General features: G+C 40.0%; 13 protein-coding genes and 1 long non-coding RNA gene across 25 annotated transcripts; 5 read left to right on the top strand and 9 right to left on the bottom strand.

Moving 5' to 3' along the window:
- Positions 1-5,451: 5,451 nt before the first annotated feature.
- LOC119135328 (IgGFc-binding protein) lies at positions 5,452-20,704 on the bottom strand. Its single transcript, XM_037272805.1, has 36 exons — positions 20,599-20,704; positions 19,801-19,851; positions 19,576-19,730; positions 18,846-19,504; positions 17,796-18,229; positions 17,511-17,674; positions 17,201-17,377; positions 16,882-17,107; positions 16,073-16,318; positions 15,868-15,969; positions 15,511-15,658; positions 14,715-14,835; positions 14,265-14,594; positions 13,936-14,107; positions 13,744-13,841; positions 13,435-13,565; positions 12,993-13,162; positions 12,641-12,855; positions 12,366-12,560; positions 12,108-12,293; positions 11,579-12,012; positions 11,356-11,474; positions 10,800-10,996; positions 10,271-10,409; positions 9,949-10,131; positions 9,714-9,859; positions 8,999-9,345; positions 8,618-8,841; positions 8,290-8,431; positions 7,356-7,692; positions 7,147-7,263; positions 6,970-7,071; positions 6,659-6,854; positions 6,220-6,483; positions 5,977-6,119; positions 5,452-5,911 (listed from the first exon to the last, which is right to left on the bottom strand). Exons 1-36 carry the CDS (start codon positions 20,687-20,689, stop codon positions 5,684-5,686), a joined length of 7,389 nt encoding a protein of 2,462 aa, XP_037128700.1. The 5' UTR covers positions 20,690-20,704; the 3' UTR covers positions 5,452-5,683.
- Positions 20,705-22,113: 1,409 nt separating this feature from the next.
- Positions 22,114-24,704, bottom strand: kiaa1143 (KIAA1143 ortholog). The gene is made up of 3 exons (XM_037272807.1): positions 24,456-24,704; positions 24,049-24,205; positions 22,114-23,171 (listed from the first exon to the last, which is right to left on the bottom strand). The coding sequence occupies exons 1-3, from the start codon at positions 24,567-24,569 to the stop codon at positions 22,963-22,965; spliced, it is 480 nt and encodes a 159-aa protein (XP_037128702.1). The 5' UTR covers positions 24,570-24,704; the 3' UTR covers positions 22,114-22,962.
- Positions 24,705-24,779: 75 nt separating this feature from the next.
- Positions 24,780-25,946, top strand: LOC119135331 (transmembrane protein 42-like). The gene is made up of 3 exons (XM_037272808.1): positions 24,780-25,172; positions 25,363-25,509; positions 25,594-25,946. Exons 1-3 carry the CDS (start codon positions 25,020-25,022, stop codon positions 25,729-25,731), a joined length of 438 nt encoding a protein of 145 aa, XP_037128703.1. The 5' UTR covers positions 24,780-25,019; the 3' UTR covers positions 25,732-25,946.
- Positions 25,947-26,356: 410 nt separating this feature from the next.
- Positions 26,357-36,505, bottom strand: LOC119135329 (palmitoyltransferase ZDHHC3-A-like). 2 transcript variants are annotated; one of them, XR_005100542.1, is made up of 8 exons: positions 36,328-36,505; positions 35,280-35,689; positions 35,000-35,124; positions 34,772-34,868; positions 34,531-34,612; positions 33,920-34,050; positions 30,965-31,470; positions 28,170-30,788 (listed from the first exon to the last, which is right to left on the bottom strand). XR_005100542.1 is itself a non-coding variant. In XM_037272806.1 (7 exons), exons 2-7 carry the CDS (start codon positions 35,613-35,615, stop codon positions 27,800-27,802), a joined length of 978 nt encoding a protein of 325 aa, XP_037128701.1. In that variant the 5' UTR covers positions 35,616-35,689; positions 36,328-36,505; the 3' UTR covers positions 26,357-27,799. The 2 variants fall into 2 exon arrangements, 1 of the variants encoding a protein (XP_037128701.1); XM_037272806.1 differs by lacking the exons at positions 28,170-30,788; positions 30,965-31,470 and adding an exon at positions 26,357-28,006.
- Positions 36,506-38,509: 2,004 nt separating this feature from the next.
- mc2r (melanocortin 2 receptor) lies at positions 38,510-41,030 on the top strand. The gene is made up of 2 exons (XM_037273848.1): positions 38,510-39,053; positions 39,660-41,030. The coding sequence occupies exons 1-2, from the start codon at positions 38,704-38,706 to the stop codon at positions 40,195-40,197; spliced, it is 888 nt and encodes a 295-aa protein (XP_037129743.1). The 5' UTR covers positions 38,510-38,703; the 3' UTR covers positions 40,198-41,030.
- A 368-nt stretch (positions 41,031-41,398) lies between these two features.
- On the bottom strand, positions 41,399-55,183 carry mc5ra (melanocortin 5a receptor). 3 transcript variants are annotated; one of them, XM_037273845.1, is made up of 5 exons: positions 54,868-55,183; positions 44,434-44,632; positions 43,991-44,097; positions 43,693-43,881; positions 41,399-43,021 (listed from the first exon to the last, which is right to left on the bottom strand). In XM_037273845.1, exons 2-5 carry the CDS (start codon positions 44,569-44,571, stop codon positions 42,451-42,453), a joined length of 1,005 nt encoding a protein of 334 aa, XP_037129740.1. In that variant the 5' UTR covers positions 44,572-44,632; positions 54,868-55,183; the 3' UTR covers positions 41,399-42,450. The 3 variants fall into 3 exon arrangements, with proteins under 3 accessions (XP_037129740.1, XP_037129741.1, XP_037129742.1); XM_037273846.1 differs by lacking the exon at positions 54,868-55,183 and adding an exon at positions 47,408-47,837; XM_037273847.1 differs by lacking the exon at positions 43,991-44,097 and having other exon boundaries at positions 44,460-44,632.
- fam210aa (family with sequence similarity 210 member Aa) lies at positions 49,024-54,004 on the top strand. The gene is made up of 4 exons (XM_037273849.1): positions 49,024-49,181; positions 50,744-51,195; positions 52,723-52,834; positions 53,414-54,004. The coding sequence occupies exons 2-4, from the start codon at positions 50,783-50,785 to the stop codon at positions 53,693-53,695; spliced, it is 807 nt and encodes a 268-aa protein (XP_037129744.1). The 5' UTR covers positions 49,024-49,181; positions 50,744-50,782; the 3' UTR covers positions 53,696-54,004.
- A 6,443-nt stretch (positions 55,184-61,626) lies between the features above and the next one.
- Positions 61,627-154,633, bottom strand: LOC119135344 (low-density lipoprotein receptor class A domain-containing protein 4-like). 2 transcript variants are annotated; one of them, XM_037272833.1, is made up of 8 exons: positions 154,482-154,633; positions 149,330-149,433; positions 127,436-127,647; positions 126,935-127,221; positions 114,097-114,237; positions 67,756-67,904; positions 66,642-66,692; positions 61,627-63,718 (listed from the first exon to the last, which is right to left on the bottom strand). In XM_037272833.1, exons 4-8 carry the CDS (start codon positions 126,972-126,974, stop codon positions 63,173-63,175), a joined length of 927 nt encoding a protein of 308 aa, XP_037128728.1. In that variant the 5' UTR covers positions 126,975-127,221; positions 127,436-127,647; positions 149,330-149,433; positions 154,482-154,633; the 3' UTR covers positions 61,627-63,172. The 2 variants fall into 2 exon arrangements, with proteins under 2 accessions (XP_037128728.1, XP_037128729.1); XM_037272834.1 differs by lacking the exons at positions 114,097-114,237; positions 126,935-127,221; positions 127,436-127,647; positions 149,330-149,433; positions 154,482-154,633 and adding an exon at positions 82,876-83,295.
- An 837-nt stretch (positions 154,634-155,470) lies between these two features.
- Positions 155,471-176,483, bottom strand: cep192 (centrosomal protein 192). 7 transcript variants are annotated; one of them, XM_037273814.1, is made up of 53 exons: positions 176,298-176,483; positions 175,276-175,516; positions 174,977-175,087; positions 174,368-174,522; positions 174,107-174,168; positions 173,828-173,969; positions 173,574-173,686; positions 173,367-173,453; positions 173,143-173,295; positions 172,870-173,020; positions 172,237-172,454; positions 171,769-171,891; positions 171,312-171,461; positions 171,024-171,219; positions 170,765-170,911; positions 170,554-170,618; positions 170,146-170,370; positions 169,805-169,943; positions 169,610-169,692; positions 169,167-169,454; positions 168,535-168,789; positions 168,351-168,450; positions 168,051-168,159; positions 167,631-167,775; positions 166,547-167,207; positions 166,248-166,433; positions 166,032-166,180; positions 165,635-165,865; positions 165,406-165,531; positions 165,080-165,220; positions 164,834-164,897; positions 164,307-164,446; positions 163,716-163,808; positions 163,421-163,539; positions 163,137-163,334; positions 162,929-163,019; positions 162,384-162,563; positions 161,999-162,259; positions 161,794-161,915; positions 161,528-161,637; positions 161,042-161,204; positions 160,681-160,771; positions 160,505-160,584; positions 160,195-160,329; positions 159,680-159,785; positions 159,371-159,599; positions 159,133-159,209; positions 158,698-158,793; positions 158,278-158,397; positions 157,799-157,905; positions 157,562-157,706; positions 157,348-157,406; positions 155,471-156,886 (listed from the first exon to the last, which is right to left on the bottom strand). In XM_037273814.1, the coding sequence occupies exons 2-53, from the start codon at positions 175,446-175,448 to the stop codon at positions 156,754-156,756; spliced, it is 7,803 nt and encodes a 2,600-aa protein (XP_037129709.1). In that variant the 5' UTR covers positions 175,449-175,516; positions 176,298-176,483; the 3' UTR covers positions 155,471-156,753. The 7 variants fall into 7 exon arrangements, with proteins under 7 accessions (XP_037129709.1, XP_037129715.1, XP_037129712.1 ...); XM_037273820.1 differs by having other exon boundaries at positions 157,562-157,688; XM_037273817.1 differs by having other exon boundaries at positions 160,195-160,321; positions 160,506-160,584.
- Positions 176,484-176,915: 432 nt separating this feature from the next.
- On the bottom strand, positions 176,916-181,439 carry seh1l (SEH1-like (S. cerevisiae)). The gene is made up of 9 exons (XM_037273978.1): positions 181,067-181,439; positions 180,667-180,717; positions 180,430-180,576; positions 179,977-180,188; positions 179,325-179,423; positions 179,077-179,217; positions 178,796-178,950; positions 178,414-178,567; positions 176,916-177,247 (listed from the first exon to the last, which is right to left on the bottom strand). The coding sequence occupies exons 1-9, from the start codon at positions 181,175-181,177 to the stop codon at positions 177,070-177,072; spliced, it is 1,248 nt and encodes a 415-aa protein (XP_037129873.1). The 5' UTR covers positions 181,178-181,439; the 3' UTR covers positions 176,916-177,069.
- A 774-nt stretch (positions 181,440-182,213) lies between these two features.
- On the top strand, positions 182,214-188,139 carry ptpn2a (protein tyrosine phosphatase non-receptor type 2a). The gene is made up of 9 exons (XM_037273880.1): positions 182,214-182,478; positions 184,186-184,276; positions 184,483-184,583; positions 184,690-184,788; positions 185,064-185,201; positions 185,479-185,688; positions 186,020-186,181; positions 186,378-186,565; positions 186,881-188,139. Exons 1-9 carry the CDS (start codon positions 182,422-182,424, stop codon positions 187,068-187,070), a joined length of 1,236 nt encoding a protein of 411 aa, XP_037129775.1. The 5' UTR covers positions 182,214-182,421; the 3' UTR covers positions 187,071-188,139.
- dync2i2 (dynein 2 intermediate chain 2) lies at positions 187,345-192,607 on the bottom strand. The gene is made up of 11 exons (XM_037273878.1): positions 192,525-192,607; positions 192,190-192,297; positions 191,658-191,918; positions 191,469-191,578; positions 191,166-191,323; positions 190,977-191,086; positions 190,603-190,767; positions 190,136-190,368; positions 189,895-190,052; positions 189,236-189,514; positions 187,345-188,930 (listed from the first exon to the last, which is right to left on the bottom strand). Exons 2-10 carry the CDS (start codon positions 192,265-192,267, stop codon positions 189,276-189,278), a joined length of 1,512 nt encoding a protein of 503 aa, XP_037129773.1. The 5' UTR covers positions 192,268-192,297; positions 192,525-192,607; the 3' UTR covers positions 187,345-188,930; positions 189,236-189,275.
- Positions 192,608-192,732: 125 nt separating this feature from the next.
- Positions 192,733-198,417, top strand: cep76 (centrosomal protein 76). 2 transcript variants are annotated; one of them, XM_037273991.1, is made up of 13 exons: positions 192,733-192,939; positions 193,633-193,788; positions 193,908-193,992; positions 194,076-194,300; positions 194,386-194,571; positions 194,647-194,744; positions 194,880-195,008; positions 195,094-195,282; positions 196,161-196,327; positions 197,017-197,176; positions 197,313-197,486; positions 197,616-197,833; positions 197,995-198,417. In XM_037273991.1, exons 1-13 carry the CDS (start codon positions 192,868-192,870, stop codon positions 198,131-198,133), a joined length of 1,998 nt encoding a protein of 665 aa, XP_037129886.1. In that variant the 5' UTR covers positions 192,733-192,867; the 3' UTR covers positions 198,134-198,417. The 2 variants fall into 2 exon arrangements, with proteins under 2 accessions (XP_037129886.1, XP_037129887.1); XM_037273992.1 differs by having other exon boundaries at positions 192,798-193,103.
- Positions 198,418-203,750: 5,333 nt separating this feature from the next.
- LOC119135961 lies at positions 203,751-215,769 on the bottom strand. The gene is made up of 3 exons (XR_005100646.1): positions 215,651-215,769; positions 207,010-207,174; positions 203,751-205,561 (listed from the first exon to the last, which is right to left on the bottom strand). It is a non-coding gene; the product is annotated as an uncharacterized LOC119135961 (long non-coding RNA).
- Between the last annotated feature and the right edge of the window lie 8,501 nt (positions 215,770-224,270).

The following is a 224,270-nucleotide window of genomic DNA, read 5'->3' as shown; positions in this document are numbered from 1 at the left end:
ACAGCATTTACCTTCCAGATAGCAAAACTTTTTATTAGTGTACTAACAGGTTGCTAAGTGAACCTTGTGAAATCATATGTGTAATATTATCAGATGCAGTATTAGGTTCATTTTAAATAAATCATAGTCGAATAAATATTGAAATAGTTGTACAGCCCGAATTATACACATGTATTCATTCAGTGTTTGTGGACCACTGTAACTCCTCCTCACTAGTACCAGTTATTCTTAGCTGATAAATTATTTAGAAACCAATGTTATAAAGTTACAGTATATGTATTGACAATGAATCTTCCATCCACTAATTTCTTTAATCACTTAACCTCACTCGGGACAGGAGATGTGACCTATCCCAGCTGACTTTTGGCAAGAGTTGGCGTACCCCCAAAAAAAGGCTGCTGGCCAATCACAGGGTATATTTAACAAACAATCATTCACATTTAGTATGTTTACACTGGGTCACAATTCAGACTCTTCAATTAACCTAAGCAACACGTTTTGTGGATGTGGAGCATCTGGAGAAATTTTACACAAGCGCAGCAAGAAGAGGCAAGCTCAGACGATTTGAGTCTGGATTTTAAATCCCAACCTCAGAACTGCTATCCACTTGACAACCAACAAATTGAATCTGTTTTTTATTTATTGGACTAATTGTATATAAATTGCTAATAAATGTACAGCACAGTATTCAATTTACCAAAGACAGCAATTGTCTTCCAAACCTTTAATAGGACATATGATTGTTCCTCATATCTTGCATGTGTGACAATGCGTTGTGAGAGCACTGTGACCTAATTGCTCGATGTTGGACTTCATTGAAGCTTGCACTGAATGTTTCTTCTTGACCTTATGCTGTTTTATTGGAACACCTCTCATTTTAGTGAACAGAAAAATTGTGGAACAATTTGTCAAGCACACTTTGTATGCATTCTGTTGGTAAACCAGGAATTAAATAACTTTAAAGCATTTATTCGTGTGTGGGTGTGTGTGTAGAGGTGGGGGAGATTTCCGATTCTTAGATTAATCGCGATTCGCAAACGTCCAAATTCCGATTATTTAAATGCCAAGTAAAACGGAACTAAAATACAGTAAGCGCATTCTCCGAGACTCTATGCGGAACGGAGCGAGAGCACAGTGGCACACTCAGCACACTTCCGCAGTACACTCCTCCAGAAAATAAACAACATGGCTGAGCCTGAGATTATCAACAAACTTCGCCGACAGATCCGACCTGCTCCTAAAAATTTAAAAGCAGACGTGTGGAATCATTTTGGATTGTACAATGAGAAGTCACACAGCACGATTCCACCCTACAGAGGAGGTGGGAAAGCCGGTGTTACATGTTAAATTGCTCCCATGTTATCCTACTCCCCGTCTCGAGTTACGACTGTTATGGTAAATCGAGTTGCGCAGTTTTGTGTTTCGCGATTTAAGTCACAAGCGACTTGGAACTTCCCTGATTGCAAAACTGTTCAAATTCTCAATAAAAACACTGAACGAAACGTCTCGTTTGCATTTCCGACTGGCTGCAAAAAATAGCAAACACTAATAAAAAAAACAAAAGTCATCAACGGGATTTGAACCCGTGACGCAAAGAAATAATAGTTCACAAGGCAGAGTCTTAACCGCTGTGCTATCGTGACTCACATCCATTGCACCAGATAATGTTCAATATAGCCAACAACACTAAATTACCCGGAGGGTACGCGTTGATCTTTTGGGGTTAGGGTTAGAGCTAGGGTTGGGTTAGGGTTAGAGCTAGCGTGTAGCGAACGATTCGGTGAACGATTCTTTTGAACAAATCTTTTGAGTGAACCGATTCTAAACTCACTTAAGAGCTGGAATGCACATCACTAGTACAAAACAGTGCAGCCGGCTGGGCAAGGTCGAAATAACCGAATGGCTAGTGACACGGGCTCTCGCGCGGTAGAAACTGGTTCGATCCCAGGTGTGAGCACATACCTAAAGTTGCTTTTAGAATTGGGGCCTCGCTTTGCATGCATATGCAATCAAATGCAAGTATTTATGTGTAACTACATAAGGTGGCCCCGCCCCTAAATTGGCGGAGCAAACCAATGGATTACGCCCACAGGTATCAAGCTCTAGTCCTTGTGGCCGAAGTCCAACATGTTTTCCAAGAGTCCCTCGTTAAGTGCACCTGCGTGAAAAGTTTTAGCTAGTGCAGAACGTGAAAATGAACAAAATCTTTTCACGCAGGTGTGTTTAACGAGGGTAACTTGGAAAACATATTGGAACGCGGCCCCGAGGACTAGTGCTTGACACCTGTGACCTTTGACCATGATATTTTCCTAATAAAGTGGCCTGTTATTAGGTACACTTGAAAATGGCGGGGTACCTAATGGAGTGTCTGTGTGATTCCCTCGTTAAGTGCACCTGCGTGAAAAGTTTTAGCTCCTGCAGAACGTGAAAGGAGCTAAAACTTTTCACGCAGGTGCGCTTAACGAGGGTCACTTGGAAAACATATTGGAACGCGGCGCCGAGGACCAGAGCTTGACACCTGTGACCTTTGACCATGATATTTCCCTAATAAAGTGGCCTGTTATTAGGTACACTTGAAAATGGCGGGGTACCTAATGGAGTGTCTGTGTGATTCCCTCGTTAAGTGCACCTGCGTGAAAAGTTTTAGCTCCTGCAGAACGTGAAAGGAGCTAAAACTTTTCACGCAGGTGCGCTTAACGAGGGTCACTTGGAAAACATATTGGAACGCGGCGCCGAGGACCAGAGCTTGACACCTGTGACCTTTGACCATGATATTTCCCTAATAAAGTGGCCTGTTATTAGGTACACTTGAAAATGGCGGGGTACCTAATGGAGTGTCTGTGTGATTCCCTCGTTAAGTGCACCTGCGTGAAAAGTTTTAGCTCCTGCAGAACGTGAAAGGAGCTAAAACTTTTCACGCAGGTGCGCTTAACGAGGGTCACTTGGAAAACATATTGGAACGCGGCGCCGAGGACCAGAGCTTGACACCTGTGACCTTTGACCATGATATTTCCCTAATAAAGTGGCCTGTTATTAGGTACACTTGAAAATGGCGGGGTACCTAATGGAGTGTCTGTGTGATTCCCTCGTTAAGTGCACCTGCGTGAAAAGTTTTAGCTCCTGCAGAACGTGAAAGGAGCTAAAACTTTTCACGCAGGTGCGCTTAACGAGGGTCACTTGGAAAACATATTGGAACGCGGCTCCGAGGACCAGAGCTTGACACCTGTGACCTTTGACCATGATATTTCCCTAATAAAGTGGCCTGTTATTAGGTACACTTGAAAATGGCGGGGTACCTAATGGAGTGTCTGTGTGATTCCCTCGTTAAGTGCACCTGCGTGAAAAGTTTTAGCTCCTGCAGAACGTGAAAGGAGCTAAAACTTTTCACGCAGGTGCGCTTAACGAGGGTCACTTGGAAAACATGTTGGAACGCAGCCCTTCGAGGACTGGAGGTCGGCACCCCTGGTTTAAGTGAAAAGTGCCACACCCGGCCTCACCCCCACTTTCTGATTGGCTGTTTGATCCGTGACGTCACTTGGACACTCCATTAGGTACACCGGCATTTTCACGTGTACCTAATAACAGGCCAGTTCATTAGGGAAAAATCATGGCCAAAACTTAACTGAAAGTGAAAAGTGCCACACCCGCCCTCACCCCCACTTTCTGATTGGCTGTTTGATCTGTGACGTCACACAGACACTCCTTTAGGTACGCCGCCATTTTCAAGTGTACCTAATAACAGGCCAGTTCATTAGGGAAAAATCATGGCCAAAACTTAACTGAAAGTGAAAAGTGCCACACCCGCCCTCACCCCCACTTTCTGATTGGCTGTTTGATCTGTGACGTCACACAGACACTCCTTTAGGTACGCCGCCATTTTCAAGCGTACCTAAAAACAGGCCAGTTCATTAGGGAAAAATCATGGCCAAAGCTTAACTGAAAGTGAAAAGTGCCACACCCGCCCTCACCCCCACTTTCTGATTGGCTGTTTGATCTGTGACGTCATTCGGATACTCTATTAGGTACACCGCCATTTTCAGGTTTGTTCGCGAAGATTCACGAGTAAGTGACAGACAGTTGCTGCTATGCCAGCCGACACACGATATGCCGACATTGATGTTTTTTAATTTTGTATTTGTTGGATTGTAGTTGATGGTGTTATTGTACCAAATGTGTTTGTGTTTGAATAAAAGGTTGAAAAAAAATCCGTTATGCCGACATTTATTTTGGGGGACACCAACTCATATAACAACGTAAATTCACATATTGTCATATAAAGCAGTTAACCAAATGTCTGATTTTTATGTTTTAATTGGCGAAACAAGGAATAAAACACCAGACAAGTTTTAACATAAATGTTTATTAAAAAAAATATTAAAAGTAAAAGTCTGCTTTACTGTCAATTTCTTCACATGTCAAGACATACAGAGATCGAAATTACGTTTCTTACTATCCCACGGTGACAAGACATATTACACATTCAAGTAAACAATACAAAAAGTAAAAATGAGAAGGCACATACAATGAATAAATAAGACCAATGAATAAATAAGACCAGCAATCTAATGTGAAATTGCAGTAGATATATTGGATAACAATATTTAGGCGTATATATGCATACACGTTATTTAAAAAGTACTATAAGTGTTATAAAATCAAGATCACCCAAAGAGAAGCATAATCTCCCCGTTGTTGCATATCGGTGCATCCCTTCATGCAATAAAGTTAGCCGTTAGCTTGGAGAAAACGTGCATAAAAGAAGTGGTGTTTCAGTGAGTGGTTCTTTCTTTCCTTGGCAAATCGTAAATCGACATTCTGGTTTACGTAGTTCACGCCAGGAGACGCAACACGTTCACTGACTGATCCGTTGATGCACGGGAAGGTAGTCCACCCATTAACTCGTTCGCGAACGGGAAAGTCAGGATTCGTTCCCTCACTGATCCGTTCTCGGGATGAACTGGAAATGCAAATCGTTCACTCACAGATCCGTTCAGTTGCAGAACGGGAAATGCAATTCACGACTCGTGCGTGAACGGGAAGTTACGTCATTTTCTTCTTTGTTTTGTTTTACAGCGAGGTGGCACCAGCTTTAATGCGCATTACCGACACCTACTGGTTGAAGTCATATGAGCTGAAAAAAGAACGAATCACTTTAGGAAGTGATTCGTTCACTCTCGTTCACTGAAAAGATTCGTTCTTTTGAACGTATCGTTCACTCACGAGCCAACACTATTGTATGATAGCTGATGCTGAGCTCTCATCAGGCAATGGTAAATGTGTGCGTGTGTGTGCGTGCGCGCGCTGTTCATATACAAGAACTGTTTTTATCATATCTAATTGCCCCTTTCATGTCATTCATACAGTCACTAATCGATGTAAAGGTGTCACTTCAGGACTCAATTCAGTTGTAGTTATTCAGAACAAAACGAACATAGACACGAACCCAATCAGATGCTGCAGAAATTCATTTAATAGTGATGAGAAGATCTGGATTGATACGTGAAACAGACTAGTTTTCAGAGTACGGGTTGTTTCAATTTTTACATGGGACTTAAAATGTAATTGATCAAACAAATTATTACTTTATCACCTTAAAGGTGAAGGTAACACAGATGAGTACTTTTATGATTTAATCTAGTCTTATTTACTTTTAAAGTAGTAGTCTAGAGTTGAATAAAAAGTATCATTTTTCCCCATGATGGCGTATGGATAACTCCTTTATATCATAGCAGCCCAGTGACCCGTTGAGAACTCCACATGTCTGAGGTTTGCTGCAGTGCGTCCTCTTACAGAACACCACCCCCCCTTGGCATGCACACAGCTGATGGCAGTCCGGGTAGAAGGCCTCACTTGACTCAATGTAGTAACCTTGGAAACGGCACCCGCACTCAGCTAGTGCAACGCAGCGACCCTTGTAGAAAAAGACAAGCGATGAATGTTTGTATATTATCAATAATAATCACCAAAGTCCCCTACCTGGCTCAAAACATAACCAGGGATGCACATGCAGCCCTCACTGGGTGGAGCTTTACATTCAACAGGTGCTGATAGAGAGGTGCAGCTGAGTGGACAGCCAGGAGCTGTGACGCTGTACATACTGTTGGCTGGACACTGCATCCCTGACACACACAATAAAGGCAAAAACTCTTCAGAAACTTTTTTTTCTTTGACGCAACTGTAGTTACATTTCCACTAGTGATGAAGAGTTATTGCACTTACAGCAGAGTCGCCTTGTCCTCCACGACTTCACACAGCCTCCCTTCACCTGACACTCTTCTACATAGTTACTAATAATGTCACAGGCAGCTTCCTGTTTGCCATCCATCAGCATCATGTCATAGATACAGTCGTCACGGAACTGCTTGGAATCCATTCGGCCTATGCAGTCAGCCAGGGGCCCATCCTCTGCTGTGATGATGTCACAAACTGATGTGTAGCTTGGTGGTTTTGTGTCAGGGTTGAGAGGCGGGGCACAGTCCTTACCTGACAGCAGAAGCACATTAGCGTCAATTGAGTTTTACATACTAGACCATTGTTTCACATTATTTCAGCAGCGTCAACCCTCACGTACTACGATGCTGACTTGATGTAGTATCATGTTAAAAGTGTGTTTTTGAATAAGCACAACATAGAGTACACGTATTAATGGATAGCTTACATTCTTTAGAGCAACCTGGACTATTGGCGACCCATTGGCTTATTCCAAACTCATTTGCAGTAGTAGCTGGCGTCCCATTGGGCAGCGTCAAGTCATCAGCGGGATTATCGTTGAAGTTTCCACAGAGACCGCACATGGTACCGTAATAACTTGTGGCCAGCTCCACTCTGGCTGTACTTGCAAAGTCAAAAGAGACCTACCGTGCAGTAAAGAGAAGAAATATTTTATTCTCACATCTCATCAATTGCAAAGACATTTCAGGAATCAAACTTTATTTTTGAGTATTGAGTACTCCAGAAGGTTTCCCTTACCTTTAGAAAGGTGGTTTCGAGGACAGCCAGTCTGTACCTACGATAAACCTGAACCAGTGTTTGATTGGATGAGAAGGGCAGAGCGTATTTCAGCTCGTCCACCTGCAGCGAAAAATCCATGCATAATTTAAAGTGTGTGCAAGTGTGTGTGTTTGTTTATGTGTGTGGGTTTCTTACCAGCACTTTATATGGATAGTCCGCTGAGAATTTGTATGTGTTTCCAAACACTTTTACAATCACCACCTTGGCATAGGAAACTCTTTTGTTTCCACGATTGTTATTTTCCAGGTTTACCTACATTTTACCAAACACAATAGTGACAAAATATAATGGAGAGTACAGAAAAACAGAACAACAACAAAACAACCATGATTAATGTACAGTACCTCAAAGTGTTGAAGACCTTCAGCATTTTTACACACAGTGGCCAACCGGTACACACAGTTGCCCTGAAAGTCAAATTTGAATCCATCAAAGGTGTAGAAGTGAGGATCTCCCCGTGCAGAGCAAGTCTTGAAGCTGATCGGATAACAGTCCTGGACTCCATCCACAATTTGGCACTGTTCTCCGGATCGACACCCCTTTGGCTTGCATTGTACTGTTTGCGTCGCAGCATCACACACACATTGTTCTTTGCACTGCGAGTCTGTCCAGAACACCTCACCCGGCAGGTAATAGTAGCCGTTAAGGTTACAGCCACAACCTTTCTCCTTTTCAACACATCTGGAAAACATCCAAATGGATATCACAGGGATTTATTCACATGCTACTGACTGATAAACCAGTTGCTCTTCTATTTGAATCCGACAATAGAATGAACTTCAATTGGCTTCCTAATTGGCTATTAATCTGATTCACACATCACTGAAGATTGATTTAGATCAGGGATTGTCAACCGGTGGTCCGCGGCCGTCTAGTGGTCCGTGGCGATATTGTAAGTGGTCTGTGAAATTGGAAATGGAAAATTATTGTAACGTTTTTAAACATAAAATTGAGTTATTATTTAGACTTGATTTTTTTTCCAGCAAATTTTGTGAATCATTTACTCATTCAAATTATGTCAAATGTAGTTGAGATTCCCAAAATAGACATACAGATGCAAATAAATAGCCTAGTCTATCCTTCTTCAGTGCAAAATAAAATAATATTCCGCCAAAGCAGTGGTCCCTGAGTTGCTTCTTGGTTATAATGGTAACGAAAACCCCTGATTTAGATAATTGTGCTACTATAAGAAACAACTATTAAAATTAGGGCAGATGTTTTAAATTAGGTCACGTTATCACATGGTAATGTAAAAAATGGGACAATGTTTGCAATAACCCATTTCGGCTGAGAACATATCCCTGGTCACAGAAGCAGCCCTCAACGCAGGCCTGGTGACACACTTCTGGCTGAGCACCACAGCTGGCTGGACATGCTGGGCCACACACCTCATAATGACTGTTTGCTGGACATTCAATAGCTGTGGGCACAGAGAGAAAACTTGGAATAGCGTTCTTGGGGAAGATGCTTATTTGTCCTTGATCTGCAGTTATTAAAGATTTTTGTGGGGTTAAAAAAAAAAAAGATTCAGTGCAATAATAATGGACATCAATTTTTGCTCTTCACAAGCCGGCCTCTTCAAATTGAGTACATGTGAAAAACTCACTGCAGTTGGCCTGTTGTCTCCATGGCAACACAGGAGCTCCAGCTTCCTGGCACTCAGCAAGGTAATTGCTCAAGGACTCACACAGTACTTCATGTCGTCCTGCATTGACACAGACATCGTACAAGCAGTCCGACACAGCCTCCCCGATTGGCACGCTACCATGGCAATGGGAAAATGGACCCTTTTTATTGCCAAGGATCCCACAGAATTCAGGACCAGTGAATCTGAAGTAGGAATAAATAGACATAAAGGGTTTGTTTTTAAAAACAGTCAATTTAAAAAATAAAAAATAATACTACATTTACAGCCATACATTCATATATTTTGTCAAATATATATCGATTTTTTGCCAAGAACATGCTGCAATCTGCTGTATGTTACCTTACGCGGTCCTCTTCAGAGCATTGAGGACACACTCCATCGCAGTAATGGTAACAGAATGGGTCGCCATCATGCACGCTCCACGTTCCCGCCCAGTCTGTCACATTGACTGCAGTGCGGCCTCCAGGAGTTGTCATCTCATCATCCTTATTGCCATTGTAGTTGCCACAAAGCCCACCCACATGACCATAATAGCTGCTGCTTAGGGAAACCATCACCAGCGTAGACCAGTCAAATGTGACAGTGAGGCCAATATCACTTTGTAGGATGCCTCTTACTCCTGACTCTGTTATAGAAATGCTGCCTTCATCTAAGAAGACTGGGAGACCAATCTTAATACCGTCAACCTAAAGGATGAAAATAAAAAATAAGCTAAAGGAGTAACTAACCTGACCAGGTACCACATGTGACGTCTATATGATTGTCCTGATCTAAATACAAATGTTGCTGTGCCGGTCAGAGTGCCAGCCAATTAGGAAACATTCAGGCAGAGAAGAAAGACCAGCCACCAGACTTTGACATTTGAATCACAGCATAGCAGAAGGACAACAGGTAATTAAATCTTGGATGGTTTTACAATCATCCAGTCATTCCTTGTCACCTAGAGGGTTCTCAGCAGATGTTCTCTTTGAAAAACTGAGAACCCTGTGCATGGCGCTGAAAAGAAACATAATACTTTACAGTGATTTTCTCTAAATTTTACCTCCAGACTTACCAATACAAAGCCTCTTTCATCTCTTGGAATGAAGATAGTATAGCCCAACAACTCCACAGTGGCCGAACGCACAAAGGAGCCTTCAGAGTTCCCACGGAGCTCATTTTTGGTTGTCACAGTTACCTCTGGCAGGGAGGGGTCAACACCTGGTGAGGTTGAAGTAAGTTTCATTTTAACAGGTGAGCTCTAGAAGTAAAAAAAAAAAAATACCCTGCCATTTAATTTAATTACAGACCTGTGGTGTTGACAAGAACATATGTGCAAGTTCCTTGGAAAGAGTAACTCCAGCCATCAAATGTTGTGTAGTGTGGGTCGCCAAAAGCCCAACATAGAACATTCGTGTCAGGCATGCACACTCCTTGACCTTCTGATACTTCACAATGCTCTTTTGCTCGGCACACAACCTCAACACAGGGGTCTGCAAATAAGCAAACGTTAACACAGTCAGGGCCTACAGAATTTGGATTGGTTACTAATCAGTTACGCTAGTGACATTGTGCACCTTGTTTCCATGGGTTCACAACTGAATATGTTAGCTGACTGACTTCATCACTAACCTGTGGGGAAGCAGCCCATTGTCCCATCTTTCGTGGTGCACTCTTCCCCCTCCTGGCAACTTGTGGGCTTACAGGTGAACTGACCAGACCGGCAGACACAGTGCTCAGAACAGTCCTCCTTTAATACCGGGGTATCTGACTGTAAAAAGAAATTTAGTGGGGGCTATGGTCAAAATAATGGAAAATATATTACACACAATAATTCTATTTTTAAATTTTCTCAACCACACTTGGCCTCAACGACAGAGTTGTTGTTAGTAGATGTGGCCGGTAAATGATGTCAGGACATTGTTGACATTGTGTTTGGAAAAAAATTATTCTCAGGTTGTCTAATACGCCACCAAATTCTGCCTCGTATTTTTATCTTCAGATTTGACAAAAGGCTCATTTAGGAGACACAAAGTCTGCTTCTTCCGTTTTAGGTGGTTGGAACCTTCTCTTCAGTCTTTGAGCTTTCTCATAACCTTTCTTTCATCCAGACCTGAATAAGTTTACGAGAAAAGGATAAGACTTGTTAGATGAAAATGACCTTATAATAGTGTCCGTCCACTACGCAGCCACATTTCTCCACAGGCACACAACGATTTCCATCTGACATGAGTCCGTCGTCACACTGGCAGCCCTCTTGGCACACTGGACAGGGGTCGGACCTCTCCAGAGAGGCACAGGTGGACGAGCAGGAGGAGGAGCACAGCTCATAGTGACTACCTGCTAGACACTTCAGAGCTACAGTGAGAAAAAACAAACACCAAATGACCTTAATATGACGGATAACATTGTAACATTGCTGGTTAATTTAAGAAAATGTTGGAAAATAATCAAATGTTGGAATGATTTGCATGAAATGTGATGTTAAGAAAATTACACTTATAATAATTCAAAATCTATTACTCCTGGTAGAAAAAAAAAACCCCAGATTGAAGTAAATTGCAATCTTGTGAAGGTATTATTGTTGTAATCAACACCAAAAATGGCTAAAAAAAATCAAATAAAAAATCAAACAGGTCTTGAGGGTTAAGAAATACTTAACACCTGAATTCCACATCATAATACCAGCAATCTTCAACAGTTTACATCAGACTCACGACAGAAGGTGTCACTCCTCCATTTGCTAATCTTTGTGCCGGCTAGTTGGCAGGCGCGGACATAATTCTGAATGTGTCGACACAGAACCTCCTGGTCTTTTTCTTTTGAGGACATCTCCCTTGAAATAAAAAGATGGTTTGAATATTCAGTAACCATGGTACCAACTTGGGTTCATCGCCTTACTGGCATATTAGATGTTAAGTTGTTAGCAGATTTCCAAACCTGACGCAAGAGTCAAAGTTAGGCATTGGAGACACTGTAGCATGGCATCCTGAAAATGGCCCGTGTTGATCTCTGATGATGTCACAAGCCTTTTCAGCTTCTGGGGTCGTTTGTCCATTTGGGTCAGGGCAGGAAGAACTTGCACAACCTGTCTCACAGGTCACATCATCCTTTTCTACGACGGAAGCGGAAACGTTTGCCGGCTTTCCTTCCTCCGACGCCAGGTCATCTGATGATTTGTCATTGTAGTTGCCACAGAGACCGGATGGTAAGCCTTGATAGGTGGATGGGATTTGTAACATGATGCCTGCTACAGTGTCGTAGGTCAACTTTAGATCAAAGTCAGTTTCTATGATGATGTTGATGCCATTCTGATACGCTTGCACCTTTCCATCTGTCAGTGATGCAGGCAGGGAGACAGCGATGCCATCAACCTGACGTGCACAAACACACAGGGCATATCAAACCTTATCTTGCCACTTCATGTGACTAAGCTAGTTTGAATTAGCAATGTTTTGTGAAGCCACACCTTAATCTCCCAAACAACCCCAGTCTCCATGGTGATCTCCACATCGTACACCTGGAGTTCAACACTGCGAGAGACGTAGCCATCTTTGTTGGTTTGTTGCTGAACCAACACCGAATAAGATGCCATGTGTTCGCCCACATCTACCTCTGAGAACTTGAACAAGCAATTTCCCAACAGAGAATATGCCTAAAAAAAATAAAGGTCATCATTGTAAAAAAAATTAGCAACTTACTCTTTATAATAATAACACTTCTTTACCTTCCCATCAAAAGAGAGAACCGATCTAACGCCGCAAATAGAACAGGAAGCGATACTTTTGGGAGAACAAGAGGCCACGCCGTCTGTCACCACACACTTTTCATTATGCAAACAGTGGAACTCAGGATTACATTGTACTTGTCCATTGTCTCCACAGACACACTGAGTGTTACATGATTCTCCAAGATAGAAAACCTAAGAGAGGAGGACAATTGGGGAAATGTCAGCGACAATACATGGATGTTGTAGCAAAATTAAACTGATGCAGCACTTACCTGCCCACGTTGATAATACTGTCCTTCATATTGACAGCCACACTCCGCTAGAGGAACACATTTGTCATGGCTCAGCATAAATCCATCGTCACACACACAACCCTCAGTGCAGGGGGCGCTCTCATCGCAGCCTTCGGGTGTTGTGAGACCATTGCAAGTAAGCTGGCAAGTTGGGGCACACACTTCGTAGTGACTGTTTGGACCACATAATGGAGCTGGCAGAGAAACATACACAAAAATGATCAAGCGGAATGAGTGGTGTTATTGAATGGAGAATATTATTATTATAAGAATATTAAGTGTATTTATTCTGTCAGCCGTGAGTGTTTCTTTGTGTGAGTGCAGGCCTTACGACAAAACTCCTGTGTTCTCCAAGTCTCCACTGTAGCTCCTGCCTCTTGGCAAGAGGTGCTGAAAGCTGAAAGGCTGTTGCACAGGGCGGAGGCATGGCCTTGGTACATGCACAAATCAAACACACAATCTTCGAGGAAGCCAGAGTGCTCAAGTTTGCTGTGACATTCGCTGTATGGAGAGAGGAACAGAAACATGCCAATTGTATATAAATAAGTGGGAGGCAGATGGGCTTTGCCACTTGTCATCTTTTATTTCAACATGAAATAATCTACTAAATGTGTCGTCAACCAAGTTTCATCTGAATTCTACATAATTTAATAATATTCATCTTACAAACAAAATGAAATAACTGCTTTCCAATTACATGTTAGATTTAAATGAAACAATATTTTTTGTTGGGAGTGTGCTGGCATGAGATGCTTTAAGAATAGAGCTCTTACCTGAAAGGTCCAGATTTGTCTGCAATTATGCCGCAGTAGCGCCCCTGCTGGTAACGTAGTATCTGTGCAGGCTCACACTTTGGGCATTTATTATCAGGGCAGTCACTAGTGCAGCCAGAGTTTCCTCCGACCTGAACACATAATTAAATAAATAAAATAAATAAATGAATGAATGAATAAACAAATAAATAGTGCCATCACCTATGACATCCATGTTATTTACTTTTGCTTTATCCATGTTTTTTGCATCACTTGTGATACAGTAATGTCAAATTTTGGACTTAACGTTCATGACCTACTTATACACACCTTCCAGCTATGGCCAAATGCATTAATATGTTTGGCCTGTGTGCCATCAGGTTGCAGCAAGTCATCACCAGGTTTCCCATTGTAATTTCCACATAATCCTGACAGAGAACAGACGTTTAAATCACAAATCCTCCATTATACAGTGTCGCTGGAAAGTACTGATGACGAGTGACACTCATTTACAGTTCCTACCGGTTGTAGCAGAAGCATATGAACTGGGAAGCGTCACGCTAACATGGCTGTTCCAGTTGAACTTGAGAGTCAAGCCAAAGTTTGTTTTCACAATGCCAAAGTAACCTTTACGGAAGATGGAAAGCTTGCCATCCTCTGTGATGTAAGGTAAATTGATGGAGCGGCTGTTAACCTGCAGAAGGAAGAGTATCAAATCGGACTGGATCATCATATAATGTCTATAATGAAATATTCAGGCTTGATACTGATGCATTACAAAAAAAATAAAATAATGAATGCCATGGCATTGTACTCTTTCAGTGTTGTGGAGAAGTGACAATCAGGCTTACCAATATTTTCCCTCGATCGTCACGACTCATGCTGACCGTGGAGCCAAGCACAGTAAGAGAAACAGACTTGACAAATGACACTCTCTTATTACGTCCTCTGTTCTCGGTTTGGACAAGAACCTGGAACGGTAGCAGGCCCTGTTTTGAAGCCTCATCGTGTTGCGATAGAACATAGATGCAAGTGCCCTGGAAATCAAATCTCCGATTGTCAAAGGTTGTGTAGTGGGGGTCTCCAACAGCCTGGCATGTGGCATAGGATACTGGGAAGCAATCTCTTACGCCCCCTTTCAAGGCACAGTGCTCGTTCTTCTTGCAGGTAACTGATGTGCACTTCAGCAGAGAAGCAACAGAAGGAAACATGAACAATAACAAGAATCACATAAATAGCCTCATGTCTCAATTTTGTTTTGTCAGAGAGTCTAACTATTTCTATTTACTACAAAATAATACCTTGACATTGCCACTGTGGCACTGGCATCTGGTAGTACAAGTGTTGTCGGCCCAGAAAGTGCTGTCTGATGGGTAATATTTGCCCTGATGCTGGCAGCCGCAGCTTGACTGAGGAACACAGCTGAAGAAGACACAGAAAAAGCATTGCAATAATTGTCATTTTTTTGACAAAAAATATTTTTTTGCCTTAAACATCTCATCAGGATGCTGGCTATTCTGCTAAAATTGTCTACGTACATTCTTAATTCAACAGATCTTTCAAAACTACCTTTGAAATGAAATGATTAATAAATCAAAAGAAATGGTTCTGGGGGGTTTTCTGGAAAAAAGAAAAAAAAAAACTGAAAAAATGACAGGTCATATTTTTAGAAAGGTGATAATTTGATAATTCCATCTTTGATACACAGTGCTCCCTTGACTTACAAGTTTAATTAGTTTCATCACCATGATCATCATTCAATTTATATAAACTAAAATAAATACAATCGATACGCATTCCCCATTGTTGATAAGTGAAATGCCATTAATCTCTTCTGGCCTGTTTGTTTCCTGTTTAATAAGTAGCATGTACAGTACTGTGAAGTATGACAACATCATAAAACATTCTAAATAGTAAGATAAAATGTAAAGAAATTGTATTGTTTTTAAGTGTATTGTTTTATTGATGATCGCGACTGTCTCTCCTTGTGTTTTAATTTTCCATACTTGTTTCAAGACCCAGCTCGAGAGTTAGAAAAAAAAAAAAAGGGTTTGAAGTCAATGTTCCAAGTTAACCTGGAACGGCATTTTCATTTACCTGTCTCCATTAAGCATGAGTCCTGCATCACACTGGCATCCCTCCTCACAGGGCTCAGTACATTGCTTTTCATTGTCTGTGGTCCCACAGGAAGGAGGACACGCTGAGCCACATGCCTCATAGTGGCTGCCTGCTGGACAGGAAAGAGCTGGCAAGAGAAGAATGCAGATCATGAAGAACGGTGTTGAAAAAATATCCGAATCCGATTTGCTCTGAATGACATGGCTGTCAAAGGTCAAATCAATGCATGGATCTTTTAGCTGAGGTCATTCATTTCTTAAAAGTAGAAGTGAATTTGTTTCTCCACATTAATGTTCTATGCACCCCTACGAGTTTAAACACGGCATTCTGACTTACGACATTTCGTGACCATTCTCCACTCGGGATTGACCTTCATGCCCTCTGACAGACAGGCATCATTATAACTCTTCAGGTTATCACAGAGAATCTGTCTCGCACCTGGAAGGCCACACAATCAAATCAGCATAGTTTTTTCCTCATTACATAAATTATTCTAATACTTGGACAAAAATTAGAGGAAGATACCAATTTTTTTGCTTACCCTTATTGACGCAGACATCGTAGATACAGTTGTCTAGGTAAAGAGACGGGTTGACCACTTTGTGGCAAGATGAAAACGGTCCATCTGCCTGTGTTAGTATGCCACATTGTTTGGGCTGACCAAAGTAGGCCTGCTTGTCTGGTGAACATGTGGGGCACCGCCCACCACAATTATCATTACAGAAGGGATCGGGATCTTTTATTTTCCACTGCTGGATCATCTTTAGCACAGCTGATAGGCGAGACCCTGCAAAATTCAAATTACAAACTGCTTTTTTTGATTGAAAGATTTTTAGTGAGCAGTTAACAATAAGAGATCTTGATTTTCTGTTGCATCATAATAACACATTTAATGTTTTGTTGTTTAAATCCACAATAAAATAAGATACTCATGTGGTTAACATGAATAGAATGGAACTAAGATCCAAACATTATGGGAAACCACATGTTGCATCTTTTCAGGAAGTATTGCAGTTCTTATGACTGGAAAAAAAAAAGTGTCTTTATGGTAGTCAAATTAATCTCTTTTGTTTTTTAATATCATTTGTGTAAATTTGCGTGCGCTTGATTCTAAATTGCATTGCTGCCATTCTTGGTCAGGAACTTGGAATGGAAATCTTTGATGTCAATGAGACCAAATTGGTTAAATAAATGTTAAATCTCTCATTGGGTGAAGTTCAGTATTTTTGTTTTTACTGTAATGACTTGCATGGATCATCCAATTTGATTATGATGGCAATAAATGAATTACTACAGCAACTATCCACCCACATGCACACATGTCCCGAGTGGAGAGTTGCTACTGGTTACCGTTTGGCTCGGGCAAATCATCTGTTTTGTCTCCATTATAGTTCCCACAGAGGCCTCCGAGGTGTTTATAGTATGACGATGGCACTGTGATGTAAAGCCTCACGTTCCAGTCATATTTCACAGTCAGACCAAAGTCAGTTCTGAGGACAGCGTAGATCCCGCTACGCTTTACAGTGATCCGCCCATCTAATAGCATGACCGGTAAGTACTGCAATTCACCATTTACCTGTGTAAATAATGAACAATAAATCACAATTTTTTAGCTTTAAATGAACATTAGTAATACTGTAAATGAACATCTCTTGAGTTATGCATTTACCTGAACTTGTTTTCTGTGTTTCCCGATAATAATGGTTTGCTGGTAAACAGAGACAGTGACGGTCCTCACAAAGGAAACCCGCCGATTACCTCGGTGGTCATTCTTGGTGGTCACAGTGAAAGGCGTAAGGCCCGACACCTTCTCTGCAACTGTTGCCATAATATACGTGCAGGAACCCTGGAAGAAATATCAGCCACACTAAAACTAAAACCATCATAATTATCAATACGTATTGTGGTTTTAATTCCCCACCTTTGTTAAGCCAGAAATTCTATACTTAATGTATATGATGGTAGTATCCTAAGCGTACCTGGAAGTCATAATGTCTGCCATCAAATGTCAAATAGTGCGGGTCACCAAGGGCATGACAGGTTGCTTTGGATGCAGGCACACATCTTCCATCCACACAGTTCTCCATTTCTCTACATTTGACATCTTCACAGGGATCCTTAGGTGGTGGCGGAGGAGGGGTTCCTGCAACACACACAAAAGTCAGACGTTGAGGTACAGATACAACTACATTCACTAGAGCGGCAAATCTGGATTTTGTGTTAGACTTTGCATCTTAATCTGTCTGTGTGTGAGTTCTGTGCACCTGCGGAGCAAACTCCAGCCGTTCCATACGCGTGCCGATCTTTGCCACCATAGACGTAAACAGCCATCCGTGTGTCACCTTCCACTGTCACATGACTCTTCTGTGACCCCACCGCCACATTAGACCACACCCACTGTTGATCTGACTTGAAGCTATTCCACTGAGGTGACAGGCAGCGTCCTTTGAAACACACTTTCACACTTGATGAGCCCTCTCGCTCTGACAAAATGGCCACAGTGCTGGAGAGCCCATTCACGGTCTCCACGGCCCAGCTCGTGGAAAACTTGCAGGTGGGGGTCAGCGACATCAGAAAAGGGTCATGTGGCTTATTGTTGCTAAGAAGGAGCACCATGACTTTCTTGTTGCTTTTGACAACTAGAGGATGTTTGTTGATCAGTTTCTGGTAGGTGATGAGTCCAGCTGTCTTCAGAGTCCTGTTGGTACATTTAAATAAATTTTTTAAAACATACACACAAAAAATGTCTACTCTGAGAAAGTACATTTATCAACCTGATCTACAAATTACTAGAAGAACAATGATCACTTCATCATGCTAAATCTTAAGCAATGGCTTAGTTCAAACACATTCAACAAAAAGTCAATAGCCTGGAAAAGTGACAATCATTTTTCAATTTTGCTTTTATCTTGTATATTTTTTCTTCTGCAATTGTAATTATCCTTTTTGAAGAGATTGAGCAAGCTCTATCAAACCACCTTATGTCCATTAGTTGCTGAAAATTCACCTATATTCTGAGGCCAAAATTGTTTTGGCTCTATCTGGTGGTATTTTGGTACCATTGAAGCAATTTAAACTAAGTAGAGGAGCTTTATTTAGACAAACGTAGTCATGTACCACCATCTTGTGGCATCAATAGACCACTACAAACACTTGCGGGGAATGTCAAATACTCCCAGATTTTTGCTCTTCACGTGGTCCCTATCCCCTATGACTAGCGTGGTTACAATATGTCTAATTTGCAAACTTGACTCATTCTAGTACGTTTAGAACATTTCGAAGTATTTAAGAGATTTGGTAATATTTAACTCAACTCTTTGGATGCTGAATGATGACCTCTCTGCAATGTGAGCTCTGTGTTGTCTTCAGTAGCTACTATCACGGCCCAGTTCGTGGCCTGGTGGCTTCCTGTCCTGGGCACCATGTAGTATTTACCCAGACTGGCCACAGGGGGAAGCTGTTCATACACATGTTCACATCCCAAACCCATTGACAGACACTGGTGACCCACTATGACAGCCACGGGAAATTTGGACCGAATGAGGCCTGTCCAAGTGCTGTGACTCCGTACGAGATAGGACGCAAAAGGTTCAAGGGTAAAGGTCACTGGTTTCCCACTTTGCCAACGCCCCCCACCTCGTAGCAGCACGTCAGCGCTCGGTAAGATGGTGACGGGGTTTGGGCGGTCACCATTAACAATGGCCAAGAGCTTGTCCATGGAACGTGGGCCTCCTCGCGGCGTGAACACTAGGTACTCTGTTCCGAGCACTGCTGTTGGAGAAACCACCGTTCCATCTCCTGACTTGCTGCGCTGGTTGAAAGAAACCACCGAGATTTCAGCACTGGATGAAATTCGAACTGCTGACTTTTGGGTAATGAGTTGCTTCTGCAGCTCTGCTCCAAGTGGCAAACAAACCCAACGGCTTTCACCTGATGACAGGGTCAGCTTCAAGGAGAAGTCCACAGAAGCCACCTGCAGGTCAACAAAGAAAGCTTAAAGGGGAATACACTACCAACAAAAATTTACTCCGCAGTATTTCTGACCTGAATGTGGACATTAGCAGCGGAGTCCATTGCTGTCAAGACCAGTTGGAGTTTATGGTCATTTCCAGAAAAGATTTTCTGCCAGAAGTTAGACTTCTGATAGTTAGGAAGAAATGTTGTGATGAACTCCTTTCCTGTCGAACACCCATAACATACTGGAGAGGCAGACAAACGTTAATGCATTAGTTACAGTCACACGTGTTGATACGTGTTTACTGGTAATACCTGGTAATAGCATAGCCGCAGTCAAACACATGAGGAGATGTATTTCCATGGCTGAGAAATACAACATGGAAATAGTCAGACATGTAAACATCAAACTTTTAAAACATCGTATGCATTTTTGGGGTTACTATAACTGAATGTTGTGAAGCTTTATAGGGATTGCTTGTATAAAATAAGGATTGGACCAAAATAGTTCTAATATTGATTCTGGAACCTAGTAGATATCATTATTTCTTCTACAAACTGGAATTCGGCAAAATTAGAATTAGCAATAAAAAAGGTTCAACATCAAGCATGGATTTAAGTATACATTCTAAGATGCATTTGTCAGTCCAAACAATGCACAAATCCCTTAAGTCATTTACCTAACAAATGTACACATGTACAATTCAGTATACAATACACAATTATAAATGTATTAATAAAGTCATTCTCGAGATATTGATATTGTCCAAATAAGATGAAACACTGTATATGAAGAGCTCTTTAGAAACACTTAGATCTGTAGAAAAATATTTATACTCAGACATGCAAATTTACCAAACATTTGATCAATTTAAAAGAATCGCCTCACTCAGTCTGAACATGCTCAATAAAGAATAATAAAGTTTATACTCTACATAGTGAATTACATTCCAAAATTGATTTTCTTGAAATGTTACTTTTTTTTGGGGTTTTGAAAACAGCTCTTCATACCATGTGTGGACAGGATTGCTTTAAGAATGAAAAATAAATGCTATATTCAATCCTTATTAATACAGGTCACAATATATAGGAGAAAATGCATTTTTACTGTACCTGTAGTTGGCCATGTACTGTGTAAAAGGTAGGGCGGAGGTGGGACACTTATATGAGGGACATCGTGAGGGAAAGACAGAGCTGTGTACATAGATAATCAACTTGCCGTCAAGGCTCAATGAAAAGTATATTGAATAATAGGGTGTTTTTGTTGCACTATGGTTAGGAATAAAAGGAAAGGTGGCGCCTGTTCAAGACATTTGATTAAACTAAATGAGCTGGAGCTGACTTTGGGTATTAGACAGGTTACACTCAGAACTGAAAAGATAACGTACTCAAAAAAATATACATATATTGGAAATAACTACAGACTAATACATTTCCACACATTGTATGTACAGTACATCCCTACTTGAAAGTCAAAGCGTAACCACTCCCAAATGACACCGCTGGAAGTTTCAAGAGAAAATGATGTGATGACAGTTTCTTGTCTGTAAGCAAAACAGCAAGACGGATAATTGACAGAGACATGGTGATAAGATACATACTCGTTTATTTAGCTAATATTTGACCAGTCAAGGTTGCATGCTGACAGTAACACCAATTTCATTGTAATTGAGCGGTAGCATACACCTTTGCCTGTTAACCCTTCAATCACAAAGACAGTCATTCACACTTATGGGCAATTAAGGCACTTTACTGTTCATGAATGTTTTTGGACTCAAGGTGTACCTGGATAAAACACAGAACAGGTTAACTGCACATAGAGGTTTTGAAGCATTACTGTCGTGTAGGTGCAGTACAAGGCCAGTTTGGGACGTACATACTTGTGGGGGGAAAAAAAAGCACGTTTGTACTCGGTGAACTGTCTTCCAACCACAATAGTCCAGTTGAGACTGATTTAATGGCCTCAAAATAAAATGACCTGAATGAATGACAAAATTCGCACGCTTACACACAGACCAGGATGCACATAAACCATAATTGGATTTATTAAAAAAAATCTTTTGAGATGTGATTAGAATACTAGTTAAGAAACCTTATAATGCCTTTATCATACAAAATAATTTATTTACAATGAGCACTTGTCCAACTGTGTAAAATAAATCAGAATGAAACGGTAGGCCAGTGGTGTTTAACAATAAACTCTCAACGTGGCAGCAGCAATGGAGATTCTTAAAACAATATGGGCTAAAGTGGAGATGGGTGAATGCTGAACACATTTATAGTGTGCACAAGTGTATTCTGCTTAGTATGCACTTAAGTGGCACACATAACTTTAGATGGTCACAGTATGTCATTTCACTGATCTAATTATTTGCTTTATTGCTGATCTTGAGGGGTGAGAGCTGGAAACTATGAAAAGCTACTTGAGCAATTATTCAATAAGGTCCATGTAGTCGTGCACTGTCTGTCCACACAAGTAAGACAATTTAAGGGGCTAGTTGACTATGGCACACTAATAGAAACTTAAATGTACTCAATTGTTGTATTACTAGCATTAGAATGAACCTAAAATGAACTGTGGGACATGATGATGGCCAGTGAACCGAACAGACACACAACACCCACAAACTCAATTGAAATAGTATTTAATGCTTAGATGATACTTAAAAATATACAAATGCATTAAAACTAATGCAATGATAGATTTACAGCTCCCCTCTGAAGCTAGAAAATATTTATACACTCAACGCATAATTGAATGTATTAAAATTCTACCATGCAAGATTACCATGTAAAACAAACACAGACCTACATGCAGAATTGGAGTTACCGAACAATTCTAATGGGCTTACTTTTATGTGATATTCAAATGTGTTCCGAACTAACAGTAAGAACATAATATAAATCCAGTACATGTTACATCAACACAAATGATGCATTATTTCTTTTCTTGGCAAGACTTGCATCAAAACGAGTAAAAACGCTGAACGCTAAATTCAAACTTGTGAATTCAGTTACATATATTGCTGATATTTTTCCACGTCTTATTCACTTGTGATTTTAAGTCATATCAGTGTTTGGCAAAAGTGTTCATCTTCATAGTAACATTTAATGCATATCAATAAGTGACCTAATTAAAAATAACCACGTTAAAATATTTGTTTGAAATTTGAAAACTACGACACATTGAAATATTCCAGCCGTACACAGTATAAACTGGTTTTAAAGGTTGAACTAAAAAGTCCCCGAGAGCATTGTCTTGAGACTTGAGGAGGAAACGCCTTTCCCAATTTAGTGGAATTAAAACTTAATGGAAGAAAACGATTAGACGATTTACAGTTGGGCTAAACACAAAACAAGCACTGTCACGACATCAATTCAAAAATAAAAGTCCTTTTATGCACTACCTCGTATGGAAAACACTCATTTTTAATTTTGTAACGTTTGATTAAACGAGAATCAAAAGTGAGTCCAGTACTAGTCTTCTTCCTCCTCATCGCCACCAAAGGACAAAAGGCTGCTGTTTTTCACTTTTTTCACAGAATCCACTTCCTTCTTTTCTTCTTTCTCCACAACGTCCCGCTTCTTTTTGCTGGAACTGGCAGTTATTCCTTGGAATTTGTCAGAGGATGAGCGCTTAGCTGGTTTCTTGAAGAGGATTTTACCATCGGAGCGAGGCTCGTCACCTATGAGCCATATGGAAGTGTGGTTCATTAGAACTGAGCTTTCAAAATGAACCAATTGTGAAATGGAAATAAAGAAACCAAATGCGATTTATAGTGGAAAAGATGAATACCTTAAAATTATGATTTTTATTTCTGGAATTAAACTTCCTATTTCATTCAGCATTTTTTCAACACTTCTGGATACCACTGGCGAAGTTTGTGATCTCCAGGCTGTTGGGGTCCCGAACTCTCTCTCTCCCCGTTGTTTTACTTGTGTGTTATTCGTGTACTGTGTCTCGTCACCGTGGGATAGGGGGATCGGTATTTCGGTTTCTTTGTGTGTCTTAGCATGAAGGAATTGACAATAAAGCTGACTCTGACTCTCTGACTCTGAAAATGTTCCTCAAAGAATGCACAAAAAAGTCAAACTGTCAGCATGCAGGGACACAGTCATTTATTTTTCATATAAACTCGGGTCTAGCATTGCGATATTTACACATGATAAATAATTATTTTGAGGCAGAAATTTTCACGCCAACCACCATTCCCCCGAGCCCTGTTATGAGCCAGCTGACTTTAGAGAACTTACCTTCTGGTTTCGTGCCATCAAAAGGCAAGTAACTTAGCTTTACTCTCCATTTATTTTGTTTTACAATATTGTTATTAATTTTCTACTTGTGTAAAATTCAAGAATGTCAAAATGGTACTTACATTGCCTGTACAGGTTATACTAATGGTGAGTTTAACCCATTAAAAATACTATTTCAGTGATCAACAATTCAAGTGGCTGTTTTTTTTATTTATTACTTGTTTATCACTTGACAAGTGAGCATCAGATGTATGAACAAATAAAATGAAGTCAGCCCACGTTACTGTAATCTTAAAAAAAGAGCCTTACTTTTCTCTGAATCTCCGTTAGGTTTTATTCCTTCCTTTTCCTTCAAATGTTTAACTTCGTCGGAGTTCAGGTCTCCATCTTTAAGGACAACAACTTGAGGTAATTCATCTTCCCGATCACTCCCACTGTCATCATCCAGTTTGGGCATCTCCTGACGCTGCACGCGGTGACATAAAATAAGGGGTAAACATTTGGGTTAGCTTACGCATGTGAAAGACTAGTAATTGTAAATGTGTTCAATTGCCTCGTGGTTGCCAAAAGTGGAGCAAGGGTCTTTATCAATTATAATTTAGATTTAATATGCACGAGATAACAAATACAGAGTCATAAGTTTGATTCAAATGAACAAACCGTTCAAGGGTTGCTTGGGTCACAATTCCCGATTAGCCAAACCGCATGCTACATACCTTCGTGTCAACAGTCGGGCCTTCTTTGTAGCCAACATCTTTTTTAAACTTCTTCAAAAAGGAAGGTTCCGCTGGTTTCACCCAGGACACACCACTACCTTTGTTCTTATTCATCACGGTGCAATAAATTACAATACACTCTGGAAAATCTGCTGGAACGTTACAATGGAGGTCTTCCTAAGGGAGCAAAACATTACGTCATTAACATGCGCCCAACTATGTCACATGATCCTTGGGAGCGACTGCGATTGGTTGTAGTGAGTCTTTACGAATGTTCACGAGGACAAGACCCGGATGTTTTCATTTTACCTTCAAACTATTTTTCTGTTTGCTGTAAATAATTAGAATTTTTGTTTTGAAATACAGTGCTTCCTATAATTGTTAAAAATATATTTTTTAATTCCAAATAAAATATTTTACTATCAACCGTACTAAATGGATTTATAATACACTTTTGCTTCGAAACTGAGCAACCAGCGGTTTATACAAATTTGGTTTCAACTTTAGAGATTCTCTGTTATCGTAAATGAAAGTAACTAATAAAGCGCTCCACCTGCTTTAGAGATGATTTCGGGTTCTATTTATGCTTTATTGGCGGGTTGTTTGGCTGCTGCCGCTTCCTTATCGGCTAAGCTAACTCTTGGGGCAGACTACCTGAAGGAAATGTGTGAAGCTAGCACATCTGGAGCGCAACACGACGAAACTGTCTGCCTCTGGGTAAGACTTGTCTTGAATATGTGTTGTGCTGTAACTCCTTTGGGTAAACTGCAACTGGTAGAATGACGAGACAGCAATCGAAGCAAAATTCTAGTGGGCACCAAATATTTATACATACCTCCTGGTCAAAGGTCATGTCATCATACTTGAACTTTGTTGTCGCCATGGCAACGTCCCATCTTGTGTGCAGCTGCACATCCCACTGCGGCTGCTGTGCGTCGCCCTGATGTTCCTCTGCAATGCTGTTATGTGGACCTTCTTCTCCAAAGCTCTTCGCTACAGCTCTTCTTCTGCCAGGGCCACTGCCACCACTACTGCGGGCAACTTTATTTCCTCGGTAAACCGTCCCAAACTCTCTATGGGTGCGAAATAGTCAGTGAACGACAGTAGATTCTCATTAAACTCTTATTTGTGCACTTAGGCCATACTGGGGAAGCTTATTTTTGGAGAGAGTCAATCAGTTCTGTGGTGGGTAGGCATCTCTCTGACGCTGTGTGGGCTGCTGATGCTTCATGGATCCACGCCTCAAGCACGACCACACGACGCCAAAACGGAATAGTTATGTTTACATAAAAACATCTTCATGTGTGTGTGTGTGTGTTTCTACCCCTTTCAAGATTGTTGAAAAGGACAATTAAAGTGTAGTAGGTGTTTACATATAAAATATATTGTTTATTAAGGCTGAACAATATTAAATAAACGTGCAATATGGGTAGCGATGTTGCTATTACTCTAATACAAAACATACTCAAAGAAACATTTTGGACATGCAATAAAAAAAATTAATTTTTAATGTGGCAAAATAAGCAAATATTTTTAATTCCCCTAGATAACGGTAAATTACAAGTTTGCATCTGACAGATGAAATTCAGATAAAAGTATGGAAATTAAGAAATTTATTACGTCTTTGTGATCTGCTTATTGTATAAGCCAATATTGTGATATTGTTATTTTTCTAAATATATTGTGCAGCACTATTGTTTATAATTTTGAGTTTATGTGGTTCTTAACATGTCTGAAATTTTTGTTGTGACCTAAATATGGCACTTTAAAGTGTTATTTTATTTTTATTATTTTTTCTTCCTTTTATGCTTTAAATATGTTCGAAATAAAGACATATCAAATGAATTTAACAGTCAAATATCTTTTCAACAGGAGAATGAAGCACAAATAATCGGATCAGACTGATTTTTAGCACCCATTTAATGAGTTAAAAGCCCTCATACTGCCACCTAAATAAACAACATCCGACATAATTTAAACAAGACAAATCGATTCATAAACGTAAGGGAAGATAAGGCACAGTGGCAATGACAAAAGTGGATACAATGCTCTAGAGTATTAGTGCTACGTTTGGTGTTCATTTGGTCACTCGGCTGCCACCTCGGTAAAGCCAACAGGTAGTAGTGAACAGAAAGCACAATAGTTCTTGTCACAACATTCTTAAAATAACATTTACTTTGGAATAGGCAGTACAGGAGTTTCTCGTGTTTGCAAGGATATTACATTAAAAGTCAGACAAAACTGTTGCATGTTTGCAGTGACTCAAAGTTAGCATTGCACTAACTTTGCTGCTGTAACACATTTAACGTTTAAATAGTTTTCGCCCCTTGTTGGACACATTATTTTAAAAAAAAATACAATTTTAAAAACCGGCAATGCCTGTAAAATACGTCTAAAATAGAAAAGTTAGAAGGATCCATTCATTCATAAAAGGCAGCAACACAAGTCCGCCACTCAAGACAATGAACTTGATAATTTTCTAGTGAGTGCACATTGATGGCAGTATCTTTGGCAATTTTGCACCTTTGTGGAAATAATAATGTTGATAGCATTTTTGTCTATGGAAAAATGCAAAGAAACAAAAACTATGTGCCCATATATGCTTATAGAGAATCAATATGATTAAACATGAAAACAGAAGCAGCACAAAGTATTACACAACATTGAGTTGAAAGTTAATCCCCACATTTTAGGGAAACCTACCCTCTGAAAAAGTATTATTGTGTCACTAAGCCATATTGAAGTGGTTTGAGTTCCAATTAGTCAAAAATAGTGCTTTGCCACCCTTTCGTGGCATCCACAGTTATAACCCTTTTTAGTGTGACATCAATTACACAGATTTTCACTATTCTCATCAGGGATCAGACCCTATTGCCTGAAGAATTGCCAAAACCTTTGGTCACGGCTGCACAAGTACAGTACTGCAGAATACATATGTAGACTGAAGAAAACTGAACATAAATGGCATCAAGGCTAGACCTAACGAAACATGAAGCGCTGGCTGACCCAACACTGATTTCAGAGGCGACCACAGACACACATGTTATTTGATCCAAGGTAGATTAAGCTATGACTGCATTCTCATTATTGCATGTTGGGAATGATTTTAAAGCTGCCATTTTTAAATCTTAATGTGGTCCCTCATCGTTGCTTTATGTTTTGGGAGAAGGAACAAAACAAATCTGCCCTTGGCACAGATAAGGGACTATTCTATATTCTTTTGGTATATTCTTTTTTTTCCCCACAGGACTGTAAATATTAAGGAGACAAAAATATATTTCATTTGAGTTTCAGTATTGTATGCAATAAAGTGGAGCCTACCACATGGCTGTGTGCAAGCAGTCCTAGTTGAACGGGATCTCAATGACATCCTCTTCGATGATGTCGCCCTGCGGAAGAGGGCTAAGCTCTGCGGGGTTCTTCTTGCAGCTCATCCCAGAGAATGGACTGCACCAAGCCAGGGAGAAGGGGCCCCCGAACGCCATCTTCATGGCCTCCCAGCACGGCGTCTTCTCCCACTTGCCCGTTTCCCCCTTCAAGCGTTCGATTCCCTACAGAGGACAGAGTTAAGGTTTGAGCTAAGGTTTGGTATCTACATGCTGGTTACCAATCATTCTTCTACGATGGGACTGAATGTGTGGCAGTGATTTGCTCTGTGGGGGTTATGGAGACAAATAGCAGATTAATTCTCAACACAATACTCATTACAGGTTGTTTGGATTCATCCATTTAATGCATCAAACACATTTTGGAAGTCAATTCCATGATTTTGGGGTTGGAAACACAGCAATGGTTATCTTGAGCCTAGTTTCTGTTCTCCACATGCATGTTAGGGTAATTGAAAACTCTGTTCAGAGGTAAGAACATAAGTGTGAATTATTTGTGGCCTTCCAATTGGCTGACAACTAGTTGGTATACCCCACTGCTCCCAAGTCAACTGGGATAGGCTCTGCGACCTTAATCAAGTGATACTCAAAATGGATGGATGGCTGTTGAGCTGTTAGGCATTTGCGAGCATCACATGATGCTCAAGAAAAAATGTGAAGAGGAGAAAGGCTCACCCTTCGAACATGACGAGGTAGTCGGAGCGCAAAATATAGACTACATCGACTATGGCAGGCGAGTATTGTACTGAGAATTGATGGACGGAATAAATATGCCTTTACTTTCTTGGAAACATGCCCAAGATTTACTGAAATTATCATGCAGATCAGAAGGAAAAAAAACAAAAACAATAATGCCAGAAGCAAAGTCATCTGTGACAAGTGTATCGGACTGTACATTCTCCTTTCACAAGGAACACGTCTTTCCATTTTTAAGTACAACCTGCATGCTTAGGATGTATTGCACGCATGGTGAGACAGCAACAGTGCACTTTGTCACAGCTTACCTCTGTCACCAAAAAGAGATGTCTGCTTCAGAGAACATCAGTTATCAATCAAATTAAATGCATGAAGAGGGTGGGAACAGAATGAAAGACAGACAGATTCATAAAATGTGCCGGACAAGTGAAAGAACCATTGTTTGGAGTGTCAAAAAAGTCGGAGCAAAAATGAATGTCAGGCACTTTTTGATTTGAAAAAAGTATCGAACCCCCTCAGAAAAAGAGTCTGGAAATAACTTTTGCATTGCAACTGAGTAGAGTTTATTCCCTGTATGTGCTGAAATGACTTCAGAATGTTTACAACAATGAAGTGGCCCCCCAAAATATTGAGACCTAACATTTTCAGCAATAATTTTACAGCATTCCAGCAGTGTTTCACAATCTATATACTATTTGTAGCCTTCGTCAATACCATGCCTTCACTCGCTATCACATACATGTTTGTTGAGTGTTGACAGAAAATAAGAAATAAAGCGCACTTCAGAGTTTGTTACGGCGAATACAAAAAAAACAGGCCCCCCATGAAGTACAGAAAAACGGAATGTATCCGAGTGTTACCCTCGTCATGCATTAATTGAGCAAAGGAGGTTATGACTTTGCCTGCATTTGTTTCTCTGCATATTCATAACGTGTAACCAACAACTACTACACTGATTTCCAGGTTAATTTCCTTGACGAGTGGGGTACGGGGACAATCAAGGCATTCTAATTTGGATTAGGATGGGCTCAAATCATTATACTCAAGTCTTGCTGTGATTATTTCGACCCCCCCCCCCCCAAAAAAAAATATTAAAAGCGGTCCATCAGCCTATATTCAAATGCTCATTCTGAAGACACATTAAATTAACTACACCATGATTTGTTAAACTGGGAACAGACAAACACAGGCAAAACTATAACCTCCTTTGCTTGTGGAGGTAAAAAATCATCACAATAAACATTTTCAAGCCCTTCCTGACATGTCTGCTGGCATTAATACCGCAATGTTACACAGGACACTTCAGTCAAATCTGACTTCTGTATCAACAGCTGTCCAATAAGGTTTTACACATGCGCTTTTTACTGGGGAGCCTCATTCTGATAAAAGCACAAATATGATAGAAATTAACCAAACGTGTAATTAAAAAGTGCTTCGATCCAGACCAGAGTAGCGACAAGTGTGAATCCTGATAACTGCGTACGGTCGAGATGTTAAATGCATTACAATGTAAGAAAAAGCACAGAATAAAGCCCACTTGACATTCTTCCACTGCACAATCAGCAGCGAAAAGTCACACAAGCAATTGTGAAAACAAAAGGGTCTCAAAAATTAGCCCGGACATACAGTACATGAGAAGTTTGGTCTGACTGAAATGCATGAATTCTTTTAGAGATAAGCTTTTATCTTCAAAATATTGTCAGCGGAAGCAATCTCACCGAGCCTAGCGGAGCAATTTTGAATGGTCACAGTAAAACACTAGCAAATTCAGTTCCTGTAATAAAGTTAATAAATAGAAATAACCCTTCTGTAACCCACCAATGGCAACTTTGTTGAGCAAATGTCACACAATAATCAGAATGTTTTGCGCTCACACAACTGCGCACATTATACTTATAATTGGAAATGGATGTACTGAATCGAATCCTAAACGTTCATCAACGGTCAACTTCTTTAGTTCCGACCGCATGTTCAGAAATAGAAGACAAATTAAATCAATTAAAGTTACTGACTTGCTTAACACACACTTGTTGCTGCAAACAGCTGTGCCTCTTATGTGAAGGGGAAGTCAATCCAAAATATTCTTGATAATATGTCCTGTGCTACCCAACTAGTCAAAACATAGTGTTCTAATTAATGTTTCATTATTGGAATATGAATTAAGCAGGTAAAATTCACCAGTTTTTATCCATCTCAGGTCGGCCATTTTGCCACCTGCTGTCGACTCAAAATGATATCACAGTTGCCAGGTCTCTGGTAACTGGGATGTCATTTTCTGTCAAAGGCAAATGGCAAAATTTTGCCAACCCCCCAGACTGATAAAAATGGGTGACTTTTCCTGCTTAACTCATATTGCACAAACACAATATTAATCAGAATGCTGTGTTTAGTCTAGTGGGGGACATAAAACTTATTACTGTTAAGAACATTTTGGGGTTGACTTCCTTTTTAAGCATGGCAATAAATAGTGACTAGCTGACAAGTTGACTAGTTTACAGCAGTCCTTGGTTTAAGGATGGTCCTGAGATACAGGTTTCAAGGTAACGAGTGGGGCGGGTGTCAATTCATGATTTAAACATATTGAAAATAACCATCACAGTGTTTGTAAATAAGATTTACGAAAGAACAGCGTTCAATGGTAAAATGTAAACAAGTATTAAGCATGAAGTAAGCACACAGACCAGATGCAAAGGTGTCCGCGGTCACTAGCGACTGTCGGAGCCACTTAGCGGGGCTCAAATCGGCCCAATCAGATGAGGACGCATTCTTCCCTTTCACACCACATATTGGTATGTCTCAGCCTTGCCATGGTCAGGTGTGGAGAATGGGCTAAACCACAGTAAGGAGAAAGGGTGCCCAAAGACCGCCCTCAAGTTCATCCACTTAGTTTTTTTAGCCCATCTTCTCTCTTCCTTTTTCAACTGCTCTATGCCCTAAAAACAAAAGATAACCGAACTTCAGTTGGTGTGTTCTGAAACCCAGTCAAGCAATCACAAAGTGTTATTCATCTGTAATTGTGATAGCTTTCTTTGCAATTGCAGAGAATGACCAAGTTATTTGCTACAGTACAACCTAGAACTTTATAAGCCCCTCCTCTTAGCTGACAGTGACTAAAATACAGATTGATTTCCGGTTCGATGTAACTACATATGTATTACAGTATTGTCTCTCCAGACAATTATTTACTTGATAGATCTGCAGTTCAACGTTCGAGCACTATGTGGTTCCAGGCAGACACAAGTGACAAGTGTATGGCATCACCTAATCATTCATTTCAGTGCTTTGTGACTTGAAAGCACGATAGCTTAGCAATTAGTATGGCTTCTCAGTGTTTCTCAAGTTAACTTAGTCATAATCCTCCCTCAGTTGTAATGATACTTTTCACAGTGTAGGTTACTTGCCAACATGGAAGTGATGATTGGTGACAAAAGCCCTTTTCACACTGCATTTAGCAGGGTGCAGGGCACCATCCTCAAACCTTTGACTCTTTCACAATTAGGATGTACAGCATTATCGACACGATAGATTAAAAGTGTAAAGCATGCATTGAGCATAAACTACATTTCTAACATTGCATGTTAATTATCACCCGCGTAGTGACGGCGTACCGCAAATGGATTAGATTGCACATATCCGCATCAATGTGAAGTAGAATTGAGAAATACAAGCATCCTCGAATGTCCAGGAAGACTAATACGGATGTTGATGGATGGTAGTTTCAAGAAAGATGAACATGGAATAGGTAGATTTGTGCCTCCAAGAGAAATAAACGTTTGTGTGTGTTATGAGGCGGTGTCCGTCAAAAAGCACGTTAGCATTTTGACACCAAACATGGAGCTAAGTATGCCAAAATAAGCCATGAAGAAAAATTGTCCAAAAATGAAAAGGCAAAGTGCATTTGCAGACTAACATGATCACGAAAGCCACAATTAAAAGTGAGCAACAGTAAAAGCTTGCTGTATTGTGCTGAAGAAAATCTTCCTAGTAGTTCAAAAATAGCAACGTGACAAGATTCCCCAAAAATTAAGAATGGTCGAAATGTCCACTTAAACCTCAGCACAATGCACCAAGGATTTAAAAAAAAAAAAAGGAACAAATGAATGTTTTTGTGTCAGAGGGGAGTGGCCTTTTTGGAGAGCATTTCTGGTGCGATATTGCTTACAGACAACATGCAAAAAAAAAAGTCTTCAAATTAAGTGTTGAACAGTATGACTTCATTATTTCTCGTTTCAGCTGCTAGTCAGGCAACCCATTCTCCATTTCTTTGACAGGTTTTAACTAGAAATATCCAGCAATTAGTTCATACTGGCCGTAGGGCTTCCCCACGTGGTCGCGTCAATATTACTGTGGCATTATGAACAGCCTTACTTGCCCTAAAAACTCAGCGGAACTAAACACAGAACTTTTTTTTTTTGCAAAATTATGTTAAATGTGCCACCACTAGTCTTGGTATTCAGATTTATCTTTGATTGTTGTGAAACAAGAACTGAGCAGATTCATCCATCCATTTTTATCCATCTGAGGAGTTGCCCATTGAGACAAAGGTAACCCAACGAAAAAATTTAAACAATGATTTTGCTTAAAAAAATTCTAAGCTACCCTGTGTGGAAAAGGTGCTTGCCCCCTAATCCTAATAAAAGGTTAGGCCGCACTCAACAATAACCAACATAATCAAACATTTTTTTAAGACTGCGTTCTAGTTTGACGTCTTAAAATGATGGCCAAACATGATCTCTGAGAATTTCATGGCAAAGAGCAGATTTCATGGTTTGTTTCGGCACACTCAATTCCTGATTTAACAAGAAGGCAAGTACTTTTCCACACAGGGTCGCTTTCAATTTTCTTTTTTTAATAAACCAGATCTCAATTTAAGAGCAGCATTAAATGTTTCCTAATGTGATTGTTGTCCAATTTTTACGTTTATTTTATATTTATAAACATTCAAGTGGGCAAGCTATCCTAAAAAAATTTATTTCAGAATGGGCGAGTATTTTTTCATGACCAAACCACGCTATTAATTTCAATAAATTGCAAACATAAACGTTGTATCACATCAATATACATTTTCTTATATAATTGAAGGTTTAGTAATGTTATTAATTTAAATTTTATTACATGGGTAACGCATCACCATCCAGGTCGCCGCCACCTTTCTGAGCAGGTGTGTCATACATCAACCACTACAGATAAATGGGCAACATTTACATTCAAATAAAATATCAATATCCAGGAGTAATATCTTAAGTGTTTTGATAAAGGGTTGAGGATTGCTTGGTCACATTTCAAGGAGTGGGGAAAGATGACATTGAGCTGCCAGTCAAGGAGTGATGCGGAGGAGGAAGGGTAAAGGATTACTTATTACAACTAAATGGGTTTACTTACAGTTTCATCAGTACAGATGGAGTGGACTTGGGTACCGAACATCACAGAGGTGAAGATGAGGAAGAGGAGACCCTCAAAGCACAGTAGTATGAGGAGGATGACTGTTGCTGGTGGAGAGAAGGAACTGCACTCTGGGAAATGACCATATGAGGGAAGAAAAGCACGTGGGACAAGAAGAGGCTCATGAGGTTCTACTAGAATCTACCATAAGGGGTTTTCTACAAACACTCTTCTTCCACAACCCGCTATATCTCCTGAATAAGGGAACTACTAACTTGTAAAAAGGATTGTGATGAGAGGGGGTGGGGTGGGGGTGGGGGTGGGGGGGGTACAGCAAGCCAAATCAATTCAAAACTTGGTCCACCTTTAGTGTGGCCTACACACCCCGTACAAATCAATTGGAAAACAAACCTGTCTCTGATATGGGAAAACATAAAAACAAATCGTACAATAACTTGGTTGCATAAATACGCACACCCTGTTGCAGCACCTTTGACTAACTGTATATTAAAGCACTCGGTCTCAGGACTTAGTCTATTACTGTGGCATAGCCAACAAACAGGGTTAGACCCCCCCAACAAAAAAGATTTAAATATTTAAAATATACTTACTTGTCCAATCTTCTTCAAAGCAGTAGAGAAAGTGGAAAACCACCATGAATAGAGCATGGAGGGAGACAAGTGCAATGTACATCTGATGAAACAGAAAAGGAGATTTAAGGAACTAAATTGAATCTAAAATAATAAAATGTGTCTTAAACATATGCAGTCGAACATTGTTGCAGAGGGAAAGGAGCATTGATGTCAAACTACAACAAAACACGAATGTGACATGTCATCGTAACCAACTTACAGTAAATAGCACAAAGTACTTTTGATTGTTCTCCCCAACACAGTTGTTGACCCAGGGGCAATGGTGGTCCATCTTCCGTATGCAGCGTTTGCAAACACTAAGAGAGTCCATCAAAGGTGTGTGTGAGAATTAGTTCCTTAGGAGTGCTCAATTGACACTTAGAAACAGTGCCAGGTTTTTCATAAGCCAGACCACCTTAGACACTGGTATGCCTTCTAAGTCCTTTACCTGCAGTGATGTGCTCGGTCAGGCTTGATGCTACAGCACTTGGGACATTTGTAGACCACCTGTCCTGGTTTCAGCTGAAGGCTTTCTATGTATTCCTTGGTTGCATTGCCTTTGGGCACTGCCCCCTATAAGAAAGGTCATACTTTTAGATCTTAAGGGAGGAGGGCCACTACCCAAAAGTGGGTGGCTGATTCTAAGAAACGAAAAATCAATATTATTGTGTTATTTAACATGATCATTTAGACACAATACAAATCAAGCATCTCAATGAGTCACTTACAGGATCAGTGCACATGGCCCTGACGTGTGAGGCGAGGGCAAGAAAGGCCAGAGCGTTGAACAAAGACCCGTTGACAATGCTGTACGTCAGATTCTTGGAGGGCAGCAGCATGACAAACAGTACTACAAACTGTGCATACAAAACTAGCAGCCACGTGATGAGAGCGCAAATGATGCCACAGGCGTCCTTAATGAACCACATGGCGGAAGCAGACGAGGAGGTGATGACGTCCTTGGAGATGGGGATGCGTTGCTCGGCCTCTAAGTAAGTGGTTCCTGCCCACGCTTGCCCACGGTTGTGCTCCACGTCCCTGCATCGGTGCACTGGGCTCTTCATGCTTCATCTATGCTAGAAACCTCCTTCTGGCTGGTCCCGATGCACCTTTTGGTTTCAGGATAGGTCACCACATGCTGGAGAGGAGCAAGAGGGCCACAGATTCACTCATCTGTTTTAGGAGGGTTTTTTTGTTCGTTGTCCAAAATAAATGCAGGACAATATTTTGAGAGTGTGTGAGCTCTTTGTCTGACATTTTAAACACTAACCAGCACCATGCATGATCCCAGCAAATTGTGGGGAAATAACACGTTCAGTTCAAACATTTTAATAATACATTAAATTACACTTTTGTGAAAGTCCAAAATGCTAATACTAAATGAAATACTTGAACTTAGTTCATTAATTTCTGTGAGTGACAGCATACTATAGTTACTTTACAATGTCAACACAGGCACATCTTGGCCTTCGACACCTGCAACTGTATGAGATCATGAAAAGGTGAAGCCTAACTCTCAATTGATGTGTTAAATTGGAATTCTCCTGCAACGCCTAGCAAGATACCACATTTGCTGTCAAGTTCAACTGTTAAAATATACACAATATTAAAAGAATATATTTCTGGTGATTTATAGCTGTGTGATATCTAGTCGCCTTCAGAGTTCAACTAAAATAACACCTTCTACCAGTACAGCAAAATAAAACCTGAATCCAACGTCACCTATGGGTTGACGTTTTAACTTAGCTGCTAACGCTAACGAGCGATAGTACTTACATTATGGATTGTAATTTTATGACAGTTGTGCTGGCTTCAAATGACAAACGCCTGGAAATATCCGCTTCCGCTCATTTTACATTGGCTAATTTCATTTCACTTTTTCCCCCATCTAGCTTGCTGCTAAGCCAAATTTCTTCTTCTTTTTCTTCTTCTTCTGCTTCTTCGTCTTCCGTGGTGTCATCACTGCCCCTAGCGGTGTGGAAAGACCGGTGAATAAATAAATAAATAAATAAATAAATAGATAAATAAATAAATGAATAAATGAATGAATGAATGAATGAATGAATGAATGAATAAATAAATAAATAAATAAATAAATAAAGTCTCTATCATTTTTGGTTGAAATAATATCCTGTAGCACATTTCCTTAATTCTTCTGTAGAATATCTACAATAGTGAAACACATATCTCCTCTACCGAGGTCATGAATTATTATAATTATTCAACAGCCAGTTGCTATCACGATCATCAGTCATACACTCATTTTCTGAATCCTGTGTATTCTACTCAAGATGGGGAATCTCGAGATTTTTTTAGTGATGGAAATCTCCTACGCAGCATAGAGAATTTGAGAAGAAAGACAGAGAAAAAACATCTGCCTCATATAGTCAAGAGGTTCTTTTTTTAATGCTTTTTACTAGGTAATGATTTTATGTAAACACAATGGAGTGTTGCAGCCTTGGTGAGGCAGGGTTCCAAGGCTACAACAACAACAAGAGTTGTGTGTATCCATCACATTAACCCTCTCTCTCTCAAAACACTGGTCAACCTCGGCTCAAATGCTCAGATATGTGACTAGTCATGTCCCATAGGGCCTCTAAAGAAGACTGTTGTGACTCAAGGTAGGTTTACAACACTATTCATATGGTTTAAGGTTTTTCCATTGTAGTTGCAAGACTTAATCTAGATGCTAATATATGTAATATATATATATGACAGTTTAGAATAAGGCAATTTTACACAAATTGTAATCGACTTCAACTGTAAATTGGGAGTGTTACAAAAACACATTTTAATCTAGAAATTGCGATATGATATAATTGTAGTGGATAATTAATATTTTGATGATGTTTTGATTGAGTTCATTCGTTTCTGTTATCTTAGCAGGCCAAACCATAAATAGTTATGTATAACTTTGGGATGTGCGAGCCAATTAATATATTTTGGAGAAGTGCTGCTAGAGGTGAGAGCCATTTTTGCAGCAAAGTGGGACAAAAGGTAATTAATTACGACAATATAGTGATGACAAATACCTAGCCTCACTGATTGAAAGCACATGGGAAATTTATTAAATGAACAAATTTGAACTGAAGGACGGGGCGCGTGTTGCCTCCAGTGGATTTGATAGTTTCATGAAAAAGTAATGAAAGAGCACTCTCATCATGATGTCTAATTCAGCCATTCGTGTTGAGAGAGGTCGGCTAGTAACAAATAAATAGGAAAAAAACAGGAAACCTTTTAAAGTCCTATTACAGTCCCTAGCCTGCTCTTAGTAGTATGTATTTTATTTAGGTCCTGGAACTGTTTGTTTATTTATTTATTTGTAGTGCTGCTAGAGGTGAGAGCCATTTTTGCAGCAAAGTGGGACAAAAGGTAATTAATTACGACAATATAGTGATGACAAATACCTAGCCTCACTGATTGAAAGCACATGGGAAATTTATTAAATGAACAAATTTGAACTGAAGGACGGGGCGCGTGTTGCCTCCAGTGGATTTGATAGTTTCATGAAAAAGTAATGAAAGAGCACTCTCATCATGATGTCTAATTCAGCCATTCGTGTTGAGAGAGGTCGGCTAGTAACAAATAAATAGGAAAAAAACAGGAAACCTTTTAAAGTCCTATTACAGTCCCTAGCCTGCTCTTAGTAGTATGTATTTTATTTAGGTCCTGGAACTGTTTGTTTATTTATTTATTTGTATTTACTTGTTCAAAAATGCGTCATTTCATTTTAGTCTTTTATTTATATACTTTTTCATAGCAGCAGCATTTTTTGAGAGCCAATTCACAAAAAAAAGACACAGTAAATAACAAACCGCAATTCTCAAACTAGTGTGTGACCTTTTTTCTTCAGTAACAGTAAGAGTCATACCAACATTTAGACTAAACCTCAAAAGCGATTCGTTCTAACTTGCTTGTCTTGTCTCCACTTGCCTGTCTTTCTGCAGGTGATAGAAGAGGGCACTCTTTAAAACATCCACCATCAGATTGAACGATTTACAAGGAGGAAACCATCTGTTTTTGCACGAACATACATTAGTATGCGGCAGGACCGAAAGACAAAAACGTATCATTTCCTTTTTGCCATCATCATTATAACGCCACAGAAGCGCCTTTTAGCATTTTAAAAAGAAGCGCCTGTCTTGTCTGACCATGAACACCTCAATGAATAAGTCAGACTGCCCAGAGTTGAGCGTTCCTCTCCCCATTTTCTTCACTATCGGAGTATTCAGTCTGATGGAGAATCTCTTGGTTGTGGTGGCCGTCATATACAACCGAAACCTGCACTCGCCCATGTACTGCTTCATGTGCAGCTTGGCGGGCTTCAACACCATCGCCAGTCTCACTAAAACCTGTGAGAACGTCCTGCTTGTGTTTGCACATGTGGGACAACTAGAGAAGCAAGGTTCCTCTGAGACTAAGATTGATGACGTGATTGACTCACTGATCTGTATGTCTTTTGTGGGTTCAATTCTCAGCTTCCTGGCCATTGCCGTGGACCGGTATGTTTATAAATCTTGGGATCGCCACACAGTCGCAATGATTACATTTTGTATTTCAACTCGACAGGACAATAATGGCAAAGCTGTTTCTTCTTTGTATCTAAACATATGTCAAATCAAAACTGTGAATGCTAATATCCACACTGCTAAAAAAAACAAGGTTGTGTTTGGAATACTTCATTCCTTCCTTCACTACTCATCACTAAGAAGTTCACTATGAATATAGTGGACTATATACTTATCAATCATATAAATAAAAACGTTTTGGAAGCGCATTCTGTTAATTATGTCATTGCATAATGATGACTTGTTGATTTGAATTCCATAAAATTGGTTGAATTCCAAATGGTATGACCTCGGCCTAGGGCATGTGGATGTTCCATTGCACTTGATTTTACAAAACAGTAATCGAGCTAATTATTTAAGGAATTCTGTATATATTGGCTTACTATGAACTTCAAGGACATTCAAACACTACATTTTCAACCCGATCAGAATTCAAGCTTGATCAGGTATTAATTCAGTAACGTAGTAAGCAGTAGTATATAAGTAACGGTAGTATTGCAGTTTTAGAAGAATACTAATCATTAATACTTGTCATTGCAGATACATCTCTATATTCCATGCACTTAGATACCACAACATCATGACAATGCGACTCACAGGGACCAGTTTAGGCATCATCTGGACAACATGTGGGGTGTCAGCCATATTCATGGTGAGGTTCTTCGACGTCAAGTTCATCATGATCTGCTTTGTTTGCCTATTTTTGATCTCCTTTGCCGTCATTTGCTTCCTCTACATTTATATGTTCATGCTGGCACGTAATCATGCCAGGAAGATTGCTGCTGTGAATTCGGGTGGCGGTGACAAATGTCGTTTAAGGTGGTGGGGAAGCAGTATGAGAGGAGCCCTAACACTAACCATCCTGTTTGGGGCATTTGTTGTGTGTTGGGCACCTTTTTTCCTTCACCTCATCATCATGACAGTGTGCCCGACAGACCCATATTGTGAGTGTTACAGATCACTCTTCCAGCTCCACTTATTGCTGCTAACGAGCCACGCCCTTATCGACCCTGCTATCTATGCCTTCCGCAGCGCCGAGCTCAGGCATACGTTCCGGAAGATGCTTCTTTGTTCCTAAGAGGCGCAGCTTTTTCAAATTTGAAAAATGTCATTTCGCTCACCAATGGATGATAAATATGTATCATGTATTAGGACAAAGAGAGAGGCCGAGTTGCACTTTGATTAGATTTGTGCTGTTTCAAAGTTTTAACCTTTTATTTCAATTTACAGTATTATCAGCCAGAAGCTTTCTCCTGCCCTTTTCTTTCACGTGCACACTTTCTTTAAAGTCAACTTTATGTTGTAATTAAATCAGGATATTTTAATGTAGTTGCTTAAGGCTAAATCACTGCTCTTGTGATTAAAGCCTGCATCATCTGAAATTCCGTTTTCAGCTCAGTAAAGCAATGCGCAACCTAATCGGAATCTTGATCACCAGACTTGAGATGGATGGGATATTCCAGCAACGGACGAATGCTCGCAGATTTGTGAACAGTTTAACATTTATTTTTATTAACAATGAAAACATCTTGGGTCTTTGAGTTCAAACATTAAATTTTATCCAGTTAAATACAAATATAAGCATTTATTTCAACAATGAGCATGATATAGATTATGTGTTTTTGTTTATCTGTGAAATTCCATATGCATGAAATATGTAACAGCTAATAACAATGTGTCTTTGTTGGCAACATTATGTCAAGCTCAAGTAGGTTGTCTTGTACTATTTGAATACTGAACTAGAACAATTACTTTGTTATTATGTTGTAGCTAAAAACATTTTCCCTAAACAATTTTGTCACCCATGAGATTTGTTTCCATTGTTACACAGGGAAAAAACACAATATCATATCAGATAAAATACAGTTTTGAAAATTTAACATGGTATTTACAGTGTTTATACAAATGTGGTATCAGCAGTATGAAATGATAACCTGTATGAATGAAAATGAAGGACCGATTCTTAGGCTGCAATAAACAGAAAACACAATAACAAAAGTGGAGACAGGAGAGATATGGTACATTCAAATTAGATATTGGAGATATCGGATATCAACAGTTGCGCAACACCGTGCCACGGAGTGGGTACTTGCATGATGTATTTGACTTAAATGTTTGATGTTTTTCTCCTGTTATTAGACAAATATTGATTCCAAACTATTCCAGATGATGCCAGAGTTGTTTACGGTTAAATTATTTTACACAGATGGTTACTGTAAGTGCAACATGATAGCGGGGGTGTCAACAAGTGGAGTAAGACGGACGGGTAAGTCAGGGACCAAATGCACAGCTTGTCAAAATTCTTCTAATAGCTCTTATTTCTACATTCTTGTTGGTTATATATGTTACAGATGAAAAACGTTCCAGAGGAAACTAGTTATTCACAGATTACTCTGAAATTTAGTGATAGTGTCCAAAATGAATGTCAATTTCATTGTTCTGAGCCAAAAATACATCTGAAGCTCCACGTATCGCCATGGAACTCCAAATTTGTCTGCCTGCAGTTAATCAAATTGATCAAAATCATCAAATTGTCAGGTGTGCGAGGAGCGTGTAAAAGAAAATGGTATCAATACGTGAGACGGCACAGCATTGCAATGCAGGGCGGTCTGCCAAATTTCCGATAAACAAGATTGAATCTGCACGGAAATCAAGATTTCAGTTGGAGCCCATAGAGTATTAGTGTAAAATTAACCATCTCGACAACAGAGAGCCTTTAATCAGTACCCAATAAGTAGCTCTCAGTTTCCAAAAGGAGGGTGACCAACCCATCTCTTATACAGCACAGTACATCTGACCCCAGATGTCCTGTGGTTCTTGTGACAGTATTTAGTATCGGTATTTATCCAAATCACTGTAAACATTGAAAAGAATTAATACCAACCTTTGTACATTTGTGGATCATGGTGGTTTCTACTGTATTGCCAGCAATTGATTCATTTAATAAATCTAAATACTGTACATAGATATGTATTTTTATGTTAACATGATATTATTTGGGTTCACAAACCATGGCTCAATATGTTGAATCTCAACAGTTGGATTTTTTTTTTTAAATAACACAAGTGGTCATTACATGGAATTTTTTTGGGCAGTAATTTTGCCCTATTTCAATCCCACCAAAAAGAGATTAGGTAATCCAATCTAACCATTATCCAGTTAAATAATCAGACAGATTTTGATTTGTCATTATTATTGTCATCCAGTGGACTGGATTATACTATTTTAGTTCATCTAAGAAAACAGTTTGATTTTCCTATGAAGGCATGTGGATCTAGTGTCATAAATGTATTGATATTCCTGTGAAGAATTTCATTCCACTGCTTACTGTTCAGCACTTACCAGTCAGAGCACAGTTGCTGGTGTAGCAATTCCTTAGGTTAAAACAGCAGAATATCTCTTTAAAGGTTTTCCTCATTTCCTGACTCCTGAAGGCATAGATCAACGGGTCAATAACAGAATTACACATGATGAGGATTAGGTACATGTTAAAGTGAGACATAAAGCACACGCAGGAGCGGTTCCGTGGACAGGATATCATAAGAATCAAATGGAGGAAGAAAGGAGCCCAGCAGACGAAGAAGACCCCCAGGAGAATGGTTAGTGTGATGGCGCCTTTCATGCTGGTCTGCTGATGGAAGGTGTTGCAACCAGCCAGCGCAGCGATGCGCTTGACATGTGAACGCGCCAGCATGAACATGTGGCTGTAAAGGGATGCCATGATGAGCAGCATGCTGAAGAACATGGCCACAAGGCAAATAATGACAGAGGTGGTATCGGAGTAGATGATAAAGAGAATCCCGCAGCCTGTGCAGAAGGTCCAAATTCCCCCAATGATGCAACCAGCTCGCTTCACTGTCATGATGTTGTGGTATCTCAGTGCATAGAAGATGGTAATATACCTGCAGATAATAAAAGCATGCCCTTTATTATACATATCTATTATTATTATTATTATTATTATTAGGAGAGGGATTTTATTATTATTATCATTATTAAAATGCATTTATTTTGAGACAGTGGTATAGTGACCAAAAGCGTATCAAAGCGTAGTCTCACCATTTTCTTAAGAAAAGTAACATTCTATTGTTTAAAAACATCATTATTACATTTCCAAACAATTAGAATTAGTATTTATTAGAACACAACAGAAGAGAATTGAACAAGAATAGTTTCATTAAGGACAATTACTACACATTGGGACAAGCCAAAAGTTACAATAACTGCAGTGCTGTATGTGAGCTGAAACTAGTGATTGACATTAGGACCATAGCCAGTCATCTGAAGACGATTTTACCCCTCTGTAGTTGCTTGCGAGTGTTCTGTTGTGTTTATCCAGTTCAGTAAACGGATGAATCTGCATTAGTGATGCTTGACCTAGCTAAAGCTTGTTCAAATTCAAATTTTGGCTAGAAGGCAAAAAAGTTCAACATGTGACAGCTCCGAAAACTCACAAATTGAGTGGCGCACCAGAGAGTCAATGTGCCACAATAATGGAAATAGAAGGACGTGTATTATAACACATGCACATTTTCCTCTGTGTGCTGAAGTGGAAGTGTCAGATGATAAATACCTGTCCACAGCAATAGCCACGAGACTGCACATTGATGCCACCACAGAGAGACAGATCATGGAATCAAAAACGTTGTCCATATGTCGGATGAAGTGCTCCTCCACCACCAGCTGTCGATTGTTGAGCAGGTAGATGACGACTGCTTCCCAGGCATTGGACACGCTCACTAACATGTCAGCTACAGCCAAACTGCAAAACCATCACATTGATGATGAAATCACATGATGAAAGCCCTATTCATTAGAGTGACGCATCCTCGTATAAATAAAAAAATTAAAAAATAAATAAAACCCCTTACCTGCAGACAAAGAAGTACATGGGCGAATGAAGATTCTTATTCTTTATTATAGTTGTAATAACCAGGATGTTCTCTAATAAGGAGATGATCCCCAGGGTCAAAAAGACCTAAGAGAGAGCAAATTGGAGTATGTTGGTGTCAAAAACAAATTCACAAAGTGGATTTATGATTTATGACTACAGATGAGCTATTGCCCCCCTCATATGTGACATCTTTATGGTTGCTTTTATTAGCCTTGTTAATGGAAAAGCAAATTGTGCAGTTCTGCTGCTATGCCTATGACCGAGCTTTAAATGTTTTTGAGTTGACAGATGCTGCTGGCATGGCAGACAAAACAAAATGACAATTTGATTTTCATTGTTATCAGTTATACCATGTGTTACGTAAGACTTTTTTGGGTGGAAACATAAAAATATCACATAACAAGATCGGCACTTAGATACCTCCAGAGCAATGTGAACTTGCTCACATGCTACAGGTTTGATGGTCGTGTTTGGCAGGCTGGAGTTGGAGGTGTATGGCACTGTAGAGTTGCCCAAGAACATCTCCTCTTTGTAGGAGGACCCGAGGGACACGTTCATCCCTATAGGAGCTCTGGTCCAAACCACTGTCGCGCAAGTCAGGATGGCATTTTATTGTAGGCTGACAGAGACAGTACATGTCAAAGTGTCATTTGGGGATACAATATGATCTCTGCTTTAGACTGAAGTAAGAGACAGGTGAGTGATTTTAAAGTACCAACTCATTTGCTGAGCTATGTGAGTAAACTATATTTGACCAAGTCAGTTTGTCCCTCCACATTCTATTTGGCCCATGAATGCATGCTGCAAATTGCTTTTTACGCATAACTAGTTATGCATCCTTCAAATGACAACAATCAAATGTAATACAGTAATCCCTCGCTATATCACGGTTCACCTTTCACGGCCTCATTGCTTCACAGATTTTTTTCACAATACAGGACAAATGACTGGCTTCAGAAGAAAAAGCCACGAGAGCGGATTCGGGCCGCAGCGGCACAGTCAGAGTCACAACTTATCCTACGACAGTACGTACTTTGTATTGATGATTCGAATTATTATTTTACTGTAGGTATTTGCAAGAAAGAGTTTACTTCTCTGTTAAACAAAGGCTTGCGTCTGAAATCATGTTTTGTTCTTTGCTTTCAATGTTATAAATATAAATAAAAACTAAATAAAATGAAATGAATAAATAAAAATATCAATTTGATGCAGCTTCAGGCTGCCCAATGCCATGGCTTTCAATGTGCTTTTTCTAACGACTTGTTAAAACGTGTTAACTCATTTGACACATTCAAATTAGTGTAACACAAAAAAAAAACCAGTAGCATGGTACAAATGAAACTTCCAGCTGCGTTTAAAGAGCCTCCCCGACTCCTCCACTGGTGCCAAAGCATTAACTACTGGCATTACAATAATATTTTTATAGCACAAACATTCACACTGTTCAAACTATTACCGTTGCCCTTGTCCGCATCTTTCATTACTGAAAAGAGAGACTTAACACTTATAAAACTGATAAACTTCGTGAACTAAATGTCAATCTAACCATGATCTTGAAACTGTGCCAAACTCTGAACAGACAGAACATTGTGATTATACATTTAGTATGTGGTTTAACGGTTAAAACCAGCCCCTTGTGGAGGAGAAAATGGAGGTCCTAGTTAAAATGGTTACTCAGAAATGTTAAATGACATGTTCTAGTGAAAGTTAGAAGGTAAAGATGTACAGATACACTTATCTCATCTTGATTGTTTCATTTGTGCTGAAACTTAGTGAGATGTTGAATTAAGACATTGTCTTAATCAGTGTCAGTGTCCAAAAACACTTAAATCTAGCAGTTATCAGTTAAGATAAAAAGCTTAAGCCTTGCGGTGTGTTACAGTAAAAGAGGGACTTTGTGTCCTCATCCTGTTTCTCATCAATGAATACTTGGAACTTCTCTGTATGCAAATTAACACTCTCTCAACTCATGACTTGAAAAGTAGATCCTGCAGAGTTTTTTAATGTGCCGTAGTGCTTTCCAATGCAAAGAATTGTCAAAGTATTTTTCTTCATATATATGGAATTGTCTAAATTGTCCATGGGTGGTTATGTGAGTGTGAACCTTTGTCTGCACTGACAAGTCTGTACATTTTCTTGACTTCTTGACATCCCCATTTTCACACATATTCCATTGTTATATGCAGGAATGCCACTTGGGACTGTTTTGCTATAGGCAGCTGTTTCATATTGTGTGATGCATCCTGACAGAAATGTTTATTGCTGGTCAGTTTTCAGGGAACATTCATTGTCTATACTGATGTTTTGAAAAATACAATTGATTTTCGATATTCATAAACTGAGATGAAAATGTGCAATGCAATTACAGGTTATTAGGTTATCTGCAACAACAGCTTAATTAGGGACAGCTCATTCCTTTGCAATTAGTACATTAGTCAAATAATATTGATGAAAGAATTCTTAACAAAATAACATTGTTAAACAAAACGGGGAATTTCAAACGTCAAAGGAAACACAGCAATGTGACTTTCTAAATCACAGTCACAGTTTGAGAATTCAGAAACTGTTTGTGGCTGGACTCTAGATCCAAAGCCTAACAACGTATTTATTATTACTCAAAATTTACATAATTGATTTAGCACTGCTGACTGTTTAACATAACAGTCCTTGGATCTTATTACAGGGAACTTACATAACTAAGTACAATCTTGCCAGCCTATTAAGACAATCCATGGAGCCCCAACATTTTTGAGACCCTCAGATTATTATTATTATTATTATTGTTGTGTGTTTTCTCTAAAAACCTAGATAACTGTAAAAACCATACACTATTTGCTAGTCTATACACTAGTTAGCATTAACCGCCCCCATTTATTTATTTATTTATTGCTGAATTTACTGTTCAATCAAGTTGCTAAGTAGGACCGAGCTGATTTTCTTTTCGTTTCTTTTTTTTACAAGCGAAGAAACATTACTGGTGTTCCAATCAACCGGTCTTTTTTGATTGGAATGAAAGAAGCAAGCTTATGCAATGCAGACTGATAGGTAGCCTATATATATATATATTTTTTTTTTTCTGCCCAAAAAGTGGGAGTCTATCCTTCTAGATTAGTATGTACTGTAATTTGGATCATTATCCATGTTCAGTCCATGTTGTCATGTGTATTATGAGAAGCTCCTATATCAAAGTAAGTTAAAAGGCAAAAGAACGATCAACCTTATTTTTTGCAGTTATTTAAATAATTTGTGAACAAATTGATAGATAAAAATTTGAATTATTATTATTGCATACCCCAAGTCTTTTAGCCTACACACACAATTGAGATCAGTTTTGACAAAATGATAGAAGTTATTCTGTTTAAAGTACACTGATGAGTAAAGATGATGGACTCACCTCATACAGCAGAAGTGACTCAAATCGTCTTTAATGGCTTAGTGCACTGACTGAATTGTTCCTCTGTTGACCATCAGACTAAAGGATTCGTGAGGATGAGGCTGCAAGGAAGTGAGCGTTTCAGAGGGAAGCGCAGAGAAGATAAGGTTGGCTTATTAAGCGGGATAGAGCTTGTGTGTTTGGTGTGTGTGATGTCATCAGTCATCTTTTTGACGGTGGACTGTAGTAGCTAGATGTAAACAACTGATTGTTTATTATATTGTGACGTGTGTAACGATACATGTGATTTTAATTATAGTACTCTCTCCATATTCAAGGGTAACTAAGTTTACTGACCGTCTAACAAAAAATCAATTATGGGTCTTGGGGGCAAAGGGGTCGTCAGACTCGATTGCACAGGGAATATTTTATATATTAATTTAAAGCAATATTCCTGAATTGTCTTGGGCAGTCTGCATCAATGTAAAAAAGACAAATATCAATGACATCTGAGACTGTGATTTTTAAGCCGAAAACAAAACAAAACAGATGGAGTGTAACTGGGATGCATTCCACCTTCATACTTTGCCTTTTCATTTGTGCTTTTCGTAATCATTATTTTTGATAGTTAGAAGGGCCGTCTTATTGATGTGGAGGAGAGAGAAAATGTTATCTAAAACACTGTTGCCATATCCAACTGCTCCCTATGTGTCTTGTGATTGGTTGGAATTAAAAGGAAGCCTTGTTTTCAAAGAACATTTGTGTCAAAGTGGAAAATCCTTTGTTTCCAGCTGAGTTGAGGCATAACTTGGAAGAAATACTCCCATGACGTGTTGTCTATTTGCACACACATGACTGGAATTATCATGAACACACTATGACAAGGATTTTCATTTCATAAGACATGCTTTCAGTTATAATTACCTGTATCTTTAAACAGATAAAATAACAACCAAATAACAGGTGATGTAACTATGTATCAATACAATATCTTGTTTGTGTGTTAAGCCATGTCAAAGCAGATTTTCGGTTATGACACGTTTTCTGAATCTGAACATTCTGGTATTAAGAGCATAAATTATTAGATGGAAAAATATGATGTGTGTGATGGTTTAGTCGTGAAGCAGCATATTTACAGTTTTGCTGATTTTTACATATCATGGTGTATTTGTTTATTCATTTTTTGCTCTTTCGGTTCTCCATACAGGGATAGACTGTGACAACATCAGATAAAGAATCCTCACTTCCCATCTGTTTCATCTATTGTACATTAGCTTCAGAGTTTTCATCAAAGTGGCTGTCTTGTTTTCATCCAGCGTTTGTGGAAGTCACAGGGCACACAATCTTTGAGAAAACGGAACTAGTAATTTTGAGAAATCCAATTCTGGTCTGAGAAATGTTGGAGAAACGAAAGAGAAACAGTCTTCACTTAGGTTATACTGCTGCCCAGAGGCCGTATTTAAAGCAGGACGTTGTGATAAAACAACACATAAACGCCCAAAGAGCTCCTGGGAAACACATGTCTAATAATTGTAATTTACTTTGAAAATGTTCTTTTTATTCATTATTTTGAGTCTACATCTTGTTATAAATCTGAAGAGATGCAAGTTGGCATTCAAAAGGAGAACTACGTTACCCATGATACACAGCGGGTTGTGCAACAGTACTCGTGCGCCGTGCATTCTCATCTCGACAGAAATGTGGTCCATGACCGCCACAGTGCCTGAGCAGGTTGACATGGCGTTCAGGATTGAAGATTAGTGCCATTCGGGCCCTCCAACGCGTAACATAAATCGTAAGTGAGCTCTGCTCCTTTTTAAAATCGCGATTTCAGCCAGAAGTGTACATCTTCGCTCCATCGCCAATTAGCGGCTAGCTATGTGCTAACGAAAAGCCAAATCTTAAAGTTGGCAGCACTTTGAGATTTGGCATTGAGAATAAACATCCAAGTGGGAGGGTCTGCAATAAGAACAAACGACGCCTAAACATTGCAGTTTTGTACCGAGTTTGTTTTAATGTCGAAGTTAAAGGAGCCTTTCACTTGCCCTCCAAGCACGAGCTGACCAATGTCAACTCCTGGTGAATGTTAAGTTAGCCAACAGTGTTGTGATTTCCGGTTGGAAGCTGTGCCATAAAATGTTACGACATGGAAACTCTGCGTATTCTTGGCTAGATGTACAGTATTTGCAACTGGAGGACTTCTTCTTAGTTTGGGTAGCTGACGGATAACGGAATGGAACGGGCGCATGCTGCTTCTTCAAACAGTCCGCCCCATTTTTTTTATATCCCAGTCAAAGTTCACTCAATGACTTGTTTTGTTCCTGGTTTTGCGTGTATCAAATCGTCCTTTCATAATAATGTCGTATAACCAGTGAGACAACAACTTAACTTTTGGCATAGTTTAGAACTGACCCGTTTTGACATTGTTTTATGACACGCATACAAAGTAGTTTGTTTCCAAACGTCCTACAGAATATATTACTATCCTGTGTAATGCGTTTCATTTTTTTTTTTTTAAACTCAATCGTCTAAGGAAATTTGGCTTGTTAAAGTTAAATAGTAAATTTAAAGAGTGGCTGAGCTTCTAGGTTTGGAGATAAGACTTCTATCACTTCTATCTTTGGTGTCATCTTAAACATTCTCCAAAATATGCTTTCTTTTGTATGATTAGTTTCACAGTTATTGAGGCTCAAAAATTGAAGTAAACAAATCTTCACCAAACCCAAATTCCAAAAAACTGACAACTATCGGGTTCAACCTTATTTTTTGTAAAAGATCAAATTCTTGTTAAAATCATTGAGAATAAATTGGGAGGGTGTTTAGCCTCATTTTGGCCGTTTTTAGTTCCACATTTCCAAGCCGATTTGGAATAATAGCAGGGCAATTCAAAAAGATTTCTTCAAATTCTATTTCTACAGAGTTCAGTGTAATCGTTACTGCCATTGACAGTCTCCCCCCGCCCTTTTTTTTTTTACAATTACAAGTATTGTTTCAACACATTAACATCTCTCAAAAAACATCCGACTCTGAAGCAATATTCAAGAAATAAGAAGACCAGCAAAAAAAAAGCGAACTCGACCATATGTATATTTTAAATTAGAACTTTTCCTTTCTGTGGATGCGTCCCTATATTTTCCCCCTCGTCAGGGTGGTGGGTGAGCTGAAACCTATCATCGCTGCCTTCGGGCAAGAAGGAGGGTACATCTTGAACTCGTTGCAAGCTATTTGCAATTTCGCCTCATTGCTTGATACAAAATTGGTGTTCTGCTAAAATGTGATACCAAGGCAGAATTGCAACATCTTTTAAAAGGGCAAAAGCCAAAACAGAATTGTGCATTTTTTCCTCTTCTTTCACAGTGTGCGGGTGAAGGTGGCATCCATAAAAAAGGGAGAAAGATGATGATAATGCCGCACATCATCACTCGTGGCACACTGCGAAGGGCGGCAGCGCTGCGTCAATTACTGCCGTGCGTAGCTGTCCATGACTCGTCACATTCATCGTGGAGGTGCGTCTTCCGCCTGCCCCCTCCGCACCCTGCAGGCTGGCATTGGTTCTCCACATCATTGGCGGCCCATCAGCCCAAACATCAACCACCAGGGGGAGAAACGTCCACTTCTTCACCTCAGACATCAGATCAGCAAGACAAAGAGGGACCCGGTGTTGAAGAGGTAGACCCTTTGCAGGACAAGTCCATTGGTCTTGCTCAGAGATTCAAGAAGACCTTCAAACAGTACGGCAAGGTGATGATCCCGGTGCATCTCCTCACGTCTTCATTTTGGTTTGGAACCTTCTACTATGCTGCTATGAAGTAAGTGATTTCATGGCACTTGCATGGAACAGTTTACAATTTGCAGACACATGGGGGAAAAAAAAGAATATCAAGCGTGTTACAATAAATGTTGAAGCCATTATTGGAGACGTGGCCAATATGTCAGCTCTGCTCTCTGATCATCATCAAAAACTGGACATCAATGCCACTTTGCTGTAGTTACACATCAAATAAAATTGTATGGTACCTCTCGGTTTACAATCAAATTAATTTGCTGCTGTTGATGATTTTTAAGGTGCGAAATATGCTTTTAGGTTGTTGATTGTTGTTTTAAAAAAATATTTGGGATTTTTGTGATTTAATTACAGAAGAAAAGCCATATACTTGATGGGGATTTCAATTTCTGTACCTATGATTTTGTCTTAGTTTATATTCTTTTACTATATTACGGTAGGTTTGACTATTTTGGTCACTATTATTTTATCTCGACTTTTTGTTCTACTAGAAAAGCCACCACCAAAACCACTACCCGATGGAAATCCGATTTACTATGTTATATTTTGATGAACTTCGCTTGTCCACCAGAAATGTCTATCCAACGGGGAAGGCGGCATCACTCTTATTCAGTTTCTTTGAATAAAGAGTTGAGAAATTCAGTCACTGAAAAACACTCAATAGATGAGCTCGGGATAGTTAATTAACCAAATGTCAAAAGCCTTGGATACTTAGAGTTTATATAAAAGGTCTCCACACCCCTATTCAAATGCCAGGGTTATGTGGTGATGTACAAATGAAAAATGTTTTCCACCAATATTGTGACCTATAACCTTTGCAAGTCAATTGAAAAAAAATGAGAAAATAATGGATAATGTGGTTTCACAATTCTACACACCCTTTCATGGCTGTGTTCAACATTACCAAGCTACATCCTAATTAATCGTAACTGCCTCTGAATAACGTCGCATAAAGTTCACTCAAGTAAGACGCAGAAAGATTCCACTTCATCAAAGGAATCATCTCATTGTTGGACGGCATCGTTCGGGAGATGGGTCATAAGCGCGGAACGCAGTGAAGACAATCATTGATAATTGGACACAAGAGTACGACATTACCAAGAACATTGGTGAAAATAAGCAAAGGAAGGCTGACCGCAACAATGAAGTTTCCGAAATAGTGGCTCTTGAGTACATGTGATAATCGCCTAGCTTCTTCATAAGTCTTGGCTATAGGTTGAGGTGGCTAAAAAAAAAAACCTTCAAGAATATATTTTTGCATGACAATGGTCCAAATTGCCAGAAAATTAAGATTTGGTAATGGCCCAGTCAGAGTCCAGACCTGAACACTAACTAGATCATCTTTATTTCCTCTTTAAGATTTTGTTGTTGCAATTTTTTTTAGTTGTCCAGATGTGTAGACTGTAGGTTTTGGGCAGATGATTGACAAGGGAATGTTTTTTTTCTTCCAAATGAGTATAATTGTGTATGATAATTATGAAAACAACTGTGCAGAAACTTTGTTTTACCCACAAGTTTAAATCATTACATGTTTTTCATTTCCTTTCTCCAGAGGTGTGAATGTAGTACAATTCCTGGAGATGATCAATGTGCCAGAAACTCTTGTTGGACTATTGAGAGACTCATCTAGTGGTTATGCTCTGACTGCTTACGCCATGTACAAGGTAATTTACGTTTGTTCGTGCATTCATTTGCTGATCATTTTTAATACACGAAAGCACACCTACCTATGACACTTTGGATTGGAGCAATTGTCTGTTGATTAAATCAGCTAATTTTTCTAACACCGATGTGTCTAGTTAGTTGCACGCTTTTTTCAGACTGGGCTCACGCGACAGACGTTTGAGCGCATAACTTTCTGCTAGTTATAAACCCCACAATGGATTTGAATTTCAGCACACATGGTAGCCCAAAAAGCACAAAGTACATTACATTTGGGAATTCAAATAATAACACGAGCTGTTATTTAAATTTTGACATTAGGAATGATGCATTTTGGGGTTCACATCAGCAGTTATGCGTGGAGTTAGTTAACTAGCTATGCCTTCACCTAACAAAATGTTTACTCTGATGATTCATTTTTCAGAACACCAGATACAACCAGATACCCAACTGCTGTAGACAAGTCATTAAAAAGTGAACCGTCCCTAATTTGTCCCCTAGCTTTCAAAGCGAATGAGATGCTGCCTGAGTGGGCGGTGTATTGTTTATCTGCTGACTAGTCTGTGTCTGTCCTCTTCCAGATTGCCACTCCTGCCAGATACGCAGTGACTCTGGGGGGCACGTCTCTGTCTGTTCAATACCTCCGAAAGCACGGCTACTTATCCACACCGCCGCCAGTCAAAGAGTACTTCCAGGACAAGATGGAGGAAACAAAGGAGAGGTTTTCAGAGAAAATGGAAGAAACAAAAGAACTCCTCTCAGAGAAAATGGAAGAGACTAAGGACAAGCTGTCTGAGAAGCTACAAGAAACCAAAGACCGAGTATCTGAGGGGAAAGCATTTTTTAGGAAGAAAAATGATTAGAAAGCATTGCAGGTGGTGCCTCAATAAATGATCTAATTAAGGTCTGAACTAATCTGTAATTTGGAGCTAGACTGGGGGGAGATGAGCAAGATGCATTTGTTCTGAAAATGTCTTTGTCGTCGACGTATTAGTCACATTCATGAACAGTACGGTGTTAATTGTAGACCAAGCAGCAGCTTGGCAAACCCCTGGCACGCCTTCCTTCAAGCACCCCAACCTCCTCGGGTAATTACAGCAGCTCAAGCGATCAGCGCTTTAACTTTTTGTAATGCATCAAGCGTTAATAAAGGAATGACACAGCAAAAGCCTTTTGATTGTTGTCAAGCTTAAACTTGATGCTTGTTACAGCTGCATGTACAAGATCCTCAAAGCCTTTCTCTAGGCTCAATGTGCCCCTGTATAATTTTTTTTAATGTACATACTGAGAAAAATGCATTTTCTATGTAATATGACATTGACCCCTTAGCCAATACTGTACGACTAGTGAGACTAATAATAAATGAAACTGACAATTAAAACTCACGCATCACGTTAATACATTATTTTGTTTTACTCATTCAGTTGTGTTCTATATAAACAATGCATGAACAGCAATGCTTTTATTCTTGTTCTGAGGTGCGGCTCAGAGCAAGTCGTTTTGTAACAAATCCCCTCACAATATTTATGAACACATCTTGTAAACAGCACTGCAGTCAAGCTCCAGAGTAAGCTAATGCTAGCGTTAGCGAGAAACTAACAAATGCATTTCACACATTATTGTATTTCCAAGAATAAAACAGCACATTCGATGCAATTAATCTCAAAATACACCCACAAGAAGTAAGACATAGAGCGCACAGCTCCAAAGTCAGCAGAAAGACTGATGCTAATGCTATGAACAGCTTGTAAACAAGCACGGCAGTCAAGCTACGAAGTAAGCTAATACTAGCACTAGTGAGAAGCTAACGAATGCATTTAACACATTGTGTTCCCCAAGAATAAAACAGCACCTTCAATGCAATTCATCTGATACAACTACTCAAAATACACCTACTAGAAGTGAAAACATAGAGCACTAAGCCCCAAAATAAGCAGAAAGACTGATGCTAATGCTATCAAAACGAGTGCATCATAGACCCGCAATAATATGAACGTGAAATACAGTTTGTATTTTTGTGTCATCTCAAGCTTACCGTGTCCGTCGTGTCCATAGATTGGAGGAACTGAACCATCAGCGAAAGAAAGTCTTTCAGCGAATCCTTCTCTATACTGACAAAACATTTCTGAAACACTCGTCCTTGAAGAAGCAAGACTTCTGCTTGAAAAATGAAATTCGACCAGGCACTTTTTTGAGGTTCTGATGCTGGGGGACGGTGCAATAAGTTGTGTGGCTTGATGCATCCAACAACAGAACATTTTGATCTTTCCACTTCGGCATCCTTGAGTTGTTTGGACTACAAAAGTCTCTCCGAGTAATAAAGATGGCGGATTTGCGAAACGGTTGGCCACACCCATTACCTTGTTTGGTTGTCCCGCCCCAAAGGATGTGACGTAATAGATATAAGTACGTAATAGAAAAAGGGAGAAAACCGAACGAAGTAAAAAATAGCCCCCCAAACAGAAAATAAAAGTATCTCTGCAACACCTGGCGGGATGGATTACACTTTTCTACAATCTTGGAGACTCCAAATGCACAATCAAATGAATATGAAAGCAAAAAAAGAGGATTTTTCTATATATAAAGAGGTAAAGACCCAATGATTGTCACACACACATCTGGGTGTGGCGAAATTTGTCTCTGCATTTAACCCATCCCCGAAGGGAGCAGTGAGCAGCAGCGGTGCCGCGCCCGGGAATCATTTGGTGATCTAACCCCCCAATTCCAACCCTTAATGCTGAGTGCCAAGCAGAGAGGCAATGGGTCCCATTTTTATAGTCTTTGGTATGACACGGCCGGGGTTTGAACCCCCAACCTTCCAGTCTCAGGGCGGACACTCTACCACTAGGCCACTGAGCCTATAAAGTCTATTATACTTTTACACCTTTTTTGTTTCCTCTAAGGGGTTCTTGGTTTTCTTTTGGGCTTCTCCATGGCAACCACAGCTGACTCATTGGTGTGGGTTCATCGATTTAGTTTTTCACTCAGAAATTCTCTTCTGTTAAACTCTGAATTTATCTTTCAACATGAATGGTATTTTTCCGGGGTCACATTTTTGGCAACCTTCACTGCATCCACATAGTGTAGATGTTGAATGTGCGTGTGTGTATGCACATTAGTGTGTGAGTGCAGAACAGTTACAATGACCTCCACTGTCTAAACTAATGTTAATCTGTTTATACAGTCCAGTGCCCCCCACTCCCAGCACAAGCACCTGTCGGCCCCACATACTGGAGGAATGACAGAGAGGACAGAGGCAGCCTGGCTGCGATGCCATGAAGGAAGGACAATCTGTGTCCCTCGGGTGGGAGTCAGTGTCCAAACATGACCCAAGTGACAGGATACCTCTCTGATGACTGGGTCAAACACAGGCCAGGATTTATGTATTTATTTATCTATTTATTTATTCATACATTAATCTACAAAGACAATTTTACTAACAATAGGCTAAGCCAAAACTTCCATCATTTATCTCACAGGTAAATAGTAAATGAATAATAATAAATAAATCAACCTATCATCCATCCATCGAAACATTTCAACTTTTCTTTCAGTCGCCACTAGAATGCAGTGTTCCTGCAGCTATACCTTCTCAACCTTGAGTACTACTGAGTTTTTTACACCGAGTACCACCGAAAATAAGTAACTCTAAGTTAACAATTAACATGACCAAAATTAACATACAAAAGTGTTTAAGCTTAAGCTTTCATCAAAAATAATTTTATTCCGAGTAGTGTTCATTCAAGTATTCATTATTATAAGCCAATATTTTGCACAGTATGAACAGGTATTTGATATGTACTTTTAAAAAAAAATGGATGTGTGGAATATAAAAATTGAATATAAATTGTGGACTTGCCGGAGCCCACCTCAACTGTGATTGGCAAAGAAGCGCAGTACACCAATGGCAGGGCACAAATAACCATTCATTATCCTATTTACACCTATGACAAGTTAGTTGGTCGACCATGTATGTTTTGTGGGAGGAAACATGAGCACCAGGAGAAAACCCACGCATGAACATGCAAACTGACGTGACGCCTCCGCACTGCAAGTTTGGAAGAATACTTAAGACTCCATAGTTTAAGTACTCATCATTTACTTGTATAAGTGTACAATTTGAGAATGTTAGATTTTTCCAGGGGCTATAGTTTGATTATGAAACTGGATATCTTTATTTATTTTCATTTCCTTGGGGAATACTTGAACAATGAGTTATTTCTTTTTTTTGCGTGACCAATAATGCATGAACTTCTCTCAACATCAGGTACTGCTGCCAAGATGTAGTTGAAAGGATTTGATTGTGCCGTATTTGGTAAAGGGCAAACTAAAAAGGGATGTGAACAGCATCAGCGTTGTTGTGCCCCTCATGTTTTTTTATTTTTATTTTATTTAAAGTTACAAAAAGGGCAGGAGGCGGGGCCTAGCCACCTTCCTTCTGCAGACAAGTGAGTCAAAGTACTTTCACTCCTCTGACTGTTATGACAAGTTGCCAGATGGGGTCTGTCTGTAAATAAGTTTGTGTTGCTGTTGAATAATATACCAAGACGTATGCTTCATGCATTTCATTACTTTGCAGGGTAGAGTGAGTCATTTGCTTCTAGCTCACAAGGATCTATGGCCATGTTTTTAACAAAAACACGACTGATATGAGAGAGAATTTGATTTTTGATGAAGCCCGAATTTGACCTTCACAAGTCTGCATATCAGAGAGAACTCAGCATATTCGGTGCATTTTGCAAGAAAAAGAAAAACCAAACCTAACTCTGCAACACTGAAATTGAAAATACACCAGCACTAAAAGGTTTTGATAGAAAAGTGAGGTTGGGAAAGTTTTCTAATTAAAAATCATTCTCATTTCTTCACTAACCTTCAAAATGTAGAAACAACCAATTTCATATTTTATTTAATAAAATAACTCAAGATACAGACATTTCTCACGGAGCGTCAGGTTATAAACAATCAAAGATCACACTCGCATTTGCAAATGTAATATGGCTCCCATTGCCATCTTGACAACCAATTTTGATGGAAGCAAAACATTTATTGCATATTGAACAAATTAGGTGGAATGTTTTTATACAGGTACTTCAGTTCATAAACCAGGGCTGTTGTTAGTTTTGGTTCATCACGACACATTTTGACCCCAAGCAAACCTTTTTCATTATGTCCTGAAATCAATAACATCAAAGAATATTTTCAATGCATTTAATATTTCATATAATATTTCAGACATGATTTATGTATTTTTTAAAAATCTTTTACCTATAACAAAATGACTGAAAGTCAGAACTCTGACTTTAAAGTGAGAATTCTGAGAATAAAGTCAGAATTCCCACTTTAAAGTCAGAATTCTGAGAATGAAGTCAGAATTTTCACTTTAAAGCCAGAAAGTGGGAATTCCGTCTTTAAAGTCAGAATTCTGACTTTAAGGTGAGAATTTTGACTTTTTTCTCAGAATTCTGACTTTCAAGTGAGAATTTTCACTTCAGCTGAGATAGGTTCCAGCTCACCCGCAATGCACCAAAATAGCTGAATAGATGGATGTTAATTTAACTAAGATTTAAAATAAATTGCTGAGCACAATGAAATTTACACTAAAGCATCACATTTATTGCACCTACCAGACAAATGTATTGTGTGTTTTAACATTGGCGCATTCAATGAAAAGGTTACTTCATTTACGCTGATAAGTTTTAATGGAAAGGGCAGCGCCCTAAATTGTAACCTCAATTAGCTCTTGGGTTACGTTGGCCTAAGCATAAAAATAATTAAATCAGCAGACTAGCAAGTCTGCAACATTCATAACACTAACACCCCCCCTAATAAAAACACACACACAAAAATGAACCACTTTTAAAGTTTTATTCATTTTAGACTGTAGTTTGACTACAGCATGATTACAAACAGAAAGGTTTTGACTACAACAGCACTTGGAGCAACATTTTTTTTTTGTATTTTTTGTAAAAGTATTGCAATAACAGACCTTAGGCCTAAAACCTAGTATACATCACAATTTCTTAAATAAAAAAGAAGGTACACAACAATTTTACCCCTCTGTGTGTGTGCACATACTTTCATACATACAGAGGGGGGGGGGGGGGGGGGGGGGGGCAAGATGTGGGAAAACAAAAGTATATTTGTAAATAAAGCAAACTAATGACGGAAGCAGTCCTATAGTAACCGCTGTGACAGAGAATTATGAAAATGAGAACATTTCTGATCTAATTCTTGATGAAACATTTTGTTAGCAAGCACTTGACACTGGACTTCTCATCAAAAAAAGGTCGTGCCGCATAGACAATTCAAAAAGAAAAATCAGTCTGAATTGAAGTTAGTTCTTCAAGCTAGTGCAGGAAACCAACAAAGGAGGAAAAAGAAAAGGAAAATAGAGGAGCTAACAGGACTTCATCCAGAGAGACAAATGCCACTTATTTGGTGCTTTGAAGAGAAAATGGCGCATTGCTATGTACATTGTCTAGAAAGAACGAACATGCTCTGCCGTTAAGTACAGTGGAGTATTTTTCAGTACGTCTGTAAATAAATGACTGCAGATTAAACACAAGATTTTGCTCAAATATACTGTGCCATTTTAACATCATGAACAAAAAAAAAACACAAAGTACAATTAATTGATTTATCTGCGATTTTCCTGTTTGCTTTCACACTGCTGAGTACGCACGCACGCACGCACGCACGTACACACATATACTTTGATGATGTTCTCATTTGACAATCGGGTGTTGTGTCATGGACAAAGATTCTCATCGGTTTATACTTTGGCAGATTAACAAACCTTCAAGTAAACTAAGGAATGGGATTTGATTCATATTCCTCGATCAATTGTGGAAAGTCCTGTGAATGTTCTTAACTCCTGCTGCAATGCCGGTGACTTTTCCCTATTTAATGTCATGTAGTTCTTTTGACAGCAGTTATGAGTGGCGTGCTCCATTTTGCCTCAGATGCAAAAGAATTACTGTAATCGATTATTATGCCCATCCATGTTGACTACAACATATTAAAAAGAATAGGTGGGTGCAAACATATACTTTTCCAACTTCAGTGGACATCAGACTTGTAGACATGTCCCATATAAATGGACATTGAACAATGCAAGTTGACCTTAACGTGACTTGGCTGAGGTTGCAGCACACTCAACACACCGTGTGTACGTCTTAAATGCTTTTGTTTTGAGAGAGAGAGAGAGAGAGAGAGAGAGAGAGAGAGAGGTGTCGACTACACATTTAGTAGTCGTTCGTGGCTTTAGGAAATCTGCCGGCCAGTAACCAAAGAACGGCGACAAGTGTCAACGTCTTCATCGATCTCATTCGTCGTCTCCTTCAATCAACTGCATGAGGGAGCACATTTTGTGATGTCACCGTATTCGAAGCATACTTTCATATTTCCAAAAAAGACAAAGCACATTTTTAACTTGGAGGCCTTTACAAATTTGATGCTGCCTTCTTAAGTTTTATATTTTCTATACATTATGTTACATTATTCACAACATTTTTGTGGTGTCTACCCATTGGGTAGGATATGTGCATAATATATATTCAAGTTATATACAGCACCTTACAAACAAAAGACAGACTACTGAAAAAGCACCGTTGGAAGTGAGGCACAACAAAGGTGGGAGCTTTTTTTGAGTGCAAGTGGGTTCCTATGTCTGCTCCGCACACATACGCACACACATCAACTTACTGGTTGAAATGGCTCCAGCTGCTTTACTGTGGAGGGGCTGCTGCGTCAGTGTACTAGTATTATGAACTTGGGAGCTCAACATGCAGTGCAGAGGTGAAAGGTGGCGATCCACGTATGTGCGCTCAGGTTGAAATTCCAAGAAAACACAAATGTACATGGAGGCCACGTTTGGATGGGAATCAGCACGTGTACTGCTTAATTGGCTAACTTTAGCATTTTTTTCTGCTTGCACTCAGACAGCTGGAGCACCCTCAATAAAGCAGCTGTAAAGACTCCAAAGCAGCAGTTGGACTGATGTGGTCTGCTCAAACATGAACATTAGGCACCTTTTTTAAAATAAAATAAAAACTCAAATAATTGTAACATGCAAACCTCCTTGTAGAAAACATAGTTAATCTTTGTATCCCCCATTTACAAGCCACGACCGAGTAGACAGAAGAAGCAAGGAAGAAAGAAAAAAAAGCTTAAAAAAATAAGATAAAAGGACTTTGAAGCAGCCCCCCCCCCCCCCCCCCCCCCCCAATCAAAGGCCCATACATTTTGGGACAATCATGTGAAGAATGAAGAAAACGATAGATGCTATTTCTTTCCTCTCGCATGAAGCCAATTTGGTCCCAATGTGGAAACGTTTGACTGCAGAGGTTCAGACCTCTTATGTTTTGATTATTTGAGGGAAAAGATGGGCATGGGAGGGGCTCGACAAGCAGCAGTAGCAAAAAAAAAAATAAAAAGCAGTAGCAGCAATAGCAGCAGCAATGTAACACGCACACAGAACGAAAAGGCCTTCTTCATTCAAACTGACGAGCATAACTTAACTTTCAGTTCATTAAGGCCGCCGTGCCGATAACTTTGAATATGTGTTGAATGTGTTTTTTGTTGTTGTTGTAATTGACCTCTATTCTCTCCCATCATTCACCTCTGGCTTTTTAAAGTGGGACTTTGAATTCTAATGAAGGCTTCATTAATTCTGCGCCAATGTGCCAAATGTCCTTGAATGTCAAAACTTAAAGTAAAGCAGCCAAAACACACAGGCACATACACATTTTGCTTCAACAGTCACATTAAGTGCTGTGCTTTTTTTTGGTGTGTGTGTGTGTTGTTAAAAGGTCTCTCGCACGCACGCACACAAAATGCAGCCAGCAGGAAGCAGGACGAGCCCGGTGCTCAAGCAAATCCAGTCTCCACTTTAAAGGGGATTGGCGGACTCAGCGTTATTTTCTCCACATGGATCGAAGAAAAAGATGAGTGTTTGGTAAATGACCTCAAAAAAAATGCGGTGGAGAGGAAGGAGTAGGGAGGGCACACTGAATGTTCCCAATGAAAACAAGCTCAAGAAAAGAGAAAGCACAAGAGTAGAGAAGGCAACAATGAACAGAGAGAAAGGCTAGATTTTCAAATAGTTTGGTCTCCCTTTCAGAAAAGGAGGCCTCCTGTAGCCCTTGGACTGTTTGCACAAAATCTTGCCGTCCACAGCAATCCTCGCTACGTGTGTCGTCTTGCTTTGATTGTAGCGATATGATAATGACGATTTTTCTTTACCACCATGGCAGACTTCACTCAAAATGCACTGTTAGGGGGGAGGGGGGGGCATGATACAGGAAACGGGAGACGGCACACTGCTATGAGCAGACAGCTGGGTGGACAGTTAAAAAGGAGGCTTTTTGTATTAAGTTTGATGGAGAAAATAAAGGTTCTGTCATTTTGGTGCAGGTACAGGTCACTATAGCGAACATTAATATACGTCGTTTTTCAGTGACTGAGTCATTATCATTATAGAAATTGAAGTTTTTGAGGAGTTGGGTGTACAATTGGATGGTTTGAATCTTAACTTGGAATTCAAGAAGAAAATGTCGCACAGCATGTTGTGAGGTCTTGGAGAGTTTGTCCACCCAGCTGCCCAGGAACATTCGCGTGTTCTGCCCTCACTAGCTGAATGAAGCATGGCAGGAGTCTCAATGTGCCTGTGGTGAAAGCAGGCCCAGATGTGATAGGCTTTAAAAAAAAAAAAAAAAAAAGGATATAAGCTTATAATACTTGGTTTTTGCTCGCCAAACACCTTTGGAGCTAAAGTTCAGTCATTCGGTCCATTTGTAAGACAGAAAACGAAATTAAACATATACTTTCCCTCTTTAACAACAAAAAGATAGTGCAACTTTTAGATAACTTCGATTTTTTTTTTTTTTCAAAAGTCTGTCTCTTTCCTCTCCCCGTAGTTTGTTTCCTCGTGAACCTTGGCACTAAGATATTTGTGTGTGTGTGTGTGTGAGTCACTTGTTTTATTTAGGTCCTTTGATTCTCCGTCCTGGCTTTGTGCACAGATCCCGGTCCAAAAAAAGTGTACAAAAAAATAATAATAACAATAAAAAAAAAAAAAAGAAGCTATCCTCCTCCATTCCTCCAGATAAGGTTTCCATTTGTGTCCTCCAACCTTTCTTGTTGAAGACAAGACTCCATGCACAGCATAATTCTGCCCCAGCAGTGATTGCCGACTGGTTGGTAAGAGCAGAAAGAGCGGGCGGAAAAAAAGGACTCTCTCTCTTTCCTTGATTTGTAGAAGCTATAATTGCTGTTTGTTGTGCACAGGAGCCGGGACAAAGGCGCGAGAGTGAGAGACCAAGGTCTTTGGGTGGTCCCGCTCACACCAGGTCCTCCGGTTGGCCGTCCTTCGTCTTGGAAGGTTCTATTGTGCTTTCTGATTGGCCCTGCGGCCGGATCATCCTGCTTCCCGGCTCCCCGCATTCCCCCACCCTTTGGTTATTGCTTAGCTGGTGAAGAAAGAATGTGGAGCTGATCACTTCGCTGTACGCGGGCGGGGGGGCTTCCATGCGCCCGTGGAGACTGGAGTTGGCCACGCTGATGCCCGAGTTACTGCTCGGTGGCCTGGGGCCGCTGGGCCCTCCGCCGCCTCCCACGTCGATCAAGTCGCTGTCGTAGATGGTCCTGTTAGGCGGCGCCCTCACCGATTCCCGATTGAGCTCCATCTGCTGCTCGGGGTCGCGGAGTTGCAGGGTGCAGGGTCCCTGGTACGGGGGCGGCTCCTCGCCGTCTGACAGCGAGATGGTGGGCGGCAGGTCAATCTGGTGTTGCAGGTACGGATAGGTGGGCTGAAAGCGGCTAAAGCGGTCTCTGTGCATGAAGGCGGGAGCGGTGAAGCGATCCCTGGCCTGGGGGGCATATAACACCTAACAGACAGAAATGGCTGCTTTAGTCAAATCTAAAATATGCAACAGTTGAAAGGGTCAGTCAGTGGCATTTGTGTTGAAATGACTCCTTTCATCAAGTACAGCTTTCAAGTGAAAGATTCCTTGCTCTAACCAATTTGCTGCGCATTGGCTAACTAGAGAATGCAATTCCTGAAGAAATTGCGTGTGAAGGCTGAGAGGCTGAATGATGTCGAAAACGTAGCAGTAACACGCCCAAAAAGCGAGAGGAATAAAATAGAATCATAATAAAAGTGTAGAATGACGTGTGTGTGTGTGTGTGTGTGTGTGTGTGTGTGTGTGTGTGTGTGTGTGTGTGTGTGTGTGTAAGGCCTCAGCGCAATTACGTGTGTGGGAACATTTTGGTTTGTCTAAGAATTTAAACGGCAAGTCTAATAAAACAAATGGTTTAATAATGACTTAAAAGAAACATTTTCAGCTTGTCTGCTATCTCGAGAAAGGCCTCGAACTCAAATAAAACAAATACCAATTTTCTTCCTGAGGAAAACATCCTGAAATTAAAGCGCAATAGCACTCTGCAGACTGCAGACGATTAGAGACCAGCACGTTCTTGGAAAAGGATTTCAGCCATTCTCAATCAGCATTTGCATGTCAATTTGCACAAGGATTTCATGGGCACATCATGCGCCAGAATGTTATGGAACTCGGTTGTGTAGTTGAAGCAATCCTGCTAAATGGCAAACAAGCGTTCAAATCTTGTCAGAGGAAATCGGAGGCAACACAAAAGCTTAGCGCAAAATGGTACTGCTGGGAAGAGTGAATTTACAAGAAACTCAAATGGAAGGGAGAAGAAGACTGCATTTGTACTTTTTCAACAAAAATGAAAGCTGCAAACTGCATTGGAGTTCATTGGAGAGCAATACTAAGGTAGTAGTTGCCGACAATACGAAGGACCAATACTCGGACTGTTAATGTAAGTAATGCACATTGGTGGGGGACGCAGTTTGAACTATAATAGCCCCTAAAAAAATAACTTCCAAACAAATTCATCAATAAAATGGAATATTTGCCCCACCTTACTACTAACTACCCTGGGTGATGCTAACAATATTTGCGCCCCTTTTACCAAAAATGAACAGCATGAAACATTTCATTGAATTAACTGATCGAGCTGCAAGTAGAGCAAGTATCACTTGCAAAAGGCACAATTATACCCCTGAACAAATACAAAAGCAATAATTCCACCTCATTTAGCCTCCCTTATCATTTCTCACCCATTTAAAACATCGACTTTGTTTGAGCTGCGTTCAAATGGAAACCATTTCAATTAAGCAATTTGTCTCATACACCCCCACAGACAGGTAGTCTAGATGGCTGACTGGAAAATAATAAGGCGGTGAAGGAGGGGGATGAGGAGCATAGCAAAGGATGAAATTATACGCAATATGAGAAAGACTCACAATGGAAGTACAATAATAATAATTAAAAAAAAATTGAGACATGGAAGCCGCAAATGGAAAGCAAGCCGAAACAAAGGTGCGAGACAAAGAAGGGAAATAAGACATGGAATATAGAGCAAAAAAAATAGCAAATGGTATAGACGCAGACTAGACAGATTGATAGACGGGGTGGGGGGGTGGAGCTGATAGAGGGAGCAGAGCGCAGCGGAGCGGGGCAGCTCTCAGACGGCTGTCTAGACAGTGTCAGGGGAGGTGCTGCTGATTAATGACGCACCAAACACACACGCGCCACTCTATGGCCTTTGGCGCTCAACACCAAAACCATTAAGATTCTCCCCTTGTTGAATATTTGTTGACACAAATGGCTTTCTCGTGCCAGTAACGGCAACCGACCCAAATGCATTGGCGTCGACGAAAGCTAGCCAAAGTTGGTGGAAGTTCACCGCAGCGTGGCTTCTCTTTGCAACGAGTCAATAAAGGGTGTCATAATCATGTGTTTGAACACCTCTGGGGCTGTTTGTGATATTTCCAGTATGTCTCCTCCCAATTGCCGTTTGGAAGCGGCTCCATCTGGCAGGGACAACATGAAGCAAACAGATCAACGGTCACACTCACTATATTGGCATTTGTTTGTCATTGAGGACATGCCAGACTTGATGTGATTTGGAAAGCAGTGCCACAGTTGTATCTGGCGCTACTTATAAAGCATTCCTTGGTGAGTAAACATTGACAAGCAACCACGTTGGGGATGCCGATACATTTGCGTATTCTATCATGGCAACAACGGGGTGGCGCCATTCAATACAACAGTCTTGATTAGTCCTTTTTACATGTTGTATTAAAATCAAAGTTTCTCAAACTACTCATCGTAGAAATGACGAAATAAAGATGTTTTCCTATGATGAAATCCTTCAAGCGAGTCCCAATTTTATTAATGGAACAAGAACCCTATTTAAGGACAGCAAAATCAGCAAGCTACTTTGTTTTGGTTACTGTGTTTATGTTGACTTTTTATAACACGTATCGGATATCACTGTGGTTCCATTCATTGAAGCATGTCAGAACTTTGGACTTTTGATTGATATCGCTTAACAACAAGACTCCAGTGAGGGAAGATAAGTGACGACAGCATGCTGTCACAAAACACCGAACTAAAGAACTTATGAAATACAATATATCCCGTGCTAAAATTTGAAATCCAATGGCAACTGTGCAGCAGAAATGTATCAAATCTAAAACTTTGCAATGACTCCTTAATGGAAACAAACAAACCCTGCACATTTTGTTATTATCCCTATCCCCACTGTTGACAATGGCAACGAGTATATTTATATCTTGGTATGTTGTTGTTTGCGCTTGCTGGGAAAAATACCAGTTCAGTCAATTTGTTTTGTGTTCGGTTGTTCAAGTTCAAGGCTTTGTGTGCCTCCACACACAGCCTGGTAGTCTAGGTGCAAGGAAAGTGCAGTGTCGCAATGTGTTACCTCGGAGGCTCCTTGTCGCGAGTTGCTGTCTGAAGGCCACAGGCAACCATCCTATGCAAAAACAACCAGAGAAAAAGCACCTATTGTAATGACGGTGTTCAGAAAAACAGAGTATTATTATTTCCGCAGACTCAGGATATCAATAAGTAAACCAGCAGGGAAAGACTGCATGGTCGTTTTTGTCTGTAAGGAAACAAAAGGCTCGGTGCTGCTCAATTCTATGCTATGAGCTTCCATGGTGTAGGGTTCTGATCTTGAACATTTAGAATTTCTTCTTTTTTAAACAACTTGTGTTTTGATAAGAAGGAACAAAAGCAGGGCAGGAGAGTTGAAAAAAAAATATATCTTCTAGCAGAGCTATGTTATAGTGTTTGGCAATGATAAAAGCGGCAGGCCAACAGGTCAGTCATTTAAGTATGACTCCTCATGGCCATGACGACAATTCACACAAGGCGCATTATAACTCGTACAACAGTTAAGCCACAAATCATTCAGTCATCTGAAATGCTCGACATTTTTCTATTTTCGAAGGTACCTGGAGCCTTTCAAATGGTTCATAATGTTGTATTTTCACCATTTTCTTACCATTACCATCAGTGATACAATTAATTGAATTACTATTTCAAAATATAAAACCATACAAAATGGCAAATATTTGTCCAAAATAGGCCTAACCGATTTTTTTTTATTGTCTTGTCAGTTTTGTATGTTATTTGTGTAAGTCTGTCCCACTGTGTTGACATTTCAGAAAGGCGTTGGAGGCGCCACAGTCTAGACGGTGATGTGGTAAATTAAACATCAAGGCTCCGAGGGAACCAATTCAGCAGTTTTACCTCACACTTAATGGCAGCAAAGCTGTTTCTGTCACAAAAGATTCATTTGACTCAAGACCATATTACAGATAAACTGACAAGCTTTGTTTGACTCGCAACCGATTTTAAGAAAACCCGTCACAATAATGATGAAAGAGGCCAAGGAAGTGCTCACTCTCACTGACAAGCATGTCGAGCAGGCCGGGAACACGGAAGAATAAAAGAGTCACAACAACCCAGCAATCAACCTTTGTGTTTGCTTTAGCATATTATGGCTGCCAGTCACCTCCTGTGATACTGACCTGCTGCAGGGAATGGTCATGCCGACGGGCCTGGCTCTGCCTTGTTATGAAGGTGGAGAGCTTGTAATGGTTGAGCAGGCAGATGATCACCACCACCATGACGGTCATCACCACGATGATGATGATGATCTGAACAAACTCCAGTTCAGCTGCACACACAAACAAGGAAGAAGAAGGGGGGGAAAAAAAGAAAGCAGCATTACAAACTGTGTCCCGTGGATCCAAAAACAATTGTGAAAAGTACATCAAGACAATAAAGCTAATGAAGTTAAGTTTTAGTAAAATATCGTCAAGTTAACCAAGTTATGTTTTAGTATAATATTTTTGCAAAAGGCCATCTGGGGTGCAATTTCCATTAGATTTTACAGTCCAACAGACAGACAAAACAATTCTCCTGTCTCTCAGCTATATTTTATGATTATTATCTTTTTAGACTTTACTGTTATTTTGCAAAAACATTGACTTGATCGAATTTAGCACCGGTTTTGGGGGTAATTTATGTAGGATGTTGTTATAGCTTGTAAACAGAAGAGTAAAAGGAATGCTTACTTAGCTATATGTGAATGTCAGGGAATCAATTCATCAATTTTTCTTCAGTGAGGGCAAAATTGAGGGTTACTACAATTCTGGCTGCCTGTTTTAACGCCCGCCTACCAGCAGGGGGAAGCAGAAGGCAAACGCTCCATCCTTGAACGTGTTGGGCAACTTTGAGAGGCAATCAGAAGAATCCTTTCCAACTTATGACAGTGAATATGCCCAATCTATTTCCCTCGTAGGAGACCAATGTGAGCAATTAATAAAAATCAAAAATATACATACTGAATGTTTTGGAGTACTCATACATTATTTGAATTTGATTTATAAATGCACAATGTTTCTATTTATGAATTAATTGGAGTGAAGACACTGATGAGACTAGATTTCCACACTAATAATGATAAACCATGGCATGCTTAACTTTACACAATTTTCTGAAGAGTGTAACATTGCTCAACGAAGCTTATCCATCATAGCAAAAAAGCCAAAAGTGAGTAATAGTTTAAGTAAAGTAAGTACTAATTGGTGAAGAAATTGTGTATTCAATTGTGTTTTCAAACACATCAATATCTACATACATGTGTGCACGCTTCGTGACGTGACATCATAGACTTGTGAGGTGAGGTGCTACCAGTACGAGGGTGTGTCTTGCAAGGCCTTCTTTCTGTGAGCCTCATGCCTTCTACTGATGTTGAAAATGTATCAAAACTCGAAAAGTCAAATATAACAGAAAAAAATCCCCGAGAAAAACAAAACAGTTGCGACAGCAGTTGGAAGTCTCATCTCAAAACATTTACAAGGCAGGAAGCTAGAGGAGGAGTCAAGAAGAGGAAGGAAGATGAGAGAATAAGAATAAAAAGAGGCAAAAAAGGGGAAAAGCTATCAAGTCTAAAACCAAGGCATACACTGAGTTCAGAAGCTCCAGAACACAGAGTACAGCACTTATTCCGACAGTGGCCAAGCGAACATTGTGTTCTGCTGGCAGTCTGCGTTACCAGCAGAAGTCAGATGTTATTACAACAGCAATCCGCTTGTCAAAACAATATCAGTCTGGCGTCTGAAGTACCCGTATTCTTCTAGCAGTCTGAAAATGTTGCATTGCAAGGCTGCCTTCTTAAATATTTTTTCTCCTGCTCTGACACAAAAGGCTACGGTCAAATAAAAAAATGTGAGAGTAACCTTTTAGAGAAAGTTAACGAACATCCGCCAATGTTCAATTAATTGGTTAAAATGCAACAGCAATACGGAAATGTGAACATTACTACAATTAAAATACAAGCCATGACAAACTAAAGAAGTTACAACTTAATGGCTCTTGTTGAGAAATATGAGTCAACACGAACTTAATGCAGCGATATTGATACAAACCTGCATGCTAACTTGGCTAAAGAGGGTGAACAGTGTCGAAAGTTGCGATCGAGGGATGGAATGTTCTGAATGCAGGTCAATGATTAATTCAGACGTCTTTAGTTGCAGTTCCCTGGATGTTTTTTTTTTTATGTCACCCTACTGCAACACACCCCATTCAAATAATCACGATCGTTATGCACCTTCTACAAATCTTGCTGATGATCTGATTATTTGAATCGAGTGCATTGCAGCAGGGAGACATCCAGAAAATCAACCACCAAGGACCAGGATTGAAGATCCCTGGATTAATTGATATAACATAAAAGAACGAATTGATCATCAAATGAAGCTATTATTTTGGTAATTCATTACAGATGTTGGCTATGTTAAAATGATTGGATTTCTAGCCTCTTAGCAATAAACCTATCCACATTTGTCATCCTCCGTGAAAGCAGATTATCTTTGTGTTGTATCAAAATAAACCATTTGCAAACATCTGCTTTTACTTTCGAAAACAATGGTCAACATTTTTGCCTATTTTCTGACACCACAGTCACATCCACATAGAATGTCAAAATTAATTAAATTCAACACTACTGATGTAATATTGTGATATTCTCCTATGTGATGATTGATTATTATTTAAGTTATTGCATACTTACTGCAGGTTGGAGACTACAGTAACAAAACAACTGACTGCAAATTGATTCAGAATGAAATTAATGTAAATGAAATATTCTGTGTTCACTCATTTCTAACTGACTGACTAATTAAGGCCAACTCAACCAGTTTGGGCTTGAATAGGAAATTAGGATAACAGCTGTCTATAGAGCTTTACACAATAAGCGCATTCAGTTGGGACCTCTTAACACGTAATTTAACATCTGAGCTTGCACCTTGCATTTGACCTTAGTTTACTTTCGAAAGCAGTCTGGCTGGTTTGGTTTGAGTGTTTTCCCCTGAATCATAACAGTTTTGTTTGTGAATCAGTGGATGTATGCCGAGAGTAGAGCTCGACAATGGACCATTAGCCACCTGCTAATTTCAGATAATAAGACCCACCATTAGATCCAAAGAGTACACAGAAGCCCCAAAAGCTAATACAGCAGTTTAAGGAATCATTATAACACATGGTAAATCAGGTAAATCAGTAAACCACAAAGCTTGACCAGTCTGGAATACAAAACAGAAACCCTTGTTGCACTGACTGGTGATTGTCTCTTGCAAAACAGCAAAATGCAAGTCATTAATGGTTTCTTGTTTATCATTCTATTTCAAAGCCACACTGTAGAATGCATTGCCCCCCCCCCCACACACACACTTGTTGAGAAATGAATGTAGCCAACATTGGTACGCAAGTTCCAGTCGCGTGACCTAATTCACTCCTTCTCGACCAACCTGCTCTATAAAACATACAAAAAGTGAACTGAGGCAGACACCAAAAATAAAAGGGTGCTTTCTTTGCTTAAACTTGGTTCTCCTGAGAGATCCAGCTAAGCTAGAGAGGCCTGCTGAGTTCACAGCCTGCTGCCCACCACACACACACACTGTCTGCTGCCACTGCTGTTACTATGGTAACACGTCAGCATGGTGCTGTGATCAACAAGGCCCGGAGCTGCTGGGGCACCATGGCAGCGACCTAGCTGGCATGCACGCTCACGCAATTGCACAGACAGATAGAAGATGGGAAGAGAGCGGAAATGAAGAGGACAAATGAAAAAGGATTAGACAAGTTCAAGTAAAAGGGAATGGTAGAAAAGTGATGAAAGGCAAAACAGTAATGGCACAACACACACACCCCTCGTTCTCTCCCTTGGGGGTGTTGTGTGCTAGGTCTAGACGTCTGGCATAGGTCTGGATGGAACAGTGTGAGGATGAGGGGGTGACGCAGCACACGAGAGAAATCAGCCTCGTCTGATATCCACTCATGAAGTCACTTTAGCCCCCCCAACCAGTTCAACTCAAAAGGAGAAAGGGCTTGATTATGTGCACAGTGTGGGAGAGCTGACCCCCCCAGAAAAATCACTCTACAAGCATCACTGATGCAAAAAGATGGACAAGGGGACATGGAAAAAAAAAAAAAAGAGACCATTAAAGAGTTGAAAGAAACACGAAAGCGGAAAGAGACTGTGTGAAACAGAAGGTGCTAGACATGAAAAAGCGACTCGGGGCATCAGAACAAATAATTATAGCTTTTCTTCTCTCGAGTCTGCTTCCACTTTCTTTCCTTTCTGACTCAGTTAAACACAGTCAGACACACCTTTAATGTTGCACTTCATTGGAATAGGGTTGGCCCATGAGAGGAAGATCCTGCCACCATATGACTAAGCCTTGTTTGGTGCTGGCTGTACTTTATTTTGCTGTTTTCATGCTTGGCTGCCTTCAGGCACACCAGTCACCGCCACAACTGCAGTAGCCAAATTCCAAAAATGGTCAAAGTATCTCTGACCACAAAATATACAGGACAGTCCTATTGCACATTTGTACGTAGTAGCTAAGATCAGGCCAAAAGTGGCATGATAACCTCTAACTCTAAAAGCATTTAACTTGCATACTAAAAGACCCCAATGTCAGTGATTCGTTTCTGAATGCATTAAATATGCTTGGAATTACATTAAGTGCTGAAAATGTGCAAAGACTGAGAACAAATTAGTAGAGAATATGTGAGCTATGGAATTACTTCTTTCTTTTTAGGGTTGCTTGAGAGGAGAGCATTCCTGTTTTCATGAGAATGTTTGCGGGGATTGAGGTGGTCGGCTGGGATTGTTGACGTCATCACTTTTAGACGACAACACAAATCTACTGTTTACTGAGCAATATTTAATGTATGTATATTTATATGCATATACACCTTTATGGTTGTGGTTTTCTATTAAATCCTGATCTATTAAATATTGTGTGAACAATTCTGGTTTGGGTCTCAATGTTTGTTTAAATTGGGGTCATGTAATTGGCTGCCATCTCATTACGCGCGCCGCATGAGAGTCCACGCAACAACAGTTTATTTCATTGCATTCTTTTGTCCCTAAGTGGGAAGAAGAAAAAAAGAGGTTGTATAAAATGTACCATCTAACATTTTTACAATTTTCGTCACAGTACATCTGAATCACCACTAAATGCATTTTCCAGATTTTGTCCGAGTACTGATTACGTTTTTTTTTTTTTTTTTTTTGCTGAAGTAGGCTGATATGATGAGACCCAATGCTGAGCTGGCAATACCTTGGCTCCAGAAAATGACTTACAGATCTGCACCATCTCCATTTGCATGAATAGAACATGAGCAAAGATGTAAAAAAAAAACGCCGGGCCAACATCATGAATATTACAATATTATCTAATATTATCAGTATTCACCCTTGCAATATTCATGAACTGCAGTAAAACAGAGGATTGCGTTGTTAGTGTAAAGAACAGAATGTATTCATTTAGTCAGAGGTGACTCGACGCTCTGCTGGCTCAACACGTGCCAACATATGCACACTCAGGCACAGCACAAAGCCTGTCTACCAGGTGTGCGTGTGTGTGTGTGTGTGTGTGCACGCGCGTGCCTGTGCGCATGCATGTTTACATTTATCGCAACTAGACAGACAGGATAGTGTCTAGACAACCCCCCTCCCCCTACCTTCACTGGGTGATTGAACCAGACTACAAGGGTCAGACTAATGTCAGGGTTAGAAATAGTCTACCTGGGTCAGCCTGGGTTAGTGTGTAAGTGAGTGTAACGAGGTAGTCGTTTAAACATTTCGTATGTTCAAGGACCAACTTGCTCGGGCATGTTGCTTCAACTTGCAACTTATATTCAACCAGGTTTAAGCAGAAATGCCTGTTTGACTACTGATATGATTGCAGGGGCGAATGTGGTTGACTGCACATTGTACTGAACTATTATTAGACATCAGCGTCAAAAGGATTGATAGAAATGTGTCCACACAGGGTTTTAGGATTGATGTAGGTCCGGTTACTCGAGAGCTGGTTTCCTGGATGTTTTATACCTGGGGTTCCAATTCCGGTCCTTGTGTGTTGCAGCAGGTAGATATATAAAACATCCAGGAAATCGGTTCTTGAAGGCCCCTGATGTAGGATCTTAAGCCAATTTGATCACTCAGAAGGCTGATGAAGAAACATCAGCTGACTTGGTCACACATAATAGGTAACACATTTGGTTACCTGATACGGTGATATCTTAGATTTACATTTATGCGTACAATATATAACTAACAATATGGAGCTTGGGAGAAATGAATGAAAAGAAAAAAAAAATCTACAAGGTAACGTACATCCATTATTGACTTTGAAAATTTTCCATTAAAAACATGCACTGGAAGAGTGCAGCACTTGAGTATCTGAGCCAAGAGGATTTAATTGTTGTTCACAAATTTGTGCGGATGTTTGGAAGCCAGGTGGCAAAGTGTCAATAGCAGGCAGGGTTATCCACTGGTTCATAAATAACCTGAATGTTGCGAGGGCTTTGGGGACAGTGTGTGATTCTTTTTACCCTTCATTTGTTGACTGCAAACATCATCTGTTACCCAAGCACCAACATATATTCTCATCGGTAACAGACAACACACACTGTTTATACAATGTCGTGAAAACCAATATTCATCCTGCCATCACAAAAAAAAAGGCAAAAATCCAAACAGGCTTACAAAACCAAAAGTTAAAACTTTACTTTAAGCAGCTCTCGGATGATTTATGAAAGGTGAAAAACACATTTAATGGTTTGACACGTTCATCTTGTGCTACAAATCCATGTCATACACATCTTCGGTGACAATGTTTCTAAACTCTGCGAGCATGACCGTCTTGTGACATGCGGTCTAATTGTGCTGAGCTAACAGAGGAGAATCCATCACGCATATGTTGCTCAACCAACTTCAGCAGATGACTAGCACCTCTTCCGCTCTGTATTCTAGCCATGAAGTTGAGATGCGTAAAAAGCATGAAGCGGAGCCTTGCGGGCAGGATTAAGCAAAAGCAAGAGACTCAGTCGGAAAATTGAGGAAGAGCGCAAAAACAAACATAAAGGGAAACGAGACAGGTTAAACAGCGTGACTGAGACACAGGAAGGCAACATCAGCAACATCAAAATGGCAAAACAAGAAAGTAATCATGGGGAAAGACATGCTGGAGATAAACAAATGCGTGTCCCCTCTTTAATACTAGGTCATGACCACAGGCTGAACTCGGGGTGGTTCTGAGCAAAAGCGGCTGGCAAAGCAAACTATAAAATAGAACGCTACAGACAAGAAGAAACACACAGTTGTGTACCAAGATTGGGAGAGTCTTAAAATGTTTTGATGGAGAGAGAGATGTCCAAAGGTTAAAAAAAAGAAGGAGTGGTATAAGAAATTTATTGTGGTAAAATTTCTAACCCTATTGTCTCACAGACAAACAAATCGACTCTGGTGCACAGGTCATGAATGGAAGACGGGACCAGCAACATTTGTTAAAGTGCGGTTGAGGTTGAAAAAGAAAACAAAAAGAAGCAGTTACAAAGACCGAAAACTTTGCAACAGGACATCTCCCCATCCAGCCGTGGTTTAGGTGATCTGTTGGGTTAATCTGTCTGACAGATGGGGTGGGCTGTGGGTTAGCAGAAGGGAGCAGAGGCTACAGTGTACTCTGATAGTAATGGGACAGCACAGGGTTGGGTTGGGCCAGGCCGGCCGGATGCTGTGACCATGACCTATATTAATAATTCACACAGGATCATCATGCTGCTCAGAGCAGAAGCCCTAATCATAATTAGCAACACTAGCAAGCAGCCATATCCGCGTCGAGGGGAATTCCAAGCGGGAATTGCCCGTTAAAGGGTGACAAAAAAAGTTTGCCTTTTGAGGGTGATATCAGAAAAAGTTGCATTAGTGCAAGGACTGATAGTTCAGCACAAATGATGAGCCAAAACTATCCATATTTTGTTTTGCATACATGTTTGCATATATGTATTTTGATAAGACATAACTATGTAGCAAAGAAAACTAACAAAATATTATCTTTGTCAATTAATGTGGCGGTGCTAGACAGTTTTACCTAGGGTGGCAGGAGGTTAAGTTGGGATCGGAGGTTATGGCACATGAGTAACAGCCTAATGTATGAGCATCCAATTCCTGTATGCTATGCAATAACAGCTCTCACCTAGGGCTGCTAGAAACAATTAGATTGTTAGTCGACTAGCAGTTGCAATTAGATAACAAATCCGATTTGAAGTAACTTAACAAAGGGGTGAGGCGCGGGTGGGCCAAACTCTCAATCACGCTCAAAACGGCTTCCACTGGCACAAAAATCATGACGAGCTAGTTTTTATACCTGAGCGCGCGTGTGTAGGCTACGTAACCACAGAATAGAATGTTTGCTCTGCAGCGTGCATGGAGGTAAGGCAAGAGAGGAGCAGCGTTGGGGGTTGAGAGTCGAGGCAGGGCCAGACTAGACAACCTCTATCCCCAACCCCCCTTTCCGTCTGCTTGTGTGTTAGTGTCTGTCTGTGGGTTTGTCGTTGTGTAAGTGAGTGCTCCTCTTTCCCTAGCCAGACAATAGAGCAGTTCTGTGCCTGATTAGGGTCAGATGGTGACTGCCAAGAGGAGGAGGAAAAGCAGGAGTGTGTGAGTTGCTGATAAAGTAAGAACCTTATTTGGCTTGCAGACTTTATATTAGGGTGGGCGACCATCAAAAATATTGTCATCGTTATTATTTCTGATCGATATAGACATCCCGATCGATAAACATGACTATTAATTAATTTTCTAGCCTAGTATTAGAGCAACTACCAAAACTTTACTTTAAAATATAGAGTAACTTAAAAAGAACAACCAGTAAATAAATTACGGCAATGTATTCAAATAATATCAATGCAAAACAATAAATACAGGCTATTCCTACTGTGCACAGCTTGGCCTTTTAGGGGCAGTGTGGGAATCCGTAACTTTTTGGTGGTGTTTTCCATATAATCCAATGTTACTTTGCGCTGGAGCCCTCATACCACAATTTGTGCATCTGACATCACAAAAGATTACAAAACTGTGACTGAGTGACATAATGCGATATCTTAAGTACTTCTGTCTTCCTTGCCAAAATAACTCCACATGAGGGTCATTCATTCCGGAATCCAGGGCATCAGTCACAAGATACCATGAAATGTCCGGGCAGCAAACAAGAGTACTATAGTGGGCATACTGGAGTCAAAGGAGGATGTCCGAGCCTTCTATAACTTCCATGAAAATAAAATTGCAATGGGTTGTCCGTAAAACAATGCTCTTCAATCATAGATTGCAGTCAAAGTAATGTGTTCCTCCAGAGGGAGACATCTTCGTGATGCGAAGCAGCATGCAATCTTTAGTCAATCACTGCACATACAGCATTCATATTCAAGCAATTACAAAACGGCTACAAGGACTATTTATTGTCACAGGGGGACCTTGTTGACTCATTCAAACGCAATTTGTGTTTCTTGCGGAACCAAACGGCAACCTTTGGCAGAACATAAATTTGGATTCTTAAGTGGCTCCCGCTTTGCTGCTTCTCAAAGACTGAAGTGAACAATTTGATTGGTCAATATCAATTAAATATGTTCATTTAGCATAAAATGATATTCCACATACAGAATCGTATGCTAAGCCTTTACTTGCTACATGAAACGTGCAATGTTAATTTGCAGGACATTTTGAGGGGGATATTGAGTTACAGAAATATGAAAATATTTTTTGCTTTTTCATTAATCCAATACACAGTAGCCATAACGTAACATCATAAAACATTGTTAGCAAGAGTGCAAATTTTTGGATGTCAAGCAAGTAGCTTGTCGATACATGAGGTCATCAAGACTGCACGATTAAAAAGAACTGTATTGTATTACTGAATTTAGTATGGCAGGCCTTTGCGAGCACTGGGCTTGTTTTAATGTTGGCAAGCGATACAAAAGATATCATTGATATGTTTCTGAAGATGTACCCCATTAACTCCCTTGTTAAATCCTTGAAGTGATTCTTGTCAACAGTGCCTCCTCCCTTTGACAAATTAAGCGTCTTCAAAATGCACAGTCGACCCCAAAAACACAACATGCCCATAAATGAAATCAGAAATCGACTGTGCTTGCATTTTTCTCTGAACCTGTAAGAAAATGTGAGTGAAAAATCGGTGGGCGGGGAAGCGTATTAAATTGATTTTTTAAATATTTTATGTTTTGAACTGTCAATGCAGTTAAACAGGGAACAAACAAATAGCATAATAAGAATGCTCTAATAAATTTTGCTGAATTCTGTGGTGGGCGGAGACAATCAGCTAGTGAAGCCAAAAAAATAAAGACCCCCCCACCCAAAAAAAAAAAAAAAAACAGCCCTGTGCTCTTGTTTACAGTCAACACTTTGGCATTGCATCCACAGAACTGTAGTCATGAGATGCGCAGCACATTGATTCATTCGCCTGAACTCAAACTGTGAGTAAACAGATGTGAGGAAACTCCCCACTCCCATCCACTGACTGCCCACCATAACACTTGACGGACGGCCTGTCTCAAAAACACGACGACTACAAAATCTGCTTCCCGGGTCCCAAGGGCATTTATTGTGTGCGTGTTGGATGGGGGTGCAGAATCGAGACACAAAGGGAATCCCAGCAGCCAGAGTGGCTGGGTGCTATTGATGCTATAGTGTTATGGAGTGTCGGTGAACCCACGACAGGAAGGACACAAAAATTTCACTTTTTACTACATAGGACTGTTAAAGCGAAACTGACCTACTCTGCTGCACAGAAACAATCTGCACCATGTCTTTGGAAATAATGGTCCACTTTGATTTAAAAGCCAACATTCTCCTTGTTCTCTTTCAGTCACACTAAAACAAAGCCCTATAGTACCTCGTCATTCTGAATATTACACACAGAGCCAATTGCAATTATTGTCAGTAAAATGACAGCAGTATTTGGAAGTAGAGTCAAAGCTAATGCGCCATGAAAAAAAGCTGGTAAGATGATTATTATGCATCACAAACACCACTTTCCGGTTTTGTTTGGTTTAACTCACAACAAAAAAACAAACACAGGAACAGATGTGTTGTGTTCGTTCAGCGAGGCGATAAAAATCAACATTCAGTTTGAGAAACTAGTTTGTTCAAGTGACTTTATTGTCAGATGTGTTACACATACCTGACATATAACAAACCCGAAATAACAGACCTGCAGTGCTGTAATAAATCCACTAAACTGTTTTAAACATGTACATTAGATTATCAACGCTACAATCTATATGGTCGATCCCGACCGCCTGCTATAAGAACCTCTGTTTGAGTCTGCTAGTTTTGACCTTTCCTTCCTGATGGCAGCAGTCAGAAGAGGCCATGGGATGGGTGAGTGGGGTCACCTGCGATCCGAGTGGTCAGGTTGGATAAATGTCTAGCGGGGAGGCGAGAGAGCAGACACCGATGATCTTTTCTTTTACCGTGTGCTGCAGGACACAGTGATGCTGAGGTTTATACAAAATAGTTGTCATTTAAGTGGCTGGTCAGCAAGAAAAGCTTAATAGAAACTGGGTAGATAGTTTCAATTACTTATTTTCATGTAGCTATAAAATAAACTATATCATGATGATATAAAGTTATATAACAGAACTTACTGTAATCAAAAGATCAGTGGTTGGTGTTGATTTTGTGATGACTTGGGAGATGTCTTGAAGGAAAACTGGAAACTTGGCCATGTCGAGTCCAAAAGCGAATTCCAGCAACAAGTAGCTATTTTTTTCTTTTTTTTTTAACTTTGGTTAAAAACTAATAGAACACATAAACCACCTTGTTGAAGCAGCGTTGCCGCTCCCAAATGCGCTTTCAAATCAATAGCCATTAACGATTGAGGAAACAGTGAACTCTGGCTTACCTCTGGCTCGGCACCCGCGGATTCACCTAATTTCGAACCCAAGCTTTTATAGGTCAAACTTAAAAAGATTAAATGAAAATATCTCAAAAACCTGATGTGGTAGAAAAAAACGAAACACTTTTTTTTTTTAAAATCAGCGTCAAAACTTCATTTTGGGATACATAAAGCCATTACTAATAAGACTAGACTGGAGTTTTCTTTGTACTGTAGATTCTATCAATCTCAGTCACAATTGCTCAGGTGGTGTTTGTTGGCACTTGGCAGTACATCTTAGATCTGAATGTCTGTACAGCGCCAATGTAAACAGCACCTTCCAATGACAGGAAAATCCAAACCCTTCAGGTCAACTTCATAGTGCTTCCTAATACTATTTGCCATGACAAATCTTCTACTCATCTTACTGTAGGTGTCAGACTGAATCAGGTTCCATTCTGCAATGTGAAATTAGGAGCTCTCAAAGGAATATAGAGTATATATCTATTGCTCTAAGTCTACATCTAAGTTGATCTGTAAAGCCCATCAGTGAAATATATTCATCGGACTAAAAACAATAGCCCGATCTAAAATCGGCAGCACATCAGCAAGCAATTCAAGGATTGAGGGGAAAAAAAACAAATTATTGTGAACTTGCCTGGCTGTAGACAGAAGAGTAAATATTGACTGTAACTACAGTTCCTCCATGCGTGCGTGTAATTGAACGTCTGTCCAAGTGTAAATGTGAGCGCATTTATCCTTTGTGTGTTTCTTTGTACGCTTTTCAGTGAGCGTCAACAAGTCGTCATTTGCGTGTGCTGGCCCGGGGCACTTGAACGATGACCTTGCAGCCACCTACACACAAACACTATTTACACGCAGGAGAAGTGATCAGACCATTTAAGCTGGCTGGCCTTGACTGCAGACGGTTACAAACACAGAGGCACATTCAGGCACAGCAACACAGTGACCCCCTTCCTCAAAGAGAATATACATCGCTGTGACTAAGACGAACACTCACAGAATGCATGACGAAATACTTGTAAATATATTACGAAGGTTGATTCAGTCTTCTGTCATCTCCAAACTTTTTTTTTTTTTTTTTTTTTTTTATGTAAAATCTAAAAGTTTTCATTTCACATTTGCTTTTTTGTTTCTCTTTCCTATTATTTTTTTAGAAAAGGTTGAAAATCACTAGCATATATTTGACAATTGGCTGTTCTTATTTGATTTGACTCTATTTTTTTCCATTAGCAAAAGCAGGTATTACTATTTCGAGAACCTGTTCAGCTGGGATGCTGAGCAAAATGTGGTTGACATAAACCACTGATGATCCCTCATTGGTCAAATCTATCATCTGACGAGGTTGAGAAAAACTCAGGTGGATATTACATTGACGTGACTTGTTGTTGTTGTGACTTAGCTATGTCTGCTGCGGTTATTCATCATTATACTTTTCTGCAGTGTTGCTGAGCACGAGTCGCTGTGCTGTGGTTAAGAGCCATTAGCCAAGTATTTAATGTGTTTTTTTTTCATGGTACTGATTTTAGCTACAAAACACACCGCCCCAAAGTGATATGAGTAGTGTGGAATTGAACAAAGTCAACACTGTGCCGTAAATGCAGCGATCGATTACAGGGGGGGTCTTTTTGATTTTCAGAATTTGTCTAAAGTGTCTTGGAAGTTGTCTTTAGTGTCATGTAGTAGCAATCAAGACTGAATCCTAAATTCAACTAATAACTTCCTTGCTATAAAAACAAGGATGTATTTTACATGCGATTTAATGGCCTCTTTGCATAAAACGCCATGACATCATGTGCTCTGGGGCTTTTGCGGCTTACCCTTTTCCGGTTTAGGGTTAGCACAGCCATCTTTGCAAACTCTCAAGTAAAAAGGATAACGTGAGCCATTTAAAATGGATGTATCGAGTGTTTAACAACTGTAGCATTTCTTTCAGCAATATTGTGATATTTCAAAACCACTGCAATTTTAGTGATGTGAAATTGCTATACATATATACATATTCAGTTCAGGAAAAGAAAAAAAAAAGGAATAGCTTGTCTCAAGTAAAGAATTCAGCAGAGCATGAGCTACATTATTCAGCCTTGCAAACCCAAGGCTGCAGACAATTTGTTTTTAAACATCAGTGACTAAATGGAAATCCTCAATAGTAATGTGTTAATATGATCAAGAAGAGTTATTTAAACTAAATAGATTTATGGAAAAAAAAAAAACATTTGTCAGACTGCTGTCATAAATCAAAAGATCCAAGCAACACATTAAAAAGTTTGAGGAAATGAAACTGATCTAATTGGACTCGCCCTTTTTTTTTTTTTTTACCTGCATCCCTGACTTCCCCCATGGGACAAGCAATAAACTGGATGACGCGACACGGCCGGTCAATGCCAGGTGAGCCATGAGTCAGTGTGCCAGACAAACACACACTTCTTGGTTACAGTGTGGCGTCACTGCAGCCACACTCTGCTGCCAAATCTAAATCTAATATCCTGCATTCGCCACACGTTGCCCGAGCTTGGCCTTTGGCCTAGTGGAAATAACACATGACTGGAAGTCTGCCCGTCTGTCTGGAGCTTTTTTGTACATGTTGGTCATCTTTTTGTAATGGTTCTGCCTGGTTGGGAACTTACCTCTTGTGTGTTTGTCTTTGACTACATTGTGTGACTGACTGACTGTCCTATCTGGTCTGTTCTGTCTCAGTCGTAAATAAGGAGCATCTGCAGTGGATCTAACAGGCAGCATTGAAGCAGAGCTGATAATGACAGTTTCTCCGTGGGCTACTCAGACAGCAGACAGACATATCATACCATTGCAGCGTTTCCTGTTAGTGCTGACTGCCAACTATTTAACCCTGTGTAGGGATCCCTTATACTATGTGCACAGATGTCAGCTAAACAGGGTGTAATTTCATAGAAACAACCCGCCGTAAGACAAAACAGCTGTCAAGTTGCTTGCCTTAAAACATATGTCATCAGTAATGTGTGCAAAACGTCAACTAAGGCATTAATCATTTAATAGGCTATTGTGACTGGAGACTTCTCTGCTTGCAAGTGCCTGCTATACTAAATGAGCTAAAAATACCCTCACCCTTTTTCTGACTTCATAAAACTTGAAAGCCGCATCAAAAGCCATTATAAATATCAATTGTCACAAAGCTTGAAAGTTTCTATTGTATTGCGCTGACGCACAGGAAATTGAAGTAGCAATTTTTTTCTGAGAAGACAAATTGTTAGAGAGTAATAATAAACGAACCGGTTTCTTCGTCTCGTCTCAAACTGCACCGCACTTGAAAGTGTACATAAAACGGATTAGGCACTCCAATGGTCTCTGCAGGGCCGGATTTAAGGTCACGGGGAAAAAAACGGCAAGTATGATACTCACATATCTCCATTCCCTGTGGCTGGGAAGCGGTACAGTTGCAGGAGCAGGTGACATTGGAATTGCCGGAGCCGCCAGGAGCTGTTAGGTTTTGCATGGGGCTCGGTGGACCGGGACACCGCTCCGGGGAGAGAGCCGCCGCCGCCGCCACCGTCGGGGAGCCCCGACGGGAAAACAACGAAAAACTTCCAGGCAGCGGCAGCAGAGTCCGCCGCTTCGGCTGACTCGCGTCAGTTTTGCCCGTATTTTCCACGGTGTTTCTCACGCCATTTTCTCTCGGGATGGAGTCGGAAAGTGAATTGTTGGCCAATTTGAGGTTAAGCCATTTCTTGCAGCTTTTGCATTGTGCAGTTCTTGCAGTTCCTCCGCCGCCGCCTCGAGCAGCTGTCTTCGAACTAGACCAGGACAGAGCCGGGTGGGTTTAACCCCGCCCACACAAACTGACAGCTACGCTGACCAATCATAATACTCAAGAGGAGGACCGCACTGTTGCCTTCTTGGACATGAGACAAATCTCTTAGAAAAACTGCCAAGTACACCAAAGTAAAGTGCATTACACGACATGCAAACAACGATCGTGCACAGTTTTCCATTGATCATTTTATAAAACTAGAAAATATTGAGATGATTGCAGTAATCTCTTGTTTCCAGTATACAGTCTCAAATTCATATGTAAATACTGACGCATTTCAAAATATCATCCATATATTTACATGTAAGGTAAGATATGGCAACAATCTGACCTTTTAAGATTTTTGTACGTGTGCATGTTATGTGCATGCAGTATAAGAAATAAAGTTGTAAGCAGCAACATGTAGATGACAATAGAGAAAGGCCAGGACAGTGAGTAATACATGTGCAAGCATGTGTGTGTCTGACTAGCCAGGGGAAAGGGGGGAGGTGGTGGTTGAAAGCGTTGACTTGAGTCAGAAGAGAAACAGACGTGCGGGTGGTGGTTGACAATGGCTCTGGGCGAGCAGACCAGAGGGGAGCAGGAAGAAGAGGGCTGGCTAGCCTGGTGTGTTTTTGGGGGGAGGGAAGAGTGCTTCAAGTTTCACTCCCTTGTTTTGGCTGGCCTCAACCAATGAAGTAGGCCTTTGAAGAAGCTAACCTTGAGTTGACCCCCGCACCAGTCTTGTGGTTCAGGGCCACATGTGCTACGGAGAGGCGTGACCCCCAATGTACCCTTTACCCCCACCATATCCCCTCTGAATGAGGCCCGCTGCAAAAGGCTGCATCTGAGCGCACAAACTGTACAAATACAGTACCATCAGCAGTCTTAAAAACAAACTGGGTTATTTAAATCTTACGGACTCTGAAGGCCACTTTCGACCAGTAGGTTATCAAAGACATAAATAGTCCTTAGAGGTGGTACTTAAACAAATCATAGGCACAGAAGCGGATCAAGAAATAAAGCCTAACAGACAGAAGGACATAGTAGAAGTTTTTTTTCATCCTGTGAGAGACAATAACAGTCTTATCGCAATAGTACAAATGCTAAACATTTCACAAACTGTCTTCACTCTGTTGGATTGCTATTTTTACACAGCAGTAAAATGCAATGGACCTCCAGCTAGCAAAATAAATACACTTTAAATAAGTGTTGCAACACTAACCATGATCATTAAATATTTATCTATACAGTGTATAACTCTTCATGTGCATCTTGCAGGCATTCTCTCTCAAATCGACTACGCACAAATATCCCAACACCACTAAACAATACACGCACACTCAGCTACGCACAGTCTGTCTGGAGCGTCAATTTAGTCCCCCAGGGAGCATGCAGTGTGACACCACTAACAGGCCAGACCAGACTAGACAGCCAGCAGACAGATAAATACCAGGCCCTCCTGAATACCAAATGCATCATCATCTATTGGTTCCTCTACCCTCCTCCATGACTGCATCTTGGGACACGCACACACACACACACGCTTACGTGCACACGTGCATACACAATTTTCAAAGAACAATAGCAAGGGTTTGAGGGGGTCTGGGTTTGAGCCCAAGTGGTGTGCGGTGGGTGACACCAATTTACAGCGCCATCTTGTGATTGAAAACGGTGAATTAATTCTCCCAGAATTGCCAACTGACTAAAAACGGAGTTTCTGTTGTTTTTGTATTCTTGTTTATATTTTTCCACCTATTGCCACATTATGTCAAAAAAAGAGGTGCACATTAAAATATGCAATTTAACAAATCTTACTACTTGCACAATTTTTTATGGTTGTTCACTGGCATTGAATGGATGTTTATACATGCTAGATTTTTGTTTCAACATGACCATGCTTCAGCGTTTGAAAAAAATATCATTGAGCTGTTCAAATGGCAAATGAGCAGAAACTGAAAGTCAGACAAACAAACTCTAAATGAAATTAGTCATAATTCAAAAGAATAAGGATTATGAGGATTTTTTACAATACTGTATCCATTTGAAGTTGACAATTTTTGTTGGGATGCGCAAAAAATGATCAGTATGTGCAATTGTACTTCAAGTTTAATTTACACTATTCTTTAAATGTGAATTAACCTCAATGTAATGTCAATACAGTGTCAAACAGAGAATAAAAACACATTTATTGTGTTTCTAACATTTTGTCCGCTTTGTTCCTACACAAAGAGCAAAGCGCCTTAATAAATGGAGCAAGGACAAATTAAACAAGTTAAACTTGATTAATCTTAAATGCTGCCAAACATAAATAGGAAACCTGTATTGTGGTGAAGCCTGCCATAACATTAAAACTACATGTACAGAATACAGTCGTAATGCAATTAACATTTGATATGTGAAATCTTGGGATTTGATGAAATACTGTAAAAAATGTGGCCCAATGCACAGACAAATATGATTTGTTTACCCTGGCAAATTAATATAAATTTTAAATATTCCAAATACAGGGACTTCAACAACAGATGAGTGTAATTATCAAAATTCTGATAAAAAAGATTTAAACAAATATTGTCTACACACGTTTAGAGTACTGTATGTCTACATGTTTTGATGCATTGGAAAGCTTCATCAGCAGTAGGTTATCAAAGACCTAAATAGTCCTTCGAGGTGGTACTTGAACAAATAATTGGCACAGAAGCGGATCAAAATCACTTGCACAATCACTAATGTTGGCTATCACAATAATATCTAATGGCAAGTGGATTTGCAATGCCCAGGCGCAATCATTAAATGCAAAATATATATTAGCAAGAGTGATAAAACACCGCAGTATGATGGGTCTTTTCGCCATTGCCCTAAATGCAGAGTCACCTCTCCTTATGATATTCATGAATTAACCTCTATCCATCTCCTGGCTGACAAAGCTGAACAGCTGCAGAGACCAGAATGAGCAGAGCCAAACAAAATGTTGAAGCTTGAACTGTTAGCTCAACGTCTTCAGCAGAGGGCAGAGGAAAATACAAGCCTCTCCAGTCAGTTCGATTGCAGACCAGGGAGTCACGTTCAATAAAAACATCTGGCATGCCACATGATATTTGCTGTGTCTTGCCCTTGTCTGGCTACAGGGCTATCATATCCTGTCTCTACAGGTGTGTTTGATACACCCAAACACACACGCACGCATGGGCGCACACGCGTACACACAGACAAGCACACACACGTGCACACCAGCCTAGCCTAGACTAATGATTTTGTTTTATTCCCAAAAGGATGCACATATGTGGGTCTCAAGAACAAGTCGAGAGAAACACACCTTGCATCCACCTTTTCATTGGACAAAGCATCCCCCCCATTCTCTTTTTGCCGCAGGCACCACTGCAATGACACCTCAGCTTCTTCTGAAGTCGTGCAGGAGAATGAAAAAAGAGATTGGCAGGCGTGGCAGCATGTATCGGTTTGAGTTTAAAGGACATGGAAAAACTCATCAAGAAAGAGACAAAGTCAGAGGTAGAGGGGAAAAGAAGACACGATGACAAATAGGAAGGAAGGGAGGAACGAACGCAGAGAGAGAGAGTGGAGCATCAGCATGTATGGAGCTCTTTGCACCCCTGTGGTAGAGCCCTGCTGAGCATTGTAATGGGCTGTCTGCCCAGCTGGGCCGATGAGCTCATGTCTGGCTTCAATGCCAATCTCCTGAATTGGCACATGGCTTGGCAGGTTGAGCTCTGACTCACCACCTCACCCTAACTGCCTCATAGGAAACACAGAACATGGTCAAGACTGGAAAAGTCAACAAATAATGAGGACAAGAACAAAAAAAAAAAAATAGACAAAGGGTGGCAGAGACAGCAAATGTGTATATCATGAAGTGTCAGTGTGTGTATTTGTCGGCCATTTCTGTCACAATACTGATAAGAGCCCCGGACCAGACGGCAATAATTACACAGCTTCTGAGACAGACAGCGGCTATAAATGTGTGAGCGTGTTTAAAAGTGAGGGTAAAAGAGATACAAACAGAGGGAACAAGGATGTCTGCTGTGCTGTGTGTTTGTGTGTGCGTGCGCGAGACTGAGTTTTATGCAGCTATAAACAGTGGTGATCACAGAGTGTGGACAGCGTAGGTTATAGCCTCCTGCTGTTAAGACTCCGTCCCAAGAGTTACAAGTGCACATGCACGTGTGCTCAGACAAGCGCACTTTTTTTTTTTTAACAAAACCGTGTATGTCAAAACTAATGAGATTGTAGTATGCAATCATGTTGGACTTCATAGCCTTTTGCCTTGAAAGACACATTCACAAATTCAAAATTTATACGGGAAAACCTTGTTACAAACCTGCTATTTGGGGATGTATCTAGTAAAGGCATCACGTAAAAAATGATTGGTTGCACAAGGTTAAATGTAGGTAGTCAGTGAACAAACCACCATTAATTAATAAAGACCCTGCTATACACTACAAAAAAAACTTTAGATGACCTAATACAATTTCCTGTCATATTGCAGTGACTTAATGACTCACCGTTCATTAAGTTCAATAGATGAGATTCAAAGAAAGAAAATCAGAGGCTCGGTAAGGCAAACATGACAAAGCATTAGGTCATTCACCGCAGCAGACAGCAAACACAGCAGCACTGTACACAACACGACTTCACACCCTGAATCACATTAAAAGACAAAATACCAATATGATGACATATCTGTTGGAAAGCAACTTCAGAGAAATAACATTAGTGTGAAGTCTCATGACCACCATTCATCCTGTGCCCTGGCAAACTTAATTGTGGCATTTACAAGATTTAATCATTTCTAGCCGTGTAGCCTGAAATCCGAATGCTATACTGGTGCTTACTTAGTGAATGAGCAATGACAAATCTTAAGTATTAAAGAAAAAAAAATGGAAACCGCAAAGTTCATTTTGCATTTGATGAAAAAGCATTTGATGACAAGTTGTCTTAAGACTATCGATTCCAAACACTGTTGACTTTAAGGCTGTAGAGTGCAATAACAAATTACATAAAACACCAGAAAATAACCACATGAGACAATACAAGTGAAACAATAAAAATACACAAGGACAAACAATCGTCCAAGGTTGAAAACCAGAGGCTAAAGGTGTGTTTTAAAACAAGATTTCCGTCTGTAAACACCACAAAATATGTCAATGTTTCTTTAAAGAAGAGAGTTGGGAAACAATTTCCAAAGCATTGCTACGCCACAATTTATTGTGAACAAGGTCAAGTCGAAGGTGCAATTACCATAAAACAAGGTTCAGTCAAAACTGCCAAGAGGCTTATAACAACAATAAAGTAGCTCAAGGGATTCACATGTACTATTTTTCTACACTATTTAAAAATGCCTTTAACTTCAAAAATAATAAAAAAAGACCAATCAAAACATAAAAAGTCTCACAAAAGCATGAACTTATACTTCCTGAAAAAATTATAGGACTAGGCTAGGACCTTAATCATGGTGAAGCATTGTGGTAGCATCATGTTACAGCAAGCACAGCCACCAGAGGAAACTGTTCCAGTACAAACAAGAAAAGTTTGCATTGTTAGTTGGCTGTATTAGCAGAATAAATATTGCACGGCCAATTTGTTGGTATGAAATCACACAAAAATAACCATGAAATTGTTAAGCCTCCCACATTAGAAAAACATGCTGATTGAGCGCTCCAAATGTGAATGGTTGTTGATCGATGTCAGGGGTGTCAAACTCGTTTTAGTCATAGCTTCTTTCGGACGGCCATTATGACTGTCAACCCAAATCAATGTGTGAGCACCTCATATTATATACAGTAAAAGCTACAAAACAAACTGACAAATAACTCGTTTTCAAATCAGACGAGTAAAAACTGGTCAAATATTAAAAAAAAAGATATTATTAAAAGTGAAGACAATTTGCACTTCTAGTAAGGACACACGAATTTGATGCACAATTTGTCTTCGCGGGCCACATAAAATGATGTGGCGGGCCGTATCTGGCCCCCGGGCCTTGAGTTTGACACCTATGTGATCCCTGCAATTGGCTGACACCCAGTTCAAGGTATCCCTCGCGTACTGCTCGAAGTCAACTGGAATAGGTTCCAACTTACCCTTGTGAGGAAAAGCGGTTCAGATGATGGATGGATTTTACAGGATGGGTTTATAACAAAACAAGTTACAAACAGTTTCCAGTGCCACAAGTTATGATGTCAACTTTGGGTGCCTTAATGTCCTTTGACTATCAGCACCATGGCAACACTGGCAAATCATTTTTAGATTCGGACCGTTAAAAAATTTCACAGGGCATTCATGGCATTGGGCCAATCCCGTCTGTTGTCCTGTCTTTCGTTTTGTCTACGTTGGCCTGCCGTGGCCATTGGGAACATTCAAGCACAATTCGGATTTGTTTGACTGCTGTTCTTTTTTCCAAGTCAAATGATTTTTATCCTAACAAAGATTCTCTCTGCGTGTTAATGTAATCTCTCTTACATCAATCTACGAATGTCATAAAATAAGCTACAGCCAGTGAGGGCAGCAGGTTCAGAACAGATGGATGCTCATTATGAACAAGTTGAACAAATCCAAACATTCTAAGAAATCCTCTTCTCTGCAGGTCTGGTCATATCACACTAAGTGCTATAACGTCCATATTGAGGCATATAATAAAAACATTGCATTAGGTGAGAGATGCTGGGCTCGGTGCTTGGAATGACAGATGGATGTTAGCGGGAACATGTTGCAGCACAACTAACCCGCTACCACCCTGGCAGAACTTTGAAAAATTCAGGTTAGAAGGAATGAGCAAGCTACACTAACACAGCCGCTTCCTTTGGACCCCTTAGCGAAATGCGTGGATCTCAAACACATGCCATACCACATAGCTTTGTCAGCTTCCAGGGTGGCTCGCGCAGCATACAGTTTATAAACAACATTGCCCCTGACAGCTAGTCTCGGCCGAGCCAGCATTCCCTACTGCCTGCCTCTTTGCATCCTACGGCTCTGCAGCACAAACGGGAATCTGACAGCTTGTACCAGGCCAGCGAGGGTCCCTGGCAGGGACCCGGCCTCCCTCCAGCTTCTCTTTACAGTAGTTATAGCCTACAAAGGACAACAGGGAAGTCATCCAGTCACTCAATAACGGCAAAGAACCAAGACGCTACCTATATTTGGCTGCTCTATTTCATTTGCAGGGATTGAAATGTATAGACAAGCACAATTAACAACAAGGATTGGACAAATTTGAATAGTTATCATGGCTGTCATCTATTCATATAACCAAAAGTAATTCCATTTTATTATCCATGAAGCAAATATGGTTAGCCTTTAGCTGAGCTAACCATCCGGCACATCTTTCAAGCAATACGTTATATTTTGTATCGTTCCGTTCGCAGGACATGCAGTCAGCTGGGAATACTTTTCAACAGAGATGAAATCGTTGTCATTGAACACGCTTTGAATTGGTAGTTAGTTCAACCGAGCTACGCTTCACACCTAATATTGGTGTTAAGATGGCACTAAAATCAGCTTTGATAAGATTGCAAAAGGGCTTATGAAAAGCGTTTCAGATGAGCAATATTCTTCTGATGTCTAAATCGTTCTCTTGAGGATACGCAAAAGCATTTCAATTGGGTTGATGTCTAGGTGGCCCACTCCTAAGCTTTTTCGAGACATTGTTACATCATCCTTCAATCGACAAACAAATGGTCTTAAGTTCTCCTGCAAAATGTCTTCAATAACAGGAATTCATCCTTCCTGGAGATGCTAGCAATGTGTTCACGCTCTGAAGAACAAAAGCAGTGATCAACTTTACATCCACCATACATTTTGATATCCCGTTACAGATTCGCACACAGTACTAATTTCTTTTTTTGTTCAACAATTAAATTAATTTGGTTTCGCTTTTAATTATGTAAACATAAATTGAACTGTGACATGATCCGTTCACTGCGCACCTATAAACCAGTTCACCCAAATCTTCCATACCAGCCTTAAAAATCCATCTCAATAATCTCCAAAATAACAAAGAAAAACTTGTTTTGATGGACAGATCTGGCAGAATGAGATAAACATGTTCATTATTAATCATGAAAGGAGTCCTTTGGAAGAATCTCAGCACCCCTTTTAGTCATCATCATCTTCATCGCTCATTAATCTCTCCCCTCTTTTTCTCACCCAGTAGGGAGGCTCACCCCAGTCACAGTTCCTTGTCCCCTAACTGTGTAGAAAAATCTACCACCCAGGCTTAAACGCATGCACGCACGCACGTACCATGTGTACACTCACACACACACACACAGACACACACACAACTCATTAACCAACACATTCATTCTGGTAATGCGAAGCGCATACACACATACTCTCGTCCACAGAGGCGCCTAACATGGGCATGAAGTAGGCACATTAATTACATGAACAGTAGGGGTTTCCAACCCTGCCATGTCCACGGTGGGCTTTGAGATATTTAATGAACCTGCCATTGCGATGACTAACCCCCCTTAACCTAGTACTAATGAGACTCGCACAAACACATACGCAAATGTACTGTAGTAGAAGTCAAGTCATAGGGATTTGTCACTAGCAGAAAAAAACCCTGAAGCTGTTTTGATATTCACCATTCTCATTTTATCCTTCTCATTTTAATACATCCGGAGCCTGATGAAATCATTATGCCTCTGCAATGACTAATGGGAGCATTTTTGAAAACACAATTATACACACACAAGACAAAATCAGTTTGAGTATCATTCTTGTTTGTAATGATGCTTTGCCCATTATACTCGGTAAAAGGCTACATTATATTACTAAGTTATTAAAGTTTGTTTAATACGTTTTCCACCAACTAAAGCTAATGTTCAGTGCAGCATCCTAAATGAATTCATGTTTGCAAGTAACGATAAACCGCTGCATATTGTGTTACTGCGGGATGACGTAAAATTATCTCGTGTTAATTAAAAAGTTACAGCAACCACAATGCGGACAACACCAAACAAAACTATGATTGCTAATTATGAGAGACCTTAAGTAAGCGCACATAAGCAATAATTGGCAATATTTGGCAACTCATGGTTCTCTCCTGACCTTAACACAGTCTGGAATCTTTGGCCAATCTTCCAGCCAAGATCTAGCATGAGAGTGGGAGACAGTTTCCATCCAAACAGCACATTTGCGAAACTATTCTGACATCCTTGAAGAAAATTCAAGCAGCTGACAAAACACTCCCAAATTCAATGGGTGCAAAAATTGTCAATCTGCTGCCAAATAAGAGGACCTTTGTTAAAATATAACTGAACCCGTTAAGAGGTTAGTAGCTTGTGATTTTAGCAAATATGAGCAGGAATTACGAAACACCATGCCAGTCATACATATAAATCACTAGTCTTCCCATTGTTTTTATAGGACACTGCCAGTTGTTCTTCTAGTACCTACTTTTATGTCCAAAGTAAACCAGCCTACTTTTCTATCCCTTTATTCGTCTCCAAGGTATTTTCCTCCATTTCGCACTCTAGTGGGTGAGACGGTACATGCTCCAACATAGCCAAACTGTGCTCTATACATGCAAGCTTTGACATGCATTTCTGCTCTCCATTTTCTGAAGGAGCCCATATCTTTAAACTTCATACGCTCACACAAACGCAGCTGCAGCATGACACACTCTAATCCCATGAATTCAGTTTCCCTGCCATCAAACTAAATCCCATATCCCCCGACCACCTCATGTTTCAGAATGCTATGCGCATTTACACTCACAAGCAGATCAATGAGACACACAAAGACACACACACACGCACAAAAAAACACTCCAATTGGTGGTCATGAGGCCCACCCGGAGGTGGTAGGCACCATACCACACAGTCAGCCTGTCTTCTAAAATTGTTTTGTCTTCAATCAACCTAGCAGGGCCAGTTTGTCATGCAAATGCAGCCCAAGCTTGCCTTCCTTTGTTGGCATGACAGATTAGTGAGTGTTAGTGTGCATGTGTATGGCATCTGTGGTGCACACTTTTTTTCATCTCCATTTTCCCGCCTCTCCAGGACATTAAGGTGTGTGTGGAGATGTATCTTTCAACTTCTACCTTATCTGCTTCATTGTTGTGACATACGTGTGTGTGTGTGTGTGTGTGTGTGTATGTATGTATGTATGTGTATATATATATATATATATATATATATATATATATATATATATATATATATATATGTATATATCTCGAACCCGTAACCTCTGAACTGTGAGGCAGACGTGCGTACCAGTGCCTCACCATGCCGCCCCATTATAATTATGAATCAGGATATATTATATTGTTCTTTTAATACGAGTTATTTATTCATTTATGTTATAGTACATTATACTATTATACTATTAAACAATTTCTAAGCATGGAAATAAAATGTGTCTATGTTGTAAAGTTGTAACATTGAAACAATATTTTACTGTTATTTTCTTCCTTTTATTTTAAAACAAAACATTTTATTTACTTTTTATTTGTGTACACCTTTCATCTTATTTAATGTGTTCTTTTTCACCTCTTTATTTTACTTTACTTTAGTTATTTATTCATTTATGTTATAGTACATTATACTATTAAACAATTTCTAAGCATGGAAATAAAATGTGTCTATGTTGTAAAGTTGTAACATTGAAACAATATTTTACTGTTATTTTCTTCCTTTTATTTTAAAACAAAACATTTTATTTACTTTTTATTTGTGTACACCTTTCATCTTATTTAATGTGTTCTTTTTCACCTCTTTATTTTACTTTACTGTTTCCCCCCACTCAGCCATCCATCTGCTTATGTGCGTCTGTGCGTCGGAGCATCACAGGGCCAGCGGAGTCAATAGTGTCCCAGTAGGCAGCACGGGTCAGGTAATAAATCTCTCTCCCCTCTGCAGCGCAGTGTCGTGGAGGTTTTTATTTCCTTTCTCCCAACTCAGCGGGACAGGGTGGAATAGGCTAGTGCAGGTCCGGGTTAGTGTGGAGAGACCACCATAAAGACACTTTATCAGCAGGCATGCAGTGGACTTGCAGAATAAAAGCCATTTCCAAAGGAAATTTGTATTTATGCTTGTCAGTTTGCGATTGGCTGGTGACCATTCCAGGGTGTCAGTCCTCAAAGTCAATTGTGATAAACTCTTCTTTCTCTTCGCTCTTTTTCAATGAAATGGTACTAACTTTGTCAGATGCATCAACGATGAATTGCACTTGATCAATGTGTGCAAAATTCAAAAGGACTCCCTCAATATGAAAAAGAAATCAAAAGAAGTGGAAATTGCAGAGCAGACAAACCAATGAATAAGTCTAAATCAGTGAGCCCATCAGCTCATGTACTAAGGTCACCGAGTTGAATGTTGCAGCTTTCAGTGTCAAAATAAATGCATTTGGCGTTATTGCCTTCTATCTGATAGTTAAATCCAACAAATAGGCATCTTCAGATTTGCTTCAGTGGGTGCACAAGTGCAAGCTACAAACAGGATAACATAACCTCCCAATATATTCAATCTCAGTGATGTAGACATACTTTATAAGAGCTTTTGCAGAGTGCAAAATGAAGTTTTGGGGAACTCAAAAGACTACACCCTCATCTCCCTAAGAATGCTAAGACATAAAATGTTTCCTTATTGTCTCAGATTCCTGATTGGTTTTCATTGGACAAACTCCCCCATTTCCTCAATTCCTTTCTTTGCCTCATTTCCTGCCCTCAACTCCGACGTTCTCCACATCCTCTCTTGCTTTTGCTGCTTTCCGCTCTTTTCTGGCTATTCATTCCCTGCACAGCTCTTTTCTTTCCTTGCTTCTCTTTTGGTATTGTTAGTGATAATTCAGAGTCTGGTCAATAGGCTGAATATTTAAAAGTTGAAGTGTCAGCATGTGGCTAGCAGGCAAGATCATTTCTGGAGACACTGAACAACATGAAGCAGAACTCAACTCACCCCAATCTGTGTGTGTGTGTGTGTGGTGTCAAAATGGGCATCTGTCTGTTTTTGAATGTACAAGAGCGTTGCCACGCAGTCACGTGTTACATTGCTTTATTTTCAATACGCACTTTTTACTTTTTCATTTGCCCTAACAGACTGGACAAGAGGGTTGCGCATAAAAAAAAAAATCCATGTGCCGGATCAGACAGAATGAGTGGGAGGAACAATGACCTAGTTTCCAAAAACACTCAGCTAGCACCACTAGCACTCTGGAGAACAAATCACGCAATGTACTTCCACTATCAAATTTGTGTCTGTTCATCTGCATCTCTGTTTTTCTCGCTCTTTTATCCTAACATTGTTCATCCTGTTTTTGCCCCTCTACCTTTTGGATATTTTACACGCTATCTTACTTTTAGTTGAAAAGGCACACGGCAGGTTGGGGATGAGCGTGTCTGTTTGGTAGTTGGGTTAGTTGCTGTGTCATGCTGCACTGCTGAGAGGCCACAGAGTCCCTGACTGCTTTCTGGATTTGGGCAGGACAAGTCACAGCATGCAAGCTCCACTCCTGTTTGCTCTTTACCTCACACAAATGTATAGTATTAGAAACTCATTACTTTATTAGATGCAGTTTATGTTGTGCCTATGAATGGACATCAATTAAGTGATCCAGATTATTTAGACAGTAAATTCACTTTTTGTACATATTTGTCTGATTATTTGCACACATCAATGCAGGTGATGAGTAATTTTGTTTTGTACTTATTGATTTATACTGTCCATGTGAACGATGCAGCCTGAATCTACCCCAAAGTAGGTTATCGTAGTGTTGTAGTTCTCGAAATTGATCTTGGTCTGGAAACCAGTCTCAAGACCACTTTTTACCATTCCTGTCTGACGTAAGTGCTGATCAAGCCAGTACGACTGTGAGGAGTGTAATACGGAGAATGCAGGTGCTGCGTTTTCTTCTCTGTGTCGCCTAGAGTGCCACGCCGCCTGCACACAGCGTGGATAAAGACCAGTGAAGACGCAGCGCCCCCGAAAATTTGGAAAACAATGTCAGCAATCTCGTCAATAATTAAATTTGGAGTCCATTTGCCAAGTAAAATGTAAGCAGGAACACTCTGCGACATGCAAATTCTGTGGTGCACTGCTGACAAAAATCCCCGTAATCATAATGGATCCCTGTGGGATTTTTTTTAATTTGACAAAAACACATTACAACATCACAGAACTGTCTTGTACTGCATAGAAAAAAAAAAATCTTACAATGCCCTGTCCTCACCTGATTATTTTTTATAAAGTCAAACAAACTTCTACCAGCAGCGTGGGGCCGTTCTGTCTGAAGATAACATAATACATTTAATAGCCTTGACAATTTGTCAAAATCTAGTGACACTTCATCAAAAAGCAAGGGCCTCACTCCATTATTCAACGAACAATGAAATGGGACTTTCTGCTGCGTTTTTATAGAAAAGAACAAGAATGGTTTGTTCAACAACCCAAGATGGCAAAACAATTTGAACTCCCACCTCCTTGTGTAAACAAATAACAGAGGGAAAATAAATCTTTTGAATCAGAAACAGTGATTGGATTTCAAATAATAAAGTGCGCCTCCCTTGATGAACAGCAGAACACTTCACGGGAGTTGAAGCAGCTTGGCTTAAGTAAAATAACGGAGAGAAAAGAAATACTATGGTAAAGGCAAAATGCGTCGTTCCTACAGACAGGTAATTCCACAGCTTCAGGAAATTCGTTTGGTTTGGGATGTTGTATTAACGTTCAATACTTGGATTGGCTTGTTGTATGTGTGATAAAAGCACGCTCACACCCATAGTGTGCAGCTGCTGACAAACAGAACATAATCAGGGCCAGACTATCCAGATTGGTCTGCAGCCAGACTCCCAAGGACAACGGTAGAGTTGCAGGACAAGCATACTGTAAGCATGCCGGAAAGATTGACCACAGTCGACCCCAATGCAGCTTGCGTGCGTGCTGCCGTTTTAGAAATTAGCCAGTGGAGTGAGCCTCTGTTGCCTCATTGATGTGCACTAAAGAAAGACGTTACCAGTTATCTGTTCTTCAAATGTCACAGCAATCTGCCCACATTTGTGCTATGTGATATTTTCTCTTACACTATCAATGCCTTTCTGTCTTAAATGGCATTCAAAGTAGGAAAAATGAATGACTGCTGAGGAAAATGTCAAAATATGCAAACTTTTATTCTTTTATTGTTGTGTCAGATTTATCTGACATGCTTTGGCTTGTGAGAAAAGGAAAGCCAGAGTGACCTGGCTCTCCATAGCGGCCAACGCTACTACTACGGTTAAAGCCAACGGCACTTCCTCTGGGTCTGTACGCTGAAAAAACGACTTCCTTTGCTCCTCTGTCTTTCTTCTTCCCATTGCTCAGTCTATTTGCTGTCCCTCCCACCTTCATCGTTCTTCGAAATGTCAAAACTTGCCTCTAATCTCCTTCTCCCGCTGTCTGAGTTTGTCTTTATCTTGACAGCCCCACTTCCTCCCCGCAATACTTATCAGAGCATCTCTCTCTGTTCTGATTCCGCACCCCCCCTGACTACTTTCTCTGCCTCCATGCTTCCTCCTCATTCTGCTCTCTTCCTCTCTAAGCCTCTCAAAGCTTTATCTAGCGTTTCTGCCTGCCCTCTTTTGCGTCTCCACTTTTCAAACTCAGACTCTTCCTGTTTTTTTGTGTTCCACTTCAATTTAATTCACAATAAATAAGGCTTGCATTCAAAGAAAGGGGAGTGCAATAGCTTTTACCCTCTTTTCGAATTATTTCTAACAATGAGTAAAGTCCATTTTCTATCATTTTTCTCTCAGCACTAGCACCTGGGAAAAAAACAGCCTTTGTGCACGCCAATCTGTTTCATGTGCCATTTTGTGCGTGGAAGAGTATTGGGCATTTTAATGGATGTAATCAGTTGGTCTTTCAAAGCAGCAAAAATAGCCAGCTTGCTATTTAACATCCATTGGATGGGGCAGTTATTTGCTGTGATGTGATGTCACCAATTATTCTCCAGTAAATTAGGGACTTTAGTCAAAAAATAAAAACTCACTCAGTTTGGGCAACCATCAAAAATAAATCCCAGTAAATCTTAGTGTTGTCACACTTAAGACTGGCCTGTATCTCCAGACCACACTTTTAAGGTCTTGATCATGTCTCATTCTCTGACAACCAACAAATACAATACGCCCGGTGTAAAAACGTGCACCAATTCATTTTTGTTTTTCTGTGTTTGGGATTTTGGCAAACAGCACCAATGCTGTCTTTAGTCAATCACTTTACGATGATGTCTTTTAAAGCAATGGATGGAAATTTACCATCTAAGTTACCACTGATGACCAAGCAGCTCATGACAGACTTACCCGTCAATCTTCTACATGCTAAAACAAATCATTAGCATCGTATTCAGTGATGCTTTTCCATCTACATATGGAGCACCAATAACTGCTAAATTGCCTGTCTGAAATGTCTCAGGATAAGGACCTGACATACTGTTCTCATTTAAGTCAGTTCCACCAACATCTGGGCCATAAAGAGAGGTTGCTGTCCCACAGCCTATAATCAGTCTATCGCCATAGAAACAGCAGTGTCTCTGCCCACGTCACTGTGACCAAGATGTTACTGGGAGACAAAATGTAGATAATGTAGTAAGGTTGAGTTATTTGATATTTGTGTTTAATTGTTATGGGGAACTGTAATACCAAAATACTGTAGTAATTGTTTTGGCAGCAGAACTTGGAATATCCTGCATACTGTGGACAAAGCACTTTTACTTGTTGCCTTACATGAAGGTGCAGGTTGCCATGCAGAGAGAGTGAATTGCACATTCACATATAGAATAGTGCAAAATCAGGAGGAACTTGGGGCTCAGAATGCATGACTTTTTGGACTGGAATAAAGAGGGACTGAAGTCCTTTGTCTATGAAGCCAGTCACATCTGTTGCGCAGTTGGTGGCTGGCGTAGTGCAAAAGCGCTTTAAGGAGACAGTCCCTGACTAACTGGGATTTAATTCTCAATTTTAGTGATGTCATCTCAGTCTTCATACAGTATTTGTCTGCAATTACAACATTTACCAAATATTCTTTTGAAACAATGAGCAAAATATATATGATATCTCATCACGTTTTTTTTTACACTGCAGTTGGCATAGAGCACAGTAAGCAAACCATTTGTAATTATTATTATTAATTAACTCTGATTGTCATCTAGAGTGAAAATGTAACCACAGATACACGACGCTACAAATCCATCACGCACAGATAACACTTTAGGTGTGTGTAGTGTGTGTTAAATTAAGATGTTTTAACATAATACATATAGTCCACAAAACAAATTAATACATAAATACAGACTGTGAAGACAGAAAACGGTACACACCTTCGGACCTGTCTACAAGACAATAACTATTACAGATGGCAAAACAGGGCATCAACACAATTAGACGAGGGAGTAGCATATTGCCTCCGTGTGGAAAATAAGCATGGACCAAAATGCAATTTCAAAAGAAAACAAATTTCAAAATCTACTTGAAAATAATCTCTACCAAATCACTTCATAACCGCAGATAAGAAAGTGGTGGAGGTAAAATAGGGAGCCAGAAAGAAAGCAAGAAAGAAAGTGAAGGACCCAGGTAAATCATAATATTTTGTCTGGGCTGCAAACCATCGTCTCATTGCTAGATCCACGCTGAAGAGTTGGCAATTTCTCCTTGAAACAAGAGCCGGTGTTAAGCGGAATACTAATGGGGGCCAAGGCTTGCAGAATAACTTTGAAAAGGGCAGTAAAACTAGAAAAGAGAAGGAGAGAGAACCAAACACCATGGGTCGCATGCAGAATTAAAGATATCTTCTATAATTATAAACAAGACAATGGGTCTACAAGACATTATTTTATAGAATACATGAAGATACAGTGAAAAGTGGCTTATGCCTAGCCATTACAATATTAAAAAAATCCTGTGCCAATGTCCCCAAACTACTGGGAAGATAATGGAAATGTACCTTTTTTCCTATAATTGTCCTTGACTGTTTGAAAGTGTGTGAGCTGTGTGCAATGCATTGTGTCACGATAACATGGGAACCAAGGCTGTATTGCTATTTCTTAAAATGCTACTTCCCTAAAATATGGTACATCACTGGGCAGCTCAAATTCTTATAATGTATGAGAAGGGGACATCCTTTTAGCCGCGCCCCCAAATCCGGAAAACTGAAATAGTGAAAATGCAGAGGCACCAGCTAATGCGTTACTCTTATTTTTCAATTAAATACCTTGCCTGACTTATAGTTTATTTTACTGGACAGTCTCACAACCTGTATTACATTTTGTTGCTATGTTTAATAGTACAAAAGCTAACAGAGTGGATGATGATGATGATGAAGATAATATAAATGGTTTCAGGCCTTAGCTTTTTTCCCAAGGTTATGATCTCAGCCGCTCACTATGTTAAGTCTCTGAATGAGAATACTTTATTGATCCCTTGGGGGAATTTGCCTTTGAAGCAATCAGGGTCAACCAGGGATTTATTGGTGCGAGTAGCTTTGTAGGGAACAGTGGCCGTAACTGGGCATGACTCACGAAAGCACTGAAAGTATCTTAGCAGTCATCCTTGTCTGATTTTAAAAGCATAGGCCTTGTGTTTTTTTGCCCTTCTTTTTCACTTCTGCTGCCTTTCTCATTTGAGGAGTACTCCCATTCCAGGAAATGTGGGAGGATTTGAAACATATTTGCTAGTCTGTATCCCCTTTCACCCGGCTCTCTTGGCATACTGCCGCATCAGAAGTGTCAGTGTAGAGCCGTCAAATCTGTACTTCCATTTCCAAACTGTTTTACCTACATCAGATAAGAGCATTCAGATAATTAGATGTGTGGCAACATTTGTGCCAATTACTTTCAGCACAACGGAGTCACGTCGTTGAACTTCCAACTCTGTAACTCTGGTTACGTCTCTGATACAAGGTCAGAAACTGGAAAATTTACAAGTTGACCTCATCTTCCCCTCCTGCAGTACATGCCCTGAAAAAGAATTTCAAGTGTCATACATATCATTATCATCATGCAATTGTCGGTATGTTGTCAATGTATCGGTAACGTCGAAACTATGAAAACAGGATTTGCTTTTGGGACTTTTTAAAAATTCCAGATCTATTAATTAATTTGTTATTTTCAATGTTGGTAAAAATGGCAAATGTGCATGGAGTTGGAATGGTAGAACTCTTTAAAGGGGAGGTCAACCCAAAAATGGTCTTGTTTTCTATGTAGCTCAACTCGTCGAAACACAGTGTTGTGATTAATTTTTTGTTTGTGGAATATGAATTAAACGGGCAAAATCCACCTGTCTTATGACATCACAGTTGCCAGGTCTCATGTCATGGCTCACCAGTTTTCCAGTGCTGATTTTCAGTCAACTAGAAGTGGCAAAATGGCTACCCCGTGAGATGAATAAAATCAAGTGAACTTTGCTGCTTAACCCATATGCAATATAAATCAGACTGCCGTGTTTAGACAAGTGAGGGCATACACAACATATTATCGGAATTGTTCAGGGTTGACTTCCCCTTTAAAGCAACTAACATTTCTCAAGTACTGTGTTCCATGAATGCACAAAAATGCTTTTTTGTGCATTTGTGTGTGGAAACAACATTTTAAGATGAACATTTCTAATTCTGTTTATACGTGTTTTTATCCCTTTGCTGACAAGTTTATATCAACAGTTGTTGCTGTTAGTGTTGCTGTGCTGCTAAAAGAATATTGACAATATTGACCACATGTTGACGGAAACAACATAACAGTCATTGATTGAGAGGATGACAGAATTTCTCCAGTTTTTCTCTGTATGAGTCATTTGATGGCTGATCCAATCACTGTGACTGGAAATGGAGATAGTTAGTGAGGTCATTCTGCTGTGTCTCACACGGTTTCTATTAAGTTCGGTTCTAGGGCAGCGGAGGGATTGTTGCGGGCATTCAATAAACATGCCATTGTGATTGTGCGATTCCCAAAGCAGCAGGAATCCATCTCAGCTTTGTGTGGACAGTACAAATCCAGAAAATGATCCCTTTTATATTTGTTATGTTTCAGTTGCGATGGCTCGTATCTGTGTTAAAATGGAGAGTACCAGTATATTTGCCGTCACAGTCAAAGCAGTTCTGATTATGTTTTTGCTTACGGTGCTATCTCGCACCTATTTTGATTGGCTCCATTTGTTGTATTTTAATTCTGCCAAATGGAGTTTTTGGGGGTATCTTCTTGGCAGTACTCCTTGCTCCACTTACCAATTGCACATTTTTGCACTTTGTCTTTTTCTTTTTTGTCACTGAGCTTTTATGTGGTTTAAATCAAAGTTTTTTTGTTAATGCTTTCTGTTAGTTAGTCTGTTTTATACCCTTTTTTCTACTCAGCAGTAGTTACTTTTTGCTTTGTTTGTTCTCCCTACAATTTGTATTTTTCATTTGTAAATGCAATTTTAAGTGGCTACACCCCATAAGAGTCTGCCTGCTTTGTAGTCTGACTAGTTTTACGAATCATTACACATTGGTTTGTTTTCAAGGTTGCTGTTATTTCTGGTAACTTTTATAGAAAATGCTCACTTTAACAACATTGTAAAAGCTACATTTCCTGATAAATTCTATGTTTTATATCTGGTGAAAAATGCTAAACGCTAATGTGAAGCAGTGGTGGCACTGTATTAGGACAACACTCCACCCAAAAGTTGTCTTTGTATTAAATTCAATGCCAATAAAAGATTTTGTGCATATTAATAAAATTGTCTTACAATTATTACAGTACTTTACTTGTTACTTGGTCATTTCCATATGACATGGATGTAAAAGCAGTTTGTAAGGGACAGCATAAAGATAGATATAAAACCTAATTTCTTAGAAATAGATAATAAGAGAAATAAGTAAATGTGGGCGATCTTCTGAAACAAATCTTGAATTTTATGCCATTGGATCTGGAAGAATATCTCAATCTGGATAAAATGTTGCCTGCTCTGCTGTAATGACAGATTGTCTCCACTCATGCATTGCTTTGACAGGACAGAAATACTAAAGCTTATAGACTTACTTTTTTTTAAGTATTGCCTGATGACATTTGATTTGACTGAATATTGAAATATTTTGTTATCCATTAAGATTTAGTATAAGAGGCTCTTTGAGAGAAGAGATTGACCAGTAGTACAAAGTTCAGGTCAGCATCAAACATTATAGAATAAATGTTATATGTAGAGATTTTAAATTGTATAATATTAGTTAAATCGAAATTTAAATCCATACGGGATCGGTAAACCATGTATCCTGGTAGATGAATTGAAGACTAAATAACCGATGCAGTAGATGTAAAAGGCAGTTTGTTTACATATAGTTTGTGTGTCCCATGTGATTATCTGGCGAACAGTCCAAGGTTTACTGTAGTCGACTGGGACAGACTCATCTGCGACATTAATGAAGACAAATAGAATAAAATAAAATAGAACGGAATACAAAATGGATGGTTGGATAATAATATTGTCTCCAATCTGCATTCCATCGAAAAGTGTTTACGTATGGACGCTAACATACTTAATCCTGTGGTGTTGAGTTTCCATTTGCATGGAGTCTCTCGTTGGTAATTGCTGCACAGCCCTGAATTGTAAACTAAACACTGTAAATACAAGAGCTCACGAGGCTAATTTAGTCATTACACAAACCATTATGAACAAATGAAGAGTGACTCCTTACTGCGAGTTACTCCATCAGTGCATTTACACACTTGACCAACTGTATGTATGTGTGTTTTTGTGTGTGTCTTTGTGTGTGTAATCTGTACATGAAATGGTAAATATCTTTTTATTAAATGAAAAAGGTAATCGTTTTATTATAGTCCTATATTAAATATTCTTAAAGTCTTGCCAACCCTAACAGTGTGAGTAATACTGATGACAAAAATATTTTCAGAAAGTATAAAATATATATTTAATAAATATTTGATACCAGTATTTGAAAATTGCAACCGCCATCCTTTTCCAATAATGAACAGGCCCTACATGTGACACGTCTTGGGTGTGAGAGAGAATGAAAGCAGAATAACTGTCTGACACCTCTTCCCAGACTTGGAGGCCTCACATAAATGGAGTCAGGCATGTATGCGTGCATGTGTTTTTTTTTCCGGGTTTTGGGAGCTAACATGTTTTACTTGTGTTCTTGTCCTGTTGCATCACCATCTGACAGCTGGTGTGAAGTACTCTTCAAAACAATATCTGGATAAACTTTGTTTTCTATTGTTTAGAACTCCAGAGCACTGTGTCCAGACTCCGGGGTACACAAAATGTTTGCTATTTTTTGTTTTATCATTCATCTGTCCACACATTATAAGTTAGCGAGTAGTGCTGGAGAACATCAGGGTGCTCTCTTGCAAAATTTAGACCTTTATGCAGACAGCAATGTCTTCCTCTGTGCTTTTCCCTCGATGACATCCTTTCTTCTTCAATGTTTTATTCGATGTATATTTGTCCAAAGAGATTATTGCATGTTCCAGAGACTTCCCTAAGACTTTAACTGATCCTCTAGGATTTTTCTTCACCTCATTGAGCATTCTGGGCTGGGCTCCTGTAGTCATTTTTATAAGGCAGAGAGGAGGAAAAGTGCTAAACTTTATAGACAATCTGTTTTATCATGAACTGCTGAACATCAAGTGACCCTTTCCAGTTTCATGCAAGTTAATGCTGAATTGTAGGTCTTCAGAGAGCCTTTTTGTCATGCAATGCTTCTTCAGATGACACAAATCAAAACCGGTGTGTCTTTTAATCATTCTCAAGGCTGAGTTTTCCAAAGGAGAAAAGAAAACCTGGACCTTGTGAAGATAAGACAGACAAAGTTTGTAGCTGACTGGCTTGTTTACGAGTGGTGACAACTAAACTGCAAGCAAAAGAGAATGGAATTATTTTGCAAAAATTTCTTGACCAGTGTTAGTTATACTCGTAGAAAGAAAAACAGAAGAACGTATGTATCCTAAGTGGCCAGTGACTGTAAATGTGTATACAGATTATACATATTCATAGAAGCATAATAAGACTTTTAAGAATAAATTTAGTGCACACACTTTACTGACAGGGACTACAGGTGTCTGTCACATTCTATAAATGGACAGTGAGTGTACGGTGACTATATCCATATTTATTTATACACCAATATTAAAAATTCAAGGCGTACTTTTGGTGCTCACTCTCTCCTGTGAGGAACGAACGGCAGGTATGACGCTCTCTGTCTGGAGGGATATTGCGATTCAATGTCAATATCCTCCCTCGGAGTAAAAACAGTTGTCTGCTGTCTGATTGATGCGGCATTTGACAAGGTTGGGAAAGCATCCGCTGATGCTAGCATACCCGAAGGGCTTTTGTTTCAATTAAAAAGCCTCTTACGCAAGTAAAATTCTTGCACTAGCCATACAGACCAATAAAATGTTCCGACTCTTAACACGCTACTAAAATCCTTTTACGAAATTCACATCCTCCCGAAACCTCGTCTAATATACTGAAGTGAGCGTTTGAGTATAGTGTATGTGTGTTTCACGAATGTATATGATCAACAAAAATTCAGGAATGTGTGTGAGCATTAAGTGGTGTGTGTAAGAGGTCATCTTACGTTATCTTCCTGACTTCCCCTGGATGCGGACTCACATACGCGCACGTAACCGCTCAAGCAATCCTTTACAGTAGATGAATGTGTGTTCTAAATAAAAACGGGGGACCACCCAGGACTAGTGGTATCACCCTGCTGACCTCTATGACTGATGGATGAAGGCTATTCACATCAAGCCTTTAACACCTTCAGTTCCCTCTCTCCATCCCCATACACACAGGCACGCACACACTCAATAGTCAATACAAGCGCTGTACAATCCCCTAAGACAAATGGACAGACTTCAAACATGCACATACACAACCTCCGAAAAAACAGAGTGGGAGGCCGGCGAAGAGAGAAGAAAAAGACAGGCGGTGGTTTACTCCAAAGACAGACCTAACTTCATCTCAGCCTTTTCTCCTCTTTCTTCCACATTTCTCTCTAAACAAATGCACAATTCTCATCAGGAAAGAAATAAGTATTATGGTGAGGGCTTCATTTACCCCCGAGGGGATCATTCAGGTCCTCTGTGTGTCTCTGAGTGCATGTGCATCAGAATTTGTGTGTGAGTTGTGGTGAGGGGGGGGGCTTGCAAAGCTGTCAAATAGCCCCCCGCTTTTAATGGCCCAGCTGCATCATTACCTAGCGCACACACACTGGGCTCAAATAGACTGAGGGGAGAGGAGGAGCACATAGACAAGTCTATCAAACGAAGTATGAAGAGAGGAAGGGGGCACTTGTCATTAACCAGCATGCACTCTGGAGTTTCAAGACAAAAGTAGAACCGACGGGAGAGGGCCGCCGCACACAAGCATCGAATCTCCATTGCAAAGTAGGTTAGAGATCGACGTGACACAAAAACACAGGAGGAAGAATTACAACAGACGTCTGTCATTAACAGTGAGCTCTAACAATGCCAGGTGTCTAAGTATATGTTACATCACTCTAATAGAAGGTAGGTGTCAAGATGACGTTCTGAGGAGATATCAGGGTGTATTACACGACACATGTGTGCATGGACGCACATGCGCACAGCATCCAGAAGCCAGACAGTGTTAATTTGTCTGGCATAGATTAAAGTTTTATGAACCTCTAACTCCAAAATAGAAGCCTAAATATTAATACGTTTTATTTGGAGGCACTCAAGGAATATATTACAATATACTAAATAAAACAACATGAATAAGTACAATAAAAAAATGAATGGAAAATTATTGAAACAAGGAGGGCAAACGGCATGATGTGGACGTGCAAACGTGTTTTTGATGTGATTTGAAGAGGGTAAAAAAACAAAATCTTAATTTCTGGCGGTGGTTATCCACACAGGGAGAAGAGATATGACATAATCGAGTTTCAGGAAAAGCTTGTGTATAAGTCAAATCAAGTCAAGTTTATTTATACAGCCCTAAATCACGGAAACGTCTCAGAGGGCATCACGTGCCCACAGTTGACAAATATTCTCGGCATCGCCGGATCATACCCCCAGGAGGGCAAGGAAAAACTCAGAAAAACCTGAGGGAGTTCTAGGGTTGGGTGATATGTATGGCAAACAGTGACTTAGTCTTTTGGATTATTGGTGGTGATTATATTGGCGTAGTAGAGGGTTTTAGTGTTGGCAATGGAGTCCTTCTATTGTAAGATGTAGTGAGTCTATATATTTCTTGGTGGACTGAGTCCAGTTTTTCTGTAAAGGCATTCAAGTTGTTGACATTTGGCTTTCATGGGATCGAAACAGGGTGAACCAAGGGGCAGAGAGAGAGAAAGTTTCTAGTGGGGTTCAGAAGGTCCAGTGTTATAATGACAGACTGAGTCATCAGAGCTAGAAATGTGAACTTGACAGGGTAAATATTCTTTTTCTTCTGAAATGAAATAATATGTGGTTGTTTGGTGATGGGGGGAGTGAGTTTTATTGTAAATAAGAGGACAATGTGCTCGGTTATATGAAGTTCATCAGTGGAAAGGTCAGATGTCTAGGATGTGTAGAAGAGAAGAATGCCTTTATTGCCATTGTACAACAGGTATACAATGAAATTAAGATATTTCGCCAGTGGAAGGCTGCTGCCATGCAAGGTGCTGCCAGGCACTACTGGGAGCAAGTTAGGGTTCAATGTCTTGCTAAAGGACACTTGAGGATTGAACCCACAACCTTCAAGTCAAACACGCCTTGGAGTTGACTAACGCACAGTGGATTGAATCAGCTTCGAAGAGTAGGGCTGTTGCTAGGTCTCGATTTAATCATGTAAGTCTAGCTTACGGTCAATGATGAGGTCCTGGATAACATGTCCCTTGCTTGTCAGTGAGCGGATGTTGAGCAAAGTTGACTGAGATGTAAGCGTTGCTCGTATCACGCTGTGGTTGACAGTCCAGCTGGTGGAGCGACGGGGGCGACCAGCAAGGGATCAGATGGACTTTCCTGGCATTGAGCTGTCATGGTAGAGCTCTATTTTGTTGTTGCTTTTTCTCTTTGAATATATGCTTCTGCGTTCATTTAGATACCAGGGATGTATGTAAAGTTGTCGATGAAATAAAGACCTATGATGCAGTTTAAGAAAACAAAACTTTGTTTCCAGAACTAGAACTACTACCCACTCACTGTTTTTTTTTTCTTCTTTTCCATCTCTTACCAGAGCCATTAGTTAGTTGAGCTCAGACTGTAGAATACAAGGCACATACTTGGATGGTGGGAGTTTGGAAATTAGGCTTGTTTGCATTTAGACACTGCTCTCTGGGCACTTGGTAAACGTAATGAGAGGAGGGAGACGGGGGAGAAAGAGAGCGAGAGAGAAAGAGAGAGAGAGCAAAAGTAGACTCCAAGAGAAAGATGAGATACAGAGAAAGAGAGAGAGAGACTGAAGAGAACACTGGATATAAATTCATTATGTAAATCCACAGCTCAAACAAATTGACAGGCGGGTATTACACCCGAGAGGAGCCGAATCAAGAGCATGAAAGCATTAGTTCCACTCACCCTTGACCTCCACTCTGGACCTGCTCACCGAAGTGTGCCTGTTATGCATACTAAGGACTCAGGAGGGGCCGCCCTAACAGCAACATTGCAACAGATGTTGTTTTCTTACACTGGTAGCCAGAGACTCTTTCATCCTTGATCTAAGCAGAATGTAAACTATGTTGAAAGGAAAACAATTGTGCTGTTCCATGCCGGTGGTGGCACCAGGCGCAGCTGGCACCACTGGAGGGGAGTCTTTCTTCCAATATTATTGCCTTGACGACGGAAGCTAAACATTTTACGTGACATTATCAACAAGAAACATATTTGGTGGCGATGGTCACCTATTTCCTCTCCAATATTTTACAACCCTAAACAGGATAAGCGGCATAGAAATGGATGGAGGGCTCCCCTCGATCAAATCGTTCTTTCTGATTCAACAGGCAATCTGAAGGAGGAAGAAATAATTGTCGCAATTGAGCAATCACGTGACAAGTGTGGTCATAAACATCTGCAGCTTTGATTGCCCCGACAGAATTACAGCCAGACGCCACTTAGTGCTGACCTAAATACTGCGCCGGGGTTGAAGAGGCATTAACAAGGTTCAAAGCCAGCCGTTGGTTTGGGCAAAAGGGAAAGAAAGACGAGAGCAAAAGACAAACAAGTACAAGGAAATGACAGCAAGCACAGACAGTAATAATGAGAAAGACGAGTTGAGCAGATGAGTGTTTATCCAGAGCTTTAGCCCAATATTTCCCCTGTTGTGTCTGCTCAGAGTAAATCCTTTAACCACATGGACAACAGGCTCCTCAACAGAGATGCTGAGGACAACAACTTGACAACTACATTCATCAGAATCTTGTTGAGCTCTAAATCTCTTTCATTTAAACACAACTGTTTTGTGTCTTGTGCTATGTTGCCTAAGTGCTACACACTTAGAAGGCTTCTACCTTGGTCCTACCTTGAACCATTTGCTTCTTTTTGTGGGGGGGAAAAAAAATCTATAATCCTCTGTAGGACTAAGGATTCTTTTAAGTTGTGTTTCAATACAGAAAACGCTTTCTTTCTTCAAAGATGAAAATTCTCTCCAACAAATATTCAAAAGTTTAGCCATGTTTCAGTATTTCTAATGCAATGTAGCAGAAATACGTTTATCAATTTATTGTGTGTAGTCTGCTAGTCTTAAATGTATTTTCCATGAAAGGGTTCTTGGTAGAACCTCTAATACAGGGTTCTGAGAGGAACTTTTCTACAAATGTTTGTTGTTGAAAGGTTTGACAGATGAATTCTCCTTTAAATGTTATATATTCTATGACCAAGCTGAAAGATAAAATCATTGTACTGTGTGGGAAAGACAATTCTATAAAACATGATGATTATACAGCAGCTCTAAATACACAACTTGTGGTATTGCCTGGGAAAAAGAAGAAATGCTGCAAGTTGTGGTATGTCATTTTACGTCACTTAATAAAACATTTTAATGAAGGTTCATTTATCTCCATTACAATGAATCACTTTTGCACTTCAAGATAAAAGTGTCACACTATGGGCACTTCTCTCCCAGTTGTTACAAGGTTGTTATTCAAAATAGAGTTAGTTGTTATCCACAAAGATTTTACACGACAAAAGTTGCAAAGGTCAAAGGGCTAGAATTGCACATTCTGTTCTGCCGAGGGAGCCTCATTTGCATAGAATAAAACACAAGCTATAAGAAAAATGGCAACAATAATGTTGATAATAATGTTTCACAAACTGTGACTAGGATAAAGAGTTTGAATTTTAGCCATGAAAATTTTAAAACAATATCATGCCTCTTTCTGGCTTCTTGTACTGTGACCAGAAAACAACTTTTATTCTCTTTGTTTTTATTTGAGAATTTTGGAAGCTCATTAGGAGTTGATTAACTCATCGAATTTACTTCCTGCAACAAAACCATTACTCAGCTATAATAAGATTATTATTATGCATGTATGTTCACTGTAGTTCATTACATACAGAATTAGTATCACATTATGAACATTTACATCTTAGTAATATCAGATAAATTGCTTTGTTAAAGCTCGACAAAGTAGATTGCAAAAATTAGCTATTGCTGAGTAATAATGATACCAAACCAAAGGAGATCTGCAGTATGTAAATCAGTCATGCTTATTGAAATGACAATTTGCATAAAAAAAAAAGAAAAAAAACTACCCTAAAATGGAACTAACAGCATAAAATACATACTTGAGCACTTCCGAAGGGGTATTTCTCTGCTCTTTAGAGAGAAATAGACATTGGAGTAATAGTTGTTGCATCAGTAATAGTGGTAAAAGCAACCGAAATAGTTTCCCTGATCCATCTCGGCTAGTGTAGAAAGAAGTAATACATTTATAAGTTCCTGAAAGGAAAAGTCAAATGATTGAACTCAAGGTGCTTGCTACACACACATAGGTCTAAATTGCACACACAAAAATGTGTTTCAGAATAATGAATGAGTTGTACACAAATGTGGTGTCAAACTTATTTTTGTCACGGGCCACTTTGTAGATATGGCTTTCCTCAGAGGGCCGTTGTGAAACCAAATAAATGTTTAATCGGCATATCATCACATATAAAAACCCCAAAATGATAGATAACTAGCGTTGAAATCAGATTCCAACGATAGTTTAATTATTGTTTGTTGCTGTAAAAATGGTAAAAAATTAAGTCTTGCAAGAGCTCAATGTTATTTGTTACACATGACTAACATTTTGGTACAGATTTTGCTTTTATGGGCCACATAGAATGATGTGGCGGGCCGGGTCTGGCCCCCGAGCACTGACTTTGACACCACTGGTTTACAAGAAGCAATTGACAGGTTTGGTGCCAGGATTTGTGTCTAATACCGCGCTCTACAAATGACATACCAGCAGCCTTCAGATCCCTAAATTCAGTAGCGCCACTCCAAAGTACTGTCCAATACTGTAACTACCACACTGGGCAAGACCACCGATAAATCCTCCAGGTAAACTGGATGAAAAACCTCTTTTGATCTTGTAAGGGAAGATCACAACTACACCATATGTACAAAAAGCATTGCCAGGCCATCTGTCATTTGTCTCACTTTCCTGGCAAGTCCTCGAGTGGATGGTGCTGCAGGGAGCTGAGATGTTGATGCAGTACAAAATAGTCTAAAAACCTGCTGAAGTCCAGCACAGTTATAAAAAACCCAAACTGAAGAACAGAAATGCAGTACAGTATTGCAATGCATTCTGGATGTAGTCAGGCTCACTACAAATATTTAAATGTAATAACTTTTTACCTGTGGGGCTAAGCGATACAGATGGATGGATGGATGGATGGATGGATGGATGGATGGATGGATGGATGGATGGATGGATGGATGGATGGATGGATGGATGGACGGACGGACGGACGGACGGACGGACGGATATAGCATACATGATTCCACACATGAGAAATGTGTGAGTTAAAGGTTTGCCAACAGTGCAGAAAATTGAAGTAACTTAATAGCCACTGTATGCTATTTGGGCTCCAAGAGGCCCACAAAACAATGAATACATTAAGAAATAGGTGCATGGTTTATAGATAGCTACTATGTAGGGTAACCACTACAGCAACATAGCAGGCAATCGGAATTACTTTCCATTATTTATCTTACCTTCAGGTGAATAACATCTCTGATATGACAGACAGGTAAATGACTCGCTCCTCAAAGCCCAATTAATACATATGGAAGACCAAATCAATTTTGGGGGGGGGGGGGATGTGAAAAAGAGGATGAGTGGAGACATAGAAATAGAAGAAAATTGAGGACAAATGAGAGGAGTTGGATGAAGAGTAGAAAAAAGAGGAAAGGGGGGCAAGGGGTGGAAACGAGTGTCTAGACAGCATTCATGATCCATCTGTCTGCCACTGCCACAGAAACAGCCACAGGCTACAACATGATGGCAAACGCTATCATGACACAAGCACTTTCTACCGCTCTCAACCGTTTCCTTTCTTTTACATCCCTCATTCTTTTCTTTTCCTCTTTCTCAGTCTACTGATTTCTCACTTTTCTAATCCCTTGCCACTCTTTACAGCGTTCCCATCCTTTTTTTTTTTATCTCTCCTTCTCTCCCTCCAGCACTCATCTCTCTCTGTTTCTCTGTCAGGCATCACCAGAAAATTACAATGATTGTACAGCTTTCCCATAATGTTGGCTGCAGGCACATTTACATTTGCACTAGACAGCAAAATTTTTTAAGCACCCAGCTCAGGATTTTATTTTGTCGAAATGGGATGGAGTCTCCTTAACATTCAACCTTCAATGAAGAGAAACGGATAGAAGAGATGAAAGGCAGTGGGAAAGACAAAAAAAGTACAAATAAGGTTGAAGGGTTTGCAGCCAGCGAGCAAGGAAGTGATGAGAGGAAGGTGAAGAACTTGCCGGACATTGACACACACACACAGATCCAGTGCCAAGGATGAAAGTGCTGCTGTTAAAAGTTCTCCCACTCCTCACTAAAAGTTGTTGAAAGAGAACGGTGCAGCACATCAAAGTAAGTTGGCAGACAGCCATTGCGCTCCAATGGCGTCCTTCACCCTCTCTCCTTCCAATCTCCCTCTCCGTGTCTCCTCTGTTTCCATTGATTGTGGTGAGTCGAGGGACCACTCTCATCTCCCTCCCCTGACGGTAGTGCTCGGTAAGAAGCGAAAAAGGGGTAGCAGCTGGGGGGGACTCAGGAAAGTGGCGCAGAGTTTCAAACAAAAACAGGACAGAAATTGAAAAGTAGAAAATCTTTGATGGAACATGTCAGGCTAATTTCAAAAAGTCTTTCATTCAAAGTGCAATTATTTCTACCCTCCGGCTACCGTGGTTGCATTTACCTACTGCTGTTGAAGTACCCGTCATTGCCGTTCATGCCTTACAAATCAATCCACGAAATAAGATTGAAAGCTTCTTTTCCTAGAAAACTGTTGAACGCAAAGTTACAACCACATTCGATTTTTTTTCTCTCCAATTCTTGGAAATACATTTATACCACTATTATAACAATCGGCATCCCAGTATGAAGCAAAAGCAGTAATTTATTTTTTTAATAAAAAAAAAAAAAAAAATGATGCTGCATCATGATGCAACCTCTTAGATTGCTAAAAGAACAAATAACCACATTTTCTCCTTTCCATGAAACAACTCTTGAATGAATGCAAACTCAAATAAACGTAGCATAAAAACTTGGAACCATTTGCTGAAATGTGCACCTATTCAAAGTTATAAGCATTTTTTTTCACCTTTTCATCAGAAGGCACAATATATAAACTTCATTCAACATCCCTCAGAGAGTGGCAAATGAAGAACAAAAGGGAAGGCAGCATGGTGCAGCACTCACAGTTGAAGATCCCCGGTGGAGGGTGCTGGGTGACCATGGGGCAGTTCTCCTCATCGCTGTTGTCCCCGCAATTATTGAGCTGGTTGCAGATCAGTGAGCCCAGGCGCAAACAATTCCCATTGGTGCAGTGGAACTTGCACTCTGTTCAGCCAGAGGGAAAGAACATGGAAATAAGAGAGAGCCTTACTTAGATCATCTACTTCTAATCACCTTAAATACATTGGGATGCAGTTAGAAGTGGAACTTGTTTGGACATTGTGGCAGAAGTAAATACTGTACAGTTGCATTTCACCGCTGATCAACTCATCAAGTAAAAACAAATTCATAAAGGTCAGTCCACAGAGCCAAATGTATAAAAGTAATATGCATAATTTCTTAAATATTGTGCTGTAGACTGTGAGTTTACCTTGTTATACAAACTCAGAAATGTGCAAGGTCAGGTAAAAAATATATATATACCAGTAAGCTGCAAAAAGACCTCAATGATAGACTTTTGTTCGCAGATGCACTTTCAAATGGAAGAAATGAGAAACCAAACGATCCTTTCAGGAACTATTTTCTCACTAAATATTGAATAAAATAGCAGAATAAAGGATGGACTTAGTTACCTGCAGTATAAAACATTTAACAGTTTATGACTATGCAGTGATCTTGGCCTTTGGCCTGATTGAGTTCATTTGTCCGTATGATTAATTGGTTCATCAAATTCCCTCCAGCTAATGTACTCGAATCATTTTCACAAGCAAGTGGACAGATGGACATCCCATAATACCATGGTCATATCTGTCACCATCATACATAAAGTTTTTAAATAATTGCCCAGGAAGGACTGAAAAATATGTACACACAGATTGGACCATTTACTACATTTGTTAAAGTATGGATTGTACGTGGATATAAATATGAGTTACAATCACCGTGTGTGCGTGCAAGTGTTGCTTATTATGGGTTAGTCTTTCCCAAAGGTGTCAAATCCAGGTCCAAAAAGTAAAAAGTCTGCTACAGTTAGGCTTTAGCCACAGTTGCTTTTAATCAACCAAGACAGCAGGAAAATGAGCTTTTAGGAGCTATTTGTATACCTGCTGGTTAATTAAAAGCACTTGTGACTAAAGCCAAATTATGGAAGGGTTTCTATTTTCTGGACCTAGATTTGACATTTGTCGGTCTTTCCAGGCACTGTGAGAAACATAAGTCAGAAACTTAATTTCCAGATTATTGTTGATCATGTTTGACTGGCCAAAATAAGCATAGAATGTCATTATTTTTTTTATTGTTCTCAAACATATTGCAATTTTTTTTTCCATTTAGAAAATGAGAGTTTTGTGTTTTACAGCTCTTAAAGAGTGTTGTGTACTCGAGATGACAAGCACCTCCAAAGTAGAGGTTGTTGACTTCACTACTCCACAATAACGTTTAGAGTTTGACGACAACTAGTCACTAATCATGAGTTTTGGGCCTGAACAAGATGAGTGCACAGAATGAATTTAGTCCTTCACTTTTAATTGATTTATTTTGTCTTTTAGAACTAATTGTGCAACTGGTGAGTGAAGGTGAAACACACACACACAAACAAAAAACGTTTTGTGATTATTTGAAAACAGCTTAAATTAACACCATGGAGAAACTGCTGCTGTGGTGGACCTAGAGCAATGCTATATCACCTCATTTGGTCAAGCACTACTTAGTTGTCCCAGTGGGAAGCACGCTGAGCGAGAGAAAGTTTTTGCTGGAAATTCCATCACCAAACAACTTCCTCTTGTGTTCTGTTACAGTCTGCGAACTATATTCTGCATTTGAGCTGTCCATTCTTTATGCAGAGATAATCAAAAAGCATTCCCCCCTCCTGTGATGTATCTTAATATTACTAGTATGCCATTGCAAAATCCATTGGTGACGTCATTAGCAATTTGTTGAATATAACTAGACATTAACCACATTTGCCATTCTAAATGTTGAAGAGGTTTAACATTTACAATTGTCGGTCCCATTTGTTTTCTAAGCATAATGGAGAAAAAAATTCACGCTACACATTCTACACACCCTAAAAAAAATCTTTTCAAATTCAGCCCCCTCTAGTATGGGTGGTGACCAACTGTTTTATTGCAGGTAATCGACACTGAAAAGACAAGCCGCTTGAATAAGATGGCCTTCTAATAAGCATTTTTGCAGGCCGTCTCCTTGTGGCAGTCCCTGCGATTTGCCCTTTTGGCAGCAAGCAACTTAATGATACTGCATTTTCTCCTCTTCCTCTCACAACAAGAACAGCTTGTTCTGGTCTAGTCTAGACGGTGGCGGCGGGGGTGTATGGTGGGGGGGGGGGGGGGGGGGAGTCTGGGGTGTCAATTGAAGGAACAGAAATCTGATTGAAAATACAAACCAGCATGACCATTCTTTGGAAAGAGACTTTTCCCCTTTTTTCTAAGTGGCAATTAGCAAAGCCTCAGTGACTTGCCCTGTCTTGCTTTTCCTCACTCTGTCTTATCTATTAGTCGATTGTCTATCTTGCGGTCTCTGTGCCTTCTTTTTCATTCTCATCTGTTCTGCCTGTCCTCTTCTCTTCCACTCTATCATGCTATATAACTCTCCAATTTTGTCCGAGCCACTTGTCTCTCCCTCTTCATCCTCCCTCCCCAAGCTATCCTCTCATTTCATGTCGATACGTTTGGTCAAGGCCACGAAAAAGAAGCAAAGCTCTAAAAAATGTGAGAGAACATAAAACGCCTCATTTGCACACTAAATTATGCAGAGCCCTCTTCTTTGCAAACATACAACATTCATACAGGTTAACTACAGGGATGTGAAAATGCCAGAAGGACAAATGAGTCATCATAAGCTTCTAAGTCATTCAAATGTAATGGATAAGAAATGAGCGCCCCCCAAGGCTGTTAAAAAGCAAACAACAAGGATACCGTACAATAAAACCTACTTTAAAGGTCATTGTGCCAAATCATAAAAGCAGGCAATAAATCTGCATTTCATTGGGAGGTTTAGGATGAAATTCAGAAGGATTTGCACGATTAACGTGACAATATGGGGGAAAAGAAATCTGATAAAATTTAAAAATATATTAATTTTAGATTAAGTATACAGCTGAAGACACAAGTAAGTTCAATTAACACATTAAAATAATAATTCAATTAATACAAAGGCAGCACATGTTAAGGGACCTCTGCTTTCAGAAAATGGATGGATGTCTACTAGGAATTTGAAGCTTGTTTATCAGCATGACAAATATCCAAAGCACACATGTAATTCCAAACTAGTCCGGAGGGATATTACAGGAATGGCCGAACCACAGCCTGGATAAAATTGAAAATATGTCCAACCACAGTCTGTCATATTTAGGCCACGCTTACAAGGAATAGTATGTAGTTTGAGTGTATGTTGCTAGATGACTGAAAGAATAAAAAATAAAAAAATCATTTTATGGGTACACAGACGCCAAGGCTGCCCTTTGTCACCTGTTCTGTTCATTATGTTTATGGAGAGAATTTTAAGATCTTAGGCACAGGAGTGTGAATTTTATTGTAGCTGCGTATATCTTAATTTAATCTCATGTGGAAGGACCATTAAAATAGCATAATTACACATACAAACATAGTATAATTAATGGAAAAAAACAAAAGTTTTCTGTTTTCCGTTTTTAAAATAGAAAATAATACAAGTAAATTAGGAAACTTATTTTATTGGAATACTCTTTTGAAAAACTTTAAACATATCCCTTAAACATACATAAACGGTTGCTATTTGGAATTGAGAAATGTAGTATTACACTTAGCGAGTGAGAATGTTGAAGGGCTGAAACGGAACTGAAATATTGGGGGGGAAATACAATGCGTTTAAATGATAGCGATTAACATGAATTGGGGAAGTTAGAAATGGAAAATGAGAAATACTGCAAAAAACGGTGTATTTGAGCAATGGTTTCAAGTAGGATTAGCTTTGGGCTCAAGACATTTTGAAGGAGGAGGTAATTATGAATTATTATTAGCATTACTTTGCCCCCCTAACCCGCAGTTTTTCTTTAATGTTTCATAATTTCCTCATTGTCTCTTCACCTCACATTGCTGCTTATCTGCAATTTCCTGTCGCCCCCCTCCCCCCATGCCAATGCTAACAATGCTTTTTACACATTTATAACCAACTGGTATGTATGATGATTATATTCACATACTATCTTACACAAATGTTAAATTGATTATATTTACACACTATATAACATACACTGTATGATTACCATATAATGTAGTTCTTATGAATATCTCATAATTATATATGCACTCTAGTGTTAATATTCCTATATCAATCTTCTGGTTAGATGCAACTGCATTGCATTGGCTGTATGTATACCGGCAGCAAGCATAATGACATTAAAGCGGACTCTTTAATCTGCATGATTGAAAAGAATGTGAGTGCTGAGCGGAAGAAGAATGTGACGATGTGAGAGAGGGCAGAGGAAAATGAGGAGAGTGGAACATGAGAGGAAGACAGACGAAGGAATTACTGTCACAATCAAGTCAAATTTCTTTGACCTCTCTATTAAAACATCACGAAATGATTACAGGACCACTCGTTCTCTGTTGAAATAACATTTCCCATTAAAGGTCAGAAATGATGAGATAAAGACTTTTTTGTAGCCATTTCCTTTTCCTCAGAATTCCCGCAGTGCTCTTGGACAAGACAAGACTTGATCCCACAGAGGATAAAGACTTGCAGACTGAGACAAAAAAGTGTGACATGAATGGCACACTGACAAGTACGTGTCTGTGTGTGGCTGCATGGAGTGTTGCCTCCACCACTTAACAGACTGGAGGCGGATGCTCATTTTAGCAATGTGCGCCATTATGTGTGGCAATTATGGTGTCCTTGGGCATTTGTTTGGAATGCATCTGTTTTCATGTCTGAGTATGATGAGTAAATGAGGAACAGGGCCCTTTTTCTGCAGAACTCACTCTCACGTTTAGATCATTTTACGTCGTTAAAAATGAGATGCATATGACATAACACAAATTGATCCTCAATGCAACCAAGTTGGAAAAACACATTTACAGAACTCTGTCAAGTGCAGGCAAATGCTTGATGATCTCATCAGTTTAAATCAGTGTGCCGTAAATAGCTAAAAACGTTACCTTAATGTACGATTTTTAATGTAATGTCACACTAGGCAAAGGAACTGGAATTTAGGTGTCAAATGTGCTTAAGTACAATATGAATTGCTGTGTCAAGATAGGCTGGAACGTCTGCCTCAGTTGTCATTCTATACAGTATGTACCCAAAGTCATCTGGGATGGGCTTCGGCATCTCTGTGTCCCGGAATCGTTTAAGTGTTTAAAAAAAAAATGGAGTGATTGGTCTGCTAAAGACAGAAATGTGTCAAGTGTGAAATCGTCAAACTTCTAGTTCCAACAGCCAAATCTGTTTAGAGCTTCCAAACTATGACCATTTGCTTTAATCATCAACTGTGGAGAGCAAAATTGAGTAAAACAGCTGATTCCATTTATTATTCAAACATGAAAATAATCTCATCTTTGGGTTTTGCAAGAGCGGACTCATGCAGCCTGTGTATTTAAACATTAAAACTGACATGTATATAAGAGGAAGAAATTATATATTTTCTTTTTTAAAAAAAAGTCATTTTCAGTTTAGAAAAGGCTGAAAGAAAGCACAAACATCAGCAAGAGAAATGTTTTAGTCAAGCAACATGAGAACTAGCGGTAGTCCCCAGTTACATTATGCCATCATCCAAAACAATCACAACAAATTGATGGGCGGCATCGTAATCGAGTGCTTAGCACATTGACTTCCTTCCACATTCCAGAGACTTGCATGGAAGCTTCATAAATTTGTCCTCAGTGTGTATGATTCTTTTATTCTATTTGTGTGTGGCCTGCGATTCAAATGAGGATAAGGAGTGTAAACAATGGACAATTTCACCTGCTTGCTTTCTATCCGCTGAGCGAGTCTTTGATAAAAAGACATGCATCAGCTTTTGCAGGCCACTAAGGTATTAAATGTGTTGCAGTTGCATCAATGAGTCATAGGGCATCCCTCCAAACTACTGTTCTCCTGCTTCATGGCTTTCCTTTTAAGCCTGCTTCCCCTCAGTCCTCCACCCTCCGTGCTTGGAATCCTCAATTTTATCCTATTTTTTTGACCCTGCAGTCCCTATCTTTATCTCCATTGGCCACCTTCTCCTTTTTCTTTGTATTTCGTTGTGCTACCAGGATAATTAAACATGACAGAGTTGTGCTGACTCAGGGCAAATGACACCTATAGTGGAGGAAAGCCAGCTAGTGACAGAACAGCAGGAAGACCTTGAAAATGTGTCTCCTTCCTGCGGACCATATCTGGCATAAGAGGACATTTGGGCAGTCAAACCATGAACACGTTAAACCCCACAGTGGAATTGTTTTCGCACTTTATAAATTTTTGAGCTAAAACATAAAAAAGCTACTGTACACAAAGATGTTTACATGCAAAAGAATTGTCTTGGTAAGTTCATGAATCCTGAAATAGCATAGTCAGAACGTTTGATCATATTGACACTGGGTGTGCTAAAACTTATGGTGTCTGATAATCAAGAGGTTAATTCTCACTAGTGAGTGTCAACCGTCTTCAGTTTTCCCGTTGTCAGCTTAAAAGCTGTATACGCCCAAAAAGGCATGAATATTATTCCATTCCACACATTAAGTATGTACCAAAACAACACATGTTCACACACCCACACACTATGGTGCCATCCGAGCAGTGCATCTCAGCACGAAGGCAACGCCGACAGGCAGATCCAAAATAACATCTTCAACTCAGTAACTGCTATCACCAACTGAATCAGAGGAGATAGGCAGTCTGGCTGCCTGCTCAGCTAAACAAATCAAGACTGGTTATGCAAGCTTGCACAGAAAAATATGCGCCTGGGCCATGAAAAAAAAAGCAGAAAACAGTTTGAAATTATGTCATTTTCGGAATGCCTACCAACAAATACTTTGCTTTCAATTATGTTGGGATGCTGTGCAACCTCATAATAAAGAAATATTATCATCCTAGAAGAGCTCATTTTGCTTTAGGGGAAAAGTACAGCAACGGTTCATTTTAAAAGGTTCAAACGTGAGTTTATCCCTTCAGCGTTGCAAGTGACGTCAGGTGTGACAAACTGGCGAGCAGTTCAGGTATGCCGCCTCTTGACCCAAGCCAGCTGGGACAGAGAATGAATAGATGGCTATCTAAAACAGACCTGAGTGAACGTTTCTTTCTGACCAATCGTGATTATTTCATAATTTAGCAACATTCTTATACCCTGCATGATGGATTTGTCCAGATGATGATTTGGGACTCCCAACAAGGACTGGCTAATATGAATTAGCCGTTCGTGTTCAATAGTGTCAGGATACCAAAATGTTGCTGATGCCCCATGACACACTTGAAGAATTTGTTTCCCTATAGTGATTATTTGATCGTGATAGTATGTTGTTATTCTTACAAGCAAGATTTCAGCGGAGGGATAAACCAAATATAGGTTAATGGATGTCTTGATTTAGGGAACTGTTCTTAATCATTCCGCTCCAGGGGCTCTTTTCAGTGTCTTCGTTGTGCGTCATCTTATCATGTTGCCAAATTCAATAAAGTACGGCAGTAAAACAGAAACTATAATCTCCTTGCTGTTCTATCGCTACATGCATAGCCCGTAATGTAATTTTGCTGGAATACTTGCAACTCAGTCAAACATACAGTAGATCTTCAAAATCAATCTCCAGAATCAATACTACATGCCAAGCTTGTTAGAGGTGAAAAATGAAGAAGTTCACCGCTGTGTTGACAGGAAGAGCGGTACATATAATGTGTTTGAAGCCTCGGGCCCAAGAGCGGGCAGGCAGCGGCAGCTCCTCCTCTAATAACCCCAACCTGTCAGTCACTTAATGGATGGGCAAGGGCTCCACATGGAGACAGCTCAATATGGATTGACTTTGGTGGAAGACCACACCACAAGAGGTGGACGGTGAGAGGGGGGAGGAGATGATAGACAGTTTAAGATAAATTGAGATGGGCAGAGAAAGGTGACCAGAGATGGAGAGGAAAATTGTATCCAAGCGAGAAAACCAGGACTCAAATTGAAGATGACTGCAGGAAACCCTCTGTGACTGACTATAGCTAAGTTGGACATTTTAAAGTATGGAGCTAAAATGATGAAGAAGTAGGAGCCTTACTCTAAAATGTACTTACAATCAGAGCCCCGGCAGTGTTGACGCTAGTGTTTTTTTTCACAGAATGTTGTGGTTTGACAGAAAACAGTTTTTTTGTAATATATGGCAAGCTTTAGTCATTTTCTAAATCCAGAAGACACGGGGAAAATTGTAACACTGCTGCTTTTTGTTTAAAAGGAAAGTCAATTCCAAATGTTGCTTTACAATATGTTTGTTGTACAGTATGTGCCCCCACTAGTCATGGCATTTTGATTAAGATTGCGTTTTTGGAATATAAGCAAAGCAGGTCAGCTGTTATTGGTTATGACTTGAGACATGTTGACTGTGATGTCCTTTTCAGTCGACAGCAAGCAAAATGGCAGCCTCCTGAGCTGGATAAAAACTGAGATGGATTTTTGCTCTTTAATTCATATTCCACAAACTAAACATCAATCAGAACACTATGCTTTGACTGCACAGAACACATAATTACAATTTAGATTGACTTCAATAAGGAGTCGCATGAACTATATCGATGAAGACCCAAAACTGTCAAATAATTCAGTTAGATTTTATACTGAAAAAAAACCCATATCATGCAAAAAAGTGACTACACAAAAATATGAGTTCCTTAAAGATTGAATAATCTAGGAAAGATGTTGAATATGATGTAATAATTGAAATTTGTGGTAAAAGTAGATCATGAACTTCAAGCCACAGTCACTCTGGTTGTTCATGAATCATTTGTTCCTGCATTTCCATCGATGGTCAATGATTCAAGATGTTCTTGGTAGCTACTGAAGGAGCACTTCTCGCCCTTTATTTGAATGTGTACAAATGTAAAAGAGGGTCTCATCTCATTCTCCTCATTCTCCTCTCCTTGGGCATCCAGATTGCAGTGCATTAACCGCTGAACCTATTGATCCCTTACACAATAAATTGCCAATGGTGTTGGTTAATTGAAAAAGTGTATATCTACTTTTGGCCTGACCTAGAAAAAAATGAATCATATAGAACATAATAGGCAGGAATTTACAAGAAACATGAATCAAAATGCCCTTTGTGAGTAATTGGGTGCCTGCTCGATGATCCAATAAAACAGCCCACGGTCTTTTACTTGGACAGTCAATGACCAAATAAAAGATCCAGGATCCATTTCCGGGTCCGAGCTCAAATTTGAGAAAAAGACCAAAATATTAAAGGCTCCAGCACTCCCGCGACCCCCGTGGGGACTAAGCGGTTCAGAAAATGGATGGATGGATGGATGTTATTTTGTTTGAAATATTATGTGTCTTGACAAATTTAGTCCCAGCTCAGATTTTGTTTTTAAATTCAGTCTTCTATCACACACTTGTGTGTCAAGGTAGAACAATAAAGGTGACTTAACAGTATTGAACATATTGATCACAATGCACATTATGCTAGCCAATTAGTATTATTAAGCAATATTAACTGTTAAAAAAACAAAATATCCATCCGTCCATCCATCCATCCGTCCGTCCGTCCGTCCATCTGTCCAGCCAGACTATAGTACAGACTAAAGTAAATATGTTTTTAAAGCATCTCTGGCAACACTGAATGGAAATGGAACAAAATGAAGTAGCAGCATCACAATAAAACCAACATATTGCTTCTATTGATCGTGGCACCAAAACGCTCAGTAGACAAAGAACTTGGAAACCGCCAAAGCCAATTCTGCTTGGAATTTGAGTTATCTCATTCATGGTAACTTCTTTGTCTGAATGTGGACGCTCCACTGCAAATTCCTGTTTGATGATCAACCGTCTCAACAATAAACATGACTTTGATTCTGGATTTCTGCGTATTAACAGGTGTTTTCAAGTGACATATTTTAGATATCACTGTTTACATTCACTGAACACATGAAATAACCCCTATATGTGATGAAGCAAATTGGAACTGTGTCACTATGGAGAAAAATCAGAATTGTGCCATTTGAAGCATGTAGTGTAATGCTTTCTGTGCCATCTGTAGCTCAGGCAACAACCCTCGGGACAGCTTGTTAACATTTAAACATAGGTCTTCTGCTTTTTTTTTTTTTTTTTACCCACCTCCTAAACTTAAACTTGTAGCACGATGGGAATCAGCATGGATTGAAATCTATTGAAGCAGACATAAACACAGACAGCAATGGACTGATTCAGAGTCTAGACATAGTGTGTACATTTATTTTACCTCACATGAACTACACACGGTAAACAAAATCCCGTTTTAACCTTGTTGCTATTGACCACTGCTGTCTGCCTACACCTGAATGTCAGTGCTTGTGTTTACTGGCAATGATGACTTTCCCTCGACCCCTCAGGACCTTTGTAGAAACTGGTCACACCAGACTAACACGCAAACACACGCACGCATGCAAGTGTGCAAAGCTAATGCATTATGCAACACATGCCCTGAAAAACAAAGAAGATTCTTCCATATTCATTGTAGTTGCCACACTTGTAGTGACAGTAAGGTGCATGCAATTATTTACTGGTAAGTTAGCCTGTTAAAATAGTCAAAGTAGATTCAATCTAGAAAATTTACTTGAATTGATTGTGTGAACATATTTGGGTCTCTGCAGTACTTACGGTAGTTTCCCTCTTAAATTTTGTGAACGTGCATGCTTGTTTGTCTATACCACAGGTGTCAAACTCAAGGCCCGGGGGCCAGATACGGCCCGCCACATCATTTTATTTGGCCCGCGAAGACAAATTGTGCATCAAATTCGTGTGTCATTACTAGAATTGCAAATTGTCTTCACTTTTAATAATATATATTTTTTTAAATATTTGACCAGTTTCTACTCGTCTGATTTGAAAACAAGTTATTTGTCAGTTTGTTTTGTAGCTTTTACTGTATATAATATGAGGTGCTCATACATTTAGTTGGGTTGACAGTCATAATGGCCCTCCGAAATAAGCTATGACTACAATGCGGCCCGCGAAAAAAATGAGTTTGACACCCCTGGTCTATAGTATAGACAAACAAGCATGCACGTTATACTGACTCAGTATATGTTTTTGCATCGGCCAGCAACCTGTCAAGGGTGTACCTCACTTCTTGCCTGAAATCAACTGGGCTGAGCTCCATTTCACCTCCAAACCTAATGAGGATAGGATGGATAGAAAATGGATGAATGGAAGTTTCTTAGATTTACATTGTTGAAAAAAAACAATGTCACTTTTTAACGCGGTCAGTTTTCTCTTTCTTTGAGAGAGAGAGAATATTTATGGCTTGAAGGAGAAATAGGCTTTGGCGTTGATGTACAAATACACTGGAGTTGCGTGTCTGGAGTACCTGGCCACCTATCTTTTGTGAAATTTAACAACCTAGTACATCTCTAGTTATCTGCCTTGTAGACATCAGGGAACTGTTTGAAATTGTGGAAAACATGGATGCCTTCTCTAAGGTTGTACTGCAACCCTCACACAGAAAGATGCTCTGTTTGTCATAGTGTCCAATTTATAGCAAACTGGGGTTTAAATTGGGGTAGGTCATAGCAACCTTAATGGAAAGTAATACAATCATGGCAGATTGAATGAGGTTGAGGATGCTCACCGTACACATCTCCAAATGTCTCATTCCAATACGTCAAGACGATGACAACTATAATCTCCTCAACATAAAATGGGACCCAACGAATGTTGCTCGCCTGGCTTGTTTTATGCAGTTTCTGAGAGTTACACTGGATAATCTTGCGATAAACAAAACCGCATAAAGTACATATTAGCTTTATTGGATGATGTATCCCTTAATGTAGCATATGGAAGTATGTAAAGTATAAATAATTGCATGTGAGTTACAGTGTACTGAGAGATTTAAATTGGTGCATTTACAGAGCACGTTTGAATCCATTCAAAATGATTATATAATATCTGATCGTTGGGAGAAGGGCTTTGGATCAATCGTAAATAATTAGATGATTTTTTTAATCCTCATGAGGGATGCCTGTTGCCTACTGTTATATAGATGAGGTGTTAGTATTTTACTTCATAATGAAAAAGTCATTTGGTGCTTTCTGTTCCTCCAACTACTGTGTCAACAATTCATCACAATATGAGATGCCAACTGCAAATTACTGAGCAAACATCCTACATGTCTGGATATAAATGAAAACATCATTTGCACACTTTACTGTTGAGAATAAAGAGTCAACACGTGATTTATACGACGCTCATAAAGACGCAGTCATACAGCAGTGCTTACGGGAAGAAATATTTCTTTGCCTATATTTCTGTCCATTATTAATATAGCAATACTAATTAGCAATAGAACAGAAAAGTAGAATCTTGTCAGTGAATCACAGCAGCATGTAAGACGTACACTTACACACTTCCTAGAGGTGTGTGCTTGTGTTTTGGTCCGTGTGATGTGAGACATCAAACAGTTTCAGGAAAAATATTTTTCGATTTTCAATGTTGCCCGGGGCCGATAAAACTGCTGCTATAGCAGTTTTCTTGAGAAGTATGAACCATTGAACTAAGTAAAATACAAATCGGAGTCATGTGGGGTACATTGTGTCCTTCGTTTCAGGACGTATTGTTTACAACAATGCAACGATCTCTAACTTTAGAAACAATTTTGAGTCTAACACACACACACGCGCACACTCAGCACACACAGACACACCTAATAAGGATATAATCAATGTTTACCTTTGAATGCGTTTGTGTCTGGCGAGTCCGTTTCCTGCATAGTGCTCCTTCCAGCACTCTGACAGCTGCCGCCAATGCTGCGATGGCCAACAGGCCAACCTTAACCGGTCAGACCCGACGCCAAAGGGGCAAGAATGGGCGGACGAGAGGAAGGTGCATCTCCGACCAGACTCGCAGCCATCTTTCGTCATCAGCATGGAAACAAATTGCACTCGCGATTCTTGTGTTGCAAGCTGAACAGCAGTGGCGTGACGGTTGGGTTGCCTTTGAGGGTGGGTGCTACCGCTCTGTCAAGAAGTCACAAAGTAACTGTTAAAGAGGGTAGTGTGCGGATGAGTGCGATGAAGTATTTTCCTGGGTTGGAGCCAGCAATTTGAGTCTGGAGTCTTAGCCAACGAGGGTGAATGAAGGTTAAGGATGTTTGAGAGTATGACGTGGCTCAACTGCAGTCCATCCTCCGAGGCTGGCAGTCATGGGCAATAGCATGAATTTTTGGCACACCTCTTAATCTGTCTGTCTGCAGACAAGCATCTCATCCATTTCCAGCAGATTCTCGTAGCGTGCGTCTGCCTCCGTCTTCTCGGCCTCAGTCACGGTCTAATCAACGTGCGGCCTTGTCCTTCTCCAATGTGTGCAATTTGGCTCTCACTGTCTTTCCTCTGTCATTTGTCCTGTTGGTGCAGTCTCAAACGCTCACACTGGCACCATTACAGCTGGAGAGGACAATAAGAGAACAGAGGGAAAATCTCAGTGAAACAACAGGTGAAATGAAAACATCCCATCCTAGACTAACTGCTGCCACCAAAATAACTATCATCCATAACCTCCCACTCACAGCCCTTTGACATACAGAGCAGACGACGATCCACAAGTGTGTGAGTGTGTGTCGCCAATTGTATGGGAGGTGGGTGGCTGCCTGGCATGGCCCCTTTTAGTTCCCCTCACCCACAAGGTTCTTACATGAAAGGAAAAAAGTTTCTCTGAAAGCCAAGCGCCGCCCGTGACCCTATTTCACAGAACAGGGGAGAGATAGAGCACCATGTGGCACTTTGAAGTCGGCCTGATAAACAGGGCTAGCGGAGGAGGCTACAGCTGCTGAAAAAACAAAACTTTATTTACATTTCAAAAGTGCTAAGTACCGCTCTTTTGGATCGTGGAAAGAAATTAAATACCACAAAACCGAAGGAGCTTTTTTGTGGGTTTGGGGGATCAGTGAATGACAGAGGGGAAACTGCAGTTCAATTGGCGTTGCTCCTGAGAGCATTCAAGTGAAAATAAGAGCGGAAGAAAATCAGGATAAAAACAAAGTATCAAAGTAGTAGAGGTTGTTGAGCAAGAAAAGGCTTACAAACGGCAACCCCCCCAAAAAAGAAACTTGCAAAAGCAACCACATAATAAACAAAAGCATGAAAACCCCTCCCATGATTATGAAGCGGATAGATGCGATGGGGGCGGAAATCAGACATAGAATGAGCAGCGTGGGTTTGAAAGAGAAAAGAAGCGGTAACAAGATGGGAGAATACGGGAAGGAGGGACCATGTTGGCGTCAAAAGCAGACAGAAGATAAACAAACACACGCCCTGTCTGTGGTTTGGAAGAGCTTGACACATCTCTGCTCTGCTTTCCTGCTTTTATCAGGCCTTATCACAACACAGTTACACATGACAGCCTGTGCTCAGACAAATGGGACAGCAAAGGAACACGCTCAAACCTGGTAAAGCTGAGTCGTAGTCATTTCGAACGTTAGCTTATAAGAAAACAAGAGGAGGGATGATATCAGTGGCGTGCAGTCAGGGCGGCTGGCCAAAACATCAGAGCCACTGACCAACATTTAGAACTTCGATGAATCGTATTATACATTAGCTTCTTTGTGTGTCTTGGCGTCACAGCTTTCAGTCACAGCATGACTATTTCTTTGAGCCAATCAGATTTTAAATTCAACACTCAGTGCCTTTGCAATGGCTCAGAATGACCTCAGCACCTTTCCAGCCTCTGATTGGTTGATTGGAGCAGCTCAAAACAGAGGATGAATGTTATTGCGAATTCATTCAAGGCAATCTTTTCAAGAAAAACAAAACTTTTTGAGGATACTGTAGGTCAGCCAACACTGCACAGTAGTTGGCTTTGTTGTTTCAATGTGTACAAGAATTTATCTGCTACTCCTAAAGCAGCAACAGCTAGTAAATGAGGATGGATTTTGTTTATAAATAATAAGCATCACTGGTGAGTATGATTTATTATATCCATTAAAAAATGTTTATGTTATCTGAAAAAATTCCAATGAAATGTCGTCAGTGCTCAAAACATGTTTCCCCACCAGACTCCCATAGAAGTCAGTTCATTATGTCAAAGGTCATCTAAGGACAAAATACTACAGCTCCAACTACAATTTACATACTGTCGCTATTCCGTGTGTGTGCGTGTGAATCCAGCTGTGCAGCGGGGTAGCTGAGGGCAGCCAGCTGACATGACAAGCAATCCAAATCCAGCTTGTGATGATGGAATTTGACCTCAGGGTGGACATGTTTGCGTGTGCGCTCCGGTCATCTGAGGACATTACGTCTCTTTGCAAAGTTTGGATCCTTTAAGCTTTTGCACATACAGTGCACCTGCCATCTGAGATTCAAACTGAACACTATGTGTCCTTTTTTGGCCTTTATTTATTGTAATTAATCTTCTTACATTCCAAATAACCTATGCATGGTCAATGCCGATGGTTGGTGTATCAGTACAGAATAACAATTTAACCTGGGTTGGATAAGACTTTGCATTGTTTTGGAAAGGAGAAACTTAATATGATACCTTTGTGTGTATGAGAGAGCAAGAGAGAGAGAAGCACAAACTGGCATGAGGTTTATCCCGCTGAAATGGCAAGCATACCATGAATATGATTGCACAGCAAGGAAACAAGTGAGATGCTCCTTCGGTGTCGAGAGTTCTGCCCGGAAAATAATCGTTTCAATATGCAACCCCCATTTGTTTGTACTTTGTCTGACTCATGGCTACTAGTGGTGGGTTGAGGAAAATCAATTGCTTCACTCAACAACTCAACAGTGTTATAAATGAGGTTCAAGTTTGTTTCTACTAAAAGGTAAATATGGACAGAGCAGTGTCTGGGTGAGTTTCCATTTTTTTGCTGCTGATATAAACATTCAGACAAGAACACTGCTGAGGGCCATCACTAGGTTCAATGCACAATACGTTTGTCAAATGTTGCTTTCAAGGTTTAAAAATGCACAATGTAAAATCAACTTTCAACTAGATAGATGTAACAAATCATACTGAAACTTAGAATTCACTATATGTCCATCATGAGCTCAAAGTATCATGCGTGAGTGAATTACCCCTCCCCCCTTATTTTTGTAATATTGCCAAGGGAAACAAAGCAACACAGTTATATAACACAAAATATTTTCGACACCCTCACGGAGCATCTTTCTGTTCTACTTCTGCCAGGTTGTAGACAGCAATATGCTAAAGATGCTGCTCGTGGCATAGCATCTCACTGCAACACTCATCTGGAAGTACTTGGGGCTTGGGAAGCATTTGAGTCACAGGCAGATATTTTTTCCTTGGGGTGGCGGGGCCAAGTGTACAAACTCAAAAAATATTTCGAAAAATTTCAATAAAGATTAATGACGAGTTCCCTACAGGGGACGGGTGGAAATGCGGTAAAAAAAAAATCCTGGTACCTAAAAATACCTAAAAGTCAATTATTTGACCAGGCACCTGGGGGTCCAAGCAAATTTCATAGTCGAAATCCCACCAGAGTGCTGTTGAAGAAATGGCAGTTTTTGAAGTGATGCCAGTCTGCATCGTGACTGCTGTCAAGGTGCCCAGCAGCTTTAATGGCACATAGGCTGTATGTCATGGGTGTCAAACCCAAGGCCCGGGGGCCGGATACGGCCCACCACATCATTTTATGTGGCCCGCAAAGACAAAATGTGCATCAACTTCATGTGTCAATACTAAAATTACAAATTGTTTACTTTAAAAAATATATATATATTGCTGGCAATATTTATTACCATTCATCATTTAAAAATATTTCAACAGTTTCTACTAGTCTCTGATTTCCAAATCAATTATTCATAAATTCGTTGACAGTCATAATGGCCCTCCGTGGGAACCTACGACGAGGATGCGGTCCGCAGCAGAAATGAGTTTGACAGTTCTGCTGTATGTTATAAACAACGAGAACATTGTCTGTGGCACGTAGGCATGCATGACCTCTTACTTTCAGTTCAATTACTGATTTTACTTGTTAGGTGAGATGTTTCCTGTAGATGAGTTACTTGAATGATAGTTTTCACAAAATAGCTCCAATTAATGACTTTAAGTACATCACTAAGTCCTCAGAAGCTTTTGGTAATGTGCTCGTAGATCACTTAAGGACAGACACTTTTTCACACACAGATGGACGAAGATAACACCACTGATGATTAATGAGAGATCCACTTTACTCTACTTCATTAGTCCCATCTGTACTGTACTTCAGGTTGACGATCTTGGCCAGTGGCCAGCGTGCAGTTCACGGAGGCTTATTAAGGGTGGGCCCAGCATCTAGCGTCTTGCACCTTAGTAAAGATTCAGCTGCTTTGTTTGACAGGAACACAAAGCAAGGACTTTTTAAAGTTACTCAGTGGATAAAATGAATCCCCCCTTCCAGCATTGCTAAGGGCACCTTGACAAAGTCAGGATGCAGATTAGCATCTTTTCAACGACTAATTAAAATGCATTTTCTGACTCCTTTTTCTATATCTGTCTGTGATGCAGGCAGCACAATAGACTCGCGATTAGCAAGTCTGCAGATTGCGTTTGAATCGTGGTTAAGGAGTTGACTTAGGACAGGCTGATCAGTGCTTTAAAGCCTTTTGCAAACAAGAAAAAAATGTAGAAACTCCCACACTTGCTTTTATTACAATGCTACTTTGCTATCAAGTTGCCCTTAAGCAAAACATTGCACCTCCTCACTCTCGGCTCATTTATTCTGGAACTTGATGCTCGCACAAGTTATTGATTGCTACAAATATGGAAAGTCTTAATACATAGGTTTTTGGTAGTGCAAAAAAATTCTCTTGGAAACCCCCCCAAAGAATAGGAGCGGGCCTTAAATTTGACAAGAATGTCAATATAAACACGTATCAACTGATTTGTTTCTTGTACTGGAGAATAAAAAGTCTGCACTATTTACAAGACATTTGTACAATAATTCCCAAAAACAAGAGTTCTGTCAAGATGACACTCGACTCACGTAATTGAATTGATTCTATTGAAGCTGTTTTACTACGGTAAACAATTAACTGAATTGACTTATGATGACATTCATGCATATAATCATTTGCCTTTGGAAAAATGAGCAAATGTATCAATCACCGGCAAAGTCAAAATGGTTTGAAAATGTGAAATGAGGCAAACAAAAAAAGAAAAATGGCAGTCAAATCAAACAAAGATGAGCGTCAGGCGTCATTTATCACACTCCTGTCTGTCTCACGCTGTCTGCCAGCTGAGTTGACATATTTGAAGGAGATTCATCAGGCTATGTATCATCACTGGTATGGAAAGGCACACAGTTTGAAGGTTTCAATAGCTGCAATGACAGAGGACAACGGAGCAATATAAAGAGAGAAAAGTTAAAAATGGGAAAAATTAGCCCACTATTCTACGAAAAGACTTGGGATTTCCGATGAGCTGCAAAAGATTTACATGGCCAACCGTACAACTTTATTGCATCACGGACTGGTTTCATGTATATTTATGAATCAATGCAACCAGAATAGAAAAAAATAAAAATAAAAGGATAGCATATAGTATGTGTCTCCTGTATTATACTGTTAATAGTTTTCTGACCAGACCTGCTCTTCTTGTTATACAACAATCACAAAAATCCGACTGAGAAGAGTCAAGGCAAGTGTCTGGGGAGTGGAGGGAAATATATGTTCTTAAAGTTCAAACGAAAATCAGACAGGCAGCAGAGTCAAACAGAATGACCCGCTCTCCAGAGAACAGTCTAACTGTCTGGAAGGAAATAAATTCCTCAGACTAAACACGAACGGAATGATGGCACCGATGCAACACACATGCGCACATAAACAGGAGCATGCATTTGCACGCACGCATGCACAAACGCACGCACACACACACACACACACACACACACACACACAGTGAATTGATGGGCAATTTGTTGCAAACAGATGAAAAAAGGAGACCGAATGTTCCCAGTTGTAATGCACGATCTTCTTGAATCGAGCCTCGTGATAACAAAGGGGTCCCAAAAACTGCCTCTGCCACTGGACAGGGTTAAAGCATTCATTCATAAATATGTGCAGTGAATTCTTTGGTGTTTTAACCTATATAATTTATCCATACATTTTCATTAGGGCTGCGGGTGAGGTGAAGGCTCTCCCAGCAGACTTTAAGAAATTGGCCCAGCACACCCTGGAACAGCAGCCGGTCACAGAGCACACACAAGGATTCACACTCACATTTGCACCTTGGGGAAATCACCAATAAACCTAACATGCATGTTTTTGAAATGTGGAAGGAAGCCGGAGTAGCTGCAAAAAACCCACGCAGGAATGGGGAGAACATGCAAACCCAACGGAAGATCTTGAACAATTTTTCAAAAAGAGGCCATTGTGCTTGCTTCAAGCTTTTTTACCACTCACGCTTGGTTTACGCCAAGAAAATACATAATACACATTGTTTCTTTAACAAAACTGTAAATCTTTGCCTTTCCAAAATAGAGAATACTCAATACTAATATATCAATACTATTAATTATTTTACTCTTGCATGCTACTTTTCTTGTTAAAAACACTTATGGGTATTGTTGAGGGACGGGTCTTTTCAGGCCTTTTTAAAAATTCATTTCAAAGACAAAGGTTGATTTAAGTTGGTCAGGGGACAAATTAAACTTGTAAGTGAAAGCATCACTGTACACGGACGTTTGCGGTGGACTCAACAAAAAACACATTTGCAATTTATTTTGTACCAGTATATACAGTAACCTTGATTTTGACAATGACAACATTAGCAAGGTAATAAGGGACCAACAAAACTTGTCTTATGCGAAATGTGCTGCGGGGATTTTAAATAGAGGACAAAACAAAGACGTGAAGGAACACAGTTGGCCTTGTGGGATATTGTGCTCCAAGAATGTTGCAAATTATTTTATGGAGGACGGGGCTGGAGAGTGACTTTTTCTTTACGTCACTGTACTTTGTCCCTCTTCCGCCAATTCTCTCTGCAAGTGTAGGCTTTTTCTTCTTGATGGTAAAAATATGGATCAGTGTTTCCTAACCTTTATCGAGCCGCCATATTTAGGCACTTTGCCATCACAGCAGAAGTCCTCTTGCTGCGCCGTGCTACTCCGTACCATCCAGCAACGCTCCATTCTCCCAACCCCATACACAATAAATAGCTGAATGCAGTGTGAAAAGGATTTTAGTGGTGGCACAGCACTGCAGCCAATGGCTTAGGAACTACAATTTTGAAAATCTTTGTTTACTGTGAAATTTCTTCAGACAAGCTCGAGTCTTTGTACTGATGCGCAGCAATCCAGAAATAATTCCATTTCAAACAAACCGCGAAAGCTCATGCATGATGTTTGGCAATTTCCATCATAGTAATTAGAGTTACTTTTAGCATTCTAAACATAAGATGTTGTTGCAGTTAACTTTGTGTGTTTTTAAAGCATTTTATTTGCATTTTATTGTTTTGTTTTTTTCAATTGTAGTGTCGTTATTTTTCAGTAGGCAAAGCAACATGTACACACTGACAAACTGCCTTACGCACACGCGGACACAAGGGCAGTCACAAACACACACACACGCGGTGGTAAGCTATTTATACAAATGAGCCACCGTGGCTCAGACAGGCTGAACGGCAAAGGTATTAAAGATGCTGTGAGATTGAAGAGGAGAAAGACTAACAACAGAACAGAGAGCGGTAGCTGAATTTCTCATTAACTGTAAATTGAAAAACAGCCAAAAAAGTCTGCTGGTGGGATAGCTGCAGTGATTTGATCTTACTTTTTTAACCTTCACAAATTTCATGAGTTGAGACACTTACACTCTCTTTTTGCTCATACATAGTCAGTGTTTGGAGTGTTTTCTTTCTGTGCAGGGAAATCATTTGAACATGGGTTAAGTCTATGCAGCAGTCTCAACTTATTTATAATTAAGAGTCATTGAAATCATTGGACGCATTGTTTATGCTGTATTGTTAACTACATCATGCATACGTTTGCCTTTTTGATTTGAAATGTAGTTAAGAAGTGAATGTTTCTTTTTTACTCAAACAAAGATGCACAGCTAAAAGCAAGTGGAAAATGACATCAAATCAGCCGTTGATAGCACACAACGGCATTGAATATATCTGCAGTGGTAATTCACAAACATAGTACCGTAATTTTCGGACTATAAGTCACGGTTTTTTTTCATAGTTTGGGTGGGGGGGCGACTTATACTCAGGAGCGATTTATATACATATATATGGTTTTTTTTCACTTTTTTGGGCATTTTATGGCTGGTGCGACTTATACTCCGGTGCGACTTATAGTCCGAAAATTACGGTACTGAATATGCCGGATTTAGCTGTTTAATTAATCAAATGGAGCATGGCCTATTGTGGTGTTTGGTACGTGAGGTTATTCAGCTTCATGAGAGAGTTGACATTCTCCACTGTTCAACAGCAAATGCATATTTAATTATTTTTTCTTAAATGAAAACGTTTACATAACAGCAAAAGCATTCACATTGAAAACCAGTTTTTTTTTATAATTCTCATTATTTAATTCTTATATTTTATATGGGCTAAAAGCACATGAATCAACTGATCGAAACTATTCTAACGTCCACATATTTCAGTGAACCTTGAGCACTAGTTTTCACATTCTATAAATTCAAATTCAATTAATTACATTGAACATTACTAAGTAAAAGAGCGACTGAACGAAGACATTTTAACAAGACTACTTCATCTTTCAAGCAATTTCTCTGCCATACTTTCGACATAAACACCATTGGGAAAAACATATGTAGATACATTCATCCTTATTCTTGATTGGATTTTCTAGTGTGGGTTTTTTTTGTGGCTTTATCATTTGATAAAGATGAACACTGATTGGCAATCATTTCAATTATCAATAGATGAATTGACAGTTAATTAAAAGTGCTGATTTGTGACATAGGACAAATACAGGACATATGCAGTTTAGTAGAATGTAGCTGTAACAAAAACAACGATAATATAGAGTAAACTCGGGCGTTGAGGAAATTCTGGTCCACCATCCAACGCCTCGGGAGGGGGAGGCAGTGCACCTGTGTATCGTGGGAACAGGGTGCTGCTCACCTCGACTCGGGACATTGTGAGTCGGTGAAAATAGTTCGAAGAACTCAATTCAACCGACAGGCCTTCCATTGAGGAAGCAGAGCCATGGCTTCCTTCCGGTGGGACACACACGGAACATCTCACCAATGAGGGGGCATCTAAGCGGTAGAAAATGGATGGATGGATGGATGGATGGATGGATGGATGGATGGATGGATGGATGGATGGATGGATGGATGGATGGATGGAATCCAATACGGGTAATTTAATCCATATACGATGCTCATGACTGAATGCTTGGGAACTGATGCAAAGAGAGTTCATGTTGATCAGGTTGCCTAGCAACACAATGTGCATGGTACAAATATGAACAAATACAGAAAAACCTCTAACGCACAGCCCATTATTTTGACTGGATTGTTTATGATTGGCACTTCAACTCCAAGCCTCCATTAGCAGGTGTGAATGCTCCGCACAGGTGAGGAAAAAGTCGACTGGCGCTGAGCCTTTATGTTCCACTAATTAATACGATATAATGTCCAAATTCAGGCGTCATTATAATGCAGTAGGGATGGTTGGGCTGTGGGCGTACAGTATAGGGGCCACGTCTCGCACCTCCCGTCGACACGAACAGCCGAGTCGCCCGGGAACAGTCATCACCCATCGTTACCAGCAGATCTAAGACGTTCACCTTTAAGAGGTGCCAGACCTTTGTACAGCCTCCAGAGTGTGCAAGAGAAAGATCTTACACTAACCGTGCAAGTTTACAGTTCACTCATTTATCGCAGAGGTTGCAGAATACCAATAATATATGCATGTGAGGTGCACATATTATTTTTCTTCTATTGGGGTCACTCTTCTAATGTGAAACACTTGAATATTTGTTGAATGGTGTGTCTGTGTGCGTGTGTGTGTTAGCCTCTCTGGTGTTCCGTGACAGAGACCATTGACGTGCTAGCGTTTAAAGAAGAAGAAAGTTGTTCTATCGAGCAGTGGTAGGCTTTACTAAATGATACTAAAATACTAAAGTGTTAAATGATCCTAAACTAATACGCATTATCTGCAGTGATAGTCCATGTGGAATAATAATCACTGCAAAATCCCTGAATATAGTGAATAATTTAAAATATAAATGGGTTTACCTTTTTTTGACATGCAGATCTGTTTAATGAAAGACAGGTGATATACTCACTGAAAGCAATGACGGGTGGATGCACGAGTTTATTTAATTGGAATTAATTGTTCTGGCTGTCACTAGACATGTCTGGCATCATTGATAGATGAATGAAGATGTATTTATAATTAATAGTCATTTCAGCTCATATTAAGTGAAACTCTGCATCATTTCCCACAGCACCCATTAGGAGATCTAACAGCACACAGTGTGTCACGACACCCTTCTTGGGAATCACTAATCCAGCTAATCTACATGTATTTTTCTTTTTTTTTATCAAGATCTACATGTGGCAAAGGCTTGTCTGCTGTCACTGTAAACACAACATATTTGAAAAATGAGTCACACAAAGATACCTGCTATTTCCAACATGGTTTTAATGCAGGCAAAGCTGTCAATTTGCCTAGGAAGATGATGCTACGATTTGGGATGTAACAGACAGGGGAAAAAAAAGAAAAGGGGAGAGGAATGACTAACAGGATGAAGGGAGATTTCGGATGGGTTGAAGGCGAGCGGCGAAGAATAGAACAACGTGGGTGAGGAAAGGAAAGGAAGAAAAGGCAAGGAAGGGAGTAAATGAAATAAAAAAAAAAAAGCGAGAAAAAGAGCCTGTCTGGCACAGTAGACATGAATGCAAAAAAACTTCAGCCAGGGAAAGGAGGGATGTGAAAATGGAAGGGAGAGAGGGCTAATGCAGGGAGGGAGGAGGGGAGTGATGGAGCGATGCAGGCGAGGAGGGAGACGATGCTGACAGAAGCAACCAGGAGGGAATCATTAGACTTGATGGACTCACTGAGGCTGCACTTCATAAACACTGTCTGGCTTGCGAGTATGCATGAGTGTGTGTGTGTGTGTGTGTGTGTGTGTGAGATGGAAGTGAATATGAAGCCTTCTATTGCATGCAGATCTATTTAGTCGGAGGTTCCTCATTTGTCTGTGATTTCTTTAGCGAATCACCATTTATACGGCAGAGGGGAATGGAGGGAATTGTCGAAATGACATTTTCGGTCTGCCCGCCTGCTTCTATCAGAGTTTCTGTTTTACATCAGTATTTTTATGCCCTCTTTTATGATTTTCTGCTTTTTCTTCCAACAAGAACTGTATAATTCAAAGAACAGCACGGAACTACGAAAAGGTTGCAAGCTTATAAGCAGTCTGGCACTTTTTGCTATTTTACCACTGCCCAATTGTTTGTTTCTACTTTTTGATATGTATTAGATGCGCTTTGATCGGTGACCGATCGTCATCGGGCAATATTCGTGAAAAAGGATAGGTACTCAAAGCCCTTCATGACCCATCATCGCCCTCATTGTTCTCATTGCTCTCATAGCGTGCTTACTAAAGATACCATTCGCGGTGAATATTGAAACCTGAGCTGTGAGCAAATTTACACTTCAATATTTACTTTCATCAGCAGTACTGAGTACACTGCTGCAGTTATACTTGAGGAATTGACCTGGATGTCATTATTTCACACAACTTAGAGTCACAGTTTGCTGCTAAAATTTTTTTTTTAAAAATCTCTTTTTTTTTTAAATTTTTTTAGCAGCAAACTGTGACTAAGTTGTGTGAAATATATATATATATATATATATATATATATATATGGTTGAAGCTGTTCTGGAAAAAATATTTTTGCACATTTGCAAACACAAAAATGCTTTGCTCTTTGTCAGTCTGATGATACTGAGCTGGTCACCCCCCCCCCCAAGAGTCACAGCACAGTTACATCACACATGTTTCAAAACCCAGAGGCAGCATTTGGTTTCTGCCCCACTGACTATAATTTTACTAGGTTTTATCAGCCTTGCACAGACAAAACTGGGTACAGCACCTGCTGGCAATGATGATGGGATGCAGGTAAAAAAGCAGAAAACATGAATAAACTCATCAACACACATACACGCACACACAATGAGCCAGTGAATGTGTTGCAGCACATGAATTGTACTTTTAATTAAAATCGGCAGAAGAGTGAAGCGTATCAACAATACAACGTTCATAAAAGTCACCGTTTCTTGCACCTTTTTTGATCAAAAAATACGAGAGCAAGTAATACCAACCAGGGAAATGTCATTTAATTTAATAAAAAAAAAAATTCTTTCACTTGGAAGCCCACAAATACAAGCACTGTGTATGCACTCATTGAAAGTCCAGCATAGGGGTTGCACAAAGCACTTCAGTCAGAATCTGCAATGTACTTCCACTCTCATCAATGACTCAATTGTGTTCGGCCTACTTTTACTTGGCTAGTAATATTGCTCCGTGTCGTTAAAAATAATCTTCCATTTGTACACTGCTTAAAAGACAAGTTGTGCTTTTACCCTACATTCATGGGTACACAGTGTTACCTTGTTGAACATAAATTTAATGGATGTTCACAAAGCCATCAAATGACTCAAATTGGAACTGATGTTGCTGCAAAAAATAGCTTATTATTTGCATTTATTTCATTTTGTGATCCAAGTACGCAACAGCTAAATCTGCCATAAAAACAAATGCGTATATATGTGTGTGTTTATTTTAAAATTTTAATTACCTTAAACACTAGTAAACGCTTTATTGCCCAACACGGCTAGTTAAACAGTAGGAATTCGGTGAGTTCTCTTCATCCAACAGCAGTCCAAGCTTTTCGGAGTTCAACGAGAGTTGTGTTGAATAAAAGGGGCCAGTAGGTTTGCTTCAAAAAGGTACACGTTCCGAAACGTGGTTTTGTTCAAAATCATGCTTGTTTCCGTAAAAGATTTTGTCATCCAAGCCTCCCATGAAGTTACGTAAATGACAGCAGAAAGTTTTATTTGTTCACTATGATCCATCCATCCATCCATGCTTGTCCCCATGGGGGTCGCGGGGGCGCTGGAGCCTATCCCAGCAGTCATCGAGCAGTCGGCGGGGGACACCCTGAACGGCAACCGGTTCTGATCGCAGGGCACACAGAGATGAACAACCATTTGCACGCGCACCTATGGGCAATTTGGAGTGCTCAATCGACCTATCAAACATGTTTTCGGGATGAGGGAGGAAATCGGGGTAAAGTTAAAGAACTTGAACTTTTAAACCGGAGTACCCGGAGAAAACCCACGCAGGCACAGGGAGGACATTGCAAATTCCACACAGGGAGGGCCGGAAGTGGAATCGAACGTGCAACCTCTGAACTGTGGGGCGGACGTGCTAACTAGTGCTCCGCCTTTCACTATGATGTGTTTTGTAATTTCATTGGTTCGATGTGACGAGACTATTGGCAAATCTATTGGCGGCATTAAACTCTTGAGCAAAAATCTATAAATTAACTGTTACATTTAAAGTGGCATGATTCAAAGCGTGATGGGGAAAAAGGAGTGGCTTAGATTTTGAACCAACATTCTTAGGCTAAGTTTCATCTCCATCTCACTCGGCACCTTGACGCAAGTCATCAAGAAGAAGTTGAGAATGTTTCATTGTTTTTGTTCAAATTCAACAGCAGCAACCTTTTAACACATTTAGAAATCTTATAAATTTGACTTAAAACTATGAACTGTATGACAAGAACTGGAGCTTATGGTTGACCTGTCTAGTCTGACTCTAAATATTTTTTTAGCACAGAGATTTTTTTTTTTTAATGATCAAGAACCATTTTTGCACTTTGCTCCCTGTTTATCCAGGCGCTGCATACCAAATAGTTTCGGCTTCATATATTCATTTGCAGCCAAGACCATACTCTGGTGCGGTGGTGTGTTGCTCAGCCAAGGCAGCATCATTCTGAACAAATGAATAAATCACCTTCTTAAGGATAACGATTAGATTGGCGCTCTGCTATCTCCACACGAAGGCAGCGCTACACAGGAATGTATCTTCTTGAAAAATAACCTTACAGCGCTGAAGTATAAGCGCCTGTCACACCTCAGCTTTGCTTCGGTGAGACTTGAATGCTCTGATGCCAGGCAGATTTAAGTGAAGATGTGATAGGGCCCGACAGGAAGTACGGAGAGATACTATTACCAGTCAACGTCAGCAGCACCGCTTTATCAAGTGCAGTAAGATCTGCTGCGAGTTGGGTTCAAAATGGATAAACTCTGGTCCCTATTGAATGTGAACAGGGTAATAGAATTTGCACTTCAAATAGAGAAGAAAAGTTGAGAGGTTTTGAAATCTAGACTGATTTCAGTCATTCTTTATTATCAGATAAAATTCCAAACCTTCATACTTGTTGCACTGTAAGGTCGTTATAAAGTCATTTGAGTTTCTGATGGTTCGAAAGTTGTGTGAAGCAATACCAAAAAGGATGCACATTCTTCTCTTTCTTTGCGTTGTTCTATCGCTCTCTATTTTACCTTCCTTGCCCTTACTTTGACAGCTATTAGCACTGGCTCTTTCGGCTATCCACTCATCTTTTATTTACCCCCATTTTCTCCTGTATACAAAAAGCCTTAAGGTTTGTGGTTGGACTTAAGAGCCTCATGGACCAAGACGTGTGTGTACAGTACATCAACACTTACATTATGACAAAAATCCAATTCCTTAACAGCTTGAGGAAAAGATACCACACTTTTTGGGAGTCACAAAGAAATATAAAGTGTCCAGGAGAGATCTTAGTACTTGCAAGCTTGCATTAACACACATAAAAACGTTTTTGCTTACCTTTGCACTTTAGTGCAAGGTTTTTTTTCCCCCACCAAGTTACCTGATGGATTCAGTACTTGAGTGTGTATCTTTGTTTGAAACTGTTCACTTTTGCACTTGTCTTAAGTGTCACAATTTGTGTACATACAGACTCACTGATTTTGTGGTCTAAGTGGGAAATAAAGACATGAATCTAACCAGTCTAGATTAAATGCTGCACTTTCACTGTCCATTTGTTCCATATTTTCTCTCTTCTATTCATTTTAACCAGTCATTTTCTCGATTTTATCTGGTGTAATTCATCTTTTCCTATTCTGCGTCATTAAATTAAATACTACAAACACCATGCTGCTTTAAATATTCGAACCGCATCAGGTTTGGAATTTTAACCATCATGCTTTGCCTGTAGGGTCAGGAACAAAGACCCTCAGTGAATTTTATTTGACATTCTACTGTAAAGACCTTTGGAAATGTGTCATTCCGCTCCTTTCAAAAGAACACCAACTGCTGCAAAACATACCGAGACATTAAACAGTTTGACGTGTGCATTCAAAAGTTAAGATGGTGTCAAATTGGGTTAAGCTGTAAAGGTTACGTTGTATTTTAATTTCTTCCTGACACTGTCTAACATAAGAGTGTGCCACAAAATCAGTATGGCAGTTAAAGTCTATTTCTAATATATTGAGTCCACTCTGAGAACACCAAGGCCATCACATCAACACGGCAGTTAAAGTCTATTTCTAATATATTGAAACCACTCTGAGTCTTTACCTTTGATCAGCTTACAGTAACTACAAGACAAACTTGTTAGTAACATGCCAAACATTAAATGAGTGCTGCTGTAACTACAATGTGAGCCCAACCAGATGTCCTTTGTACAAAGAAATCTAAAATAAAATAAAAGATACTGAAATACCGAAATGTAAAGTGCTATAAAGTCGCTTCCATCACCGCTCGGCTTGTACAAACTCCATGTTGCTTGTTGAATCCCGAATATTTTAATGAGCTGAAAGAAGTGTCATTACCAGCTAATGTTACTGGGGGAGGCATGAAAATCAAATTGCACCCATTGAATGTCTCCTGGTACTAAAAATGACAAAATGAAATCATGTGTTTGAACAGTGGGTGTGTTTTACATGGTAACACACAAAAAAAAGGCATTGATTTGAAAAATACGCATTGGAAAATATTGAATTAAAAGGATAAAAGTTTCATTATCTTCTTCAAGACGTGCCGGTAATTCATCAGTTTAAAAAGTGTAGCGGGGAAAATAACACTATGAAACATTTTATTAAAAAGAGAAAAACCCACTATTAGCTTTCCACGGAAAAATTTAACAGCAGGCGATCAATTGGGTACAGTGCAATATTAATGAGATATTCTGCAACCAAGGAATAAATTATTTTTATGATTATTGCAGAAGCTGAAGCTGAAGTAGCTTCTCGGTACAAAATGTAAAATTTAGACAACCCTATACTTATTCAACTCATATGAATGTAAAAAAAAATCTCCACCCTGACAAATAGAGAAGCCATTCAGTTCCATTCACACCAGTTAACCTGACATTCACATATTTGGACTGTGATAGGAAGCTCAACATGTACAGAGAAAGTGTGAATTCAAATATTTGTTTTTCCATCCCTCCGAGCTCCCTGGGCTACATCCAAATCATTTGATAAAACCAGAATTAATTTTACCTTTCAAGCAGGCTACTACAAGGTTGGCGTGAACATTAGCCTTGTTACTTTGGATTCAAGCAACAAAAGCAATTAGTTTGTTGAATATGAATCCCTTCCCAGTTTTATGGTCATTAAACAGGAGCAATGAAGCCTCACAGTTCACAAAACCCACAGCCAGTCCATGTATAAAATTACCAGATAAAGCTAAGAGGTGGCACTACAATTTAATTTTTTTTTTGGAGCAATTAAACATTCATGAACCAAAAACATCTTTCACAAGAGCACCTGGGAAAAATCCAATAGGAACAGGACTTTTTGTCACATGCATTAATGGTGCATTCATCACACATTGCAGTGAAATTTGGACATCATTGCAAAACAAAACTATATTTCGTGGGTTATTTTGTCATCACAGTTTGCAGTCGTTCGCAGGATAATTTGTGTAAATGTCATATTTAAAACAACATATTTAAGTGTAATTGCATATTCTCATTCTTGCTGGGAACAAAATCCTTATCAGCTGCAAGATTTGCTTCAGTTTAATAACACACATCACCAAGTGACCCATCTTAATTTACTTCTCCCCCCACTGCAATATAAACACCCCCGATGATCATTTAGCTGTAATGGATTTTTTTGGCACCTCTCATCGAGTGAATCATTACAAACAGCAGGTCTGCCTGTCAATTCCAGATAAATTCAATACAAACCCATTCTGGAAGTGAAAGAGGGGAAATGGCTCAAAGCTATACCTTAAACCCTCAAGAAAGCAGAAACAAAACTCATACAGAGTGGCAGGTGGCCAATGCCACAGAGATGACACGCACCAACAGCAGTCTAGACATGTGGGCGCTTAATGCCAGAGGATTGTGGCAGTGACAGACAGAGGGGCTGAGACAGAGCATGAGATGATGAGCCTGAAGTGGCTGACAATGGGGGAAGAGAATTAAGCAGACACCGAGTGGGAGTCAGGTGAGCTCACAGGGTCTGTCTGACCTATGGCTTCTGCAAGTGAACACAATGGCTGTGTTAGTGTTTTGCCACCTGCGGGAAGTAGACTTGAAATTGCAAAACATAGGTATCACGACTTGTGCCTTATACGGCGGTGAAAAGGGAGGGAGATCGTCTGAATATTTCCAGATATAATCAATTAATATAACACACAACCCTTGATTAAAAAAAAAGAGAGATAATTATCTTCTATCTAAACAATCTTGTCAGCAGGATGCAGACAGAATCTCTTATTATAAAACATTCCGTAACTTTTTCTTAACTTATATCTATTATTATTGTCATCATTGTTATTATTATTATTATAATAATATTATTATTAGATACTATATATATTTTATAACAATTACATATAATATAAATTTGATAGAATTAAAATGCCATGACTACCTTTCTTCGGCTAATTAAAAAGCAATTCCTTCGTCTTTGTTAGCTGTTTGTGCTTGTGCTGTTTGCTTACATTCTGTCCATCTTCTGGGGCCTATTCATAAAACTTGACATCCCCAATCTTGTGGCAAGACAGCAAATGCAGCTCCTAACATAACATGCAGAATATGCAAAGTTGAAACAGATAAATACCTGCTTGTTATTGACTCTAATATCGCTTTGTGATCTGAGAAGAGTCTATAGCATTCTTGTGAACAAATACAATGACATCATTAAATTGTTGACATCAACTCGACTTTCATCGCATTATGTCAACTTAAAAGAATCTAAAATCCGGCAACCCTTATTCCAAGTTAGTGAAAACATCGAAATGAGGAGGCGACAAACACATTTCTCCCGGGCGGAAGCCAGCTTTCGCATATTTCACGCAAGCTTATCTCTGCAGTTTTCTGGACACAGACACAACATTCCTGTTTGTAAGAAACACCGTAATAGAAGTGGTTGCAGTTAATGCGTTTATCATTTCTACAACCGAAAGCCCTGAAGCAAGAAAAGTAAAGCGGTAATGGGTAATGGGAGGGAGATAAAGGTGAGAGACGGAGCGAGGAAGACAAAAGAGGGAGAGAGGGAGCAGAGAGAACAAAACTATGCTGCATTGCAGCACAGCCAACAAATATGACTTCTTTGTAGGGCTGTTTATGAGGACTCTGCCATAGTCTAGTTACACACAGGTCTTTTCCTCCGAAGCTTATCACACATGACCTTGTTGAGAGAGAGAGAGAAGGAGGACACTTGGACAGACCCATTATGACCCTGCTGTGTTTATTAATGCATTTTACCTTAACCTATGAATATGCACAGCAGTCCAAGAGCAAAGAAGAATGGGGAGAGCTATTTGTCCTTCATGGGTTATTTGTGGCTCGAAGCATGAGACCGCGGTGATAAAATGTGTTTCACTATCATCAGCGAACATTCTTGGCAGTGTGCACAATGCCATTCATTCAGTATACTTCAGTAAAGTTACATAGAGGGAAAAAGGCACTTGCAGTTTGACGAGTAATAAACACAATTTTACACTACAACAAACATCTGTAGCATATAGTAAATCACGAAACAGTGGGACAACAGAATCGCCAATGGATGACGGCACTAGGAGCCATCATAATGCTGCATTACTGAAAGAGGGAGACATTCGTAAAGATAAACACGGGGGACACTGAGGCAAGTGCTCATATAGCCGGCCAGCAGACAGAAATGTCAGTCGTCAGGTTATTGCTGTCAGTCAAAGTTCCTGCAGCAGTGTTGCGCAGTGCTTCTGTCTCACGTCGACATTTCTACTGTTCAATATCCTTTCTACCATAGCGACCATCACCTGGAATGAGGTTTCCTGCATTTGACTTCCCTCTTGCGTGCCCGTATGACCTCCATCGCCACCAACGAGTATACATATTTTCATACATGCAGTATATACAAAAATGAAGTAGTGGTTGGCACATCCACATTACAGCTTCCTTCTTAATACCTTATAAGAAAAAAATGTAGATTGCATTCTTATTAATGAAATATGCACTTCTCAAGGACTTACCGGTACAACCGTATGCGACCCACTGTGGTATTTTTGCTATAGAGATAGAGAATAATATGAAAATGCCACAAAGAATTCTATGTATTCAAGGTAGGCTGGTTTAGAGAGTGGGCCATTGGTGGCTTCACTGCTCGCGACGGCAAGTAAGCGGCATAGTCATTCCGTTCATATATAGTACGTACAAGGCTATGGAGGCTTCACTCACTTTCTTCATTGCCTTTTGATTGGAAAAATACATTCAGAAGTGGCAGAGTCGGGCATTTTATGGCAATTTTTTTTTTTTACTTCTTTCATTTTTTTGACTCCTGATTCTAGTTGTTGTTTTCCTTTGCTCGCCAGAGGGCAGCAATATGGGCATTGTATTTAGTCATCATCCCAAAATGCATTGCAGACATGAAAAATATGCCGACTATGGTGTGTCAGGTTAGGATGCTAACAAACCGGACTTTTTTTTAACTTACAATAAATGATTATACATGTCTAACAAAGTATTTTAATAGTACAGGTCAGTGTTTGTATTTTGAGATCCATTTGTCATGATGGGCAGGGTTCCTTTGAAATCATTTGGTGGAGTACACACCATTGCAGACTCTGAAATATGGAAACTGTTCATTAATGAAATATTCTTGTGAGATACAAGTCTACTTCTCATGTGTGAAAATCACCATCTAAAATATTTTTAAAATACTAGACTTGATAGATTGGTCTATTTGATTTGCTGAAAAGTGGCATGCTTTTGTGAACCCTCAATTTGCCACCCTCACCTACCACCATCCTCGTCCTACTCTTCACCACCACATATTACTTTCATTCTTCACTCTCATTTATTCTGCAGAGGAGCTCCTCTTTGTCAATTTTCCCCGACCCTGTCATTCCATCCTCTTGCAAACCTCTTCATGGCTTTTTTTTTCTTGTTCGTCTTCTTCCAGTCCAGCCCTTCAGAGAGATACATTTAAAACTCTTGTCTCTCCTTCTCTCAGGGCAGAGATCAACCTCAGCCCATTTCACACATGACAGAGTGTGTTGTACGCCACTGATGTATGTATGCTAGTAGTAGTGGCAGCACTGATGGGTGGCAACATGCAGTGATACGGAAATGAGCAGGGTGTGTAAGCAATGTGTCTTGGTGAAGGGCAGCAGAGTTTCAATTGAATTTCAATTTACTGTGCCAGATAAACGTCTTGCGGTTCCATCCGTAGCCCGAACATTCTGAAATAACAACACATCAGGAACTTTTCTTCTGATTGAACTGAAAAAAAGCACAGAAGGGATGTGCATTTCCACCACTAAGCCAGATGCAATAGGTATGAAAAGTGCAAATATCAAGTTTAAAATCACACTTGATACGTCACGAACAGTTTCAGTTGTCCAACTGCAAAGTATATATTTTCAAGCAAACAGACAACAAAAGAATTTATCCTCTGGATTTAGCACCTGATTTATCAAAATCCAATAAAACAAGAAATCAAACTCCATTGCAGTACAATGCTTTAGAGCACCGGTGTCAAAGTCAAGGCCCAGGGGCCAGATACAGCCCGCCACATCATTTTATGTGGCCCGCGAAGACAAATTGTGCATCAAATTCGTGTCATTACTAGAATTGCAAATTGTCTTCACTTTCAATATCTTTTTTTTAAATATTTGACCAGTTTTTACTCGTCTGATTTGAAAACGAGTTATTTGTCAGTTTGTTTTGTAGCTTTTACTGTATATAATATGAGGTGCTCATACATTTATTTGGGTTGACAGTCATAATGGCCCTCCGAAAGAAGCTATGACTAGGAGTTTGACACGCCTGCTTTCGAGGCTCCTATTAATGACAATTTCACTGAAAGTCCATATTCTAATCACATCTACATTGCAAATAGAGAAATGTGCTTCTGCTGTGATAGATGGCACCAACCAGCAAGTAAGTGCCAAAGCAATAGAATGAGGCAGGCAAGAGAATCTCTTGCTCCTCAGGGTCCAGTAAGGCACCATCTGCCCGGAGGCACAGGAAGCGGTGCCACCAGACAAGCTAACATGTTTGTATGTTTAGTGCCATATGTTGTTCGCCCACGTATACATGCACAAACTGGCAGTGTTGACAAAGGTCTAGTCGAGCATCAGACCAGTTAAACGGGAAATCAAGTCGAACATTTTCTGTACGATATGTTCTCCGCAATCTGAATGATTTCGCTTCTAAACTGTTTGAGAGAGCTAAAAATGTCGAGAGCGAGAGATGAAAAGGTCGTCTTTCTATCTCTCGACCGGGAGCGGGGCGAAGTGACAAAGTTTCAGGCAAGGCCAAATTCTTTTCTAAAGATTTGAGTCTATTTAACTGATCTGCTAAAACCTTAGTGAATTGCACAATTTTTTTTTTTAACATCAACTTATTACCAAGGCTGGGAACATCTCATTTTAACAATCACGAAATCGGGAGCGGATTTTCGGGAACATATCTACACTGTTGTGTCCTAACATAAGCAAAAAAATGATTATTAGCATGGCCTGGCCGATTCATCAATGCAAATCTAGCAGGTTAAGCACAGTAAATGTTAGACGAGCATACGTTCAGATATATTGCATTTCAATCAATATTTGTTAGGTAACACGGCATAGAAAGTTGTAGCTGTACTTCTTACGTCCATCCGTGGGGGTCAGTCTTGGTCCAGCAGTGCCAAGTTGGTTGCGGTTGACCCCTGCTGAGACGATGGAATCTTTATCAGGTCTTCTAACATCTTCAAAGCTGGAAAGATGCCACAATGTCTGTTTCAGGGCACTTTGAATACACAACCCGTGGTCTGGGTTTGCTTTTTAGGTGACAACGTAAGCCTCCTTATCGCGTGTTTGTTTGTTCCAAAAGGGTTCGCAAACCCACGATAAAGCAAGATGGTGGCATTCCCTGGTGATATGTTCCTTTTGAAGTTGGGTGAGGAAACAGCATGGTGTGGAGGTCTGGCATTGGGGTCTTGGCCATGAGGAGGTTGGGTCCCCTTGAGACATTTCCATTACAGCTAATACTTTAAACTTGCCATAGCTAATCTTTCGAAAAACACATTTAGTTTTTGATCTGCAGTGACTGGGCAAACTCACTTGGCTCAGATCTGCTAAGCAAGACTATTCTGTAAAATAAGTCATATGCGTGGCACTGGCTCAGAGTGAAGTCAATCTTTGTCCAGACTGCAGATGCACTCAAAATCAGAAAGGCACAATTAATATCATGTTTGTATCAGAAAACCTCAAATATTCTCATGAAAGATTTTTTTTCTTTTCAGTTTTCAAGATGATAAACCTTTGCAACAGACTCAAAGCAAGACACTTGAATATTTGCTGCAATGTGGGCATCAATGTGCCAGACGAGGTAGCATCAGACTACAAGAAATATGAAATGCAAAATAAAATAAGAGTTTGAAATGTATTTTAATAAAATACGATTTAAAAAAAAGAACCACTAAGTCTTTGTAAGTCATTAGTCAATAAGTACCTTCTTGGTCAAATGAAAGTGTATGTAGAAGCCATTCAATTTCATTAATAATATAGTAGAGTCACTCATGAGGTTGTGGTTCATTAGCCACACTTCCATGCAGGCAGCTTGTCTTTTCCGTCTCTAAAGTACGTGTCATGTGATTGACTGGCAAGTGGTGACCATTTTTCACTCAAGGTCTGCTCAAATGGGCTCCAGCTCCCCTAAAATGGATCAGAGCAGAGGTCTCGAAATATCTTGCTGAATGGCGTTAGGTTCATACTTGCATCCGTGGCAGGTCAACCGTGTTTCCTGTGTGACCAATCCCCCTGCAGCGACAGTGAGCACCTTGCTAAGGCACACTGTATTAAACCATTTCCAGCTCATGAGCCTATTTTAATCAACTGATTCTCGCTCTGGGACCCGGTCTCATTAAAATGCAGTCATATGTCACCAGAATCGGGCCACTCCTGTTCTACAGGTTGAAGAAACTGCCATGTAAGGCCAGACCGAGACAGGCCCCTCTTTGCTATGTCTGGTCTCATTCCCGGCAAGTTCAGCAGGAGTTCAAAGTACCTTACTTTCGACATATTAAAGTATGGTCTGCACAGCACACAGTCACAGACTACATCAATAATGCACCGGGCAAAGCCAGAAAACAACCCTGCCTTCTACAACTAGTGTTGTACACACACCTACACACAAACACACTAGTGAGAGATCTATAAAGGGTGCCCCGTGTGTCAGTCGTGTGCATTAAATCTCCTGGTTTATGTTGACAGTCTCCATTGTTTCATTGAATTATCACAGATGAGTTGAGAAGTATTAAGTACAGCAGCACACAATAAATCACCAAGTCTTAGAAAGAAAGAAAACTGGAGATTTTTTACTAGTCCTTCAGAAATCAGGTGCTACAGCCATGATGCCGAATGAAAGGGGAAAAACCATATTGGAGAATCCGGGTGGAAGTGATTACGTAATGAACTGGGGTATTCTTCGTGTGTCATTCAAATTTGATTAAGACTTTTGTTGAAGTGACGCTTTGACTTACGAGTTTAATTCTTTCCATGACCAAAACACTCTTAATCATCTTTCTTTTATTGATTAATATGTTCTAGCCCACAATAAACCACCAACTAAAATGTATGTTTTTTTGATAAGACAACATGCTACATAGTACATAATAACAGTCTATAGTAATAATATAATGAAATCATGTGTAAAAAAAAGTTAAACTTGTCTATGATGATTACACACATACATACACACAAATTTTGGAACTTCACGATAAACATCCATCCATCCATTTTCTGTACAACTTATTCTCACTTGGGTCATGATTCAGCTGCAGCCCTGAATTTGAGCATCGGGTAAAGTAAACCCTGACTTCTGAACTGATTGACAGCGAATCACAAGGCACATGCAAAACTTATAGAAAAAGTTGAATTATGCTAACAAACGCGAAATATTGGGGAAAGCCGTGCTGCAAGCACAGAGAAAACATGCATGCAAGATACAACACAGCTAGTTTGACTTCAGCTATTTTTTCCCATAGTAACAGCAGCTGGGGAAAATCTCTCATCAAAGTGGAGTCATTGTCAAGGGCGTCTTTTATGCAGAATGATGAAATACAATAGGAAAATGAAACACCTGAGCCCCTGGGACTTATTGGGTAGTATTACAAAACCGTCCATCCGTTCATTTTCAATAACACTTATCCGATTCGGGTTCACGTGAAAGCCATCCATTAGACTTGGGAGATGAGCAGCATGCACCTTGGACCCTGAACCGATGACCTGTCATGGGGTACATTACAAATCTTCAAATCTTTTGGTTGTCCATTCAAGATGTTTTCCTGTGAGGAGATTTGGGGAATATCCGGCCAATACACGGTGGGCAGTCCTGTCAAATCATCCATCAATCATCCAGTGAGGGTGTAGGTCTTGGTAAATATTGTCAGAGTCAACTTTTTAAAGTAACATTTACGGTCGTGCAGAGTGAGTTTACTCACGTATTCACTCAAATGACCGTTTTTTTTTTTGCATTACTATGTATACACTCTGTTGAAATGTGCTAAACGACATATTCAAGCGAGCGAGCTGGATGTTTTGCCTCCAGCTAAGCTGTGCCCCATAAATTACATCACAATGTTTACAACCTTTAAATGGGAGGATGCAGCACATTTTCTACTTGATGAGCCAAGGGGGTATTATGTACACCAATAGGAATAATAAGTAAGAACTAACCTGGATTATCCCTTTGGCCACAATGCAAAGTAGGATCATAGCCAGCCATTTTAAACTAAAAATAAAGACTGACGGGTTTTGGGACTTAAAATTGTACTGAACACTGGTGGCTGTCCAGTACAATAGAAAACCATTTCCCATTTTGATCAATTTGGATTATTCATCCGTCGGAGAACGATGTGGGGGTTTTTTTTTCCCCAGAAAGAACAAAACAACTCGTTTTTAGACATCAACCTGAATAGCAAACCAGCATTTTGGGTGCGAGTCCGATCTCTAGTAGCTATCAAGAAACCCACAATCACACTGACACTGATTAAACAATCAAACTGTGATGTCAGGTGATTGAATGGGGCTCACTATCAGTGACTTGGTGTGATAAATTAAATCTTATGTTTTAATAATCCTGTGCAATGCCAATTTTTAATTCAAAATGTTCTTTCAGTGATTTTCAGCCCCCAAAAATACACACTAACAATCGCTAAAGGCATGAAAGCACAGGAGACAGAGTGTATCTGTACACAAGCTAGACAAAGGCACACACTCTGGCGCAGGCTGGCACTCGTCTTCGCCTGTCTCGCGCCTTCTCTTCGGCAACACAATACAAGTCCCATTTGTGTGTCACATGGGCTCGGAGACAGACAAGGCGGCATTATGCACAACTGGCTGCAGATCAGGTTCTGAATGTGTCTGAGTAGGACAACGGTGCTCTTGAGTGGTGTGTGTAAATGTGTGTGAAGGAGTTCAGGTGAAGGCCAGCAAGCCCTGTCGAGTCTCACACACTCGCCTCAGGAGGTGAGAAGCTGCTAATTGGTAAAGGGTAAACGCACACGCATAAACACATACACTAATGAGAACTAAGATGAACAAAAAAAAACTGACATTTCGTGAGACTTTTGCACAATGAGCCATGAAAAGCATACACACAGACTACAAGACAGGAACATTAGTCTATTATACAGTCCAGTCTTTAACTTCACCACATAATGAACTTTCCTTTTCTTGATTAAATCATGTTCGATTGTTCACCCACTAGCTGTATAAGCACTAGTTTCATCAGATTCAAGTCAACCTACTAAATTTTAAAAGAACCAGACAATTTGAATTTCCAGCACAGTTCAGATACAGCACCACTGAGTGATGCAAAATAATTTTGTAAGATTACAACAATAACGCAAACAAAACGTGGGTTTATCATTTCAATTTTTCATGTTTCATAAAACCTTGAAATGTAAACATGTGGATTGCACTTCTACTGTATTACAACACTGTACTGTAATTTCTATATGAAATGTCAAAGGAATACAATTATACGTGAATTAATTTCTACATGAAATGCCAAAGGAATACAATTATACATAACTAAAAAATTTGCAATTTGAAAATTGTATTTTATTAAATTGCGATCATTTGATGAATTGCTCAGCATCAGTGAGAATTTATATTTATTCTAAGGTAGCATGTGTACAAAACTTCTGTCAGGGACAGAGAAACAAATTATTGTTGGGTTTTTATTTTTAAATAATTTTCTTTCCAATAACCTACACCTGTTTTTGCACTGAGTTACCAGGTACCACTGCATCTGTGCATTAACGCAAAAAAGTCGATCAGTCCCTGACTCCCTGGTCTATAACGTGACATCGCTCAGAATTGAAAATAAGAAGTCCATTCTAGCTTCTCAGTTAGCTAGATCATGAATGCATGCCAGTGCCAAGCACACCTGTGTTCCTCTCCCCTGAGGGCGCTCAAAGCTCGTCCCCATCACGCAGGTCAGACAGCGGGACAACCCCGTTACCCTTGGGGGCAGTCGGAGGACGAGGACGCCTATTGGTGCGATGGCCCCGCTGCGTCGATGCAAACCAGCAGCACTAGCATGCTTGCAGCTAACATCCTTGCTAGCTCATCTGCAGTGATGCACGGTGCTGATCGCTTGGTAAAACTCTGCACAGCAACTTCCACCGGCCCAAAGTCAGACCCCATACCGCGCAGCTGACTAGCACTTAGCCACACCAGTTAGCAGCGTCACCACAACACTGCTCCGATATTTAACAATGCATTGAAATAAATCACAGTATAAAGTTTCCTTACCTGTAATTGAAATCGTCCCGCTTTGAGGTGACCGTGCAGCCTTGTGATGCTGGATGTCAAGTTCTGCAACACTACAGTGGCTGCGAGTCAGGGAAGCAAAATACAACCACAGCTGCCTCACTGTACATCGCACGCTGCTGGCAGCCACCTTGTTCGACGGACATTGGACGACACCTGCAGGCATCTGACATCGTTGCACGCTGTGGGTTTTAAAGAAGATCGGAGGCTGCAGAACTGTACTGAATGATTATTTTTCTTTCGGTCAAATTGAATTCGTACAGGATACGTGACTGCGTCTTAAGAGCTGGCTTGACCCATTTAGAGCGATCAGTTCCACTCATTTCACACTAAAAGCCTTTATGAGGATCATTTCCAGTTGTTTTCATCCCCGCACAGTACTAAAACTGTTTTAGGGAATACCCACTAAGAGCTACGAGTCTTGTATAAAGTAGGTAGATAACAGAAATAATATCAAAACGTAAGATAAATATAGTAAAGGTTACCCCCTCTGTAGAATTTTGCTTGAGTAAAAGTTTTAAAGTATACAAGCATTATGATTTCATTTTGTGGTAACAGGTAATACAGATTGGTAACGTCAATAAATAAATAAAATAGATTAAGGAAATGTAAGTTTGCATTTTTTTTTTTTAAAGTAGATACAATATGTGAACATTCTTACTTTAGATTACTCCCCAATACTCTTCTCCACATGCACAGGTTTTATTGATATTTCAAAGAGTGCACTCAGTTTATTCCAATGATCCGAGATGGAAAATAATTCCAGGAAAATCATTTTCTTTTTATTGAATGTGTGTGGGGGACCGATATATACATAATGCTACTCTCTCTGGTGACCCCTGTAACCCTACACAGATGCGAGATCTGCACTACAACCCAACTCAGCGGAGCTCAACCAGTACTCAAGACAAGGCCCACGTGCTTAAAAACTACATATAACATAGTATTACAGATTACAATTAAAATAGTCAAATGAGACATGGGTTTTTATTGAGGAAAAAAAACTTTACTTAAATATGTCAATACACAATATATTACAAATTGCAGTTAAAGATTGTGCAAACTGAATCGATGGATGCTGAATAATAGTTACCAGATACAGCCTTCACATTAAAATTCACTATACAGGAAAGTAAATTGTACACTACAAAAGTGTGTGGCATCTAAAACGTTTACCAGACAATCCTAATGTTAACATAGGGCACCTAAGCATTTCTAAGCTACATAACCCGACAATAATACTATGTCTAGTTGATCCAAAGGTTCATACGAGTGCTCATTGTTGTGAGTGGAACAGTAATGAGCACAGCTTTGCCATGGTAACCATACCGAGCAGGCAAAAACAGCTGCCCAGTCAAACCCCAACAGAACTTAATAACAATCACAACCCAAACTAATGTCACTATGAGCTGAACTTGAACCATCATCATGGATTAATTAAGTCTGTGCAGCCCTTTTGGAATAGTCTTATAAATATTCTTCACAAACATTCCGTATCAATGGGCACACAAGGTGTTCTGGATGTTGCCATGATATGAACGCTTCTTGTCCGTTTGCATAGAAAGTAAAGAAGCTGAAGTCATTTAAACAGTTGCAGACCAACGGTTGAAATGTGCCTGCAGGAAAAAATAGATTAAAAAAATCTTTGATGCTGTGTCCTAATTTCCACCATGAGTTGACTGGTTCATATTAGTTCATGTCTGCAGGGTTACATGGCAATGCAACAAATTGTGTGGCTTCTCGCAAAAAAAAAAAAAGAACATCCCTGCAGGGATGAGGCCAATACTGGGAACAAAGGCATTCCTGTGGGACATCCTCAATGTATTTCAACTAGTGCTCCCTCTTTGGCAAGAAAAATGCACCTTGTGACATTGCAGAGTTACGGCATATCAGATCAAAGTAAAATAACACTTCATTTGTTCTGAGAAAACAAACAAACAAAAATAAAACCAATAGCTTGAGAGACAAATGTTGCACACTAAGCCTCCGGCACATAAGGCACATTTTTAGTTACAGGTTGTCTCGGCTGGGCAGCCAGGGTGGACGGAGTGAGATAGAAGTCAGAGTTAACATTAGTTAGCTTCCCAGTCTCCTATTTTGGCAAAGTGACGATGAGTGAGGATTTATTTCCAGGTTGTAATTGGCCTTGGGCAATCATCACATTTCCTCCTATCAGGAGTGTGCTGGCAAACAGGATCGTCCTAAGAAAGGCTGAAGGTCCTTTTGTGCAAAGTGGTGAGGGAGGCTGGTAAATTCAAGGCAGTGCCTCACCAGTCAGCTGCACATCCAGACTTTCACTTGTTTCCAACTGGATGAGCAGCGAGCCAGCGTGTGTTCCAGTAGTCCTCGGCTTGAACTGGACAGGCAGCTTCAGATAGTGCTGAGATCTAATGCGTGATAAATAATGACTATGCATCAACCAGGAAAGCAGCATTCACCAAGGTTAAAATAAAGAAGTAATCACACACCAAAAATCAAATAACTTTCTCCATAGCTAGACATGAAACCGGAGGTGTTGACAAATTTAAGAACTAAAATTGCTTAGAAGGAATGTCATGGTTTGATCATGCTGTTGTTTTAGTCTCAGTGGCTAATTCATGTGTTTTTTGTTTAAAAATTAATACAGCCCTAAAGATTTGGACTGTCTAGTAACAGAGATTAATATTTGTCACAGCAAGTGTCTTCCAGTTATTTAGCGAGCTGTACACATACCATTAAAGTTGTTTAACAAAACACCTTGATCATGCGGTAAGCTGAAATAAATCTGTTAACCATTTTTTGAATGAAACATGAAACAGGTTGGAAACAAAATACTTTTTCAGTCAGGGATTATGAGCAGTTGACTCACCTCAAGGAATATTTGGAATGCTTGATGTGGAAGGGCTCCCTAGGGTTTACAAACCTCAGCTGCAAGTCAATTTGAGAAGCCACACATCAAACGTCAAATCCATGCAACACACAATAAAAAAAATCAACCTCCAGAAACAGGTTAGTCATGTTATGTAAATGGTCTTAAAATGGAAAACTAAACAAAGCAGTCGACTGTTTCAGGCAGTCCTCACCTCATGTGTGTTGGGCGAGTTGTTGCGGATGTTGACCTTCAGAGTGCTGCACTCGCCAATACGTGTATCAGGGAAAGCGTAACGATCCTGAGGCGTATTAACACCCTTCCATACTGCTTCATCCTGGCTGAGAATCAAATGCAAACTGTTTTATGTATTATTATCGACAGCAAGTGGCAAAATACTAGTATACTGTATGTCGTTTGACTGGATAATCACAGTTAAAGTAACTGATACCTGGATTTGGGCATTTCAGCTTTCCTCCTCGTTTTAACTGTGGCCTCGGTTTTCACTAATGAGCAATCATCTTCCTGAGGTCTTTTAAATGATCCAGAGTAGATCCCCTACAGACAAATGCACGTCGGATTACTTTCTTCTAATGACAATACTGAAGACTCGCAAAAAAGAGTATTTGTTACCTATTGATGTTATGAATTAATAATACTCAAAATGACAATATATATTGTGTAAAGGACTTTGTTAGAGTGACAGCTGTGGTGGAAGCTCTATATAAGATGTATTGTATCATATAGTCACACAGGTTTACTAACTACTGCAAATATTAAGTCATAAGAGATCAATTCATGACAGCATTTTCAATTATTGAGTTGAGATGAACTGGTATTGGTTTTGTCTTTAGGAAAAATTCAAATATGTGGGTGAGACAAGTTCAGAACCCCTGAGCCGTAATATAGTACAAATCAATAAGCAATTACCGTGCCGCATAGTTGAAAGCGGATTCTAGATTTCTGCAAGGGTTCAGACAAGGGGTGGCACTCCAAATCCCAAAACTGAGCATAGTCGCCTCCATCTCTTGGTAAGAATGTAATTGGCACCTGCAAGAGAATACAATACAGTAAATCATTACACTAATAGCACCGGTTGCCACTCATCATTGTACCTTTCAAGAGGAAAATTTTTTAAAATAAATTATTTTTAGTACTATGTTGGTATTATCTATTGATATTGTTATAGATCTTAAAAATGATTTATGCTGTGAAGCTATCAATTTAGAATAGAAGAATACAATAGGAAATAATAAAAGAATAGAAACTCCATGCTCCTTTTACATGCTGATTTAAAAAAAATAAAAGCAAAGCATGGAACTGAATGACCTATACTGTTATTGTAATTACCTGCATCTTTTCATGGGCTCCCAAAGTGCCTGAGACTCTGGAACAGCTGAAAGCTGTGTAGGTGGCCCGATAGACATCACAACTGTTATCAACACCCTGAGGAAAGAAAGAAGAAAGTCTGACTCACTGCTTTTAACAAAAGGTCTTGGGATACGCAGAAAATTCAGCCACTCAGTGAGTCAGACGTACGATTGAGCATCTTGAGTCATGGCAGAAACGCTCTTTTACGCGTGATTCATCTGAACCACTAAAGATGCAGAGGAACACGTGGCAACTGATTGATGGTTGTGTACTCACTGTATTGTTTATATTGAACTGAGCAAAATAGATTTTAAGCTGTTGACTTTGATGGCGCAGCTATACAAAACAGCAAAGAATAGAAGAAAAGGCAATTCAACTGAAAATAGTGTTTACGTATATAAAAGAAATTATTACCTTAACATAAGGAGGAGCAAATGATGATATGTACCACCTCACTTCCATTTCTCCATTCTCCACCTCCAACTGAGCCTCTAGAATGCAGGATAGAATAGAGATACAATACAGGCCGCTGACACTTTACAATTTCAAGGTCTTATTCTAAAATGGCCTGCAGAATAGGATTGCTGGAGGTGCTCATACTTCAGTCTTCATATCAACTCTCAGTTAAATTTCAGAACAATGGTATCCCAACCTGATGTTTCTCCTGAAGGTGTGTTGGGAAAGATTATGTTTTTCTTGCCGATCTTGACCAGAGGTTGAGATAACTGCAGTGGTGTTACGGGCAGCGTGGACTTTGAGGTCAGTCTGACTGGAGGCAACATCGGAGTGGCAGCGTGAGGGGATAGAGCTGACAGCGTTGAATCTGCTGGTGCGGCGGAAACATCTAGGACCAGATCTCGACGGATTTGGACCTTGATCACCTGCAAATTGCATCTTTTTAGATGATTTCTCACATACAAAACATGGTTTCTTGATTGGATTGTTTGTTAAGCTCCTATACCTTCTGTTTCCCATCACACTGGACAAATATCTTCCCGTTCCAAGGGAACATGTCAGATTTGCTGGCGAGCGAAGGGTTGGGACTGATCAAAATCTGCAGGTGACACCTAAAATTTAAAAAGTAGTAAGATACTAACTTTGGGTAAACCTTCAGTATTGCTGCAAAGTCCAGGACAGGCATCCACACACCAGACAAGATAGGTAAACTATCCTTAAATCCAATCTAAATTCTATTGCATCACAAAGGCTAAAAATGCTGAACAGATATGCTGAATTTTAAAATCACACTCTAAAACTGCAAATCACTTGCAGTATGAAGTGGTGGGAAATTTGTGCAAGGCACATTGAAAAGCACATTTTTTACTTCATCAACATTTTACAGGTATTTCTAATGTAGTTTTCTATGAATGCACGTATAGTTAAACACAAATTACATTCAAAGCAGTTAACTGTAAAATACAGTCACATAAATTTACTATGAGACCAATAATCAGATTGCAATCCATTTATTCTTACTTTGGCTCGATGATTCCGTGCTGAGGCGTAATGGTCAGGTAATGAGCAGGCCAGGACAAATCAAAACTTAACTCTCTGGAAGTATTGTTCTTGATCTGGACCAGATTTGTGCCTGCTGCAACCGCATCTAAAATTACAAAATAAATAAATAATAATAATAAGGGTTTTATTTATAATGCACTTTGCATTTATCGACAAATCTCCAAAAAATCTCAAAGTGCACAATAAATGCTCATACACATATATTAAGCAAATGCATTTTCCATTTCCATAACTTTCACAAAAGTATGAACCCAGGTTTTTGTACTCACTCGTACTTGGAGCTGCGAGGACAAGCTGTTCTGGATGGACAGTCCATGTCTCAGACTCTCGAGGTGCTGGCTCTTGGGTCTGTAGCGTAAAACAAAAGAAATAAAAATATATATTTTCTAGTTCAAAGCACTTAAGAGTCAAAATTCCACTGCTGAAATAAAACTATGATGGTACCTTTATTGGAGACCCTGTCACTCGAATTCCTGGACCTTGGGGACCCTTAACTGGGAGCACGTCCAAGGACACATTACCATTTTCCATGCCACTAGCAATGAACACAACAGTAACATAGATGTTAAAGTTACCATAGCTGCACAAAAATAATCAACTACTATACATGTCAGTAAGTATTGAATCAAATCAACTGCAAAAGGTAAGATTGGTTACACCCCCCACCCCAATAACACAAGGAAGGATTAACAGTAATGAACCTCCAATCTACAATCAATAATGCCATTTCAGACGATATAGATTTTCCCAGACTAGCTAAATGTGTTATGATCGTAAAAGATAACATTATCAAGTCGTGTATTACCTTTTTGTTAGCAAGTCTTCTCGAGCAGGGATCAGCATCATTGCAGGGCTGTTGCTCTTCTCAAACTCCTTGCTACTTGTGCTTCCAAGTAATGACACTGCCACTTTACTCATGTGGCCATAGAAGATATAGGCCTCATTTGGCCGCTGAGGCAGGTCAAATGCTATGAGAAAGTGACACAAGTCAGTTTGCCAGAGCCCAACAAAGTCATTCGGCGCACGTATTGCAAAACATTTATATCAGAAACATCCGACTTGCATTTTATTTTTCGTGATCTTGAGAGAGAAATTCTCCTAATATACTCTGATGTTGATGAAAAATAGCCCTTTCTTAAGTGTATCTCTTTTAATTGACTATTACTTAACGACGCTTTTAATCAGTTGCATTTACAGATCACAAGTCAATGCTTAAACATTTTGAAGCAAACAGGCGGGATAAACATGTTGTTCTTTGTAATATTTTGTTCTTTCGTGTGAGACGTCTTACGCTCTGTAATGATCTCCTCTCCGAGGAACTCCTCATTGAATCCAATGTTTTTCAGCAAACTGTTTTCAGCAAGAACTTTCTGACCAGCATCTGGTTTGCTTTGAAGTAGTCTGAAACATGAACAAAAGAAAATGTGAGGGGGGAAAAAAAAGGCAATCCGAGACTCGTTAGACTTTGCAATTTTGAGAAACGATATTCAGTTATGAATATAAAAAATATCACTTAAGATAAAACTAGTTTCTTATTAAAACAAAACAAATAATAACCTCCGGTACTGTTGCCTCGAGACCTCATCTCCACAAAACAGTACAATAGTAGCCAGCAGAGGTGGATTCGACTGACACAGCATTTGCTCTCTTTGTGTACACTTCATGAGTACTGTGATCACCTGAGAAAAAAAAGAAACAGCACAACACAATTACTGTATGGTAATTTTCCCAATATCAAAACGACCGTGGTCCCTTCTCCTACCTCTTGTGTTCTTTCCTTAAGGACAAATTGTGATGGGGAAAGGCTAATGACAAAAGGGTCCATAACTGACCGGTTCATTACATCAGAAAAGGCCACAGCTTTAATGAAAGCTGCTCTTGAACCAGTGTTTCTGACACACAGGCACACCTTGCTAACATGATTAATAGAAATGTCTGACATTGTTGCCACGTAGCCATCTGCCTGCTTCCTCTGGTCCTCCAGAATTATGTTGCTGGTGCCACCATAGCCTGAGAGTGGAATCTGAGCAAAGACAGTCACACAATACGACCATAACTCGAGTTTCTCGATAGTAAACTCTGCAGGAATAATAAATGAAAGACTCAAAACTTTGAGAATGGCTAATGAAAAAGAGAAACAATCTCACAGTGAATTTGACCCCTGGTTGTGATGGCCGGGTTCCAGACTGTTTGATCTCCAACTTTGATAACATGCAGGCTACCCTTGTGGGCGCAAATAACATGTGGACAGTCACATCCTCTCGTGGGCGGATGGACAGTTCTCCGTGTCGAGTCAAGCGCTCTTCTGGACTGAACAAACTCTGCAGCTGTAAGAGTCGGAAATCGACATAAATAATCTATTGTCGACAATAATTCAGATGTCATTGTCAGATTGTTTTTGTACAGAATGATGAAGGAAAAAAAAAAAACATTAAAAAAAAAATTGCTTCACTTTACAATTGCCATATTGAAATAAAACTATGGAGTGCATCGAATGTTAATGAACAGGATTAATCTAAAAAAATGTTTTACTACATATTGTATGATATATCCACCCAGCAATCCATACATTATCTGAACAGTAAATATGCAGGTGATTAATAAAATGAACAACTTTACGGACAACGAAGCGAGATACTGTAGAAAAAAGGAAAATATTAAGATTCAGTTCAAACAGTTTCTATCAATTTACCTGAAAGCAGTCCTGGTCTTGACCCCGAATAAGTAATCGCAGGTGCTGGGTGGTAGTGGGTGAATTGTTTCTTAGAACCAGTTTCTGCTGACTGGAAAAAAAAAGTTGTACTTTATTAAGATCATAAAATTATGGTTTCATTTCTGCATTACAATTATTAAATGAAAAGTAATGACATTCATAAACAAAACACTGTAAATGTCCCTACACAGCTCGCCCCAAGGTGACACCTCCCCAGGCCACAAATTGCTTGTTAGACAGAATTGGTGGGATGTCAGCGTCCAAGCAAAAACTAGGACGAGGAGCAGCAGAGGAAACAGGTTTGGCAGATTCTTCAGAGACCACCTCGCCTTTCAATTTTACTTCATATTGTGGCCCCGACGGCAGCACCAAGATAGTGAGAAGGCTGGAATAGAAAAAGATTAAATTGACTTTTTTTTGTATTCTTTTCTTTTTTTTTTTAAATGCCATTTTTTGCTCATATTTGTATACCTCGCTTTGTATTTCTTGTTACCCCGTGCTTTAAATGAGACCACAATTTCTTGCTCCTCTTCCACTGTAAGGAATAGTTCATCAGGTGTCACTGAGAAACAGTCCTCGACATCATCGCACTATTGAAAAGAGCAAAAAGAGATAAGGAAATTTGAAAAGGGAGTTTTTCTTTTAAAAAAAAAAAAAAAAAAAAAGGGGAAGGAAAACTTGTCAATTGAATTGTACAAAAAGAGCACAAAATGTCAGAGCCTTATTCAAAGATCAGCTGTTTTGAGTGAAATAAACTCCTAATTACCCTGAGTTTCATCCACACGTCAATGTTTCCTGCATTCTTTAACGGTAGTGTCGTTTGACAAGATTTACCCAAGGGCGCACGTAGGCAGACAGTCTGTAACAAAACACACAAAGACTAACATTCCCGCAGCAGGAAAATGAAATTACATTCATTCTAAAGAAAACCAAGTAGCAACCAAATTTCTATTCTGAGTGAATATAAGCATTTAGACAAACCAATTCTTGCTTTTGTGGGAAGCAATATGTTCAGTTTTGTATTAAAAAAAAAAGTGGCAGAGGATTTCAGAGGTTGTATATGTGGAAGACTATAGTATAAGAGTAAATCAAATGAGTTGGTAATTGCTTACACAATTGCCAGCTGATTAAATTATTGAATATAAGAAGTGTCAATCAACTCCAATTAAAGCGCCCAGGCAATTTTAGTCGGTCATAATTTGTTTAAAAAAAAAAAAAATCATCTTTGACTGTGATGTACAACTTTTGCTGCATGCATTACATCACACCCAAGTTCTTGGTGCCTTGCATTCGGGTAGCAGCCTGTCCTTTAACCCTCTGGTCCATGTTAACATTGATGACTCCCATTGTTAAATACCTGCAGATCTTTTGGTGCGTGGACCCTTGCAGTTCCAGACCTAGCTCTGATAGGAACACTTTTGATTACTTGACTCGCACCAGGAGAGTCGACTTCTATGTCCACACGAGCGCTGTACTCTTCAGCTGGACCCAAGTCCCCTGACAAACAGACGTTTGTTTATTTTTGATGCAGCAGGTTCCTGACAATTAGAACTTGATCAGATAAATCCAGCGGGCTAGTTGTTATTCAAAGGAAAGCAGGCCTTGCTCTTGGTTCAGCTGTGCGTGGCTGGGATGAGGTCTTAAATCATGGCATGAGATAAATCTGCCACTAAAATAAGCTAATGTCACTATGGTAAGAAATATATATTATTATTCATTTTGGAGGTATTTGATGAAAGTATGCAACAGAAATATTAGGATACAAAGGAACCGTTTTGAATTGTGACTACAAATGGTTGTTTCCTATAAATAACAGATTTCAATTAATTCATTTCAGTGTGTTAAAGAATCATAAAGGCACAAATTCAATAATAAACCTCATACCTGAAGACGTTGTATACTTTTGGAGAGCTTTGAAATGAACCCAAACCATAAAACACTCAGGATTCTAGGAGGGAGAAAAGGAAGTAGGTGAGGTCACGTTACAACATTGGCTCTCTGAAATTGTTTGAAGCTTTACCATCATTTATTCTAATTCTAAAGTTTTGGTTCATTAACAAAAATTGCATGCCATCTACACGTCAATTCAAACGTGCTAACAAAGTTTGAAAAGCTTCAAAGAAAACTAACCTCTCCATGGTTGGCAGGCAACACGTGATTCACAACAGAAGGAGATATTAGTGGGGTCATGTGACCTGCTGGTTGTGTTGCCTCTGATGGTATGGAAACGTGCTGTTTGGACATTGAGAAGCAACGCCATGCTGTCGCCTTCTGAAAATAAATCAAGTGGAATATGATTCAATTGTTTTGAATTTCTTCAACTACAAATCCCCCACTAATCCTGAGATGCCACATCACTTTGGAATCCCAAAGCAACCATTGGAGGTGACGGTATCCCTGCACTTTATGACATGTGTGTGCGCTAAAGTAATGATATGCATTGTGCGTTGATTTACCGCACTGATGACAAGTCGGATGGGCACTGTGGCTCGGGTCATGTTGACGAGTTTCAGAAGAAGGGATTTGGAACTGCCTGCTGGCAGATCTCCAAAATCCAAACATCCAGATTTACCCACGTCAACCTAAGAAACAAAATCAATGGCAGATTTTTACTTTTACTATCCTCCTCAAGAAGATGACTTCATCTCGCTAGAGGAAATAGAGATTATTTCATAGTTGGCTCACCTCTACAGAAGGATTTTCAGCAATGGCAACCAGCACTACCCTTTTGGCAAAAATATGGGCCCTGTCAGCCAGTTCTGTGTTGGCAGTTGCAGGCCAGGAGCAAACACTGAGGATATACTGGTAGACACCAGCCTTTGGCGGGATGAACAACACTTTTTGTTCTTCTGTACTTTTGGGGCCAATGACTGTCTTGTTTTTAACAATCAGCCATTGGTAAGGCAAACTATCCATCTGCAGTGATTGGGGTAGAATACAAGAGGACAATATGAATCTAGTGTGCTGTCATCAATTTACGACCCAGATATCAAAATCAATCTCCACGAGTTGGCCCAAATCAAGGCTTTGAGTTCCTGGACAATCTCACAGATATTTCAAATTTAAAGTTAGTCATCACTACCTTTTCTCCATCAACGGCCAGACTTGTAATTGTTATTGACACGTGTTGCCATCTTTCGGAGGGATTGAAGAGGCTTAGGGAGGTTTGAGAAGCAATTCCGATGCAACAGGCATGAGGAAACTGCAGCTCCTCAGGCGCCACCACTTGAACTGAAGAAACAAGAACATATGAAAACATGATCTGTTGTACTCGCATCAAACTAAAATCAAACTTTACCTCTTAGCTCATCAAGACAGCTTGCCACCATTGGTTCTCCACCATATTGGCTGTAGAGTTTTCCTAGCATGTCTCGATGGCTCTGGGAGGATATAGGAAGGTGATAGGACCCCGCGGCACTTGCCAGCGCCAGAGGTTGTACTGTGGAATGGATGTGCCTCGCTGTTGGTTCACCATTGGACACATCTTAAATAAGTACATTTTTAAAAAAAAAAAAAGGACAGTGTTAACCAAGCCAAAGAGAGTTAAAGAAACAATGAAATGAATACTTTCTTTAAAAAAAAAAAAAAAAAACATGCCTGGAGGAGGCGCACTGTAGAGACCGGTTCCTGTTGCTGCCACATGATAGACCCCAGGATTTAAGTGAGCATCAGGTCGTAGTAAATACTGCTGAGTTAGTTGAGAGTTAACGAGGGAGCTTGCCAAGGGACCCTGCATATGTCCTTGATGGGGGTAGTCTATCAAGCCAGGATAAGGAGGCTTAAACTTCATGGGCCCATAGTGTAGTCCCTCTGATGAGTAGGACTGAGGTAAACCAAGCCCACCAGGAAAGAATGGTGGGACAGAGCTGGCAGCTTTCCACTGGTCAGATGTCAGAGGAGCTACTGTGGGGCCACTTTGTGGAATATGAGAATTACCGCTACAGCCCGAGTCAACCTTTGTGACCTGCTTGACATTGGACTCGGGTGGGTTCTTGGAGTTTGCTGAAAGACCAACAATTTTCTCACCGGGACAGCCATGGCTACATTCGCTTTGGCTGCGGGTACATCTCAGATTACTGCTACCACATGAGGTCTCTGGATTTTTACAGTGCTGTGGTGGTAGCTGTTCCAGACTTTTAGAATGTTTTGGCTCCACTTCGAGGATTTTGGAATGGCTGCATATTTCCTCATCTTGTTCCACAGGCGGAGTTGGACTAAATCTGATGATTGTGGTACTGAGTGCCATGGTACAATCATTCTGAGGGGGGAAAACAGAATCAACATAGAAAATGTTAAAGCTAATAATAAAATTATTTTTTACTTTATAATCACTTCAGCCTGTCCTGTACTACTACTATATTTATTGTATGATACTGAGCAATTTCTTTTTCATGTTCAGTCATTTTAACACATTACAAGCTTGCTAATCTAGTTGCTAATTAATTCATATTAAATTATGCTTTTATTAGTTTGCCAAATAAATAAAGGAATAATCCATTGATAATTCATGGCGCAAAAGTTGACTAGGCAATAACAGAATAAAATGTAATGCTGAATTACCAATGTAAATAGAATAAGATGTTCACTTAAAAATTGATTTGGTTGAAGGTTTTACAAATATGTGTATGGACAAATACAACATTGAAACACATTTATATACCATAAAAAAATACTATGGTACCTTTTGCCTTGCGGGTGTCGGCAAAACTGTAGCATCGTTCATTGAGATGTATGTGAGCCTGCTAAGACTGGGGCTGGAGCAGGTAGAATGAGGAGAGAGGTCATGACCTGGGCGTTTGCCACTGGCACCTGGAGAAGGCACAGTACTGCAAAGAAAACAACAAAAATACAATTGCAAATGAAACAACAACATTCTCTATGACAGATTTTTAAGCCTGGGCATTATTTAACAAGGACAATAGACACCAATACAATAACTCTCGGCTGGGTAGAATTCTGGCTTTTGCTTCCATCTATGCATCGGTGAATAAATATTAGGTAGCGGAATTGTCATTTGTATGAATCCTTTAATACTTTATAATCAGGTCAATGCATTAATAAAAAAAAAGTCTACATATGCAGCTTTTATGTGATACAGTACCTCTTAGCTTTAGGTCGGGAGCTCTGACTGGGAGAGGAGTGAGTCAGAGGGGAAGTGGAGGGCCTGAAGTTACACTGCGTCTCTTCCACACAGGGTTCTGTTGGCAACTCTGTAAACAAATAATGTCACTGATTTAGTTTATTTATAATACTCTTGTCGTGCCGATATGACCACTCTGATTATTCTCTCAGGAGCGCCCGACATGGGATACTTGTGGATTTATCTCGTCAAGCTTAATTCTAAGTTCCGATGATGTTCCTGCTGAGAGACTTTGCAGTTTGACACAAGTACTATTTTTACCTGCAAGTCCAGTGTGTGTGGGTAATTTCTTGGAATCCAAAGTGCTGGCAGAGTTGATTGATGAATCAGGATGAGGCATGGAGCTTCTTTTTAGATCAGCCTTGTCAGCAGAGGATAATACATTTGTGTAAGGTATTGAAGAAGCACTCTCCTTTAATGCTGGCGCTGCTCTTATGAATATCACCTCTTTTTTGGAGCCCGTCTCATTGTCTGTTTGTTTTGCTGAACATTGTTGTCCAATATATGCTGGCTGGTTCTTTTGAGCTCGGTTGATGTTGTCAGCCCAGCCAGTGAGGTCAAAGGTAGTGACTGATGTGTCACTGCAGCTGGAGACGTTATTTTTTAAGTATTTCTCGATGTAGAAAGCACTCTGGTCTTCAACACAGGTAGTTCTTTGTAGTGTGACAGACAGGCCATTCTGATCTTCATCAGGGTTGCGCTAATAGAGGGAAAAAGGAGGAAAAACGTTATGTTTGCAATAAATAATGCAACATCTTAATTTTGATCATTGCCTTTTTTGATTTACAGGCGGGTATTACAATTTAATTATAAAACCAATCAAAGATTTACAAGATCAATGTGATTCATTGACATTTCCTAATGTGATTCATTGACATTTCCTAATGGGAAGGAAAAGTTAGATAGAAAACAGAAAAGTATTAAAAAATGCATGGTGATCAATTTCAAGTTAGGTATAAATATGAAGTATTAAGTATAAACATATCTATGATAGACTTAAAAAAAAAAAAAAAAAAAAACCTTCCAAATAATGTATTTTTTTTAATAAATTAAAAGAAAGTTAGCATAAAGCTTTACATGTTCATTTGGACAAGGTTCCACTGTGGATTTCCTAGGTCCCGCAGGTTCATTGGACTGTGTCCGATTCCTTTCCCTACTTTTCTTGGACAGCTCCATGATCATGGCAGCCAGCTGTGATGGGTCAGTACTGATGGAAGCATCAGCAATGGCTGATGCAATTGTGCTGATACTCAACATAAGATTGCTACTGTTATTTTGGGGTGACAGGTAGGTCTGACTCGCCATATTTGGGACAGAGCAAGGCCCCTCATTGCAGTCACGCTTAGCTTCGAGGGCGCTACGGTCCTAAAAAAGAAGGCACATTTCATTGTGATGATGTCAACTCATTTAACCAGTGGTGGACGATTTTAACATAGTCCTGTTTTCATGGAAGTATAACTAACTATTGCGGAGGGCGTTGACTCCCACAAACATTTAAATATCAACAAGCTGATTTTTACCTTCTGTTCACAGGGGCCAGGGTCTGCATTTGCTTTTGGTGAAACCGCTTCACCAGATACCGCAATTGTTTGGTCCAGATCATCTGTAAACATATTGATATAAAAATCAGGGAACATAGTCAATCAGGACTCCAATGTCATTCATATGTGTCTAGTCATTTCCCATTCATTTGGATGTTATTACTCTGTGCTCACCAGGATTTAGTGTTTTGTCTGCTTGACTGACTTGCATGTAGTCAGTTTCAAGAGAGCTCTCTTCAATTAAGTCAGAGGGGTTAAGTAGTGCAAATGGTTCCCTCTTCTCTGGAGAGGTAATATTATATCCAAAAGATGGCTGTAGTGGTGAAGAAACAGAAGTTACATCTTAACGCGTGAAAGGGTCAAGCTAAAGCCAAAAGGCACGTTGGTGCTGTCACACAAAGTTTAAATTAATTTTGTCTTCAGAGAGCGGACACTTTGTGAGAAATAGTGCTTGATAAAACTTCATCTAACTTGATGGAGGCAACATTTCAGAACAGCATTTGTGTATGACTCACCCGTTTAACCCCTTCCGTGTTATTACCACTGCAGAGACAGCCCAGGGCTTCAGAACGTTGTTCAAAAAACTGCCCTAATGAGAGTCGCAAGTAGCTTTGGTCGCCTGGATTAAACTCAGGGGAAACTTGCGATGCCCTCATCAATATGTAGCTGGTACTACCAGCTTTCCAAGAGGACTCTTTTTGACAGGGACTGTTGCTGCTAGCTGATACAATCTGCTCCTCCTGCAATTTCCAATGAAACAAAGGATAATATTGGATTCTTGCAATGACACAGAAAAATGATAATTGAAAGTTTGATCAGTTGAGTTTGACTGTATAACTGCAGAGCCAGACAATGAAGCTTCATGAAAGGGCTTGATCACATTGCAAGGACTACAATAAGCATCACATTTTTGTGACCCATACCTGCATAAATTGGTGCTCCTTTTCAAATTCCACTTGATCTTTGACTATCTTTTCTAGTGCATCGCCTGCACCAAAAAACAAAAAAGCCAAAAGAAACATGAGTATGGAAGCTATACTGCATAATATCAAATGACATCACAGCATCAACAATGTGTTCAGTGAGTAGAACACACGCGGACATACAGATGGTATTTGTTAACTTGATACATACCAGCGGAAACAAAGTCCTCAGTTTGAAAATCTTCATTGTTTTGTGTCGTCTCAGCAACTTCCTTCTCAAAGGAGGTGTAATAAGCCAGATCTGTTACCCACTCCCCTTCTTCATTCTTGTACACCACACTATTTTGGGCACCAGCGCCTAAAGAGACAAGCAAAATTGTAAAAGTAACATGACTTCAACATCATTGCACATTTACAAAAAAAAATAAAAATTCCAACAAATGTGTCTTGGTCTATTTGTAAACACCAACCTTGCTGAAACTCTAACTCCATGGAGTCTGGACAGTTGTTCCAGTCGTGATCTTGCTCCTCCTGGAAGCTCCGACAGAAATATTTTGGTTCCAGCGAAGTAGAAATATAATCGTTATCTTCCTCACTGGTAACATCTGAGGCCTCTGCTGCAGGGTTACCACACGGCCCTCCTCTTAAATTTGCCAAAGGCAGCACCTGAATTGAGATTTTTTTTTTTTTTTCAAAACCAATCTGACAGAATAACATTTGGAAATGTAGCATGAATAGAATTGCAAATTCCCTATTACCTTGGAGTTGTGGAAGTTGTCTTGAGTAACCTGAAGTTGAGAAAAAGAGGACTTGGCTAGCAAGGATCCTTTCGATCCACCTTCACTTTTCCCATAAGCAGAGTCAGCTCTCTCATTTGTCATCCTCGACTCTGTGTTTTCCATGGCATCCTGGCATAATCACCCAGTTTTAGCTATCCAGTTTTCTTAGACGAGCCAACAGATTGTCATGCCACCTGAGCTACCAAAAACCCTATCACACATTCACTGGTTGTATTGCCTTAAGTTCATTTTTGTTTTCCTTAAGTACTAAACACAGACCAGGAGCAAACAGCATTGTCAACTTGTGTAAGTGGTTATCACATTAATGTGAAACAAATATATTGGAAGTATTCAAAATGTTACTTATTTACCAAAGTAACACTACTATTATTTTGGCTAGAATAATTTGCACCATTTGCATCATATTACTACTCACCAGTGCTTCCTGTCTATCCATAACCATGCTCCAGTTCACAGGAAAGAGTTCCTGATTTTCCCCGGATAAAGTTTTCGAGGTGCTGGTTTCACCGTTTCCAACAGGACCCACGCGGTCACCCATCTGTTGTCACACAGAAAAGTGCAAAAAAGCGAAACAAGATTAAACCTGTAAAATTGCCACAATGCGGTTGAAAACAAAAGCAGTGCATCTAACTTTTGTGCTAGTGCATCCAAGAAAAAAAAAGTTGAGCTCACCAGGACAAATGTTAGTCAAGAGCCCTGAAATACGTGACTAACTAGAATGAGATTACTAATTAGTATGTCAGAATCCGAGCGAAAAGACTATCTTTGAAAGTTCTAAGTGGGTCAGCTGAAATGATGCATATATCTTACAGATGAACAGCTAACCATGGCTTATCAGTCTTGCTGCCTGAAAGGGGCAATAACTAGGAATTGCAGCACTTACCTCTGCATGTGTGGTAAAGTTCTCCCTTCCAAGTCTTGCGGGGTTGCTTGATGCCCCATCACCATCTTCACCAACAGCACTGCTACCCACAATTCCCGGCCCACGCAGCATATCATAGGTGGTTGGAAAATGTGTTGTTGGAAAAGAAATTGTTGAAACTCCCCCATCGTTTCCACTATCTTCACTCCCACTGCTTCCATCCCCTCCACCTCCATCCCCTAGTTTAGACAAAAACAACCATCGTCATTATACAGGCTGATTGTACAAATTGATTTGATTCAAAAGATTAAAGGTTTGGGAAAAAATAAATAAAAGTTCAGATATAGATCTGTTGAGCTATTTACATGTTCAAAGGGAGTGGGAAGAAGTGCAAAAATGTATCTTGTTTTCAATTTGATACAGTTATTCCATAAATTGACACACATATATTTTATATTAATTCTTAACATTATTTTTTTCAAATCATTTGCTCCCCTTAAGTTGTAACAGTAACCCTCAATGATTTCAAACAGCTTTCAAATGTACAATAATTTAGAATTTCACTTATTTTTCTTAAATAAAAAATACAATTCCTAAAAACAGTGTCAATATGACGAACCTGATCTGAAAAAAAAATTATGCATAATAACTAACCTGTGACAGGAGGGTTGATAACTTGTCCCTCGGCAGATCGTCTGTGTTCAATCCCAGACACAGATGGACCACCACGGCTACTTATCGACTCATCATCCGAACTTCCCCCTTCTAGACCTGGCCTAAAACTGGGACGATTACTTTCACCAACCTGTAAAGAGACACAGTCATGCAAGGATATCATAAATCATTTCAAACGATACAAAGTAGTCTAACATTTGTGAGATTGTGATGGGTTGGCTCCATTAATACTACTTCTAATCCATTTCTCACCAACTGCCTGGAGATGCTCGGTAGTAACTTGGTTCGAGAGGAAGTGCTTGTCCGTCTGGCAGACTCGAGCTCATCCTCAGTGTCCTCATCACTGGCAGGACAGGAGTCCATTCCTGTGGCAGCCAGACGCACAACAGGCATCTGGAAGTTGTCCTGGAAAAAGGGAACAAATGTGTACTATTAAAAACACGCACGTCAAAAGCCAAATGCGTATTTATACTCACCTGATCGTAGTCGTCAATGATCTGGTGTCTGTGTTGTTCAGGCTTAATAGAATTTGAATTGGAATGGAAATCAGACCGAGGCAGCATCTAACAGACGCCAATGAACAAATTCTGTGTCATTGTTTGTGACAGGAATATTTTATTGACATTCTGTTGGTGTACACTACCATATAAATGCAGGCCTTAGATTTAGTGTTTAAAACTTACCGTGGCAGGGAGCTCTTGGCCCTCCACTGTGCCCCTTTGCATGGAAGGCACTAGTTTTTTAAAGTAGAGCTCCAACTCATCGTCAGGCAAGTTGTTGAAATCAATGTCATCCTCTGGGGATACACAGATTCAAAAATGTAGATATATATTTTATCAGAATATTACAAAAGCTTTGAGACAAATAGGATGCGTTAGCTGGGAGAACAATGAACAATTTACTTCATAGGAACATACAATACATGCATCAGTCATACCTGAAATGTCACTGTCTATGCTGTCTATAGACATGAGCCTTTCATTTTCCAAAAAACTGGAGTTGCTGCCGCTGAAATGGTCACTGTCCACTGCTTCACTTGGCACATTCTTTTTCTCTGTAGTAGCTTGCAGGGATGGAACCTGTAATATGATTTTGGTCAAATCACTTTGAATTAAACCTTGCTGTTATAGTCCACGAGCATCCATTAAAATTGCAATTAAACCTAGTTATGCCCATCAATCACTTCACATTTCAGTGAAATACATTAAAAAAATACCTTTGTATTTGTACAATCGACTTGTCCAAATTGAGCAAATGTTAGGAGGCCTGTTGAAAGATCTGGCAAAGATGAAACTCACATTACAGCATGTTTAGCCTTGTGCAAAAGACAAATCATCTTCAACACAAATGAATACAGTTATTCAAAACGTTAACATATTTTTATTCATTAAGCAAACAGAATTATGGTTTTGGTGGTAAATTAACAGTAGGTGAATAATATTTATTTGGGGAACTGCATAAACAGGGATATTCTTACCTGTCAGAAATTCTGTGTGCTTGCCCTGGACTGAGCTCATCGGAGTGGGAAGACCCATAAAGGAGCCTTGGTTTCTGGATGCACTTTCGTCCATTTTAATGTTAACCAGCATTTTTGATAGACGATGTGCTGCGAGAAAGTCATCTGCATTGTCCCTAAATAAGTAGTAATAGTCAAATGATAGCACATTTAATATTTTAAAAATATACAAAATTACTCCACTGACTCAAGCAACTAAAGCATAAATGTAGATCTGTGATGCAATCAAAAGAGCAGACATTCAACAAGAAAATCTGGGAATAGTGATGCAAGTAGGAATAACATTTAACATGGCCTCAATCTGGAGAAGCAATTTGACAATTAATTAAATTGTCATCCCTCAATGAGAAATGCATTTTACACTCTGCTGTATAATTTTGTTGCACATTGCAAAGCAGCAGCCTACCCGCACTAGTAATGCAAAAAAAAAAAGATGTCGGCGTGGCAGGACACACACATTTCTTCAAAAAGGAGTTGCAATTTATTTTGCATATAGCAAGACTAGAACCACGATGCTCCATTACAAAACCTTAACACAGTAGACGTAAACATAGTTAGAATTTTACTCACATGTCATCCTTGAAGCTGAGGGAAAACCTTGGTTGCTTGTCTTCAAATGATGGTGGTTTAGCATGCTGCAGCTTTTCACTTTTCTCAAGGTATGCAGCAGCAACACAATCTCTGTAGAACAAGAAAATACAGTAACCTCATTGACAATAGTCTTGAATGTAAAGCGAGATCAGTTCTAACTATTAAATGCACATTTAAACTGAGTAGGTAAATATTGGCCATCTCAGCACAGGAAGTGATGGTTCTGAAGAAGATGCAGTTACAGGTGACATCTGTCCCAAAAAGAGGTATGCTCCCACCTGTTCTCAGATGAAGGTCTAATTTTAGCCACTGTAGAAGCAGCTACAGGCAGTCCGGGGCCTGAACCCAGCGTTACATTTCCCAGAGTCGAACAGCCATTGGTGCTGTCCAAAGACTTGCCAAGGAAACTGGGGAAGGGTTCATCCTCTAATTTGTAAAAACTCTCTGCCATTTATTTGAACAATCGGGGTCGTGGTCCCCGTTTTGCCTGAGAACTCAAATCAAGACCATCTGGAATATCTAGAAAACATTAATGAGGGAGGGTTATTATTTAATAGGGAATAATTATCAATCAACTCAGGGGTGTCAAACTCGGTTTTTTTGTGGGCAGCATTGTAGTCATAGCTTTTTTCGGAGGGCCATTATGACTGTCAACCCAAATAAATGTATGAGCACCTCATATTATATACAGTAAAAGCTACAAAACAAACTGACGAATAACTCATTTTCAAGTCAGATGAGTAAAAACTGGTCAAATATTTGAAAAAATATATATTCCTAAAAGTGAAGACAATTTGCAATTCTAGTAATGACACACGAATTTGATGCACAATTTGTCTTCGCGGGCCACATAAAATGATGTGGCGGGCCGTATCTAGCCCCCGGGCCTTGAGTTTGACACCTGTGAATTAACTGTACAGAGTAGTGTTTATAATGATGGTAAAGTCGTAAAGAAGTAGTGCATTGACATAACCTTGCAAAGTCGTTAAATGCTGAAAATGCATAGATGATGTATTCGCAAAGCTCACTGATGTGGCCGAACTAAGCAACTAAATAGCAATATAGGCAAAGTGCTAACCTCTAACGCTAGCTCCTGGCTAAAAACAAATTGGTTAGTTGAGCTCACGAACCATTTCTCTCAACAAGTGGCTTTCATTTGCAGAAAACATGAGCGAGGGATTACTTACTTTAATCATGTTGAACCGAACTGCGGCATTCTATCCCTCCCTCCAGATTTAATCAAAGTAAACACTACAGTGATAACAATTGAACACATTAGTTACACTCAGACTGACAGTACCGTTCAATCGCGTCCGTAGAGTAAGCGGGGCGTCCGATCTCAATTCCTGTTTGGGTTCTGGAGAAGGACCATCGTGAGCGACAACTAAAATCCACTTTTCCATACACTGCAGTTTCCCCACTTCAAAACGTCTGTTACGCGAAAACAAGTTGGAGCGCTGAAAGTGCCTGAACTCCACAGGAAGCCCGCCAGAACGTCATACTCATCAGGGTGGGACTTAAGTTATTATCATCATTTGATTGGATAATCACCGGAAACGTCCGTATTCATAATTAGACCAAATTTGTCACGTATGATGCATTCGAGGAATGTCGGAAGTCAGACTACTACACACACGACTTTTACCACTGATGACAAATTATTCATTTAGTTGTCAATCAACTGGACCTTATTGTTCCGTGTATACACAGCAAAGCCTTGAAAATTCAGCAAAACTTTGTCTTCTGTCAAGAAGATAGTCGATTACATCGTTGGTTCTACTAAGCAGCTGCAAGCAAAAGTCAAGACAGCTGCTTGCAAAGTGAGCAGCAACAATTTATGGCCATGGCACCTAGTGCAGCCTACAGGAATGAAATGAAGCTCTTCTTGAGAAACACAATGCTACCAGAATAGAATGCATTCAGTTGCATGGTGAATGAAAGAGCATTTATTTTCATGTTTACATGCAGTGAAAAACATAAAGGACAAAAATACATATAGAAGCCAATGTGTGGCCCACCTCTCCAATCATATTGTGAATTAATTATAGCCAATTCACAGTTGATATGCAGCATTATTGTCCGTCAGACTCCGGTAAGGACACCAGTGATCTTGAGGAAAGTCTGCGTGAAACAGACTGTTGCTGAGGCTGATTGTGCTCAGATTCACAGTGTTCTATGAGTGAGGGGGGAGGCAGCAGGTGACCATGTCTGGTTCCGGCTATGGGAGGATCCAGAGGGGGAAAGAAATACCTGAAGTCACAACAAATGAGAGACGACAAAGACAAGAATGGGAGATGGACAAAGAGAAGTAAGTAGAAAATGGCATTAAAAGAAAATGAAATCACATACTGGGACAGAAGAATGACTGAAGTTATGGTATATAGAGATACACATTATTTCTTGTCATTTTGGACCAGAATAACTACAAACTCAAGCCTTCATAGACACAAAATATCCATGCATAATGACACAAATAGCAAAGTGGAACTTTATCATCTGAGACTAGAAGCTCTAGTAGACTAGACAGGAAAGTCCTTATACATTCAGCATGCAACAGTCTGTATGGTTTGTAATCACACCATTAGAAAATGAGGGGAACCGTGTTCATATTACAAAAGTGGTTGCAAAACTAAAGCACTTTGTTAGACATTAAATGTTAGACATTAATTTTATGAAACTGCAAACATACACGATAAGGACAAAGAGTGTGTTGGATCAGATACTTAAATATGTTCTGTGTGTTCCAAATACTACACCATGAGACTATAGATCTGAGATGAACATTCATCATGACATTATTTACATTTTAAAACAAGTATTAAACATTTTGTTTTCATCCAAAATATACATGCATTACTTTATTTTCTACTGCTACTACAGAAAGGCAAGATGTCAGTAGAGTTTGGCTTAAGGATACAACTCAAGTGTAGCTCGGGGATGTGTATTTTAATTTCCAATCTGAATTTTGAAAGATTGCGACAATAGCTGATCAAACGTATCATTTGAATGTTCCCCTGTGACACACTACTTCAGGCTAGAAAATGTTTCTTTGTATTTGAAATAATAGCCACAGCTTATATGAACATGTTTATTCGGTTTACATTGCATGGTGGTTAGCCCTGGTACACTGCAAAATCAAAGCATGGGATTATTAACAAGCATCAGTACAAAACAAAACAAAAATATATTTTTTCCAAAAAAAAAAAAAAAAGATGTAGATGGTTGCACAAATTGAATGCCAACAACCTGTATGCCGGAAAGCGCAAGCCAAGCTCTTTGCATGAGTGCAGTTTGGCTCGGGGAGTTTGCCAGTGAAGCGGTCAGAGTCCCGGGCAGTGCGAGGCATACCGGGTTGTCAGTTCAGGCCGGCTCAGGTTGGGATGGGTGAGTGGTGTCAGGCAAACCACACCACCTACCTTCCTGCGGAAATTCCATTTAGGGCATTCTGGGCGGTCTGAGCAGAGGAGCCCACCACGGTTCTCATGGCTGTGGGCTGACCAGATGAACCAGTCAGTGGGCTGCCGTCTCCCTTCAAGATGCCCGTGCACTTCCAGTTGTCCATGTAGTTGGCTGTGAAAGGACATCAGGTTAATTAACACTGGTAACACAGAGTCCAGTCAACACATTTTCCAAAGCAAAATGTTCAAAATGTTTTAAAGTTGTCAACATGGCGGTAGGTATTTCATTTGATCGTAAAATAATAATTTGATATCATAAAAATATTAAAACCAATGAGGGTTGGGGCGAAGTGTAGCCAGCATTGAAAAGGCAGGCGGGCCACTCTCAGCGGGCACGAACCTTTCCATAGACGCACACAGCCATCATCTCCAGAGGAGGCCAGCAAGGTGCTGGTGATGTTCCAGCTCACACGCCACACTTGCGAGTTGTGGTTGTCAAACTGGGCGACAATCTGCACCTCAAACTTGGTGGATCCTGTAGAGGTGCTTTCCTTCCTGAACGAATTTGAAGCACAACATGCAAGTACTTGGTGTAATGTTGCAATCCATATCTGTGACCCGCATATTAAAACATCATCTTTAAAAAAAAAAAAAATCAAAAGAAAACACTGAATTAGTCACCTTAGAGGGACAAGCTTAAAGATCCGGACATCTTTTGTTGCAATAGCGAGGACGTGGAAAGATCGTCCCAGATTTGGAGCAAATGCAATGTCATGGACTGCATCCGTGATGGTCATCAGAGACTCTGCTTTGGCATATTTCCTTTCCCACAATGGCAGGTACAAAACGTAACGTTAATTAAGTTAGCACTTAGTAAGTGTTGTTTACACTGGAAAACATGTGACACATAACACTGGAAGAAACCTTACCTTGTGTTTTCATTGTATTCATAGATCTGAACTTTGCCACCATATGTCACGTTGCTGTCGTCGCTTCCCACGGCAAACATTGGCGGGTGAGCCCTAGAGCTGGTTTGGAAAAATATGCAGACGATTTAACTTGATATAGTGCAATAGTCACATTTCAAAAGGCCCAAACTCAGTTCAACTTGGCCTAAACACTGGAACTTGTCGTGTCACTTTAACTGCTATAAACATGATAAAAATGGAACATCGCAAGAACAAACCATGTAAACAATCTTAATTTTGTATCAACGTATTTTAGCTAATCAGCAAGACGAAAATGGCTTCAAAGTAAAACCTCCTGTGGTTTGAATTGAACAATCAACGATCTGAAGGAATGACTCGTAATGTCAAGGTCTCAAAATCCAACCGTAACATTTCCACTGAGTCGCACTTCCCAATAACCTGACTCACACTCAGATTGGAATCAGGCACAGACAACCCAGATAAGGCCATCCCGAAAATTTTGGAAGTGTATAAAACAATCTATGCAGACCTTGTAGGGTGAGCTTTTAAGTTCACTAACCGAGACTCTGGCATCAACCATACACTCAGATATGGAAGATTGTAATTACTGATACACAATGCTTTTAAACCTTGAATCAAACATCACTCTGACCTGGAGGGGTTCCAAGAAATGCAGCTGCAGCTGAGCTTGCAAGAGATTTCATGCTGCAGGGACCACTGACTGAGGTTCATGACATCTGGAGCTTCATAGATCCTCACCACTCCATCCGCAGAACATGTGGTCAGCATAAGGCCCATGTGTTTGGGAGCAAATTTCACATCAGTCACTGATGTTCGACTGTCCACAAGTGTGGTTCTTTTTATCTGCAAGAAAATAACAGGAGATCAGCACAAGATGGTCATGTGTCAAAGATAAGGGTGTAAACATTATTTCACTGTCTTGATACTTAGGGTGGTTAAATTAAATTTACTCTTATGATGGATATTGGATCAAAAAGTTCTAAAAAGGTCACTCAGTGACTTTTGAAACAAGATAATTTAAATGAGTTTGATCAGAAAAGAGTGTTTAATTTAAATGAGTTAATTTTTCTGGAATTGTACTGACCCAGTGGCTCTGCACTCTCTGTTTGTCATTTGACTCTCCTACAATCTCCTCCCAAACAGCAGCTGTCCTGTCAAAGGAGCATGAAGCGAGAACTTGTCCAAATTCTGGATGAGCCCAGGTCACTCTCCACACTGATCCACTATGAGTCTGCAGGCAGAAATAAATTAGCTAGTCAAGCTTAGTTTTCATGTACATTTCTGTAGAAATGCTGTCACCAAAGTTGGAGCGGGCTCATACCTTCCAGCTGGCAGTGCAGTGCCACTCTCCATTCTCACTTTTATCCCAAACCTGAAATTAAATCAAATATGATTTTCCCTTATGCCACAGTCTCTGAGTCCAGGGCATCAATATCAAACACGACTATATTTTGAGATACATTCAAATCTTTACAGGCGATCGGGGGAATCCTCTGTTTCGGTGTGTGCAGCATGACCTAGCTTGTATGCTACATGAGACAAATTCATATTTCCGACAAAAGCACACATTACTAAAACGCAAAAACTCGTAGGTAATAAATGCATTACTCACGTCCTTTAACGAATTAGCAAATGCAACAAAGTTGAAGTTCGCGCAATGTTTACAGAACGTGGGTAGGCTAGTCAAGTGAGGCTACTTAGGCTAACACGAGTTAACTTACTTTTACACTTTGGTCACTGGAACAAGTCGCCATTCTCCGGCCATGAAAATCATACGATACATCATGAATTAGATCTTTATGATCTGCTGCAATGCTGCGTGCAACAAACATGTTTGCTAGGACAGGTCACAAGTAACACACACACACTCCTCAGGCTAACATGCTTGTTATGACGTAAGTACGGTGTGTGTTGGCGGGCAACTCAAAATGACCATGTGATGGCTCATAATGACCACAGCGAGGCGCATTTACCTAATTTGCTTACGCGTCTCATCAGGGGTGTGAGAAAAAAAATTGTATAAAATGCGCCTCTGTTTTTACGTAGCTTTATAATGTAGCCATAATGTCAAGGTACATAGGAAATATGAACAGTGACGGCATTTCGCTCGGTCTATCATCATCGGGTTCTTCGTTTTCTTTTTCTTCTTCTACTTCTTCTTCCTCTCCTCTACAACGGCTATGTGTAAACTGAGTGCATCATTGCCATCTATTGGCCTACAGTGGTTACTGCTGCGGCAAAATTGTGACTTAAAATAGGCCTACAAATTTTGTAATCAAGAAAATAAAATTGTAATCAAGAGCTTACATTTTATTATTCTTTTATCGAATACATCTTTTATCCCTCTCCTCTTATTTAATGTTGTCCTCAAAAACCCAAATAGATCTGTAATGGAGTTAAATTCGGCGGCACATTGACTTTTGTTCCCAGGTTATTCCTTATTATCAAGATACCTTCCCTAAAAGGTACAATTGATCACTTCATTACAATTATACCAGACAATCGGACCTTGCAATGGTTCTTCAGATATTTATTAACTCCATGGGCTTTCTAGTTGACCGAGTATGGGGGGAAAAAACAAATACATAATTCAAAGTGCAGATGGCTGAACACATCATATTCCACCCCTGCTTCATCAATCATTAGCTTGCCAGATATGCTAGAACACAAAACTTAAAATGTGCTGCATTATAATTGTCAATGTTTTTTCAATTATATTTTACTGTCATTTGTTTATTTATTGGGGGGGAAAAAAGCTACATTTAAAACTATTCCAACGCCATGCAAAAACAATGTGGTTTCCAAGAGCGATATGCAAAAAGCTTGGACTCGAGGGGGCGGAGGAGAGCTGGCAAGCAAACGTCATCTGCGACTGCGTGCAGTTGTAGCGGACCAGTCACAGACGGACAGACAGACAAACAGACAGACTCCCCGCAGGGATCCCCACGGTCTCACACGCACACGCTTACACACGACTGTGAACTGTTCCGATGGCTTCCAGAGAGGACTAACTTGGTGAAGGCTGCCGCAACCATTTAGTCATCCAGAAAGTCTCCGGGGCGCTCTCCACATTACAATGGAGCAAGAATTTGAAGACATTAATTTTTCCGGGGGATGGCAAAACATTTACAACGTAAGTTTGTCGGTATTTACTGGGCCTTTAGTGTTTTGATGACGCGCGTTTGCTAATTAAACGACTAGTGAGCTAATTGTATAGCTAAGACAGTTCTTCGCTTTTTTTTTTTTTTTTTTTTTTTAACTTAAACCTGCGATCGAGTCGTCTAATTGTAGTCACGTGGCTATTTATTCTATTTTTGTGAATGAGAATTTTTTAACCCACCCACTTTTCTCGAAAGACTAAGGAGAACTAGCTTTCTGTGCTAGTAGACCACGACTTCCGTAGCAATAAAACGTGCAAATGCAGTGTTCCAAGTTGAGCTCAGTTAGCTAATGCCATTTGACCGCAGCACACGCACTTGCACACCCCAGCGTCAGTTTCTGAGAAGTCGTCATCATCAGGACTTCCAAAGAAGGCACGTGTTGTGCACCGCCATCTCCAAGGGAGCCGTGCGTTCACATTATCACACTTAGGTTCCGGTTTAACCCAGACTCTGACCATGTCAGATAAAACCTACTTATAGATTTTCAAATGCGACGCTCACGCAACCAACACAACAAAAGCGGCATTGACAATAAAAACAAACCGCTTCAGTTCAATCGTAGAAAACAGCTAGTGAAGTTGTTGTTACATGTTAGTACATGTACAATGAGATCTTTTCAAGAGGTGTTTACGAATAATAATCTTAATAGTAAATAGTTGTGGTTAGAGGTTTTGGCACTGGTTTGTATTTTTGTTTCACTTTGAATCGTGTTGCAATTTATGCTGCTTCAGCAATTTAGCTTTTAAACAAAACAAGCACACCCACACCTTTTAATTAACATGAGCTGCTCTGTACCAAAAGATAATCATTGCAGAGGGTATTTTATTTATGATTGACTTCAGTTGCTTGCATACAAACATTTAGTACTCTGGAGTGCTTCCGGAAATGTGTAGTTCAAAATTTATCAGGGTTAAAATCCGTGAAATTTTGTGTGATTCCTCATGCAATTTTTATGGGTCGTTAACTTTACTTCAGTCTCTGGAACTTAACTTTCCCAAGTCACCCGTTGACTCACCACAACATCTTAGCGCTGCCTCTGGCTGTCATGGTAATTAAAATATACTGACCTTTAGGCCTGTTTGCATGTGATAGGACCACCAATGGAAATAGGCTGAATTAAGTGGGATTTACAAAGAGGGTGTTGAGTGTGCTGTAATGCTTGGGGTGTTATGACGAAAGCACAGCAGACATGTTAGACACCTGGGAAAAAACTGCCAACTAAAATTTAAGTGTTAGCTGTTTTGTTGCTGTCAAAAATGTTCCGTATGGAGTAAAAATATTGTTGAATATTTCACAACAACATATTGTTTTAAAATGTATCCCAGAAGCTCAAACGTGCATATCTTATGAAGTGGCATTCTTGGTGTAATTACTGGCTTATTTTCAGAAAATAACTATTACTATTATAAACAAAATAACTATTATAAACAAAAGTCACAGTGTTTTGCTGAAGCATGTGAACACAGCAAATAAAATATATCATTAATTAAACTGCATGTATTGCAAAAGACCAGTCAAGGAGGAAAGCGTGCCAACTGAAACAAATGCAGCATGCATGTACATTGCATTACTGGCAGAGTTCAACCTTGCTTCTCGTCCTGACTGAAACAGCTATGTCATCTTGATGGACAAGACTGATTTTTAATGAACATTCTTTATGTTATTCTCTGTTTTGACAGGAAATCCGTAACCAAGCCAGCGAATATCCCTACAATGTGGCAAAACTTCCTCTGAATCGCAATTTGAATCGCTACAGGGATGTTAGTCCATGTAAGTCTCATATGTCACTTGTATGTTGAGAGAGGCATAATGTGTATCAATTTGGAAAGGTAATATTGTGTTGAGGTAACAAGAGAAAGTAAACAACATTCAGTTCTGTAGCATTAAGAACATACAAAAATAATGACAAGAAGTTGATGTGGTCAATACTGTCTTTGTAACTTCGGTAGTTGTGATTCTGTCTCTCCTGATTTTAGACGATCACAGCCGGGTAAAACTTGCAAGCTCTGAAAATGACTACATCAATGCAAGTTTAGTCGCCGTGGACGAAGCCCGTCGAGCTTATATTCTTTCTCAGGTGAGGTGTGTTACCAGTAAGTCTGTAAGGGTTCACTCAACGGCGGATTTGGGGAATAAAATGTTTTTGCGCCTGCCGCGTCTAATTTTTTTATTGACATTTACAGGGGCCTTTAAGAAACACTTGTGGTCACTTCTGGCTGATGATTTGGGAGCAGTGTTCCAAAGCTGTTATCATGCTGAACAGAATCATCGAAAAGGGATCTGTAAGTACATTTCAGCTCATCTCACCATTTTCGTGAGGCATTGACATGGATTTATAGATATTACAAAATAAAGCGCCACATTTTTCAGTCTGAACTGTTTAAAATCGGATTGATCGTGATAGTCATCAAATAAATATTGAATTATCAGCAGGCTTGCTTTGGGTTGGCATATTTAGTTGCTTTTATGATTGTGTTTTTGCCAGGCTGAAGTGCTGATCTTAAGCTACATTGTTTTACGAAGAAGGCAGGCTTTAATTCATTTTTCATTTTTACAGGAAAAGTGTGCACAATACTGGCCGACTACAGAGGAACTCCAAATGTCTTTCACTGACACGGGTTTTGTTGTCAGGCTGATTTCAGAGGAGGACCATTCCTATTTCACAATCCGAGTGCTAAAATTACAAAACACAAAGGTAAGCTCTAGTCTTGGCAAAGGAAGACTTACAGGGCATGTTTGGATAAGACATTTTGTGTGACAAATTGTTATGTCAGCTGCAACTTCTATTGTTTTATGTTCCCATGAGCTGTGCTGTCAAACCCTGCAGCAAAATTGAAATGAAATGCTTTCGTGAGAACTGCAGTTGTATCCTTCTTGTAATTCTTCTCCAGTGACAAATCATCCTGTTTATGCAGAACTCTGTTCACACAGTCCTCAGGTCACGGTTAAACACCACTCATTGTTTGTTACAGACAGAGGAGTGGAGATCCATTTATCACTTTCACTACACCGCATGGCCGGATTTTGGTGTTCCAGAATCGCCTGCCTCCTTCCTCAACTTCCTTTTCAAAGTTCGGGAGTCTGGTTCACTGGGAACGGAGCACGGGCCCTCAGTTGTGCACTGCAGTGCTGGGATTGGGCGATCCGGGACCTTTGCCTTGGTGGACACCTGCCTGGTCTTGGTGAGAACAGAGATTGTCCCAAAATGTGGATAATACGTGTTGCGAAGGGTTGACAAAGCGTCACAAATTCACCCCCCAAAAATCGCTATCATTTTATATTAATAACCAGGTACAGATGAGAACATAAAATCCTTTTCGATCTTGCCCCATTATGCATACACCGATGCACATAAATAAAAAAATAAAAAAAATCCCAAATTCAATAGCTGACTCCCCATTATCATTAAAATGCCAGACAAGACTGCCATCTTAGTCAAAATATTTGAATATTTGGATTTTACTAAAGGGGCAAGGCAACTGTGTGAACCTTTATATCAAATGTGTTTTACAGATGGATCGGAGGAATAATCCGTCCTCTGTGGACATACAGAAGGTCCTTCTGGACATGAGGGAATACCGCATGGGCCTGATCCAGACTGCTGACCAACTGCGCTTTTCCTACATGGCCGTCATCGAGGGAGCCAAACTCCTTGGGACCAACGGTTCAGCACAGGTAGCTCTTTGCCCGGATGTGATAGAGAGAATTATTAGTTCAATACAGTTGGTATTAGTTGGTAAAGCGATTTTTGATTCTCTCTGCAGCATATTTAAATTGGGCCCACAACCTTTTGCTACTCTGCCAAATGAATAAACACCTTTCCATATGATATTGTAGTTCTCCATGTGATCTGAATTATTCTTTGTATCAGGTCCAATCGGAACTGATTTCCAGAGGTGACCTGGAGACAGACATGGCTCCACCTAACCCTCCACCTCGACCTCACTTAAACAACAGCAGACCTTGTCTGGAGTCCCAGCTCCCCTCAAAAGACAGCATGCCCCTGCTTGTGGAGAAGCCTCAGTACCAAGGCGACGGCGAGGCAGACATCGCTGGACTGTAAGGAAAAAAAAAAAATCTCTTTTTATCTATCTGTCAAAGAAAACTCACTCAGTTGAAATGTAATAAAGATAAAGAAAAGATGGCTTCATAGATTATTAATCCAATAAGGAACGTTAAGTAACATACAGTGGAGGAAATAAGTATTTGATCCCTCACTAAGTTTGTGAATTTGCCCTCTGACAAAGAAGTGAACAGTCTATAATTTTAAAGGTAGGTTCTTTTTAACAATGAGACACGGAATATGGAAAAGAAAAACTCACGACATAAACATTGAGTGTTTTTGATGACTCATTGCTTCCCTTTCTCTTGCAGTGTGAAGAGGCGACACCGTGAAGAGAGGATTGCCAGCACCACACAGAAGGTCCAGCAAATGAAACAGAGACTGAGCGACTCGGAGAGAAAAAAAGAAAAGTGGCAGTATTGGAGACCCATTCTGCTTAATGTCGGCGCTGGTGCCGCGTTGGCTTTTGGTCTGCTGGTGTGCTGGATGTACTCCCAGTGAGCATCTCACAGTCACTTTGAACTGACTCTTATTTTGCACCAGTACCTGAGATTAGGTACTTCTCAAAGTAGATTTAGAGGGTATTTATTTCTTAAGGTCACAATGCAGGAGCGCCAGATCAAATGACTGTGTATATTTTTAATAGATCTGAACAAAATTAGTTACATCTCAGGATCTTGGTGCCAGCATGACGATTTCCTTTTCTTATTGTCTCTGAATGTACTGTATCATTTCATGGAAAATTTAGATGAAAGGTGCAGTGCAAAAGATTTTTTTTTTTATTTACAATGGTCATGTTTGTAATCCATACTCGTTCACATCTTTACATTTAGAAATTCATACTTTTCAGGAATTTGATACGCGAGTGTTGGAGTTTCTTCTCACTCCACCATCACGCGTTGAGTTTCATTCATGCATTTAATATGTCTGAAATGCAGCACTTGTTCTTCCATTCACATTCAGCAGGGCATCCCAAAATAGATTAACTATATATTTTTAGACTGGACACTTAGAAAGAGCTGCCTTGCTTTTGTTTCACCTCGGAAAAAAAAAAGTTATTTTCTTTCATTTTATGGGTGAATGTTTAGCTTTCATGTCGTTTGTTTGGAACCGACATATGGTTGGGGTCCTTCACCTCATGGTGCACCTATTGACCCACTGGATGGGCTCGTTTTTGTGTCATTACAGGTTATCCCGCTGTTGCTCTTCAAAGAAACCAAAGCAAACTTGGTCATTTTCTCCATCTTTTTTTTTGTACCCCTGTTAGGTAGAATGTATATTCTGTTGGATCTGTGACACAACTGACTCTGATTACTTGTTGCACCTTGGTGTTGCATGTAACTAACCGTACTGGTTTGCAATTAACTGGGACCAAGCTTATATTAGGTGGAAGTGCACAGCGGATTCATTTTCCTCTGTGAGCAAATGTAAATGTCTGTGTTTGCTGTTTGAGGATGTGCCTTTGTGTGATTTTAAATGGAACAAATGTGTGCTACCAGGTTTCCTGTAATCTCAAGATTTGAATTTGTGTGAGCTTTTATTTCCCTGGACAAAAAAAACAAAAAAAAAACATGCTCCCAAGGATTTTGTCAATTCTGTCATAGGCATGGTCTGAATTGGTTTGGATGTTTTGACGTTGACTGAATAGTTCCCCGTCTGGCTTTTATCAATTTTTCATTGAGTACATAATTTTTTTTTATTTATGGCATTCCATTTATTTTTGCTTTCCAGATCCAATGTTTTAAGTTTGGTACTATGTCACGTTACAATGCTTATAAAAATGTTTTGAACAAAACAACATGAAATACTTCTTAAATAAAACAATATCCTTTTTTTTTTTTTTCCCCAAAACTTGGCCTTGCAGCTGTTATTTTCCAAAAGACGCATTACAGTTTTCATGACAGCTTTGAACTTTTCTGCTCTACTTTTGCAAGAATATTATTCAGTGCATGAGTTTAATCATTCTTGGCAGATTGGCAGTTTTCTCCCAATGGTTTCCAGGAAGTGATTCAGTATTTCAAGTGAAGTTCTGGCTCATTGACCACCATTGATTCATATGCTGTTGCCTGAAGTACTTACTTTGGTTTTTAAAAATGATTTCCAAATGAACAAATGTTCACATGAATGTACTGGGAAAATGTTTTCAATTGCGTGAATAGAGGGCTGTCATTCCTGCACCACCTTTGCACTTCTGTTGCACCACAACCCGTGGAACATGCATCTACTCAAACAACATTCCTCTGGACCAAATAAAAGGGACTCAGTGTGATCCTTTATGAGATCCAGTGACTTCAGGCCCATAGGAGACTAGCAGAAGTTTGCTATCCCAAAGACCCAAATAATAGTTCTTTGGGCATATTGCTCAGTGGGCTAGTGGTAGAGTGTCCGCCCTGAGACTGGAAGGTTGTGGGTTCAAACCCCGGCCGGGTCATACCAAAGACTATAAAAATGGGACCCATTGCCTCCCTGCTTGGCACTCAGCATTAAGGGTTGGAATTGGGGGGTTAGATCACCAACTGATTCCCGAGCGCGGCACCGCTGCTGCTCACTGCTCCCCTCTCCCCCAGGGGATGGATTAAAATCACACGGGGATGGGTTAAATACAGAGGACAAATTTCACCACACCCAGATGTGTGTGTGTGACGATCATTGGGACTTTAATATTGGCCAAAAATCCAAACCTGTGATGTCATCCATCCAATCGTGTCATTCGGCTACTTGATTAGCTATCTGCTCCAGAAGATGGTTCTCCGTGGGCATCTGCTCTGTCAAATCAGTGCTGAGTTTCCAGACACCAACTGTCCCATCTGTTTTTCCCACTGCAAGGAGGCCAGGATTTTGACAGTTGAAGGCCAAACAGGTTGCAGCATGACCAACGCCTCCTGATTCGATCGTGGCTGCTGGTCTCAGGGAGCGGCGACTCAGATCAAATATTTGCACCTCACCTGGTGGAAGAAGAGTGCATTTGGAGGGCTTGACATAAACTTTTGCGAAGTAAGCTTTTCATTCTTTTTTTTCATTTTTCAGAATGCTGATAATGATTAGACTCATCTATGGCAAAGGTTCTGTCAATTAAAAATGTTAGATTATCCTCAGCAAAGACCCTCATTACTATGTACTGAATTTGTGGGAGGTTGTTCGGTAGGTGGTTCCGATTATTGCCTCATTTTTTTCTTAAGCACACAAGGTTAAAAAAAAAATCATCCTTTAATCTCTTTAGTACTAGTCGTCTTTTTCCTCAATGTTAATCAGTGGCTTTGCAGTCTCCCATTTAAAAAGATTATTTTTATTGACAGTGAGATTTCCAACATTTCTGATACAGTACCTTGTCCGGTGGCTGCAGCAAAAAGCAGCGGCCTGGTTGGAGACCATTGCACTTTAAAAACATAAGTGTCGGACACTCGAAGTGAGCGCAGTGGGCTGGTCTGCAGCAGAGAATGGAGGTGAGCCAGACCATCAGTTCCTGCACTCAAAAACAGGTTCCTAATGAAAACAAACCAGCCACTTGTGAGTCACCGGTTATATTTGGACAGGATTTAGTTAGTTATACGACCTTAAATCTGTACCTATGAAAAGGTGAACAGTGTATGGAGTGGACAGGGCCGCTAGCAGGCCTAAAGGAGAAGACTGTTGGAGTTCTTAGTGGCACACTGAAACATTCAGATGGGACTGCTGCTGGTGTCTGGGAGGAGAGGGAGCATCTAAGCAGAAGGCCACCCTCGGAGCCTACTAAGAACGTGTCTGGGTCCCATGGAGACAGATCCAAGGAGGTGACACCCACAGTGCCAGTGCCTTGACCCTAAAAAAACAAAATAAAATTGTCTGTTTACGCAATAGATCATTCAAATAACCTCTCCTGACCCATTAAAGACAACATTTGATTTGAAAAAGGAGCTATTATTAAGTAATACCTGGAATTTCCCTTTGTGGGGCAAATGAAGAAATATCTTATCTCATCTCTTTGAATATGAAGATTTTGTTGCTTTGAAATAAATTTCAAAGAATTCCTTTGTCTTGGAACACAGAGCCTTACCTTGAAGCTGCTGCTGGAAATTATTTGCTGTTGCACAAGCGCAAAGGCCGATTTCAGGACACATTTTCCTTGCTCCGTGTTCACTGTCCACAGAAGAATCCTCCCTCCAGAGCATGCACTCAGAACACCAAACTCTCCTTTATTACGAAGGGGCACCCAGGTAACCTAAGTACACATAGCAACGTTTAGATGTGCCTTAATATAATCCAACAATTATCACTTCACCGTATTATGTACATGAATAAACTGGTAAACATGGAAAAATGTAGGACTTTATTGTGGGAAGTTTTTTTTAAATGTACTCTTCCCACCACGCCTGGTTTTGGTTCCTTTATAGCGCCACACAAGGGAAAAAGATCATTGGACTCACTCACCTGACAAACAGGCTCTCTGTGGCTATCTGCAGACATGCCAGTTTGCACCAGTACTGGATCTGTAGACTGACTGGTGTCCCAGACTATCACTTCCCCAGTATACAAACCACCTGCAGCCACAGCAGCACAGACACTCAAATACATGTCTGTCAAATAATAATGCAATGAAGCACAGCCCGTGTTATATACCTGCCATGAGAGCGGGGTGCTTGGGGTGACAACACAGAGATGTCACTGCAGTTGGAACATCTATGATCAGATCAGCTTGTTTGGGGTTCAGACCTCCATGATCAATGTTCCACATGCAAATATATGACTTGTCATTGCTCCAATCACCTTCTGCCAACCTGACAATCACACAGGCATATTGCCTTCCTCAATGAGTGACTCATACGTTCTTGACTGCAGGAGAGCTTTTCAAAGTTTCTCAGAAAGGTAAAGGACACCAAGCTTTGGAATGATTCCTAGTACGAATCATGGGAAGAAACATACCGGCCATAAGCACAGGCTATTACTGCACCGGTACAACTCCAGGACACACTCGTTATATGAAGACCTCGCTCTAAGGCCTTGGGATGTTGAAGTTGATGAAGGCAAAAAACCTAAAAAAAATGATAAAAGTGGAATAGTTATGATATTGATGTGTCTAACATTTGATGGCCTACAAGCTTTACTGCTTACCATCTGATTGTGTTCTTCCCAGTTCACCTGAAAGCCATCAAAAGCATGACTTTTGGAATTTTTGACCAACTCTCGGATGACTTGGCCTTCAACTTGATCTAGGAACTCCTTCAAGCCCGGCAAATGGAGCACAGTGTCGGGGTCCTGGAGGAACTGTGTCGTTACATGATCCTGGAGCTCTGTTTGAGTACTTCCAACAACACTGGAACGAGTCTGTACTCCTGATTCAGCACTGTGAATGGTTCTGGTCTGACAGCCTCTCTGAAACATGCACATAAGTACCCACACATAGCCAGAAGATTAATGGATTTTGATATAGTTAGTGGACTTTCTGTTCAAATTTGCAGACCAGTAACATCTAGTAACAAGGTTGACTTAAATGTCGGCATTTCTATGTATATTTATTAGTTTTGATTTACACTGTAAGTTTGCAATTCTTACTATGACCTCCTTGTCCATGTACTTTGCAAGATAACTGCAGATTGTGCACAAATGATTTCATGACAAATCTAAAACCATCGCTCAAACGTACCGACTCCTGCGACGACTGCTGAGATTTTCTCCAGGATGACTGGATATTTACTGACACTTGGTCTTCGTCCGTAAACATGTTAATACATATGATTATGGAATGATGAAACTGTGGCGTGCAAGGACTGGAGTCGGAGTGACAAACGACGGTGCCAACGGCAGTTGTTTTAATGACATTTATAATTATTCTCATTCAACAACGGGCAGACTCTTTTCCCTTCGAGATCCTAACACACACTAAACTAAACAGGAAATTCCCACACGTGTAAACTGTCCCACCGGAACTATGTAACGTGAACTTAGGTTCCGGGTGAATTATGTCAACCCACTACAAAACGAAGGTAAACAGCTACTTTGACTACTAAATATACTATTCAATATCCGTCAACAAAAGCCGACTTCTTCTTCGCCTCGCAAGCATAAATAGGGTGCATCACTGCCATCTTTTGGTGCATTATTGCCACCTTCTTTGCCACATCAAAAATGGCGGTGACGTCGACGTGACCGACTCCCGAAGGGTCCTTATTAACCCCACGTCGCAAACCATGACGTAGCAGACACCCGGAATAACTCGTTCTTTACTATACCAAAGATATTTTGATGCATTAACATGTGTATACGGTGCGGTTTTATGTTCACGTTTAACGAACAAAATATAAGCAGTTCTGAAAATGGATAAATGGAAAGACATGGGCGTCATCAGGCATATGCAAAGACACTTTCCCGCTTGTTTGTCGCGGTCGACAGAACAGTTGAGTTGTTTACATTGATCCTAGTCGTTGTCAAGCAGTAAATACGCCTTTTACCTGTAACTAGATTACCGTTACTGTTCTCTGGAGCACTGTTACTATAATGGCTCTTCCTCCGGAGAAGGCCTCTGAGCTGAAGCGAATCATTCACAACCATCTGATTAAGGTGAAGATCATGTAACGTTGATCGTTTATGGGCACTTGAAATGACAAATGCTCTGCGTCCATGTTTTGTCACATGCTTAATTTTACTTGAACGCATGCACAAACTGTATACCGATTTTCACTAATCAAAGCCCTCGTTTTTTTCTTAAGGACATCAACTTTTCATAATAATACTTTATAAGTAGTGTATATTTAATCATATTTAGGAATTACGAATTAGGTTCAGCAACACTATAAAATGACAGCATATGGTAAATTGCGTTGCACAAGCTTTTAGTGCACTTTACTGTACATTAAAGCTGAAATGACTGAGTGCTCTTAAGTGCTATGATTTTTTATTAGGCTGCAACTTATAGGCACCTCTACGCCAATTATTATAAGAGAGCACAAAAATAGGTGAATATTAGTTGTCTTGGTCTTTATAATTTGGACAACAAATTAGAGAAGTCCAAATTGACGGCGGCAGTAGGTAGTACATTGAAGCAAATATACAATGTAATCTTTTTCCTTTACTGTTGTTCCTGCATTAGATGGATATTCATGGGAAGATCCGAGAGGTGTTGTCTGAGACTTTGAGGGATCACCAAGGTAGAACGCACCAAGTGTTATCTGAAGCAGACTTTCTCCATGCACTACAGCGCAGAGGCATCATTGATGACGTGATGAAGGAGCTACAAGTTCCACAGGTTGCTCCACACTCTTACTTGAATATTTATTTTGCCTTTTATTCTGTTAATCCACTGTTAATTGGTTAAATCTAAATATTTGTATTCTCATTTTCTTTTCTCACATTCTGTTTTGCTAGATAGCATCTATGCATATGGAAGCAGGATCTCCTCCAAAATCCAGTTCTCAGTTGACGAACGAAGAAAGGTTTCGCCCGACAAAAAGTATAAAATATAAGCAAATGAGTCAAAATCAGTTCCACAGACAAGAAGTTGTTAAAGACTAAAACTGTTTTTTGACATTGCAGCCAATATTGACCCATCTACACGTTACCTGTATTTGCAAGTGCTTGGTGGCAAGGCCTTCTTGGAGCACTTACAGGAGCCAGAGCCTTTACCTGGTCAGGTGTGCTCCACATTCAAGTTATTCCTGCACTTCCGAAATCAGAGGTTTCACTCGAAGCCAGTGCCCTGTGCCTGTGATCCTGACCTGCACGAAGGCTTCCTCTTCCAAATCCACATCGATGGCACAGGTCAATAGAAATAATGATTAAAACTGGGTGGTTCTTGCGTGTTGCGGCCAGCTTACAATGCTGTAACATTCTTTTGGTTCTGCAGGCGAAGGAAGTAAGATGGCGGATGCGACTGCTATGCTGTCCATTTGTGATCCGATTCACTTGGTGCTGATCAAAACTGACACTTCCAGTGAGACGGCTCTGGTCTCATCCTACTTCCTGGACTGGAGGACAGTCCTCAGTTCACCGAATGGGAAGACATGCTTGGCTATGGAACTGATGGGAGTGGGTGAGAGAACAAGTTATAATCTTGACTATACCTTATATCCCTATATTGATTCCCAAACTTGTGTTGTGTCACCAGGAAGTGAAAGCAAGTTAACGGCTGGTGTTTTGACGGTCAGTCTGGAGCTCTATCCTCCTCTCACAGAAAGACTGAGTGCTGACATCATCAGCACACAGGTAAACAACACCAACGCTGATTTAAATTCTGTATTTTTTCCTATCCTGTTCATCTACTTAACGATCCATCAATGCAGATGTCGTCGGTGTAAACCTGCCTCAGCATATTAATGACATTGCATATTTGTTATTCAGCAATCTCTGGAAAAGCAGAGGACAGCAGAAAAGGAGAGGATCTTCCTGGTTTATGCCAAACAGTGGTGGAGGGAGTTTCTTGAAATCCGCTCATCGAACCAGTCCAAAATGGTCAAAATTTTTGCCCAGGTTTGCTCATGTTTACATAAAAAAAAAAATGTTTCACTAACATTTGTGGGAAGATTACCCAGCTGGGTTTCTGCATAATCCTCAGGATGAAAATGGAATCAACAGGCCGGTGTGCTCCTATGTGCATATCCTCCGGGCCGGCCGACTGCTAGACAGTCCTCGACGGGCGGCCCGCTTTGTTAGCCTCCTGGCGCATGAGAAGGCCCCAGTGGTAGGAGGAGGAGAGAAGCATGAGCAGTGGTGCACATTATTGGCTTTCCTGTGCCAAGGAAAGGTAATGTTAACAATTATTGCTTCAGTAAAAATCAATTCAAGTTGTCCATGACATCACTCATATCAACTATAGCATTTATTTTATTTGCACAGTTTGGTGATATCTAACACAAAATCACACATTACAATTTTTTCTTAACAATTGTAATCTCAATTTTGCATTTTTTTTTTTTACATTTTATTGTATTTATGACAGCATGATAGCCTTTCTGAGAAGAAAGGGTTTGTGTAGTCATGCTTTTTCCTGTGGATTTCCCGGACCACCACAGGATAAATGTTTCCCGCTGCTCTGCTTTTTGTGCCTGGCAAGACAGACACAACACAGCTCTCGCAAAGTGGCGCTTGTCTGCTATGATTTATGACTTTCATTCCAAGGAAAATTAATTTAGCCTCGTCTGTCCCCAGCCTGTTCGGATGCTGCCGTCCATTTTAGCACTACTGGGGAACATCTATCATTCGGAGATGTCGTGAGCTCAAGCCAGCATACTGCAGCAGCAGTCAGCTCTAGTTGCACCTCTTTACACGAAACCCTTTTCCAGGACGAAGACAGTTGCTTGCTGGCACTGTCACAAAGCATATTGAACAGACTGAAATTCAGCTGGTGGACATTTAACATCACAGTTGTGAAAATTACAGTCAATTACTGATAGATTTTTTTTCTATTCCAGCAGTTCCCTTTCACCACAAAATCATGTTTCACAAACAAATCGTGTACATAAATTGATCCTTCATCCTTCAAATGTGGCTTATCGTATTGAATAATTTTCTGTGCAATTTAACATGGTCAGTGTAGGTGTTGCATAATGATCACCAGATTGATGTCAAGAGATTAGCAGACTATAAATAATGCATTTGACCTTATTTGTGTGTCACCCACAGGGGGACTGTGAGGATCACTCAACCTTGTTGTGCAGCCTCTTGCTGGGCTTTGGCCTTGATGCCTATGTGTGTGTGGGCACCAAAGCTAAGGGGATACCTCACACCTGGGTCATGACCCGAGGTACTGATGGAAGTATAACTTTCTGGGAGAGCTTGACTGCACACAGGTTTGTTTTTACTCACATACTAACAAAATCACTCCGCAAAACGGTCGTGCTTCCAGATCCGGCAATTTGGATTTCTCTGTTTGTACTCAGAAGACGTTCTGCCTTTCTCGGAAGAGAGGCGAAACATTTTCTGAGACGAGCTGAGCAACTCAGTTGCGATCAATTCAATCCCTTGAGAACGAAACAACCTGGATGAGAGTAGATCCAGAGGCACGTGTCTATTAATTTGAACAATATGCTTTTAAATTTGCTTATTGTTACTGTCATGTGCCGTGCCAGAGACGCCCGGCCGGCAGCTTCCCTCAGCCGCACCCCTTCGTTGTCATCATGTCTGTCACCTGCTCCCTCTTGTTACCTGATGTATTTAAACCCTGCCCGTGTGTTCCTCCTTGTCGGTGTCTACTGTTGTGTCACGTCTGTGTCCGCGCCTAGTGTTCCTGTCGTCTAGTTTCCCCCAGTCTTGTCTGGAGACTCACGGTCAGAATTTTATCCGTGTCCAAGTGGACTTCTGTCGGTCGGTCGGTCGGTCTGTCTGTCTGTTTGCTTGCCGTGAGTCTCTGTCCCGTAGGTGTCTTTGTTTCCCCACCCGACTCCCTTCCAACTCCCTTTCCCTTCAATAAACCCTGGTTCAAGCTGCAATTGGTCGCCCCGCTCCACTCATATCCTGACAGCTACATACGTCTGGTCAGGTACCTTCATCAAGCCATTGATCCCGATGCCCCACCTTTGGCCCCTCAGCCTAAACCCTCATACTCCTACCGCACTGTGGGCTGCGTCTTCAACCACCAGAGCTTCCTGGCTAATTGTCAACCCTCTGATGCTGTGGAGCTGTGTGTCTTTGACCTCCAGGTAAAGCAGCAGATGTTTATTCTGTAACTTGCATATGCCAATAATTCTTCTACAAGATTGGTTTGGGAGATAACGAGATAGATATTAGTCTGATATTTAAAATTACATTTGAAACGTGTCATTTTTTTCCTTTTAGAATCAATCTCGGTGGAAAGCAATGAGTGAAGAGGCTCTGAAGTCAGTGTGTGACTGTGGCTCCCTCAACTCTCTGCCTCCGCTTCCTCCACTCACCTCATCATCTCTTGATGCTGCTGCTGTTAGCAATCAGCTGGAGCTGGAGATGAGGTACTTGATCTCCGAGCACAGGAAGGTACGACATAATGCTGCAGTAGATAAATAAAATTCACTTTACATTTTGAAGTTTCCAATCATTTATACGGTTCTTTTCTCTGCACTCGGGAGCAAATTTAAACTCCTAATGTGGTTCTGTCATCTTAAGGACTTGAATCTGACAACAGTCTGGGATGACCACCTGTCCTACCTGCTGTCGTCGGCCTTGTCAGCCTATGAGATGGAACGCTGCACTGGGGTCTCGTGTGGAAATGAGGAATTTCAGGATGCTGTAAGGAGGGCTGTTCCAGACGGGCACACTTTTAAAGGCTTCCCCATTCACTTCCTGCACCGCAATGCCCGTAGAGCTTTTTCCACATGCCTCAAGTAAGCTTGGAACTTTTAATACAGCCCATTCAAATTTTATGGCAGTTATGCAAATCTGAGTGTTGCTCTTAACAAGAGGTTTTTAATTCTCACTTTTGATATTTCCTGGTATATGTGGTGACAAGAAGTTATTCAGTTCTGTGTTTTGTGTTGTTGTGCAGGTCCCGCTTCTGCGAGGAGATAGTGTGTTGTCGTGGTGACCACGTGAGGCTGGCCCTTCGTGTTCGGGTATTTATTTATCCAGAGAATGTATGTGCCGTGTGGTTTATGTTTGCTTGTAAGTATCGCTCTGTGCTCTGACAGTCAGTTGATGTCTGCGATGATGTCAGAACTATCAATTTAAAGCACTGTTTATTGCACATTGAGACTCAAGATTTTATTACTTACAATATTTTGATTAAGAAATTTACAGGTACATTTGATGACTATTTTTATGATCATACAGACAGTTCTTTGACTGGCTGTCTCTGCTTTTCTTATATTGCAGTCTTGCACTTTTCAACTGTGTTTGATATGTTGTAAATAAATATTTTCTCATTTTTGTGAACTTTGAAACATTTGTAATACAGTATAGTGACATACCACAGTGCGTTATACGTTGTATTTTTGGAAGAAATTTACGCGTATGGTCAAACTTTATTTAGACGCATACAGTACACTTGCAGTTCTGTGAATATTCTAGGTTTGAGATGTGAAATCAAACTGCAAAAAGACGAGTAATGTAGTCACAGCAGTGCAACAATTTGTGTGCTGACGAATTGTGATGTTTTATTAATTGATGAGCAGTCATTAATTTAATGAGGAAAATGATGTTAAATGAGCTTCCAAATTGGCTTTCGTCAATCCATCCAGCGAATTCAATTGTAATGTGTATTCTGCAGATACTCTTTTAGGTTAGCGTGGATTGTAATGTCTACTTGTAACATCTCACTTGGACACTAGATGGCAGTTTAGGATAAAGTTATTAGTGTACATGATGCTCATAGTGCTTTTAAGTCAGATCACAGTTGCACATACTCAACATATCACAATTTTATTATATAGACAAATGTATTTGTATTTTAATTTGGCTTCTGTCATGGCAACCAATGCCTTTGTCCACCTAATGTCAATATTATTTTACGGTCTTCTCTTTTTTGCAACGTATTTACTTATTAGATTGTTTAGGAAGCCCACACCTAAAACACACACGCACACCTTAAAACATTTACGTTGATTTAAATAATCTGCAATTATTGATATTACAGTCTGGTTATCTTGAACAATCTTGCCATCTTCACTTGAAGATAAATTATATTGAACACATTGACAGCTTTGTGGTTAAGTAGCATGTGATTGGCAGCAAAATTTGTCCTTCAATTAAATGCTGTATTAAAAGTTAAAAGAAATTGTTGATATGCTGCTTTGTTTTCCAACCTTATATTGCACGCTGCCGTTTTTTGTTTGGGGAGAGTTCCCGACAACCCAGGTCAAACATGTCTGTCAGTGTGGCCCATTAATTTGCAATTTTACTTTCTAATTTGCAATTCTGTCTATGCCCCTGAGTTGTTGAACACAAGGATCACTTTGGAGGCTGGGAGAGAGAGAAAAAGCGAGCTAATGAATAATTTGACTTCTCCTGAATTAGTCACAAACACACCTAAGCTCCACAGGAAGAATATATAGGTCCGGAAGTGTTTGATGCTGGCAACGCAGCTTGGTTTGCAGCTCATATAAATCAGCAGTACAGAGGTGTAATTGACTAATGGGGCCTGTGGGATAGCAGCTAAAACAGGAAGTAGGGAGAATGCAGGTTCCTATCATAAGCATCACTCACACCTTACATTGCAACACTTTTGTTAGCACGCAGCACTTGCATTCCGGTGAGATCTTTGTGGCAGTGCCACCTTTAATACAGATCCATGCTGATTATAAAATGGATACACGCCTTATGCCAGGGGCCTGTGATTAAAAATTAAATAGGGCCAGTTCCTCAAATTAAGTGTATGATAATGTTTAGCCTACGTCGTCAGTGGCACGACGATTTGTGGGATTCGATTCCAGCTCTGGCCTTCCTGTGTGGAGTTTGCATGTTCTCCCTGTGCTTGCGTGGGTTTCTCTAGGTTCTCCGGTTTCCTCCCATCCCGAAACATCCCAATTGACCACTCCAAATTGCCTGTAGGTGTGAATGGTCGTTCGTCTATGTGTGCCCTGTGATTGGCTGGCAACCAATTCAGGGTGTCGTCCGCTTACTACCCCAAGTCAGCTGGGATAGGCTCCAGCAGGCCCGTGACCCTCATGAGGGGCAACGGGTCAAAAAATGGAAGGATGGATATTTTGTGGTCACCAATTTACTATCAAATAAAATATATTTTTTTTTTATCTTGTGCATTTTTAGTTTCTGCATTCCTTTTTTGATACAGTCATTCTCTGTATGAGAATCCCACATCATTACAAGATGAGTTCAGTCTTTTTAAAGGAAAAGTCTTCTTTTCATTCATGTGTCAGTGCATTGCACTTTTTTAATCACATTCAGGTTGGCCAGGAGATTGTCCAATTTGCTTGACAGTGTCTCATTATTTTTAAACTCTACTAGCCTTCAGCTCTGCAAGGCTGGCTGAGTCTAATGATGCCACTGCTTATAGGCACTATGTGATCTTGAGAAACTTGGAATTTTGATGCCTTTTGAATAATTTCTTCTCTTATGCCATGATTCATTTATTTATTTTTTAAATGGATTTTTGTTTTGTTCAAAATTGTACATACTTCCAAATTTATTGACTGCAGGCAATATGACAATTGACAATATGGTGACTCAAGATGTATTTATTGTTATTTTTATTTCAGACCATATGAATTAATGTTCTGTTGTGACATGGTGACAATATATTCTGAAATTTACATCCAGATAGGATGAATATGCGGTTATTAAAATTAATTGTCTCATCGCCTTTTTCTTGGGAAACACCCCCACAAGGCAGAACTAATTTTCAAAGTAATAATTAGGCTGTACCTGCAACTTTGTATTAGGTCATGCATTATATTTCATTCTATCTTCCTGCCACCCACCACGTCTTTGCATCGCTTTCTATTCTCTGTCTATTTTTTGTAATATAAAAATTCCTGCAGGGGGTAAAGGAAGGAGCGAGTGACAGACTAAGCGAGGCGCAGTGGGCACTGGAGAGAAAGGCGTTGCATGGCCCGGAGCCTAACTAGTAATAAAGTCATTAATTCAGCTGATTAAGTTGGCCTTTGGGTTAAGGAAAAATCATATCCATCTCCCTTTGAGATGTGACTGGGGAAGCACAAGAGAAGGAGAAGCCAGCTAATTAGTGCTGAAAAACAGAGAGGGGGGAGGCAGAGAGGGAGATGAGAGATGGGAGGGAGGGAGGGAGGGAGGGAGGGAGGGACAAATCAAATGAGAAAGACCCTGTATGTGTGCGATGGAGGTTTGGGGGGCAGGTAGGTGTTTGGAAAGAACTACTAATGAGGCATGTTTGGGGTGAGGGAGTGACGAGCTCATCAAAACACTCGCCTTCCAGGCGTAGCATCGCCCTCAAAGAGAGCCTGCTTACCTTTGAGCCTGACGCTGCCACTTAATGATGTGAAACAAGAGCGAGAGGGAAAGTCAGGTTAAAATGTCAGTTTGCATGCAATCTAATGAGCTTATTGTTGGATGCAAGAGAAGAAAGGAACGCTGCAAAAAGGCAATGCGGTCTGAAAATCACACTGCCCCCCTCTGAGAGATCATTTGGAGGTTTTTCAAAAGTGCAATGACTGAAAATGTTAAACTTTTTAGGATGGTGAATCTTTATACAGTGTATATAGTGAAAATATATATCATCAAAAATATAAAAAAATACATATATTTTGCACATATGCACATAGAGTGGCACTGATCATAAAAACTGTGTTTTGGAAATGGATGGATCGACCTCACACTGTCCCATCATTAGTGAGTTATTTTTACAACATGGATGGATGGATGGCACAAATAAAACAGCGAAAACATTACAAAGTAACATGACCAAAGCAATCATTCCCCATTTGTGAGGCACTTGAATCCGAGGTTCAAAGGTAGTCAAAACAATGGCAATAGTGAAGCTACAAAGTAAAAAGTGTGTCATCATTCCCGCAGGAGAAAAAAGCAACTTTGACTGGCTATGCTCGAAAAGTCCTGGTAGCAGCCATTGAAACACTAGAGTTGGTGACTGTCAACACCGAAACAATCTATCCAATAATCAATCAATCTATCTATCTATCTATCTATCTATCTATCTATCTATCTATCTATCTATCTATCTATCTATCTATCTATCTATCTATCTATCTATCTATCTATCTATCTATCTATCTATCTATCTATCTATCTATTCTGAGGCTACATAGGATTAACATGCAAGGCATACTACAGAACCTAAGTGGACAAGCAATGAACCGTGATGTTAACAGAAGCAGAGATGTGAGCAGACCATAGAAAGAAATCATGGTTGTGGTCCAATTTGTTGAGATACAGAGGCACAGAGAGAGAATAAAAGAAAGAGAGTGAGGCTCCTAGCTCAGGAGATCAATACCATGGAAAAAAAAATCCTCATACTTTTTTGGGGGAAAAAAACATCAAGGATTCTTAAGAAAAAATGTCATGCATCCTCTTCACTTATTTGCCTCTCTGCCCCAAAGCGGAGGATGGGGAAAAGAACAGATGAAAGATTTCTAAATGAAATTATTCCAGCAAAATTGTTTTGCTCGGCCTGGTTTATATTTTCCTCACCACCCGTGTAAAGAGTTTACGCTTGCAATTAAGGATTCCTATTTTCAGGGGATTTTCTATGCAATTTCAAAGGAAGAATTCATTTGCAGTCAGCTTTGGTATTTTTAATTTTTTACAATTTCACACACCTCCTATGACACTAATTGCTTCAGAGTTATGAGAAATCCTCCTCGTTGGTATTCAAGCATGCAGCAATGTATTTTGGCACTTGTGCTTCCTGTTGTATTAAATTGTCGAAGAGTGGAAAAACAACCTCAGATTCCATTTTTGTAAAATTTGCTTTAAGAAATTCCAAAAAGCGTGAATACAAAAATAAATATTCACGTTAAACCACATTTCAGTATTTTAAGCATTTAATATTCTGCAAAGCAGAAAGAAATCCCAGCCATTACTTAAACAAAATAAAAGTATCTGATTTTATTGACATTGTAAGCGCTAACCATAAAAGATGTTTTGGAATATGGTTATTTACAATAATAATAATAATAATACAATCGTCCTACTACTAGCTACTGATGTTTGGGGACAAAAGGACAACAGTTAATCGAACTTTTTTCTGATCTTCCCAGGGGAATCCAATTACAGCACTGTTTGGAGATGGGTGAGATAAGTGTATCTAAGAAAAAACAATCAGAGCCTATCTGATTCCCCTGCTTTACCAGGACACATCCATGTAATGAAGTCACTACTTTCTCCGTTCCTCTTCTTTGTTTCAATCTCTATCTTTTCATCGCTTATAATCTGCTTTTCTCCCTTTCTTTCTGATATTTTGTCTTCACTTTGTCTTCCATTCTTGTTCTTCCTCAAATGACATCAATATTTTGTGCTAATATTTTACTCTCTCTCTCCATAACAGATCTCTCCTCATTTCGAAATACATTTCTGTTCATAATCATACCACTGGAGATAGCTACGGCGAACCTGAAGATGGTGTACATACGCAGTAACATGAGCGAAGCCAAGTGGGCGTTCTCACCTCAGTAATGAAAATATCACAAGAGACCCTTTGGGTTGGAGTGACCTTTGGTGAGAGCTACATTTTCGCCTCGCTTGCCTGCTCTTTTGTAAAATGCCGCGCCCCCCCACCCTTCCCACAAACACAGCTTCACCCACTCCTTCCTTCGCTCTTGGGCATTGTGGCTCAGAAGCTGCAACGCCCTAAAAGCTTGTACATCCATACACAGTGTAAATCATTTATCAGTGACTGTAAAGAGGAAAAGAGTGTTATAGCCGTGGTGGAGAATTGGAAATCTGATGAAAAGACCTGTGCTATTCCAGCATCATTTTTAAACCATGACAAAAAAAACAACAACTCAGAAATGTCTTTTAAGTATTGGCATGAAAATTAACATTAGGGATGTGAAAATGTGTCATTAGATACATCATTGAGAACCAGATTGCTTATAATATCTAATATTTGAAAATGTTGAACTTCCACAGAGAAATACCACATCCGGCATTTATAGTGTGATAAATACACGTTCTCTATGAATGGAGAAGTACTGTGATAGTTTCTGAATTATGTTATCACTGCTGTCACTTCTGACTACTGCTCCATAAATGGAGAACAGATGAATGCATTATTGGCACCATTATGTTCAAATGTCAACGTGTCACTCTGGTATACAAAGCGTAGCACAGCTTTCAGTGCTTTTGTGGCTAATGCATTTTCTCAACTACCCACATTTTGCTGTGCTTCATGAATAACAAAAACATTTATCCTCATGGCCTTTTAAGGGTAAAAAAAAAAAACGTTTATCATCTCATAGTATGGGAATAACCCTTTCTATAATTCTGTTACATCCATAGATTGACAAATATACAATTCCATAGTGATAAAATTTACTTCAAGCTTTATTTTTATCCACTGATAAGACCTTATTATCTGTCTGTATTGCAAACAATCACATCCCTCATGTGAGTGACTTAGTATTGAAATGATTCAATCCACAAGTGGCTTTATAAACATGATGTTAATTTCACTAATGATGTAGAAACAATTGTCCATATTGCTAGGAGTTGGGAGACTGCTTTAATAAGAGCCTGTAAAAAGTAATTACCTCGTGGCATGGGACGTTTTATTCGCTCAATTGCAAATGAATAAACAACTCACAGCAAAAGTTATTTTGCTGATTTGTTCAAGTGATGATCAATCTATACAGGACCTTCATCGACTTATATTTAAATTATGATGAATCCAAATAGTTTTTAATCCAGGCTGTCACAATCCTGCTTCAAGCCATCTGTCTTCATTCAAACTCAGTGACCTATGGACATTGATTACTGTGTTGTATTTCTTTTCCTCGACTGATCAATGTTTTTTAATATTGATCATTGGTACTCCACCAGTGACTGATTGTCATCAATATGATCCAACAAGCTTTTAATCTCTTTACGCCACAGTTGACTTACTGAAAAGTGTGATGAGCTGGTTAGAGAACGCGGATGTGCTAGATGTGGCCAGCAGTCCATATTTTGCCAAGGTTTCTGTAAAAAAAAAAAAAAAAAAAAAGAGGGAGTACTGTTGTAGAAAAGTTTCTATGAGAGACATGACATCACATCAACTCCGATTGCATGAATCAACTTTTGACTGAAATAGAAAAAGAATGAAATATTGAAGACACTTATCCCGCCCTGACAGCCTCGCTAAACATACTGTGCGATCCTGTGCTTTATTCCCTAGTAGTCACTCTCCATTACTATGTAATGATATTCATGAGCTGGGCCCACCATACGGCTGTGAGGATGTTGTATGTGTTTCATGCTATAGATCCAGCAGCTTCTCCTCAGGGCTATTTGGGTGAGGCCTAATGACCCAGACCCTGCTAATCCCCTCGAGCCTTGAGCTACACTTTCCTTTGTCGGGAGATGTTCTGATGAGGCCTTTGAAGGAATGTCACACTGGTGTCTTGGGCTTGCCCTTACTTCATACGAACCGAGCCACAACCCCGCACACACTCACAGCCAGCCCTGCAGTCCTATAGAAAGAAACACACACAATTACGGAGGTGCTCATATTTGCATGATCACATGTTGGTAAACACACACACATGCACACACACACGCACACGCACAGTGGGGCCCGCACAGTCAGGGCCACAGTAATAGGCACCCTGCCATCTGGAGATTCTGTCCAGGGGGTCGTAAACAATAGAGCCCACTCAAAAGACATTATCAGCACAAGTGGAAGTGTGTGCGTTTGTGTTGTTAATATAACCGTAGATGTCGGCGCATCTTCCACAACCAAAACCAATGTTTTCTCATTATCCTGAATTCACCCCCAGGCTATTTGGTATTGCTGTTACGAGGACGGTAGGGAACACACCCTGAATAATGGGGCGGGGGTATGTCTGTGTTGAACATATGAATGTTGTCCAAATAATTAGAATTTACTTTTGTCCAAAAATGACAATAAGTCTAATTTGCATTCATAAATATCCCATGGTGTGATTTGATTTTAAATGAAGAGTCTACCAGCAACATGGTTAGCTACTAATTGGTGCCAAAAAATGCTCTGGGTGCAGGTTGAGTTCTTTATGAAAGAAAATATATTATTAGCTGTAGTATTAATCCCACAATGTAGTGTAGTTGAGAGATATTTATTGTAAGGAAAATGCTTTTTTTTTTTAGATAGGTACATCCTCTACAAGGCACATAAAATGATGCAATATGATGTCAATGCTACTGATGGCAATATGCATCCTATTCAAAAGTGCTACATCGCTGCAATCTTTTTCTAATCAAAGTGGAATCTTTTGGCCGTTCCCTTTTAATACTTACAACCATAAACTATAGTCCCTGTTCCACATATGAAAAATAATTGTCATAACGAAATGTACCCTCCCCCTGAGCCTTTTATGAAAATCAGATGTAGAGTGCGCCTAATTAGGCGTGATTCACGGTAAAGGAAGGGGAAAGAGAGGAATGTGAATAAATTGAGAAAGGGAGGAGGAGAGAAAGCAGTGACAGACTGGTGATTAATGTGAAGGCTGTGATGCACATCAACTAACAGAGACTAATGGAGGGATAGCAATCGTTTCTTTATCTCTGACGAGAAAAAGATGACAGGATGGAGGAACATTTCTACTTTAACCTTATCAAATTCATTTGAAACCAAAAAAAAGAGGACCAAAACTGTGAAGGTATAATATGTGTGAGCTCTGTGACAGCCTGCTGCTCTCTCGGCAATCAGCGGTGCTCCTCTGGATTGGTTCTGGTATTAATTGACGGAGGAAAAAGCAAGCGGCCTCCAGCCCCCACTCCCAAATGGGTAGCCTCTTTCTTTCTCTCTGACTCACCTAATTATTAGGGACACAATGCGGCACAATGGCGATATGGAACGAAACAATGAACATTTCCTAAATCATCCCCATTTCCCCTCAGCAATTACCTTTTGACTTTCAGAACATATTATTGCTGCTTTTACCTGAACCACTGTGTGTTATCACACCCTCTCCTAGTGCTGGTACAGATTGCAATGGATGTGATGGGAAATTGAAGAACAAAGATTTCAGACATCATAGGAGGTCTATGAGTCGTAGATTGTCTGGTCCCTCATTAGCGCAGGGAGGGGGAGTTTCGGGTGGGTCATCTAAAAAAAGAACAATGACGTTGCCATTAAACTAATGCACCAGTGCAAATAATACAACATTTTATAATCCAAAATAATAATCGCCATGTGATAAAATAGAATAACTCCAGAGTTTAAATAATGCAGGGTCTTTAATAACGACAATATTCTTGCCTCATAATGTAAAAGATGTATTGTGAGAAACATTTTTCAAAAGTGATTGCAAATTTCTCTTTCGTAGCTTTGAAGTGAAAATGGAAAAAATGACTGCGTTCTGGGTTCGTCTTGTTTTCGCTTTGGCTAATCGGAGGTGTTTCCCAATTTCCAATTATTATATGAATTATTCTCTGACAGCCTTGTAATTAACTGGTCCAGGAGGTACCCTGCCTCTCAACCCAGGTCAGCTGGAATAGGATCCAGATCACCTGCGATCCTAATGAGTATATGTGGTAGAGAAAATGCCTGGATGGTCACATTTTTAAAATCACTTGTACTCAATAAAGGAAAAAAAAAACTGCATGGAGATTTCTTGTAGTTTCGAAACCTAGGCAATAATCTGCACTTTTTTTTTTTCTTTTATTAGAGCAAACACATTATAAATAATTTGTCAGTCAGCTCACATAAGCACGGTACATCTCTTTAATAAGCCGGGGTCATAGTACCTGCCACGTGTCTCACGTAGTCAGACAACCTCTGCTGTCTCTGATGGGCAGAAGCCGTCAGCCATGCACGTTCATTAGGAGCAAGGCTCTTTTGCCGTCAACTCCACCGAGTGATCAGTGTTCTCTTTCTAGGTCACCGGTTTGGCGATGCGCTGTGCCACTGGGAGTCACTCATATTCCAATTGCACCTTAGCAGGAGAAGGCAGCCACATGTCCAATTATACTCCCTCTAACAACCCCATCCCTCCGCCATTGGATCTGGAGCAGTCATTTTACATTCAGACGTCTTCTCTCACACTCTGTTCCCCGAGTCCCTGAAGATGGCGGGGACAGACAAGGAAAGATTGTTTCCTGATTGCCGGCAAGAGGAAAAAGAGGGAATGTTTTTTTTTTTTTAAATATTTAGTGGTGAAAAGGTCTCGCTGGAATGAGGTTTTGTTTTGTTTTATATTTGATGTTGGTAAACGTCAGAGCTACACAGGTCTTCCATTTAAATCACAGAGATGTCACAGTCAATGAGGCTCCACGGTGACTACACTCATGACTTTTTCAGAGCTGTTGTGACTTGAGAATGACACGAGAATGTTAACATGGCACTGGCTCATGAGGGAACGATCTGATTGGTGCACCGTGGAGCTGTTTAATTCAAAATGATTTCAGACGTATACCTTCTAACATCTGTAGACGATCATTCGTGCGCCGGAAAACAACACCGGCACACTTAATATGTTCCAATTTCTCGATAGATGCATAAATGTATGTGCTGTATATGCAGCAGTTGTGTGATTGATTGATGGTAAATCCAGAGTGTTGATTTACTTTTACGCTGCACAAGCACATCGAGGTAATTTTTATTTCATCAAGCCAAGTCTCGCCACAATAAGATAAAAAGGCATACTTTTTTTTTTTTTTCTTCCAGAGAGAGCAAGGCTGTTTCGTCTGAAAATTAATCATGCTCATGTGCAAATTTAAAAAGAAAAAGAGTGGAGAAGGAGAATCCAATTAAAAAGCTGAAATGAATTAGGTATTATCTTATCATTGCAAGGTGACGGTCTTTGCTGTGGTGGCTCAGAGCAGTTTCATAAAGGAGATGAAAAAAACAAGTCGCCCATGTAGAAAGAAAAAAAAAAGTCTTATTACCACTTGGGATATGTATATTAATATGAATCTAATTATATGAACACCCTGGTGTAATAGCTCCTAGTTTTTAAGCCACGTATTAAGCTACCTGCACATATCTACACAATATATTTTTTTTGTTCTAAGGACGATTGTTTTATTTTTTCATGCCCAGTCCAGTCTTGTTTTGGAACCTTTGGTGTTTCATCCATTCACTGATTGTAGACTAGCTCATTAAAAGCCACTTCAACTAACAGATCCGTTCAATGCTATAATGCCTGATTGCTGTTTCCGCTCTCACCACAGTCAGCAACTCTGCTACCTCCCAACACTGCATATAATGATTAGGATGCAGGGAACAATTCACCGCGTGTGAATTCCTGTGTGAAATCAATTATAAGGAGCATAATGTAACTACTTTACAGTTTGTGAGCTACTCTGTATTCAGAGAGGTACTGGTTGGAAAACAATTTTACTGGTGTGTAATATAATTAACAATGCAATTTGGCTAAATTAAAGTCATAGAAAAAAAACAGACGTGCTTTTGATTAACAGTTGTCCTTAACTCCCATACTTTATTTATATTTATATCTTTTCTATACTTAAATTCCCCATCTGTATTTTATTGCATTAACAAGGTGGTGTGATTTCATATGTTCTAAAGGCAGCATGGTCGATTGTGGTTTGCACATTTGCCCAAAGTGGTCCAAGATCAGACGTTATATGCCGTGTACAAAATTACAATGCAAATATCTAGTCCCATATCCGAAGTCACTAGAAAAAGAGCTACTTTCGCCCAGTCAGGTGACTCTTTACTCAATTTAGCCTGTCTATATTTTATAGTTAGTGTCTTTCAGTGTTTTCAATCTACAGTATATACAGTATAATTTTAATTAAATATTAGATATTAACATTCATGAATGCAACCATTTAGAGAATAGATCATTTGTTTGTAAAGTCAGGTTCTGTTTACTGGCATTTCACTGTTTATCACAGCTCGGCCCCCAGAGTCTGTAACATGAAATGCAGAAGGCCCGTGCTGCTTTTGTTAATTAAAGCTGTCAATCAGAAATGGGATTTTTTTTTCTCCGTCAGGATTTATTTGTGTCACTCTGACTGATTAAAGCTTAGATGAAAAGTTTCTATGAGAAAACAATAGAGTGGTTCTGTTTATGTGAGTTGAATGTGGTTTATGATTAAGTATTATTTATTACAATTTCTTCCAGCAGATTAGCCTCCCGAAATACTTATTGTGAAGACTTTTGCTCTGCTGCTTGCGCATAACATGATGGACAGACGGATGGATGGAAAGATGGACGGACGGACGGACGGACGGACAGATAGATAGATAGATAGATAGATAGATAGATAGATAGATAGATAGATAGATAGATAGATAGATAGATAGATAGATAGATAGATAGATAGATAGATAGATAGATAGATAGATAGATAGATGGATGATGGATGGATGGATGGACGTTGGATGGATGGTGGATGGATGGATAGCATTAGGTTGCATCAAACTGTTTTTTGAACAATGTTAGACAAGAATGCTGACACTTGCAGTCCTGCCAACGCCTGACAATGAGAAGGTCTCCTTCCCCTGCTAAGAAATGCATTAAACACTTGTTCAGTGTCTATAAGGCATGGGCATGCACCTATTGTACCCTTAGGGGAATGACTGCATTGAAGTATTCTTTGGCGAGGTTTATAAATCTGCGTGCAGTGTAGAAGCAGAGATAAGCATTGAGATACGGTAGGAAGAAAAGGCCAAAGAAACGCCAACTCAGGCTTCTGTCAGTGATTGTTCAGCGGGTCCCTCGTCTAACTGTCTGCCAGGGCCGCTAAGAATGAATGCCAATTAGCCCACCCAACATTGTTTCTTAACAGTACATTAACTAATCATGTGTTGAAAAGCCTCTAAGCTCTCAGGAGTTAATTGTTTTTTTTTTAAAGAAAAGCATCACAGAATCCCATCTCACTATAGTAATCGCTTGGATCTGATTTTCTTCCCCCATCAAACAAAGAAACTATCGGAAGACTGATTGAATATTTTACGTGAATGCTAAAAGTATTTTTTTCTTATTGTATGCTGGTTGGACAATTGTAAAAACCAGGATTATACAAACTGTATCTTTTTTTTTAACCCTGCTTCATTGAATGTCTAAAAAAGTGGTAGCATTTTTAAAGCTAATATTGATTGATTGATTTAAAATTACAAAGGTGGGAATGGCAATAGTGATCCACAGAGCCAACATTGAAAAGTACGTATTAGCCCAAGCCATTGACCTGTGTAAGCAGACTTGTTCTGCCGTACAATGGCAGCCTGGTGCTAATGCTCATTTACACTTTAGGGCGAAGGAGGCTGCTGCTGTGATTGTGCTTCCTGACATGCAACATCCAGCGGGTTAAGGGGCAACAATAGCACCGTCGTGTAAGGATGTCACTGGGACTGGCAGGGAGATATAAAGGAGAGAATTGGACTCAGCATTAATGCTCAGCACGTCCATGATATCTCTGGGCCTGATCCTTTCCTCTCATCCCCTGTCCTTCAACAACAACAGTGCAATTATGTTTGGGATGATAATAAAAAGTCCTTGCTCTGAAGAAACCCGGCTTTCTTATGTGACCTCTTTTGCTAGCTTTTATAATGTAAATTAAATGTGGCATATTTAATCGAAGTGAGTTTTTTTTTTAATTGAAATCTAAAATCCATTCCACATATTGAGCCTATATTCCTTCCATGACTGAAAAAAGAATTATGAATCCACTCACTGAGGTCAACATTCCAGTTCAGTAAAATAAATCTAATTCCATTTGAGTCTATTGTGCTGCACGGTTTGATTTATTCACAAATCAAGACAAATCATGTTATTTTGTTCTCAGTCTGTGGTCTTTGCAAACAGCATGTCAGATATGAGCAGAAATCGTACGAGATCAGACTGATGTTTGCCTGATGAAAAGACGTTTTGGGCGGTCGCCACAGGAGGCCTGCTGTGTTAGGGAGGAGGGGGGAAAGGAACAATAGAAGTAGCTTAATGCTCTGAACAGCAGGATCCATGCTCCCACTCCACCTGGGACTCTATGCGGCGGATCCCCCTGACCACACGCACACACATGCACACACACCGCATACATCACGTGGGATGACCCGCTTCCATCATGAATATGGATGTGTTGGAAGAATGCAAATGCATCCCGGCCTGCTACAGACAGACAAGTCAGGAGCACAACAAAGAGAAGGATCCGAGAACAAAGGAGCAACTCTGCATGGATGCCTTCACTTCACAAAGCATGCGTTATAGAATAAACAAGAAGAAGAATACAAATTAGTGCATAGTAGTGCGCTATATTTTCCTGCACCACAAAAATGCGTCGGCGTCAAAGCATTAAAATCATACCAAATCACTCAATATTTGATTTAACGAGACAGAAGCTGACGAGGCGCTGAACACGAATGAGATGCTAAATGAATCACGCTAATATGTTTTGTGAATATTTGCTGCCCTGGAAAAGCCCTTCGGTCGGCAGTGAAGAGACCCCATCAATATTAGATGAAGTCAGGAAGGAGACTACTCACAGGACATTGGTGATCTGCAGAAAAAGCTCAATCATCAGAGCACATTTACTTCTAAAATGTGACAAAATTGACATCTTTAATTTAATAGCTAGTATTTAGAAATAACAGTTGTGGATATGATCATGCTATGCAATCAAGACTTTCCACAGCGCTTATAGAAGGGATGGCTTTATAGATAGTGACATTTAATGCAGGAGAAGAGCCAAGCCAGACGTGGTGTACAGAGGTCTGCTTGTAAATAATTAATCTTTGCTCTTCATGTCTTCTTGTCAGTACAGACGTGGGGCTTGTATCCTGGCAATGGGCCATGATTTCCACATGCTGCAGGGAGAAGGAGACCCTCAGGGGGGAGACAATCTTCAGCTTGCCTGCAGCAACTGCACGCATACACACCCTTGCTACACAACCGCATGTGTGTGCTAGCGAAATTGTTTTAGCTAGATATTTGCATATACAGATGCTGAAATGTGCACACGTGTCACGAGGTGTATAATTCATATTTGTGTGTTTGCGCACATGCGGGGACCAATGCACAGGCTTTACACACAATCATATGGCAGAATTCATGCAAGCATGCAAAAAGGAAATGCCTTGTCGAAAGATGCAAACTTTATGAGGGCTACGGTTGTGTGTCATTGGGTCATGAAGAGGGTGCGGCCATTGGGCGGTATGTTGATGCTGTCTACATATGTATATAAAAACGGTTTCCATTCCCTTATGATGCTGTTTGATGTCCGTCCTCTCTTTATCATTTACATCATTCTGCACATCTTTGGGAAATGTAATTATTTTCACAACTTACACCGTCCGCCACTTTGCTTGTCTGCATCCTAGACATTGAGCATGCAAAACTTTTTTTTATATTGTTACGGTCCATTGTCACTCCCGTACCTCAAGTTAAAAATCTGTGTCATCATTAATACACATTATCATTGATGTCAGAATGTATCCACAAGACCGAATGGTAGAGTACCTTGTTTGAATGGCTGAATGTGTTTTGAAGGTAAGTGCAATCGGCTCCATGGATCTTCCTACCTTAGTGATAGTAAATGACACAGGGATTGTATTTTATTCTTTCGGAAAGCATTGTGATTATGCGTTGCTTTGCAGCGGCAGATCAGTCATATTGTCCATGATTATATCTGTCCACTGCCAAAGCAGCCCACATTGGTTATTTTAGAGCCATGATGAATGTCTCTGATGAAACACATTTACTTTTATTTGGACATTGGGTGCTGGGCGCATTGTTTATTGCTAGTGTGATACAGTTCTAAAAATAGAAAATTCTTTCTGCACCTCTGTGACTGCCATTCTTCATTTGCCCTTGAAAGATGAAGTTCCTGAGTGGGGGTACCTACCTACCTACCTACCTACCTACCTACCTACCTACCTATCTTTGCAGTTCATATTACTGCAAGTATTTGACTAGAGATGTGCAGTGTTTATTCATTCTCTTTCCTATTAGGCAGATATGTCAAAAAGAAGCAGTGCAGCTGTTAAATATTAAAAGAAATTTGCTCATAACAGTTGCCATGGAAATTGTGAATAGGCCTGCACATGGACAGACAATCTCAAAGCAAAAGACTCACAAGGACACATGATATTCACCTCGTTATGAGAAGCAGTTGGTGAAATAAAATGCACACTGAAATGTATTTATGCCTTGGCAGTTCTTGCAAGCACCCATCTTACATTTTCAAGTAAAGAAACGCCACGTTGTAGCCGGTGCATCCGTGGCATTCATGCTCATGATACAGGGGGTAATTATTACTGATTATATTCACCATGAATAATCACCACACTGACCACGAGATGTACATGGATATAGTAATGAGTCTAATTATGCACATTATCACATAGCTGCTAAAATCATGCATTATGCATTTTTCATACCTTTTGCCAGAAGCATGTTCCAACCATATAGATGTTATTTAATAGCCAAGCAAAATTATAGCCTGTGGATTTTGAGGGATCTTTCCACACATCTAGCTTCCTCTTAAAATGGAGCAGCCAAAAGGTTCTCTGCTTCTTTCCTATCACATCAAAATAAACAATCAAAGTTAAGTAGAAGGAAACCTTGTTTGTGTAGATCCAACACGAAGATTAATTCAGTTAATGGAATTAATGTTTTGAAGTGTGTGTGTGTGTGTGTGTATTTTGAGCTGGTGCTGGTTGGGGTGGAGCTAATGGAAGCTTTCCCTCTCTGATGGGTCATGCTGATTATTATTCTGATGGCCTCTCAGTCAGATGCAAATAGCACTAATAGCTGGAGGAGGGAAAGCGTGTGGAGGGAGTCAAGGGAGTGCAAGAGGAGAAATGGAAGTGAACAAAATTATATTAGCATTTTTGTCAGAGAAAAATGCAAGTGTTTGCAAAAGAAGGCTTTTGTTTTGAATTGGAATGTGTGTGCATGTGAGTGATGGACAAAAATTCCTCAGGGTGTGCTTGAGGGCTTTATATTTCCCTTTAGATTACCTTCTCGGTTCAACTCTACTCTACTTAGATATATTGCACATGTGGCAAGATGTATGTGTCATGAAGACTGCAGCACATTTTAATATGCCATCACCCAGTGGATTGAAAGTGCATTTAATTTGCTAACGGTTACATTCCAATCACTTGAATTATATTTCATGTAATATTTCAATCTAACTACCGTATCTAAAATTAATAGAAGAATAACTCAACAAATAAAAAGTTATCTCAATTTTTCGAATCAATGAATTAATTAACTAATATAATATCACAGCAGCAATCTTATGAATTTTATTTTATATTACCATATAAATGACCTTGTTGTAATAGCTGGGATTGTCTCTTGCTCAACCGCAACACTAATGAGGACAGGTAGTATAGAAAATGGCAGGGATGGATGAATATCATGACAACCTACTTCAGTGCTCTGCAGCTAGACAAAGTAAGCACCACCCTCTTGAAATGTAATATAAAGGAGACATGAATCTTTTCAAAGCACGCACACGGTATTGATGTGACGTGTTGGTCATCTCGAGTTCACCACATCCTAAAAGAGCAATAAGAACCCTTATTTTTGAATGTCACGTGGAGCCTCTCGTATTTTGAAAATCAGATGTGTCAAATCTTCGCGTGTGCCAGGCTTAAGTGAAAAGCATACCTTCCTCTGCCAGCTTCTCACTGTTGAACTGTCTGTGGAAGACTTCATGTGCCTGGTCAATGACAGCTGTAGGCCCTGAAGTGGCGTTTCCCAGAGAAGCTGCCAAACATTCCTCTCTGCTTTCTGAATGACAATGGGGCACAATAACAGCAGCAACAGCATGCCACTCAGGCAATGAGAGGAAGAGAAGAAGCGGCGGCTTGTTCCCTTTCCCTGAGAGTGTCAATTCTCAGGCTTGCTATAGCTTGTACAGCTTCCTTTTTCTTCCATCATATGGTTTGAAATCCAATACTTTCCATGGGTTCATGTGCTTGGCAGGATTGCCCATGGACTGTGTAAGAGCTTAATTTACATACACTTTTTTTTCTTAAGTGGAGCGTCATTCATCTGGAGAGGATGTTAAAGCTTGCTCACAGAATTTCAAAGACTACAACAAAATGAGTGCTGAGAAAGAAACAGCTCTTGAACAAAAGAGCCAGCTCGAACAAACCATTTCTCACTTTGAATTGCTGTGATTGGATGCTAGCCAGTGTTGCCTCTCATATTCTGTTACATAGTCTTCAAATCAATTTCTGTCATTTGGTCGCATTTTATGCCAGGAACGATCAATGTGAACTTGGACTCAGTATTTCGGCAAGGCAAGTCTAGGTGGATTTATTAATGTAGCACATTTCATACACAAGGTATCTCAATGTGCTTGAAATTAATTAAAAGTACAATATTAAGAAGCATTAAGACATCTAAAAGAAAAATAAACTTACTAAAGCTTATTAAAATGATCAATGATTTCCCCCATTCATAATTTGGTGGATACTGTACAGATAGTAAGTAAACAGCATTTAGGGCTCCGTTTTCATAGCACATGTGTGCCATGACGCAAATGCTAGCTCACTGTATGTTTGTCAATTAAACAGACTGGGTGGGCCGACAAAGCAGAGGGTTTGCCTTGGAGACAAACCTTTCGCCTGCTCAGACCACGTATAAGCGGCCGCCGGCGCAGGGTAGACAACTAAGCACTGTTGCCGTGCACCTTTGTACACACTCTTGCTTTCAGCTGGTGTGTGGCTGGCTTGAGAAAGACCAGCCGGGCACTGTGGTATCCTTCGACCCTGGACCGGTGGGGGATCCAGGCCAGTGATGGCAAGGGCATAAATCCATGGACACGGAGCATGCGGAGACATTCGGGAGGGTGACACATCACCTGCTGCCTGCCTACACACTATCTCTCTCATTGACCTCATCCACTGCTGTGCCTTTGCTGTCAAGTGGAAATTCTTCCTATGGAAGTACTAAAGTCTTAGAAATAATAATAATAACTAATAATAACAATAATATGGTGCGAGAGAATATCACTTGAAATGAACATGCTTGAGGCCTTGAATTATTAAGCTCTCTGTTTGATCAGAAAATGCAAACAAAGGCTTTAAAATATCAGCTGCCCTGCTCATCCAATGGTATTTCAGGGAGTATCCCTGACATTACTTGTCTAATCCTGGTATTTGGAGGAGTAAACAAACACAACACAGTGTAATTAAAGGCTTAATTAACTGAAGGGCTTGAAGAAAACATGAAAAATGAGACCAGTGACAGACAGGTCTCCATCCCTTCCTTCTCCCTCCGTGACTGTTCTGCAAGAGGCAAGAAAGGAGGGTACAGTATACAATTATTTCGGTGAAAACATTTAAAAGTCAGCAGCGTGACCTGTGGGAATGTTTTGCTGTCTGACAATACAAACATCAGTCCTAGGCCATTCCTAGCGTTGTCATTTTTAATGACTGTTTTTTCCACAGTAGATATTTTGCCAAGTTGTGAAGTAGCGTTTTCTGGTATTAATTGGGCTAAGACATCCATTTTAGAAAAATCTCATGACACCACCCAACAAAATGAAACAATAATGTTCTTATTTCAACGTAACCACGAGTTTACTTAATTGTAAACATAAATGATCTGCTGACAGGAAAACATGACTTACGTATTTTGCTGAATGAATGAACACACAGTTTTATGGTACCTTCTGTCATCGAAGTAAAGAACATTTAATTGTTCTTACTGTCACGATTATACAATAATTCCTCAGAGTTGTCAATTAATTTTATAATCAATTGTCGATTAATCAGTTAATTTCAATACCTCTAGTGCAAGCGAATAAGTATAAAACAAAAAATACACAGAGCACCCTTGCACGTAATACACAAGAGTTAGGCAGGAATACACGGTCAGCAAAGTGGGAGATATAGATGGGTAATTGCCCACAAGCTCAGAGTCATTCAGTCTTGACTCCAGATGTTGGGAGAACATAATCCTGCACATGCCCACCCACTCTCCTACCCACACATATATGCAGCCACCTGAGCACACTCACAGGTTACACACACTAAGCAGGTAAAGTCAAGCTTGTCGTCAAGTCACAACAACCCCGCCATATGTCAGGGAGTGTTGACAGACTAACACGTTTGTTGGGAAACATTGAGTGTGGGAGTGTTTGCATGACTGTGAATATAGTGCACAACTGTCTGTTTAAATGTGTGTCTGCAGGTTGTATTTCTCGCACGTAAGCAGTCTCGGAGCAGCTTGTGCACAGTAGTGCCTCACAGCAGGAGTTGAAGCAGACGGTGCTCCTTTGTCTGATGAGGTGCTAAACGTTTGTTGTTTTTTGGACTGTTTAATTTGTTGCTTTAAACATGTGCATGTCTTTAACTCATCAGATGAGTTATAAACTGAAATCTTTAATAAGAACTACCCTAAACATTTGCCAAGATCAATTAAGATACAAGTTTTTAACACAATGTTATGACCAGCTACGTCTAACTGCCATGCAGTCGGGATGGGTTAATTTAAGAAAATCATGTTTTTTATGCAAATGGAAGCTTCCCCCAAATTACCGCAGTGATCAATTATTTTTCTGCAACTCATTAATCTTATATGTCTTTTCTTTTAAAGCTCCAATTCAATCATTTTAAACTTTGGTTTGCCTGTGCTCTCCCTTTTTCCATGGTGGAAAAACATCAGAGCTACCGACGATGAAAAACTGTCATGTTGTTAGCTTGTTTTGTTTCAGGCTTGGGTGTGATTTTCTTGTCCCTTATGTTTTCCCGGTGTTTTTTGCATGTCTCGTTAGATCAGTGTTTCTCATTGTCACGTCAGTTCGTTTTTATTTCGTTCACTCCTTTCTGTTCAGTCTTGTTGGGTCATTTCCATTATCATCTGTCTGTGCTCTGTGCTGCCCCTGTCCCCGTTAGTCTGTTTTTGCTATTGTTTATTTTGTTCCTTTGCCACCTGTTGTTTTGATCTCCATTTGCTTTAGTTTTTCTATGACCAGTAGAGTATTGGTTGCCTTTTGTTTCATTTAAATTAAATATTTCTTGACTAAGCGAAGCCCTTGCTTCCCCACACTTGGATCCTCCATTCACCATTTCGTGACAAAAAGCACAATTTTAATATAGCAGCCTGCACCACTTCTGTTGCTTAAAGTGAGTGCAAACGCAGCTATTTGGAAACTTAGTAAAAGACCAATGTAATTCAACAAAATTCGGACTTCTCGAATGATTGACTTGGAGGGAGTCACCTTGTATCTAGGTCATTTCAGCTCCCAGAAAACCCATCTGGTAGTGGTGGGAAAATCAAGCTTCAAATTTGATTCATGAAACAGTTGTATTTCTTTTGGCTCTGCTAGATAGCGCTCTGTTCAACATTGGGTGAAAGCACAGGGACTTGCCCTTTCTTAAACACCTTTAAATCAATAAGTGTCTATGTAAATTACTATCATTATAACATTATTCAAGGTAGTTTGATCACATTTGTTATTTTTAGAAGTGAGTATCAAACCAGTAGTCCTTAGTCGTCATTCAGCACCCAAGAAGCAGCTCTTCGCTTCAAATAGTTGGGTGACCATGTGGGATATGGTCAACTGGCTTATTAAAAAAGGTTTGATGCTTGTCTACTTGCAACATCTTAACAACAACCGGACTTCTTATGTTTGGACAATGACTAATAATGATGTCAACGAGAGACATGAAGGATGACATTTGTCTCTCTGGACATGCTGACCTAACAATACACAACAAGCAGGCATGCACACACAAACACATTATAGGATGGGGGTGTTGTTGGGCTCAGCTACAGTCCATCTGTTGTCCAGTCAGGAGGTGAATCTGCCAAGGTATGATCCCATGAGGAACCCCTCAGTATCACTCATGTTCAACAGCAGGTGGTGGAGTGTGCGATGGCTGTGAGGAGAGCCTTAGACCCACAGACCTGAATACTGACTTTGCTTAGCTTTGACTTTGACTTGTTCCGACCTACTTACTTGACTTTCCTGATCAGGTGATGTATAGGGCTAAGCCAAACAAGTTCAAAAAACAAAAAACACTCCAAAACACCCTCACAACAACCAAGTGTTTTTATCCATGCTAGAAGTCCCCCTTTCATGAATTAAAAGAAATTCTTTCATGTCGTGATCTCCAAGTGTGTTGCCATCTATCTTAATGTGAACCCTCAGCTCACATAACCAGAGGAGAACAATAGCCATTGATTTAGGCTCCGCTTTACATCAAGCTGAAAGAAAGCCAATCATCACTTCCCACAAAATCCCACAGGCACTTGAATATCCAGAAATTCTAAAGGGCATTTCATTCCTTGAGTTCAAACGACTTAACCATGTGTAGCTTCCATTGAAGCAGATGTAGCAGCATTCTACAAAGGTGAAAAGTATTGTACAGCAGCAGTTGGACAAGTTAATTTGTCGTCAACGACTCAAAGCGTGAGAAAGGGAGCATGATGTCATAACGAGGTAGCCTCAATCTTTCAAATGTGTTTCTACGCCTAAACACTCTGGAAAATGCAGACACAGCAATTAGTAAAATTAAGATACACAGAGTCCTCTATACTCAATTGGTTTCCACCTTCATTTAATCCATCATTGACTCTCCCCTCCATCTTCTTTGTCCTTGGTCCTCCTGCCTCTTCCTTCACTCTTCTCACTCAGCCCTCCATCCAGTGACCGTACGTAGCTCTCACTCTCAGCCTCTGTGGGCTGTGTCGACGCACCTCATCTCCCCACCTTGTCTCCTTCCCATTAACATTGTAGCAGATGGCAGGGCCCTGCTCTCTCTGTGTGAGCTTGACTGACAGGGGTTGGTCATTCACCTCCATAGATGCCCAGTCACATGATGCTTTGCTCTCCAGTCTCTCCACTCCCTCATCGTGTCCTTTAACTATCCTCTTTCCTGGGGCCTCTTTGGAAAGTCAAATCTCCTAACCTTTATGCTACCTTTCCTTAATCTTTGTCGGATAACGTCATCACGTCAAGGAGAGATGAAAATGTGCTTCCCTTTGACCACCGGAAAGGATAGCACTGGTTCAAATGAATTTGACCCCGCGTCAGTCATGCAAGTGTTCCTGATAAGTCTCTAGCTTGCGGACTTTACCTCCAAAATATTGTCTTATTGATCAAATCCAAAGATACACATACTAATTGTTTTTGTGAAGGGTCAATGATGACGTGTTTCATTGAATTTGGAATTGCTCATTCTCGAATAAATAATGGAAACATGTTAATAATTTAATTTCTGTTTGTGTGGAACCACAAACCTTTTGGTTTGAATGAACATTTCTTGGCCTCATTGACCACAGTATTAATTTGCATGACAAAAAAAAGTTCCATTACACTAAGTCTTGAGCTTGAAACTGAGCATGTTTGTGTAGTTTGTCAACTACGGCAATGCCTTGCTCTTTAAATGTTGTTGCCGTAAAAATGTGTGTATAATGTCTTTGTAAAGATTGCTAAAAGTTGCTTTACGGTTGCATCCACGCACCTTTCCTTAAGCATTTGTAGAATTTTAACAATAATATCCTCCAAGTACCTCATGTCATCTCACGCAAATGGAATAGGAAAGGAAATTTCGTAGGCAATAACGAAGATTTGAAGAAGCCCCTTCACGTTTTACAAACATCCTAACTTCATTAGAATTGATTCATTCATTTTTGATGTAACTAGTCTGCCACTGTCACATGCCAATGTTTTGTCCGTCTTATTTACACTTAAAATTGACTAGAAGTTTTTTTTTTAATAGTGCAACTGATGCTAAACCAGTTGCCAGGCAACTGGCCCACTTAAAATGACTGTATTTTCCACTGCTACGCTCTATGCCCCATAATACATATGTGGAAATTCAAGAGTAGAGGTGGAGGAAGATGTTGGAAGAATAATTTGCTCCAACATTAAAAACTGAGATGTGTTTATGAATGCAGCTCAAAACCCTGTCATCTAGCTTCAGACAAACAAATATATTTGAAAAGTTCAAAAATAGCTTTAAACACATGACTGCTTTCTTTGCTTATGATTCTATTTTGAGTGAACAAAGAGTCAAATTGATTTTCTTCTCTACAGGTAAGAAGCAGCTCAATGCCCATCTGAAGATAGTAAAATGGCAAATTCAAAAACTGTGTGGCAGGTTGAAGAGGAAATGAGCAAAGATCCGTCTTCAATGCACCACAAAAAAGCAACCTTTTCTTTTTCTGTCTCTCCCACAAATCTAACTCTCAGGCATATTGTCTCTAATCAGTCTCTTCCTCATTTTGATCCCCCCCCGAGTCCCTATCTCTCTGGTCTGTGTCACTAATAATGGAAAGTGTTCATTGTGCTCATCCATTCGTAACCTTCACAGTCCCAGGACACTGTTTTAACACAGCACAGATGGACAATGTTGATGACTAAGCTCAAAAATGTGAAACTAAAATAAGTGACAAACATCTGGACATGGTTTCCACACTAGTCGATATGAACGCTCTAAATAATGCCCACTCTGTGCATTATTAAAACAACTTATAAGAAAAATATAACCTGCAGAATAGTATTGTATTTATTTAGACTATAAAAATGATGTTGTTTCTGTTCATTTGTCTTGGTGCTACTTGCAGGAACACAAAGGATTAACACTGTCGAGTTTCTTCAGCAAATACTTCTATTGCTATTGTTTTGCTTTTCAAAATCAGCATTCTTTGTTGCCAGATGCAGAAAGCAACTGTTCTCAGCAAAAACAGAGGTCTAATAAACCTTTGGCTGTGGACTACTAATGTTATTCCGCTTTCGCTGACTGTGTTCTCGGGCAATATTTGCTAACATATTCAACAAGAGCTTTATGAGGAAGCCATATATCAATGTTACGTGATCCAGTGTTTCTGTTGCCTCCATAGGCATAAAACTATAATGATCACATTAGTTCTGCTAAGAACTGTTTAGCCTTTATTGCTAATGAAAGTCGAGACACCAATATTTACAAATATAGATCCTTTTTTTTAGTGATTAATGGCTGTTGGTCATGTCCCATGACACCCCTGTGATTGAGAATTATTTTGAAACCAATATTTAATATATTGATATACATTGGTAGTAGTAACTCTACTGCTCTCTGGAATTTACTGCTAGTAACACTTTGTGACTCTATTTGTCTGCGTTTGCAATTGGGCTGCGCAGACCTCTCGACAGCTTATTCACAGTAGACAGCAGTAACCTGGAAATAATAAATAAGTATCACTCCTTGCATTTTGTGGTAAGTGCTGTGGAGAAAATAAAGTGATTGTCTGTATGTGGTGGTGATCTTAAGAACTACATTCCTCTAAAATACTTGTGCAAAAAATGGGGTCGAGTAAGTTGGCTCCTTATAAAATAATCTCTCCATGCACATTTTATTTGTATTTTTATATTATGCAAGCCGTTAATGTGAGTCAAATGCAATAATTCTCATCTATAACACATTTTTGTCTTGACTATCTTTTGCTTATGATCCCTGGAGGACTGTAGTATGCAACACTGTAAATTACACCTCACATGAAAAAATTGATCAGATGCAATCTGCTACTGAATCTGTAGGGACATCACATGCATGCAAGAATGCACACGCGCACACATACACACACTCACTCCTTTCACCCCCCCTTCTCTATTTCTTGCGATGACAAGAACAATCCGGATGAATAACAGCAGGGGTCATAGAATTGTACGTGCCAAAATAACAGAAGCGTAATAAACAGAAGCCTTCGCTCAAATTATGCGCAGCCGTTGCACATATACACACCCACAACACACAGTGTGGCCTGCACACGTACAGGCCCACGTGGGACAGGCACACAAAGGAATCCAATCAATCAGCAAAGTTGCCTTATCTCTTGCATATGAAAATGGGACTTCAGAAATTAGCTCATTTATTTTGCACAATTAGGGTTATTGAAGTGTGACAGTGAAAATTTAGTGCTCGCTGAAGCATGCGCTTGGCGACAATAGCAGGGAGCCAATTGAGTGCGAAGAGCATTTCAAGCTGTAGTATTTACTTATCAATATAACTACCGTTCTGTGCTGATCTCATTAAAAGCTCTTCCACTGTTTTTCCCTTTCAGCCGGCAGATGAAGATGAGTCCAAAGCAGCCATCCATGTCGAATATGATATTAGAACCAATGCAAAAATGAAGAAAAAATGTCTAATCTTTACGTTTCATGTCCTGAGGTGGCCTTTAGCGCAGCAACCGTGTTTGTTCTGACACACTGTTGAATGGTGCAACACAAAATATTCAGCAGAATGAGAGGTGGGGGTAATAAAATGACGAAAAGTAAAGGGTCAACCGA

This window comes from Syngnathus acus, chromosome 16 (genome assembly GCF_901709675.1).
Source record: "Syngnathus acus chromosome 16, fSynAcu1.2, whole genome shotgun sequence".
Lineage (NCBI taxonomy): Eukaryota > Metazoa > Chordata > Actinopteri > Syngnathiformes > Syngnathidae > Syngnathus > Syngnathus acus.
The sequence above is the reverse complement of the archived record's forward strand: the minus strand, read 5'-3'. Positions and strand labels throughout refer to the sequence as shown.

Coding starts and splice junctions, on each gene's coding strand:
- LOC119135328 (XM_037272805.1), bottom strand. CDS start 20,689: ATGTACACAGCTCTGTCTTTCCCTCACGATGTCCCTCATATAAGTGTC. Junction 10,410..10,799: donor TGGACGGACACTATTATAAG/GTCATTTTCATC, acceptor TTCTTTTTACAG/TCAGATACCCCGGTATTAAA. Junction 9,346..9,713: donor ATGAAAGAGGCTTTGTATTG/GTAAGTCTGGAG, acceptor TTCATCCTTTAG/GTTGACGGTATTAAGATTGG.
- kiaa1143 (XM_037272807.1), bottom strand. CDS start 24,569: ATGAATAAGAACAAAGGTAGTGGTGTGTCCTGGGTGAAACCAGCGGAA. Junction 24,206..24,455: donor GCCCGACTGTTGACACGAAG/GTATGTAGCATG, acceptor CACCGCGTGCAG/CGTCAGGAGATGCCCAAACT. Junction 23,172..24,048: donor TAACGGAGATTCAGAGAAAA/GTAAGGCTCTTT, acceptor TATGGCTCATAG/GTGACGAGCCTCGCTCCGAT.
- LOC119135331 (XM_037272808.1), top strand. CDS start 25,020: ATGATTTCGGGTTCTATTTATGCTTTATTGGCGGGTTGTTTGGCTGCT. Junction 25,173..25,362: donor ACGAAACTGTCTGCCTCTGG/GTAAGACTTGTC, acceptor TCTTGTGTGCAG/CTGCACATCCCACTGCGGCT. Junction 25,510..25,593: donor CGGGCAACTTTATTTCCTCG/GTAAACCGTCCC, acceptor TTGTGCACTTAG/GCCATACTGGGGAAGCTTAT.
- LOC119135329 (XM_037272806.1), bottom strand. CDS start 35,615: ATGAAGAGCCCAGTGCACCGATGCAGGGACGTGGAGCACAACCGTGGG. Junction 34,613..34,771: donor AGTACTTTGTGCTATTTACT/GTAAGTTGGTTA, acceptor CTGTTTCATCAG/ATGTACATTGCACTTGTCTC. Junction 28,007..33,919: donor CCATCTGTACTGATGAAACT/GTAAGTAAACCC, acceptor TGTCCTCTGTAG/GGAATCGAACGCTTGAAGGG.
- mc2r (XM_037273848.1), top strand. CDS start 38,704: ATGAACACCTCAATGAATAAGTCAGACTGCCCAGAGTTGAGCGTTCCT. Junction 39,054..39,659: donor CTGGCCATTGCCGTGGACCG/GTATGTTTATAA, acceptor TTGTCATTGCAG/ATACATCTCTATATTCCATG.
- mc5ra (XM_037273845.1), bottom strand. CDS start 44,571: ATGAACGTGTCCCTCGGGTCCTCCTACAAAGAGGAGATGTTCTTGGGC. Junction 43,882..43,990: donor ATGTACTTCTTTGTCTGCAG/GTAAGGGGTTTT, acceptor ATGGTTTTGCAG/TTTGGCTGTAGCTGACATGT. Junction 43,022..43,692: donor GTGGCTATTGCTGTGGACAG/GTATTTATCATC, acceptor TATTATCTGCAG/GTATATTACCATCTTCTATG.
- fam210aa (XM_037273849.1), top strand. CDS start 50,783: ATGATGATAATGCCGCACATCATCACTCGTGGCACACTGCGAAGGGCG. Junction 51,196..52,722: donor TTCTACTATGCTGCTATGAA/GTAAGTGATTTC, acceptor TCCTTTCTCCAG/AGGTGTGAATGTAGTACAAT. Junction 52,835..53,413: donor CTGCTTACGCCATGTACAAG/GTAATTTACGTT, acceptor GTCCTCTTCCAG/ATTGCCACTCCTGCCAGATA.
- LOC119135344 (XM_037272833.1), bottom strand. CDS start 126,974: ATGCAGGAAACGGACTCGCCAGACACAAACGCATTCAAAG. Junction 66,693..67,755: donor ATGACCATTCCCTGCAGCAG/GTCAGTATCACA, acceptor GTTTTTGCATAG/GATGGTTGCCTGTGGCCTTC. Junction 63,719..66,641: donor CGCGACAAGGAGCCTCCGAG/GTAACACATTGC, acceptor TCTGTCTGTTAG/GTGTTATATGCCCCCCAGGC.
- cep192 (XM_037273814.1), bottom strand. CDS start 175,448: ATGGCAGAGAGTTTTTACAAATTAGAGGATGAACCCTTCCCCAGTTTC. Junction 171,220..171,311: donor ACAACTTCCACAACTCCAAG/GTAATAGGGAAT, acceptor ATCTCAATTCAG/GTGCTGCCTTTGGCAAATTT. Junction 158,398..158,697: donor GAGCCCATGAAAAGATGCAG/GTAATTACAATA, acceptor ATTCTCTTGCAG/GTGCCAATTACATTCTTACC.
- seh1l (XM_037273978.1), bottom strand. CDS start 181,177: ATGTTTGTTGCACGCAGCATTGCAGCAGATCATAAAGATCTAATTCAT. Junction 178,568..178,795: donor CTGTGTGCGTCTATGGAAAG/GTTCGTGCCCGC, acceptor GTCCTTTCACAG/CCAACTACATGGACAACTGG. Junction 177,248..178,413: donor AATGGAATTTCCGCAGGAAG/GTAGGTGGTGTG, acceptor TTGTGACTTCAG/GTATTTCTTTCCCCCTCTGG.
- ptpn2a (XM_037273880.1), top strand. CDS start 182,422: ATGGAGCAAGAATTTGAAGACATTAATTTTTCCGGGGGATGGCAAAAC. Junction 184,789..185,063: donor GAATCATCGAAAAGGGATCT/GTAAGTACATTT, acceptor TCATTTTTACAG/GAAAAGTGTGCACAATACTG. Junction 186,182..186,377: donor GGACCAACGGTTCAGCACAG/GTAGCTCTTTGC, acceptor TCTTTGTATCAG/GTCCAATCGGAACTGATTTC.
- dync2i2 (XM_037273878.1), bottom strand. CDS start 192,267: ATGTTTACGGACGAAGACCAAGTGTCAGTAAATATCCAGTCATCCTGG. Junction 190,369..190,602: donor TTTCCAGCAGCAGCTTCAAG/GTAAGGCTCTGT, acceptor TTGTTTTTTTAG/GGTCAAGGCACTGGCACTGT. Junction 189,515..189,894: donor TGCTGCAGCCACCGGACAAG/GTACTGTATCAG, acceptor TTCTTCCACCAG/GTGAGGTGCAAATATTTGAT.
- cep76 (XM_037273991.1), top strand. CDS start 192,868: ATGGAAAGACATGGGCGTCATCAGGCATATGCAAAGACACTTTCCCGC. Junction 192,940..193,632: donor TTGTCGCGGTCGACAGAACA/GTTGAGTTGTTT, acceptor TTCCTGCATTAG/ATGGATATTCATGGGAAGAT. Junction 194,745..194,879: donor CTGACATCATCAGCACACAG/GTAAACAACACC, acceptor TTTGTTATTCAG/CAATCTCTGGAAAAGCAGAG.